Source organism: Scatophagus argus, chromosome 8 (assembly GCF_020382885.2).
Source record: "Scatophagus argus isolate fScaArg1 chromosome 8, fScaArg1.pri, whole genome shotgun sequence".
NCBI classification, from domain to species: Eukaryota; Metazoa; Chordata; class Actinopteri; family Scatophagidae; genus Scatophagus; species Scatophagus argus.
The window spans coordinates 25,583,122-25,871,479 of record NC_058500.1 but is presented as its reverse complement, the minus strand read 5'-3'; the positions used below and the strand labels follow the sequence as shown (position 1 = coordinate 25,871,479).

General features: G+C 41.6%; 7 protein-coding genes across 15 annotated transcripts; 6 read left to right on the top strand and 1 right to left on the bottom strand.

The window, feature by feature from the left end:
• Window positions 1-13,470: 13,470 nt before the first annotated feature.
• On the top strand, window positions 13,471-16,138 carry nppal (natriuretic peptide A-like). Its single transcript, XM_046398210.1, has 3 exons — window positions 13,471-13,827; window positions 14,097-14,407; window positions 15,426-16,138. Exons 1-2 carry the CDS (start codon window positions 13,744-13,746, stop codon window positions 14,403-14,405), a joined length of 393 nt encoding a protein of 130 aa, XP_046254166.1. The 5' UTR covers window positions 13,471-13,743; the 3' UTR covers window positions 14,406-14,407; window positions 15,426-16,138.
• Window positions 16,139-23,379: 7,241 nt separating this feature from the next.
• Window positions 23,380-24,824, top strand: nppb (natriuretic peptide B). 2 transcript variants are annotated; one of them, XM_046398108.1, is made up of 3 exons: window positions 23,381-23,590; window positions 24,059-24,344; window positions 24,626-24,824. In XM_046398108.1, the coding sequence occupies exons 1-3, from the start codon at window positions 23,477-23,479 to the stop codon at window positions 24,634-24,636; spliced, it is 411 nt and encodes a 136-aa protein (XP_046254064.1). In that variant the 5' UTR covers window positions 23,381-23,476; the 3' UTR covers window positions 24,637-24,824. The 2 variants fall into 2 exon arrangements, with proteins under 2 accessions (XP_046254063.1, XP_046254064.1); XM_046398107.1 differs by lacking the exon at window positions 24,626-24,824 and having other exon boundaries at window positions 23,380-23,590; window positions 24,059-24,358.
• Window positions 24,825-29,977: 5,153 nt separating this feature from the next.
• nppa (natriuretic peptide A) lies at window positions 29,978-31,641 on the top strand. The gene is made up of 3 exons (XM_046398160.1): window positions 29,978-30,134; window positions 30,580-30,895; window positions 31,341-31,641. The coding sequence occupies exons 1-3, from the start codon at window positions 30,024-30,026 to the stop codon at window positions 31,343-31,345; spliced, it is 432 nt and encodes a 143-aa protein (XP_046254116.1). The 5' UTR covers window positions 29,978-30,023; the 3' UTR covers window positions 31,346-31,641.
• An 8,086-nt stretch (window positions 31,642-39,727) lies between these two features.
• LOC124063080 (rho guanine nucleotide exchange factor 10-like protein) lies at window positions 39,728-120,756 on the top strand. Of its 2 annotated transcripts, none has more exons than XM_046396378.1 (22): window positions 39,728-40,487; window positions 41,894-42,011; window positions 42,343-42,451; window positions 53,419-53,522; window positions 57,468-57,545; window positions 57,925-58,104; window positions 65,946-66,062; window positions 67,241-67,333; window positions 81,415-81,585; window positions 82,301-82,446; window positions 83,297-83,463; window positions 88,054-88,169; window positions 93,303-93,430; window positions 93,555-93,655; window positions 98,611-98,732; window positions 103,226-103,312; window positions 103,686-103,894; window positions 107,800-107,957; window positions 108,075-108,217; window positions 114,983-115,169; window positions 118,153-118,269; window positions 119,312-120,756. In XM_046396378.1, the coding sequence occupies exons 1-22, from the start codon at window positions 40,483-40,485 to the stop codon at window positions 119,881-119,883; spliced, it is 3,228 nt and encodes a 1,075-aa protein (XP_046252334.1). In that variant the 5' UTR covers window positions 39,728-40,482; the 3' UTR covers window positions 119,884-120,756. The 2 variants fall into 2 exon arrangements, with proteins under 2 accessions (XP_046252334.1, XP_046252335.1); XM_046396379.1 differs by having other exon boundaries at window positions 39,730-40,487; window positions 114,983-115,154.
• Window positions 120,757-143,629: 22,873 nt separating this feature from the next.
• On the top strand, window positions 143,630-167,607 carry LOC124063698 (immunoglobulin superfamily member 21-like). The gene is made up of 8 exons (XM_046397617.1): window positions 143,630-143,689; window positions 155,597-155,721; window positions 156,684-156,805; window positions 157,028-157,146; window positions 159,700-159,815; window positions 165,070-165,592; window positions 166,670-167,057; window positions 167,328-167,607. The coding sequence occupies exons 3-7, from the start codon at window positions 156,732-156,734 to the stop codon at window positions 166,822-166,824; spliced, it is 987 nt and encodes a 328-aa protein (XP_046253573.1). The 5' UTR covers window positions 143,630-143,689; window positions 155,597-155,721; window positions 156,684-156,731; the 3' UTR covers window positions 166,825-167,057; window positions 167,328-167,607.
• A 2,644-nt stretch (window positions 167,608-170,251) lies between these two features.
• On the top strand, window positions 170,252-171,985 carry LOC124063700 (immunoglobulin superfamily member 21-like). Its single transcript, XM_046397618.1, has 3 exons — window positions 170,252-170,968; window positions 171,051-171,089; window positions 171,658-171,985. Exons 1-3 carry the CDS (start codon window positions 170,728-170,730, stop codon window positions 171,741-171,743), a joined length of 366 nt encoding a protein of 121 aa, XP_046253574.1. The 5' UTR covers window positions 170,252-170,727; the 3' UTR covers window positions 171,744-171,985.
• A 3,849-nt stretch (window positions 171,986-175,834) lies between these two features.
• vps13d (vacuolar protein sorting 13 homolog D) lies at window positions 175,835-272,978 on the bottom strand. 7 transcript variants are annotated; one of them, XM_046398100.1, is made up of 70 exons: window positions 272,266-272,977; window positions 271,464-271,588; window positions 271,230-271,307; window positions 269,722-269,912; window positions 269,220-269,300; window positions 266,453-266,569; window positions 266,104-266,208; window positions 264,660-264,830; window positions 264,052-264,152; window positions 263,599-263,767; window positions 261,439-261,540; window positions 261,054-261,243; window positions 260,539-260,721; window positions 255,478-255,608; window positions 255,271-255,325; window positions 254,341-254,511; window positions 253,159-253,289; window positions 252,943-253,075; window positions 250,561-252,834; window positions 250,261-250,412; window positions 247,589-248,644; window positions 247,059-247,149; window positions 246,805-246,931; window positions 246,513-246,693; window positions 246,156-246,380; window positions 243,024-243,168; window positions 242,277-242,487; window positions 240,535-240,706; window positions 239,541-239,656; window positions 238,609-238,833; window positions 238,193-238,488; window positions 237,611-237,744; window positions 237,248-237,403; window positions 235,315-235,501; window positions 232,578-232,652; window positions 232,287-232,487; window positions 231,921-232,010; window positions 231,653-231,793; window positions 226,488-226,613; window positions 223,281-223,355; window positions 220,198-220,300; window positions 218,950-219,102; window positions 218,712-218,847; window positions 216,695-216,742; window positions 214,600-214,750; window positions 211,708-211,924; window positions 211,373-211,620; window positions 211,098-211,289; window positions 210,848-210,974; window positions 210,550-210,692; window positions 208,142-208,272; window positions 206,710-206,885; window positions 202,392-202,515; window positions 201,521-201,756; window positions 201,323-201,425; window positions 200,669-200,826; window positions 200,382-200,490; window positions 200,007-200,177; window positions 198,973-199,089; window positions 198,389-198,538; window positions 197,277-197,426; window positions 195,501-195,597; window positions 195,268-195,413; window positions 192,529-192,663; window positions 188,312-188,479; window positions 187,863-187,995; window positions 179,707-179,902; window positions 178,662-178,793; window positions 178,322-178,562; window positions 175,835-176,833 (listed from the first exon to the last, which is right to left on the bottom strand). In XM_046398100.1, the coding sequence occupies exons 2-70, from the start codon at window positions 271,558-271,560 to the stop codon at window positions 176,702-176,704; spliced, it is 13,185 nt and encodes a 4,394-aa protein (XP_046254056.1). In that variant the 5' UTR covers window positions 271,561-271,588; window positions 272,266-272,977; the 3' UTR covers window positions 175,835-176,701. The 7 variants fall into 7 exon arrangements, with proteins under 7 accessions (XP_046254056.1, XP_046254051.1, XP_046254049.1 ...); XM_046398095.1 differs by lacking the exon at window positions 223,281-223,355 and having other exon boundaries at window positions 271,464-271,668; XM_046398093.1 differs by lacking the exon at window positions 223,281-223,355.
• Between the last annotated feature and the right edge of the window lie 15,380 nt (window positions 272,979-288,358).

Genomic DNA, 288,358 nt, shown 5'->3' with positions numbered 1-288,358 from the left:
GCACAGCTGGTCTACACAAGAGGAGACTGGACCTGATGCTGTCTGGACCTGCAGCCTTCCTTATCTTTATTGTCCTAAGCTTGGCTCCCACCTGATTTGTGGTGAAGGACATGTTGGAGGAAGGGCATTGTGTGCTGGAGTGAGTGGGGGATGAAGTTATGCTTGACTCCTTGCTTCTCCTCAGCTCCCTCTGAACAGCCTTCAGGTCCTCTTTGTGTCTTGACTTAAAGCCCTCCTTTTTGTCCTTAAGTAGGATCTTCATGTCAGGAGTGATTCGTGATTTATTGTTGGAGAAACACTGCACAGTCCTGGTGGGTACGTTGTTCTCCACCCAGAAGTTGATATGGTCAACTCTCTGCACCACTGCACCAGGTGTTCCACCTCCTCTCTGTATTCTGACTCATCGTTGTTGTCGATGCGTCCCACTACTGCTGTGTTGTCTGCAAACTTTACTATGTGGGATGCCTTGCCAAGCAGTCATACATCAGTGGAGTGAACGGGAGGGGGCTCAGCACACAGCCCTGGGGAGAACCAGTGCTGAGGGTGATGGAGGAGAAGGAGGTGGAGTTGTGGATCTTGACAGTCTGAGGACTGTTAGTCAGGAAGTCCAGGACCCAGTTACCTAGTGTGTGACTCAGACCAAGGGTGGAGAGCTTGGACACCTTGTCCAGATGGCCATAGACACGATTCAGCAAGTAGATGATGGCGTCCTTAACTCCTAGTCGGGGCTGATAGGAGAACTGGAGGGGATAGTGGTAGTTGGCAGACAATGCAATCCACATGGAAACTGATGAAGTCCATGATGCGCTCTGTGAGCCCATCAATGTCCTCTCCATGTGACTTGCAGAGTGCATTCCAGTCTGTCACCTCAAAGCAGCCCTGAAGTGTCTTATAAGCCTCCTCCGACCATCTCTTCAATGTCTTCATTGAAGTAACCTTTCTTTTAACCAGAGGCACATAGCACGGGTTGAGGTACGCAAGGTTGTGACCCAGGTCCAGGGTCCTCTCCTCTCTTGTTGGACAGCTCACATACTGAGTGAAGTTGGGCAGTATTTTCGTTATTGCAACATGGATGAAGTCACCCAAGATGAGGTGTTGAGTCTGTAGTTTGGCTATGGCAGCATGACTGACATTACACGCAGACATTGGATTGGTGGAGGGAGGGATGTAAACAGGACCCCTGATAGCATGTGAAAAACTCCCTTGGCAAATACTATGCTCAAAGTCCAACAACTAATAGTTTAATGTGCAGGCAACAGATGCGTTCCTTACCCACAATGTGACCAGGATTGCGCCATCTGTTGTTGCTAATTAGAACGGCAAGCTCCCCCTCCTTTACACTTACCGCTCTCTTTGAGGTCCTGGTCAGCCCAAACAGTCTGAAAGCCCTCAATGGAAATGTTGTCGTGTATGGCCTGGTACAGCTATGTTTCTGTAAAACACATGACACTGCACTCCTGGGATCCCCACTGACTCCTGGCTAGCGTTGCTAGCTCATCCATCTTCTTTGCCAGTGACCTCATATTGTAAATCCAGGGTGAAAAAAAAAATAGCAAAACTCTCATAAATAGCATGGTTAGTGAGGCCACAGCTTCTCAAAAAAATACATGTAAGAATAAATAGAAATAAAAGAAGTAAAAAAGTTACAAAAAGTAAGATACAAGTGGGAGCAATGGCTGCATGCACGATCGGTGCATGTGCAAATGAGTGTCCGTAAGAAATAATAGTAACTGGACTGGAAACATCACAAACTGACATGGAATGTGCATAGCCGAGGTGAATAAAATCACAGAGAACATCACTGCTATCAAACATCAGTTATATTTGTGAGGTGAGGTATCTGCACAGACCCAAAGGATGCTAAATGACAAAAAAGACAACACCTGTTCACCCTGTTGCTGTCTCAAGATACAGAAGTGTCTGCTGCTGTACCCCCAAACTGTACTACAGACCATCTTTTTTCCTCAGGTGTGACATTTCTCGATTTATCTTCCACAAAAATAGTTTAATTTTCATGGCATATTATTTAATCAGCATGTAATGAAGGTTCTCTTCATTATTACTGTTCCTAACATTTCTTCTAATCTTGTGGTGTTGGACCAAATGTGGAAGAAATGAGCCAGGAAATAGAAGCATGAAAGGTTTGTATGTATTAAAAATGTGAAAAGCTGTTTTAGCAACGTGGTAGGTGCCTCTCACTAACCTGCAAAAATATGAGGAGACAAGACAAACTTAGTGTGGCTAATTAAACGTGTGGTCTTAGTAATATTCCTACTTTTACAGTGATGCCTTAAATGTGTGGCTTAATTGTGCAATATTGTGTGGAAAGTCACTCACCTGTTGTCTCCTTTCCAGCCGGGTGTTCAGGCTAAAAGAGTCCCCAGGAAAACTGAATGCCAATTTAAGGTTCTGAGAGATACCATATGGTTAATAGGGGAGGGGGTGACAGTGCAGTGTATGTTTTCTTTCCAGGTTTCTGTCACTTTATTGTACTGTATAATACAAATTGAGAGCATGACGGCTGTGGGTGACAAATATAGGGGATATGTAAAGTATTTTAATCTGCTTGGATATTGTTGTAATGTTTGATGTTAGGGAAGGGGTATATTTTTCTATGTTTGGTAGTGGCTGAGGTCCTAATCAGTGGCAGACTATAAAAGGCTGCCAGTATTTAGTAGGAGGGCCTGCTGTCAGGACCACATCCTGCCTGTTGTCCACAGTGTTTGTCTGCTGTTATATCTTCTTTGTGGGTGAAATAAACACCTGGTTGGTCTGCACCTAACCTCGGCATCAAGCCTTTTGCTTTTAAGTTCATCCGCTACACGGCCATCCTAACACAGCATGAGATGACACCTTTCATTTCATTGCATAATCCTGTGTTGTATAATGAGAAATAAATAGAATCTGGAATATAATCTACCTTTTTCTATATGGCACAGTGGTTGGCACTGTCTGACTGATTCCTGTGTAAATATTCCCTGTGTGTGTATGGATTTCTTCCCTCAAGTGAAGCAAAAACTCTTAATTTCTTGAATGCTTGAATGTGAGGGTAAATGTGTTTGTCCATTTGTGTGTTAGCATTGTGACTGACTGAATGCTGGGTCAGACGTCCCTGACCCCTCACCCTCAATGGGATAAGTGGGTCAATCCACAGATATTAAACAGAAGTGAAAAGATATACGCAGCACAGGCCATGTCAGAGTCCTATCATTTCTACAGTGACCCTTCAAAATGTCACCTCAGTATGAGCTCATTATAAGCCTCATTAACTTTGCACATTCATTCATCTAATCTTCTTTCTACAACTAATAAATGGTCTTGTTACAGGAAAATGATTTGGCCTATAACAAGCAAGGACTGGAGGCAATAGAGGCGCATGTTTCACTGCTATTTTTAGCAAGGTTGTCAATGATTACCTGTAGGTGAAAAAGAGTAAGCTGTGGACTGGCAAAGGGAAAAAAAAACAGAATGAAAAGAAAAAGAGGCCCTTGAACATTTAAACAGACCCCTGGGTCATTCCATGACCATTCTTCAGTTCAACAACACGCTAATCAGTTACAAATATTAACCTATAGTGAGTAGCAGATTAAAATTTCACTGAAACTCCTATTGTTTAAATGAAAAGTAGAATGACGTTGTGCTTGACCAGCCGGTTAAAGGCAGACTGCTGAGGCTTCTTCCTGCAATATGTCGGTGATAAACTCATCCATTAAAGCAGAGGAAGTGTTTCAACAGTGTTGACAGGATGGCATCCGCAAGTGACTGACTGACCCTCTCTCTCATCATTTATCAGGTGCCACATTCCTTGCTCACACAACACAAAACCAGACACTAGGTTCAGATAGTGTCAGGAAATGTGTCATAACCATGATATGTTATTGCCATGCTTGGTACTGCCATTACTATGTTAAAAGTGTATCATAGTGTGCCTGCTTCAGGTGATGCTGCTGGTGAAACATTACTCGAAGCATATCCCTTGCCCTTTTCTCTTACTAATCCATACAAAAGCACAATGACACAACTGAATTGTCGTCACGGGCTGATGCAATTGTAGGAGAGGATGTTGTAGTGGCAAACTATGATTTTCAGTACGATAACCACAAATAATTTATCATTAACTTATTAATGGTTTCTCTTTAACTTTTGTTATGTTTATTCATAGAAATGATCCTACTTTTTATGTGCAGCTTTTTACATGACATATAATGACTTTCAGTTATCTATTAGCAAATAAAAGCAGGAGACTGAGTAGCTTTAAACTACCGAATCATCCTTACTTTTTGGGAACCATTGTTGTTGTTTGTTGTTTGTTGTTGACAAGGTGAACATCTCACTGCCAAAACTTCTGGGGTTTGGATAGGTTTTGGCAGTTAACAGTACTTGGTTAAAATTAGGAAATGATCATGGTCATAGCCAAAGAATGTCCATGACCATTTTACATGAACTTGGGTGGCCCTTTACAATAGGCTTTCTGGAAATATTAATTTAAAAACAATATGTAACATAAAACGCTCACCTGTTGGTTTTCTGAGTGGATGTTTGACATCATTTCCCCCTGGTCAGCATGTCTAAGTCTGGTTTTAGGTCTTGTGCTGTAGCAACTGTAGCAACTCTGAGATTGAGTCAGACGTCTGCGTGATGACTTGTTTGCGTCCCTGCAGTCTCTTATTCAGTTGGCCGAGATGCTCTGTTAGATCACACAACATGGCAAAATCACACAGCCACTTTGGATCTGATAGTTTGTGCAAAACTTTTCCTTTGCTTTACATGAAAAGCGCAATTTGCTCTCTGAGCTCAAAAAATTGCTGGAGGACAGCGCTTCGACTGAGCCACCTTACTTCTGTGTGATACGGTACATCTTCATGCTCAGCGCCCACCTCTTCTAAAAAGTGCTGAAACTGGCGGTGATTTAGCCCATGCGCACGCATAAAGCTCTTGGTGGATGATGCAATGATAGGTTATCGGAGGTGCGGGGCAGTTTTCTTGTAGCATTTTCTCTTTCACCAGTCCAATCAAACCTCTTCTTTCGCCACACATAGCGGGAGTGCCATCTGTAGTGAGCCCCACCAATCTTTCCCACAGTAATTTAAAGCTAGTTACGGACTTGTCCACCACCTCAAAAATGTCCTTCCCTGTTGTTGTCCCATGCATGGCAGCCACATCCAGCAGCTTCTCTGTGACAGACAGATCGGCCTTTACGCCTCGCACAAAAACGGACAGCCGTGCTGTATCTGTGTTGTCTGTGCTTTCGTCGATGGTGAATAAGCCAGAAAACTGCTTATTTGTTTAGTAATCTGTGATGGAAGATTCCCTGCTAGCTCTTTCACCCGGTCTGAAATGGTGTTTCTTGACAGACTGACATTTGTAAACGTCTGTACCTGGTCCAGGCATACTTTCTCACACACCTTCAGCATGCACTGCTTTACAAACGCACCCTCAGAGAAGCTCTTGGAAGCGCGAGCAATTTCCTCTGCTACTATGAAGCTAGCTTTCACTGCTGCTTCGCTCTGGGATGTAGCTCTTGTAAACATATTCTGCTGTGAGTTTAGTTTTCCTTTTACTTCTTGGACTGCTCGTTGTTTTTCTTGGAGACTAAAATTGGCATATTTAATGCCATATTTTGGTATATTGCACTCTTTCATCACTGACTTTGTCTCGTGACATAAAAGGCATACCGGGTTTACCTCCTTGAAGTACAAACATGTATTCATTTTCCCATCTTTCATGAAATGGCCGTCCTTCTTCATCAATTTTTCTTTTCTTGGACATTTTGTTGGTTTGTTGAGTTTTCTCGTCCGAGCGTGTTGGGGAATCACAGGTGGGGAAACACCCCACTCCAGTGGTGGGATGCAGTCACTTTGCAGGAAGCAACTGTGGCGCGTTGTGGGAGATGTAGTAGCAGCACAGAGACATAACATAATAATAAATAAAACCTTTTAACCTCTTGCGGGCCACATAAAATGGCTTGGTGGGCCGGATGCGGCCCGCGGGCCTTGTGTCTGACACATGTACCCTAAAGGCTCAGCCTCTGCCATCAGCGTGTGAATTGGTGAATGTGACATTAGTAAGACAAGTACTAAGTACAGTCCATTTGCCAATTAAAACTGGAGGAATGGTTGTGTAAGTGGGAATTTAAGTTTTTAAGCTGAAAAGACAAAGATTATGTGTTTTACAAGTAAAACAATTGGAAGTGAGGTAAAGTCAATATTATATAATTAAGAATTTGAATAAGTCAAGCCGTTTATGTATTTGGGGGTATGGTTTTAGAAGAAAATCACTTGGGTTACATAATCAGACAGTGGTGGATAAATGTAAAAAAATGATTAATATAATGAGGTGTTTAGTTGGAAAGGAGTGGGGAGCAGACAGATCTGCAACAATAGCAATACACATTGGTTTAGTCAGTTCAGTATTAGAATATGGGAGCACTTTATATGGGTCAGGAGCAAGCAGAAATTGGACTATATTCAGTTTCAGGCTTTACGACTGTGCATGGGGGCTGTTAAAATAACACCAACAGCAACATTACAGGTGGGAATGGGACAAATGCCATTTGAAATTAAGTGAATTCAACTTTCACTGAATTATTGGAGTAATTTAAGAGGCCATGGTCCGGATCACCCAACACAGGAAACATTAAAACCTAAATGCTGGGAGATTTAAAAGAGGGGGACAAAAAGCTTTGGCTGGGCAGTGTTACAGAGAGCAGCAGAACTTCAGATACAGAACCTGAATATCAGTCCAATGGTTCCATTGCCAGCAATACCACACTGGATACTTCCAGATGCCATAGTAGGTCTGAAACTATTAGAAGAAAAGCACAAATATAGAGAGACCGGTTTGAGTGCACATGATGTGCAAGTATATGTAGTCCAGGCACCATCATATCTTAAAGAGTTGATAGTTCCCAATTATCCCACCAGAGCTTTACGTTCCCAAGATGCAGAGTTACTTATGGTTCCTAGAGTCTTCAAAAGTAGATTGGGAAACAGAGCCTCAAGTTATCAAGCTCCTCTATCGTAGAACAATCTTCCAGGTTTCGGTCCGGGAGGCGGACACCCTCTCTACATTTAAGAGTAGACTTAAAACCACAGCACCAGGGCCAACTGGTGCTGCGGTCCTGCTTGAAACCTACTGTGATTACTATTGTTTAGTCATGATGAGTCATGACAAATTCATGTGACTGTCTGTTTACTATGTTTAACAACCAAACCAATTCTTACAAGGAGATTTTGACACCTGCATGTGCACATTACACATCAGATTATGATTTATTCTTAATGACATGTCTTTTGGCCTAACAGCAATTGCTTTTTTCACTGGTCAAAAATTATGTTTACTTATTCTTTTTATGTCATGTTCAAGTTAAAGTTAGAGTTGTCTTCTATTTTCTCAAAAATTATTAACTCTTGCTCTTTTTTAAGGAAGAAAAGCTGATGCAGACTCCTCCCCCATTTGCTTTAACCTTGCATACTGCTTTTTTTTTCATTGTTAAGATTTTGGTTAACACAAATGTCTGAAACCACAGTGATGTCTGATCAATGTTTAGCTAACAAACTCTAAACCTTTTGGGCGGCTGGTAGAAAGATTAAAAATCCAGCTTATTTCACTGCTTCAAACTCTACCCACTGATTTAGTTGGAAATACTGAATGAAAGGCAACCTTCATCCACCTCCATTTAACAGTTTGATACACTGTTAAAATGTTAAATCCATATACTACATACTTTTTTATGTTCTACTGATCTTATTATGCTCAAATATTAAGTCTATCATGCTGATACATTTTGTGTTTGCTGGTTGATGCTTGGGGTTTGTTTAACTGCAACTTAGTAAGAAAAATTTCTCTCTTCCTTGCTCTTTCTTTCTGTCCTTGACTCTGTTGTCTGTAGTGATATATTAAAAAGCATTGCAAACTAACAATCAACCATTGTCTCACCTTGAGCTGAATTGAAATTAAATTGCCACGTAATTCAGTAGTTGTTTTTTCACTCTAAACTACAAATGTTAACATAGTGGTGCTAGATGGACGAGGATGATACATCCTCTAGAACCTATGAATGTCTGCACAAAATGACATGACAATACATGAAGTATTTTTTTATTTTTTAACTATTTCAAGCTGGAAGTATCCTACAACTGATTCACAATGTGGTTAAAAGCACTAGATAACTGTTCCTAGGAAAAGGAGTAATATTTTTGTCAAAACTGTAGTCATTTCATTGAGGAGTTTCCCCTTAATGACTAGCCTGTGGGAACCACTGTTGTGTTGTCTGACATACAGTACTGACATCTGTATGGATGCCTCTTATTTCCTCACCTCAGGTCAGCAAGCTCCATCATTTAGATGATGTGGCATCCATGGTCTAATTAAGGCCTCTAATTGAGGGGAACCAGTGTCAGGGTGGATTGTACATTCTTCATCTCAGTGACAGCTGAGAAATGTCAGCCAGGCTAACACTCTGGCTCAGGAGTGAAAACCAGCATACTACATGGCTCAGTCTCTCTGAAACTAGGGACCGACAGGACAATATACAACATGATGACAACAGATAAAATACTGTCCCTGCATGTTCTTGTGTAACAGAGCATCGGGATTAAATTCAGGGCTACAAATGCAAGCAAATAAATATTATTCAGATCAAACAAACAAAACTGAAATGTTCCAGAAATGTTCTGAGATTCATGCTGATATGCTTTAGGTAATGAGACACACTGGAACACTCTGTTGGAATTCAGCAAATGGTATGCGTGGTCTCAACTGCTCATCATTTGCTGTGGTGGAAAGTAACTATGTGTATTTCATCAAGAGTTCAGTTTTATTTAGTTCAGTTTTGAGTTACTTGTGCTCTACTTGATTATCTCCATTTTATACTTCTTAATATTTCTACTCTCCTGCATTTTAAACTTCTAGTTTAAAAAACGATGCATCATCTCAATCTCAATTTCAAGATGACATTGCTGATGGCTGCCTCAATGTGCTGGTGGGCATTTTTTTGTCTTGTTTTGCTGTAAATTCAGTTTTCTGCTGTGGTACCCAGAGCTCTTTCACCAGAGAACAAATCATGAGCATCAGGAGAACAACTCCCATGGATTTACTTCCCACTTTTCTCGTGTCATCCCTGGAAATATTGCACGTTTGTTGAAGATGAAACCCTTGTTCACTCTGTGAAATGCCAGAGGAAAAGGAAACATGCTGTTGTGCTTGTGCATTGTTGTTGGAGTGGATGTCCCACTGCCACACACAGTGAACTTAAACACTGGCAAGTCACTCAGTCTCTTACAATGTCAATATCAAATGGAAATGAACATTATATGTATACTTTGGCTACAGACCTGATGTCTGCATTAAATGAATTCATCACACTAACTTGAGTATATTTTGAACTGCTCATATGTCTGGGAGCAAACAGGAACTTATTTAAAAAAAAAAAAAACCTCCCCAGAAAAGGGCCTATCTTTAGGAGAACTAACATGGCCTCATTTGAGGTCTATCTATGCATGTCCATGGAACAAGGCTTTAAGCATAAATGCCTCTGTATACACTTGTAGCTTGCATGCCACCTGGGGAGACAAATCACACTATAAAGTTAAAGCTGTTCACTCCATAAACGACTTGCACCTGGTCAAAAAGTTCTACACTTCTGACACCATCCCCTGACACTAGATCCAGCCCAGTAACTTCACCTTCCCTACCACATAAGGACCTAGACTGCTCCAAGTGCTCGACCTCAGAGGCTTCTCCTCTCCCACTACAGTGATGAGTCTCTCCATCCTAAAGAGGGATGTAGGGATGCAGCCATACCTGAGTATGTTTCTCTATCCACCTTGAAGCACCATACTGATCAGCTGACCTTACTGAACCCATGCCACATACTAGTGTGCTTCAAGAACTTCACCACCATCCCCACACCAAAAGAGACAAAAAAGAGTGACTACATACCCAAATTATGCTAACTTGCTCCATCTCAACATATTTTAAAAATGTAGAGGACTGCACAGGACAACCACTGTAGGAGGTTATAGTAAGTATAGCAAAACATAGTGTGTAATGCACAAGGAGAAGATTTACTGACCAATGACTTTTACAGTGTGACAGAATGACCTCACCACAGTGTAGCGGAACAGTCAGCTGTTAAACAGCTAACCAGTTTTGAGCAGCTGCTGTCAGACTCACTGTGGAAACACAAGAGCCCGCTGGGGCTTTGACAGTAACTCAAAAAGACTTTCTTTGCCTTTGTAAAAGTTTCTGTGTGGTACCTGTGTTGTAGCTGAGCTAAATGCTCAGGGAGGCAAAGAGGCTGCCTCAGGCATGTGTGTGCTGGTGGGGGAGTGCCAGTGGGAGCTGTAGCCCTGCTGTTTATCATGGTTTCACAGGCTGCCTCTCAAAGGCGTTTAGACATTTCGAAGTTCCAAATGATATCATCTATGTTAGCATTGGGCTTGCAAGGTTCGGGATGATTTACAACAACACATGGCATGTTGAGTCCTTTTCAATTGATGAAATGTTAATTTTTATCATTCTGGAAAGAAATGTCAATATTAACACCAGCATTAATTATACAGTCACATACATTAGTTTACAGCTCATGTTTAATGACTATAGCCATCGCACAGTCCTGGATTCCCTGTACCACAGAGTCACCAGGTATGTAGAGGAAGCTGTTAACATGGTGCCACTCCACCGGAAGGTGGATAGCTGATTTCCTTTCCAGTACATGATGTTCAAGAAATACCTCTTAGACTCTTGGTGATCCCCCAAGGCTGCACCCTTTCTCCTATGCCCTTCAGATCAACAGTCACCTGCAGATGTTCTCTGATGACTCTGTGATTGTTGGCCTCATAACTGAGGAGAATGATGCAGTGTACAGACAACTGATTTAGGACTTTGTGGACTGGTGTTAGTGGAACCGCCTCCAAAGACATTGAGATAATGGACTCTTATATGTACCTGGGCATTCACCTCAACAGCAAATTGGACTGGACAGACAACTCCACTGCACTGCACAGGAAGGGCCAGAACAGACTGTACGTGCTGAGGAGACTTAGGGTCTTTGGAGTGCAGGGGGCGCGCCTCAGGACCTTCCTCGATTCTGGTGGGATGTGCCCTTTTTTGTGCCCATTTTATGGAGTGGTCTTGCTTGGGCAGCAGCATCCCTACTGCAGGCAAGAAGAGACTGGACAAAATTATTTGGAAGGCCAGCTCCATCTCAGGGAGCCCCCTCGACCCAGTGCAGGTGGTGGGATAGAAAAGGATGATAGCCAAGCTATCCTCTCAGCTGGAGAGCAACTCTCATCCCCTGCATGAGACTGTGAGAGCACTGGGTAGTTTCTTCTGTGACATTCTGTTTCAACCCAAGTGTGTGAAGGAGTGTTACCGCAGGTCCATACTGCTGTCAGACTGTACAACCAGCACTGCTCCTGGCAGACCCCGTGCATTCTTCAATGAACTGAATTTCAATAAATCACTGTGCAATAATCCCCCATCTCCTGGTGCAATATTATAATGTTTTACTGCTAATAATTTAAAAATTGTGAAATATTGTGTCTGTTTTTGTATAGTTTCTTTTAAAAAATTGAAATATCCCCATATTTTTAATATATGTATATTTTTACTCAACCTGTTAGCACCCTTTTGCTATCCTTGTGCTGCTGTGACAATGAGAATTTCCACGCTGTGGGACTCATAAAGACCTATCATCAGCCTTATCTTATCTTACCTTATCCTTCTCCCTGTGCATCAACAGCTCCATCTCGAGTCACTGCTCCGTCAAACTCATCTCAGGTGAGGATGAGTGCAAATACAGATGGCACCTTCACCATCTGGCAACCTTTTGCAGGCAGAACAGCTTGGAGCTCAGTGCTCTTAAGACAGTAGAGATGGTTATGGACTTTAGGAATAACCCAGCCCCCAACCCCCATCTCCTTGTATGACTACCAAGTTACACTGTGAATGGGAGTACTTTCGTTCCTTGGGCACAAACAGTGGACTGCAGTATATCATTTTCTGAGAAGGTGCTAAGGTAATTAGCTATAGTCTGCCCTCCTTTTAGTACCTAGAACAAGATGAACACAGATCTCCAAAACAAAACTGTATCAGGGTGTTGTTTCTGATCATACTGTTTATTCTAGTTAACTTTTCAACAGCACATGAAATAGTTAGAACTGGCTTCACTTTGACAAACTATAACAGTACAATGCTATGTTCACATTAATGCATTTGTGATTCAGGAGTCTTTTTGAATTGAACACTTTTAGTTTTTATAGTTTTTTGCTCACTATCACAGAATTTTACAGTGTGATTGACTCAAGCCTCAGTGCCCTGAGGCTTGAGTCAATTTCATATGATGGTTCTCCAATTAAGAGGCTGGTGAAATGTCAATACGCCACCATCCACCTCCACAGTCTCACAGGGTCCAGGGATAATCGCTCATCATTTACCCCTGGTAAATGTCTGGGTGTTGGCAACCTCCACTGAGTCTCACCTCTGGAGTTTGCAGGTGTGCATAATAACTCCTTCAGGAGATTTGTGAGGTATAACACACAAAAAGAAAATGACAGCAAACAGCTTATGCTTACACTCAGCAGCAAAACAGGAAGTACAGACTGACTGTTCATTAGATACTGTAGGTGGAGAACATACTCAGTTTAAGTTAACTCAGAAAAGTGGAGGGAAACTGCTAGTTTAACAAAAGTAAAACAAACAATATTTTACAGATTCACATGGAATTTTACAGTTAAAATACAATCTGCAGTGCAGCATCAATCATGTATGAAGCTTCTCACAATATTTTGTTGGAATTTAAGCCCATTCCTGGTGGAGCTCACTAAGGTTGGCTAAGGCTTTTATTCACACATGCTTTTTCAGTGCTGCCCACAAATTTTCTATAGGATTAAGGTCAGGGCTGTGTGGCCACTTCAGTACCTTCACTTTGTTGTCCTTAAGCCACTTTGCAACTAATCTGGAGATATTGGGGTCATTATCCATTCGGAAGCACCATCCATATCCCAGCTTTCATTTTTGGCTGATGTCTTAAGATGTTGCTTCAATATATCCACATAATTTTCTTTCCTCATGATTTATTATTTACTATTTTGTGAAGTGCACAATTGTTTTTCTTTTTATTTTCCCATGATGCCATGCAAAGAGGCTCTTTTGTTTGAAGGTGTGCCTCCAATTAAAGAGGCAGAATCCCCGTTATGCAGCCCGATGTCAATTAGCCTATGAGAAGCTTCTAATGAAAAATTCTTCAAGATGTTTAAAGTCACAATCAACTTAGTGTATGTAAACATCTGACTTTGAAGAAAGTAATAAAAAAAAATTCTCCAAATTCTGACATTTACAAATAAAAATTTTAAAAATCTGCTTTGGGAACCGAAGTACTGAGAGGATATAGTAATTATATAGCACAATTGTAATAACTATCAAATTAGAATAATGTGACAAATCATAATAACCATTCCAAACAAACCCATTAAAACCCCAGTGACTTGACTCTTCAGTCATATTGTGTCATAGGTTCAGAGGAGTTTGAATCTGTGAACACTTGAAGTCCTCATTTTCAAGTTAGCCGGTACTCCCACGTGTATACACATTAGTCACCCCTCGTTAATTTTCCCAGGCCTTGTGACGGAATCAGGTCGTGTATAAATGCTGCACCTGGCCAGATATCCGGAGGAGCGCCAGGCAGAGGAGCGGGGAAGCTTGTCTTTGTAAAGAAAATAATTTAAACCACAAAAGAAAATGAACCCAAATTTGTCCGTCTGCTGTTTATCTTTGCTTTTACTGATTAATTTCGTAGGAGCCAGCGCCGTTTCTGATCTACAGGTAAGCTTACACCTTTATCTTAATGCTGCAGACGAGGGCTTCAGAGACGTTAGTGTCCAGGAGATGTGATACTTAAAAGCGAATACCATTAGTTATTATTGTTACTATAATGTTATTATTATTATTATTGTCTAAAAATAGTCATTATTTTTTTCTACACAGTTTGTAAGGTGACAGAGGTTATGACTGAAGGTGGCTTAACTGCTCCGGATATTAGCGTAAAAAAACAGCAACTTATGAAGACATACTGATGTTTGCTCCCTCCACAGAGCCTGAAGCAGCTTCTACAGAAGGAGATCAACACCGCACCATATTACTCATCGGAGGAGATGGAGGTGGTGCAGAAGGATGGAAACGCGGACCAGGCGGTGTTCGGGGCTTCTGAACAGCGCACCTGGGACTCCCCCGACGCCAGCAACTCGGCTGTGGCGGCTACAGAAAATATCTTCGCGCGTCTCTTCAAAGATCTCGTGCGGACTTCCAAGCGCTCGTGGAGCCGGTACAAGAAGGGTGGGCTGAGAAGCTGCTTCGGTGTCCGGTTAGAGAGGATCGGCTCCTTCAGCGGGCTGGGATGCTGAGGGTAGGAACCAGAGAGCTGAAGCTCAGAAAACTGATTTATATGGCGTTTCGACATCTTTCTATTCACATGACGTAACTTAACATGTGAACTGTCCTGAATTGCTAGGGTGTAGAGAAATATTAAATGATTATTACATGGATGATCATTTCTTTTTACACTCACAGGTGTTGAAAAATATGAAATGAAATACAGGAAAGACGTTACAGTTTTGTGAAATGCGTTGTGTTTGTAGAACAGCATTAACAAATTCCAGTTCAAATATGATACAGTCAAATTATAAATCAGTTATAATTGATAATTATAGTTATGGTACTTTAAAAAAATGTTGATAACATTAACGCTCTTAAGATATAGCCTAATATTTATAGTTAATAAAGTAGTCTAGGCTATATATTTCACAAGTAGAAAAAGATTGCTAAAAAATACATTTGCACATCCAACCCTCTCAGATACAAATGCATTGGAAAGTATATCTTGTCTGAACTGAACACAGTGCTCTTGCTCAGCATCACAATTTATTGGTAACATCAAATCTTTCCATTCCCCTGGACCTTCATCAAGGGTGTTTGAACTAGATAAACAGACATATTTGAGTGTTTGATTTTATACAATCAATTTATTATGTAAATATTCTTTTACTACAATGAGATTAAACATAATGCAGCACAGGTATGCCCAAAGTTAGGAAAAAAATGCTACTGGCATTTAACAGCCAAATAAAGCAGTGCAGACAAAATCATTTCTAAAAATCCATCCATGCCGTCCATGAATCCTTTTTAGTAATCTGTTTCAGGAGGAATCATTATAATTGTTTGCGTAAAAATGCATCAAAATAGTTTTCCATTGATTTACGAAGAGTAAATAGCCTTAATTGTGACAGCTCCTTCACATTTACACTGAGAATGACATTCATCTATGCCGTCGCTTAGCATCTGCATGAGAACAGGTGGTTCAGTTTTCAAATGTAAGAAACTGCTCTTCAATCTGGTGTAATAATGTGTTTTTGTGTTGTCTACAGGCATGGATAACATTGGATTTTCCCATGGACATCAACACTGGAGCTCCTCTCAGTCACAACACTTTGATTGTCACTTTAAAGACTCTTACTTCAGTCTCCCCTGTCCGAAGTTCAGAACTGTTGCAGAACTGATTTCCTTTATATATACTGTTAAAGCTTAAATTATTGTAAATGTATTTATTATTTTTTTGTTGGATGAAGTAGAGTTGTCTTGTTGTATTGTAGTAAAATGTTATTTTGCAAAATAGCTGAGTCTGATTTTTTCCTTTTATTACACAAGTGATAACAGCTTACCTATTTTCAGAGGGACCATTGTCATGCTTTAATGCACATTAAATAAACCAGTGTGTTAGATGGTGAATTAATTTAAATTAAATGTATTTTATTATTATTATTACATTTTTATATTACTGTCAGCTGTAAGTTATATGTTCAGTGTAAACTATTTTGGGTGGGAACGAGCAAACATTGAAACATTAAATGTCATTTTGGAACATCAAGTCAAGACATGCCATTAGGATTCAAAAATAGTTACAAAAGGATAGTGCTGGCATCTGGTACAATACCAGCATCACCTGGATGACCTATCTGTATGTTCTAGCATCATCAAAGTATGACATTACCACAACCAAGCCTTTTCAGCTATTCTTCTATATTTTTATTTTATTTCACTTTACTAATCCCAAGCTTGGAAATTACTTCTCTGCATTTAACCCATCACTGATTGAAACACACACACATGCAACATGCAGTGAACACACAGGAGCAGTGGGCTGCCATTGTCAGGCGCCCAGAGAGCAAATTGGGTGTTAAATGCCTTGCTCAAGCTGGCTAATGGAGGGGGAGGGGCATTATTAATGACTCCATCACACCCAAATTTTTCCTGCCAGTCCGGGTGGGGGGGATCGAACCGGCACCCCTCTGGTCACAAGACGCTTCTCCAACCTCTAGGCCACGACTGCCCCCTATATTTATATAAGCAGATGTGGTGACTGTACGGCGCAAGATATTGTACACTTAAACTGATACAGATTTTTCTTGAGGTGGGCCTTGCCAAAACTCCACCAAATTCAACACTTCATTTTCAGAACCACACTGGCCAAGTTTCAGGCAGATCAGATGAAGGTTTCTTAAGCTATTCAGGGGATATACATATGTACTTACAGACAGAGAGATTTCTTGCTTTATAGGTAGATGAAAAATCATTTTACCTTCACATTCTTGTATTTATTGTATTCATTTTTGCTTTAGTATTACATTGGGCAAGGGCATTAAGGGTAGGCCATTTGACCAAAAAATCTCCTTTATTGTCATAGTCAGGTAGGCTATGATTATATCCCGTGTCAACTAACAGTAAAACACTTTAAGCAGAAACACAAAATCAACTGTCCGTCATGAGGGAAAAAAACACTACGGCCGTTTGGTAAGCAATAGTGTCTAAATCATTATCTGTTATGCCCGGCCTTGAGGAAACTGAGCGTAGCATAAAATGAGCTCCCCTTTTTTAGGTGAAACTTGAACCAACATATACCTCGAAATGCTGTAAACCTAACAACAATGCTAGTGCCTCCTTCTCAATGGTACTATAATTCAGCTGATGTTTACTGAACTTTTTTGAGAAGTAGCAAATAAGATGATCAATCTCACAATCATCCTCTTGTAGAAGCACAGCATCTGCACCATGAGCAGTGACATCGACCTCGACTCTCTGAACAGGGGCACCGGTGCAATATGCTTGCTCACATCAAAAGCATTATCGGGAGACTGCGGGGGCTGTTGAGTGACAGCTGGAATGAGAGTGACACCAGGCTGGCGTTCAAGCTCTAATGCTCTCACTTGAAGTTGCATAGCCTGTACATCTAACTCCCAGTTTCTTTTGGGGCTTTTTGTCTTTTATTCATATAGAGCATTCTCACATTTTTATTTTTTTATTTTATTTTTAATAAGGTTTCTATTTAACAATATTTAATTTTTAATTTTTACTTACGTATTTTTTGGTAGCAGGGACATAAAAACCATGTATGATTGTGTATGTGACAAATAAACCTATCTTGTATCTTGAAGATATGACAGGAAAGGGGTGGGGCAGAAAGAGGGAATGACATGCAGCAAATGAGCCACAGGCAGGAGTCAAACCTGTGGCCACTGCAAAGGACAGACAGTCTCAGTACAAGGGTCACATGCTCTACCAACTGAGCTACAGGGGGACCAACTACTTACAACCTTTCTAAAAAAAACCACAAAAACAAACTCAAGCTCAAAGTGTTCTGCAGTACAAACATCACACACAAATCAGCAGGGTTACGTTGGGAGCTATTGAGACAAAAGAGTCCACAGCAGACACAGACATGCCATTTTTAAAGGGGCATCAATTTACGTTATGAACAGTGACTTCCTTTAGCTCTGAAAACAGAAAACAAGACAAAAACACACAAACAGCACCACCTCCGGACAGGGAGGAGAATAACTTAAAATACATTAAATGCAATATTATGACCCTGGGTCATAGCATATCTATCACATAAAATTAACTTCCCCTCCATGAACTGCCACCTAATCATGATGGAAGGGTTTGAGCATTCTAATGATCCTATAGGAGCAATGTTGTTGTAGGCACTTTGCCCCTGGCATTGTCTCCCAAGGCAAACTGGTCCCAGACGAAAGTCCAAAGTAAGCGCAGTTCATGAAGACCTTGATGAAGGTGTCAAAGGAGTAAGGTGCAGTATAGATTGGGCAGCAGGCAAAACCGGGGACCTTGGCAATCTGATTCCCGGTTATTGAAGCTGGCTGTTGCGACATGGAATGTCCCCTCTCCTGTGGGGAAGGAGCCTATGCTTGTGCATGAGGTTGAGAGGTTGATATAGTCAGGCTCACCTCTATGCACAACTTGGGCTCTGAAACCAACTTCCTCGAGAGGTGTTTGATTGTCCTCTTTCATGGAGCTATGTAGGGTGGGAGGTGGAGGGCAGGTGTGGGCTTACTAATAGTCTTTGAGCTCTCTGCCTGCATATTGGAGTTTACCCCAGTGAACAAAAGGGTTTCTTTGCTGCGCCTTCAGGTCGGGCAATGGGTCCTGACCGTCTGTGCTTATAGATCAAACAGCCAATAGTTCAGAGTACTGTCGTGTACAGGTAAGAACAGATTTGGTTATTAGCAGAGTTGTAAAATTATTGAAAAATAATGTCAATGAATGGGCACCACCCTGTTACCAGGGTCCAATAACCAAACTGGAAAAACAGTCTAAACCCGGTGTTCACTAAGAAGTACCAATATCTCAGACACATTAATTCTAATCATGTGAACAATGAAAGGTTGAATGCAAGCACTACCCGTCACAATCCAGTGGAAGGCTTAACAGTAAGGGTTTGAACAAAAGGGAGGACAATGCGGTCTAGCAGGTGTCCAACAAAGAGATGGACTGCCCCTGAGATGATTGTGGGTGTCTAAGGTGTGTGTAAATAGGAGCCAGTAAATGAGGAAAAGGAGAAGAAGAAGTAGATAAAGCAGGGGAGAATCGTATAAACCAGCTTGTTTTAGACATAAGCCTCTTACTTTGCGTTGCTCCGATATGTTGCAATTGGAGGCCTTGTGGAGTCTGCTAATGTGTGCTCAGCAATCTTTGTCTGAAGCTGGCGAGACTGTTGTGCGCTCATCCAGCGCTTATAGTGCACTAATTTCCTCAGTGAGTAGGGCTTCTTTAAACACAGGATTGTAAAAGTCTTGTTCAGACTTCTGGGACTACGTGCAAGCCTCTCTGTTGTTTAATCTCAGCACATGACTTGAGATCCCAACATGTACCCACTGTTTTTGGAGTCCATGGGATGGATGCTGGAAGGTGCCCCTACTGGGGACTCCATCATCTACTGGCGGACTTCAACACCCATGTGGGCAATGACAGTGTGACCTGGAGGGGCGTGACTGGGAGGATTGTCCGATCTGAACTGAACCAAAGTTCAGCTGTTGGACTTCTATGCTAGTCACAGACTGTCCATAACTAACACCCTGTTTTGAACATAAGGGGATCCATGAGTGCACTTCGCCTTAGGTCAGAGGTAGTCTTCACCTTTGTAGTCGTATCAGCAAATCTGGGGCCATATATACTGAATATATAGATGAAGAGAGCAGCAGAGCTGTCAACTGATCACTGCCTGGTGGTGAGTTGGATCAAGTGGCTAGGGAGGATGCTGAACATACCTGGCAGACCTAAATGAACAGTGAGGGTTTACTGGGAATGTCTGGCTGAGGACCTTGTCAGAATGAGCCTCAATTCCCACTTAAGTCAGAGCTGTGACTGCATTCGGGAGGTAGTGGGGGACATGGAATCTGAGTAGGTCATGTTCAAGGCAGCTGTTTGGAGCTGCGGTCACAAAGTCACTGGTGCTAGTCGTGGCGGTGATCCCTGAACTGGTGGACACCAGAGGTGAAGGATACTATCAAGTTGGACAAGACAGCTACTGGCAGGTCAAACGATGCATGGCTCAGGCTGTCAAGGAAGCAAAAACAAGGATGTGGGGGGAGTTTGGTGAGACCACTGAAGAAGACTTTGGGTTAGCCTTGAAGAAAATCTGGCAAACCATCTCAGGAAGGGGAAGAGACACTTTGTTCACACTGTTTACACTGGGGAGGAGCTCCTGACCTCTACTGTAGAAATAGTTGGATGGTGAAAGGAAAACTTCAAGAATATTCTTAATCCCACAGACACATATTCAGTAGAGGAAACAGAGCCTCATCACTAGAGCAGAAGTCACTGGGGGAGTTAAGCAACTCATCAGTGAGAGCTTGGTTTGTGTTGTCGGCAGTAAGTCAAAGTCATTCTTAGTCAGGGTTGCACTCTACCAGGACTGTCCTTTGTCACTGGTTCTGTTCATAATGTTTATGAGCAGGATTTATGTTAGGTTTGGTGACCTTAGGATACCATCTCTGCTTTTTTTGTGGATGACGTAGTTTTATTTTTTCAAGATGGCGCTGTCCCAGATGACAGCCTGCAGCCGCAGCTCTCGTTGTGTTTTTTAATCTTACAAACCTTACATTCTACTGTACTCTACACTGTTTACTGTTGTATATATACTTTTTTATATTGCCTTGTATATATATATTATATATGCCCCTTTTTATTTTGCTATTTTTAACATTTTGTTTAGCTTGTTGTGTGTGTTGCTGCTGCTGCACTGCAATTTCCCAGCCTGGGATCAATAAAGTATATCTATCTATCTATCTATCTATCTATCTATTGGTTTCATTGGACAGTGACCTCTAGCTCACACTGGCATGGTTTGCGGCTGTGTGTGAGAAGCCAGCATGAAGAGTGTGAAGTGTGAGTCCGAGGGCCATGGTTCTCAGCTGGAAAACCGTGAATTGCCCACTCTGGATTGGAGGAGGGCTGCTGCTTTGGGGTCTGGTTCACAATAGGATAGAAAAATGAAAAAGAAAAAGACCCAGGAGATTGACAGGTGTCACCTGTCAGAGAGCTGAGCTGAAAGGCAAAGGTCTCAATTTACTGAGGATTGCGATGATAAAGTTAACTTTATTCAGTTTTATCAGTGTGGTACCTGTCACATCTTTTTGTAAGTATCAAAGCACTCCTTCTTCACTCCTATAGCCAGAGCACAAACAGACAGACAACAGAAAAGAGGAAGCTGAAAAGTAAAGAACAGGACAAATTGGTAACAGATTTATATAGGACACAAACAGACAAGCATACAATATGACATGGTACCAGTGTCCATCCTAATTCTCCAATTCCAGTAAATCAGTTTAATAAAATATGCTGAGACGAATGTTACAGTAAACACAGTGATGACATGGTAGATGGATTTAGGGGCAGGCAGTATGAAGATGGCTGGATCCAAAATGCTGCAGAGAGATGTGAACCATGCCATCCAAAGTGAATGTCTTCACCAAAAGGAAGATTGATTCCGATAATGAAAAATCCCTTTGCATTATACAATACAATACAATAATTCTTTCAGACACAACACCCAGCTAAACATTGGGACCAATACCCAGGCTTTTTCTCCAGTTCGACTTTTTGGAGACTCTAGGCACCGCAAGTAACTCACCATCCTTGTGACATAGGGTTCTAGTCAGATAACTGGGTACTATGGGCTCTTTAAGCTCAAGAATTTGTGGGATCGACCTGAACAGCAGGTGTACTCTGCCACAGGGATCACAAACACGCTCACTGAGAGAGAACAGAGATAAAAATACAGCAGAAAAAGAACAGACGGAAAAAACGGGAACGGGAAAACACCAAGTAAAACTAAGAACTAAACTAACGACTAAAAAACTAAGGACTAATCGGAACAGGATCTCAAGAAAACATCAACTGAGGAAACACTATCCTGAATTGCAATGAGGAAACACCTGAGGTGGGATAAAAATTTGAAAATGGAGAGTAGCAAAATAAGACATTTAAAATATCAAAACAGAGTTAGTAAGAACAGAAATGAAAGGTGGCATATTAAAAGGAAGACAAAGTTAAAGGTAAAATTATAGAATAAGAAAATACTAAAAGGTTAGTTGGTGTCACACCACGGTGAGGTCTTGTCTTGTTTTGAGTTTATGTCTTGTCATTTCCTGTTTTATTTTGAAAAGTAACTCTCCTCTCATTTCAGGTCACTTGCAGTTCCTCATGTGTCTTCAGTCTGATTGTCTCCCCGATTACCCAATTGTGTTCACCTGTTCCCCATTACCTCCATGTGTTCAAATAGTCTGCGTTCCCCTTATCTTGTGTGTTTTGTCCTTGTGTGATCACGCCAGCTCTCCTAGTCACAGTCATAGTCTCCTGCCAAGTAAGGTCATTGAAGCATCTTCTTTGAGAGTGATTTTTTGTTGTACCTTTTGTAGCTCAGTTTAGTTTTCTAGTTAGAATTAGTCATAGCTTTTTCCTCTTCCTAGAGTGATTTTTGGTTGTTGATTTATTTGTTTGGTTAGTTTAGATTTTTCTCCTATTGGAGTGATTTTTTTTGTTCATAGATTTATTACCTTAGATTGTAGATCTATTCCTCCCTTGGGAGCGTGTTTTGTAAAATTTCATAGCCTGTCGTTGTTTTCCTTTTCTCCTCTTTTCATTGTTAATGTTTTATAGCCATGTGTTCTCCTCTAGGGAAGAACACACATTGGGTTATTTTCATAGCCTCATTGTTTTTTTTCACTCTGCCAAGAGGTTATCTCAGACGTCTTTAATAAAGTCAGATCTTTTGAAACTCAAGTCTCTACATCTGAGTCCTGCTCCGAGCCCCAGCCTGACAGTTGGATATTAAAAGTAAAACAATCGAACAACAACAGAATAAAAGAATGCACCAAGTAGTAAATAATAAGAAAATAATGAGTAAAAGGCCATTACCAGAAGACCTGATGGCTCTAGAAGGTTTATAAGGTAAAAGCAAATCTGATAAATAAGTAGGTCCAGGACCATTAGTCCTTCAAAAAACAATAGAAGAATCTTAAAATCATTTTTAAGCAGACAGGTTGCCATAAACTTATAATATCAATAATAATAATAACATATAATAATATTATTATAATAATAACTATATATATATATATTTCTTTCAACAACAAAGAGGTCATCATAGGACACTTGTATCTAACTGAAGGACCATTTGGTAAAGCACATGACATTCTGAATTTGCTTTCTCCCACTGAAGGCTGATCTATCACACCAGCAGGCTTCCCCACCACTATCACATACACACCTCAATTTAGTTTACTACTTCCCGTAGCTCAGTGATGCCGATGTTCCGTATAGAAGTGGGGTGGAGTATGTTTCTGAGACAAAATAGCAAATGGAAGCAACTATGTCATAAGAATGCCCTACATCCAAGAGACAAGGCTTTAAAAGGAACAATTTCCGACAGCTCGTGCTATCAGAATCAGGTGTCAGGAATGCCAGCCTAATTCCTGGCATATCTACATGTGTCAACCTTAAGTATAAAAGAGCAGAGAGTGCTGCTGTGGACTCCATCATCTAAAAAGCTACCAGCAAGGGAAGCCAAAGAGCATCCATCTGTCTTTTTCCAGATACAACCAACAGGAACTCACAGAGAAACATGCATTTGTCTTCCATTCCTCTCTGTGGCCTCCTCCTCATTTTAAACCTTCAGCTCTTCAGTACATATCCCATCGGTACTGCCTTGACTGACACTGATATGGACATTTTAAAGGTGAGTCTTCACCTTTAAAAACATGGCTCCACCTTGGGTCCTTGTGGAATTCTTTTGCAATCTGCAGCAGCAAGACAGAACAGTTTTATTTTATTAACAGTAACTAACTTGAGTTATCCCAGTTCAGGATTGTCTCATGTAAAGGTGTTTATGTCATCACATTTAATGGGACACTGTGACCTGATATGTTCTTACTGAAATTAGACACGTACTCTCAGTAAATCAGTGTAATCAAGTTTATTAATGATTCAGGCTACAGTTGTGTTTTGCCTCGCAATGTTTATCTGGGGCCTATGATGTAAGAAAAGATAAAGAATGCTTCTAATAGTTTTAAAATCTGCTTCTAATACATTGTGATGCTTACATGTTTACTAGAAATGTTTGAGGGTCCTTCACCTGTAAATTTATATCCTCAGTACAAAAATTAAATTCTTGTTTTTTATATATACAATTTAACCTAATTTGCAGGTGATCCTTCACAAATTAGAGGAGACAGTTTCAGAGCAGAGTGAGCTGGACCAAAGAGTCCCTGCAGAAAGGGAGGATGTGGACAGCAGAAACACAGAGGAGGAAGCAGATAGACAACAGTCTCAAACTGGACTGGACAAGGCAGCAATCTGGGAGCTTCTTTCAGCCAAGAACCTGAAGAACGTCCGCAGTGACTCTTCAAGGAGATCATCTGGCTGCTTTGGTCGACGGATGGACAGAATAGGCTCAATGAGCTCTCTTGGATGCAACACTGTTGGCAGATACAGTAAGTTACAATAACACAACTGCAATAAACTCCACCGCAGTTTTGACTTGACTGTTACTGTAATTTGTTTGAGCCAGTGAGAAAACAGAAAGTCTAGTCAACAAGAGAAAAAGATCTGACTCATCATGAATAGTGATAAAACAAGAGCTAAGTGTACGTATGTACGTGTATGTAGTATTTACCATGAATTTACCTTGTGCAAAATAGTACCCTCCATGAAATAAATGAGAAAATATGAATAGTCCTAATAATAGAGTTGTTATTGTTATCTTCTCTTGCAGATCCAAAGTAAAGATGAAGTCTTACTATCTAAATTCTGGAACTGCAACGTCTCTACAAAAAGATTTTCATTTGAATGCTATTTATTTACTAATATTTATTGAATATTCTTTATGACTGCCAAGTTAATTTATTTAAAATTGATTTATGTTCTTTATGCACTGTTATGCAGAATTTTAATAAATGTTTACAACTCCACATTACTTAACTGAGTGTTGCTTAAGCAAAATAAAAGATATTCCTAAAATTATCTCCAATGATACAACAGATTAAGGTGGCCGACAAAGACAAATGCAACTTAACACACATGCAAAATAATATAACAGAAACAAATACAGAAAAACATCTTCATCAACCTGAAATACATTCACAGCATTTAAGAAAAGCACTGCAAATACCACAACACATTTAGAAAAGCACTGCAAAAACAGAAAATGATAATAGTGTTGCCACTTGTTGCCCCTGTTTGTGACTTGTTAAGTTTGACTCGTCTAATACAGTTTGGTCCATATCATCATTTATGTTTATGTCATAGACTAATATGCCACTGTTCTCAATAATTTCATGAGTCACAAACAATAGCAAAAATTGTGTCCAAGTCAAGTTCAGCACTAGTGTCCTTTGTGTTGTTGTCTTGTGATGTAATCCAAACTGAAAAAAACACTTGTTTAAGTTATCTTGTGGTATCGGCCATGTATTTCAGTATTTTCCTAAACGCTACATTTGTTTTGTCAAATTGACAAAACAAATGTAGCATATATATATATATATATATATATATATATTTGTGTGTGTGTGTGTGTGTGTGTGTGTGTGTGTGTGTTTGGGTTTTTCAAGCTTCTCGTGTCCCTTCTTCTTGTTGTTGCTGTTGCATCTATCACTACTGCCTTCTTCTGGCAACCAACCACAATGTCTTAGCCATCACCATTTTGTCAGTCTGGATCTGGAAGTCCCCAGGATCTTAGCTTGGTCATTCTCAACAACCTCGGGAGATGTCTTTCATTCCGACCTTGGGACCACCAGCTATTCCTGCCTGCACCTTACACCTTGCTGGTCATCTTTGGGATCCTGTCTGGTGTCATAGCCAAGAGAGAGAGAGGGAGAGAGAGAGAAACCCGCCCAGCATCTCCATTCTTCAGAGTCCTTCTCCTTTTTCATGCAGCCACTCATTACAACATATAGCACTTTTCCCTAGTGCCAGCACAAGGATAGCAAAATAAAGGTGAAGATAAGTCGAGTAAAAGTATTCAAAGTAAAAAATACAGGGACATTTACACTTTATTGTTAAAAGAAAGTATACAAAAACACAGGACATTTACAGTATTTAATGATTTTCAAATCATTAGCAGTAAAAAGTTTCTGCATTGCATTAGGAGATAACTGCACAGATTAGAGGATTTCTGCACAATGATTTATTGAAATTCAGTTTTTTGCAGAGTGCATGGGGTCTGCTGGGAGCAGTGCTGGTTGTACAGTCTCATAGCAACAGGGAGGAAGCCTGTGGTAACACTCCTACACACACTTGGGGTTAAGCAGTCTGTCACTGAAGGAACTGCCTAGTGCTATCAAAGTTTCATGAGTCTCCAGTAGAGAGGATAGCTTGGCTATCATCCTTCTCTCTCCTCTCACCTGCACTGGGTCGAGGGGGGCTCTCTAGGACAGGAATGGCCTTCCTAATGATTTTGTCCAGTCTCTTCCTGTCTGCAGTAGAGAGGCTGCTGCCCCAGCAGACCAGTCCATAGAATAGGGCAGATGCCAACACAGAGTCAAAAAAGGTCCTGAGGAGCGCCCCCCTGCACTCCAAAGGGCCTAAGTCTCCTCAGCAGGTACAGTCTGCTCTGGCCCTTCCTGGACATTGCAGTGGAGTTGTCTGTCCAGTCCAATTTGTTGTTGAGGTGAACACCCAGGTCCACTATCTCAATGTCCATTCCCTGGATGTTCATCAGTGTTGGGGGTGAGTGTCCATGCCTGTGGAAATCCACCATCAGCTCCTTTGTTTTAACCTGTGTATTTAAAGCTGGGGCACTACAACTTTTTCCCTTTGGAGGGCAAAATTTTAAATGTAATGGTGGAAAAGCAAAACCCTGCATTGCATTGTTAAAATGCAAAATGGTACAGGCATCCCAAGTTACCTTAACTGACTGAAGTGTCCTTCCGCATGCCATGCTCATATTACAGAAATAATTATTGAGGATCCTGCACGTTGATTAATTGATTATGATGGGCCTGCAGGCACCACTTTAAACAACCCTCCACGCTAACTACGGATGTGAGAGTGGTATGCATCTTTTGAATGATGTGGGAACCCGGGGGAGCTGACGTCCAATGGAGAGAGGACTGGCTCCCATGAAACATACATATCCTTTTAAGAGCTTGCGAACGTTAATGCTTTCAGAATAACCACTTGATCACCTTGGTTTTGCTAATTAATAAGTTAGACTACTGGCTATCATGCCACTGAAAAAAGGCCACTGCTGCCGACATTGGATGTTGGATGTCAGCATCATGGGTTCCAGGAGTAAGATTAAAGAGACATATTTTGTCATTGGAGGGAACTCACTCCAACGAAATTTGTGCTCTGCATTTAACCCACCCAAGTGACGTGCACACACACACACACACAGCAAACCCGGGGCAGTGGGCGACCGCGTGCAGCGCCCGGGGAGCAGTGGGGGTTAGGTACCTTGCTCAAGGGTACCTCAGCCATGGACACCGGGACGGGGAATCGAACCAGCGATCCACCAGTTACGGGTCCGACACCCTAACCGCTGATCCACGACTGCCCCAACCACAGCCTGCTGAAACATTCCACTCTGGTCTATTTTGTCTGCAAGTGTAATGAACCACGTAGCCTCTCACAGAAATCACAGCTGTTAGGGTATTTTTTGTTTATTTATTTTCTGTGTGCGTACATAAGCTACCATTTTACTGTTTGTTTTGTTGCTTTTTAAGAGACCCCCACAACGATCAAATCATAATTTGAACCCTGGTAGTATCAGTCTTCTCATCTCATGTAAGTGTGTGGTCTAGACCTGCTCTATATAAAAGTGTTATGAGATAACCTTTGTTGTGATTCATGTGCTATATAAATAAAACTGACTTGACTAAATATTTGGCTTTGTCTGTTGGTGTTAGTTTGAATCTTTAACCAAAGCTTAACATTTAATTAAAAAGTATGGTCTAGAGCTTCTCTAATTGGAAAGTGTCATGAGATAACTTTTGTTGTGAATTATTGCTATATAAATAAGCGTAATTGAAAACATTTAATTGAATAAGCATAACCCCACTTAAAAAAAGTAAAGCATAGACTAATCAGCCACAACATTAAAGCTATCTGCTTGATATTTTGTAGGTCCCCCTTGTGCAGCTAAACCAGCTCTGACCTGTCAGGGGAAGGGACACAGGACCTCTGGGTTTATTTTGTGTTTACTGGCATCAAAATGTTGGATCGTTTGGGTCCTGTGCACTGGAATGAGCCAAATCCACCCTCCTTCCCCACAGATTCCTGATCAAGCTGGGATCTGAGGAGCTGGGAGACTGTTGTTGTGTTGAAAAGCTGTTGCCATGTGGGTTGGAGGTGGGGGTGTATAAGATACCGGTAAGCTAAGATAAGATAATCCTTTATTGGTCCCATAACTGGGAAACTGAGCATTCAAAAAGAATAAATACACAGGAAACAAATACCTGCAGCTGTATACAGTACAGAAAAGAAAAATACTATTCACACTAGAGTCCCTCAAGTTATGATTAGTGGATGGATTGATTATTGTACCGATTTGTTTCAGGAAAGACTAAGTATGTATGTACTGATCCTAGTAGTAGTGTTACATGAGTAAGGATTCCCATTGCACTACTGTCATTTGCACTACCCTGTCAGTCATTTGCACTACTGTTTATACTGATGTTTATATCTTCTATTGCTTTTTTATATTATATAGCGTTGTTTATATTTATATTTATTTTGTTAGGTAATCGGGCTTATACCGTTCCACTCATGTTCTACGTGTGTGAAATGACAATAAAGCTCCTTGAATCCTTGATTATTGCACAATTATTACTACACATGTGTTATTGCACAGGTCTGGTGTGACCATTTGTCCCCATTATTGCACATGATTTATTGTCCAGTTAACACATTCAACAGCTTAAATGTCCAGTCTATCAGCTGTGCTTGTTGTGGAGTCTGACAGCAGTGGGCAGGAAGGAGTGGTGGTACCTCTCCTTCACACAGCGCGGGTGTAGCAGTCTGTCACTGAAAGAGCTGCCCTGTGCTGTCAGAGTGCACTGGAGGGGGTGAGAGGGGGTCTCCAGCATGGACGACAGCTTGGCTATCATCCTCCTGTCACCCACCTCGTTCACTGAGTCCAGGGAGCAGCCCAGGACTGAGGCGGCCCTCCTCACCAGTCTGTCCAGGTTCTTTTTGTCCCGGGCAGAGATGTTGCCTGTCCAGCAGACCACATCATAAAAGATGGCTGATGCCACCACTGAGTCATTAAAGCTCCTGAGGAGTGGACCCTGTATCCTAAAGGCCCTCGGTCTCCTGAGCAGGTAGAGTCTGCTCTGGCCCTTTTTGTACAGGACGTCAGTGTTGTCAGTCCAGTCCAGTTTATTGTTGAGGTGAACACCCAGGGACTTGTAGGAGATGACTCTCAATGTCTGTTCCCTGGATGTTCACCAGTGCAGGTGGGGTGTGTTGGTGCCTGCTGAAGTCCATTTGGTCTGCAGTGTTTAGGTGGGTGGTGTGCGTCAAAGAACATCCAAATGATTGTGGAATGTTAATGTTATGCACTTCACCTGTCAGTGGTTTTAATGTTGTGGCTGATCAGTGCAACTCTTGAAAAAAAACAAACAATAAAATAAAAAGAGATTTCATCAGCTATAGTAACAAAAATGAAATAGGCCCACTATGAATAACATTGACATTGTTTCTTTCCTTGTATAATTTAAACCAAATAGCCTTTCTGTAATCCAGGTTCGGCAACTTTAACCCACTATGGTGTTTTTTATGCTCAGGAGACAGAGTTAAGTACTTACATGGTGAATGCTGCATTCCTGTCAATACACACCATGTCTGAGCTCAGAGATCCAAGATGGCTGCTGAGGTCATGCCGCTGCTGGCTGCCTAGCATGATGATGCACAAACACATACAGTATACTGTACACACACGCACACACACACACGCACATCACCTACCACCAAGCCCCACTTAAAGGGACATCTGACCAGCTGCCTTATCTTGCAGAGGTGTTAGAATGCACTTGACTCGATCTACAAAATGATGAGCCTGTGACACTGACTTCCTACTGCATGGTGAGTCTATCTGTGGGTATGTGTGCCGGTATATATATAAAATCCCGTGGTTCAGGCTGTGGTACGAGTAGTAGCAGCAGAGGGATAACATGCGGACTGCGGTCCTGTGGGGCCTGCTGGTCCTGCTGTGTCAGCATGCACTGGTTAGCAGCCATACACTGGGAAGACCTTCTTCTACCAGTGACTTGTCTCAGCTCAAGGTAAGGAACTTCATAGCACCAATTTGTCAGGTCAGGAACATTATCTCAAAGAAATTAGTTTTATATTCTACGATCAAAGATGAGAAAATGTTTTGCAGTAGTTGTTGGGGTGTTTATTCATATCACATATCAAACTTTGTAAGTAAGAAGAAGAATCAGAATTCTTCTTCTGATTCTTCTTCTTACTTAGAAAGTCCTCATTTTTACATCTTGTTAAAAAAAACAGACACCTTTCACAAAAGCTCTACACCAGTCCAAGACCAAGGGCTGTTTCTAGTTACAGATTCATTTGAAGACTTTTGAAGACACTGAAGACATTTGAAGATGCTTTTCAATCAGTAGTTTACTATGTCTTACTATGTTTAGTATGCCTTTGACAAAATGTATAATTGATACAATGTAAAACAGTTTTTAATGACGACCCATCTTTATTTCTCCATGCCAGTCTTTACTGGAGCACTTTGAGGAGACTCTAGCTGAAGCAGCCCAGGATGTGGACTCTGAAGCAGATTATGTGACAGACCAAGAGCCTGAGTCCAGCCAGGTCAGCAGAGGATGGAGCCTAGACCAGGAGGGGGACCACGAACCTTTTATATCAGAAAGATCTCAGTCACGAGCTGAGGGCCGCAGCAGGAATATAAGTGAGAAGAACCGCCTGCAGGACCTGCTAATGTCCACCAGGAAACGAGCCTCCAGCTGCTTTGGAGCCAGGATGGATCGAATAGGAAATGCCAGTGGTCTGGGATGCAACAATGGAAGAGGTAAGACTGCAACAGGATGGTGGCAGGACGTTAAATCAGGATTTTTATTAAAGCATACTATGCCATGAGGTCAGAAGTCTTGGCTGGAATATTTTTCAGGAGTACTGATTATGCTTGCAGTCATAGTTGTTTTTGTCAAGAAGTTGATCTCATCATCTAACTCCTCCTCGAATCACAACCTGGCTTACAGAGAGTTGTCTCTTCTCTTTTTGGATAAACTAGCTAACATTATCTCAAAGATTAAAGCAACATGAGACATCACACCTGATTGTAACTTTAAAGATAGATAACTTTCGCTTTTCTGTTCTTGTCTCATGTGAAAACAAATGTCAACTTGTTATTTTAACTCCAACAATGATCGGTAGGCTGCTAATATGATAGAAATATGCATAAATATAGTAAAGTATTGTTAACAATCCTCCTTTTTGTGTCATTTCTCCATCAGGCTAGTCTGACAGTTTGCTGGGACATGGTGAACTTTTGTTTCATCTCCAATTGAAGACACAATCAAGGAGAGGGGATATGTTTTACTTCGCATTACTGACAGTTAAGCTGTGCACTGTATCTCTTGTATGCATTTCTCTGTGTGAAGCATTGACTGTATATATGTCAATGGTTTGAAGTGACAAACGGGCTGTTTGCTAACTGTAATGAATTCTCCTGTCACTGTGTAATCTAGCATCCTAAGGGAAAGGAGTTAACTACAACTGCATGTGAGTTGCTAATAAAGATAAATAAAAGCTTTTTTTCATATGAAGAATTAATTTGTGTTTTCAAGCCTACAGTATGTATAATATGATACAATACAGGTATATATACAGATATAATACAGTATAACAGAAACTCACAGTCCACTCTTTATCCCTGCATGTCAGTCTGAAAACAGTGCAAAACTGCTCCGTCAGTAGGTATGCAATTTGGTCATCTCCACTTTTATGTTAGTCAGTCCTGCTGTTGTTACCTAATTTCATGCAGCAAAGTTTCTGCGATATCAGCTACCATCATCACTTTATCTGATATGACAGGTTGAGCAGACAATTAGAAAGCTCTTGTTGTCTCGTTGTATATGGTACAGTATGACAAGATAAGGTTCAGTTGAATCAGTTGAAGATCAATCCAGTGGCAAAAGCAGCTTCACTATGTTTGATGTTTCTCGTGGTAGAGATGACAATGTCATATGGTAGCATTCCACTGAATCACGAGTCAAGGGGAAGTCCACTGAAAGATCTTTCCATTCTTTGTGTTTGTGTTCAGTTGCAGTTCAACATCCAAAGTCCTTCTGTTAATGCAGTTACATGTGAGGTCAGTTGGTCTTTCTGAGTCAAAGCTCCATTTCTGAGACCTGTTTGATCTTTCATCTTGACTGGTTTACTAGTAGGAAGTTTGTGCATGCATAGAGTGAATTCTTCAACCATGACTTGAACCATGTGGTAATTTGATAAAACTTTTTGACATATATTCAAGACAGAACAGTATAAAGACAATATATTTAAAACTAGACCATGTCAACTTCTTATTCTGACTTTGATGCCAGAGGCAGGGACCAAACAAGTTGGGACAATGGCAACAGAAGGTGGTATGAAAGGGGCATTCTTGAAAGGTTCAGTTCTTCACAAAGAAGGATGGGGTGTGAGGTCCACCACTTCTGCCATATGGAAATAGTAACAAGGAATTAAATAAATGAATAACGAACTAATTGTATAATCAAGACACATTAATATATATATTAAATATTTAATGGTTCAATTTAATTAAGTTACACATGAATTAATTATTTTAGATGGGAAATAAAAATTGGAATTAACAGAATAAATTCACAGATGAAATAATTCCTCAGTCTGAGGAAGAGCTGTGTGCTCAAAATGTCGTGAATGAAAGCCATTTAAAGGGGTGTTGATCTCTCTCCTTTTCAACTCAGTATCACTGCCCCATCATTAGGGCACAAGATCTGATGCAGGCGATGACATTTTACTGTTATTCTCTCAGCTGTAATCCTGGCCAATCCTGTTAAAACAAGCTTGGTTTTTGAGATATTTCACAAATAAACAAATGTGACTGAGTAAAATTGAGGATAACATGAATTGCAAGACTGGGCTGACTTTGATTTAGAATAATTTCAACCTGAAACCTATATACAATAACGCAATAAATGTATGTAGTTCCAGTAATGCGGTTTGTTGCATCTAAAGGCACAAGTAACTCCAATCTGGAACATTTACCTCTGCCATATTTTATGACTGGATTGTCCTGAAACCAGAATAAAAAAACTGATCTTAAAGAGCTCATAGCTCGTAGAGCTGTTATCCGATCAGAACTGTATGCAACGAGGATAGTGGGTTTCTTGTGGTTCCTAGAGCCTCCAGAATTAAAACTGGAGCAATAGCCTTTAGTTACCAAGCTCCTCTACTGTGGAACCATCTTACCATCTTCCAGTTTCTGTCCAAAAGTGGCCCAAAAGCGTCACAGAAAGGCTAAAGGTTAAAAAAGGAAAGGTGAAAAGAAGAAGCCAAAGTAAGCAAACTGAACAGTAAATAAAATTGTTAATGGGAAAAGAAAATGCCCTTTTAAATGCCTGATTAAAATTTGGATTGTAAATCAACTTTTTAATTTTAACAATATTTGATGGATCAGTGTTTCATTTGTAAATTCTTTTTATAATTCCTATTTTATTGCCCATTATAATCTGAAATAATGAACCCATTTCTATTTTTTATTCATAGATAAATTAAAATGAAAAAATATTCTCTTTTTATTCTACAATTACTTAAAAATTAATTAATTTCCTTATTATTTACACAATTCTTGTGGTCCTCAATACACCATATTAGTTTAGTGTATCAACATGCTAACATTTGCTAATTAACAGTAGCTGAAGCTGATGGGAATCTCAGTAGTGTAGTTATTTGGTCATGACACCAGACAAATTAATATGATGACCTGACGATGGCACTAAAAGAAAAGCTAAGAGATCACCAAGTTATTACAATTCATCTGGAGGGGAACATGAATATTTGAACAAGCCTTCATGACAATTCATCACGTATTTGTTAAGATATTTCAGCTCTGACCAAAGAAGTGGGCTGAGAAACTGGAAACTGTATGGCACTGAGTCAAGTAAATAAAAAATAGTTGTAAAAGAATTTAAGAGAGAAAGACTAAACAGTTGATAATGAACCATCAATACAGAACACTAATATTTCTATTTTTACCAGAGTAGTATTTTACCTGATATAGAAAATGAACCTACTGAAACTAACTTTATAAACTGTACATCTCAAATGAACATAGATTGATGAGAGAGAGGAAGTGATTCATGCAGGAAGTATGGCTGTGATTCACCCAGTAACTACTGATGTGTAAATGCATTTGGCAGGCAGAAAGAAGGAAACGTCACTGTGTGTTACGACAAAGTCACAGACTCACACTGTTCTGTCCAGTTAGATTATGGAGATCACGGAAACCAATTAAAGTCTGTTAATACACAAGTGAAACACTTAATCTGCAGGTAGCCGACACCTAAACTGTCTTTTTTTTCAAACCATGTTCATAATTTCCTTGCAGGCTCTTTCCATTGTGGGTCAGACTTACCTTACTGCTAACTATGCACCTTATCAACAAGAGCTATGACCCACTGCCAATGCAGGAAACTTGAGAGATCTATCAAAGTAAAAACACAGCAAGAACATTTATGTATTCATTATTATACATTACTTTGCTCATTGTCAAGATCATCTCTGGAACGAGACTGAACAATATTAGTAATATGTTCTGGAAATTAACAAAGATGTACAGTGCTTAACAAGACCAAAAATGTTATGATAGGTATTCTTTATCTTCCAGTAATGGCTTTTTGCAGGGCAGATACATCAAAAGACTTTTTAAGCACAGAGTGCCCTCTTGTGGAGCTTTAGAGAAGTTTATTTTGATATTAACTGATTTTTACTGGATATCATTTTTATTTTATTATAGACATATCTATTTCAAAGGCCCTTTTCAAAAAGACAGTTTTATTCCTTAATGGCATTTTTAACAAAATGTTATTTTAAGTTTTATTTTATACTAACAGTAGTGTTGTCACCTTTTAGCCAGTAATATTCTCCCAGTGTGATGAGCAAGTAACAATATATAAACTGTCCGTATCTGAATTCTCACCCCATTATTGCACAAAAATTAAAATCCAACATTTATTATAGCACTTCCTTTTATAAACTGAGTAATATTTATATATTATACTGTACTATTATTGTATTGTGTTGTGCTTGAGTTGCCCATCCAAACCATTCCACCTCAACACACATATTGAAACTCACAACTGTCCCAACACAAGATTTCTTTAAATTAAACTCTTCTCTCAAATTATAATCCTATCTATCAAAGAATATTTTTTGTATCTTAAGTGGTAGTAAAAAAAAAAAAAAAAAAAAAATCTTTCTTCATACATTGTTTTTTTGGGGTTAAATTCAAAAAGATCCATCACCTTCAAGGTAAGACTTTGAAAGACTTTGAAAACACTGTGGTGTGTGAAAAATCCTTTATGTTTATTTATTTATTTATTTACTAACTTTGTTGGGTTTGTGCTGGTAGTTTTTCCCCCAGTGTGTCTCTTCCCTCTGCCCTCCCTCCGCCAGCCCTCAAGATCTTCTGCTAATGCCTTATTGATAGAAGCTAACGAACTGTTTAATTAAAGAGTTTGGTCTAGACCTGCTCAAATTGGAAAAACTGCCTTTTAGAAGGCATAAACCTCGGAGCAGACCCCGGCTCAAGTCAAGTCAAGTCAACTTTATTTGTATAGCCCATTTTTACAAGCAGTTTGTCTCAAAGGGCTTAACATAACATCAGCAACATCCTCTGCCCTTTGACCCTCACATCGACTAAGGAAAAACTCCCAGAAAAACCTTTAACAGGAAAAAATGGAAGAAACCTCAGGGTGAGCAACAGAGGAGGGATCCCTCACCCAGGACGGGCAGACGTGCAATGGATGTTGTACAGGCAGGAAAGCAGTTAACAACATGAAAATGACATTACTAAAAAGACAAGTAAAACAAAATCTCAACTGTTTAGTTTCACTTTTGCTACCACCTCAATATGATTTTAACATTTCACAAGACTGAAATTATAATGAACTGCTGTAACATTCATGTATTTTTTATGTGCTGTTGAAAATCACTATCCTATCCTATCAAGATGGGCAGCCATCTGCCTTGACCGGTTGGGTTGAGAGAGAGAGAGAGAGAGAGAGAGAGAGAGAGAGAGGGTGGGGTGTGAGAGAAGGAGCACAAAAGCAGAGATGCATAGCAGCAGTAATACTACCAGAAGTATCGGAAATGTAGATAATGATAATGACAATGAAGTATACAGAAGGTATTATGGCGATTTTGATAACAATAGTAGTAACAATAATGGTAGTAGCTGTACTGAGTCATAACAGATTTAAATCAGATTATGACTAAACAGTAGTAATCGCAGTAGGTTTCGAAACCAGAACATGGTTCCATAGTAGAGGAGCTTGATAACTAAAGGCTCTGGTTCCCAATCTACTTTTGAGGACTCTAGGAACCACAAGTAGCCCTGCATTTTGGGAACGCAAAGTTCTGGTGGGATAATAGGGTACTATTAACTCTTTAAGATAGGATGGTGCCTGACCGTTCAGGGCTTTATAAGTGAGGAGGAGAATTTTAAACTCTATCCTGAATTTTACAGGTAGAGAATGTAGAGAAGCCAGAACAGGAGAAATATGGTCTCTCATGCTGGTTCTTGTCAGTAGTCGTGCTGCAGCGTTCTGGATTAGCTTGAGAGTCTTTATAAATTTATTGGGGCAGCCTGATAGAAGGGAGTTACAGTAATCCAGTCTAGAGGTAATGAATGCATGGACGTTGTCCTCGAGTGCAGCATCCTGGAACTTTGACCCTGGGCCACTGTCGTTCTGAAGTTCAGTTAATTCCATTTGAAGATTATGAGGTGCACTGTCAATGTTGACGGCAAAGGGATTGGCAAAGATGGGAAAATCGGGCTTTTGCGCTCTGAAGTCAGAAAAGCGTCGGTCAAATTCATTAATTAACCAGGTTACATTGGTTGCCAACTGAGCACATGAAAAAACTGAATAGCTCAGCGCCCACCTCTTCTAAAAAGTGCTGAAACTGGCGGTGATTTAGCCCATCCGCACGAATAAAGCTCACTGTTTTCATTACCGTGGCCATAATATCATCTGTTTCCAGAACCTTTCCACACAGAGTCTCTTGGTGGATGATGCAATGATAGGTTATCGGAGGTGCGGGGCAGTTTTCTTGTAGCATTTTCTCTTTCACCAGTCCAATCAAACCTCTTCTTTCGCCACACATAGCGGGAGTGCCATCTGTAGTGAGCCCCACCAATCTTTCCCACAGTAATTTAAAGCTAGTTACGGACTTGTCCACCACCTCAAAAATGTCCTTCCCTGTTGTTGTCCCATGCATGGCAGCCACATCCAGCAGCTTCTCGGTGACAGACAGATCGGCCTTTACGCCTCGCACAAAAACGGACAGTTGTGCTGTATCTGTGTTGTCTGTGCTTTCGTCGATGGTGAATAAGCCAGAAAACTGCTTATTTGTTTAGTAATCTGTGATGGAAGATTCCCTGCTAGCTCTTTCACCCGGTCTGAAATGGTGTTCCTTGACAGACTGACATTTGTAAACGTCTGTACCTGGTCCAGGCATACTTTCTCACACACCTTCAGCATGCACTGCTTTACAAACGCACCCTCAGAGAAGCTCTTGGAAGCGCGAGCAATTTCCTCTGCTACTATGAAGCTAGCTTTCACTGCTGCTTCGCTCTTGGATGTAGCTCTTGTAAACATATCCTGCTGCGACATTTAGTGCCATGTTTTGTGTCATAATGCCGACATATATTGTACTCTTTCATCACTGACTTTGTCTCGTGACATAAAAGGCATACTGGTTTAGTACAAACATGTATTCATTTTCCCATCTTTCATAAAATCGCCGTCCTTCTTCATCAATTTTTTTTTCTTGGACATTTTGTTGATTTGTTGAGTTTTCTCGTCCGAGTGTGTTGGGGAATCACAGGTGGGGAAACACCCCACTCTAGTGGTGGGATGCAGTCAAACAACTGTGGCGCATTGTGGGAGATGTAGTAGCAGCACAGAGTCATAACATAATAATAAATAAAACCCTTTAACCTCTTGCGGACAACATAAAATGGCTTGGCAGGCGGGATGCGGCCCACGGGCCTTGTGTCTGACACGTGTCTTAGATTATAGATTTATTCCCCCTCTGGGAGTGTCTTTTGTTTCGTAAAATCAAGACAGATTGAGAGAGAGAGAGAGAGAGAGGGTGGGGGTGGGGTCGAGAGAAGGAGCATGCAAACAGAGATGTGTATCAACCTCAATAATACCAGAAATATTGGAACTATGGATAATGAAGAACCTGTCTGTCAGCAAGAAACACTTCTTACATCATTTATTTTCATTTCCATTCTGTCACCTGTGACGCTGATAATTCCTGAGGATGAATAATTTCAACATGCCCTGCAACATTTAGCCTAATAAATCCATAATCATATACTGGGTTATTAAATAAGGAGTTCATAATCATAATATCAATAAATACAAATTTAATTATTGAATAAAAAATATAAAGACACATTCTGCTAGTAGAAACGTCTCCTGTGCCTGTAGCAGAACACCTTGCACAGTATAAATACAGAATGCAGCATATTCATGTGCAAGTGTTTGTTAAACGGCTAACAAATGACAGAGAGAAAACACTGCTGCTCTGCACAAACACAACTCCATCAAAAGCCTCTACAGCTCTTAAGGCCAACTGACAGCCAATCCAACTGTGATCAGCTGCTGCTGTCATCAGAAACGTGTTCTTTCATGTGATGCTTCAGAGGAATAGACATATAATTTCTCGGGGTGCACTGATATCTTTGCTAGCTTCTTCAAAATGTGTTCAGCTCGGGTCTGGGTCGAGTATGCTGAAACCCGGCCGATTCGGGTCCCTGGCCGATTGTTCAGTGCATCTCAAACCATTTCTCTTAAAATGTCTTTCTTCGTTTCTTCCTCCTTGCATGCTGTTTTTGCATCTCTTCATGCATAGTCAGTGGGCATAGTCATATACACTGAGGCACAAAGAAAAGATGCAATTGAGGGTAACATGGTTGTACTGTAGTTGAAGTGAATTTATGAAAATTAAGACTTCATGACAGCAGTTAGCACTGTAGAGGCTGGTTGATAGCCACCTTGCACAAACTGTGTAATAAAGAACTGAATAATAGTAATAAAATAAAATATTAATAACTGGAGAGCATATTGTTTTTTGAGGTCATAATTCCATCCATCCATCACTTATTCATCAGGGTCTTGGAGGGGGGGCTATCCTAGCTGACTACGGGCAAGGGATGGTGTACATCCAGGACTTGTTGCCAGTCAATCGCAGGGCTGACATGCAAAGACAGACAACCACACACACACACACACACACACACACACACACACACACACACACACTCTCACAGGGGCAATGTAGAGTAGCCAATTAACCTAATGTGCATGTTTTTGGGATAGTGGGAGAAAGCCAGAGTACCCAGAGAAAACCCACACTGGCGCAGGCAGAACATGCAAACACAGAAGGGCCCAGACCAGGATTCAAACCCTCTTGCTGTGAGGCGACAGTGCTAACCACTGCAATGCACATGAGATTTTAGGCAGCAGAAGAAGCTGCTAACACAACAATGACACAACATTATCTGGCTCTTTAGCTGCTAAATCTTTCACTATGTTCACTAGCTCGTCTCTACTCTGTTTTCTGCTGAGCAGTTGGTGTATGTGCTTTAAGAGCTTCCTCCTTGGCAACAGCTGGTGCACTGGTGAAAACCAGGGTGTTGAGGGGACTAAAGGAAACCAAAACAGTAAAACTGTGATCCCCACAAATCAAAAAATGAACTGAAAGACAGAAAACCGCGATGGAGGAACTGAGAGAAACTGCAAAGTTTGTGATGATTCTCTGTGAGCTTGTCCCTATAAGCTACACCCTCCCATAGTCAATCAACTCAATGTTGATATCAAAATATTCGTGAGTGCAGTTTTTAGATCAGGCCAGGTTTCTAGCTTGATGGAGGAGGGCTCCGGGCTTTTCTTTAGTATTTACACTGTTGAATTAATTGAAAGTTGCTAGAAAAAATCCATAAATCTGTGTGTACTGACTGCAAAAAGGTCATATTAGCCCAACCCAAACATCACCTTAGTGGGAATTAATTAATTAGCTAGATTATAGTTCATGGCCTACAGTATGAATGAAACCTGGTTTGATGAGAAGAGGAAATGAATTATTTCTGGCAGGCCCTCACTTTGTCAGCACTTCTGTCTTCTGCTTCTGTAACCATGTGTTACTCCTGCTGTTGGATTTTCCCCACTCAGCTCATGTGTTAATGTTTAGAAGACTCAAGTAAGCTTTCGGTGTGGAGATGTTTCGTTGTTAATCGAAAGTAATAATTAGTTTATCAGCTGCTTTGAATGTAGAGGATGGATAAGCTAGATGTTTTTAATGAGGGTTTTGAAGTAGGACTGATTTGGCAGAATTCACTTATTTATGAGGTAAGTGTCTTCTGAGGTTATAATCATATTAAATAACAGCTAACAAGAGGTAGGTCATTAAATTGTATTACTCTTCAGACACAGATGGAATCTGATATCTGAAGTCTAACCTTTTTTGACTTTTTTTTAAAATTAAAATTCTAAATTACGTTTTGTGAACTACGAAAATGGATTTATAGGACTTGGTAATCTATGTGTGGTGTGTAAATAGCAAATTCAAGCAGGTTCTTCTAGACCAGGGTAGAATTTAAAATTCATGAGAAGGCATGTTGCAGATTCTGGTTTTTGTTTGTTTTCATTGTATTGGTAGTGTTTGCGTGTTAGTATTTTCTGATTGGTTTTTAACATGTTCTGTCATGTCTTAAAAGAATTAAGTTTATTTGAGTGGTTGGTTTCTGGCAGTTGGCAAAACTGACCGGCTCACATGCAGCATAGATTGATCCTGTGGAGGTTCAATGCTGGGCAACAGTTTCTTAATTAAGGCATAACCATACTTAGAAGTATGGCCTCAGCATTGTAATGTGTAAAACCGCGAGAGTGCCCTATTCCTTTATTCTGCCTGAGCTCAGACAGTCCATTCTTGTTCTGCAGATATCTTAACCTACAATAGGTAGTCTGGTAAAAGCAGTTGGTTGTTATAAAGATATTAACACAGTGCATAATGTCTGTTGTCAGCTCTCTCTGTAGAGTTTACAGTCCTTCTTATTCACACTTTTCCTCCTTTTTCTTGCCTTTGTTTGTAAATGTCCAATATATTCACTTTTTTATATAACTGACATCTTATGTACTTGTGGTGTTCTTATTTATCTTGTCTTTATTGCTTGTTCTTGTTTTTAGCAAAATGCACCTTCAGCAGTGTCTCTTTTCAGTTTCATTGTATTTGCATTGACAATAAAAACTATCTTATCTTATCTTAGGTTGCAGCATAAAAAAGCTAAACAATCTCTTTTTAGTGATTGTGTTGGATAATAGTCTTGTTGGATTTTGTCCTGTATGTTATTCTCAGTCATTAATGATGCTTCTTTCTAAAACATAACACAACTAAAAATCTGTATGTGTACATTACTTGTAAAATTTGAAACAGTCAACAGCATCTGAAAATGTGTCAAAAATCAGTAATAACATCTTCAGTTACATTACACGATAATAATTAAATCATGTTCAGTCATCAAAAATATTGCCACTCTTGTTATTTGACCTCAGACAGATTTTTGTATATTCAGTAATTGATTTGCCAACAAATCTTGTGTGAAAGGTTTAGGTATCTGCACACATTTTGATATTTAACTTGTCCAAGCAAGTCCTGGTCTCCGTGTATGATGTTGATTTAGTTGATCTTTCTTGTTGAGTTTAACTTGTCTTAATCCTAAACACTGATTTTCTTCTGTGTGGTTTGTGTTGGACAGCCAGCTGCCTGCACATGCGCTGAGACAGAAGGAACACTGTACTGTCACCAGGAGGGAACTGGCAGTGCATTTCAGTTCCCCTCATACTGCCAACATAAGACAGAGCTGTGACACTAAGGTAGACAACTCTGACTGAAGCTTATCACTCCCAGTGTTTCTCTCTTGTTGCCCTCCTTTTTTCGTGGATATAGCTCAGTCTTTTAGGAAGGAAGGTTTTGTTCTCCTGACCATTTAGAGGCGTTAGATCTGATTAACTTAAATGATCTTAGTGGAGAACCTTGGAATGACAAACAGAATAACTAGATACAAATGAGTTCTCACTTTACTTTTGAAAAAAAAAAGATCAAATAGAATAAAATAACAAATTTTATTTGTTGCAAATTAGTGGTTGTGTTTTTGGATTTTATTATCTGTAAGTTATACATAAATACATACATTGTGTTTTCCAGGTGCAGCAGTTGATGAAAGCAACGAGGAATGGTACCAAAGACAGTTTAGAGAAAACGAAGTTAGCCATGTTTCGCAAAGTGTCATTCCTGCAAAGAAAAGACTCCACAGGTACAAAACAGGATCTCAGATTAACAAGGGCACAAAATGCATCCAATTTGTGGAAAAATTATTTCTTCCTAGGCATAGATTTCAGAATGTGCATACATTTAGAAGCAGTCCTGACTAGGCAGATGAACAAACTGCTTGTGACAGACAGGTATAACCATGGGTAAAATGAATTAACAGACACAAAACTGCCTTCTGTCCATCACTGACTGTGGCTTTGATGTTGTGGGTTGCAGCGAGACCTGGCTTAATGAGACCGCTCACTTGGATACCTTAGGTATTGATGGCTACACTAAATAAGAGTGGTGGTGGTGTATGTTTATACATAAATTCAAACTTTACTACTGTAATCCATGAAGATCTGGTTATTGCTGATGGTCTCCCTATTCATACAGTTAACTTTAAATAATGCAGAAACTCTTATAATTGGAGTAATTTATCGTCACCCTGGTTCTGACCTTAATACTTTCCTGCTGAAATTTCATGAACTTCTTTATCATATCAATGACAGTAAAAAGGAGTGCATTATTCTAGGAGACTTTAACATTGACATTGCTAAGGATAACACTTCTAAACACGATTTCCTAAATATGATTTATTCCTCCTCTTTCTTCCCTACTATTGATACACTATTGACAACATCATCACTAATATCCACAGTCTTCAACGTCTGATGTGGTGATCTCTGATATTACTGACCACTTTCCTTTAATATTATCTCTTGACTTCCTAAATAAATATTCACCATCTTCCCACAAATCTAAATTCAAAACACATAATAAAAGATCAATACATAATTTGCATGAACATCTGAAGCCCAATAATTTGTGCTCTGTCTATTCTCGCAATGATACTGATATGGCTTACAAAACCTTAATTACTTCTATAACTAATTTCACCCTGCGTGCTATACCGGGGAAGACGGCGGCATCCCGTACTAAAGATTGTAATCCCTGGTTAACAAAGGGTATTTTAAAGTTAATCAACCAAAAAAATAAACTTTACAAACGCTATTTAAAAAATCCTAACAATAGAAACAAGGAAAAGTATTCCCTTTTCAGGAACAAACTCACACACTTAATATGGAAAAGTAAAAGATATCACTACACTGAACGGTTTTCAATTAACTCAGGGTGACTCCAAGAAAACATGGCAGATACTAAATGAAGTTCTTGCAAGAGAGCACAAAGGTACAGTGCTTCCTGACACTGACAGAAAAGACAGTAATGATTTGCTAAAATTAACAAACTGCTTTAATGACCACTTTGTTTCACTTGGTGAGAATCTTGCTAGCAAAATTCCTCAATTACAAGGTACTTCTTATAGTCGATACCTACTTGGAAGTTATCCTAGCTCATTTTTCCTGAGGCCTGCTGATGGAGATGAGGTCTACAAAATCAATATGAATATGAAAAGTTCACATACAGCTGGTGCTGGTGGAATCTGCAGCACAATCCTAAAGGCCATTGTGAATGTTATCCTGGAAACATTTGTTTACTGTATAAACCTATCCTTAATCACTGGGAGGTACCAAAAATGACTAAATTTACAGGCCAATTTCCATACTGCATAGCCTGTCCAAGGTACTGGAAAGGATAGTGTACTATAGACTTAATGGCTTAAACAAATTCAAGATTCTTACCTTCTCCCAGTAAGACTTCAGGAAACACAGTACTACTTGAATGGCGGCTCTTGATTTAATTGAAAAAAATCAGTGATGCCATTGACAATGGTGAACATGCTTTTTCTTCAGGCTTTAAGGATAAGTACAGCTGAGTGTCATCAGCATAACAAGGAAAATTTATGCCATGTTTCTGAATAATATTTCCTAGAGGGAGCATGTATAAGGTGAACAGGATGGGCCCAAGCAATGAACCTTGTGGAACACCGAGGCTAACCCTTATATATGAAGAGGAAACATCATTAACATGAACAAAGTGAAATCTATCTGTTAAATATGATTTGAACCAGCATAGCGCAGTCCCTGTGATCCTAGTCTCATGTTCTAATCTGTGTAATAAAATGTTGTGATCTACAGTGTCAAAAGCAGCACTGAGATCCAGTAGAACGAGTATGGAGACAAGCCCGCGGTCTGATGCCATGAGGAGGTCATTTGTAACTTTAACCAGTGCTGTTTCTGTGCTGTGATGGGCTCTGAAACCAGACTGAAACATTTCAAACAGACTCTTCCTGTGTAGGTGATCAATTAACTGATTTGCAAGCACTATTTCAAGTATTTTAGATAAAAATGGGAGGTTGAATATCGGCCTATAGTTTGCTAAGATGTCTGGGTCAAGTGAAGGTTTTTTAAGCAAAGGTCTGATAGACATGTAGCTGGGTTAGATTTGTTAATGCTGGAGGTCAGCTCGGGGAGGTCTATGGGCAGGAAACTGTTCAGAGATGGAGTAGGATTAAAAGAGGTTTCTATAGATGGGACTATATCGGCTATTCTGGGGAGATCTTTATTGATTTTTTTTTCTAATGTTATTGATTTTATTGATGAAGAAACTCATGAAGTCTTCACTACGAGCTACACTAAGAGCTGCAGGAATACAAGGCTCAACAGAGCTGTGACTCTTTGTCAGCCTGGCTACAGTGTTAAAGAGAAAACGTGGGTTGTTTTTGTTTTGCTCTGTTAATGTTGAATAATAAGCAGTTCTGGCTTTGCGAAGAGCCTTTTTCTATGCCAATAGACTTTCCAGGCCCTCTGGGATTGAACTGGGATTGATTTGGAGGAGTACCACTTCCTCTCCATCTTGATGTTTGTTTAAGTGTTCGTATATTGAATTATACCAAGGAGCTAGCCTCCTATGATTTCTAACCTTTTTTTCAGTGGAGCAACCATATCTAAAATTGTGTGCAATGTGGCTGCAGTGTTGTTGACAGAAGAATCAATTTCTCCAAGAGTGACATTTAAATCAGTATGCTCTGTTGTACTGGTACATGGTGCTGAGGGGAGCTGTGATGGGATTGCATCCCTAAATCTGTCTACGCTATCTTCAGAGAGGCATCTGGTATAGTAGACCTTATTGTTGTGTGCTGTAAAGTCTGTTAGAGTTAGTTCAAAAGTTAAAAGTGAATGGTCTGAAAGGAGAGGGTTTTGAGGGACAGCTAACAGGTTCTTAGTTTCTAGGCCGTAGGTGAGAACCAGATTGAGTGTGTGATTATGGCAATGTGTTGGTTCATTCACTATCTGAAGGAAACCTATTGAATCTAAGAGTGAACTAAAGGCTGTCTTAAGACTGTCAGAGTCAACATCCATATGAATGTTAAAGTCACCTACTATAATGACTTTATCTGTACTGAGCACTAAACTAGATAAGAAGTCAGAAATCTCAGACAGGAACTCTGAGTAAGCAGCAGCAGGTGGGCGATACACAACAACTAATAAAACTGGCTTTTCTGACTTCCAGTTTTGGTGAGACAGGCTCAGAGTGAGACTCTCAAATTAACTATAGATAGATTTAGGTTTGGGGTTAATCTGAAGACTGGAGTGGTAGATTGCTGCCACTCCTCCTCCTCGGCCTGTGCCTCAAGGAAAATGATAGTTAATATAACCAGACGGAGTTGATTCATTTAAGCTAACATACTCTTCATCGAGGCCGGCTCTACACAGGGGCAAATCAAAATTTTAGAAGTTGAAAAAAAAACACATTTTAATACACTCACAAAATTAATATATTACAAGTTGACAAAATTATCTGCAGTAGCGGAAAAATCAGCCGAAAAAGGGACACGATACAGTATCAGATTCCTCTCATCTCTCTGCAACTGGCTGCTCAGCTAGCTAACCCAATTCAATGAAAAAAAACACTGTTACTATAAGCACAGGGGAAAAACAGTGCTGGAGCATGATGTGTATGCATGATGCCCCCTTCACATTTCTGCCTGCCCCCTCATATATGCCTGCCTAGAACCGCCCCTGCTCTTCATCCCGTAACCAATAATTAGATCACTGACTAGGAGGGATTTAGGGTGGAGAGATCGTATATTTAATAATCCACAACTGATTGTCCTATTTTTTGGCTCTAAATATTTGCAAGTGTATTTTTATGAGGTTACTATGATTAACACTTCTTAGATAGATAGATAGATAGATAAATATACTTTATTGATCCCAGGCTGGGAAATTGCAGTGCAGCAGCAGCAATACACACAACAGGCTAAACAAAATGTTAAAAATAGCAAAATAAAAAGTGGCATATATAAAATATATATACACAAGGCAATATAAAAAAGTATATATACAGCAACAGTGTAATGTAGTGCAAAACAAAGTAGAGGGAGAATGTAAGGTGCCAGTAGAATGGAAGGTGAGTGAGTAAAACATAAGTGCCTAGTGACTGTATGTTACGACCAGAGTTTAGCTGTTATTGTACAGTGTGAAGGCATGTGGCAGGAAAGATTTCCTGTATCGGGCCCTTCGACAGCGGAGCTGTAGCAGCCTGTGGGAGGAGGTGCTCCGCTGTCTGTCTACTGTGTGATGGAGAAGGTGCTGTTCATTGTCCATGATGGATAACAGTTTATTCAGCGTCCTCCTCTCCACCACGGTCTCAAAAGACTCCAGCCTGAGACCGAGTACAGAGCCAGCCTTCTTGATGATTTTATCAAGTCTGTTAGTGTCGCTGGTTCTGATGCTGCTGCCCCAAAATACAACAGCAAAGAAACTGGCGCTGGCAACAACAGACTGGTAGAAGATCTCCAACATCTTGCTGCACACGTTGAAGGATCTCAGCTTCCTCAGGAAATAGAGTCTGCTCATCCCCTTCTTGTACACAGCCTCAGCTTAGAAGTCCAGTCCAGTCTATTACCGATCACTACTCCCAGGTATCTGTAGTCCTCCATCTCCTCCACCACCTCCCCCCGATCCGTAGTGGCTGTGAAGGCGTCCTCTTCCTCCTGAAATCAATCACCATCTCTTTGGTCTTGGTGACATTCAGTCCCAGATGATTCTGTGCAGACCACTGTACAAAGTTGTCCACCAGTGTCCTGTACTCTCCCTCCTCTCCCTCTCTGATACACCAGACAACAGCTGAGTCATCAGAAAACTTCTGCAGGTGACATGACTCAGAGTTGTACTGAAAGTCAGTGGTGTATCAGGTGAAGAGGAAGGGAGAAAGCACAGTTTCCTGTGGAGCTCCTACATCACTGACCACCACATCAGACAGGACGTTGCCCAGACAGACAAACTGTGGTCTTCCTGTCAAGTAGTCAGTAATCCAGGAGATCCTTGCGTCGTCAACACCCATCACCCGCAGCTTCTCACCCAGCAGCAGAGGTTGAATGGTGTTGAAAGCAGTGGAGAAATCAAAGAGTGTGATCCTCACAGTGCCTCCTCTACCATCCAGATGCAAATGGGCTCATTGCAGCAGGTAGATGACCGCATCGTCAACTCCTAAATGGAGCTGGTAGGCAAATTGCAAGGTGTCCAGAAACATCCTCACCTGTGGCCTCAGCTGGGCTAAGACCAGTCTCTCCAGGACCTTCATCACATGAGATGTGAAGGCGACTGGTCTGTAGTCTGCCGGATCAGATGGCCTCGACCTCTTGGGGACTGGAACCAGGCAGGACATCTTCCACAGTGTCGGGACTTTCCCCTGACTCAGACTCAGGTGACATAGATGTCCCAGTACAGGAGACAGCTGGCTGGTACAGGTCTTCAGCATCCTAGGTGTGATGCCAGACCTGAAAGCCTTCTTCTTCTTGTTCAGAAGTGCCTTCAGGTCACTGGTGATCCAGGGCTTGTTGTTGGAGTAGCAGTGCACGGTCCGGGCTGGCATGGTGGTGTCCTCACAGAATTTGATGTACTGGGTGATGCAGTCAGTCATCATATGTCCTCCCCATGCGGCTCACAGAGTACATCCCAGTCTGTTGACTCGAAGCAGTCCTGCAGTGCCTCAGCAGCCTGTTGTGTCCACCTCTTCGCTGTCCTGGTGTGCACGGGCTGCCTCTTCACAAGAGGGACATACTTGGGAGTCATCAACCATGACCAAGTTGTGGTCTGACCTGCCGAGGAGGGGGGGCTGTGACATCATATGCATCCATGGCATTAACATACAGGAGATCCAGTGTCTTATTGTCTCTGGTGGGGCAGTCGACATACTGGTGAAAGTTATTTAAAGTTTTGTACAATGAAGCATGATTAAAGTCTCCTGTAATAACCATGAATGCATCCAGGTGTTCAGTCTGTTGTTTGGCTGCGGTGGAGCTGACGACTTCACAGGCCACCGCTGCATCAGCTGACGGGGGGGATGTAAACAGCGATAACAATGGTGGACGTGAACTCTCTCTCACTAGTGATGCCAGTTCGTCCGTCTTATTCCCCAAAGACCTCACGTTTCCCATTATGATCGCTGGGACCGCTGGTTTATGTCTTCTCCTCCTCTCCCTCCGTTTGACTGTGGACCTGCAACCCCGGCGTCTCCTCCGTAACCCCTGTGGGACCACAGGTCTGTCTCCGGCAGCGGCACGGGCTTACACAGCACAATCAGCTGTTTGCACGTGTAAACAATGCCCCTACCGCTATTGGCAACGTTCTCTGTTACAAAGAGTAGTAAAAGTAACAGAAAAACACGGAGAAGAGTAATAAAACTTAACCCAGCCATCGCCACAACTTTTCTGAATGGTTGTGAATAATCAGAGAAAACAACCGAGCAGGAATAAACCAATGTATAAAGACTAAAAAACACAACGAGAGCTGCGGCTGCGGGCTGCCATCTGGGACAGCGCCATCTTAGGAATCTTAAATTTTGTGCTGGTTGGACTATGGGAGGACGAGACACTGACACTATTTCTATGGGATTGTTAAACTTAGTATTACTGTGTGCATTTATATTTTTATTTATTCTACTTTTAACGGAGGGCGGCAGTCCTACAGAAGCAACAGAGAAGTGTGTAAGACAGCGACTCTGCTTCCTGGCCTCGATCCTGGGTTGTCAGGGGGTTGGTTGTATAATAAACTTGGCCATATTGGTAGAAATAAGAGCCGCATGAATGCCATCTCTGCTAATATGGCCCCCAGGATGCATTTGACTATGGTCGCCGGTGTCATATCGCAAAACAGAATCGCCAATAACCAGGGTCGGTTTCTCAGCAGGTGTGTCGCTGAGTGGGGAAAAGCGGTTAGACATATGAAGCGGTTGGTGGTGAACCACGGGCCTTTGTTTTGGACTACGCTTCTTTCAAACAGCCACCCAACCTCCCTGACATCAGCTAAAGTCGGCCGGTCTCGGCACAGACTAGCTGTCGGGACTAATGGACTGTGATCTGCAGTACGGAGCCGGGCCTCTAACTCAGTTAGCCTCGCCTCCAAAGCTGTGAATAAGCTGCACTTTCTACACATCTCACTCTCGGTAAAAAGAGGCAGAGGAATAGCTAAACATTTCACACACCTTACAGAAGACGGGAGAGGCAGAGGAAAAGCGAGTGGAAGAAGCCATGCTAGCACTAAGCTAAGCTTGACAGACAGACAGACAGAGCGGGGATCAGCAAAGGAGAGAACCGAGATGATCATGCGGTTAATAAACTCTTCCCAAAGTGCTTGTGTGCTTATTTGTAAAAACAATAAAAGCTAACACAAAGTATATTGATTGAAGTATATCAATACCACCGAGCACCAAACGCTGGCAAGTGAATTAGTAGAGCAGAAACAGGAAGTGGCGTAATACGTTACCAAACGCTGGAAGCTGGAACTCTTTACAAAAGAAAATCATTTGCACAATTACATAGTCTGCTTTCACTGCTCCGTCTGGCCCCATTTTCCACTCCTTTGACCTCTTGAGGCTTCCAGATTTCAGCATCTATCACAACCAATTATCAACCAAGTCAATAAATGCTTATGTGAGCTCATCCAAACTCCCGTCCCCCACACACTCACAACGCCAGAAAAAAAAAAAAAAAAAAAAAAAAAAACCATATTAGGGAAAAGGTGTAAACTTAAATGTACCAGTGTGAGTGTTGTTTGTGTGGCAGCGTGATGGCATGTATGCTGGGATCGTGTCAGTAGATCATAGTTGCCAGACAATGCCACCATGGGAATTTCGCCCAGGGACTTCTTTCAAACTGATGTCCAAAAAAATGAAAGGCACTCAGGTCCGCTTGCAACAGAGGCAGAGACAGTAGTTGAGTTGTACAAATAAATTTTATTCCAAGTTAATTATTTAAAAAAAGGACTAGTATAAATAAAACACATCACTCACTGGGAGAAAATAATTAGAACCAATCAGAGTTGAGACCAACGGTGACAAACCGTCCATACAAAAACAAAACACCACACGTGAAACAAATAAAAATGAAGTGAAATCAACCTGACGTGCAACACAAGAGGGACACCACCACCAGGACACCAATCCACCACTGTAGGATCAATACAATGGGGGAGAATAAAAAGCAATGGATTTAAAAGGAGAATAATAACAAACCTGTATCCAAAACAACAACAAAAAAAATAAAAAATAAAAAAAAAACTCAGTCAAATTCAGAAAATCTGTTTGATGAAAAACACTAATAAATCAATGCAGCCTGCAATAACCAAACTAAATTTAAAAGAATAATCTTATTTGTGGGTTGCAATCAAACCAACTATCACAACGGAAAGTAAAGGATGTACCACGGAAAACAACAAACACACAATAACCTTGGGACAAAAGAAACAAGTCCAGAGCTACTCCCTCACCCCTCCAATGCATGCGCACACACACACACACACAAAGAAACAGCAGAAAGCGACGGGAGCAGCTTGCCCGCCGAACAACCAGCCAGGCGTCAGGTAAGACAGCCAGAGGCAAAGTCGGCCGTGGTGAGGCAGTGTGCACCCGAAGCAAGGACAAAGCCATTACCCAGCTGAAACTCATCAGTACCAATGATTGCATCCTGCCACATATGCAGGGGTTTGCAGATTTGGAAAGAGCTTGTTGGATTCATTAAATTTTCAAACTCCTTCTCTGCATTCAAAAAATGTTAGAAAGAGACTACTGTCCTCCTATCTATAATATAAAGTCTGTCAGAATCTTTTTTTTTTTTTTTGGAAAGGATGCTGTCTGAGTATGTGGAAATCACTATTTCCAAAAGAGAAACCTGCTGTTGAGCAGCACTGGCTTCTCTGAAATAAGTAAAATGCATTTAAAAAACATTCAGTTGAACTTCTGAGCATGCAGACAGCATAGTCTGCAAAGCTTAGACCACAATAAGTCTAAATATCCAGAACAAAGAGGAAATGGTGACAGGAGAAGTTGCTAACACAGATGAAGCTAGCAAACATACAAACTTGGGCACCTTGCACGAAAGCATCAAAGCAATCCATGCCAAAACAAAGACAGGACATTCAGACATGATGAAAGAACTAAAGAGTTTTTGCGAAACAATCAAACGAGATAAGAAGGAAGAGCTTGGGAACTTTAAAGAAGAAATCAACCAGAAGTGAAATTGGGGTAGAGCTGAAAAACACAGAAACCAGAATACATAAAGTAGAGCAGCAAGTGGCTGATGTGGAAGAGTGGAATGCTAACACAAAGGATGTGCCTCTCTGCAATTTGCTGTCTAGAGTTCCAAACAGAAAATTCTTTTCCAGAGACAAACCAAAAGCCCAGAGCTAGAGATGAAGCAGGCAAAGGCAGGCAGGTGAACTTGAACATAGAAAACATTATTTCTGGAGAACATATAAATAAAGAGGACGGTGCAGAGATCCTGACTGAGTACCACTTCATGAGACAGCACGATCTGGCAAAGGTGGAGTGGGAGAGCCGATCTTAAGTAGCAGAGGAGATTTGGCTAGTGATGAGAAACAGGTGTGTAGGTAAACTGCCTGCCCCACCCTGCCTCACTCCAGTTGGACAGGCACACAAAAACACTGATGAGCCACTGGGAGACTGGGAAAAAGAAAAAGAAACAGAAACACAAAACAATTCTAACACACTATCCACTAACACATAATCTTGGAAAATACCCCAGAAAATACCTGATAATACTTAAATTAGGATAGCAGAGCGCATCTGGAGGAGCTCTTCACCAGGAAGCTTCCCCTCCCCATTCTGACGGTACCTTTGTACTTCACTATTAGAGGTTGTTTTAGTTTGGTTGTTGTTTTATTGTGTTGCACAAATGTTTTTTTGTTAAGATTCAATCCAACAAAAAAAAAAAAATCAATGGAGGAACATCATACACATATTAGACTTAAGGGATAGGATGTTAAATCAGGAGAACAAAGTAATTACTTTATATGTATTCAGTGGATTGCAAAATCCCATCAAAAGAAAGAGACTCATCTATGTGATAAGGAACACAAGAAGTTAAAACAGCTGGGTTTTCAAAATACCAACTACTATCCCTATAAGAAGAAGAAGAACAAGAATCAGCTTTATTGACAGTATATATATATATATATATATATATATACACACACACACACACACACACACACACACACACACACACAGGAGCAGTGGGCAGCATCAATCAATATTGTGGGGTTAAGAAACAAACCGGTGACCCTTCTCCAACCTAGGCCACTGATGCCCCCAGGGTGCTCAAAGCCCTCCACCACAATAAGGTGGCAGTTCATGGATAGGGTTTATAAACACATGTAATAGCAAATGTTTTTATGTTTTTGGGATAAAACAGCCAACAACTCCTAAATTGGGCTCCTTCTCTTTAATTGAATTAATGATACCAAAGTGATTCATTGATCTACCGTGGTTCTCTTGGATTAATTTACTTTTCCAAGTTAGTTTATTTGTGCTTTATTCTTTTTGTTTTGTATTTTGTAATATGCAAAAATTAACAAAAAATGTGTTGTGAAAGTGTTGTGAAAGGCTCTACCTGTTGTGATGTGAAAAAAGTCACAATTAATATTAATATGAAAAATAGTTGCAATTAAACCTGCAGTCACATTGTGCATACCTGTGACAAAGCTACCAGAACACATTCCCATGTTATTTTCTGTGTTAATAAAGGGGCTTTGTTCGATTTTGCAGGTGAAGGAAAGGATGATCCAGGTTACATGGATGTGTCTGTGTGTGAGTTAAAGCACCCTCCACCACAACTCTGTCCTATGCCAGAGGGGCTCAGCAGGCAGCAGGTGTGTTTATGGATGTGAGTGTGTATACATGATGAATGCTTGTGCAGGTGCACGTGCCAGTGTGTCAGAATGACCGGATAACTTTCAAAGGTCACTTTATGTTCTCCAAAATGAATCACTTTGTGTTGTGCAGAAACCAGGAGGAGGATTATATCTAGCATTTAGGTTTTTTTAAAAAGCAGAATATAGCTTGTGGACCTTGAATTATAATAATTATGGCTTCACTGCTTCATATGATTGACCTCAATACTTGTAATGTATTGGAACTGGAACTTTTCCACATCTTGTCACATCATGACTACAAACATAAATAAATTTTGTTGGCATTTTATGTGAAAGACCAACACAAAGCGGCGCACAATACTTTTGCACACCACACTTCAGTTTTTTATCAGTAAAAAAATTTAGAAATCATGTACAATTTTCTTCTGCTTTGTATGCTGCTTTGTGTTGTGTTGGTCTTTCACATAAAATGCAAATAAAATTTATTTATGTTTGTGGTTGTAACAAAATGACAAAATGTGGAAAAATTCCAGGGGTATGAATACTTTTGCAAGTCACTGTATAATAATTTTACTTCAAATATGCAATCAGTAAAAATACCATCAAAAGGTTACGCCTCTTATTATATAAGCCCTGTTTTATGCTTGATTGTGTTTTAGTAAGAAGTTCCCGTTTTATTGTCTGAAAGTGGAAAACTTTCTCCATTTTCACAATAAAAGAGTCATTCTCACCCCTTGTTTGTTGTTTTTAACACTCTGTTGACTTGACTTGACCATTCACTTGACCATTCAATTTTACCTTACTGTTTACATAGTTGTTGCTAAGTTGCTGTCAGTGGAACACTAAGCTTTCTGCAGATGTTGAGATGACAGTAAAGATAAGAACTTTATTGACTATCAGCAGGATGGTTCTCCCTTGCAAGCCGGGTCCTGCTCAAGGTTTCTTCCTGTTAAAAGGGAATTTTTCCTTGCCACTGACTGCTTGCTCAGGGGTTCAGGCTCTGGATCTCTATAAAGCATCTAGAGACAATTTTGATTGTATAAGGTGCTATAAAAATAAATAAATTGAAATTTAATTGATCCTGCAGGAAACTGTTGTGCCAGGGTTGCAATACAAAGAAGCATACAAAAGTAGAAAGTAATTTCCCCACAAAATATAATAATATATAAAAAAAATATCAGAGTACTATAAAAAAAAATAACAGAGTATATAGTATATGCATGAGATATAGATAGATTATGGCAGATAAGGTGCAGATGCAATCTTAAAGTGTTAACTGTAGAGCAGGATAAATTGTCCTATGTGGAGAAAGGGGATGAATTGAAGAGTTTGATAGCCACAAGGAGGAAGGACTTCCTGTGGCGTCCTGTGGAGCACCTCGGTGGTCTCAGTCTACAACTGAAGGTGCTGTGGTAGGATTCCAGTGTGGCATGCAGGGGGTGTGACTTGTTGTTGAGGATGTTGAGCAGTTTCCTCAGCATCCTCTGCCCTCTGCTCAGACACCTCTGCCAGAGACTGCAGTTCCACTCCCAGGACAGAGCCAGCTCTCCTGATGAGCTTATCGAGCCTGTTGGCATCAACTCCAATATGTGGCTGGTATGCAAACTGTAGGGGGTCCGGGTATGGTTCCACCACTGATCGGACGTGCTTTAGGACCAGCCTCTCCAATGACTTCATGGCGTGTGATGTTAAGGCCAAGGGGCCGGAGTCACTGTGTGAGTTTGTGTGGTTGTTCTTTGGCACCGGAACCAAGCAGAGCAGGAACAACCATCATGTTCAGGCTCATATGGAAATTGTGCTGAAAAACATCACACAGCTGGGCCGCACATCCTTTCAGGAGTTTGGAGCTCAAGCCATCTGGGCCTGCAGACTTGCTTGGATGTAGGCGGCTGAGCTCCATCCTCACAGCATCCCTGCTGATGGTGATTGGAGGCTCTGACCTGTTAGGAAAAGACAATGGTGTTGGAGGGGGAGGGGTGTTAAGAGGGAGGGGTTGAGGTTGAAGTCCACGGTGGTGAGGAGGGTTGGGGGAGTAGTCAAGGAGGTGTGATGACCCCTGGAGAGGTGTTGGAAGTGTGGGTGAGGGGTGGGAAGTGTCCACAACATCAAACCTGTTGAAGAACAGGTATAATTTGTTGGCCTCTTGTTGGTCTCCTCCCATCACCGCAGTCTTTCTTCCTTGACCAGTGATGCTTCTCATCCCGTTCCACACCTCCCTGATGTTGTTTTGGGCCAGTTTGCTCTCCAGCTTCCTCCTATACTGCTCCTTGTCGTGCTTGATCTTGTCCCTCACCTCATTTTGCGCTCTCCTCATCTCCTCCCTGTCCCCCTTCCTGAAGACAGCCTTCTTCCTATTCAGGGCTGCCTTGATGTCCTTGGTCACCCATGGTTTATTGTTGGGGCTATATTATCCGTGCAAAAATTACTATAATCTGTAATACAGTCCGTGAGAGTGTGAATGTCCTCCCCATGTGCATCACAGAAAAAGTCCCAGTCAGTCGCTTCAAAGCAACCCTGCAGGGTCTCCATGGCCTTCTGTGGTCACCTCCGAACAGTTCTTGTGGTCACTGGTTGCCGCTGAACTGCAGGGATGTACTTGGGCTTGAGATAAATTAGGTTGTGGTCTGATTTGCCCGGGGGGGGGGGCTATGGTGCTGTATGCTTCCTTCACATTAGGATATGTGTTTTATTTTCCGTCGTTCTGCAGTTCACAAACTGTTTAAACTTGGGCAGGGTTGAGTCCATTATGATGTGGTTAAAATCCCCAAATATGGCCATGAAGGCATCAGGCATCTTCACCGTGATGTGTCAGGGGTTGCCCCATTTGATGTTCATGTAGATAGCAACTTTGTAGACAGCCATTTGTACACCCACCCCCATGTTTGGTGGCTCACAAATGATGGGATAAATCAACATAATTACAAATACAAGGATTGTTTTTAATACTTGGATGAAAATCCTTTGCAGTCAATGACTCCCTCAAGTCTGGAACCTGTGGACATGACCAAAGGAGTGTCCTCTTTTGAGTTGCTTTGCCATTATTTCTGCATTTAGTCTTGTCTTCACTAAATGAAAAGCATGCTCTATTGGGTGGAGATCAGGTGACTGACTTGGCCAGTGAAGAATATCCCATTTCTTTTCCTTGAGAAAGTCTTGGATTGCCTTTCCTGTATGTTTTGGATCATTATCCATCTGCAATAATGAAGTGGCATCCTATCAGCTTTCCCCATTTGGCAGAATCTGAACATAGTATAGCCCTAAGCACTTCAGAATTCACCCTGCTACTTTTATTAGCAGTCAGGTCATTGATAAACACCAGTGACCCAGTTCCATTGGCAACCATATGTGCCTGTGCTATAACACTACATCCTCCATGTTTGACAGATGATGTGGTATGCTTCTGATCATGAGCTGTTCCTTTCCTTTCCCATACTTTGAACTGGGCAGGCTTTTTTAGGTCATTTCTGGCAAAGTCTAATCTGGTCTTTCTGTTTTTGTGTGTTACCAGTGGTTTTCACCTTGTATTTACATTCACAAAGTCTCTTGACTGTAGAATGTGATAGTGACATAGACATAGACATAGACATCTCTTTGGACCTCATGTTGAACGCAAATGTCATACTCAGAACCAACTCCAGACCTTTATCTGCTTGATTTGTCATGGGCTAATGAGAACTGCTTGTCAGCCATTTTTCCTATCATTTATGATCCATTAATAAGGGGGTGGATGTACAAAATGGCTGTAATTCCTAAGTGGTTAAAGCCACACTTTTGTCGAAACTCTCAAATTAAAGCAGAAAGCCTTTACCTGGCTGAATGCCTAAAAAGATATACTCCAAATATACATGGACCCAACTGCATTTTACAAGTGATTATTAGTTGTTGCAGTTGTGCTTATTCCACATTTATCTCAGTGTTAGAGTTTGTCACTGTCTTCTTCAGGTTGTCAGACGTCTCATCCTCAGCTCCATTGTGCAGAGTGAAAGTAGCTACCTGGACTCTCTCAGGAGAATCCTCCAGGTGAGTCACATCTGTCATCAGGTAGCAGTGATAATGTAACACTTCATGTCAAACCTGTCATCTGTGGAAAAGGAGAATTAAACATTAAAAAGTGAAACATATTTAAATAAACATATTATAAGGAGTGGTACAACCGGTTGTTGCTCTGGTTGGAGCCTCAGTAATGATGGAAGTGTTCCCTGACTCCTCGCTTTATGTTTCATGGTGATGATATTTTTCTACTTAAATCCAGACAAATTACATTTTAAGTCATCATTTAGCTATCAGGAAAAAACATAAGTATAGGATATGGCATAGTATATGGAAGGTGAACATAAAACAAACATAAGCGCAGATCTACAGTATGCCCAGCTGACATTTCTGTCTGTCTGTCTGTTAGGAGTACCAGAAACCTTTGCTGGAGCCACAGAACTGTATCCTAAATCACAAGAAGGTGCATCAGATCTTTTACCGTGTGCAGGAGATCCATCAGTGCCACGCAATGTTCCAAATCGCCCTGGCGTCCCGTGTGGCTGAGTGGGATCACAGCGAAAAGATTGGAGACTTGTTTGTGGCCTCGGTCAGTCACTCTGACCTTCTTTCTTTCTTTCTTTTCCTTTCATTTCATTTATTCTGTCTGATGGGGTGTCAAGCAGATCACTCCACACCACTTGTAACTCAGTTTTCCTGTTTTATCGAAGACATTATACAGCTGTTGTCACAGACTGAATGGTTATAACCATGATGGATGAATGAGCTAATTTTCTGGCATGCCCCTTTAATATACAAAGCAGGAGGACCCAAATAGTTGTGCAGGCTGGTAAGCTTGTCAGACCAGCCGAAGACATCAAATGAGCTCTGCCTGATGCAGAGCTTCTTTCTGTAGATGTAAAATGCTCTTATAACTTTTAGATTAGCCAGAAGAAACCTTAAGACGATCCTAACGTGCCATGGGCAGTGATCTCCCCAAAAAATCTGCTGCTCTTAATTCAAATCTTGTGCCTCCTTCTCCAATGTCAATGAGTGTATCGGTAATAGGTGCTTCAGCAGTATAACCGAGAAAATAATAGATTAAAACAAATGTAGCGTATGAAGGAGCTACCGGCTGCTGCAAATGAATGCACCATTGTTGCTATATTTGCCAATGTCCTTTATTATGATATTTAAGCATTATAATAATATAATAATAGTACATTTATTTTTATATAACGCTTTTCATTAAAACTCAAAGACACTTTACAGTGGTTTAAAAGAGACACTTACATAACTAGGTTGAAACTATATACAGAGGATAAAACAAACAGACAAACAACAAATCGAAAAAGTAAAACACAGTAAAAAGCAAGAATTAATCACACATTTAATGCAATTCTGAAAAGGTAGGTTTTGACAAGGGATTTGAATTTGGGGAGGTCAGTGCAGTCTTGGATGTGAATTGGGAGGGAATTCCAGAGGGAGGGGGCGGCAGTGGAAAAAGCTCAGTCTCAGTCTCAGTCTCTGGTACTTGGTGGTGGGGACAGAAGGTTGGCATCGGTGGAGCGAAGATTTCGGGAGGGGTTGTGGCGATGTAGCAGAGCTGTGATGTAGGGAGGCGCCTGGTTATGGAGAGCTTTAAAGGTAAGAAGGAGGACTTTGAAGTGGATGTGCTGTGAGACAGGGAGCCAGTGGAGGTTTTGGAGGACGGGGGTGATATGGTCTCTGGAGCGGGTTCTAGTGAGAAGGCAGGCAGCAGAATTCTGGATATACTGGAGTTTGTGGATGAGTTTGGATAATGTGCCATATAGGATGCTGTTACAGTAGTCAAGTCTGGATATGATGAGCATGAATGAGGGTTTCTGCAGTAGAGAAGGAGAGGAATGGTCGGAGGCGGGCAATGTTCTTTAGATGAAAGAAGGCAGTCTCTGAAGGGTGTGGAAAAGAGATCGAAAGTTACTCAGTTACTCAAAGTTACTTAAAGTTAGTGATTATTTTATGTCATTCAAACCCAATGTCTACTGTCAACATCTGCCCATGTTGTTCTTCTATGTAGTGCTAACATCCATCCATCCATTTTCTATACCGCTTATCCGTCAGGGTCTCGGGGGAACTGGAGCCTATCCCAGCTGACTACGGGCGAGAGGCAGGGTACACCCTGGACTGGTTGCCAGCCAATCGCAGGGCCAACACACAACACACAAGATGGCGGCGCGCGGTAGTGCAGCGGCTTCTCACGCTCCCGGGTCTAAGCCCTTTTTTTGTAGTTTTTGTGTTGGTCTGAAGGCCAACTCTACTTGTTTTGGTTGTCTAAACCAACGAATAAGGTACAGCCGAGCCGAACTCTTTAAAATAAGGGACGGCTCGAACATTACAACAACAACAGCAACAACAACAACAACAACGGCCTCACACCAACTCAGGGCTTCGCTGGGTAGACTGCAGCTCCTAAGAACACCGGACTGGCGTAGCAGGCTACACCGGACGGAGGGCAAGAGGAAGCGGTGTGCGCGGAAGCAGAAGAGGGGCAAACGGGGCGGCCTGTTAGCCAGGCAAAAGGCTAACGCCGGGAGACCACCGATCCCGTCCCTGTTCCTGTCCAATGTCCGTTCTCTGGACAACAAAATGGACCTACTTCGACTGAGGCTAGGGGTTTCACGTGAAATGAGGAACTGTGCAGTGCTTTGTCTCACGGAAACATGGCTAAACGAGAACATGCCGGATCCAGCCTTCCAGATCGACGGCCGGCTTCTCTTCCGAGCGGACCGTAACCAGCTATCGGGGAAAGTTCGGGGGGACGGACTATGCGTCTACGTTAACAAAGGTTGGTGTACAAACTGTATAAAAGTTAACAGCCACTGCTCTGAGGCGATAGAGTATATGACTGTGAAATGTCGGCCACACTATCTGCCTCGGGAGTTTACGGCGGTGTTTGTTATGGCTGTTTACATCGCGCCGGGTGCTAATGCTAACGAGGCGCTAAGGGAGCTACACAATAACATCAGCTCGCTCCAGCACAAGCACCCGGAGGCTTTTTACGTGGTTGCGGGAGACTTCAACCACGTAAACCTGACAGACACTCTGCCTAAGTTCTACCAGCATGTCACCATACCAACACGGGGAAATAACACGCTGGACCGTGTTTACACGAACAGACGAGACGCATACAGAGCTGTCCCCCACCCCCACCTCGGCTTCTCCGACCACATCTCCATCATGCTGCTTCCGCTGCTCAGACGCCACACACCAACGCAGAGGACCATCACCGTGTGGCCCAGCGATGCAGTCCCTGCACTACAGGACTGCTTCCAGCGCACGGACTGGCAGGTCTTCAGAGAAGCAGCTGTCTGTGAGGGAGAGGTGGACCTGGAGGACTACACATCTGCGGTCCTCAGCTACATCTACAAGTGTGCAGAGGATGTTACCAGTACCAGGACAGTAACAACCTACCCAAACCAAAAACCCTGGCTGAACACGGAGGTCCGTTCTCTGCTGAAAGCCAGGGATGCTGCGTTTAGGTCAGGTGATAGAATGGCACTCAGGGCGGCAAGGAGAGAGCTGACGGCAGGAGTGAAGAGGGCTAAGACCGCATACGCCCAGAGGATCCAGGGACACTTTGCGTCCAACGATCCACGGAGCATGTGGAGGGGCATTAAGTGCATCACAGACTATAACACCAAAGATGCACAATGCCCCAGGGACCCCTCTCTGCCTGAAGCTCTCAACAACTTCTTTGCCCGCTTTGAGGACCCGGACGCCCCCCTCAGCACCAGACTCACCCCCCCACCTGGTGAAGAGCCCCTCAGCGTGACCTCAGCTGAAGTGAGGAGGACCCTCCAGAGGATAAACCCACACAAAGCTGCAGGTCCCGATAATATCCCGGGGCGGGTGCTGAAGGGCTGTGCACATCAGTTCACAGAGGTACTGACGGACATCTTCAACACCTCTCTCCAACAAGCGACGGTCCCCACCTGTCTGAAGACCGCTACAATCATCCCCATTCCCAAAACCTCCACAGTGACGAGCCTGAATGACTATCGGCCAGTAGCCCTCACTCCGATAGTCATGAAGTGCTTTGAGAGACTGGTCATGGCCCGTATCAAAGACTGCATCGACGTCACTGTGGATCCACACCAATACGCATATAGGAAGAACCGATCCACAGAGGATGCCATATCTTCTGTGGTCCACACAACTCTCACCCACCTAGAGAATAAAGACTCCTATGTCCGCCTTCTCTTTGTGGATTTCACATCAGCCTTTAACACCATCATTCCGCAGACACTGATCCATAAGCTCAGTGCTCTCGGTTTGAGCTCCACCCTCTGCAATTGGGTCCTGGACTTCCTGACGGACAGGCCGCAAACAGTGAAGATCCATGACATCTCCTCCTCCTCCATCACCCTCAGCACCGGCTCTCCCCAGGGCTGTGTGCTGAGCCCCCTCCTGTTCACCCTGCTAACACACGACTGCTCAGCGCAACATCCGAGCTGCCTCATCGTGAAGTTTGCGGATGATACAGCTGTGGTTGGACGCATCGCCAACAGCGACGAGGCCGACTACAGGCAGGAGGTGGAACGCCTGGAGGGTTGGTGCAGAGAGAACAACCTCTGCATCAACGTGAAAAAGACCAAGGAGATGATCGTGGACTTCAGAAGGGGCAGACACCTCCCCCTTCCTCCCCTGTACATCGGAGGGACAGTGGTGGAAGTGGTCTCCAGTTTCAGGTACCTGGGCGTCCACATAACGGACGACCTCACCTGGAGCAACAACACTTCCTGCCTTATCAGGAAGGCACACCAGCGCCTCTACTTCCTCAGGAGGCTGAGGCGTGCCGGACTGGGGAGTTCGGTCCTCACATCCTTCTACAGATGTGTGGTGGAGAGCGTCCTGTGCTCCTGTATCACTGTGTGGCACGGCAGCTGCTCTGCAGCAGAGAAAAAGTCTCTGCAGAGGGTGGTGAAAGCTGCACAGAAGACTGTGGGACACAGCCTATCCACCACCACAGACATTTACACCTCCAGGTGCAGGAAAAGGGCCTCCTGCATCATGAAGGACCCCACCCACCCCTCACACAAACTGTTTGCCCCTCTCCACCTCAGGCAGGAGGCTGCGGAGCATCAAGAGCAGGACCACCAGACTGAGGAACAGCTTCTTCCCAGAAGCTGTGAGACTGTTGAACTCTGGAGGTCCTCTGTAGCCCCTGCTGCCAAACTCACACCTCACACACCAACAAATACACAAACAACCACCCATGGAACATTTTGCACAATGCAGCATTTGCACAGAACTCAAACTGCTCATGTTCATTGCACTACGGTCATTTTGCACTACCCTGTCAGCCATTTTGCACTACTGTTTATACTGTTTACACTGGTGTTTATATCATCTACTGTTTTCACTTATATTACACTGTTTTTATACTATATAGCATTGTTTATATTTATATTTATTTTGTTAAGAAACTGGGCTGATACTGGGACCGGGGAAACTAATTTCGTTCCACTCATGTTTTACGTGTGTGAAATGACAATAAAGCTCCTTGAATCCTTGAATCCTTGAATCCTTGAAAGACAGACAACCACACACTCTCACACTCACACCTAGGGGGCAATGTAGAGTAGCCAATTAACCTAATGTGCATGTTTTTGGTATCGTGGGAGGAAGCCGGAGTACCTGGAGAAAACCCACACAGGCACAGGGAGAACATGCAAACTCCACATAGAAGGGCCCAGACCGGGATTCGAACCTGGAACCCTCTTGCTATGAGGCGACAGTGCTAACCACTGCACCACCGTGCCACCCTCAGACAGCATCCTTTCCAAAAAAAAAAAGATTCTGACAGACTTTATATTATAGATAGGAGGACAGTAGTCTCTTTCTAACATTTTTTGAATGCAGAGAAGGAGTTTGAAAATTTAATGAATCCAACAAGCTCTAGCACCGTGCCGCCCTAGTGCTAACATAACTAACTTAAACAACATATCAGCTAACAAACAAATACATACAATACATAGTCTTCAGAATTCCAATTATAACAACCTGTCATGTTTGTCCTTTGTAATTTATGATGTTTATTGCATGTATTTTTTTCTCTCTCTCTCTCTCTCTCTCTCTCTCTCTCTGTCATCCTCTCTGTCCTGTCTACCTCTTCTTTCCCCCCTTCACCCGGCCGACTATCAGCAGGGTGGTTCTCCCTTACAAGCCGGGTCCTGCTCAAGGTTTCTTCCTGTTAAGAGGGAGTTTTTCCTTGCCACTGTCTGCTTGCTCGGGGGTTCAGGCTCTGGGTCTCTGCAAAGCATCTAGAGACAATTTTGATTGTATAAGGTGCTATATAAATAAATAAATTGAAATTAAATTGAATTACTTTTGGTCAGTTCAGACTGTTGGCGAGCCATGTCGTTAGAGCCTATGTGGACAATGATGGAGGGAGGAAGTGACTGAAGGAGACCGGGGAGTTTCACTGTGATGTTGGCGACAATTGCTCCGGGGAAAGAGTGTGTTATGGCATTGACAAAACGATTACCTCATGCGATGCTGTCGTTGACAATCAAGGTGGTGGGGGCAAACAACGGTGATGATAGAGGTGTAGGGGTCCCCGCTGGAGTGTGGACGAGACAGTCAGTTGCAGATGGGTGTAGTGGCGGCAGCAGCCGGGATTGCTTGGCTCCTGGGGGGTCTGAGTCGGGGATCAAGCTGTGGGGACTTGGCGGTGCGGTGGCCTTCAACACCGGCGGGGACGGGCTGCCATAGACGGACACCCTCTTGAAGAAGCCTCCTGCGGGCGCCTGAGGATGACGTCCGCGTCCTGGAGCAGTGGTCGAGGCGAGTCCCTGTGAGACACCTCGCATCGCCGGAATTCTGCTCTGCCGGATGGGAGCCTTGGGAGCTCCAACAGCCGCCGGTTAGGAGGCCACAGCATCACCCCCGAAGGGGAACTGGTTCGGGCTGGTGTTGATGGGTCTGGGAGGATGTTCAAGTGCCTCGAAGAGGTTCGAGATGGCCAGGGGGACTGTAGAGGCATCGCTGGAGGCCTTTGTCCAGCTGCGGACCAGGACCTCGGACAAGAGCGGTGGATTGCTCGGTGTGGAGCATGACATAGGCCACAGAATGGCTGGATCCCAGGGGGTGATGTCCTGAAGTGCGGCCTGGAAGGAAGCTATGTGGAGGGACTGTTCATGAGCCAGGTCAGTGCATGACGATAGGAGTTGGGATTTTGATTTGAGATTGGTGGTGAGTCTACGGATTTCTTCCTTGAGGTAATATGAGGGTAATAAGTTTACGCTGATGACCGGGCTCTGGGTTCTCTTTGGCGAGCGACGTTAGAGGCCATTTTCGGCGGCGTTAGAGGCGTTTTGGCGGCATTAGAGGCAGCGTTAGAGTTACAGTTCTGTTTGCAACTGAGAGCATGAAGATGCCCAAACATGATCAGATGTAAAACCAAACTGCACAGGCTGTGCCCCTGATTTCCTATGGGGAGAGCAGCGATAGTAATAAATCTTTTATGTGATTTATTTAACATCTTAAAATCTTGCAAAATCCTCCTGTCTTGATGTTTACCCTGGGTGAAATATTCAAACTAACAAAAAGTTGTTGTTTTTTTTAAGAAGAATCAACTTTTATTGGCAGTATATATATTTTTTTACATACACACATACTGAATTTTACTACTGCATTTATCCCATCCTTAGTTGAACACGCACATGCAACACCTGGCAAATTACATGCAGTGAAACTCACACAGGAGCAGTGGGCAGCATCAAGCGCCCGGGGAGCATATTGGAGGGTTAAGTGCCTTGCTCAAGGGCACATCAGCGGGCTAATTTTTGGGGGCAGTCGTGGATCAGCGGTTAGGGTGTCGGACTCGTAACCGGTGGATCGCTGGTTCGATTCCCCGTCCCGGTGTCCATGGCTGAGGTACCCTTGAGCAAGGTACCTAACCCCCACTGCTCCCCGGGCGCTGCACGCGGTCGCCCACTGCCCCGGGTTTGCTGTGTGTGTGTGCACGTCACTTGGGTGGGTTAAATGCAGAGAACAAATTTCGTTGGAGTGAGTTCCCTCCAATGACAAAATATGTCACTTTAATCTTTAACTTTAATGAAGAGGGGGGAGCATTTATAAATTATGGAGGTTGCGGGCATCGATCCCGCTACCTCTCGCATGCTAAGCGAGCGCTCTACCATTTGAGCTAATCCCTTTACCTTCATTTCCCCACATTAAACTTAAGGAAACTTAAGAGGGCTAAATTCCCATTCCTTGACCTTGATAACTTTTACTTTTGCCTTGTACCTTGAAACTTCAGCCTGACATATTTATTGCCTATCTCCACTAGAAATGTTAGTAAAATTGGAAATGAGTTTCTGCAGCCAGAAAGTGTGCTAACTCTCTCTGGTGTTTGTAAACAGTATAATACCACACACTTACAATGTGCTACTCTTTCCTCAACAGTTTTCGAAGTCCATGGTGCTGAACGTGTACAGTGACTACATCAACAACTTCACCAATGCCACGGCACTAATCAAGAAGGCCTGCATGTCTAAACCTGCTTTCCTGGATTTTCTTAAGGTGCTCACACTTTGTTTTTTAAACCATTTAAACCATGTAGTCTAGAAAGAGATTTTAGAAAGAGTTGTCAAGTTTTTCACTTTCACCTTTTCACTGTCTGTTGTAGCTGAGACACAGTAGTTTTATTCAGTGCTTTGATTTTGGTAGGTAGTACTCATTGTTGCATTTGATAACTTTATGACTACATGGTGTGAAATGTATATAAAGAAGAGTAATAATAAGTATAAATCTGACTCTCTTAAGCAAGAACAATGGTTTTATGTGATACAGGAAATAAAGACAATGGAAAGACTAGATTTCTATATTAGGTTTGAAGGAAGGTTTGTTTGCAAAGAGACAATTTGTGGCCACACCTAAGACTAAGACAACTGTTGGGAATGTTTGTTTTCTCTGTCACCACCTGGTTCTCCTACCAGGTCAGTTTGTTTGTTTGTTACTTCTGTTCAAATTTTCATTTTAATGATGACTGTGTATATATGTCGATTCTTTAGAAATTTAATAAAACGTAAAAAAATAAAATAAGATTAACAGTAATAAACTTTATGCTTACCGACATTAGAAAAAAAGGAGGCAATTTAAAACAAATGTTAAGGTCTGTTTTGAGATTGGATGGCCTGAAGCAACAGGCCATGCGCGCCCTATTCCTGGAGAACCTCGCACAAAATACCTTAAGGGATACTTTCATAAGTCTTTTCCAAGCCCACAAAACACGTGCACTGGTAGGGTAAACTGCCATAACCACTCCAGCACCCTTGAGAGACTGTAGAGCTGGTCCAGTGTTCCACGGTCAGGGCAAAACTTGTTCCTCATGAATCCGAGGTTTGACTAATAGACGGACTCTGCTTTACAGCACCCTGGCACAGACTTTCCCAGGGAGACTAAGGAGTGTGATCCATCTGTAGCTGGAACATACCCTCTTGTCCCCCCTTCTTAAAAAGGGGACCACCACCCTGGTCTGCCACACTGTCCCAGATGTTGCGCAGGTTACGCAATGTTGCAGAGGCATGTTAACCATGACAGCCCTACAACATCCAGAGCCTTGAGAAATTAGAGAATTTAGGCTAACATTAGTTGAGATCTTTAAGTTCTTTTAAGTTAAGTTAAAAACTTAACATTGATCTAAAATATGTTATTACTACTCCATCTGTAGAACATCTGTGAATTTTCCTGTCTTTTAGAAGAAGCAGGCGTCCAGTCCAGACAGAATAACTCTGTATGGCCTCATGGTAAAACCCATCCAACGTTTTCCTCAGTTCATTCTGCTGCTGCAGGTGAGTGAAAGGCAACACATCAGCATTCAGTCTCATTATTATTTCATCAGCCTGAACAGATGTTTGAAAAATTAACTAGGGAGCAAAGCATGACCTCCACCCACTGTCACTTATTATATTTAAATTCCTCTATGTCACAGGCCCAGTCATACAAGGCATGTAAACAGATTAGTGTCCTGTAAAACAGCAGAAATAATCAGCAAAGGTAACTTGCTGCTGTTTGTCTGGTTGGTCTTGCCAGAATTTATTAATATGCAAATCAGAATTTTGCAAAATCCATTCAATAATAGTAATAATGATAATAAAAATATTAAAACATACTTCCATAGAGCAGAAACACATTTGCATACACACAGACAGTCTAAGGATACATTACATGCTATCTCACCAATATTATGAATGATGATCAAGGAATATAAAGATCTCTTCATACACTTAGTTACGTTAGTTTTGCACTAAAATTTCTATTTTGTCTCCTCGCTTGGCTTTAAGCGTGTCAGGCAGGGGCTCGGAGCAGGACTCAGATGCAGAGACTCGTGTAGCAAGATCAATCTTTATTACGAATGTCTGTGGCAAATCCTCTTGGCAGAGTGATATTACAGAGAGGCTATGAAAATTACCTGTCGTATGTTCTTCTCTAGTAGAGAACCCACGGCTATGAAACATTAACAAAACTACGAGGAAACGAAAGCAGGCTATAAGAATTAACAAACAGAAAACACTCCCTAGGGAGGAATAATACTACTTACTATGAACGAAGAGAAACTTGAGAAACTCAGGATGGATCTCATCTACCCCTAGGGCACTGCCACTTCTGACCCAGTGATGGGAGAGCCTGACAGAATATGTGTTGGTGGGATTAAGGAGATTCTCCAAGTATTCCTTCCATTTTCCAACTATATCTCCAGTCAAGGTCAGCAGCTCCCCATCCCCACTGTAAACAGTGTCGATGCAGTGGCGCTTCCCCTTCCTGAGTTGCTGTAGACGATTCATTCAGGACTCCATTCACAGCAGTTTCTGTATCAGACCACCCAGACTCTTCAGTTCATTGTGGAGGTGGATGTCTCAATTTCAATTTAATTTATTAATTTATATAGCACCTTATACAATCAAAATTGTCTCTAGATGCTTTACAGAGACCCAGAGCCTGAAAATCCGAGCAGGCACACAGTGGCAAGGAAAAACTCCCTTTTAACTGGAAGCAACCTTGAACAGGACCCGGCTTGCAAGGGAGAACTATCCTGCTGATAGTCGGCTGTGTGAAGGGGGGAAAGAAGAGGTAGACAAGACAGAGAGGATGAAAGAGAGAGAGCGAGAGAGAAAAATACATGCAATAAACATCATAAATTACAAAGGACAAATTCTTCAAATTCGAATTTTGAAGACTATGTATTGTATGTATTTGTTTTTTAGCTGATATGTTAAGTTAGTTAGCACTACATAGAAGAACAACATGGGCAGATGTTGATAGTAGACATTGGGTTTGTCAGGGGGCCGGGTGCAGTTCAACATCAGAGCCATCAGATCTGGAGATTTGCAGAAAGATACAGAGAGAAAAAGAAAGGGAGGGAAAGACACAAAACTACAAGGAGAACTGGACACACAGTTAGTGACATAAAATAATGAATTATATGTTGATCTGGTGAGGGGAGAGGAGGGGAGAGGAAGAAGAGGAGAAGAAGTGGGGCAGTAGAGATGGTGGTGGTATTGGGGAGCTGGGGGAACTGCTCGGTGGATCATGTTTGTGTCCCCCGGCAGCATAGGGCTATAGTAGCGTAGCTATGATAGAGATTAAGGATTAACAGTTAGTCAGACAAGTCAAGAAGTGACTGTAACTATGCCTACCAGCCCTACACACTTTGTTTGAGGCTAACTATATGCTTTACTAAACAGAAAGGTTGTAAGTCTAGTCTTAAAAGTGGAGGTGGTGTCTGCCTGTCAAACCCGGATTGGCAACTGGTTCCACAGCAGGGGTGTCTGATAGCTGAAGGCTCGTCCTCCCATTCTGCTTTTATGAATTCAGGGAACTGCAAGTAAACCTGCACTCTGTTATCTATCTGATAAATGAAAAAAATGCTGTTGTTTACACACCTGTAAAGTGTCTTGAAATAAATGTGTTATAAATTGGCACTTTAAATAAATTTGAATTGATTTGAATTGAATTAAATATGATTTAAACCAGCCTAGTGCTGTCCTTGTGATCCTAGTCTCATGTTCTTTTCAGTTCAGTTCAGTTTATTTATGTAGCACCAATTCACAACAAAAGTTATCTCATGACACTTTCCAATTTGAGCAGGTCTAGACCAAACTCTTTAATTAAATTGTAAATAGAGAGAGCCCAACATTCCCCCTTGAGCAAGCACTTGGCGACAGTGGCGAGGAAAAACTGCCTTTTAGAAGGCAGAAACCTCGGAGCAGACACCGGCTCAAGATGGGCGGCCATCTGCCTTGACTGGTTGGGTTGAGAGAGAGGAGGAGAGAGAGAGAGAGAGAGAGAGAGAGCAGGAGAGAGAGAGAGAGAGAGAGAGAGAGAGAGAGAGAGAGAGAGAGAGCAGGAGAGCAAGAGAGAGAGAGAGACCAAGGGAGAGAGGCAGAGGGACAGAGAGGGTGGGGTGTGAGAGAAGGAGCACACAAGCAGAGATGCATAGCAGCAGTAATAATACCAGAAGTATCGGAAATGTAGATAATGATAATGACAATGAAGTATACAGAAGGTATTATGGTGATTTTGATAACAATAGTAGTAACAATAATGGTAGTAGCTGTACTGAGTCATAACAGATTTAAATCAGATTATGACTAAACAGTAGTAATTGCAATAGGTTTTGAGCAGGACGACAGCAGGACCGCAGCAGGAGGTCCAGTCATGATCGATAGAAATCTGCGGGACACGAAAGCACAGGGACTCCAGGGAAGAAGTTGAGTTAGTAATATGCATTAATGGGACATGAATGTGTGCAGAAGGAGAGGGAGAGGAAGAAAGAGCTCAGTGCGTCATGGGAGGGCCCCCGGCAGTCTAAGCCTATAGCAGCATAACTAGGGGCCGGCCTAGGCCAGCCCTAACTATAAGCTTTATCAAAGAGGAAAGTTTTTAGTCTACTCTTAAATATAGAGAGGGTGTCCGCCTCCCGGATCGAAACCAGAACATGGTTCCATAGTAGAGGAGCTTGATAACTAAAGGCTCTGGTTCCCAATCTACTTTTGAGGACACTAGGAACCACAAGTAGCCCTGCATTTTGGGAACGCAGAGTTCAGGTGGGATAATAGGGAACTATTAAATCTTTAAGATAGAATGGTGCCTGACCGTTCAGGGCTTTATAAGTGAGGAGGAGAATTTTAAAATCTATCCTGAATTTTACAGGTAGCCAATGTAGAGAAGCCAGTACAGGAGAAATATGATCTCTCATGCTGGTTCTTGTCAGTAGTCGTGCTGCAGCGTTCTGGATTAGCTGGAGTCTTTATGGATTTATTGGGGCAGCCTGATAGAAGGGAGTTACAGTAATCCAGTCTAGAGGTAATGAATGCATGGACTAATTTTTCTGCATCTTTCTGACTCAGGATGTGCCTAATCTTTGCGATATTGCGGAGGTGAAAGAATGCAGCCTTTGAAATATTTCCTATGTGCGAGTTAAAGGACATGTCCTGAATGTCCTGTCCCCAAAGATAACTCCGAAATTTCTTACAGTGGAGCTTGAGGCCACGGCTAAGCCATCTGGCAATGCAATATCACTGCATAATTTGTTTCTAAGGTGTTCGAGGCCCAGAACAGTAACTTCAGTTTTGTCTGAATTTAGAAGTAGGAAGTTGCTGGTCATCCAGGTTTTTATGTCTTTAAGACATGCCTGAAGCTTGACTAGCTGATTTGTTTCATTTGGTTTCATTGATAAGTACAATTGTGTGTCATCTGCATAACAATGAAAATGTATGGAGTGTTTCCTAATAATATCACCAATGGGGAGCATATACATACTGAATAATATTGGCCCAAGGACAGAACCTTGGGGAACTCCATGACTAACTTTTGTGAGTGTGGACAATGTATCATTAACATGAACAAATTGAAATTGATGTGATAAATAAGACTGAAACCAGCTTAAAGCAGTTCCTTTGATGCCAATTAGGTGTTCCAATCTGTGCAGTAATATAGAGTGGTCAATGGTGTCAAATGCAGCACTAAGGTCTAACAGTACAAGGACAGAGATAAGTCCCTTGTCTGATGCCAGGAGGAGGTCATTTGTGACTTTGACCAATGCTGTTTCTGTGCTATGATGAGCTCTAAAGCCAGATTGAAAATTTTCAAATAAGTTATTATTTTGAAGAAAGTCATATAACTGATTGGAGACTGTTCTTTCAAGGATCTTGGAAAGAAATGGAAGGTCAACAGAGCTGTGACTCTTTGTCAGCCTGGCTACAGTGTTAAAGAGAAAACGTGGGTTGTTCTTGTTTTGCTCTATTAATGTTGAATAATAAGCTATTCTGGCTTTAAGAAGGGCCTTTTTATATGTCAGTAGACTGTCTTTCCAGGCCCTCTGGGATTCAACTGATTTGAAGGAGTACCACTTCCTCTCCATTCATCTTGATGTTTGCTTCAGTGTTCGTATCTTTGAACGATACCAAGGAGCTAGCTCCACTGAGAAAGAAAGTTAAAAACCTTATTTCTCAGTGGAGCAACCATATCTAAAACTGTCTGTAATGCGGCTGGAGTGTTGTAGACAAGGCAATCAATTTCTGCAGGAGTAATATAAATCAGTACACTCTGTTGTACTGGTACATGGTGCTGAGGGGAGCTGTGATGGGACTGCATCCCTAAATCTGTCTACACTATCTTCAGAGAGGCATCTGGTATAGTAGACCTTATTGTTGTGTGCTGTAAAGTCTGTTAGAGTTAGCTCAAAAGTTAAAAGTGAATGGTCTGAAAGGCGACGGTTTTGAGGGACAACTAACAGGGACTTAGTTTCTAGGCCGCAGGTGAGTTGGAGCTGTCCTGTCCCTGACAGGACAGAAATTACAACCTTGTGCCTTCTTCTCTTGCTGGCTCTCACCAGCACAGAGGAATTAAAACGTGGGCAAGAGAGAGCTGCTAGGACTTGTTCTAGCCATTTAGAAGTGGAGGCAGTGGTTGGAGGGGGACCATATGGAGGACCATAAGAACCTCTCCTATCTGCATTCTGCCAAGCGCCTCAATTCCTTGCCTGGTGGGCTCTGAGGTTTAACTTCACTCCTATAGCCCAGGTACACTCAACAGCAAACCTTATACCCTCTCCTGCCAGTCAGTTCCTGTTACCAGGGACTCCCAGCCAGAAACCATTCTGTCCCTCACCTGCTTTGGGGAACCTGCTGATGAGTGCTTCCCACTGTCAGGTGGAAGTATCTGCTTGAGAGGTTGAAAAAACAGTCCAGGATGCTCAACCCATCCACGCTGATCCAGGTACCAGTCCCCCTAACTGTCCGTTTGTTCCTGATTCTGACGACTAAGTTGACTTCGTTTTGTCTCATCTCATCTTCCTCTGTTTATTTGAGTCCTGGTTGCTGGGACAGCAGCCTCAACAACTGTCCTCTACCCAGCCATTTCCACCAGCCTGGGGGATACCAAAGCATTCCCAGGCTAGACAAGATATATAATTCCTCCATCATGTCCTGGGTCTACCCCAGGGTCTCCTTCTAGATGGACATGCCTGAAACAGCTCCCCAGGAAGACGTCTGGGAGGTATCCCAACCAGGTCCCTGAACCACCTCAACTGGCTCCTCTTGATGCCAAGGAGCAGTGGCTCTACTCTGAGCCCCTCTCGGATGTCTGAGCTCCTCACCTTATCTCTAAGGCTGAGCCAAGCCACTTTCACAGATAAAATCACAGATACAGCCACTGTATCTGTGATTTTGTTCTTTTGTTCACTTCTCACAACTCATGACCATCGGTAAGGGTGGAACGTAGACTGAACAGTAAATTGAGAGCTTCAACTTTTGGCTGAACTCTCTCTTCACTACAACAGGCTGGTACAGCATCCGCATCACAGCAGATGTTGCTCTGATCTGCCTGTCAATCTCCCACTCCATTTTACCATCATGTCTCAGGACACCTGTGCCTTCTTCATGGCCTGCTCTACTTGCGCCCACGACAAGACTTCTTCAGCAGGTCTGCTCAACCTCATACCCATTCCCAGCTGTCCCTGGTCCTGCATCATTATGGATTTTGTCACTGGTCTTCCTCCATCTGGGGGTAACATAACCGTCCTCATCATTACTGACTGTTTTTCCAAGGCTGTCCATTTTTTCCCTGTCCCCAAGCCTCCTTCCCACTCTGAAATGGCAGACCACCTCATCACCCATGTTTTTCAACTCCACAGCATTTCCATGAACACTGTCTTGGACTGAGGCCTGTAGTTCACTTTCCAGGTTTGGAGAGCCCTCTGCAAAGCACTGGGTACCACGGCCAGCATCCAATCAGGATGCTGGCTTCTTGTCGTCCCATTTGAAGTGGACCAAATTAGAAATCCCTCTGTTGTTAGCCCGAAGTTGCCCCATTCATGAACCTTCACCCCTCTTTTGTCTTCGAATGTTCCCCCCACCCAGGTACTGAGGACCTGGCCTTCACTGTCTGCTGCATCCTGGATGTACACAGCACAGTTATGCTGAAACAGAAAAGGGCCTTCTCCAAACTGTTGACAAAAAGTTGGAAGCATAGCAATGTTCAAAATGTCGAAGGTTCGACACCAGGTTCGAATCCCGGTCTGGGCCCTTCTATGTGGAGTTTGCATGTTCTCCCTGTGCCTGTGTGGGTTTTCTCCGGGTACTCCGGCTTCCTCCCACAATACCAAAAACATGCACATTAGGTTAATTGGCTACTCTACATTGCCCCTAGGTGTGAGTGTGAGAGTGTGTGGTTGTTTGTCTTTGTGTGTCAGCCCTGCAGTTGGCTGGCGACCAGTCCAGGGTGTACCCCGCCTCTCGCCCGTAGTCAGCTGGGATAGGCTCCCCGCGACCCTGACAGATAAGCGGTATAGAAAATGGATGGATGGACGGATGGTGTATTTGACTCCACATCAGAGTTGTTTTCTTTTATGAATAATCTTGGAGAAATTTCAGTCAGGTTTCCTTGTGCATCATAGCACAGATGTACATGGAAACCATTTGTAACACATTTAAATTACAATTTTAACCTGTCTCAGTCTTTTTTTTATTTTTTTCATTTACTTTTTATTGATTCCATTCAGCATTATTCCATTCACATACAAGTAGAACCTACAAATGCTTCACACCAGGGCTCATAAATCTAAACAGACTAAAATAAAAATAAAACATAAATCGGTATATTACATATGAGAACATTTTTCTCTACCATCCTCAATCTTATTCCCCCCCTGTACAGACTGTTCACTCCTGATGAAGGAAAATGCCGAATACAATCCTGTATACGTTGAACATTTAACATGTGTAGCCAGAACCAAGGGGGTCCATAAGATACATTGTTTTTACCAAATGAAATCAGTTCTAAATGGTGTTACAAAGTCCACCCAGTTATTCCATAAGACCTTGAATTTTTCTGATTGTAATCTAACTGAGAAAGTCAACTTTTCCATTATAAAAATATTATGCATCACTTCAACCCAATCCTCAATTTTAGGTACCTCCGTTTTTAGCCACTTCCTGGTGATGGCTTTTTTACCCGCCACTAACATTGTCCTGAATAAATATTTATCCCCTGAGCTTGTTATTCTCTGGTTCCCTGTTCCCAAGTACAAACCCACAAATGTAAACGGAAGGTCACTTTCAGAATTTTCTCCATGCTTTTCTTTAACTCTTGCCAATAAGGTATGATAGAGGCGCACTCCCAGAAAATATGAAAATGATTCGCCCGATCTTCTCCACATAGTCTCCAACATCTCGTATCTATAGATTTGTGTTGTGCTGGTGTACTAAAGTATCTGACTATATTTTGCCAGCCATATTCTCTCCATGAGAGGGAACATGTTGTCTTCCATTGCTGTTCATTGATCTCTTCCCACTCCTCTTCTGATAACCTCTCTCCCCCCTCCCTCTCCCACTTCTCTTTTATATAGAATGTATTATAGCCCTTTAAATTCTCCACTTCTTTATACAATTTTGAGATTAATTTCTTGCCCTGATCCGATTCATATGCTAAAACAAATATTTTAATAATTCCTGATTCTACCTCATCCACACTAGACTTTTTTATAGTCTTCTCCATATAATGCCACATCTGTAAATATCTGTAAAAATCCTGTTTTTTCAAGCCAAACTGATTCTTTAGGTCTTGAAAACTTTTAATCGTCTTCTTCTTAAAAAGCTCCCAAAATATTGTTGGACCCCGTCCCCATCTACTGAAGCTCCCATCTAATGTATTAGGTGTAAAATCCGAATCATGTGCAATCCATCGCAGTAGCCTGCTCTGCTCTGTCAGGTTATTCTTTGATATAATCTCAAGCCAAATATTAAGAGATACTCCTAACCATGGATTTAGCTCCTCATTAAGATGTTTTCTCAGTTTTTTGTCATTTATTATAGCTTGTATTGGAATACTGGATGTGTGGCCTTCAATGTCTTTCCATCTCGCCCTGTAGGCAGGACTACACAAGGTCCACATAGTTTTTAGTTGGGCGGCCTGATAATAGCTCTTAAGGCAGGGTAGGGCTAGTCCTCCTTTAACTCTGGGAAGTTGAAGAGTTGCGTATCTTATCCGTGGTCTTTTTCCTTGCCAAATGTAACGAGAGATGATTCTGTCCCATTCTATAAATTCTTTATCTGTTACTTTTACTGGCAGACTTTGGAATAAATACAAGAACCTTGGGAGAACATTCATTTTGATCACCTCTACCCTTGAAATTAGACTTGTGAACGGGATTAAGTTCCATCTTACAATATCTGATTTTATTTTTGAAATCAATGGATCATAGTTTATAGACTTCAGTTGATCTAAGTCCTGAGGTAGATTCACTCCCAAATATTTCATGGATTTTGAATCCCACTTTAGTTTGAAGCGTTCTCTAATAGTTTGGTCTGGAGCATAGATAAAAGTGAGGACCTGTGTCTTTTTCACATTCAATTTATAGCCTGACAATAGGCCAAAGTCCTCAAGAGTTGACATGAGTGCTGGAAGAGATTCAGTGGGTTGCGTCAGATATATTAATACATCATCTGCGAATAGTGCTATTTTCTGTTCATCCCCCTCTATGTCTATCCCTTTTATTTCTTCATTTTGTTTTATCCATTGGCTCAGAGGCTCCAAGTAAATTGCAAAGAGGAGAGGGCTAATTGAGCAGCCTTGACGACACCCGCGTTCTAGTGTGAAAGAGTTTGATAGGTTGCCATTTATCTTTATCCTAGCTGTGGGTTTATTATATAGAGATTGAATAGTTTTAATAAATACTTCATGAAAACCAAATTGTTCCAGCACAACATACAGAAAATCCCACCTGACAGAATCGAATGCCTTTTCTGCGTCTAATCCCACCACTATTGCTTCTAAATTTTTTTTATGATGTTTTGCATTACATGTAATGTGCGCCGGATATTGTCCTGTGTCTGCCTATGTTTTATAAATCCTGTCTGGTCTTGATGAATTATATCTGGTAAAATAGTTTCTAATCGTCGGGCTAGGATGGCGGTGAAAAGTCTGTAATCTTGATTAAGCACGCTCACTGGTCTATAATTAGAACATTCCAATTTGTCTTTTCCTTCTTTTGGAATAACTGAAATGAAAGCTTCCCTCCAGGAGTATGGAATTTCTCCTTTTTTTTAGCACCCAGTTAAATGTATTTTTTAGCAGGGGGATCAATGATTCCCTAAATATTTTGTAGAACTCTGATGTGTATCCATCCGTGCCCGGTGCCTTATTTGTCTTCAGCTTTGAAATTGCTGAGCTAATTTCTTCTGTTGAGATTTCCTTTGTCAGAGCTGAGTTATGATCTTCAGTTACCTTTGGCAAATTTAAAGAGTCCAACAGTGAGATTATCTGGTTCTTACTATCTATGTCTGGTTGGGAGTAGAGATTTTTGTAGTACCTTTCAAAACATGCATGTATCTCTTCTGTCTTATATTTCATCAAATTAGTGACAGAATCCCTAATTTTATATATATTACTAATTGCCCTTTGCTTTTTTAATTTATAGGCCAGCAGCTTTGTAGATTTACTTCCTGCTTCGTAGTACCTCTGTTTCAAATACATCAACTTTTTTTGAATCTCCTGTGCTAGGATGTCATTAATCTCTGTTTTAACCCTTTTGATTGCTAGGCTAATTTTCTCATCTACTCTATTTTTTTGTTGCTCTTCTAGTTTCTTAAGCTCTGCTTCTAGTTTATTACGTCTATCCTGTTTTTGCCTTTTCAGATATGCTGATTTAGCTATTAATTTCCCTCTAATTACCGCTTTACATGCATCCCACAGCACGGATGGAGACACCTCACCATTATCATTTTCCCTTACGTATGTCTGAATTTCTTTAACAAACTCCTCCTTCATTTGTCCTTTCAAAACATTTATGTTCAGCCTCCATAGTGTTTTTATTTCTCTTGACATAACTAAAGTCATATATATCGGACTATGGTCTGATAAGTCCCTTATTCCAATTTCACATTTTTCAATCCTGTAACTGTCCCTCTTATATATATAAAAAAATAATCTATCCTTGAATATGTTGAGTGAGGGGATGAGAAAAATGTGTAATCTTTTCCTTTAGGATTTAATTCTCTCCATACATCAATTACTCCTAACTCTGCCATTAGCCCCCTGAACTTCTTGCCAATTGTGGACCTCTGTATGCCGCTCGCCGAGCCGTCGAGTTGTGGATTTAGTCTGAGATTTAGGTCTCCTCCCCAAATCAAAATACCCTCCCCCTCTGTTGTCATCAAGTCGAATATTTGCCTGTAAAATAACCAGTCTGCCCCTGGGGGTGCATATACATTTAGAATAGTGACTAATTCTCCCTCTAACCTCCCCTTAATTAATATAAACCTTCCCTGTTTATCCGATACTTCTGAGAGTTTTTCAAAAATAGTTTTCCCTGATATTACAATGGCCACTCCTCTTCTACGACCTGTTCTATAGGAAGAAGAAAATACCTGATTAAAACCATTTCTTTTAAGCTTTTCATGCTCCCTCTCTGACAGGTGAGTCTCCTGCAGCAGAACCACTCCCACCCCTTCTTTCTTCATTTTACCTAATATTTTGGACCTTTTCATTGGGTTGAGTATCCCATTTACATTATATGATGCAATCTTTAATAGTTTTTTCTTCTGGGTTGCCATGTTCATTGATTTTCCAGCTCCTCCCTCCTCTGCTTCCCCCTTATGCTACACAGCAGGCAAACTGCCATAAACATTAAGTAACCAAACACAGAAACAAAAACAATTACTGATAAACTAGTGATTAACAAGAGAACTTCCTTGCGTGGGGTCTGCGTTTTGACCCTAGCTGAGTCCTGATGACAGGTCCACTCTGAGGGATATGCCCTTCCACCTAGGGGAAGTGGGCCCTCTACGCTGTAGTCATTGTCCATGTGTCCAACAGCTCAACGAAAAAACAGTCATAAAAAGAAAGAAACTAAAGCTCTATAGAAAAATAAAACCCTCCCCGACTTTTTTTTTTTTTTTAACGTCATGTAGAGGAAATCACCCCTAGACAATGGACAAATAAAACTTAAATATAAGATTGCCTATTTCTCACCTTGCACTTGTGCAGAACCTATTCCAAGTTTACTTAAACTATTGAAACCCCGTCCTTTAACCGAATTTCGTCCGATTTCGTCCTAGTTCCTCCTAACGGTGTTTCCCGCGGCTGGCCTGGCAAGTTAGGCGCTTGATCCTCTCTGGTCCGCTCTCCGTAGGTTTCACCACCGTCACCTGTAGCCCTCTTTTTGCCATGTCCTTAGTCGCGTCCACCGCCGTATTGTACACACAGATCTCTCCCTCGTAGAAAACCCGTAACTTCGCCGGGAACGGAGTCTGGAAGCGTATTTTCTTCTCCCTCAAAACTCTCTTTGCCTCCGTGTACTCCTTCCGCTTTCTCAGTACCTCCGGAGCGTAGTCATGATCCAGAAACACCTTCTTCCCCTCGTACATAAAGCCCCGTTTCTGCCATGCTATCTTTATGATTTCTTCTTTGTTTCTGAAACTCATGAACCTTACCACGATGGATCTCGGTGGAGAGTCCGGAGGGGGGCGCAATGTTAGCGCCCGGTGCGCTCTCTGGATCTGGAGCTGAAGCGACGGAGGCAGCGCCAGCTTTTCTCTCAAAAGATTCTCAATAAAATCAATCATCGACTCGGCGCTGTCCTCCGCTCCCTCCTTCACCCCGTATATCCTGATATTCTCTCTCCTCGCGCGTCCCTCCTGGTCCACCACTCTGTCCTCGAGCCGTTTCTGTAGCTCCAGGAGTTCAAGTGTAGCATCCTCAACCCGCTGCAATCGCTCCTCAGCTTCCATTATCCGCCGCTCCGCCTCGTCTATCCTGTTATTCGCCGCTTTGATGTCCTCCTTAATTTCGTTTAGAGTCTCCGAATTTTCACGACGAAAATCTCGCAGTTCACGGAGTATGGTCTCCAGGCTTGCCATGCTTTGATTTACCGGGGCTTCTTCCCTCTCGTTCGGACTCACACTCGCTGGCTCTGCTAGCTCACTCGGATCTGTTAGCTCTGATGCTAGCGAATCTTGATCGTCGCTTCCACTGGCAATTAACTCGGGTTTTTGACACTTTCGTCCTATTTTTCCTTTTGGCATATTCCTCGCCCTTGCTGGTTTATCTTTGGTATATATGCCCGTCGCTTGTTGACATATGAATAGGGCGTTGAAAAAGTTCGAGTCGGGGAGCTTACTTTTTATGCTGCTGCCATGATGGAGGCGCACCGGAAGTCCCCTGTCTCAGTCTTTTAATCATAGACTTGTTCTTCAGTTTTAATTATTTTTCTTTCTTCTGCTCTCCTTTTCTCTTGGCACAGCATTTAATGCTGGATCATTAGGAATACTGCTCTTGAGTGATTTAAATTGTATTTATTAAACAAATTTTTTTCAGTAGTGGTTGATGATCTCTGTGGCCTCTGACATGTGGTGTTCCCCAAGGCATCATTTTAGTTAATTCCTGCTGCCACTGGGAAAACACTAAGAAATAATTCAGGAGCAGTATTAGGTGGATCACATTCAAGTTTATGTCCCATAAAAAACTGGTGAATATGGCCATTTTTGTCAGTTGTACTGTTTTTAGTCCATCCCACATGAACTGTGCATACAAATGTTACACCTGCAGTCAAAAACCTACTTGGCCTTTCAATTTAAAATACAAATTACAGAACTTGTTCGATCTCTAGTCTCTGGTCTCTTTGGTTGGTTGGTATTTCCTTTCACAGCTTTATTCATAGCTTTATTTCATTTTGGTTTGATTATTGTAACTCATTGTAGTTTTGGGTTAAACCAAAAAAATCTCTTCAGATCTGTACACCTTCCCATGAAAAGAGGTGTTTGGTGGGTCATTTGACTTTTGTTTTGCACAAAATAAACTGATCATGTTCCGCCTGCTTCAGTAAAGAGGAACAGACTGTTATAATGGAGAGCATTAGAATAATAATTAAAACAAAACATCTTACAGCTTAAAACAATACTGTTGCCATAGATAAGGAAAAAGCGTGTTAATGTCACATTAATTTGTAATGCGACAGCTGTACATGGTAAAGCTCTTAAATTTTAAACTTGATACAGCACATTTAAACATTATACACAAGAACTGCATTTACTGTAGATTCAAAATTCTTTCAACGCTGCAATCTCTCTATTCATCAGCATCTCTACTTTGAGCAGGCTTCTGCTCCAAAAATGTCAGATTTTGTAATATTTTTGCATTCTCTCTGGACCTTGATTATTGTCCCTTGATTGTAATTTTTTTTCACATAGTTTCTTATTTTTATGTCTGATATATTTTCACCTCAGTTGCCTGAAATGTTGTAACCCTGGTTCAATCATATTAAGCACTTTGTAACTTTGTATTATAATTACTATTATATTCCCTGTTATTATAATAATAGAACATATATGTTCTCTATCGCATTCACATCACATTCTTTGCTGTGTTGTATCAGGACATGTTGAAGAACACTTCGAAGTCCCACAGTGACCGGTTGCCCCTGCAGCTGGCTCTCACTGAGCTAGAGACTTTGGCTGAGAAACTCAATGAACAAAAGCGCCTCACTGATCAGGAGGCTGAGATCCACCAGATTGCACACTGCATCGGGGGCCACAACCTCAACAAGGTGACACATGATGCATTAAAATACACTAAATAAAGAGAATTGTCGGACCAACTTAAATGAATTGCTTCAGTTGGTAACAATCAATTGAACTGAGTTTATCCAACTTAATTTTAATAAGTTATATTAACTCATTAAATGCATGAACTATGATTAAGTCAGTGGGTTCATGTTTTATGGGCTAAGATTGTAATAGCATTTTAATTCATTAATCACAAGGCCCCGCTTATTTAATTATTAGCGTTTCCTTTTAATGTTATAAGAAAGTACATGGAGCACCTAAATTAAAAACATTCATCATCTAGGAAGCATGAATCTGTCCAGTAAATTTTTTGACATTTTGTCGTAAACCGCACCTGTAAAACTGTGTTAACTTGTGTGCAGTTGATCTATTTTAGCTTGATGATTGTCCCAGAGGACAGGTGTGGGAAGGTCATTAACCAGTCTCTGACAACCATGAAGGTCCAGACTGAATTTTTCTGGCCAGTATATTTACATGACTGAGGCATGGAAAGTTTTGTTCATCCAGTATTAATCAATGGAGATTTAATGTTGCATTTTGACAATTGCAGATCATGAATTATGACCTATTCATTAAAGAAATCTGCTCTTGTCATTCAAAACAGGCTGTAAAGAAATTCATTTAGTGTTTAATATATTTTAAATAAGAGTGTAGGAAGTGATCTGCTGCAAACAGTGAACTGCTCTGTTTTTCCAGCTGCTGAACACAAAGCAGATGCAGCTGATTCATTGTGAACTGCTGACTGAAATTGTTTATGGGGATAAAGGTCAAGTTCTCAAGTCTAAGGAGAGAAAGGTCTTCCTCCTCAATGACACCTTGATTTGTGCCAGTGTCAACCCGAAGTAAGTAATTATTTGACCTTGAAGAAGCTCTGCTTGGCAGCAGCAATTACTGCTGAATTACTACTGTTATCTCCATTACAATAAATCAGATACTAGAATTGTATCTTAAGTAAATGTGTGGCGTTTGGGTTCTATTTTGTATAGAAGAGAATAGTCTAAGTATTGTAAGATGGAACTTTGTCTCAGAATGTCAGAATGTACAGATGTCAGTCAAGTACATGGTTAGCCAAGTTTAGCACAAAGACTGGAAGCAGAGAGAAACTGCTTTTGCTCTGTCAAAGGTGAAGCGAAAATAACTTAGGCAAACCCCAAACTGTATTATTTACATTTTAAATACAAATGTAGAAATGACATGTTGCTGTTTTTGCAGTTAGCATTTCTAATATATTCCACAATCCTGTGTGGTGAGTGAAACTTGCTCAGATTGTGCTCCTAAGATCAAGATTGACCTCTAGAACCAACTCCTGCTTTCAAGGAGTTTCAGTTTTGACTTAATGCTGAACAAAATGCAATGTTATGTGGACCGTGGGTCAGTGATTTACATGGATGAAAGACCTTGATTTTAATACACAATTACCACTCTGTACTACCTCACTCCACTCTGTACTACCTCACTTTTGTATTACCTCCAGAACCATATTTGTTTTACTTATCTTATTTTATTTTACCGTATTCTATTTTATTTTATTTTATTCTATTATTATATGTTACTCATTCTTATGTTCTATGTATGCACCAATCACCAAGACAAATTCCTACTAATGTGAAACCTCTTCACTTACATGGCAATAAAGATGATTCTGATTTTGATTACCATGTAGTAAACATTTACAATATGTTTGTCCAACAGGGGTTCCCCTGACATCAGCAACCTGGCTCCTGTTGGTCCTAAGTACACAGTTAAGTGGTGTGTCCCCCTGCTGCAGACCCAGGTGGTGGAGGTGGGTCAGGACAGTCTGCAGAGCAAGGATAGTGGTATCATAGCCAGACATTCAAGCTTCACCTCTGGAAGCACAGGTACATCCACAGCTCATAATCCAGCTTTTCCACACATGCTGCAGTGCCCAAAAAAAGTATCCAACCTCTTGGATGTTTTCTTCTTTTATTGCTTTTATAAATGGAATCATAGTCATAGTCAGTATAATTTGGCCTTTTTGACAAAAATAATAATAATGATAATAAAAATAATAATAACAGCCGGATGTTTTATTACCTTACAACTTAGGCACAACATTTACAGTGCAGTACTGCATTTGTGAACAAAACCATAAAATGGAGCTCTTTATAATAGAAAAAAATAAAAGGAAGATAAAGAATAAGTCCACTTCAAGTCGAAACTTCCAGTTTGAATGCTCCTTTAACTAGGAGTTGTCATCCAAGAGTTCAGTGTATGTGTGTGATACACTCTATTAGGTCTGTTCCACCTTTGTTAATAGTGTGTTTGTGTTCTTATCTGGTGTCTAGAGGAATGAATCTAGACAGACAGCAGGTCCTGCGGTAGGCCACACCACTTCCATGACTATCCACAGTCTCTTTCCGGGTTTGGCTTGCCATCACTAGATCATTTCACTTCTGTCTTGTAGCTCAAAATAGTAGAAGGGAAAAAACAAGCTACAAAAATAGTGTAGGAGAGTTAAGTCAAGCTGTTCTCTTTCTGTTATTAACATGAAATAATCAATAATCAATAATAAAATAATCAACTCATTTTCTTCACATATAATATCTTATAGTAGTAATCAAAGGTATTTTGTTTGCAGTGAAATTAACCAAAATATATCACAGTGACAGTTAATGTTTTTTGCATCAACAATTGAGTAATTGTCACATCTTTTGTCACATCAGTTTAACACAATGTAGTTTGACTACAACCAATTAAACTATGCCAATGTTTCACTAAGCAAAGTTACGAATTAGCATAGCGATTAGCAGTTGCTAGCTGTTAGAATTACCATAATTTAATACAATGTTGTCCAATTAATGATTAGTTTGAAATTAACTAGTGATTAGCTATTGATCTTTTCAGAGCATTCATAGAATGATACAGTAAGTACTAAAGCACATTAAATACTATCTAAATAAGTATGTGACACAAACTCATAACACTGTGTGTTTCACTCAGCGGAGTTTCAACACAATTAACTTTAAACATCTCCTCCGAATTCAGAATTGAGATTTGCTAGTTAACTCAGGGCACATTTTCAAGACAAAAAGACCATACGCTGCAATCTCTCTATGTGGTTAATTGCTCAAACACTGTATTGTGCTCCCATAGTCAAGACATACAACTACACTTCTAAATGGTATAAATGGCTTTTGTAACCCTATGTTTCATGTGGGTTACACCCTCCCCCTTGACTCTGCATGAGTCAGTCCATGCTCTGATCTATGATCATCGTAACATAGTCACCAATAATGTCAAGTACTTGATTAAAACTCTTTAAGAGACTGTGAAAGGAAATTATCAGTGTCCCCAAGTGTTGGTAGTGTAAGTGGTCCAGCAATTGCTGCAACCTCTGGGATTTACATGTAGGATCACTGATTCCTCCACCTGTGACACCTTAATTTTTCTTCTCTTTATCAGTTGTTTCAGACATGGATACATTGTTCAGCACAACACTTTTGGGGTTTCATCAATAGCTTCTCCGTCCTAGAATCCTGGGTTGACAGAAGATATATCATTGTTGACCTGAGCAACAGCAGGAATTTCTTTTTCATGTCCAGTGAAGTCTTATTCTAACCAGCAGGGAGTTGCTGTTGCTTTCTGACTCCTCTTTGACCATCTTAGGTAGTGTTCCTCCATGTTCCACAGGCAACATAGGAGAGTTGTTTCCTAACCCATATGCCTCATATTCTTCTGGAGGCACATGAGAATGGCTGATCTTAAAGACTTTAACCACAAATGTGGATGTCATTTTCTGTTTGATGAGTCCTGTAGAGGAGGCCATTTCTCAACTCCAACTGCTTCAGACCCTTGTGCATTAGCTTAAGCTTCAAAGGATATTGAATGGAATTTGCTTCATCGCCAGTCTCCAACAAGTTGACAACATGTCCAATGACTGAGTCAAACCTCTGATGTTGGAGTTCTGCCTCACTATAGGTAGGTATGTTAGAACAGTCTTGGGCTTCATTCCCATACATGTCTGATATTGCATCAGCATGGAGAGCAAGGGGTTCTACCAAGATGGTGAAAAGAAAATTGTTTCATTTGCTCCCTTTCCTTAAGAGAAGCATTGTCATTGGCCAGAGTATTGTGAGGCCACCTGTAAAGGCCATCTGCATTTTGGTTGTTCTTTCTGGCCATCCATCCATTCATTTTCTTCCGCTTTATCCAGGGTGGGCCACAGGGGCAACAGCTTAAGCCGGGATACCCAAGACTTCCCTCTCCCCAGATACTTCCTCCAGCTCTTCCAGGTGGACCCCAAGACGTTTTCAGGCCAGCTGAGTGACATAGTCCCTCCAGTGTGTCCTGGGTCTTCCCCGGGGCCTCCTCCCTGTGGGGTATGCCTGGAACACCTCTCCAGTAAGGCATCCAGGAGGCATCTGAAACAGGTGCCCGAGCCACCTTAACTGACTTCTTGATGTGGAGGAGCAGCGGCTCCTCCCGGATGACAGAGCTCCTACCCTATCTCTAAGAGAGCGCCCCATCACCCTGTGGAGGAAGCTCATTTCGGCTTGTATCCAAGATCTCGTTCTTTTGGTCATGACCATAGGTGAGGGCAGGAATGTAGACTGACTGGTAAATTGAAATCCTCGACTTTCGGCTCAGCTCCTTCTTCACCATGACGGACCGATACATTGACCGCATTACTGCTGTTGCTGCACCGATCTGTCTCAATCTCACGCTCCCACCTTTCCTCACTCGTGAACAAGACCCCAAGATACTTGAACTTCTCCACTTGAGGCAGGAGCTCTCCAGCGACCTGGAAGGGGCAGACCACCTTTTTCTGGTTGAGAACCATGGCCTAAGATTTGGAGATATTGATTCTCATCCCAGCCGCTTCACACTCCGCTGCAAACCAAACCAGTGCATGGTGAAGGTCCTGGCTCGAAGAAGCCAACAGGACAACATTGTCCTCAAAAAGCAGAGATGAAATCCTGTGGTTCCCAAACCACCCTCCAGCCCCTGCCTGGCCTTGATGTCCTGTCCATGAAAATGATGAACAGGACCAGTGACAAAGGACAGCCCTGTTGGAGGCCAACATGCACTGGGAACGGGTCTGACTTACTGCTGGCGATGCGAACCAGACTCCTGCTCCAGGAGTACAGAGACCGCACGGCCCTTAGCAAAGAGCCCCAGACCCCATACTCCCTGAGCACCTCCCACAGGATGCCGCAGGGATCATAGTTGAATGCCTTCTCCAAATCCACAAAACACATGTGGACTGGTTAGGCAAACTCCCATGAACCGTCGAGCACAATGTGGAAGGAAGAGCTGGTCCAGTGTTCCATGACCAGGGTGAAAACTGCATTGTTCCTCCTGGATATTTCTTTCACTGTCTGACAATGTCCCCAGTCGAAGTCAGCTGCTCCCCACCTCCACTGTAAACACTATTGGTATGCACTGCTTCCCGCTCCTGAGGTCCTGGACAGTTTTCCAGAATTTTCTTGGGACCGACTGATAATCCTCCTCTATGGCCTCTCTGAACTGTTCCAAGACCCAAGTTATTGCTTCCACAACTGCTCGGGCTGCAGCACATATGGCCTTCTGGTACCTGTCAGCTGCCTCGGGAGTCCCAGGGGCTAGTCACGGTTCGATAAGACTCCTTCTTCAGCTTGATGGCATCCCTTACTTCCGATGTCCACCACCGGGTTCAGGGGTTGCCGCTGCGACAGGCACCAGAGACCTTATGACCAGTGACCAGAGCTCCAAACAGCAGCTTAAACGATGGAGGTGGAGAACATGGTCCACTTGGACTCAATGCCCCCAACCTCCCTTGGGATCTGGTCAGAGTTTTCCCGGAGGTGTGAGTTGGAGACCCCTCTAACAGAGGGTTCCGCCAGACGTTCCCAGCAGACCCTCACAGTACATTTGGGTCTGCCAAGTCTGTCCAGCTTCCTCCTTCCCCAGCAGATCCAACTCCCCACCAGATGTGATACAAGCCTTTTTGGTAATCTAATCTGGTACTCTATCCTCTGAGAGTGTAAGAATGGCTTGGTATGGGCTTTTGTTTGGCACATTCATGTTTTGTTTCAGTCCCTGGTAGTCCATCCACAGGAACTGAGTTCAGTTTAAATTGTACTTATGATTTCTGAATTGAGACTTGCTAGGCAGCTCACAGCACATTTTCAGAATGATTGTCAGGAAGTGATGCCAAGGGGAAATGATGCGAAGATCATACACGGCGATCCCTCTATGTCGTTAATTGCAAAACAATCTATTGCCCTCTCATAGTCAAGGACATGCAACTGCACCTCTAAATTATATTAATGGCTTTCGTAACCCTATGTTTCATTTGGGTTACAGAGTGAAAGGCATCAGTGTCCCATCCTGTTAATTAATAGATTAAATCAAATGATATTTGTGGCACATGCGTGGTAATTTGGTCATGAATAAAGAACCATTGCTAAGTGGATGATTTTATGACTGATACAGAAGCTGTGTTTCAGGTAAAGTGTTCCTGGATCCTCCCAGATTGTGCCAGGAGCTGGAGGAGCTGCAGCATGACCTGGCTGTGGTGAAAGAGGTCTCACTGCTGGTTGGCACACTCAAAGGAACATACCAGGTTACAACTCTTATTGTTCTCTGTCTTGAAACTGGTTTGAAAGTATCAAAATGCCATGATGAGTATTTTCTTTAGACTTTAATTTCTAATCTACTTTAAAGGAACTTGAAATGAAGCATGCATCTACTCATGAATCAAAGGCTAGCTAACTAAGCTAACTTAGCTAGTTAACGTTACAACTCAGCTGAAGAGAACATCATTACCATTGTTTGATCCTGCCCTGACATGAGCACAAGTCTTTTGTCCATGAGGAGATGTTTGCTCCATTCTGCACTGCGACATTGTGTAGTTCAGTAGAAAAAAAAGTTAAACTGCTCACAAGAAGTTCTGTAAATCATCTTCAGTGACAAAAAAAAACACATTGCTGCTGAGTTTTAAATGTATTTTGGGATGCTTTGAGAACCACAAGTGAACTGCAAACTAGTTCCATTGTATTGGAGAGAAGGCAGACATCATATTTCATATCTCCAAAACTCCGCAACTCAGACGAAAACAATCTAGCTGTATAATTAGCACTACAGGTAACAGGAAAAATATGTGTTTTTGGTTTTGGATTGAACTGTCCAAGGATAAGCGGTATAGAAAATGGATGGAGGGATGGATGGATTGAACTGTCCTTTTGAAGAGTTGTTTTTTGTTTTGTTTTTCAGTTTAGTTATGATAACATTGTGCTCACCAGAGTAACTGGTCTAAACTGTAAATACAGTGGCATCACTAAAACATGTCTGACTGCTCAGTAAACATGATGTGTATCTGGATTATCTAATCCACTTCATTTGAAGGAGAAACTGAAACTGAGCAAACCTGAAATGTCACTGGTAACCCAGCTTGTTGGTGACAGTTGAAACAGGAAATGGGCTGAAAAGGGTTTTTGTAGCTTTATTATTGTCACTGCATCATTAAGAAAAACCATACAAGATTTTGAGTGCTGCTCTAACATAGTGCAACATTTTAAAAACAACTTTTCCACACATTCATCCATACATGCGCTCACTTTAATATATAATAATAATAATAATAATAATAATAATAATAATAAAAGAGTATATAGTTAATACAAAATAAAGGTAGCACTTAAAAACTATTGCGCATGGGTAATAGCAGTAGAAAAAGAAATGTTCATTTTGTATATTTAACTCCCTTCATGATGCATATTGCTGAAGGAAAAAAGCTGAGGTTGAATCTATGAATTTGTGTTTGGAGTGATCTGTATTGCTTCCCAGAGGGATGTACTTCTGTAGCCTTCTTGTCTGTTGCTGAACAGCTGACATACCAGATTGTGATGTGGTGCACGAGGATGCTCTCTATGGAAGAGCGATAGAATGTCACCAGCAGCTGTCTACTCAGACCTTTCCTTTTTAGCAGCCTTAGGAAGTGTATACATTGCTGAGCTTTTGTCACAGCAGCAGAGGTGTTAACAGACCAGATGAAGTTAACAGTAATGTGGACAGAAATCTGAAGCTCTGAACCCATTCCACACAGTCACCATTTATGAATAGCGGAGAGAGGTCTATTCTTTTCTTCCTTAAGTCAATGATGAGTTTGAGTTGTTTTTTTGTGTTCGGTGTCAGATTATTGAATGAACACCATCTCAACAATTTCTGGACCTCCTCCCTGTGTACAGACTCATCTCCTGCTGACATGAGCCCAACTACCATAGTACCGTGTGTAAATGTAATGATGATATTAGTAGAATGGGCTGGTGTACAGTCATATTTGTACAGTGAATACAGTGTTGGGCTCAGCACATAGCCTTGTGGTGAGCCAGTGCTAATAATCATGGTGGAGGAGAGATCTGAGCCTGACAGCCTGTGTACAGTTTGTTACAAGGTCTTTGTTCCAATTGCAGGTATGAATGGGGAGGCCAAGGTCAGACATCAGTATATTTGGGATGATTGTGTTGAACGCAGAGTCATAATCGATAAAGAGCCTTCTGATTTAGTTCTCACTGTGCTCTAGGTGGCTAGAGATAGGTAGAAAATAGTGGTGAAGACAGTGGAGATCTGGTCAGCACATGAGCACTTTGCCAGGTACTCTATCAGGGCCAGGACCCTTCCTTCGATTCACTGATTCAAGTACATGCCTCATATATATACTGCCAATAAAGTTGATTCTTCTTCACTTCAGATTCCTGTACAGTGAGTAGACGGAAGCCATTGGTTGGTGGCGTCGGTGAGCTTGAGTTGAATGTTTGTGCTTCAAAATGGACAAAAAAGCAGTTCACCTCCTCATTCAGTGAGCGTTTGTGTTGGTGCATGTAGTAGTGTTGCTGCCCTTGTTTCACTATCCTCCTCAGGGCGGTGTATGCTGGCATATGGAGTAGTACATTTCATATATTGAGTGAAACTGGCAAGAACAGTTGTTAAACATGCATGACTGAAGTCACTAGCTTCAAGGTGATCCTGTTGCTGTTTGTTTATGACAACATATGGATGAGCTAAGGCTCTGCTAGTATTAGCATCTTGTGAAATATAGGAGGAGGCAGCCGTGGCCTAGAGGTTGGAGAAGCAGCTTGTGATTGGAAGGTCGCTGGTTCGATTCCCCCACCGGACAGGCAGGAAAAACTTGAGTGTGGTGGAGTGATTAATGCGCAAAAAGCTCCCCCTCCATTAGCTGGCTGCCGTGCCCTTGAGCAAGGCACTTAACCCCCCAATTTGCTCCCTGGGCGCTTGATGCAGCCCACTGCTCCTGTGTGTGTTTCACTGCATGTAATTTGTTGCATGTGTGTTCAACCAAGGATGGGTCAAATGCAGAAGACAAATTCAGTGTGTGTATGTAAAAATATATATACTGTCAATAAAGCAATTCTTAATTCTTAATTCTTAGACAGCCGTAATAATCACTACTGTCAGCTCTCTTTGCTTATAGAAGGGTTGACACATTACTGACAGATCCCCGGAGGAACATGACTATCAATGATTCGGCTGTTTGTGCATCAGTCATTATACACATAAATACAGAATAATCCTCCTTTGCTCTTACCACAGTCTTTACATCGGACCAGGTGTTTGATCATGCAGGCCGCGAGCTGCACCACAGCATTGGTTATCAGTAGATAAAACAAGGTCTCCATTAAAAACATCGCACAACAGTCCCTGACAAACTTATTAGCTGCCAACTGTAGCTCCAATTCATCTATTTTGTGAACAATGGATCTGACATTAGAGAGATAGATGCCTGGCAGCAGTGGCTTGTGTGGCTACTCCTTTAGCCTGGCCAGCAGACCTGCCCGGCGTCCCGGCTTCTGCTTCCTCTCTCTGTGCTGCCTACGTTGCTTCTCAGAGCCAACAACAATCCACAGGGACACTGGTGTTCTGGAGATGTCCCCCAGTATGTTGTGCATCCTTTAAAGGTCACTTGGAGCAGAGGTTCTGTGCTGTAGTCCTATGTTGATCAAGTCTTGCCAACAATACACATACTTTGTGTGACAAAACTCTCTAAGCAAATACAGAAAACACCGCCACTGATGTTTAATGGCAGTTGGCAAACAACTTTTAGGTGCAATACCACCACCATCTTCTGGACTGGAGTGTGGAACAGAATGGACACTACACAATTACCTTAAGTTCTCCTAGTAATCCCCTGTAAAAACCTGAAAATTGAGCTATATCCCAAATCACCTGAATTTTTGTCACCCAAATGTTTGTCTCTGTTGTTGATTCCTTGGACATTGTAAGAATACATGCTTCAGTGTTTTCTGTAAACCACCGTATTTCCAGTTACCTGTAGCATGCTTCTTCATAGTGTATAGTGTACTATTTAGACCAGTATGATGGAATCTCACCCTTGATATGATGTCTTCTTCCGTTCTGCCAATTCTTCTTCATTTCTGATTTAATGAATCATTTAAACTCAGCCTTACTATATTTTACAGCCATACCTATTTCTCTTTTTCTTGTTGTTCTTTTTGTGTATTTATCTGCCAATTCATTTCCTTCTACCCTAGTAATGTACTGCAACCCAAATGAATCAAACATCTACTCCTGCCCTCTTAATTCTGAGTAGTGTTTGAACTGTTTCAAGTACTACATCTTGCTATGTATCTCAATGGATGTTTCTAATACTTGTTCATTGAGATACTGGGAGCATACGGGTACCTGGGTGTTCACATTAACAACAAATTAGACTGGTCAGACAACACTAGTGTCCTGTACAAGAAGGGGCAAAGTCACCTACACCTGCTGAGGAAACCGAGGTCCTTCAGAGTGTGCAGACCACTACTAATGACCTTCGGTAGCAACGCAACCACAGTGGTTGCATTAGCAACCTTCTACACAGTGGACTCAGTGGAGGTGGTTGGGTGATGTGATGGGTGTCAGGCATCCTGAACAACCCCTCTCGCCCTTTGTATGACGGAGTGGGGACCCTAAGTACCCCCTTCAGTTACAGACTACTGCATCCTCAGTATAGGAAGGAATGCTACCGTAGGTCCGCTGTCCTCACAGCAGTCAGAGTCTACAACAGCAGCGTATCCTTAGGCTGCTGCTGTGACTCTTCCTCTATGGTAGGACCACCTAAATCCTCAGGTCACCACTAATAAACCACCATTTTACTTACTCTTAACCTGTGCAATACCTCAGTTGTATGTATAAATCTTTTCTACACAACTGTATATTATTTGTACCGTAAATATAACCTTGTAATTAATTATTTTTTATATAATCTTTTATATCTTTTTCTACACCTTCCCTGTACTTTTTGCACTGTCTTGTCCTGCTGGCTGCTGTAATGACTTATTGATCCTCTCGGGGATCAATAAGACCAGCAGAGTAGCCAGCAGCTCCCCTATACATATTGCTAGATTATCAGTCGTTTTTTGACACTATATTTAATTCTGGATTGACAAAAGCTACTCCCATTTTACTATCCAATGACTTATATGCATTTGTATATGTTTGAACGTACTATAAATTATTTTCTGCAATGTATTTGCTGACTTTATTACTACTTGCATTTTTCAGACCCACAAAATCAGACCCAAGTTATATTAAACCACAGTCGTCCTTTCACTTATGTTCACAGTTAAAGCTGGCTGATACATTGCTCAGTATAGCCTTCTGAGAGGATATTAACAAAGCAAGGGGCAGTCTAACTGCTCCATTTTTCCATTCGCCTCTTATGCTGGTTCAAAAGAATCTGAACACTACAGTGTCCCAGGACTGGCATCTGGCTCTGCAGAGGCTCATCCGTCTGAAGGAGGAGGAGATCCAGAACGCAAACAAGTGTCGCCTACATCTGTCTGTACCACGCAGACCTGAAAAGTGAGTGTCAAGAAGTTGATATAGGACAGGTTTGGAGGTTCAATGAGAGTCAACTGTACCAGTTTTTACCGCACAGAGGTGAGTATTCATATGGTTTCATGTGCACTATGCATTGTGCTCCCAGGTCTGGTCGTCCAGTGAACATCATGATGGTCTTCAATACTCCCAGCCCCCTTAGTAAGATCTCTTGGGTGAACTGGCTCCACCTTGCTAAGATAGCACAGAGTAAGTTCTGCACTGTGTGTGTTTTGACACAGGGGGGCACATTTAAGTCTGTATGTGTGTGTGTGTGTGAAAACATGGGGTGAGAGTAATCACATGCTTTGATCCAACCCAACCGATTCTCACAGTTAAAATTAGAATAACAGGCAAATAATGCTTATTTCAAACTTAAAGTTTCCCAGAATGTCATAAGACAAGACAACTCTATTTGTATAGTCCAGTTTTACAAGCAATTTGTCTCAAAGGGCTTTACATAACATCATAGCAAGTGAAAATAGTGAAAGATACAGCTCCAGCTATTGCTGAAGCAGAAGCACTCTAAGCTGCTGTTGATGTGAATAGTGAGAGTCAAACTTAGATTCTGTCCCCTTGGACACCACACAATGTACTGAACAGTATGTTATTGACCAAACTAAAGTTCGAGAGACAGAACTCTAGACTTGTCTTTGCAAATTATCACAACTTGTTTTTGCAATTTATCTCAACCTATGTTTGCGATTTCAAAAAAATCAAGATTTCTAGTCAAATAAACTTTATATTAATTCAGTTATACCTAAATTGTTCAGTTAACATAACTCAGTCATGATTCAGTTCCAACAGAATTCTCAAGTTGAGTTAACAATCTTCAGTTTCTTTTAACTCAAATTTTAAAGCTGAAAATATCTCTGATTCCACCACGATGCTGAACAATTCCCTGAGCAATTCCCTCAGGGATGTAGGGAAGTATTTCTGATTGTGATTCTGTCACAGAAATGTATGTCTCCAGTGGTGAGGAGCTCCTGTCTGGGATTTGTGCTCACTCTACCAGAGCCCTGTCCTGCTCTGCAGCTCTTCTCAGAGGAACAGCAGTGCAGGACAAATGCACAACAGCTTCATGGTCATCTCCAAGCCTTTTTATCAGGTTTTACCTTTGAGATACTGTATGTCTGAGTCTTCAGTGACTCTTTCAGTCCTGAATTTGCTTGATGGCTACTGACAGTTTCCAGGTCTGCCTCATTTACGTTCACACAGTGGTAATGACGAAATGTGGGACATGTGTTGCATGCTGCCTTGTTTCATCATTACCATTTTTTTACTGTGTGTTATACATAGCTATCCATGTATTCTTGCACATTTTTACATTCCATGTGACATTCCCGCTCACTTTGTTGTGTGTAGGCATAATTATCATTTCTGCATGATAATTCAGGATGTGATGTGATGTGATGATCTCACCCCTCTCTATTTTTGATTGGGCTTATGACAGGAGAAAATCATAACACTATTTTTGGTGTTATTTGCATCCTTATGCACTGTGTGCTTATAGTGCTTGTGGACTGGTGTGTGTTGGTGCCATCTTTGCCCAATAGAGAAAGCTCTCAGAGGATGAAGCTTAAACGATACAGAACACTAGTTACGTATCGTAACTCGAGATACTATATTTATAGGTGCGGCCTTCTAACCTGTTTGCAACTTACACTGGCTTTAAAATAACCTAGCTTTTTTGGGAGGAGATCTCAGGTCACGTTTATACTTATGGAATCTCAAGTTACGATACATAACTAGCGTTTCATTGTTAACATGTACAAACTGAGATTGATTTGATAAATAGGACATAAACCAGCCTCTTGCAGTTTCTTTGATGTCAATTAAATGTTCCAGTCTTTGTAATAAGATGTGATGGTCAGTGGTATCAAATGCGGCACTAAGATCTAACAATACAAGTCAAGTCAAGTCAAGTCAACTTTATTTGTATAGCCCATTTTTACAAGCAGTTTGTCTCAAAGGGCTTAACATAACATCAGCAACATCCTCTGCCCTTCGACCCTCACATCGACTAAGGAAAAACTCCCAGAAAAACCTTTAACAGGAAAAAATGGAAGAAACCTCAGGGTGAGCAACAGAGGAGGGATCCCTCACCCAGGACGGGCAGACGTGCAATGGATGTTGTACAGGCAGGAAATCAATTAACAACATGAGAAATGACATTACTAAAAAGATAAGCAAAACAAAATCTCAACTGTTTAGTTTCACTTTTGCTACCACCTCAATATGATTTTAACATTTCACAAGTTATAAGAAAATTATAGTAATGAAAATTATAATGAACTGCTGTAACATTCATGTATTCTTTTTTTATGTGATGTTGAGAATCACTATCATATCAGTTCGATTTCGGCCCGTAGGGAGAACCACCCCGCCCATAGTCGGTACACAGAGGAATGACAGGCAGATGTCAACAATACACATTGGGTTGGTCATAGAGCCGGCTACAGTTCAACTTGAAGATCTGGATGGAGAGATACCTGCAGAAAGATACAGAGAGAGAGAGAGAGAGAGAGAGGGAGGGAGGGAGAGACACAAGACTACGAGGAGCACTGGACACACAGTTAGTGACATAAAATAATGAACTGCATGTTAATCTGACGAGGGGAGAGGATAGAAGAGGAGAAGGAGGAGGGGAAACTGCTTGGTGGATCATGTTTGTGTCCCCCGGCAGCGTAGGCCTATAGCAGCTTAGCTATGATAGAGATTTAAAGATTAACAGTTAGTCAGACCTATTCTACCTGTGGCTATATATCATGAGGTGAGTGAAACTATGCCTACCAGCCCTACACACTTTATTTGGTGCTAACTATATGCTTTACTAAACAGAAAGGTTTTAAGTTTAGTCTTAAAAGTGGAGGTGGTGTCTGCCTGTCGAACCCAGATTGGCAACTGGTTCCACAGCAGGGGTGCCTGATAGCTAAAGGCTCGTCCTCCCGTTCTACTTTTATAAATTCTGGGAACTGTAAGTAAACCTGCGCTCTGTGATCTGAGTGATCTATTGGGAATATATGGGACTATTAGATCCTGCAGGTATGATGGGGCTAGTCCATTTAGGGCCTTATATGTAAGTAGGAGAATTTTAAAGTCTATTCTGAATTTTACCGGAAGCCAGTGAAGAGAAGCTAAGATGGGGGAGATATGATCCCTTTTACTGATTCCTGTTAAAACTCTAGCTGCTGCATTTTGGATCAGCTGCAGGTTATTAATAGAATAATTTGGACATCCTGACAATAGTGAGTTGCAGTAGTCCAGCCTAGAAGTAACAAAAGCATGAACAAGTTTTTCAGCATCACTCTGAGAGAGGACGCTCCTAATCTTAGCGATATTACGGAGGTGAAAGAAGGCGGTCTTAGAGGTCTGTTTAATGTGATGAATAAATGACACGTCTTGATCAAAGATAACGCCGAGGTTCCTTGCAGTCGTACTGGAGGCCAAAGTAATGCCGTCCAGAGAGAGAATATTATCAGCTATTCTATTTCTAAGGTGTTTGGGGCCTAGAATAATGATCTCAGTTTTGTCTGAGTTTAATAATAAAAAATTGGAGGTCATCCAGTCCTTTATGTCCTTAAGACATGCCTGGAGTCTGGCTAACGGCTCTGTTTCTTCAGGCTTTAAGGATAAGTACAGCTGAGTGTCATCAGCATAACAATGAAAGTTTATGTCATGTTTCTGAATAATATTTCCTAGAGGGAGCATGTATAAGGTGAACAGGATCGGCCCAAGCACTGAACCTTGTGGAACACCGAGGCTAACCCTTATATATGAAGAGGAAACATTATTAACTTGAGCAAAGTGAAATCTATCTGTTAAATATGATTTGAACCAGCATAGCGCAGTCCCTGTGATCCTAGTCTCATGTTCTAATCTGTGTAATAAAATGCTGTGATCTACAGTGTCGAAAGCAGCACTGAGATCTAGCAAAACAAGTATGGAGACAAGCCCCCGGTCTGATGCCATGAGGAGGTCATTTGTGACTTTAACCAGTGCTGTTTCTGTGCTGTGATGGGCTCTAAAACCAGACTGAAACATCTCAAAGAGACTGTACCTGTGTATGTGATCAATCAACTGATTTGCAACCACTCTTTCGAGTATTTTAGATAGGAACGGGAGGTTGGATATCGGCCTATAGTTTGCTAAGATGTCTGGGTCAAGTGAAGGTTTTTTAAGTAAAGGTCTAATAACAGCGGTTTTAAACGCCTGTGGTACATAACCTGTTGTTAAGGATAAGTTTATCTGATCTAAGAGGGAAACGCCAATCAAGGGAAAGACGTCCTTGAGGAGCTTAGTTGGGATGGGGTCTAAGAGACATGTAGTTGGGTTAGATTTGTTAATGCTGGAGGTCAGCTCGGGGAGGTCTATGGGCAGGAACCTGTCCAGGGACCCTGTCCAAGCACAGAGACTATTCTCTCATTTGAATGCAACTAGAAGGTCACTTTTTACTTTAACCAGTGCCTTCTCTGTGCTATGATGCACTCTAAAAGCAGACATACTTTAAATGACTGTGACACTTAGTCTGTTAATGAGACAGACTGATCGTATCTAGTAGAGAAGTGCTAAGGAAGGGTAAAACTGGTTGATGGTTTGGATGAAGAGATCAGATGAGATTGTAGTTAGTTGATGAAGGTCAATGGGAGAAAAAAGTCTAGATAAATATAAAAATATAATTAAACAAAAAAATCCTGGACCTCCTGCCCTCAGCTGGAGGTGATGATTTTTGCCATTAAAAAAGTCACGAAGTCATTACTACTGATGGTGGGAGTACAAGGCTCTTAGAGCTATGGCTCTGTTAACCTGGCTACAGTGCTGGAAGAAAACAGGTTGTTCAGGGATGGATTTTCTTCTATTAATGCTGAGTAGTCCTGCGAGAACAGAGCACAGGAAACAGCAGAATGAGGGGATACGGAATCTTCATCAGAATCTTCATCCTCAAACACAGTCAAATTGCTGCGATCTGTTTCCCAGATATCAGAGTTTTAACATGAAGATGCCAACCATATTATCACCATCTTTACTGCTGTTTCTATTCATCCAGATGCAATATTTTTGCTTCATAATTATTCTCTGCATGTATACATGCATATGTAAGTAAATGTTGTAAATCATTGTTGTGCAAAGACAAATAAATTGTCTTGTGTGGTTACTCTTCCCAGGACAGGAAAATATTCTGGGGTGGGAATGTGCTGAAGAAGATGGGAAGACAAAAGCTCCATTATGTTGTCCACTGTTGACCTGCAAACTTCCTGTCTTCTCCTCCAAAGCAAGCACACTGAAGGTGAGTGCCGCCACTGGTTACTGATACAAATGTTACAAAAAGTAGATTGAGTAGGGGTCCCTGATATTAATTTGTTGGCTCTTTGTGACTGCAGTTTTAATTTCTTTATTTTTATTAAGTGATAATAGACTTGGGTCAACAAGTAGCAGTCAGCATATCTGGTTATTGCTCTCTTAACCCAACACATTGTTGTGAAGAACTGACTTTACATCACTCTTTGGCTGAAAGCAGATGAGGATAAAAAGTGTCAACATAAAAAATAATTTTAAAGAAATGAAACTAGAATTATAAGATGATGAAACTGAGGTGATCACAAGTCACAATAACTGTGTTTTGAATAGCATTGAGAGCAGCATACCTAATTCTAGCACTAAACATACAAGGTTTAGTTTGAGTTTAATTTTAGTGGCGTCTCTCCACTGGCTTCCCGTCTGGTTTAGAATTGATTTTCAGATTTTATTGATCACTTTTAAAGCTTGTCTGGGCCTGGCCCCAAGCTACATAACAGTCTTAGATCCACGGGACAGGCTTTTCTGAATGTTCCAAAGTCGAGGCTTAAAGGTAATGGTGATTGAGCTTTTGCCATTAGGGCTCCTCAGCTTTGGAACAACCTGAACCCTATGAAATAAGGCTTGCTTTATCAGATCAGATCAGAAGATCAGAATTCTTTATTTGTCACATGTGGATGTGCATCCACAGTGAAATGAAAAAAACAACACTCCTTTTAACAACTGTGCAAAAATACAATTAACATGTACAAATATACACAAATAATAAGATAAAAGATAAAAGTTAAAAAAAATAAAATAAAAATAGAATAGAATAGAATAAAAAATAAAAAATAAAGATAGAGATCTAACCTCAGTGGCAGAGGGAATGTAAATATACATAAATATACATATCGTATACATAGTATACAAGTATGCATGTGTGTGTATGGGGGGGTGAGTTAAGGGGGGGAAAAGAGTTCAGTGTCCTGATGGCCTGGGGGAAGAAACTCTTCCTCAGTCTTTCAGTTTTGGCCATGCGGGACCGGAGACGTTTCCCCGATGGCAGCCACTGAAAGAGTCTATTGTGCGGGTGGTTTGTGTCTTTTAAAATCCTCTGTGCACTGGCTGTACACCTGCTGGCATACACCTCTTGCATGGAGGGCAATGCTGTCCTGGTAGTCCGTTCAGCACAGCGGATCACTCTGTGCAGAGCTTTCCTGTCCTGTACCGTACAGTTGCCATACCAGGCAGTGATGCTCCCAGTGAGCACAGACTGTATGGCTGCAGTGAAGAAGGTTCTCTGCAGCGCTGTGGAGACCCTGAATTTCCTCAGTCGCCTGAGGTAATACAGCCGCTGCCTCGCCTTCTTCACCAGGGTGGAAATGTGGGTGGTCCATGTCAGGTCCTCGGAGATGTGGACGCCGAGGTACCTGTAGCTGCTGACTCTCTCCACCAGTGTCCCATAAATCCTGAGAGGGGTATGATGGCTCCTCTGCTTCTCCCTCCTGAAGTCCACAATCAACTCCTTGGTTTTGTGGACGTTCATGTCTAGATTGTTCGTGCGACACCATGATGCCAGAGCATCCACCTCCTCCGTGTAGGCCGTTATCCTGTTATTGGAGATCAGACCTACCACCACTGTATCGTCGGCGAACTTTACAATGATGTTGGAGGGGTGCATGGCTTTACAGTCATGGGTGTAGAGGGAGTAAAGCAGAGGACTCAGGACGCAGCCTTGGGGGGCGCCGATGTTGAGGGTGCGTGGGCTGGAGGTGTGTTTACCAATCCTCACTACCTGTGACCTGTCAGTCAAAAAGCTCTGGACCCAGGAGCAGAGTGAGGAGTTCAGCCCCAGGTCCCTGAGCTTAGAGACCAGTCTGTGGGGAACTATGGTGTTGAATGCAGAGCTGTAGTCGATGAACAGCAGCCGCACATAGTTCCCCAAACTATCACTAACTTCTTTTAAATCATCTTTTAAAACCCATTTTTATACATGTGGTTTTATGTAGTGTTGTCTTTTTATTTGTTTTATTATTTGTATTTTATTATTCTTTTTACTCTTTATTTATATATTTTTACTCTATTATTTGCATTCTTTAATTATTTTTAGTGCCTTTATTGGTATTCTTTTATAATTCTTTTTTTTTTTTTTATCTGTTAACCCCTTCAGACCTGCATTTTTAATTTAAACTGACTCTGACTCATAAAAATAAAGCAGAAAAAACACATTTTTAATAACTTGTGTTTTTAGTAGTATTTTTTCATGTCCTTTGCAATGGACATTGGACTTTGAAAAAATCCTGTAAATTAATGATATGGTATGTGTTCAAAATAACTTCAAATATTATCACTTGTAACAGTTCCAATTATGCTGACAGCAAATTTGTTTGGTCAGCATGAACATAAATTTAGATATTTGATTGAAAATGGTCACTTGCTCCTCCCTCTCTGCAGTCGCTCCACCGTGCTTGTCTTGTCCAATGTCTCTCTCAGGATGTGCTCAAAGTCATGACATGATTGTGATTGGATAATCAGGATCCAATTAGTAACCAGCATTACTGACAGCATTCTATTACAGGGTATTTGTAATGTCCATTCCAGTGGATGCTGGGTCTGGGGGGGTTAGCAAGGGGTCTTACTGTCTCTTATGTATTCTCTCTTATTTATTTATTTTACACATTTGGTTTTATTTGATGTTGTCCATTTATTGGTTTTCTTCCTTCTTGTTCATATTTATTATTTTGATATTCTTTGTTTTACATTTTGCAAATGTCTTTGTGGGTTAACCGTATCTTAACCTTTTGCAATTGATTGCTGTCTGTTTTATTGTTTTCCTGAATATCTACTTCTGCTTTGTCTGTCAAAGCACTTTGTAAACTCTTTTGGTCTGTATTTGGTCAGCAATGTTTAGGTGGGTGGTGTGTCAAAGAACATCCACAATTGCCAGAACCCAAGGTTTCCCTGCAGAAAATTGCATTGTAATTAAATGATGAACAAATGTTATTCATTTCACCTGTCAGTGGTTATAATGTTGTGGCTGTTTGATGTAGTCTTTCTAGTCTTTTATAAAAGGTTCCTTTAAGCATAATAATCATTTTTGCAACACAAAATAAAAGGATTATGTCTGGGCAGAGACTTAGGTAGTGTGTAAATCCCTGTCACCTGTGTTGTTGTTGCAGGACCGTGTACTTAACTCATTATTGCTAACTGTGCTTTGTTGTTGTCCCTTTGTTTTTTATAGGACCACCACGACCACCATTTTATAGGAACACCAAATTAATATTGCTTTTATTAATAAATTCTATTATAGCTTAACTGGTGCCCTGTAATCAACATTATTTGTCAGTCTTTGATAGGTCATGTTGTGATTTAGTTTACTACGGCAGTGATGTCCGTCATTATATTGTTCAACTCGGGACTCAGCTGTTTACAGTGATACAATCATACAGTGTGTCCACTGCGCATTGGGAGAAACGTGCTTAAGGAGCGCTTGCAGGCCCCCTTATTTCCCAGTCATTGTCTGAGCCCCAACTGCGCAGATCCCCACACAGTCCTTCCATTTCAGATCAACCTCTTTCAAGTAAGAATCAGACATACAACACACTGTGGTCTCTCTTTGTTACCCACTGCTGTACCTTGAAGCCAAGGGTGATATATGTCTTGTCATATTTTCTTGTCTTTGAGGTTGTGCTTTGACTTGGTGAATACTATATCAACTCTTGTGCAGACTTCACCTGGCAAAGACTCTCAATTGTTATTCACATAACAGGCCGTGGTTAACAAAGGACATCAAGGCCCCCTGAACAAAGGGAAGAGGACTATTAGAGATGGTAACGGGGAGGAGCCATGGTCAAAGCAAAGGGTACTGAAAGCAAAGACAAGGGAGGCTAAGGAGAAGTAGAAGTCTGTAGCAGTTAATTCAACTTTGGTTGCACTGTCTCGAACCATGCTGTACTGATTTGCATTTCCATTATCAGCGGTAGCCAGTAGCATCCTGTTTGCTGTTGTACTCTATGCTAGTGCAGCAGGTTGAGAAAGTATAGGTAGCAGATTCCAACAGACTCAACAAACTGATCCAAAACTGCAGTGAGCTAGTGGGGGTTGACCTGGATTCTCTAGCGTCGGTGTAAGAGAAGGATGCTGTCCAAGTTATGTTTCATCTTGAACAATGTTACCATGTGTGCTGGTCAAGCCCAGGAGTACATTCAGCCACCACAGAACTCCACAAGAAGTCTTTCCTGCCTGTGTAAATTTATGGCATAAAAGACTCTTCCCTCAGAGGGTCTGAGTCACTCTGAGACCTGCCCTTAAAGTAATTATAACCCTATAGTCTACTTGCAGTTTACCTGTGCAATACTGGTTGTGACATACAGACTTAACTGTACAACATTGTTTCTGTTCAGTATTAGCATACAATACAACAATATCTACATTTTCATTTTTCCCCCAGTGGAATTAGAACATCTTACAGCGAATGAAACATGGCTCTTTCTGTTTTTGTAGCTGGAGGCAGCTCTTCACAGTCCATCTCAGTCCAGCCTGCTTGGCTTCTGTGCTGCCAGTACGTCATTACCACAGGGTTACCTTTGGGTGAGTACAGTTTGCTACAATATTGAAAAGTTCAAGATGTCCTGCCACTTCTCTCCCATCTTCTCCAAGTTTCTTCTGCAAATTAAATTCTCAGACTCATTCTCATCATACCATCTTAGCCATCTTCATCTTTTTTTTTTATGAAACAAAACATCGCCAGTATTTCCACACATAGCATGGTGTACATGTTATCAAGAGCTGACTAACCTTTGAAATATTTAAGGAGAAAATTTTATCATATTAAATTCTGAATGAAGTCAAGTTTTTTTTCTTTTCTATATTTGTTTCATGTTATATCATGTTTGTGTGCTAATTTAGTAAACGCTTACTTTTATTATGTGCATCTTATTGTCTTTGTTCCCATGGTGTTCAGGTTGCCGGTGGAGGAGGCAGCTATGGGCAAGTGAACATCTTCTCCTTAAACCGAACCACTCCTCACCTGGTCAAGACTTTCTCACTGAGGGCTCCAGTTCTTTGTTTAGAGTATGTGAAGGAGCCAGGTCCCAGCACAGAGGGGAAGGAGGCTGAAAAGCATGCATTCAAAATGGGAAACATAATTTGTGTTGGCCTGCAGGATGGCAGGTCAGTTATTTCTTTTTAACTTGTGTACAGATTGACAGATACAGTGCATCGGAAAGTATACACACCATTTCCATTTTTGCACATTTTGTTATGTTACAGTCTCATTCCAAAATGGACTCAGTTCATTTTTTTCCTCAAAATTCTACACAAAATACCCCATAATGACAAAGTGAAACAAGTTATATATACTTAGATATACTTCCGGCGGCGCTAGAAACGGACGCCTGCCAGAGTTGCTCCGTGTCTTTGTGTTATGTTTTGTTAATTTCTCTAGTTAGAATTCTGTCTTTTTAAATAACTTATTTTCGGCATAGCGTGTTTTTCTTGTGGAAACTAACTATGCAACTTTTCTGCACTTTTATTCTGGTTTTAATCGTGTTTGGAGTACTTTTATCATGCCGGGGCCCCATTGTTTACATGTGGGATCAGTTGATCAGTCTTCAACACAGCGGTATTTTTGGCCAAATACACGAAAACCCTGGGGAGCTCAGAAGGAAATGTAGGGGATGCAGAGCAGGGAAGAGACGGCGACTGGCGAGGAGGAGGTACAGACCGTACCTTCCAGCTATTATCATGGGGAATGTTCGGTCACTGTCAAATAAAAGAGTAAAAGAGAGTTAGCAGCACTCATGAGGAGTCAGCGTGTGTTTCGGGAGGCCTCGGTGATGTGCTTCACTGAGACTCGGCTCAGTGACAATATACCAGACTCTACTGTGAGTTTACCCGACTTTCACTGTGTGTGAGTTGCAGAGAGAGTGGCAAGAGAGCGGGAGGAGGCGTCGCTATCTATGTTAACAACAAATTGTGCAACCCCCGACACATCACGGTGAAGGCGAACTGCTGGCGGTAGGACTCCGTCCATATTATTTGCCCCGTGAGTTTCCACATGCCATCATTCTCTGTGTTTACATTCCACCAACTGCCGACGCAACACGGGCTACTGACGTCATCATCTCTGCGACCGCTGGACTTCAGACTCAGCATCCTGATGCCTTCATTGCTTTATCTGGGGATTTCATCCATGTCATAATGGACTCAGCCCTGCCCAAATTTAAACAGTTTGTGGATTGCAGAATGAGGGAAAATAAAACACTGGACCTGCTGTATGCGAATGTGAAGGAAGCATACATACAGCACCATAGCTTTCCCCCCCCCCCCTTGGGCAAATCAGACCACAACCTAGTCTACCTCAAGCCCCAGTACATCCTTGCAGTTCAGCGGCAGCCAGTGACCACAAGAACTGTCCAGAGGTGGCCACAGAAAGCCATGGAGACCCTGCAGGGTTGTTTTGAGGCGATTGACTGGGACGTTTGGGGAGGACATCCACACACTCACAGACTGTATTACGGATAATATTAATTTTTGCACAGATAATATAGTCCCCACAAAGACAGTTCGCTGCCTCCCCAACAATAAACCATGGTTGACCAAGGACATCAAGGCAGCCCTGAATAGGAAGAAGGCTGTCTTCAGGAAGGGGGACAGGGAGGAGATGAGGAGAGCACACACTGAGGTGAGGGACAAGATCAAGGACGACAAGGAGCAGTATAGGAGGAAGTTAGAGAGCAAACTGGCCCAAAACAACACCAGGGAGGTGTGGAATGGGATGAGAAGCATCACTGGCCATGGAACAAAGACTGCAGCAGTGATGGGAGGAGACCAACAAGTGGCCAACGAGTTAAACCTGTTCTTCAACAGGTTTGATGTTGTGGATACTTCCCACCCCTCACCCCACAACATCGACACCTCTCCGGGGCTCATCACACCTCCTTGACTACTCCCCCACCCCTCCTCACCTACGGGGACCTCAGCCTCAATCCCTCCCTCTTAACACCCCTCCCCCTCCAATGCCTTTGTCTTTCGCCAACAGGTCAGAGCCTCCAATCACCATCAGCAGGGATGCTGTGAGGATGGAGCTCAGCCGCCTACGTCCAAGCAAGTCTGCAGGCCCAGATGGCTTGAGCCCGAAACTCCTGAAAGGATGTGTGGCCCAGCTGTGTGATGTTTTTCAGCACATTTTCCAGTTGAGCCTGAGCATGATGGTTGTTCCTGCTCTCTGGAAAACAACATGCCTGGTTCCGGTGCCGAAGAACAACCACCCAAACTCACACAGTGACGACAGACCCGTGGCCTTGACATCACACGCCATGAAGTCACTGGAGAGGCTGGTCCTAAAGCACGTCCGATCAGTGGTGGAACCATACCTGGACCCCCTACAGTTCGCATACCAGCCACGTATCCTCAGGGGACGGTCCTCTCAACCTATATGTTCACACTATACACCTCTGATTTCAGGTACAACTCACAATCCTGCCATCAGCAAAAGTTTTCGGATGACTCAATGATGCCATTGTGGGCTGCATCACTGGTGACCAGGAAGCTGAATACCGAGGTGTGGTGGACAGCTTCATATAGTGGTGTGAACAGAACCACCTGCAGCTCAACATAAGGAAAACTAAAGAGCTGAGGGTGGACTTCAGGAAGATGAGTACCCCCCATAACCCTATCAACATCAGGAGTACTGAGGTGGACATTGTGGACTGCTACAAGTATCTAGGGGTCCACATAGACAATAACAGGACTGGAAAATCAACACCAATGCCCTCTAAAAGAAAGGGCAGAGTCGCCTTTTCCTCCTGAGGAAACTCAGGTCTTTTAATGTCTGCAGGACAATGCTGCAGATGTTTTACCACTCAGTGGTCTCCAGTGTCATCTTCTATGCTGTGGTGTGCTGGGGCAGCAGGGTGAAGGCAGCTGATGCGAACATGAGCTCATCGGGAGAGCTGGATCTGTCCTGGGAGAGGAACTGCAGTCTCTGGCAGAGGTGTCTGAGCAGAAGATGCTGAGGAAACTGCTCAACATCCTCAACAGCAAGTCACACCCCCTGCAGGCCACACTGGAATCCCACCGCAGCACCTTCAGTCATAGACTGTGACCACCAAGGTGCTCCACAGGACGCCACAGGAAGTCCTTCCTCCCTGTGGCTATTAAACTCTTCTACTCATCCCTTTTCCCCACATAGGACAATAATAATCCCACACAGGACAATAATAATTTATCCTGCACTATCTACACATTAAGATTGTATCTGCACCTTATCCGCCATTATCTATGTCATGTATATACTCTGTTATTTTTTTTATAGTACTCAGTTATTTTTATATTTTGTGTGATTACTTGACACTTTGGTTTGCCTCTTTGTACTGCAACCCTGGCACAACAATTTCCTGCGGTATCAATAAAGTTCTGTGGCCTAGAGGTTGGAGAAGCGGCTTATGATTGGAGGGTCACCGGTTCGATTCCCCCACCGGATGGGCAGGAAAAATTTGGCTGTGGTGGAGTGATTAATGCTAAAAATGCTTCCCCCCCTCCATTAGCCAGCTGATGTGCCCTTGAGCAAGCACTTAACCCCCCAATATGCTCCCCAGGCGCTTGATGCAGCCCACTGCTCCTGTGTGTGTTTCACTGCATGTAATTTGCCGGGTGTTGCATGTGTGTGTTCAACTAAGGATGGGTCAAATGCAGAAGATGAATTCAGTGTGTGTATGTAAAAATATATATACTGTCAATAAAGCTGATTCTTCTTTTGAGTGTCATGGCAAAGGGTGTGAATACTTATGTACGTGTTACATTTTTTGTTTTTGATTTTTAATAAATTTAAAATACATGCAAATTTGTTTCACTTTGTCATTATGTGGTATTTTGTGTAGAATTTTGAGGGAAAAAATGAATTTAATCCATTTTGGAATGAGACTGTAACATAACAAAATGCGGAAAAAGCGCATTGTACTTTCTGGATGTACTACAGACACAATAATTTAATGAACTTTTGAGTTGTTGGTCAGTCATTCATTTTATGTGTTTTATTTGACTTTTTAGTGTAATGTGCCTCCTTGTCTTTACAGTATCCATGTGTACAGCAGCATGGACACAGCTGTTCAGTGCCTGCTGACCTTGGTGAACCTTAGTAGCTGTCCAGTCCTCTGCCTCAAACACTCGCTGTCTTTCCTATTTGCTGGATTGGCCAATGGCAAAGTAGCTGTGTACCATAGGAGACCTGGAGGTGAGTTCACTGAAGAACTCAGGGTTACATGTGAGAATGAACAGACTGTGGTCTGCACTCAAAATATTACACTGCAGTAGGAATAGGTACTAATTCTTGGACCATTCCTCCTCTCAGAAAGACTGTGGGACATAGAGTCGCGCAGACTCATTTCTCTCGGCGCTGAGCCGGTCTATAGTCTGCTGACACTTGAAGATGCTGTATGGGCTAGCTGTGCCAACCAAGTCACTGTCATGCAAGGATCCAGCCTCAAAACACAGGTACGTCATTTCATCAGTAACTGGTGGACAGTTCTATTAAATATGTAAAATTAAATAGGATTGGATGGTATTTGTTAAATCTATGCACACATCTATACACACAGAAAATGTTTAAAATGATGTTACAGAGTGTTAGTCTTAAAGATGTTCCACAATGGTCAACATCAATACTAAAAACACATACTAACTTTGTCTAAGATTGCTGAAACCAGAAATCACCAGTTAAAATTGAGTGATGTAGATTTGGTTCATTATCACTTGCAAATCTATTTATTTCTAGAATTAAAAAATTGTGACCCCATTAAATTCGAGTTAAAGGCTGTATATCCTTTAAAGATAATCCAGCAATGAGGTGGCTGCACACAACATAGGGACACCTTGTCATGGTTTAAAGTTTCTGTTTAATTCGTTCTTTTTTTATTTTGTAGTTTTCTCCTATTGAGTTTTATTAACCATTTTATTTTCTGTATTTATCTGTTTTCCCTCAAGTTTCGATTGCTGCCAAGTCCTGATTGTTTTCACCTGTGTCTAGTCTTCTTTGTGTAAGATGTGCTGTGTTTTCCCTCTGTTTGCTGTGGTATCTGTCTTTCTGCGTCATGTTCCTCATTCTGCTTCCTGTGACTCTCCTTGTGTTGCTTATTTTTTGGCTTGTGTTTGCCATCTTCTGTTTACTTTTGAGTAAGTTTACTAGTTTCCTTTGTTCACACCTCAGTGCTAAACCCATGCTAATCACAATTCTGTCTGGCCTGGACCTAGAGTCAGTCTCTTTACTTCGAGAAAAACTATGGTTACTTTTGTTCACTATAAAGTGAAATTTGACTGTGTAGATTCCAAGACAGATTTGAACTGCACCCTGGAACCACACCGCCTCTTACGCCTGCCATCCAGGGCAGGGTTAAATCGGCCTGTGAACCCCAGGGCTAAAATGAGCTGTGGGACCCTACTGATTAACTTTGACTCATGTGGGTAATTTTAAGTGTGTTACCTTTGCATAACATGCTATCAAATGACACAACAATGAAGAAACCCTATATACAAACCCTATATACCCTATATAAACCCTATATATCAGAGATACCTGCGGAAAAATACAGAGAGAGAGAGAGAGAGAGAAAGGGAGGGAGAGACACAAAACTATGAGGAGAACTGGACACACAGTTAGTGACATAAAATAATGAATTGTATGTTAATCTGACGAGGGGAGAGGATAGAAGAAGAAAAGGAGGAGGGGAAACTGCTTGGTGGATCATGTTTGTGTCCCCCGGCAGCATAGGCCTATAGCAGCTTAGCTATGATAGAGATTTAAAGATTAACAGTTAGTCAGACCTATTCTACCTGTGGCTATATATCAAGAAGTGACTATAGGGACTTATCTATACCTACCAGCCCTACACACTTTGTTTGAGGCTAACTATATGCTTTACTAAACAGAAAGGTTTTAAGTTTAGTCTTAAAAGTGGAGGTGGTGTCTGCCTGTCGAACCCAAATTGACAACTGGTTCCACAGTAAGGGTGCCTGATAACTGCAGGCTTGTCCTCCCATTCTACTTTTATGAATTCTGGGAACTGCAAGTAAACCTGCACTCTGTGATCTGAGTGTTCTATTGGGAATATATGGGACTATTAGATCCAGCAGGTATGATGGGGCTAGTCCACTTAGGGCCTTATATGTAAGTAGGAGAATTTTAAAGTCTATTCTGAATTTTACCGGAAGCCAGTGCAGAGAAACTAAGATGGGGGAGATATGATCCCTTTTACTGATTCCTGTTAAAACTCTAACTGCTGCATTCTGGATCAGCTGCAGGCTATTAATAGAGTAATTTGGACATCCTGACAATAATGAGTTGCAGTAGTCCAGCCTAGAAGTAACGAAAGCATGGAAGTTTTTCAGCATCACTCTGAGAGACGACGCTTCTAATCTAAGATATTACGGAGGTGAAAGAAGGCGGTCTTAGAGATCTGTTTAATGTGATGGATAAATGACATGTCCTGATCGAAGATAACACCTCGCAGTCGCAGGTACCTCGCAGTCGTACTGGAGGCCAAAGTAATGCCGTCCAGAGAAAAAATATTATCAGCTATTCTAGTTCTAAGATGTTTGGGTCCAAAAACAATGATCTCAGTTTTGTCTGAGTTTAATAATATCATCCAGTCCTTTATGTCCTTAAGACATGCCTGGAGTCTGGCTAACGGCTCTGTTTCTTCAGGTTTTAAGGATAAGTACAGCTGAATGTCATCAGCATAACAATGAAAGTTTATGCCATGTTTCTGAATAATATTTCCTAGAGGGAGCATGTATAAGGTGAACAGGATGGGTCCAAGCACTGAACCCTGTGGAACACCGAGGCTAACCCTTACATATGAAGAGGAAACATCATTAACGTGAACAAAGTGAAACCTATCTGTTAAATATGATTTGAACCAGTGTAGCGCAGTCCCTGTGATCCTAGTCTCATGTTCTAATCTGTGTAATAAAATGTTGTGATCTACAGTGTGGAAAGCAGCACTGAGATCCAATAAAACGAGTATGGAGACAAGCCCGCGGTCTGATGCCATGAGGAAGTCATTTGTAACTTTAACCAGTGCTGTTACTCTTTCAAGTATTTTAGATAAAAACGGGAGGTTGGATATCGGCCTATAGTTTGCTAAGATGTCTGGGTCAAGTGAAGGTTTTTTAAGCAAAGGTCTGATAACAGCGGCTTTAAATGCCGGTGGTACATAACCTGTTGTTAAAGACAAGTTGATCTGATCTAAGAAGGAAACGCCAATCAAGGGAAAAACGTCCTTGAGGAGCTTAGTTGGGATGGGGTCTAAGAGAGTCCACACTGTTTTCTGGACACCACCGTGATTTGGGAGGGAGGGAACCAAAGAAAGCTACGGAGTCGGACATAGTTTTTGTCATGTTACACACCGACTCCATGTTAACTTTGGTGACCTCTGACTGGCGTAGCCGGGTGTCATTAGCACCGACGTGAATTATAATCTTACTATATTTACTCTTATCTATCGCCAGCAGCTTTAAATTGCCGTCTATGTCGCCCGCTCTGGCCACCAGGATGCATTTGACTATGGTCGCTGGTGTCGGCTTCATGTATCGCAAAACAGAATCGGCAATAACCAGGGTTGGTTTCTCAGCAGGTGTGTCGCTGAGTGGAGAAAGGCGGTTAGATACATGAACCGGTTGGTGGTGAACCACGGGCCTTTGTTTCGGGCTACGCTTCTTTCGAACGGCCACCCAACCTCCCTGACATCAGCTAAAGTAGCTAAAGTAGACCGGTCCGCACAGACTAACTGCTGCTGGCTAGCTGTCGGGACTTCTGGACTATGATCTACAGTACGGAGCCGGGCCTCTAACTCAGTTAGCCTCGCCTCCAAGGGTATGAATAAGCTACACTTTGTACACATCTCACTCTCACTAAAGGAGGTAGAGGAATAGCTAAATATTTCATACACCTTGCAGAAGACGGGATAGGGAGAGTGAGTGGAAGAAGCCATGCTAGGACTAACCTAAGCTGAGCGGAACGACGGACAGAGCGGGGATCGGGGAAGGAAAGAATCTAGATGATCATGTGGTTAATAAACTTTTCCTGAAGTGCTTGGATACTTATTTGTAAAAACCAGCCACAGTAAAAGCTAACACAAAGAATGTCGATTGAAGTATATCAATACCACAGAGTACCAAACACTGGCAAGTGAATGAGTAGAGCAGAAACAGGAAGTTGCGTAATACATTACCCAACGCTGGAAGAGCAGCCAAAACAGAGCTTTACCAGCTTTATCAAAAAGGAAAGGTTTAAGTCTACTCTTAAATGTAGAGAGGGTGTCTGCCTCCCGGACTGAAACCATAAGATGGTTCCACAGTAGAGGAACTTGATAACTAAAGGCTCTGGTTACTGATCTACTTTTGAAGACTCTAGGAACTACAGGTACCCCTGCATCTTGGAAACGTAAAGCTCTGGTGGGATAATAGGGTACTATCAACTCTTTAAGATATGATGGTGCCTCGCTGTTCAGGGCTTTATATGTGAGGAGAAGAATTTTAAACTCTATCCTGGATTTTATAGGCAGCCAATGTGAAGAAGCCAGTAGGGGAGAAATACGATCTATAATTCTGGTTCTTATGAGTAATTGTGCCGCACCTTTCTGGATTAGCTTTAGAGTCTTTCGAGACTTATTGGGGCAACCTGATAAAAGGGAGTTACAATAATCCAGCCTGGAAGTAATAAATGCATGGACTAATCTTTCAGCATCTTTCTGACTCAGAATGTGCTTAATTTTTTGCAATATTGCAGAGGTGAAAGAATGCAGTCTTTGAAATGTGTGTTATGTGTGAGTTAAAGGACATATCTTGATCAAGTGATCCTCACAGTGGAGCTTGAGGCCAAGGTTAGGCCATCATTTCTTAGGGATTTAGGGCACAGAACAATAACTTCAGAACTTTAGAAGTAGAAAATTGCAAGTCATCCAGGTTTTTATGTCTTTAAGACATGCCTGAAGTTTGGCAAGCTGATTTGTTTCATCTGGTTTCATTGACAAGTACAATTGTGTGTCCTTGGCATAACATAATATCACTGATGGGGAGCATATAAAGGGTGAATAGTATTGGCCCGAGCACAGAACCTTGGGGGACTGCGTGACTAGCTTTTATGGACGATGCATCATTAACGTAAACAAATTGAGATCAATCATCTAAATAGGAATGAAACCAGCTTAATCCAGTACCAGATAAGTCCCTCGTCTGATGGAAGAAGAAGGTCATTTGTGACTTTGACCAATGCTGTCTCTGTGCTATGATGAGCTCTAAAGCCAGATTGAAAATCTTCAAATAAACTATTCCTGTGTAGAAAGTCACATAACTAATTGGCGACTGTTCTCTCAAGGATTTTGGAGAGAAAAGGAAGATTAGATATTTTTCTGTAGTTGCTTAAAATCTCTGGGTCAAGTGTGTGCTTTTTAAGGAGAGGTTTGACTGCAGCTACTTTAAAGGACTGGGGTACATACCCTGTTATTAGGGACAGATTGGTCATATCTAAAAGAGAATGCTAAGTGAGGGTAAAGCTTTTTTGACCAGCTTAGTGGGGATGGGGTCTAAGAGGCATGTTGTTGGTTTGGATGAAAATATGAATGAATGATGAAGGTCAATGGGAGCAAAGCAGTTAAGATTATTATCTGGTTCTACTGCTGTATCTAAGGCTCCAGTGTTTGAAGGTAGATCAGTACCAGCGGAGGTCAGTAGGTGTTGAATTTTGTCTATAACGTTTAAAACCTTGTCATTAAGAAGGGCCATAAAGTCATTGCTACTGAGGGTCACACAGGTACAAGACTTGGTAGCACTATGGCTCTCTGTCAACCTGGCTTTTTTAGTGGGGCAATAGAGCCAATTGTTGTCCTTAATGGGCATGCAGCACTGCCCACAAGATGGTCGATTTGATAGGGACTACAATTGGAGTAAGACTTTTCTTCAGTGTTGATGTGATGTGATGTTCTGTGGTACCGGGATATGATACTGAAGTAAATGACAATAGAATTGCTTCCTTAAATTTAGCCACAGCACTATCAGACAGGTATCTGGTAGAGGAGTTTTTTCTTGGTGGTATGTAGTAAAGTAATACAAACTCAAAAGTTATTAAACGATGGTCAGATAAAAGAGGATTTTCTTCAAAGACTATTAAATATTCTATTTCAGTGCCGTATGTCAAAACAAGGTCAAGTGTGTGATTAAAGTGTGTGTGGGTGAGTGGGTTTACACATTCAGTGGGGTTCCACACTAAACAGTGAGTGGGTTTATGTACACACTGACAGAAGCGGATTGAATCTAATAGAGAGATAAATGCTGTGCAAAGGCTATCGTTATCATTGTTCACATGGATACTGAAATCGCCCATAATAATTACTTTATTTGTTTTAAGGACTAGACTCGATAGAAACTCTGAAAATTCCAGTAGAAATTCAGAGTATGGGCCAGGAGCGTGGTACACTGCAGCAATAAAAACTGGTTGTACTGTTCAAGGATTCAAGGATTCAAGGAACTTATATTGTCATACCAGCTCACACTTACATGTCTGTGGTACGAAATTAGGACTGAGGTCCTGGGAGTTTTCCAGGTTGAGTATGAAAGACAAAGAATAAGGCTTTTGAATGAGTGACAGTGGACTTTATGCTTTGGATTGAACGATGGGTTTTGGTCAAAAATGGCTACAACTCCACCTTCTTGGCCGGAGTCTCAAGGAATGTGAGTATTAATATGACTGGGGTGAGTGGACTAATTTAGGCTGAAGCCAGGTTTCAGTCAGACATAGTAAATCTATATGATAATCTAATACTAATTCATTTACCAGTACAGCTTTAGATGATAGAGATATAACGTTTAACAGTCTGCATTTAATTCTCCCATTTGTTGTAGCTGTGGAGGTGTTTGTGTTAATCTTTATTAGATTTTTATGTATAACTCCTGTTTTTGTATTTAATTTAATTAATTTTGGCATACGGCAGCGCAGGGAGGCGTGTAGGATTGCAACTCTGTCTCCTGGTCTCAACTCTGGGTTGTCATGGTTTTGGTTTAATAAGAAACTCAGTCAGATTTCTAGATATGAGACCTGCTCCATATAAAGTGGGATGAATGCCAGCTGACCACAGAGAGAAACACTAATGTACTTTATTCACTCGCTGTGTAATTTTCAGTTAGATTCCATAAAAGTGAGTTATTAGTTATTCTGCCACAGATAACCTATATGCTGTGACTCTCTGCTGTTTTTCTGTTTTGTAGAGTTTCAAAGCCCACTCCAACTCAGACTGTAGTGTTAGCCACATGATTCGTTCAGGCGGGGGGGTTTGGATGGCCTTCACCCAGGGCTCCTCCATCCACCTATTTCACACAGAGACATTGGAACCACTGCAGGAAGTCAACATCTCTACTCGCACTGCCCATCTTACATCAGGTATGGCCGGACAAGGTGAATCAGATGAATACAGGTTGTATCGGGGTGATTTTAGTCCTTCATTGAAGCATCATTTGTCCTTGCTCATTTAGACACTTTCTGTAACTTCCTTATGCAAGAAGGCCTAAGTTTACAATGAATGCCATTTGCAGTGCAGATCATCACCAGTGCTGTTACTGGTAGCTAAGAGATACAGTATACAAAGGAGACAGCAGGGGGTTTTTTGCCAGTGAATGAGGAACTTAAGCTAGGATAATCAAAGATTTTCCATATTTTGTAAGGATGTTTGACACCACTTTTTTGGACGAGTACTCACTCTTGAGTACTCACCGATACCGAGTACCAATACCAATACCATAAGTACTTTTGATGTAAATATAAGTATATATATTGATCCCAGGCTGGGAAATTACAGTGCAGCAGCAATACCGTCACAATACCATTAAAGAAAAAGAATAACCTATACAAAAAATGTTAAAATGGCAATATACAAAACAATATAAAAAGTGTATATACAACAAATAAGCAGTGTAATGTTGTGCAAATTAAAACAGAATGTAAGATGCAGTGAACCAAGTGTGTAAAAAACATAAAGTGCCTAGTGACTGTATGTTGTGAGTTTTGGCTGTTATTGTACAGTGTGAAGGCATGTGGCAGGAAAGATTTCCTGTATCGGGCCCTTCGACAGCAGAGCTGTAGCAGCCTGTGCGAGAAGGTGTTCCGCTGTCTGTCTACTCTGTGAAGGAGAGGGTGCTGATCATTGTCCATGATGGATAACAGTTTGTTAAGCGTCCTCCTCTCCACCACGGTCTCAAAAGACTCCAGCCTGAGACCGAGTACAGAGCCAGCCTTCTTGATGACCTCATCAAGTCTGTTGGTGTCACTGGCTCTGATGCTTCTGCCCCAAAACACAACAGCAAACAAAATGGTGCTGGCAACAACAGACTGGTAGAAGATCTCCAACATCTTGCTGCACATGTTGAAGGATCACAGCTTCCTCAGGAAATAGAGTCTGCTCATCCCCTTCTTGTACACAGTCTCAGCTTAGATGTCCAGTCCAGTCTGTTCACCAGGTACTTGTAGTCCTCCACCTTTTCCACCATCTACTCCCTGATCCCTAATGGCTGTGAAGGCGTCCTCTTTTTCCTGAAGTCAATCGACTTCTTGGAGACTGGAACCAGGACTTTCTCTTGACTCAGACTCAGGTTGTACAGATGTCCCAGTACAGCAGACAGCTGGCTGGCACAGGTCTTCAGGATCCTGGGTGTGATGCCATCAGGGCCTGCATCCTCGCTGATGAAGTTTTTCCAGCTACCTCTTTATCTGGCCTGTGGTCACTGTTGGGCTGATGATGTCTTCCGTGGAGGAGGAGGTGGGAGAGAAGGAGGAGGAGCAGATGTACAGGTGTTGTACAGGAGAATGCTGGGGGTTGGGTCAAGCCACTTGGGACATTTGGAACTGGTTTGCTCTATCCAGGCTCCCTGATGTCTGCCTGTCTTTCTCCTTCATCCCCGTGATGTGTTTCACTCCCGTCCACACATCCCTCACACTGTTCTGTTGGAGTTTGGCCTCCAGTTTCCTCCTGTAGTTGTCCTTACATGTCCTCAACATGTCTCAGAGTTCATGCTGCACCCTCCTCTGCTCCTCTCTGTCTCCAGACCTGAAAGCCTTCTTCTTCTTGTTCAGAAGTGCCTTCAGGTCACTGGTGATCCAGGGCTTGTTATTGGAGTAGCAGTGGACAGTTCAGGCTGCCATGGTGGTGTCCTCACAGAATCTGATGTACTGAGTGATGCAGTCAGTCATCTTATCGATGCCCTCCCCATGCAGCATCGATTAGGGCTGTCAAACGCGTTCAAAACGCATGCATTAACGCATGCATTTTGACGTTTGATAATTAATTAATGCTGACAGTTATTTCATTGCACTTCATTGCATTGAATTGCATTTCATTTCATTGTTATTTTTATTATAATAATTGTCTTTAAAGTCTGTTGCTCACTATCTAATCGTTGCTCATTTGCTCACTAAAAAAACTGTGTCAATGCGCAATAAAGTAAAAAATAATAACTGTCGGCGTTAATTAAGTGCAAAATAAAACAGACTTGTCTGTTAACTCTCCCTGAGTTTTATTCAGAAGTGCAAAATAAAAAGATTTAACCTTTCTTTCAGAGATTCTTCTTTTCCACCACAGCAGCTTCAGCCTCTTTGTGCTCGTGCTCGTGTTTCAGCCTGATACCCAAACTGACAAAGTTTTTGAAACAGGAGCAGTCACATTCGCGCGGTCACGTTTGTCTGAACAGGATGTGACGTACATGATGAGTCGCCATGGTGTCACACCGCGGCACTGTAGCGCCATCTCTGGCCAGGAGTACTACTTGACAAAAGTTTTTTTTATTTTTTGCCTTGAGTATCAGAGGCTGGTATCAGCTGTCTTTAACGAGTACCGATCCTTTGAAAAAAAGGCCAGTATTGACCCGATACCGATACCTGGTATCAGTACTCGCCCATCCCTAATATTTTGTATTGACTTCAATTCAAGGGACTTTCCTGCTAAGTAGGGCAGTCGTGGATCAGCGGTTAGGGTGTCGGACCCGTAACCGGTGGATTGCTGGTTCGATTCGCCGTCCCGGTGTCCATGGCTGAGGTACCCTTGAGCAAGGTACCTAACCCCCACTGCTCCCCGGGCGCTGCACGCGGTCGCCCACTGCCCCGGGTTTGCTGTGTGTGTGCACGTCACTTGGGTGGGTTAAATGCAGAGAACAAATTTCGTTGGAGTGAGTTCCCTCCAATGACAAAATATGTCACTTTCATCTTTCAAGTGTAAATAATATTTTGTAACCACCATGTTTGTGTTTTCACCACACTTTGTGGCTGTTCAATTATTTAAATATCCAGGGTTCTGGGAGGTGGTGGTCCAGGAGAGGGTCCTCAAGGCACTGCGAAACAAGGACTGTAGTAAATTGTCACGCTAATAGTTCAATGTTTGTTTGTATTCCAGGTCAGGTTTGTGTCTCCAGCTTGCTGGTCTGCCAGGGCCTGCTGTGGGTGGGGACCAGTCAAGGCATCATCATCACCTTCCCTGTACCCACCCTTGAGGGTATACCCAAAATCACAGGTCAGTACTGAGTTGAGTAGCTCTACTTCTACCCTGGTCATCTCCTGGCTGCAACATGTTTTCGGTTATTGAGGCTTGGACACACGTACATCCGCCGTGAAGGTGGCTCATATAACATCACTGACATGTGAACTGACATAAAGTATAAGGCAGAGTTGACTCATGCATAGGAAACTGAAGCCCACCAGCAGCCAGTTTAAGACAAAGAACCAAAACAGGAATTAGATTTCATGTTTTAAACACTGAAGATGCTTTCTTGGTCCACACTGCATTTTGTACTGCCTTTTACAGTTTTCATCAGTACCCATATATTTCCTCTGTTTGTCATAGTACCATAGGGCATGTTAATATTTGCCACTCACAACAAGTGTTGGGTGCACCACTGCCCCCTAATGATAATGGCTTTTAATCAGATCATTCATTAGTATCTTGATTAATACTTGTTAAAATTTATTGAAGTGTTTGTGCAATGAGACACATTTAGTGTTCAGGTAAAGAGGTTTTCTACATATTGTTTCCCTGTGGTGTCAGTGAGGATTTTGATATGAAACCTGTTTTGTAAACCTTTTACTTAAAGTCCCTTGCACTGTTTTTGCTACTATTCAGAACAATTTTGAGGCTTTAATCCAGTGTTCTCACTCAGCATTTTTAATATTCCTCACTCTGTTTATTGTACTGGGATCTAATTACAGTGTAGACATGATGTGCACAATTTTTAAGCTTGCAACTGATGAGTTAGTGCATCAACTATTTAGCATTTATGACAAAATCTGTACTCAAATGAACAAGCTAAACCTAAAATAAAACAGAATGGATGACTGTATTTACTTAATAATTCAATTTTTTTTAGATCTGGCTGTTGTAGCAGTAGCTCTAATATTAGTTACCTGCTGTTGGATCCAACACACAGAGTAGCCCAAAAAACCTCTATCCTGTACAGTTATCCTGTTAATCCGGACATAATTAAACACATCATTTACTTCTTCATGTTTGTTGCCATATGACACAATGTGAACTCATTTAGAGCTGTCATACCACTCAGGTAAAGGGATGACTTCTCTGAATGCCCACTGCGGTCCAGTGGACTTCCTGGTTTCAATCTCCAGCATTCTAGCCTCTGACTCACTCAGACAGAACTCCACTCTCAGTGGCAGCGAGGTGGGTAAAGGAGATGTGGACGGGAATAAAGGAGGACAAAGGTTTGAGAAGAGCAGCAAACCTCAGCACTCAAAAGCTCCTTCACTGAGGGAGGAGAAGCCCAAGCATCTCCTGCTGCAGTATCACCTTCACTCCACCTGCCAGTTGCCTGGAAAGCCGCTGACAGCCCAGTCTGAACAGGGAAGCCCAAGGGCGCTCTCAGACTCCCTGGAGTATAACCCAGAGGACAGTTCTATCGATGAAGTGAGCGAGGACCCTGATGTGTGGGTGAGGGGGCAGCCTGTGGAGTGGGGGAAGGAGGCAGAGGCCAGGCGCAGCAAAGTCACCTCAACAGCCATCTTCTCTGGTGGTAGAGGACACCGCAGAATAGGACATACAGCTGCAGGAGATACCTGCACAGACTCCACTGAAAACACACTGCTGGTATGGCAACTCCCTCTAACTTTCAGCCAGTGACAAAGAACCATGGCACCTGACTGACCAACAAGTTTTCTCATTGACACATCTGGGGACTCCATCAACAGTTTACCTCTAAAGATGGCAGCTAGAAGCAACATCTTATGAAACAGACACATCACCTCTGATACATTCGTGCTTTTCTGGGTTTCCACCTGCCATCAATGGTGAGAGGTGAACACCTTAATAACACACCTTCATTACAGACTAGCAAAGGTAATATTTTAGTTGCCTGACATCATAAAAACCAACATTCTTCAGTCTGGATAGTGATTATTCAGAATGACATTCATCTGAATTGACTTTTCACAGTGGGCCTAGTTTTCATTGCTATCATCATCATCATTCATCCTGCCAAACTCTCGGGGATGAATTTATGAAGGTTTTTCAGGCACACATGTAACACATTTTGACATGGAAACATCATGTTTCAGCTGCCTCAAACATGTTTTCATCAAACAGACTGGACTCTTCTAATTGAACTCATTTGAAGGAATACTACTTTGTTTGCAGTGAGATAAATTAGATCATTAGGTGTGTTAAATACAGAGCTGGAGTCATTTACCTGCTGGGACTGTTTGCTGACAAACAGCATCCAGGTGCACTGACTCTGTCCTGAAGTCTTCTTCTCACAGTAAGGTTTACAGTGCCATTGTGCCTCTGTGCTGAGCTTCTGTGCTGGACAAATAGATAAACTGCTGAAATGGTTCCAAAATGGTCATTTTTACATTTAAATTTCTGTGCTGATTAAATCAACAAGCTAATTTTTAATTAATGAGCTTTAAAGTTTGCAGTAGATATTTAACCCTAGAACACTAACGTTAAAATTAGTAACACCATCACTAACGTTGGGTATATTTTACCCGATATAATATCTCGGATAAAATACAGTTTATCACACCAGCGTTCATCATGCCATATAGGACACACAGTGGCCACCTCTTGGTTTTTCTTTCACAGCTGTACTGAGCACACATTTGGTCGAAAGTATCAACACATCCCTTCATTTGGTTGTAAAATTCGATCACTTCAAAATTGTGTGGGTGAAAATCACCCGACGTTAGTGTTCTAGGGTTAAACAGAACTGCAAGCTGTTTTCTTTTTGTCTCCTTTTTGTGTTTTAGCTAAGCTAGACTAAAACAGCAAATTTGAACTGTGCTGTTTTCTAGGTAAAACTGTCCAAATGGAGCCTGTGATTCCTAACAATATGCGGACTACTGTAAATTGACCGTTTATAAACCAGCACTTTTGCTACTGTGAACAGTGACTGTTAAAACAACAAAGTCTTTCAAGGTTTGCATTAAAATAATGGGATATTCTTCTCAAAAACCTAATGGCTTGTAACAATTATCTATTCTATTGCCTCACTTAGGTTCAGTTCTCATGTTTAAGTCTATTATGGTGGTTTGCAATGAGTAGTGTTGATGTGCATGCAGATGTACTTAACTTACTGTATGTGCAAGCACCTTAACATACTCTTTTCATAATCATGTGAAAATTACTTTTTTGTAATATAAAGCAAAAACTGTACTTATGTTTGAAAGTCTTAAATGATGATGTAGAATGATGTTTGCTCACTGCTGTTGCTTTGTGTTGCTGTGGTGAAAACTATTCTCGAATCATTAAGGAGCAAACAAATCACATTTGAAATAAAGTCAAAATGATTGTCAGAGCTATTGTTTTAAGAAAAGACAGAATATTACAAGAACTTTATGACTGTTTTAATTTCCATTTTTTCTCCCAAATATTAACCCTTATTTGCTGCACAAAACAGACCAAAAAGACCAAACCAGACTTATAATGAACTCACTCATGTTGACCATAAATGTCTCCTCTATAAAACTTCGATTTGTCTTACTAAAGATGTGAAGAAATCAAAAGGATGGGAGAAGGGAGAATACTTTTAATCATAAAGCAAAAACTGAAATACTGTCTGTACACAAATACAAATATGTTTATATGATAAAATGCATTTACTTTGTTATCACTGTATTTGTAATTTAAAACCACATTAGTGTTTTGATTTTTTTTTGTCCACATGTATTTGATGTACCTGATATGCACAAAATTTTAGGAGTAATTTTGCATTTTCTTTTATGTTCCCTTTTTAAAAACCTGTAACCATGGTTTTTCCTAATCTTAACCATGCCATAGCTGCCATGCTCTGATATTAGGGACTGAAGAAAATGTAAAAACCTGCCTGGGTTTTGCACAATTGTCCAACTTCAGAAGTGAAAGAGGTTTAACCAAAAAGTACCTTCCTCTTAAAACTAAATAAAGTAATGCAGCAAATGTAACTCCTAGTTACAGCAACCCCTAGCTATAGACTGCTGGGGGATCTTCCACAATGCACAGAGCTCTCTCTTCCTCTCCCTCTCCTTCTGCACACATTTATGTTCCATTATTGCATGTTACTAACTGAACTTCTTCCCCGGAGTCTTTGTGCTTTCTCGTCTCCCATGGATCGTGGTTGGACCTCCTACTGCGGTCCTGCTTGAAACCTACTGCGATTAGTAATAATAATAATGCATTTTATTTATAGGCACCTTTCTGGACACTCAAGGTCACCTTACATCATTAATCATAAAAACAAACACAATATTAGTAACATTAAGAGACAATAAAATACAATTTAAAACAGACAATGCAGTTGTGGCCAGAGGGAGTAGGCTAGTCTGAACAAATTACTTTTGAGTTTGGATTTGAAATGTGGGAGTGAGTCAATGTTACAGAGGTCAGATGGAAGTGAGTTCCAGAGCTGGGGTAGCTGGGGTAACCATGGTAGCAAGACAGGCAGGGGGGACAGTGAGATGGAGGGAAGAAGAGGATCTGAGGGTATGTGAGGGTGTGGCAATATGGAGGAGGTCAGAGAGATGGCGGGCTGAGGTTGTGGATGGCTTTGAAGGTGAGGAGAAGTGTTTTATAGTTGATGTGGTGTGTGATGGGGAGCCAGTGGAGCTGTTGTAAAATGGGTGTGATGTGATGGGTAGAGGGGGTGTGTGTGTGATGATACAGCGAGTTGGAATTTGGACCAGTTGTAGTTTCTGAGGTGAGTGATTTTAACTGAATGAACTGAGTGTGGCCTGAAAGGTATGAATGAAACCATTTGAGAGGTGTGTTTGTGATGCCAATAGAGGAAGGTCTGTCCAGAAGGATGGTGTGTGAAATTGTGTCGAAGGCCACACTCAGATCAAGCAGAAGGAGAATGGATAGCGAACTGGAGTCAGCAGCAAGGAGAAGGTCATTGGTGATTTTGAGGAGTGCTGTTTCAGTGCTATGGAGAGGACTGTAACCAGACTGGAAGTGTTCAGCAAGATAGATGGGTATGGAGTTGGGCAGCAACAGTTTTTTCAAGAATTTTTGAGATGAATGGAAAATTTGAAATCAGGTGAAAAATATCGAGTTTGTTGGGATCTGAACCCGGTTTCTTGAGTATTGGAGTTACAGCGGCTGTTTTGAGAGAGGAAGGGGCAATCCCAGTGGTAAGGGAAGGGTGAATGATGTCTGTGATGAGAGGAGACAGGGAGCGGAGGGTGGCCTTTTCAAGAACAGTAAGAAGGGGGTCTAATTGGCAGGTTGAGGATTTGGATTTGGTAATTTCATTGACTGAGGGTAGGGTGAATGCTGAGAGTGAATTGGGGGGGACAAATAGGACTGGGGAAGGTGAATTTGGAGCAGACGTGGGTGTAAGTTACTGGTGGATATGTTCAATTTTTGAAGAGAAAAATGATAAAGTTTTGTAATGTTTGTCAGGAGGGAGAAAAGGGCCTTGGAGTTTCCATCATTTGTGTGGAGGGTTGGATTTGGAGAGTGAGAGATTGACACTGAAGCATAAGAGGATGTGGTCTGATAGGGAGGGAATCTGCTTTGCAGTCAACAGGTGTAACAGTGTAACACCTGAGCAGCAGATTAAGTCCAAAATATGCCCTTTGATATGTGTGGAAAAGTTAACAAACTGCTGTAGTCCAAAGCTGCCCAAACAGGATGTGAAGTCTTTGGTGAGAATGTTATTGATATTGTCCATGTGAATATTAAAATCCCCCAGAAGTATTATGCTTGGTGAGAGTGTGGAGAGGTGAGTCAGGAAGGCAGCATAGTCAGTTATAAAATCCTTATTAGGCTTTGGTGGGCGGTACAAGGTGGCTACAATATTGGGGATAGGTCCAGAGAGCTGACATACAGTGGCCTCAAATGAGTGACAGACTCGCGGTAGATTATCGCAAGACCTCGCCCTTGGCCAGAGTCACAAGGTTGAGATGTAAACAAACCCTGGAGATGTAGTATCATGAGTGGAGTAAAATCATCGGTGGACGTTGAGCAGTGGACCAGAGTGACTCGATGGGGCTGGATCCGTCGCACTGGAAGCCCCAACGGGAGCCGCGGTGAAATGCAGGTGTAGCTTAAGAAGCTCTGTTACTACTCCGTACAGCTACTACCATTATTATTAGAGGGCCAATGCACTAGAATGGGATGAATGCTGTAGGCTTCGCATTCAGCCCCATTCTAGTGCATAATGCCACTATTACTATTGCTTACACTCGTCTTCTTATTAGTGGGCCAATGCGCTAAAATCTATTCTAGTGCAAAATGCCACTATTACTACTGGCATACTTCTTCTTACTAGTGGGCCAGTGAATGGGGTTGAAGCTACCTGTTTTTTTGGGGAGATTTCTCTGCTCTCTCACCGTGACCCTCCCTGGCTGACAGGGAAGGGAGGGGTTGGGGCGAGGAGGGGGGCTGTTTCTATGGTAATGTGCACAACTGCTCAACTGACTTGCAGTCTTCCATGATTACATCATCTAAGATCGCTGTTCCCATCACCAATGAACCACCTCAATGATAACCAATGTAGAATAGGTCTGACTAACTGTTAGTCTTTAATCTCTATCATAGCTATGCTACTATAGGCCTATGCTGCCGGGGGACACAAACATGATCCACCAAGCAGTTCCCCCACCTCCACAACTCCTTCACCATCTCTACTCCCCCACTTCCTCTTCTCTTCTTCCTCTCCCCTGTCCTCTCATCAGGTCAACATATAATTCGTTATTTTATGTCACTAACTGTGTGTCCAGTTCTCCTTGTAGTTTTGTGTCTCCCTCCCTTTCTTTCTCTCTCTGTATCTTTCTGCAGGTCTCTCTCTATCCAGATCTACATGTTGAATGCATGCATCCTCTGACAAACCCAGTGACAAACCCAGTGTCTACTGTCAACATCTGCCCATGTCGTTCTTCTATGTAGTGCTATTATAACTAACTTGAACAACATATCAGCTAAAAATCAAATACATACAATACATAGTCTTTCAGAATTCCAATTATAGCAACCTGTCATGTTTGTCCTTTGTAATGAATGATGTTTATTGCATGCATATTGCATTTCTCTCTCTCTCTCTCTCTCTTTCATCCTCTCTGTCCTGTCTACCTCTTCTCCCCCCCCTTCACCCAGGCGACTATCAGCAGGATAGTTCTCCCTTGTGAGTCGGGTCCTGCTTAAGGTTTCTTCCTGCTAAAAGGGAGTTTTTCCTTGCCACTGTCTGCTTGCTCGGGGGTTCAGGCTCTGGGTTTCTGTAAAGCACTTAGAGACAATTTTGCTTGTATAAGGTGCTAGGCACCAATATATTTCTCCTTCTGTTGCACAGTCAGAGCGGATATGACTGAGAATGGCGAATATAAACACAGCACCTTCATCCTTCTCCTTCATTCCAAGAGAAGTGGTGAATTGACAATGTAGATCTGCAGTTATGTGGAGATGTTTTTTTGAGCCTGTAGGGATTAAGTTACTTTGTTAAGATGTTGAATTATTGCCTGCCGTGGTTTAGTTTTACATTCCTTGTGGCCTGGCTACCTCACATGTAATGCCAGTTTAGTTTACTTGTAATAGTGCACTTTTCAAAGGCTTGGTATAATTTTAAGTAGGTTTAAATGTTGCTCCTATGGACTTGAATTATTGGCTGCCATAATTTATTTTTACTTTATTTTTACGTTTTGTTCACGATACTGCACTTTTAAAAGGCTTGTGTTTGCACTGTTTTAATAAGTGATATTAATTTTCCCATCACATCTTTGATTTATTTTGTCCAGCATTTGCAAACTGTAGACTCTCTGTCCAGTCAGAGCTGTATATTGCGTAACTGATCGATGCTTTCAGTTTTCAGTTCAATTAATTCAATCCAAGTCAATGGAACACTCAAAAGATGTCACCAAAATCACTCTGTCTCGTCAAAATCTTTCAGAAAATTATGCAAATGTATCGAATTGTATCGAATCGTATTGCTGGCTGAATACCTTGATATATATCGTCTTGTGAGCTGAATATCGTATATCGCATCATATCGTGAGATTAGTATATCACCACAGCCCTACCAAACATGTTGTCATACATGAACTCAATGAAAAGTTAGTCGTTACATAATGACCAGCATACTGATATACATATCAATGCACAGAGTACACAATAAAACAGACTAATACCCATTAAACACATCAGGTGAAAAAGGAAGACATAAAGAGGGAAAATTAACAAGGAAATTTGAACTGTGGGGAAACCTGTACCACTGAGACAGGATATATAATGTAAACACAAGGTATACAATAATATTTTCATAACTCAGAACTGTAAAAATTGCACTGCATTTCAAATTTTCAACACACACTGCCCATTACACGTTAAGCCGATCAGTTTGCAAGTTAACTACATTAAAGAATCCAGCATACTCCAGTTGACATCTCCCAGCTTCTACACGGAGTGGGCCTGTGAACAGGGGTGCTAGGTTAGCTGCAAAGTTGGACTGTGCGTCAGACCTAGGGTGGGCCTTCACCCTAACAAGATCACCAATAGCATAGGAGGCCTACCGGTGTCTCAAGTCATAATACCATGGTTTTAAGCTTGCAGGGAGGCATTAGGTTCATCTACGCCGTCACTGGAAGGTTGTGTTATGAGGTCGAGTGGGGTGTCCAGCTCCTGACCATACAGCATCATGGAGGAGCTGAGGCCTGTGCTTTCATGTGGGGCTGTACGCAGAGCAAAACAGATTTGAGGCAGGCATTTATCCCACACCATGTGCATGCCCCCAAAATATGCACGTATGACAGTTTTGAGTGTCTGGTTCACATGTTCTGTCATGTTCATTTGAGGGTGGTAAGCAGTGGTGAACCTGTGCACAGATCCCACTGTGGAAGAAGAAGAATCAGCTTTATTGACAGTATATATATTTTTACATACACACACTGAATTCCTCTTCTGCATTTGACCCATCCTTAGTTGAACACACACATGCAACACCCGGCAAATTACATGCAGTGAAACACACACAGGAGCAGTGGGCCCCAATATGCGCCCGGGGAGCATATTGGGGGGGTTAAGTCCCTTGCTCAAGGGCACATCAGCCAGCTAATGGGGGGGGGGGGCATTTTTAGCATTAATCACTCCACCACACCCAAATTCCTGCCCGTCCGGTGGGGGAATCGAGCCAATGACCCTCCGATCACAAGCCGCTTCTCCAACCTCTAGGCCACGGCGGCCCTTCATGGAAACATCATGGAAACGACATGCTGTCAGAGATCAGGTAGGTTGGGGCACCATGTCTGGCAAACACCTCACTGACAAACTTTCCTGCTGCCACCTGCGCTATTTCCTCCCTAACTGGACACACCTCAATCCACTTAGAGAAATAGTCAACAAAGACTAGGAAGTAGGCATTACCAGATGTAGTTTTTGGCAATGGGCTGACGAAATCCATTCCTGCATACTCCCAGGGCTTTTGGGGCATGATGGAAACCATAAGACCAGCTGGTTTCCTCTGGCTTGGTTTAGTGAGCTAACAAACAGACTGAGCATGATGTGACATATCACTTGACATCTGCTGCCATCTTGGGCCTAAAAAACCTGAACCGCAGTGTTGCTAATGTTTTTGAAAAACCGAGATGACCTGCAGTGGGGTTGTCATGATATTAGAAGAGCAAGGTGCCACGGATTGCTGTGGGGGCGTAAAGCTTCAGTTCTTTCAGAGAATGCAAACCACATTTGACTTTTGGGTCTGAGTAGTAAAGCAGACTGTCATGAACAAACTGTGGGAGGGGGTTTCTGTCTGAGTCAGCATGTGGACTTGCCTCCACATTCCCAAGAAGCTGGCCGATGTGTGGGTCATCTTTCTGCGGCTGTTTCAAATGTGAGCCATCTGCTAAAAGCACAGGGGGCAAGGTGTGAAGGTCCAAACTGCCAATAACAGGGTACTCAGGCAATAGATCTATGGGAGTATCATTGGTCAGGGCAGAGGGTTGTGAGACAGAGCATCTGGCACAGTGTTGCAAGCACCAGGCTTGTGCACTACTGAGAAGTCAAAATCTTGAAGTCGTAGCCACCAGCAGGCTAGCCGGCCAGAGGGGTTTGGGCAGGACATGAGCCACCTGAGACTGTGGCGTAAACTGGTAATGCTCTATGTAATACTTGGGCTGTTACAATGCTTCATCATTATCATTATCTACCGTTCCAGTACTTCTGGTATTATTGCTGTTGCTACCCATCTGTTTGTGTGCTCCTTCTCTCACCCCGCCACTCCTCTTCTCCCTCTCTCTCTTTCTCTCAAAGCAGATGGCCGCCCACCACAGCCGGGGTCTGCTCCAAGGCTTCTCCCTTCTAAAACTCAGTTTTTCCTCACCACTGTTGCCAGGTGCTTGCTCATGGAGGAATGCTGGGTTCTCTGTATTACAAAATTTAATTAAAGAGTATGTTCTAGACCTGCTCTAATTGGAAAGTGTCATGAGATAATATTGTTGTGAATTGGTACTATATAAAAATGAAATGAATTGAATTGAATCACTGCAAGCTTTCTGAAGTTCTCTATCTGTGCAGGGCTCTATCATTTGATATGAAGAATGCCGAACATTTCAGAGATTACAGGAAGAAACAGTAGGATTTGTTAGTTGTGGTTTGTAAACATTGTTATTGGCTGTGAGGTACACACTACTGCTCAAAGGCTGATGCCCATATACATCCCAAACACAGCAAATATAAGAAGAAGTACAAGTAGAGGGCACAGTCAACACAGATTCAGATACTAGTACATTTTAGTGGGTCATAAATGAAGACTGGAAAGGGATTATTTTTGTATTAGTTAATACATCCCTACATCCCACTCCCCACCCCTCTCCCTCTCTCTCTTATCGCCTCTCAGGCGATCGGAGAGAGAGAGAGGGAGAGGGAGAGAGAGAGAGAGAGAGAGAGAGAGAGAGAGAGAGAGATCTGCTGTAATCCTGAGGCAGCCACAGTGTGAGGGATGGCTGATCAAACGCTGTTGTCATCTGCTGTTCTGATGACAGATGGAGCACCCTTTGGTCTGAGTAGCAGCACCACACAGGATGACTGGTCCTCTCACCCTCTGCTGCTTCCTCTTCTACGCGCACATTCTCAGTCTAACAGTTGGTAAGTGGAGGTGAAGAGTAGGACTGACAAAAACGCTGTAAAAAGATTTATTATTACAGGCAATTTTTGTTTGAAGGTGACAAGGTAAGCCGTCTTTTTTTGTAGATCTGTCTTATGATCACTGGCTATTGTAACTTTTAATCATCATTCATTTTTAATCATCAATTAACTGTTTTGAGTTGCTGTATTCCAAGATAATGACACTCATTCCTGCTAAATTCTAAGTTTCTAAGTTTCAAGCAGATTGAAATGTTTCCACTGCACTGGTACATTTTCTCTGGTTTAGAAAATGATGGTTTTAGACAGAAATATCTGAGATTTTTGAAATATTGTTTATAATGTGTTCACCTGGGCACTTTAGCTGAAAGCTGAGATCATGGTCGCCAGTAGTGTGATGAACTTTATCATGCTTAACAGAGAGCAACTCATTATTCAAACATGATTTCGTAAGTCAAATTTTGTGTGCGTAATACACCAGTGTTTCTACCAGTGTATTTTTTACATTTATTACATGGAGATGTAGCTTGACAAAAAAGGATTATTCAGTGGTGCTTTCAAGCACATCTAGCGGTAGATTCATCAGCAAACTCAAGTCCCATTCAACTTTGGTCACATGAGAAAACAACAAAATAGTAATTTACTTGGTAACAGTGGCAAGGAATAACTTCCTTTTAGAATGTAGAACCAGCAGAGAAGACGCTGACTCTAGGTGGGCAGCCAACTGGTTGGGTTGTGAGAAAGAAAAAGAGAGAGAGAGGGAGAGAGAGAGAGAGAGAGAGAGAGGGAGAGAGGGAGAGAGTGAGAGGGAGTTAGAAAGAGTGGTAGAGAAGGGGCACAGGGACAGACGTGCATAGCAACAGCAATAATGACAGATTACTGGAACTATAAAAACAACAACAATAATAATAGCAGTGGTAGTAGTAGTAACAATAATAATAATAATACAAACATAATCAATGGGAACCTGTAAAATGAGAAAGCACAAAGACTGGGGGAAAAGCAAAGCTAGTGAGATGGAGATGCATTAATGGGACATGAATATGCACAGAAGGAGAGCTAGAGAAGGAGAGAGAAGCTCCAACAGTCTAAGCCTCTGACAGCATAGCCTCAGTCAGCGCTGACTACAAGCCTTATCAAAAAAGAAGGTTTTAAGTCTCCTCTTAAATGTAGAGAGGGTGACTGCCTCCCAGACTAAAAGCAGAAGATGGTTCCACAGGAAAGGAGCTTGATAACTAAAGTCTCCTGTTCTACTTTTGGTGACTCAGTGAACCACTAGTAACCCTGCATCCTGCGCATCTTGAGCATAGAGTTCTAGTTGGGTAATAAGGTACTATGAGCTCTTTGAGACAAGATGGCACCTGACCATTTAGGACTTTCTATCTGAGGTGTAGGATTTTAAACTTTTTTTCTGAATTTTTCAGGCAGCCAGTATAGAGAAACCAATACAGTAGAAATATGATTTCTAATATGAGTTTTTGTCAGTGCATGTGCAGCAGCATTCTGGATTAGTTGGAGAGTCTTTCAGGACTTATTGAGGCAGCCTGATAACAGGGAACTATAATAGTCCACCCTGGAGGTAATAAATGCTTGGACTAGTTTTTCTGCATCTCTTTGAGACAGAATGTGCCTAATTTTTGCAAGGACATATCCTGATCAAAAGTAACTCCCAGATTTTGTACTACAGGGCTGGATGCCAAGGTAATGCCATCCATATCACAAGATAATTTGTTTTTAAGATGTTTAGGGCCCAGCACAATATCTTCAATTTTGTCTGTTTGAGTTTAGAAGTGGAAAATTGCCAGTCATTCAGGTTTTTATGTCTTTAAGACATAACATGTTTGGTTAGCTGATTGCCTTCATCTGGTTTCATTGATAAATATAATTGTGTGTAATCTATATAACAATGAAAATGTACGGAGCGTTAAAACCCAGTTTCCACCAGAGATCAATAAAGTATTCTGATTCTAATAATATCACCAAAGGGGAGCATATATAAGGTGAATAATATTGGACCAGGTACAGCACCTTGGGGAGACTCGATAACTAACTTCTGTGCGTATGGAGGATTCTTCATTCACATGAACGAGTTCAGTCTGATAAATAAGACTGAAACCAACTTAATGTAAAGTTCCTTTAATGCCAATGAAGTGTTCCAATCTGTCTAATAAAATACAATGGTCAGTAGTATCAAATGCAGCGCCAAGATCTAACGATGCGAGTATAGAGACAAGACCCTCGTCTGATGCAAGTAGATGGTCATTTGTGACTTCGACCAGTGCTGTGTCTGTGCTGTGATGAGCTCTAAAACTGGAAGACTGGAAATCATCAAATAAACTGTTATTATGTAGAAAGTCGCATAGCTGATTAGCGACTGCTTTCTCAAGGATCTTAGTGTTCAGTCATACTGAGATATGATACTGAAGTAAATGCTGATGGTATCACCTCCTTAAATTTTGCCACAGCAATGTTGGATAGACATCTAGAGTAGGAAATTTTTCCTAGTGGCTTGAAGTCAGGTAATAGAAATTCAAAAATCACTAAACAATGGTAATGGTAAATGATAAAAGAGGGTTTTGTGGAAAGACTATTAAATCATCAATGTCAGTGCCAGTGGATTCATTTTGGCTAACATATTCTTCAGGATGGAGATTGATTTCAGTTTGACAAAATAAATCTATAGCATAATCTGACAATAAGTCATTTACTAAAAGAGCTTCAGATGACGAAGAGTCCACATTTTGAAGAGTCCACATTTGATTCTCCCATTTGTTTGAACTGTGGTGCTGTTGGTGTTAATCTTAGTTAGGTTTATGTAAAATTCCTCTTTTGCATTTTATGTAATTAATTAAATTGGTCCAGGAACATGTTTTTTTGGGTGGATAAGTGTTCTATTGGAAACACATAAAGGCATGTAGGACTCTGGGTTCTCATGGTTTCAGTGTACAGTTTACTACAACAATTTTGTTATACAGTGTTTTGTTTTATGATAATTCAAAGAAATCTGGATTCTTTAATGTGTTGGAAGTCCATTCAGGGTAAAAATCTGCTTGCACAGACTTGCTTAAATTGTGATCAGTTTTGTTGGTTATTTTTGCTTTTACTTCATTAATGTACTTTGTTACATTTCATTGCTTCTTCATTACTTTTCTTACATTTTTTAAAATTGCAAAACCCCCAAAAAGCACACATTTGTTCTGGTTACATTTACTCACCTGTAGATATTTCCTCAGTGTTGACATTGAACCTTTCAATGTTGATAGCATTTTCACCTCTTTCACCTCTAAATAATTGTAAACAAGCTTTATAACAATAATACAGTAATGTTTTGATTATGAGATTATGTAACTGAAGCAAGTTTTGTTATTTGTTTTTTTAATATGTGCGAGTAGAACTTCATATAAGAGATAAATGCAATACAGGATTACTTACAACACAAAATGAGCAGCTGCTCAGGGGCCCAATCCCGAGGACCATAGCAGCTCTAGGCTCACTCTGCGACTATTAGTTTTAGTTTGATTATTTGTGAATTTGCTGGCAAATTTTCATCACTGAAGTACAAAATCAGCTAATGTGGGTCACGTATTAGTGCCTAATACTGTGGTTCTGCCTTGGTGAAGTGCCCTGTGTCAAAATGTCATCACACACATTGTGCTCGTAGAGGTCATATTCTATTCAACAATAGAATACAGTATGACACATGCAGATACATAATGTATGGAATTGTGTTCATATTCAGTGATGTTGCATGTTGTGCTTTCCATCCACTGCCAGTGCAGGAAGCATGAATTCTTTAGGAAACAAGCAGGAAAGGAAAGAGAGGCTGTGAACTTCAGGATGTTGGATAGGTGTGTAGTTCATCTGAGTTGAAGAAGGGTGACATTCACATTCTGGCACAGACCTGCAATAATCACTGATTTATTGTTTAATCACAATCATGATCCTTAGCTCTAACTTAACTATAGTTAAGTGTTTTTGTCACCTAACCCAAATCATGTCTAGCTATAATATATTTGCAATAACAGAGTTAAAACTATTGTCATTAAATGTAATCTAGGTTTTTGCAGAATCATCCAATATCAACTTTGTGTCTGGTTATAGAGTTAAACAAGGTCGGGGGATAGCACATTTTTTGCTCTAGGGCCCGTTATTAACTGGTTATTCCAGCCATGATGACTGAATAGAAACCAGCAGTCTAAATACCAAGAAAACATCAAAAAATTAGAACAATGTCATCTATTTTAGAAAATATTAATATAAAACATATATATAACAATGTAAAGTATATGTGAGCATACAGCTGTGTTACTAACAATCCAGGAGCTACAGATTATTTTGATCTCCTGTTGATGACAATCTTAAGCATAATAAACATATATTCTGTTTATATTTAAAAGGAGATTCTGATGTTTATGCAGTATGGCGATGTGTCTTCCGAGCAGAAGCAGTCTTTGTCCAATAAATTACCTAATGCTGTTTGGAGATTTTTCCTCCAGGGGATAAAAACCCATTGTCTAACTCTGACCCATATTGCTCAAGGTAATCTGTACTTAAAAATAATAAAATGCTTGTGGCTGTTCAAACCACAAAGTGCATGGATGTTAATCCCAAAGCAGAATTCACAGAAGCCTCTGTCTAGATTTTGGACTTTGAATCATTCTCTCTTCCCACTCTTAGAAACCACAGCGTTGAGGCAGTCTGGGGCACTGACACAGTCAACAGTTCCGTTATGTAGGGGGATGTCCCCAGGCTTGCAGCCTGTCCAGCCCTCTACAACTACAAAAAAATAAATTAATTAAAAATAAAAATACCTGACATACCTGACAAAGAATACTGAGGAAAAAATGAAAAAAGGTCCAAAAAGTATATTTTAATGATTAAAAATATAGATTTAAAAGTTAAATAGATCATTCCAGTATGCTCTCCAGAAAACTCTCACTTTTAATTTTATTGAATCATGTGTGTTTAACCAAGGTTTAACTGATTAAGCCACATTATTTGCTCCAGTTCATTTTCACATAATAGCTCTAAATTTTTTGTTGCATGATCCTTTAACATTCTCATACTTGCATAAAAGTGGTTCATTAAAACCAGCCAGGTTAAAACTGTCTTCTTAGTAAGGGATTATTTTAACAAAGGACACTCATATAAATATAAACTCACTATTCTTTCAACAAACCACAATGTGGACGGTCTGCATAGTTCTGATAAGATGGCCCTTATGAAGGGAGGTGCAAAGCAGGGAAGGCATGTGAAATAATTTTTAATTTGACTGTAAAATGTGAAATTTGTGGAGAGTAATGTGCTGCACACAAGACACATAGTACAAATAATGGATGTAGCTTCAGTGACTTCTCCAAGGACACTCACACCTTCTGAGCCACAGCCAGAGGAAGTAGTTTTTGTATGATCAGCAAAGTTGTTTTTACAGTGAACAGAACTAGAACTGGTGTTATGTGGTCACTTCTCCTGGTATGAGTTAAAAGCCTGGCAGCGGCGTTCTGGATTGAGTGTAGTCTGTGGATGTTATGTTTACTGATACCTGAGTAAAGGGCGTTACAGTAGTCAAGTCTGGACGAGTTGAGGGCATGTATGACAGTTTCGAACAGATGTGGGGAGAGGAACAGTCAAATTTTTCTTAACTGTCTTAGTTGTGAGAAACAGGATCGGACAACTTTGGTTACTTGTGTATCAAAGGAGAGTTTGGAACTGAAGATGACACCAAGGTTGCGGGCCTCAACAAAACATTTTTTGATAAGGTGCCAAGACCGGAGGACAGATGGGTAACATTATTGGAGTTGGGGGTGGGAGGTGTAATGATGATGAGTTCTGTTTTAGCATTGTTTAACTGCAGAAAGTTGCTGGACATCCAGATTTTGATTTCTGTTAAGCAGGATAGGATATGTGTGATATCAGAGCTGTTGGTTGTGAGCCGTACATAAAGTTGAATGTTGTCAGCATAACAGTGGAAATCAATATTGTGTCTGCACAAGATATAACTGAGGGGTAGCATGTAAACAGTGAAAAGGAGAGGGCCCAGTATGGACCCCTGAGGCACACCACAGGAAAGGGGAGCGGACACGGAGGATGCATTTCCCAGCCTGACTGAAAAGGACCTATTTGATAGGTATGAGATGAACCATTCTTGTGCCACTTCACTGACTCCAACAGTGTGCTTCACTTGGCTGATGAAAACATTGTGATCCACAGTGTTGAATGTGGCACTGAGGTCTAGGAGGATTAAAATCGAATACAGACCAGAGTCAGCTGCCAGTAGTAGATCATTTGAGACTTTGATGAGTGCAGTCTCTGTAATATGACGGCTTCGGAAGTCAGACTGGAACTTTTCGAAAATGCAGTTCTCATTCGTAAACAAAATTAACTGAGAGGCTACAACTTTTTCTAGAATTAGATAAAATGGTAACTTAGAGATGGGTCTATAGTTACTTAGGACAGTGGGGTCAAGTGATGGTTTCTTTAAGAGAGGGCAAATAATACTTTCAAAAGTTTGAAGGGACATGGAAAGATTCCAGAGGATAGAGAGCAGTTTATAAAAGCTAAGATGTTAGGACCAACTGTGTGAAGTACAACTTTTAAAAAACCAGGTAGGGATGCAATCTGAGATGCAAGTGGTAGGCTTCGACTGTGCAACAATGCGTTCCAAGGAGGAAAGTGAAATCTCATGGAACTGTTTTAGGGAGAAAGGAGTGGAACAGACAATTTCTGGTTCTTTAAAGACAGAGTGGAATTGTTTGCGAACTGATTTTTGTTGTGAAGTAGTTGAGAAATTCGTCACATTTCTCCAGAGAGGGTTCAACTGACTCGTTGGCAGGGGGATTCAATACAGAATTGACTGTTTTAAAAAGAATTCTGGGAATATGACTATTTGTTCTGATGAGTTCAGAAAAATTGTATTTTCTGGCTTATAAGTAAACATTAAGTGTTTTTAGTGTGTTTTTAAAGAGACCAGGGATGTGCTTTGTCTGTCATTCCTCCATTTCCAAGGAGACAACAGAAAAGAGAGGACTGTAGAACTCTGGAGGACCTGCTGCTGCTGCTTTTATATTTATATAGTGTTGTTTTAATATTTATAGCATTAGTATTTGTTGGTTATTGGTCTTATACCGGGACCAGGGAAACTAATTTCTTTCCACCTCATGTTTCTACTCTTTGTGATGACGTGAATTGCGAGGCAGCGTCAGAGAAGAAAGACTATTTGGACTTTGTGGCACATATACATGCAGGTGCGCATACACACACACATACATAGAGATGGACTCTTGAACAGTGTGTACATATTTTTTGTAAGTGCTTGGTAACATGTTTGGCGTGCACCGGAAACACGGCCTAGCGCGTCGCTCGCTCACCACAACCACAACTCACCCATGACAGTTTCCTCCGTGTAGTGAGATACCCACTACTCGTCCTACTCTTCATCTGTCTGTTTGTAAAGACTCTGGTTCTTCATACACTCACATACACTCACCTGCACTCCCGGTCCGGCTTCACTGCTCCTCTGTGGAAGCACGTGTCGCTACAGGGGCAGGCATTATTGAGCACCGGGCAAGGGAGCACTTCCCACTGCGCTCAGGGGTGTTTGTATTTCTTTATTGTGTTGGTTATGGAGTATTTGTACAAAGTTATTGTGTGACATATGAATATATGGTGTGTGAGTAAATGATATAGTGCATTGTTTATTTTGGTGTTGATTTATTATGATTAATAACATTGTATGGACCATGATGATTTTGGGTGATCCCCTTGATAATGGTTTGAACCAATTGGGCTCAACCAGCAGCCCTATTCAAGGGAGCCTCATTCAGTTTCTGAAAGTCTCGGAGGAAAGTACTATGATCTGCTGTGAGGTTATGCTATTGCCATCTTGTTCTTGTATTCTGTCTACTCTCAGACCGTATTTAGAGTATTTGTGTTTCGGGAAACAGCCTTTTTTTCTGGCACCTGAGGCTTTGCTGCCTCCTGTTTCCAATCTCTTTCACCTAAATCCAAACTCGCCAAGATCCCTTTATTCAGGGAGACCATTCTGGTCCCTCACAAGAGGGAAACAGCTAGCCTGCATATGTGGATAGCAATCTCTCTCTGCCAGTTAGCTGGTCCATCACTTTGGTCCAGACTCAAATATCTCATCAACTATTGGATGGATTGCCATGGAATTTAGATCAGGCAATAATGTCTCAAGAAGATACCCCTTGACTTTTCTCTAGCAGCATCATGCGGTTAAAATTTGTGGTTCTGAGTGAAATGTCTCGACAACTATTGGTTTACTGGAATTAATATGAAATCTATTACTGACACATGGAGCCCCATAGGATAAATAGTAATTAATTGATCTCTTGATTGTCCATCTAGCACCATCATCAGGTCAAAAAAAATTGCTTTTTATGACTAAATACTATAAAGTCCATGAAATTCTCAGCCTCAGTCGTACTTTATGTTTAAGCTAATTATCATTATAAAAATGTTAAAATTGTCAGGATCCGGCTCAATAGGACTCAGATGCAGAGAAAGTTGCGCAACAGCAGTCTTTATTATAAAGCTCCATCAAGAGATTTACAAACAGAGTGATAAAACAAGTGGCTAACAAATTACCTGAGTGTCGTCCTGAGACGATGCGCGACTATGAAACTTACCAGGGGTAGAAAAAAAAAGAGCTATCAAAATTACCGAGGAGAATATCTGCTCTGTCTACAAAAGAAAGCGCTCCCATAGGAGGAATGAATAACTATAGGTAAAGAACTTACTGGAGAACAAAAAATCACTCGCAAGGAGGAGGAAAAAACTACTATCGAAAAGGAAAACTACTATCGAACTAAGAATCACTCTTCTAGAGGAAAATGAAAGCAAAAACTCAAAAAACCTGTCTCTAATCTATGGGCGAAAAACTCTATGCTATGAAACTTACAACGAAAAACACTCTGTACAGAGGAAAGAACCAAAAGGCAAACAGAGAATACTTTCAAGGCTGTGGCTGTGGCGAGGAAAGCGCTAGGGTGAACGCACGAGGACGATAACACACTGGCACAAGACAAGGGAAACGCAGACTATTTGAACACAAGGGATAATGGGGAACAGGTGGACACAATCAGGTAATCGGGAAGACAATCAGACCGGAGACACAAGAGGAAGGGCAAGTGACTTGGAACGAGAGGAGTTACTTTTCAAAATAAAACAGGAAATGACGAGATATAAAACCAAAACGAGACAATACCTCACCGCTGTGTGACAAAAATGCCAAATTTAATTCAATTCAATTTATTTATATAACACCAAATCACAACAAAAATTATCTCATATTAACACAGTAATGTTAATAGTTCATATGAGGTCCTGAGAGACGTATGTTCCAAGGAATTTGAACTCACAGACCTTGACTCCTTTGATGTAAAGAGAGGCAGGATCCTAAATCTTAAATTGAAACATTTAGGGACAGGGCAGGTGGACAGAGAGAAATTGAAGTAAGTACCCCAGCCAGCTGGTCTGCACAATCCATCAGTACTCTCTCTTGAAAACCATTGGGACTGGCTTCCTTCCTGGGGTTCACACCATGGAGCACATTCCTGACCTACTCTGTGCTCACAGTGAGTGCCAGGTTGGGAGTATAGAGGGTGCAAAGCATGCAAGGATAAGGCAAGGATGAGCATTAAAAAGAATAAATACACGGGAAACAAGTACCTGCAGCTGTATACAGTACAGAAAAGAAAAATACTATTCACACTAGAGTCCCTCAAGTTATGATTAGTGGATGGATTGATTATTGTACCGATTTGTTTCAGGAAAAACTAAGTATGTATGTACTGATCCTAGTAGTAGTGTTACATGAGTAAGGATTATTGCACAATTATTACTACACATGTGTTATTGCACAGGTCTGGTGTGACCATTTGTCCCATTATTGCACATGATTTATTGTCCAGTTAACACATTCAACAGCTTAAATGTCCAGTCTATCAGCTGTGCTTGTTGTGGAGTCTGACAGCAGTGGGCAGGAAGGAGCGGCAGTACCTCTCCTTCACACAGCGCGGGTGTAGCAGTCTGTCACTGAAAGAGCTGCCCAGTGCTGTCAGAGTGCCTTGCAGGGAGAGGGAGTGGGTCCTCACCAGTCTTTCCAGCCTCTTTTTGTCCCGGGCAGAGATGTTGCCCAGCAGACCACACCATAAAAGATGGCTGAGTCATAAAAACTCCTGAGGAGTGGACCCTGTATTCCGAAGGCCCTCAGTCTCCTGAGCAGGTAGAGTCTGCTCTGGCCCTTTTTGTACAGGGCACCCGTGTTGTCAGTCCAGTCCAGTTCAGTTTATTGTTGAGGTAAACGCCCAGGTACTTGTAGGAGATGACTCTCTCATTGTCTGTTCCCTGGATGTTTACCAGTGCGGGTGAGGTGTGTTGGCGCCTGCTGAAGTCCACCACCAGCTCCTTGATTTTACTCGCGTTGATTTGGAGGCGGTTCTCCTGGCACCAATCCACAAACCCCTGGATGAGTTCTCGGTACTCTCGGTCGTCTCTGTCCATGATGAGGCCGGCAATCGCAGAGTCGTCCGAGAACTTCTGTAGGTTGCAGGTTAGGGTGTTGTAAAAGAAATCAGAGGTATGGAGAGTGAACAGAAAGGGAGCCAGAACTGTTCCCTGTGGTGCACCTGTACTACAGAGAAGCATGTCAGACTCATCGCTCTGCGTCCTCACATTCTGTGGCCTGTTTGTCAGGTAGTCTGATTTAAATCTGTTAAGACTCAGTACAGCTACTACCATTATTGTTACTACCATTGTTATCAAAATCACCATAATACCTTCTGTATACTTCATTGTCATTATCTACATTTCGATACTTCTGGTATCATTACTGCTGCTATGCATCTCTGCTTGTGTGCTCCTTCTCTCACACCCCACCCCCTCTGCCTCTCTCCCTTGCTCTCTCTCTCTCTCTCTCTCTCTCTCTCTCTCTCTCTCTCTCCCTCTCTCTCAACCCAACCGGTCAAGGCAGATGGCCGCCCATCTTGAGCCGGGGTCTGCTCCGAGGTTTCTGCCTTCTAAAAGGCAGTTTTTCCTCGCCACTGTCGCCAAGTGCTTGCTCAAGGGGGAATGTTGGGCTCTCTCTATTTCACAATTTAATTAAAGAGTTTGGTCTAGACCTGCTCTAATTGGAAAGTGTCATGAGATAACTTTTCTTGTGAATTGGCGCTATATAAATAAACTGAATTAAATTGAATAGTCCACGGTCCAGGCACTGAGGTGGTGGTCTACTTCTGCACACTTCAGCTTGTCTCCCAGTAGGGTGGACTGGATGGTGTTGAAGGCACTGGAGAAGTCGAAAAACATGATCCTCACAGTGCTACCAGCCCTCTCCAGGTGAGATAGTGATGTATGCAGGAGGTAGATAATGGCATCTTCCACTCCAATTCCTGGCTGGTAGGCAAACTGCAGCGGGTCCATCGATGAGCTTACCAGCGGGCACAGGTGGGCTAGGAAGAGTCTCTCCAGAGTCTTCATAAGGTGAGACGTCAGTACCTCTGGCCTGTAACTGCTGAGCTCCTTCGGATGGGGGGTCTTTGGCACTGGTATCAGGCATGATGTCTTCCACAGCTGTGGGATTCTGGTCACAGCTGCTCAGTGCAGGATCTCAAGAGCCTGGGACTGATGCCATCTGGACCTGCTGCCTTCCTCACCTTCAGCTTCCTCAGCTGATTCCTCATCTGCGTGGCTGTGACAGACAGGCTTGAGCAGAGAGGAGGGGTGCTGGGGACTGAAGAGGGGGAGCCTGTGTCTGCAGATGGGGTGTGAAGTGGCTGAGGGCAGAATGCTGGGGAGGGGGGGGTGGAGGGGGAGCAGTTCACAGCAGGAGAAGTGGGGGGGTGGCAGCAGGGACTGAGTAGGGGGAGGTGCACAAACCACATCAAACCTGTTGAAAAACTGGTTCAACTTGTTTGCCCACACCTGGTTCCCCCAGTCAGAGTCTTGGGTTCCTTGTGGCCTGAGCAAATAGATCCCAGTCAGTGCACTCAAAGCAGTCCTGCAGGTGTGGAATTGCATCCCCGTGCCAGATTTTTATGTATCTCACTCTAGGCATAGTTTTCTTAATGAGAGGTCTGTATACCGGGGTGAGAAGGGGTGGTAGTTGATCAGACTGGCCTAAGTAAGGACAGGTGGAGATTTTATACCTCTCCCTGCTGTTGCTATATATGTGGTTCAGTGTGTTTTGACCTCTTGTTGAACAGGTAGCATGCCTCTGCTTTCGCCAGATTCACCGTTTCTGTCAGCCCAGTGCACTGTGTAGCCTGCTAGCATGATAGCCTTGTTAGGGATCCTCGAGTGCAGCCACATTTCTGTAATCACCATAACTGAGCAATTATACACTGATTTTTGTGCCTCTATGGTCATCACCAGTTTGTCCATCTTGCTGAGCAATCTGGCAATGGCCAGGAAGGTGCTGGCTAGTGCAGACTTTTGCAGGGCTTTCCTTAGCCGGGTCTGAACCCCAGCTGTGCAGCCATGTTCCTGGTGTTGGTCCCTGCTCCTCCTCCTGCAGTTCCCGGGCTAGTATACTATACCCAGGTGATCCATGGAGATGTGGGATGTGTTCATTGTAATAGTTCCTGATGAAACCCAATTCCCCACATGGTGTCCCGATCCTTAGCAAGTCTTGCCGTTTGTATGTCGAGGTGCTCATTGACAAAAAAACAAACAGAATAGACATAAAAAACAACCTCTGAGAGTAAAGCCGCTGCATATGTGTGCGTTGTCATATTGGCCAGATAGACCAAAAAGGAAGGTTTTAAGTCACCTTTTAAATGTAGAGAGGGTGTCTGCCTCCCAAAGCAGAAGCAGAAGATGGTTCGAAAGGAAAAGAACTTCATAAATAAAGGCTCTGGTTGTTAAGTTTAAATGAGAATGACACCCTAGCAAAGAAGACAGTCTGGCAAAGAGGGATGGGTAAGCCAGTCTCCTTAGCAACAGGAGGTGGAATGGGTCGATTGCAGGCAGATAGAGAACAAGTGCGTAAGCGGGGACGACTGCAGGTAGAAGACCAGGACTGCTCAGCTCCGCTATGGATAGGCTCAGGAACCCACACACATGCATATCTACACACCAGGAGAGGGAGGCAAGAGAGAAATAAGTTATTTCTCTCTCTCCCATCAACATCTCTAAAACTTGTTTTGTTATTTCAAATAACAAAATACAGGAAAAAGAAAACTAAACGCCACACTGACTCCCATTGTACTTTTGGACATTTTTGGTCCCACAAGTAACCCTGCATCCTGGGAGTGTAGAGCTCTAATTAGATAATAGGGTACTATGGGTACTGTTTTAGGGTACTATAAGATGGTGCCTGAGAATTGAGGGCTTTACATGTGAGAAGAAGAATTTTAAATTCTATTATGAATTTTATAGGCAGCCCATATAGAAAAAACAGATTTATTGGGGCTGCCTGATAATAGAGAGCCGCAATAGTCCAGCCTGGAAGTGATAAATGCATAGACTAATTTGAAATTTTGAAAATTTAATTGACCTTTTGCAAAAGCCGAGTCCCCCTTAGTTACTGTTGCTAGCCCGTAAAGCTTCTTGACGCCGATGGAGTGTCAACACAGTCTCATGGATTGTGACTCTTCTCCTCTTCTCCAGGTTGACAGATTCTATTCAAGATAATGGAGCTGAAGACAACGCTACAATGGCAACAGTCTCTGTTCACCAAACTGACGAAGAAGGCCAATTCAGCAACAGAGGCTTCCTTTAAAGTGGCGCTCATTTTAACGACGTGCAAAAAGCTGTTTATCAACAGTGGGATTGTAAAGGAGGTCATGGCCTCCTTTACAACCCCATATGGACTGCCTATAAAACGTTATTCCAGGACCATAAAAGCCTGAAGTTTGGTTAGCCGATTATGTTCATCTGCTTTCATTGCTAAGTATAAAAGCATTTACCTCAATGCTATGCTCCGGCAGACCTGTAGACCCTTGTCTTAGTCTTGTTATAGTGTTTGTGTACAAAAACAAACAGATACAACACACTGATTTGTGAGTTTTAGAGGTGTTGATGGGTGTATTTTTGAACTTAAATGAAAGCTGATTTCCCCTGCTTCCAGTCTTCATGTTAAGCTAGGCTAACAAGGTTTGGACTCCACTGTTTGAGGTTTGAATCTGTTCGAAATAATGTTTATTCATATTTTACATTAATTTAAAAATATTCTAGCTTCCTTTGGTCGAAAAAAAGAAAAGAAAAAAGAAAAGAAACAAAGTACATCAATTGCACTGTTTGGTCAGTGTGAACTTCAGAACTTGTTTAGTTTTGTTTTTGTTCAGAAACAGTGTTCCACATGACAGGGCAGACTCTGCCTTCTATACTGTTAAAAATTTACAGAAGAGAAGATCAAGTTTGCAGGGTAAGCCAGCTTTATCTCCTCCAACAAAGGCAACACAAGACATGGGAAAAAAGCACTTCAGAGTGCACAGCCCTCTAGAAACACTAAGCCATTGATTCTCATTAAATTTAGTAGGGATTGACAAGTAACTAGGGCAATAGCAACCACAATCCACAGCCAAACCTAAACTGAGCAGAGACAGTGATATCACTCCTCAATATCTGATTTCATTAACCTTCTCATTTCAAAATATGCTTCCCTCAGTTAAATAACTGATTTCTGTTGTTTACAGAGGACATTATGAATCAGTTACCATGTGCAAGTGCAATTTTTTAAAATCATTTCAGTGTTATTCTGATATGTGTTAATCTTCTGCCACATTGTTTGTCTGTGTGTGTGTGTGTGTGTGTGTGTGTGTGTGTGTGTGTGTGTGGTGTGGTGAAACCAGAGCTTAGCGAATGGCTGGGTTTAGGATTTAGGATTAAGAGGAAAAACATGGGAAAATAATCTGTTGGCAGGCTGACATCATGCAGCAGAGGCCAGCATAGTGGAGGTGAGGCTGACTGTGATAACAGAGGGCATTAGAGTGCCTCCCAGCACTGTCAGGCTGCTGCTCAGCAAGGTGCCTTTGGTCCCAGTTCATGTGTCAAAGGGCTGCTTCTCAGGTCCTCGACAGTTCACCCAACAACCCCCCCCCCCCACAACACACACATAGATACTGTAAAGATGACAGGCTGGAGCTTTGTTTCAGTCCCTTAAAAATGACAGCATGTGTCACCCTTTCACATGTAAAATATAACATTTCACACTTGAAATGTAATATTTCACAAAAATTTTCAAAATTCACATGGATTGGGTGTGAATTCTTTATAATAAATTCTATTTCTCATGAGTAATTAATATGCCGTGTGCAAATCTGGGGTGGCAAGATGGTGCAGTGGTTAGCACTGTCGCCTCACAGCAAGAGTGTTTCAGGTTCGTATCCCAGTCTGGGCCCTTCTGCGTGGAGTTTGCATGTTCTCCCCATTCCTGCATAGGTTTTCTCCAGGTACTCTGGCTCCCTCCCACAATCCTAAAAACATGCACATTAGGTTAATTGGCTACTCTGCATTGCCCCTAGGTGTGAGTGTGAAAGTGTGTGGAAAAAACATATTTAAATATCAACTTAAATATCATATGTAAAATAATTAAATTCAAATGAGAAATATCCAAAACCTAACTTGGGACATGATATGTCACTTCACTGGTGGGGAAAAGGGCCTGAGATTGTGCAAGAGGTTGAGAGATACCGGCTAGGTATAGTTGGGCTCACCTCTATGCACAGCTTGGGCTCTGGAACCAGTCTCCTTGAAAGGAGTTAGACTCTTTTCTAGAGTTGCCTTGGGTGAGAGTCGGAGGGCAGGAGTGGCCTTACGTATAGGCTCACAGCTTACCCCAGTGGATGGAAGGGTTGCTTCCCTGTGCCTTTGGGTCGGGTAACGGGTCCTGACTGTCTGACAGTTCAGAGTACCCACCCTTTTTGGAGTCCCTGGGACAGGTTCCGGAAGATGCCTCTACTGGGGATTCCATTGTTCTGCTTGGGGACTTCAACACTCACTTGGAGAGGTGTGCCTGGAAGCAGGCCTGTCCTGGCCTGAAGGAACGGCCTGTCTGATCAGAACCTGAGCAGTGTTCAGTCACTGGGCTTCTCTGCAAGTCACAGTTTGTCCATAACTAACACTACGTTCGAACATAAGAGTGTTCATAAGTGCACCTGACATCAGGACACCTTAGGTCGCAGATTGATGATCAACTTTGTAGTTATATCAGCAGATCTGCGGATGTATGTTCTGGACACTCGGGTGAAGAGAGGAGCAGAGCTGTCAACTGATCACTACCTGGTGGTGAGTTGGATCAGGCAGCAGGAAGTATGCCAGAAAGACCTAGCAGAACCAAACGAACAGTGAGGGTTTGCTGGGAACGTCTGGCTGAGGACCTGGTCAGAATGGTCTTCAACTCCCACCTAAGGCAGCGTTTCAACTGCATCCTGGTGGTGGGGCCCATGGAGTCCCAGTGAGCCATGGTCCACTCTGCCATTGAGCAATCCTTGAATCTGCTGGTGGACATCGGAGGTGAAAGGTGCCTTCAGTCGGGCCATCCCTGAAGCAAAAACCCGAAGGTGGGAGCAATTCATTGATAGATAGATACTTTATTGATCCCAGGCTGGGAAATTACAGTGCAGCAGCAGCATTACACACAGTGATACTGTGAAAAAAATGAATAACCTATACAAAAAGAATAACCTGTACTGTAAAAATAGCAAATATACAAAGAAATATAAAAATATATATACAACAAAGCTGTATTGAATGTTGTGCAAAATAAAATAAAATGTAAGGTGCAGTGAGTTATGCACTGAGTGCATAAAAAACAGATAAAGTGCAGTGACCAGGGTTTAGCTGTTACTGTACAGTCTAATTGCATGTGGCAAGAAAGCAGCCTGTGAGAGAAGGTTCTCCGCTGTCTGTCTACTGTGTGAAGGAGAGGGTGCTGATCATTGTCCATGATGCATAACAATTTATTCAGCATCCTTCTCTACACCACGGTCTCAAAAGACTCTTGCCTGAGACCAAGTACAGAGCCAGCCTTCTTGATGATCTTGTCAAGTCTGTTGGTGTTGCTGACTCCGATGCTGCTGCCCCAAAACACAACAGCAAAGAAAATGGCACTTACAACAACAGACTGGTAGAAGATTCCCAAGATCTTGCTGCACACGTTGAAGAATCTCAGTTTCCTCAGGAAATAGAGTCTGCTCATCCCCTCCATCCCCTTGTAAACAGTGTCGGTATCAGATGTCCAGTCCAGTCTGTTGCCGAACACCACGACCAAGTATCTGTAGCCCTGATCTGTAGTAGCTGTGAAAGCATCCTCTTCCTCCTGAAATCAATCACCATCTCTTTGGTCTTGCTGACATTCTGTCATTCAGTCTCAGGTGATTCTGCTCAGACCACTCTACAAAGTTGTCCACCTTTTTCCTCCTCTCCCTCTCTTATACACCCGACAACAGCTAAGTCCTCAGAAAACTTCTGCAGGTGACATGACTCAGAGTTGTACTGAAAGTCAATGGTGTATAAGGTGGAGAGGATGGGAGAAAGCACAGTTCCCTCTGGAGCTCCTACATCACTGACCACCACAATACATCACCCAGATGGACAAACTGTGGTCTTCCTGTCAAGTAGTCAGTAATCCAGGAGATCCTTGCGTCGTCAACACCCATCGCCTGCAGCTTCTCACCCAGTAGCAGATGTTGAATGGTGTTGAAAGCACTGGAGAAATCAAAGAGTGTGATCCTCACAGTGCCTCCTCTACCATCCAGATGCAAATGGGCTCATTGCAGCAGGTAGATGATAGCATCATCGATTCCTAAATGGAGCTGGTAGGCAAATTGCAGTGGGTCCAAAAACGTCCTCACCTGTGGCCTCAGCTGGACTAAGACCAGTCTCTCCAGGACCTTCATCACATGAGATGTGAGGGCGACTACTGCAGTCTGCTGGATCAGATGGCATCAACTTCTTGGGGACTGGATCCAGGCAGGTTGTCTTCCACAGTGTCGAAACTCTCTCTTGACTCAGACTCAGGTTGTACAGATGTCCCAGTACAGGAGACTGGCACAGGTCTTCAGGATCCTGGGTATGATGCCATCAGGGCCTGCAGCCTTTCGCTGAGGTAGTTTTTCCAGCTGCCTCTTTACCTGGCCTGTAGTCACTGTTGGGCAGGGGTAGATGCCAATGATGTCTTCCGGGGAGGAGGTGGGGGAGAAGGAGGAGGGGCAGATGGAGAGGTGCTGTATAGGAGAATGCTGGGGGGTGGGTTGAGCTATTTTCTAATTTCTGACAGTGTGGGGTGTGGGGGGGCCTGGGGGTTGAACTGGTTTGCTCTATCCAGGCTCCATAATTTCTGCCTGTCTTTCCTCTTCATCCCCAGGATGTGCTTCATTCCCATCCACACATCAGTCACACTGTTCTGTTGGCGTTTGGCCTCCAGTTTCCTCATGTAGTTGTCCTTACATGTCCTCAACATGTCTCTGAGTTCATGCTGCACCCTCCTCTGCTCCTCTCTGTCTCCAGACCTGAAAGCCCTGTTCTTCTTGTTCAGAAGTGCCTTCAGGTCACTGGTGATCCAGGGCTTGCTGTTGGAGAAGCAGTGCAAAGTCCAGACTGGCATGGTGGTGTGTTCAAAGAATCTGATGTACTGAGTGATGCAGTTAGTCATCTTATCACTGTCCTCCTCATGCAGCTCACAGAGTACATCCCAGTCTGTTGACTCGAAGCAGTCCTGCAGTACCTCTGCAGCCTCCTGTGTCCACCTCCTCACCGTCCTGGTGTGCACGGGCTGCCTTCTGCTGAGAGGGGAAAGGGCTGTGGTGTCATAGGCATCCATGGCATTAGCATACAGGAGATCTAGTGTTTTATTGTCTCTGGTGGGGGAGTCAACATAGTGGTGAACATTATTTTGAGTTTTATTCAGTGAAGCATGATTAAAATCTCCTGTAATAACCATTTGGCCGCAGTGAAGCTGACAACTTCACGGGCCACCGCTGCATCAGCTGAGGTGGGGGGGGGGGTGTAAACAATGCTAAAAAAGGTGGACATGAACTCTCTCAGTAAATAATACGGAGCATTCCCACATGTGCAGAAAGGGGATGAATGGAAGAGTTTGATAGTCACAGGGAGGAAGGACTTCTTGTGGCGCTCTGTGGAGCATCTTGGCAGTCTCTGCGGTAGGATTCCAGTGTGGCATACTTGTTGAGGATGTTGAGCAGTTTCCTCAGCATCCTCTGCTCAGACACCTCTGCCAGAGACTGCAGTTCCACTCCCAGGAGAGAGCAAGCTCTCCTGATGAGCTTATCGATCCTGTTGGCAACTGTCTTCACCTTGCTGCCCCAGCACACCACAGCGTAGAAGATGACACTGGAGACCACTGAGTGGTAAAACATCTGCAGCATTGTTCTGCAGACATTAAAAGACCTGAGTCTCCTCAGGAGGAAAAGACGACTTTCTTGTAGAGGTCACCGGTGTTGACTGTCTAGTCCAGTTTATTGTCTATGTGGACCCCTAGATACTTGTAGCAGGCCCCAATGTCCACCTCAGTACCCCTGATGTTGATAGGGTTGTGGGGGGTACTCATCTTCCTCCCGCAGGTCTTTAGTTTTTCCTATGTTGAACTGCAGGTGGTTCTGTCCACACCATTCCATGAAGCTGTCCACCACACCTTGGTATTCAGCTTCCTGGTCACCGGTGATGCAGCCCACAATGGCAGAGTCTTCTGCACATGGCAGGATTGTGAGCTGTACCTGAAATCAGAGGTGTATAGTGTGAACAGATAGGGCGAGAGGACCGTCCCCTGAGGAGCCCCTGTGCTCCTCACGTACTGTGAAATACATCACACAGCTGGGCCGCACATCCTTCCAGGAGTTTGAGGCTCAAGCCATCTGGGCCTGCAGACTTGCTTGGACGCTGAGCTCCATCCTCACAGCATCCCTGCTGATGGTGATTGGAGGCTCTGACCTGTTAGGAAAAGACAATGGTGTTGGAGGGGGAGGGGTGTTAAGAGGGTGGGGTTGAGGCTGAAGTCCACGGTGATGGGGAGGGGTGGGGGAGTAGTCAAGGAAGTGTGATGACTCCCAGAGAGGTGTTGGAGGTGTTGGTGAGGGGTGGGAAGTGTCCACAACGTCAAACCTGTTGCAATCTTTGTTCCTTGACCAGTGACGCTTCTCATCCCATTCCACACCTCCCTGGTGTTGTTTTGGGCCAGTTTGCTCTCCAGCTTCCTCCTATACTGCTCTCCTCATCTCCCCTGTCCCCCTTCCTGAGCCTTCTTCCTATTCAGGGCTGCCTTGATGTCCTTGGTCACCCATGGTTTATTGTTGGGGAAGCAGTGAACTGTTTTTGTGGGGAGTATAATATCCATGCAAAAATTAATATAATCCGTAATACAGTGCGTGAGTGTGTGAATGTCCTTCCCATGTGCTAGGGGGCAGTCGTGGATCAGCGGTTAGGGTGTCGGACCCGTAACCGGTGGATCGCTGGTTCGATTCCCCGTCCCGGTGTCCATGGCTGAGGTACCCTTGAGCAAGGTACCTAACCCCCACTGCTCCCCGGGCGCTGCACGCGGTCGCCCACTGCCCCGGGTTTGCTGTGTGTGTGTGCACGTCACTTGGGTGGGTTAAATGCAGAGAACAAATTTCGTTGGAGTGAGTTCCCTCCAATGACAAAATATGTCACTTTAATCTTTAATCTTTAATCTTTAATCTTTAATCTTTAATCACAGAAAACATCCCAGTCAGTTGCCTCAAAGCAACCCTGCAGGGTCTCCATGGCCTCCTGTGGCCACCTCCGAACAGGTCACTGGTTGTCGCTGAACAGCAGGGATGTACTGGGGCTTGAGGTAAATTAGGTTGTGGTCTGATTTGCCCAAGGGGGGATAACTATGGTGCTGTATGCTTCCTTCACATTAATATATAGCAGATCCAGTGTTTTATTTTCCCTTGTTCTGCAGTCCACAAACTGTTTAAACTTGGGCAAGGTTGAGTCCATTATGATGTGGTTAAAATCCCCAGATATAGCCATGAAGGTATGGTCTATACCTGCTCCTCGCCAGTCGCCGTCTCTTCCCTGCTCTGAATCCCTGATGTTTCCTTCTGAGCTTCTGAATAAAAATGTAGAAAAATTGCATAGTTAATTTCCACAAAGAAACACGCTATGCTGTGCAAATAAAATGTTTGAAAAGTGAATTCTAACTTAAAGAAATTAACAAAAACCTAACACAAAGAATAGAGCAACTCTGGCAGGCATCCGTTTGTAGCAGTGCCAGAAGTAGGGACAAAAAACAAATAAACAGGACTAAACCAAAAAATAAACAAAAACAACAACAAAAAAAAACCTGACGGGAGCTGCGGTTACAGGTAACCATCTGGAATGGCACCAAGTAAGTACGGCAATGGTTGAGGTATTGGAGAAAAACTCGGTCAGCCTTGAAGACATTCTGACCAACCATCCGGCAGCTCAGGAAGGGGAACCAGCACTTTGTTCACACTGTTTACAGTGGGAGTGGACTGAGGATATTGTCGGGTGGTGGAAGGAAAATTTCGAGGATCTCCTTAATCCCACCGACATGTATTCCTTGGAGGAAACAGAGCTGAGGGGCTTGGGGGGAGACTCTCCCATCACTGGGGCAGAAGATGCTGAGGCATTTAAGCAGCTCTGCAACATCAATGCCCTACGGGTGGATGAAATCCATCCTGAGTACCCAAAGGCTCTGGATGTTGTGGGGCTGTCATGGCTGACACGCCTCTGGAACACTGCATGGTCATCGGGGACAGTGCCCTGAGTGGTAAACTGGGGTGGTGCTCCCCCTTTTCAAGAAGGGGGACGAGAAGGTGTGTTCCAACCATAGAGGGATCACACTCCTCAGCCTTCCTTGGAAAGTCTATGCCAGCGTGTTGGAAAGGAGAGGCTGTCCGTTAGTCGAAACTCGGATCCAAGAGGAGCAATGCGATTTTCGACCTGGTTGTGGAACACTAGACCAGCTCTACAGCCTCACAAGGGTCATGGTAGTTTGCCCAACCAGTCCACATGTGTCTTGTGCAGGCTAAAGGCCAAGTCCCTCAAGGCATTCTGTGTGGAGTTGTTTGGGAATATGTGGTGGATGGTCTGTTGTTACGGCCATTAAAATCTCTGTTTTGTCAGAGTGAAAGCTTGGTTTGCATTGCTGGCAACAAGTCAAACTCGTTCCCAGTAAGGTTGGCCTCCGTCAGGGTTGCCCTTTGTCACCGGTTCTGTTCATAATCTTTATGGACAGAATTTCTAGGCGCCGCCAAGTGGCGGAGGGTGTCAGGTTCTGTGGCCTTAAGATTCCATCTCTGCTTTTTGCGAATGATATAGCCCTATTGGTGTGAGAGAGAGCAGGGATGGATGGGGGAGAAGGAGCATGCAAACAGAGATGCGTATCAACAGCAATAATACCAGAAGTATTGGAACTATAGATAATGATAATGAAGAAGAATACAAAACATACTGCGGTGATTATGATAACAATAGTGGTAACAATAATAATGCTAGTAGTTGTATGGAATAGTAAAGTAGAATTAAAATAAATCATGACTACACAGTAGTAATTGCAGTAGTTTTCAAGCAGGACCGCAGCAGGAGGTCCAACCATGATCCATGGGAACCAGCAAGATGAGAAAGCACAAGGACTCCGGGGAAGAAGTTGAGTTAATAACATACATTAATGGGACATAAGAAGAAGAAGAAGAATCAACTTTATTGGCAGTATATATATTTTTTACATACACATACTGAATTTGACTTCTCCATTTAACCCATCCTTAGTTGAACACACATGCAACACCCGGCAAATTACATGCAGTGAACACACACAGGAGCAGCGTCAAGCACCCGGGGAGCATATTGGGGGGTTAAGTGCCTTGCTCAAGGGCACAAGAGCCGGCTAATGAAGGGGGGGGGGCATTTTTTTGCATTAATCACACACCCAAATTTTTCTTGCCCGTCCGGTGGGGGAATCAAACCAGTGACCCTCCGATCACAAGCCGCTTCTCCAACCTCTAGGGCACGGCTCCCCCCAAAATACACAACAAAAGGAGAGGGAGAGGCACCAAGAGCTCAGTGCATCATCATTTTTAACTCTATCCTGGATTTTACAGGCAGCCAATGTAGAGAAGCCATTACGGGAGAAATATGATCTCTAATGCTGGTTCTTGTCAGTAATCATGCAGCAGCATTCTGGATTAGCTGGAGAGTATTTAGAGACTTATTGGGATCATCCTGATAAGAAGAAGTCACAATAAATCCAGCCTGGAAATAATAAATGCATGGCTAATTTTTTTTCTGACTCAAAATTGTGTGTTATGTGTGAGTTAAAGTCTTGATCAAAAATAACTCGATTACTAACTGGATTGCTTACAGTGGAGATTGAGGCCAAGGTTAACCCTCTAGAGTTGCTATATCATAGGATAATTTGTTTCTAAGGTGTTTAGGGCCCAGAACAATAACTTCTGTTTTGTCTGAATTTAGAAGTAGAAAATTGTAAGTCATCCAGGTTTTTATGTCTTTAAGACATGCCTGAAGTTTGGCGAGCTGATTTGTTTCACAAAGTACAATTGTGTGTCATCTACATAAAAGTGAAAATGTATGGTTTCTTCATAATATCAGTGATGGGGAGCATATAAAGGGTGAATAGTATCAGCCCAAGAACAGAACCTTTGGGACTAACTTTTGTGAGTATGGACGATGCAGCTGTTTCATCCAAAGTGGGATGAATGCCGTCTCCCCTAACGAGACCAAGTCTTCCCCTCTTCCCCACAATGTATGCCAATTATCTACAAAGCCCACATCGTTTACTGAACACCATCTCGACAGCTAGCAATTGAATGATGATATGCGGCTAAAAATGTCATCACTTGTCAGATTGGGCAGGGGTCCAGAGAAAACTACGGAGTCCAACATAGTCTTGTACAGAGAATGTACACTGTACAGAGAATGCAAATGTACACACCGATTCAACATTTATTTTAGTGATCTCCAACTTGTGTAGCTGGGTGTTGTTACCGCCGACATGTATTACCAATATACTGTATTTAGGCTTGTTCTTAGCCAGTAGTTTCAGATACGTCGCCCGTTCTGGCCCCAGTGTTGCTTAGTGGGGAGAACCTGTTGGAAGCGACTATGCTTCCTCTATACAGTCACCCAGCCTCCCTGGTTTCCCAGCTGCTCGGGAGCTACCGGGGGCCGGCTAGAAGAAGCTACACTTGATCGGTCCGCAGCAGCTACTGGGGGCCGGCTAACTACAACAGATAAAGACTTTGTTTCATGGTGTGGAGCTGCATGTCTGATTCACTAAACCTCACTTCCAGCACTGCAAATAAACTACATTTATTACATTTGCCATTTTCCTCTGAAGGAGGCAAAGGAATAACTAAACACGTGACACACTGAGCAGGAGATTGAGCGGGAGACACAGAAGCTATCGCTAGTAAACTGACTAGGGTAGCTAACGTTTAAAGAACGTTAAACGATTATAAGATTGTGGGGGTACAAAGTTCTTCTTTATGTTGACAAGGGCAAAAATTACAGAAAAATATACAATTGTGTAAAAAGGATTTATACATATGTACAACTGAGGTATTGCACAGGTTAAGAGTAAGTAAAATGGTGGTTTATTAGTGGTGACCTGAGCATTTAGGTGGTCCTACCATAGAGGAAGAGTCACAGCAGCAGCCTTAGGATACACTGCTGTTTTACACTTTACACTGTGCCTGAGAGCTTGGCCAGCATCTTCCTCTCACCCACCATCTCCACTGAGTCCAGAGGACAGCCCAGGACAAGGCTCGCCCTCCTTATCAGCTTATGCCTCTAAGTCAGGGGTCGGCAACCCGTGGCTCTGGGGCCGCATGCGGCTCTTTCATCCATCTTCTGTGGCTCTCATGGCTAAGAGAGGGCCAGTTATTTATTATTAGTTATTTTCAGTTTAGTGGTCAAATAGGTTTTGTGGCTCCGAGTGGGTTTTAATTTGGTGGGAAACGGGCCAAATGGCTCTTTTCATGCTAAAGGTTGCTGACCCCTGCTGTAAGTGATACCTCCGCTTCAAAAGACCACTGCATAGAAGGTTGCTGATGCAACCAGTGTCAGAGAAGGTCCTTAGTGGTGTCCTGCACACTCTGAAGGACCTCAATCACCTCAGCAGGTGTAGGTGAGTTTGTCCCTTCTTTTACAGGACACTGGTGTTGTCTGACCAGACTAGTTTGTTGTTAATGTGAACACCCAGGTACCTGTACGCTCCCACTACCTCGATGTCAAGCCCGTAGATGTCCCTGGATGACATCGACATAGATACTATGTCATAGAACTATGTTCTTTTTTGGGTTTTTGTTTTTATGGTAAATGTAATGTAAGTGTTGTTGAATTTTTCTTTATTTTCTATTACTCTAGGTCTCTGCTGGCACAAGGCAGCACCTTTACTGAGTCAAATTACTGTGTGCATTGAGATCCTTAATTTTTTTTTAAATTTAATAATTAGCTGTGTATTGCATCTTTTGGTTTCTAAAAGCAGACTGAAGAGCTCCATGAACAGCATCCTTGTCATTCAAACTTATGAATGCCTGGACATGTTGGTTCGTCCAGCAAGAGTTCGCCACTGTCCTTCTGTTTTAAAGGATTACTGTCTTGCTCCATACAGATCTAGAAATAAAGTGGAAGTTACTTTTGTTTCTGTTGCAGATGTCCTTGTTTTGATGTGACAACACATCAGTCCAACAGAACAACAATATTTCTTAAATTTGAGTCCACTTCAACTGAGCTTTAAAAGAACAGTTCAAAAATGAAAATTCAATCATTATCACCTTTGGTGAAGTTTCTTAGTCCACAAAGCATTTCTGGAGCTTTACAGCAAAATACCCTGCTACCTGCTACCCTGAATCTTGCATCACAAAAGAGAGCGATATAGAAAGTGTTTTTCTGTGGAGGAATATGCTTATACTCAGAATCTGGTGCTATGACGGTAATGAATGATCTCTCCTAGTGACACCTGTACTGTTTGTGTTCACGTATGTGCAGCTACAGTGTAGGTTTTTGCTTAAAAAAATAATGCCTGTATCAATAATGTCTTTTTAAATCAGTCTGGAATCTCAGGGATTCCAGAGATTAGGGTTTTACCAGATGAGCTGTATGGAGCCAGTCTCCAGCTGTTTTCAGTTGTTTAAGAGCTGTAAAGCAACGGTGACGCTGCTGACTGTAGTACATCAAGTCCAGATTTCACTGTTGATTTATTGGTGGGCTACGTGATAATTTTATAATATCACTATATTATAGAAGCCTTACAGGAAAATGTGAAGTAATGTAAAAATGTCTCCCATTCCTCTCTCTTTTGCAGGTTATTTAACTGTTTCCACTGAGCCTCTTCCTCATGTTGTCATTGGAGACACAGTCACACTGAAGTGCAACTTCCAAACAGATGGCAGTCTTCGAGAGATTGTGTGGTTTCGAGTGAGCACACAGGTGAATTTAGATCACTCTGTGCAATACACACTAAGAGAAGGACTCTGTACTAAATATAGACTTGGGCTACAAAAAATATTTAATTAGCTGAAAATCAGCATAACACAGATATGAGAGTTCCCATGCAAGGTCATGAAGATATTGAGCAAATACAGCAAGAAATTACAAATCTCAAAAAACAAGAAATAAGATACCAGCCTTATGTGAGCTGTTATTTCTCTTTCCCACTCCTTTTTTTCAGCATTGCAGAATGGTGGGTAAGAAAAACTGATGGGGTGTTTCTGCACTAAAATCTATCCTGCTAAAATTTGGATCAGAAGCAGTGAGGAAGAGAAAGACACTCTGCCATGTGACATTAAGCAAATACTACAAGAAATTACAAAACTTCATAAAACAAGGATCCAGTCAGCAGCCCTATTACAACATTCAAAAAATATATACAATGTGTAGCATGAGGATGAATACATGACACTGATCAGATGAATAAGTCATATCTTTTAGAGAACGATGGTGCAGTTACAGACGTTCCCTTGTCTCCTTTAATTAAAAATAAAACAAAAATCTTCTGTGTGGCCTACATTATAAACAAAACATCTGTAAAAGTGTTGACCGAACACCTCGAACTGCAAAAGGATTTCTTTTTATTATGAATTCATTTTCTGAATTCATATGAATTCATATTCTAAAACATAAAGGTTTGTATTACTAGCACAGTCTAGATCTTCTCTAAAAGTAAAAAGTGCTCTGAGGTAACTCCTATTATGATATACAAATAACTGACTTGACTAGAGCCTACAAACATGCATCATGCATGTGACGTTGTTCCAATGTAACAGGCAGGGCCAGAGAGATGCTAATGCCATATGCAATGTGCATAGTGCAGAAGAAAACCAGGCATCAATGTCTACTTTTGTGGTTATGGTATTCAAATTCAGAAATGCTAATGTACTTGCCCCTCTTAGGTGATTGAAGGAGGCACTGCCAAGCAGAAGATTTTTACTTATGATTCCATGTACAATACCAGCTACACTCACATGGAGGACAACCGCAGACGAGAAGACCTGATCTACCAGTCAACTGTGCGGTAAGACAGGTTTCTACTTCTGTGCGAGTTTTGTTATGCTCTAATAACCCATATCCTCTGAGAGACAGAAATGTTCGGAGGAATGATAACACCCACACCCATAGCATACTTTCTTTTGACAATGGTAGTAGTAGGGTGCGTAAACTTCTCAAATATAAGATGATAAAAATGAAAAATATATTTTTAAAAAATTCAAACTCAAAACTTTATTTTGTGTAACAGGCTTCCTGAGGTCCAGATGGAGGATGATGGCCTTTATGAGTGTCATGTGGGGATCTATGACAGGAGTTCCAGGGACAAAGTCATTTTAGCCTCTGGTAACATCTTTCTCACTGTCATAGGTATGTATTAATTTCAGAGATGGTCTCATGAATTTTGGGTTGTCTTATAATATTTATAATATATAATATTATAATATTTTCAACCCACCAATAGCAACAACTGCTATAGGCAGACAGGTAACAATTGCTGTTCACAATTTCTTGGTGAACAACAGCTGGGTGCGGTGACTGTGTGCATCTTTCTGAAATCTTGTCATCACAGCTGAGGCTGTCAAGTTTGGTACCATATGGGGTATAAAGACACCAAAACCAAAAAACTGCTCTCACCGACTCTATCTGGTAACACATTATAGCAATGGCTGGATGAGTACTCAAGGTGGCTCGAGCAAGTAACCACTCCTTAAAAACAATTCTTAATTTCTGTTTTATATGAATTAAACAAACAACATGCTAATCGTCCATCCATCCATTTTCTTCTCCTTTATCCTGGACTGGGTCGTGGGGGGCAGCAGCTTGAGCAGGGATGCCAAGACTTCCCTCTCCCTGAACACTTCCTCCAGCTCTTCCTGGTGGACCCCAAAGTGTTCCCAGGCCAGCCGAGTGGCATAGTCCCTCTGGCGTGTCCTGGGTCTTCCTCTGGGCCTCCTCCTGGTGGGGGAGGTGCGGAACACATCCCCATGGGTGCCCAGGAGGCATCTGAAACAGATGCCCGAGCCACTTCAACTGGCACCTCTCGATGTGGAGGAGCAGTGGCTCTACTCTAAGCTCCTCCCAGGTGACAGAGCTCCTCACCCTATCTCTAAGAGAGCACTCCACCACCCAGCGAAGGAAGCTCATTTTGGCTGCTTGTATCCAAGATCTCGTTTATTCAGTCATGACCCAAAGTTCATGAACGTAGATTGACAGGTAAATCGAGATCCTCACCTTTTGGCTCAGCTCCTTTTTCACCACAACAGACTGATACATCGACCGCATTACTGCTGTCGCTGCATGAAAATGATGAACAAGACCAGTGACAAAGGGCTGCCCTGCCAGAGGCCAACAGGTCTGACTTACTGCCGCCAATGTGAACTAGACTCCTGCTCTGGGAGTACAGAGACCACACAGCCCTTAGCAAAGGGCCCTGGGCCCCATAATACCCAAGGACCTCCCACAGGATGCTGTGGTGAACACGGTCAGATGCCTTCTCCAAGTCCACAAAACACATGTGGACCAGTTGGGCAAACTCCCATGAACCCTCGAGTACTCTGCGGAGGGTATAGAGCTGATTCAGTGTTCCACGACCAGGGCGAAAACCGCATTGTTCCTCCTAGATCCGAGATTCGACTATCGACCGAAGTCTCCTCTCCAGTGCCCTGGAATAGACTTTCCCAGGGAGGTTGAGGAGTGTGATCCCTCTATAGTTGGAGCACACTCTCTGGTCCCTCTTCTTAAAAAGAGGGACCACCACCACCCGGTCTGCCAGTCCAAGGGAATTGTCCCCCACCACCACACTGTGTTGCAGAGGCATATCTACCAAAACAGCCCCACAACATCCAGAGACTTAAGGTACCCAGGATGGATCTTATTTACTCCCAGTGCTCTGCCACTGAGAGGCTTCCCAACAACCTCAGTGACTTCAGCTTGGGTGATGAATGGATCAGCCTATTTCACCTGAGGTGCCAGACGGTTTGCCAGAATTTCCTTGGGGCCGACCGACTGTCCTCCGCCATGGCCTCTCCAAACTCTTTCCAGACCCAAGTTTTGCTTCCACAACTGCTCGGGGCGCAGCACATTTGGTCTTCTGATACCCATCAGCTGTCTTAGCAGTCCCTCAAGCCAGCCGCGACACTCACCAGAGACCTTACGACCACAGTTCTGAACAGCAGTTTCCAGAATGGAGGCGGAGAACATGGTCCACTTGGACTCAATGTCCCCAGCCTTCCCTGGGATCTGGTCAAAGTTCTCCTGGAGGTGTGAGTTGAAGACCCCTCTGACAGAGGGTTCTGCCAGAAGTTCCCAGAAGACCCTCACAGTACGTTTGGGTCTGCCAAGTCTGTCCGGCTTCCTCCACTCCAGCGGATGTAACTCACCACCAGGTTGAAAGCTCAGCCTCTCTTCACCCGAGTGTTCAAAACATATGGCTGAAGGTCAGATGACACGACCACAAAGTCGATCATTGACCTCCGGCCTAGGGTGTCCTGGTGTCACATTTACTTATGGACACCCTTATACATAAACATGGTGTTTGTTATAGACAAACCGTGGCTAGTGCAGAAGTCCAACAACAAAACACCTTTCGGGTTCAGATTGGGGAGGCCGTTCTTCCCAGTCACACCCCTCCAGGTGTCACTGTCATCGCCCACATCGACATTGAAGTAGAACCCCCAGCAGAACTCTCAAGTCCCCAGTCGGAGCACCTCCCAGGGACTCCAAGAAGGTCGGACATCCTGCATTAGTGTTCGGCCTAACAGTGAGAGACCTATCCCCCTACCTGAAGCTCGCCGCCTCACACCATGGAGCCCATGGATTGTGTCTGGATACTTTTGTCTATATAGTGTATACATTTTCTTTGTTTTTTCTTCAACAAATCAAAGAGACTCCTTTAAATAGCTTTTTGGATTTTCTTTGCAGTACCTCCCAAGTCTATCTCTGTGGTGGCAGCCAACAGCCCAGCTCCTTTCAGCCGCTACAAGGCCCAGAACTTCACTCTGGTTTGCATTGTAACAGGGGCAAAGCCAGCTCCCATGGTGAGATGGAGCCTTTTTACTCTTTTTCTCTTTTGGGGGACTCAGGCCTCATAATCAAAATTGTGTCACTGTTTTGTGTGCTAGGAAAGAGGAGAGCACTGCTGAATTTGAAATGTTTAGTGTTCACAGAGGTAAACACAGCAATGGTCATGCTCAGTGCTGCAGCTACAGCTTTGGTCTCTAGCCTCTGTGACCTCTTGGAAAAATTTCTAGGGGATTGCTCCAGATAACAGCCATATACATGATTAAAAACAAAAGTCCAGAGGAGAGTGGCTTGTCATTTGTTCTGCGATAAAGAGAAGCAGTATTACATGTGATCATCATTTAACTAGGATGCCAGTTCATTTTTGTTTAACCTCTGTATAGTGCTATTGATAATGGTAGACACCAGTCACTTCAGTCACATGACTATGCACTATGAGCAATAAACAAGACACACACAGTAGCATTTATCTGTAAGCTGCCCACCAACATACTTGTATATATAAATCAAGTAGTGTGTACGGCTCTACTGATTTTGAATGTAGGTTATTTATATTTCTGTGTCTGCATAATATTACAGATTAATTCTGGTCATTTACTTTAAATGACCTACAGATAATGTAATAAGAATTTATACTGCAGCAAAATGTTTGTGATGCAATCAAAATGTTAAAGACATAATATGGTCATGTTTTGAGTATGAAGAAATAAGTCAATTGGTTAGTGGAAAGTCACTAGGGGATGACTGTAGCAGTCCCTTTGGCAAGCGTGAGAGAAGGAGCACACAAGCAGAGATGCATAGCAGCAGTAATAACACCAGAAGTATTGGAACTGTAGATAATGATTATGACAATGAAGTATACAGAAGGTATTATGGTGATTATGATAGCAATATTAGTAACAATAATAATGGTAAAAGCTTCAGCAGAGTAGTAGTAGATTTAAAATTGATCATGACAAAGCAGTAGTTTCGAGCAGGACCGCAGCAGGAGGTCCATCCATGATCCATGGGAACCTGCGAGACGAGAAAGCACAAGGACTCCATGGAAAAAGTTGAGTTAGTAACATACATTAATGGGACATAAATGTCTGCAGAAAGAGAGGAAGAGGAAGAGAGAGCTCAGTGCGTCATGGAAGATCCTCAGCAGTCTAAGTCTATAGCAGCATAACTAGGGGCCAACCGAGGCCAACCCTAACTGTAAGCTTCATCAAAAAGGAAAGTTTTAAGTCTACTCTTAAACGTAGGGAGAGTGTCCACCTCCCAGACCAAAACCAGAAGATGGTTCCACAGCAGAGGAGCTTAATGACTAAAGGCTCTGGTTCCCAATCTACTTTTGAGGACTCTAGGAACCACAAGTAACCTTGCATCTTGGGCACGTAAAGCTATGGTGGGATAATAGGGTATTATCAAGATATGATGGTGCCTGGCCGTTCAGGCCTTTATATGTGAGAAGAATTTTAAACTCTATCCTGAATTTTACAGGCAGCCAATGTAGAGAAACCAGTATGGGAGAAATATGGTCTCTCATGCTGGTTCTTGTGAGTAATCGTGCAGCAGCGTTCTGGATTAGCTGGAGAGTGTTTAGAGACTTATTGGGGCAACCTGGTAAGTGGGAGTTACAATAATTCAGCCTGGAAGTAATATATGCATGGACTAATTTTTCAGCATCTTTCTGACTCAGAATGTGCCTATTTTTAGTAAAGAATGCAGTCTTTGAAACTTGTGTTATGTGTGAGTTAAAGGACATATCTTGATCAAAAACAACTCCTAGATTCCTTACAGTGGAGCTTGAGGCCAAGGTTAGGCCATCTAGAGTTGCTATATCATTTGATAATTTTTTTCTAAGGTGTTCAGTGCCCAGAACAATAACTTCAGTTTTGTCTGAATTTATAAGTAGAAAACTGGCCAGTCATCCAGGTTTTTGTGTCTTTAAGACATGCCTGAAGTTTGGCAAGCTGGATTTTTTTCATCTGATTTCATTGATATGTATAATTATGAATAATTGTGTGTTATTGGCATAACAGTGAAAATGTATGGAGTGTTTCCTAATGATATCACTGATGGGAGCATTTAAAGGTTGAATAGTTGGTCTGAGCACAGAACTCTGTGACTAACTTTTGTGAGTATGGAAAATGCACGATTAACATGGACAAATTCAGATCGATCTGATAAATAGGACTGAAACCAGCTTAATGCAGTTCCTTTAATGCCAATTAGGTGTTCCAATCTGTATAATAAGATAAAATGGTCAACGATGTCATATGCAGCACTAAGGTCTAACAGTACAAGAACAGAGATACACTATATTGCCAAAAGTTTCCACTCACTCATCCAAATAATTGAATTCAGAAGAATTCTGAAAGATCAAGCAATTAGGCATGTAGACTGCTTCTACAAACACTTGTGAAAGAATCGACCGCACTCAGGAGCTCTGTGAATTCCAGTGTGGTACTGTGATAGGATGCCACCTGTGCAGTGCAGTTGTGAAATTTCCTTGCTACTGAATATTCCACAGTCAACTGTCAGTGGTATTATAATAAACTGGAAGAGACTGGGAATGACAGCAATTCAGCCACGAAGTGGTAGGTGATGTAAAATTACAGAGCAGAGCGGATGCTGAGGCGCATGGTGTGCAGAGGTTACCAGTTTTCAATAGCTACAGACCTCCAAACTTCATGTGATCAGATTAGATTCAGATTCGCTCAAGAAGAGGTCCAAGGTCCATAAAGACATGGATGAGCGAGTTTGGTGTGGAAGAACTTGACTGGCCTGCACTGAGTCCTAACCTCAACCCAACAGAACACCTTTGGGATGAATTAGAGCTAAGACTGCAAGCCATGCCTTCTCATCCAACATCAGTTTCTTACCTCACAAATGCACTTCTGGAAGAATGGTCAAAAATTCCCATAAACACACTCCTAAACCTTGTGGAAAGCCTTCCCAGGAACAGGTTAGAGAACTCAGCTCTGTCATGATCATAGCGGCCTACATACCACCGCGAGCTAATGCTAAGTTAGTGTTGGAGGAGCTGTACTGCCTGATTAGCAGCCAAATGAACGCTAATCCAGAGGCGGCTGTGATCGTGGCTGGGGACTTTAACCATGCTGAATTAAAAGCTGTTCTCCCCAAATTCCACAAATTGATCAACTTTTTGACCAGAGACTACAACTTACTGGACCAGATTTACTGCAACGTCACAGGAGCATACAAGGCTGTAGCAGCTCCTCACTTAGACATGTCAGATCACATCTCTGTGGAGCTGATCCCTGTCTACAGAATTCTGATCTGCAGGACCAAATCCACCACCAGAACCATCCAGGTTTGGACTGAGGAGGCTTTCCTGATTGTCCTATTTTTGGTTCTGAATAATTGCTAGTGTGTATTTTTAAGAGACACTTCTTAAATTTTTTGCTAGTTGGACTGTGGGAGGACAAGGCACTGACACTATTTCTATGGGATTCTTAAACTTAGTGTTACTGTGTACATTTATATTTTTATTTATTCTAATTTTAATGGAGCTGCTCCACCCACTTTGGATGGAGCAGCTCTCATATCTAGAAATCTGACTCAGTTTCTCACTAAACCAAAACCCTGACAACCCAGACTTGAGACCAGGAGGCAGAATTGCAGTCGTACACACATCTCTGAGTTTTCATTAGGACAGTTACTCACCCAATATCCCGTAGAGACTGTGTATGTCCCCCGACCACTTAAATTAATTAAATCAAATACAAAAAGTTATACTTAAAAATCTAATAAAGATCAACGCCAACACCTCCATAGCTACAACAAATAGGAGAATTAAATGTGCACTGTTAAACATTAGATCTCTCTCATCTAAAGCTGTACTAGTAAATGAGTTAATTTTGGACTATAATATAGATTTATTTTGTTTAACCGAAAACCTGACTTCGGCCAGAAGAATATGTGAGCATAAATGAATCCACTCCCCACAGTCATATTAACACTCACGTTCCTCAGGACACCAGCCGAGAAGGGGGAGTTGCAGCCATTTTTGATCCAAACCTATCATTTAGTCCAAAGCCCAAAGTCAAAAGAGGGATGCCTCACATCTGGACAAACTGGTGAGGAAGGCAGGCTCTGTTGTGGGCACAGAGCTGGACAGCCTGACATCTGTGGCAGAGTGACAGGTGCTGAGCAAGCTAAAGATTTAAGATTAAAGATTAAAGTGACATATTTTGTCATTGGAGGGAACTCACTCCAACGAAATTTGTTCTCTGCATTTAACCCACCCAAGTGACGTGCACACACACACAGCAAACCCGGGGCAGTGGGCGACCGCGTGCAGCGCCCGGGGAGCAGTGGGGGTTAGGTATCTTGCTCAAGGGTACCTCAGCCATGGACACCGGGACGGGGAATCGAACCAGCGATCCACCGGTTACGGGTCCGACACCCTAACCGCTGATCCACGACTGCCCCTAAGCTCCTGTCAGTCATGGACAATCCACTGCATCCACTGTAAAACATCATCTCCAGGCAGACAGACTGAGGAGATTGTTTCTCCCCCACGATATGCAGCTCTTTAACTCCACTCAGAGGGGGGTGTTAACTTTAACATTCCTGTTCTCAACTGGAATCTGCACTGCACTACACACTTTTCACTATGCACCTTATTACACACTCTGCTTGTACCAGACTTTTTTTTACTTTTAAAGTCTTTTTAACCTTTCAGTAGTGTGCTTTTATTAGTATTTATTACATGCCTTTTTATCTTTTATATCTTAAGTCTGTAGATACTTCCAGATTTTTGTGAATTTCCCTTGGGGATGAATGAAGCCTATCTATCTATCTAAAGACAAACACAAAGTCCTCAGTTTTTTGGTCAAAATTCACATTATTCTTAATATGATATTAACATCAACTTTTACACTAAGAATGATATAACTGTTTGGGTCAAACAGACGAAAAACAAAGTCAACAACCAGTGACTAAAAATCTTGAACTCAGTATTGGTATTGAGGCTTTGTGTTTTGAAATGATGACAGTGGCTCTGATTATAACTCCTCTTCTTCTGGAATGTTTCTTAAATGGCAAATGAGATTCATCAGTAGGAACAGTCATCTCTCTGATACTAACCATGTGCGCAATCCTGCAGTTGAACTTGTTCCTGTTGAACCACAGCAACCAACTGTAATTGTGACAATGCATTTAACTTAACAAAGCTTGCCCCCCTAAAAGACTAAGACTGCACAGATTTAAATGCTACCACTGCTCCTGTTAAACTCTTCTGTCTTTGTCCCTGCCTTTCAGGTGTACTTCAAGCGGGATGGTGAGCTTATAGATGTGATACCAACTGCCAAGTCTTCTTCCTCAGTGGGAGACCAAAGCAAGCACCTAGGGCAAGAAAATAGTCGAGACAGGAATCAGGCAGGCCTCTGGAGCTCTCAAGCTCTCGCCACTCGAGACATTGATGACACTAAACTCCTGAAGTCCCTGTCCCTGTTGGAACAGGAGTTTAAGCTGGCACGGCTGGGCCAAGATGGCATTGATGGCCACAAAGAGGGAAGAGAGCATGGATCCAAGTCAGACCCCGAGCCGACCATGGAGGTGATCCCTGAGACAGTGGTGAGCCTGGAGTTCCCCCGCTGGGTCCAAAGCAGCGACCCTCTCTACTACTTTCAGCAACAGCAGCAGGCAGCAGGTGATGGCACCATGGAGGTGAGAGCCATGCTGACCTGGAGCCTTAACCCCCAGCTGGACAACGAGGCTCTGTTTAGCTGTGAGGTCAACCACCCAGCTCTGTCCATGCCCATGCAGGCAGAGGTCACATTGGGTGAGTCATGCAGTAACACACTGGCTGAGCTAACAAGCATGTCAGGTTGTTCATATGTGACATACAGTATATACCTTGAAGTCTAAGATGATAAATGTGAAGTGAAAAGTAAAAAAGTGAAAAATGTGTGTGCTTGTCAATTAGTGTGCAGCAATTCAGAAGTCCTTCCCCAGTAGTTTTTATTTTTGGTTTGCTTGTGGGATATGTGTACATATGTGTATGTGTATATATATATATATATATATATATATATATATATATATATATATATATATTTACATTACACTTTTACACATGGATTTTTGAGCTGTTCATACAATAGAGAATAGAGAGAATATAATAGAGACAAATATATTTCCATACAATTTCAATTTCTGTGATATTAATTGTTTTGCATATTGATTTAAGTACCTGAATCATGTCCAATTAATTTCTCATATCTGCTGCTGTCACTGTAGAACAGAGTTACATGCTGGGAGAGTCTTCTCAAATTACTGTAAAACTAATGCATCAGTAGAACATAATTATCAAAGTGAATAAACACTCTTTCATAAGCCATTAGCTAAACATACCCTGCAACTTAATAAATATTGAAACTTAGTGAAGCACGTGCTCTCGAAGCACTGTGAAGTTTTGCATAATTAAAATTGTAGATTCAGGGACTCCAGTAAGGTTGTCCAAAGTTGTCTGAGTTCATGTAATTTGAACATGAACGTAATTTCAACACAATTAGTCAGAGCACCTGGTTATAATAACAATGAAAATGCAGAATTATCTGTGGCCTACCCCTAGGACTCCTGACACAATTGATATGCAAAAAAACAAAATTATAGGAGGACAAATTCAGGGCTACAACAAATTATCAGAGACAAGTCACTGAATTCATTAAATCAAACTGAACAACAACAAACAGAAAATGGGTCAGACTGAGCCCTCAGCATGGTTTCTATTGCTTTACTTCAGGTGGTTCATACCACAGTTACATGAAAATGAGGTACTGGCTCATCATCATCAGACATCTGAAAGTTGTTGCACTGTTAAACAGCAGTCCTATGTGGTACTGTACTTTTCTATCAGCTGCTCCCAGAGGACCCAAGCTGTCCATGGATCCCAATAAGGCCAAAGTAGGAGACACAGTGCGGATCACTGCCCAGGGCTTCCAGCTGGGACCTTCTGCAGTAAGTTTCCAGTACAGAGCATATTTGAACACTGAAAATTCTCTGGAGTGCTAACAATGTCACCAGTGAGTAGGGTACATTCCAGTAGGAAAGACATGGACAGAATATTGAAGGTACTCTTTTGACCACTTGACCAGCCAATTTTGGTTTTAGTTCCTTCTTTCTGGGTAGCACCTGGTTTCACTTCCTTTCCCTACACATCAACTAGCAGAGAGCAGAGGCAGTGAAGTAAGCTGTTGCAAATAGGGACAGGAACAACTCTCCATGCTGGTTCTTTGAAGGAAAAGGTAGGTTTATATTTGGCATTATAATGGAATTTGCAAGTGCAGAGGTGTTTACATGTCCTAATCATTCAGTTCAGTTCAGTTCAATTACTTGACTTCATCTGTATTGCAATTTTATTAAAAATCACAGTATAAGAATGTGTCTAGATGATCAGTCTTCAGTGATATTGTGTTTTTCATAGACATTCAAATTCAAATTTAAGCAGATGTGATGTCATTAACAGTTTGCTCAGAATGTAAACAGATATGTTATTTTTGCTTCTTGTGCTGTAGCCTGCAGCAGAGCTCCTTAAGGATGAGGAGGATGTTTGCTTGACAACCTTTCCAAAATCCTGGAATTCATGACATTCCAATCTTGGTGGTGGATATAATACCGTATGTGACACCATTTTTTTTAAACTGAAAAAACTGACCTTGTCATCTGAAGCAGGATTTGTGGTTAGCAAGGTAACTTCAGCATTAACCCCTGGGTTTTCAGAGTTGCAATGGTGGTTCACTCCTTACAAGTTTACATCACCGTGGTAAATATGCTGTACATCTAACCCAACAAGATTATATTTAAGGTAACAGATCAGTGCCTACTGACCATTTTTCCAGAAAATACGATGACTTCGTGCAGGTTATCTCTTAGAGCTTAATGCAGATTTTGAGATAAAAATTGAGATTGTGAAGTGGTCTCTGAGATATATTAGTTAATTACAGACCTTTCCAACCTTGAGAACATCCTTGAGAAGGTTGTCCTAGAGCAGCTACATCGACATCTCCACTCTAACTACCTTTTTGAAATGATCTTAGAGAACACCATAGTACTGAAACAGCACTGATAAAAGTTTCTAACAACCTTCTCCTGGCATCTGATAGAGGTCTTGTCTCCGTACTTGTAACTCTAGATCTCAGTGCTGCATTTCATACCATTGACCACAATATTCTTCTCCAGAAACTGGACCATGAAGTTGGGATTAAAGGTCCCGCCCTTCGATGGTTCAAGTCATTTATCTGACAGATATCAGTTTGTTAACATTAATCACAATTGCTCCTAGTATAGTAAAGTTACTTATGGTCTACCTCAGGCTTCAGTATTAAAGCCAATATTTTTCACTCTCTACATGCTTCCATTAGGGAATATTATCCAGAAGCACTCCATCAATTTTCTTTGTTATGCTGATGATACACATCTATACTTATCTATAAAACCAGATGACAGCGAGCCACTTTACCAATTTGGAAAACTGTCTGAAAGACATTAAGTCCTGGATGTCCTCCGACTTCTTATTACGCAATTCAGAAAAAACTATTGTATTTGGACCTAAACATCTCAGGGACTCGTTTTCTTGCTGGGCCATCACCCTAGATGGCATCACCTTTAACTCTATTACAGCGGTGAGGAACCTTAGAGTCATTTTCGAACAGGACCTGTCCTTCAATTTCCATATAAAACATATCACTAGAACTGCCTTCTTTCACCTTCATGGCATAGTTAAAATAAGGAACATCCTTTCTCAGAGTGATGCTGAGAAGTTGGTCCATGCATTCACCACTTCTAGGCTGGACTACTGTACTGACTACTGTAATTCTCTTTTGTCAGGATGTTCTAAAAACTCACTGAAGAGTCTCCAGTTGGTCCAGAATGCTGCAGCGAGGGTATTGACAGGAGTTAATAAGAGAGCGCATTTGTCAACCGGTTTTAGAGAAGGAGCACACAAGCAGAGATGCACAGCAGCAGTAATAATACCAGAAGTATCGGAATGTAGATAATGATAATGACAATGAAGTATACAGAAGGTATTATGGTGATTTTGATAACAATTGTAGTAACAATAATGGTAGCAGCTGTACTGAGTCGTAACAGATTTAAATCAGATTATGACTAAACAGTAGTAATTGCAGTAGGTTTTGAGCAGGACGACAGCAGGACCGCAGCAGGAGGTCCAGTCATGATCGATAGGAATCTGCGGGACAAGAAAGCACAAGGACTCCAGGGAAGAAGTTGAGTTAGTAATATGCATTAATGGGACATGAATGTGTGCAGAAGGAGAGGGAGAGGAAGAAAGAGCTCAGTGCGTCATGGGAGGGCCCCCGGTAGTCTAAGCCTATAGCAGCATAAATAGGGGCCGGCCAAGGCCAGCCCTAACTATAAGCTTTATCAAAGAGGAAAGTTTTTAGTCTACTCTTAAATATAGAGAGGGTGTCCGCCTCCCGGACTGAAACCGGAAGATGGTTCCATAGTAGAGGAGGTGGATAACTAAAGGCTCTGGTTCCCAATCTACTTTTGAGGACTCTAGGAAGTAGCCCTGCATTTTGGGAACGCAAAGTTCTGGTGGGATAATAGGGTACTATTAACTCTTTAAGATAGGATGGTGCCTGACCATTCAGGGCTTTATAAGTGAGGAGGGGAATTTTAAAATCTATCCTGAATTTTACAGGTAGCCAATGTAGAGAAGCCAGTACAGGAGAAATATGGTCTCTCATGCTGGTTCTTGTCAGTAGTCGTGCTGCAGAGTTCTGGATTAGCTGGAGAGTCTTTATGGATTTATTGGGGCAGCCTGATAGAAGGGAGTTACACTAATCCAGTCTAGAGGTAATGAATGCATGGACTAATTTTTCTGCATCTTTCTGACTCAGGATGTGCCTAATCTTTGCGATATTGCGGAGGTGAAAGAATGCAGTCTTTGAAATATTTGCTATGATTAGCTTCCTGTAGGATATAGGATAGACTTCAAAATCCTTTTATTGACTTATAAGGCGTTCAATAACAAAGCTCCATCCTATCTCAAGGACCTCATTGTTCCTTATTGCCCCAGTAGAACACTTCGCTTCCAGAATGCAGGTCTGCTAGTGGTTCCCAGTATCTCTGAAAACAGACTGGGAGGTAGGCCTTTCAGCTACCTTGCTCCACTACTGTAGAACCAGCTCTCTCCATGGTGTTATGTGTTTGACTGTAACTTTCTGAGTATTTTTCTAATATTATGGTAATATATGTCATGCTGCTGTCATTAGACTTGTCCACGTTTAAGATTGGTCATATGCTGGTCATACCAGCAAGAGGTAGCACTGTGCCCCATATGCAGCTGCATATCAAACCAGATTTTCCTGACAAGACCCTCATGTGTTTATCAATAGTACCATGTAGTGTACCATGTAGTACCATGGAGTACCTGATTTTCTGAAAGTCTGCCTGCGTTTGGTGGTGGGATGTTTTGACCAGTGAAACAATTTGACGAAGTAATAGTGAGGGTGGTGGTACAGTGGTTAGTTCTATTGCTTCACAGCAAGAGGGTTCAGGGTTCAGGGTTCAAGACTGGGTCTGGGTCCTTCTGTGTGCAGTCTGCATTAGGTTAACTGGCTACTGTGCCTGAGAAAGATAAAAAAAACAAAACAAAACAAAAAAAAAGTGGAAAAGGGTGACCCTTCAAAAGTTCTCCTTTTCCAAAGGAAATTGGAGAGTTAGGAGTATAGTCACTTAAGTTTCTACAGGTGTGAGATAAATCTTAATGCCAAAGAAATTTATAAAGAAAAAGAAATGTAAAGTAGAAAAATCATGAAAATCATTTTTGGTACAATGTAGATAATTTCATACCACTGTTCTTGCACTCCTTGCACAAATACAATCTCTACCCATCAATCAGTTCTTCAAATTAAGAAGGGTGAGCCACAGCACTTAAGATTTCATAATATGCACTTAAGATTCCACACATACCTGTGTGTATGTGTGTGTCCACAGAGTGAGGTCTTTCCTGAACCAATGTTCACCTGGACCAAGGTTGGCGGGTTTCTGCTGGATGGCAGTGAGGAGCATATTGGAAGGGAACTTGTCCTGGAGAGAGTTCCTGCTGAGCTTAATGGCTCTATGTTCCGCTGTACGGCCCAGAATCCTCTTGGTTCCACAGACACCCACACCCGCCTCATTGTGTTTGGTGAGTCTATTTGTGGGAGAATTTGCTCTAATCATTGATCACCTGTCCAGTGTGATCATATTCAATTTGTGTGCTTTTACAGACAACCCAAGACTAAAGACAGGAAAAGACCATTTTATTGGTAGGTCATTTTATGTTACGATCAGTTCTATTACTGTGGTAACTTTGCATTAATGTGATAAAGCATGGCAGTTTGAGCATTTGCAACACTTGTTAAAAGTAAGGGAAACTTTTTAAAGCACTATATAAGCTTATATGGTGCACCAGTTCAATATTGAATAACAATCATCACATGAACAAATTGTGCAGAATACATGAATGATTTTTTAAATACTTTAAGACTGAAACTCAATTCACTGAAATGTTATTCATTCTCTTATTTTTCAAGTGTCATGTGAGTTTTATGGGACTTATTTCAAAAGCCTTATGGTGGCTTTTTCCCAATAATACTAACTTAATTTTCATGTTACATTACACTGCTAACGACATTGACATTACAGGTCTGTGTTGTTATCTTAACAAGCTGCATGCCTCTGCACATGAGATTTGTTCATGATAAAAATCTTGTAGATAGACTTATTCTTTAATGGAAAATTGTTGCATGTTACTGTTAGCATGTCAGGCATGGTGTAATTTGTAATTATATTAATCTAAAGCAGTGCTCTTCATGCTGTCTTGTTTGTGTGCAGCCACTGACAGAGCGGCCATTAAGCACTCCCTCACGTTTACCCCCATGTTGCTGGTACTGCTGAGCTTCGTCTGTGAGATGACGTGATCCAAGGTTTTTGCTGCTCCTCCACACACCACCACCAACGTAGATGTTGCCAGGCACCTGCTCTTTAACCTGGCAGTAGCTAAACCTCCAGCCAGCTGTTATAAGTAACACTGCACTGGAACATGACACATACTGATCCAGCATCAGGCACAGCCTTGGACAACTTTGCTGTTTAGTCTACTCTAAGGATTATGAGTATGTCAGAAGCTTGAGCTTTATCTACTGAGAGAAATCTTGGATGTAGACTTCACACCAGAGTGCAGAAAATAATGACACTGGATAACAGTAGTCCTGATAGGCTACATGCTGGCCAGGCAATATGCAGCTTCCATGACCACACAGGAAAGACACTTCCTCATCACTATTGCTCCTTAAGAGCCATTGCAAGGACAAAAAAAAACAAAGGCAATAAAACTGATTTTATTATGAATGTGTAGAAGGCAGACAGAGCCACATGAGCAGCATAGCCAGACCTTTTTGTTAAGGACTAAAATCCCTCTTTGTTTAACCAGAAACACACTCTCACTGAGAACTCTTGCTCTGAAATCTTGAGAGAGGTGAGGTGTTGCAGGACGTCGACCATGGAATTGTGAGCAACAGTTGGAAAGACGAGTTTAGAGTTTACCCAGAAGAAACACCAGCTACAATTTATTTCCAAAGTTATAGCTGAATATTAAGCTGATGTCAGCAAAGCTAGATAAGGCACCAACTGCAATAACTCATCTTGGTTTCAGAGTGTTGTGTTTCTGGTTAAACAAAAAGGATCTTACTCTTTGACATTACAGAAAGAATTTCTTCAAAGACAGACCTTGTTGTTAAATACTTTGAGTATCAAGCGCAGCCTGTGAAGACTTTTCATCAACATAACTTTAATAGGTACAGTAGTCCTTAAGATTATGTTGCACTTGTTGCAGCCATGTTGTGGCTACCAGAAGAGGCAGTGTGAGGGGAAAATACAGAAAGCGTACATGTCCACAAAGGCTGGGGAAAAAAAAAAAGAATCAGACCTATAAAACCATGCCATGCACACCTGCAGGCAACATTCCCATCATAATTCATAGTCCATCTGACAATGTGCACACGTTTGTCACCTTCACATAAGGGCCACTTACCTGTCCGATATGTGTGTAGCACATAACCCTTGGAGACAACCTAATGGTTTTGTTTGTTTTTTTAGAGAGCCCTGCCCTTACACCCTGTGCTCTGTTACCAACAGGGGGCTACATATCCACTGTCCAAAGGTTGACCCACTGAAATGGTTAAAACACAGTACAGACATGCGCCACTTTCTTCAGTAGACTCATTTTAATGGATTCAGGGTGACTGAGCAACTGCTGTTTCCTCACTCACTGCCATACACATTAGCTTTTTTTTATAATTTTACTTTATACTTTTGAAGTGGTCAGGCAAATTGTATAATTTGACTTGATTCTAAAACATCAGTTGCACTGCACTGGTCTATATTGCTATATACAGTTAAGGTCATAACATTGATTATACCTGCCTAATATTAATTTTTAATGATTAAATGTGCTTCAGCACACTGATAACTGCATTCAATTAATGAGTAAAAATTTATATAAAAACAAACTTATGTTCAGGTATAAAACACCATCAGTTATGTTTATAAAAAAGGTTTCTGTTTAGAATTTAAAAACTGAATCAATTTTATGCAGGCCTACATCATATTTGCCCAGTGAAAAAATGTAAATGAAATGAAAAACGAAAAACTGTATTTTCAAATACTCTGGTGACTCTGCAGGGCTGAGCTCACTCCAGCTCAGCACTGTAGGTATACGATAACATGAACATTTATCATTCTGAAGTGGAAAGGTTTGTCAAGTGGTGTGATACCAATCATCTTACAATCAATTTTAAAAAAGACAGAGGAGTTTATTTTTGATCCCAAAGGAGTTGGTGATCACAGCAAAGTTGTCATACATAACTGTTAAATTGCAGAAGTCCCACATGGACTGCACTTTGTTTTTTAGAGAGCATAATCAGATACGGTATGACTGTGTGGTTTGGGAACCTCCCTGTTTTAGCTAAATCAAAGCTTCTGCACCTGTTCCAAACAACTATGAATTTAATTGGCCTTAAAGACCATTACAACCTACAGTCTCTGTTTGATAAGTTTGTGCTGAAACAGGTGAAGAGAATCCTGAAGGACCCATCCCATTTTTTACACTCACAGTATGAGCTGTTACCATCAGGCAGGCAATACCGAGGCCAGCAGTCCAGATTAAACTGGTACAAGAACTCCTTTGTTACTTTATTGATTTTATTTTATTGTTTTTTTATTTTTACTGTATACTCTCTATTGTATACTGTACTGTTTTTTTTTTCTGTGTGTATGTGGTTGAAGGGTCTGGCTGTATTGAGCCCAGGCCGAATCCCCCCCAGGGGGACAATAAAGTATCAATCTATCTATCTTGTCTAGGGATGAAGACCTTGATAATTCCAGCTACATTATTACCTGAATGAAGGTAATGGTATGGTATGGTATGGTATGGTATGCTCCTTGGTGGCTGATATCAAGATCACATTTGGACAATGTGCAAAGTGCACATGCATAGTACAGCAGGTTTGGAAGGCAAAGGCATAGCCATTATTTCTGAAATGTTGAGAAGAACTTCCCATTAAGTCTTGTGAAGGGATCAGAATAAATGTCGCACTATGATTGCTCAAAGTTTCTGTTTTGCTTTTTGGCAGGCTAGACTCTGTTCCCTCTTACTGTTAGATTTGAGTATTGTGGAGGCACAACTGAACACCAGCTTTAGTGCAAATTGTACCAGTACACACTTTGACACTAAAATGCTTACAGACCTTGCAAAATGCGTATGTGATTTGCAGATCTGTACATAGAAACATTTGGAATCATTTGGCTCAGAGAGATACTATACGAATTGAAGTTCTGAATATAGAGGTTAAAAGAGTACAATTGATGACTGAAAATGATTGAGGTCCACAAGCTAGTTTGAAGAATCAAATATTCTATGATGTATGATATAATATACAAGTATGATATAAATATGTTATTAAGAGGGAATTCCTCAATAGTATACCCAATAAAATAGTTCTCGAAAAAGAAAGAGAGAACAAAATCATCCCTTATGCTGTAAAAGCGAGGAACGAACTTCTAGATGATGTAGTTAACTTTTTAAATAAATACTACAGAAATTCTGGTGAACAAGGATACATTGTATAATTATGAAACTGATTTGTTTTTGATTGTAAAATTATTGTCATTTAATAGTAGATTCAGATTTTTGTACTGAATCAGCTACAGTAGCACAACCTCATTGTTCAATGAAGTGCAGATGATGTTGGTCTGTTGGAGAAGCAAACAATGATGTTATCCCTGTAAAACCATGTGAAACTTGTAATATAATGTAATCTCCAATAAAACCTAAAACATAAAAAATTCTGGTGTGGTTAGCGTTAATGTTAGATTTTAGTGAAGTGTGGTTTTCATAGGTAAGGTGCTCAGGAAGGAGTTGAAATTTAATGTACCTGAAATGTACACTTTTAATCAACACTCCTCACTGCTATTATATTATTTTTCAAGCAGCTTATCAATATTATTGCAATAAGAGCATTTAGAATAACATAACAAATAAATAAATGGTAATGGTAACAATAAAGATTAATAAAATTGACTTCACACATTACACCAGAATTTTCCCACGGTGACCAGCTTGGTTAACATGTTAGCATACTAACATTTGCTAATTAACAGTAGATACAAAATTCAGCTAAGGTGGATAAGCAATGTCAATAACTTTGAAGCTTTTTGTCAAAAAAAAAACAACAACATAGAACTGGATAAGTTAAAATGATGGACTGGATAAATGAAAATGATGCCCAGAAAATGACTGTTGTGTTGTTTTGTAGGCACGTTTACTATTACTGTCAAACTAAAAACTAGAAACTAGAAACTCTTAGTACAACTTAAAACAATCTCAAGTTATTGTTTTGTACTGAAAATCATAATGACTCATCCAGAGACGTTATGTGTATGCAGTGACTGAAGACAACAAATACTCTTCTCTTTCAGTTAACTTCAGAAACAACTGGTCCAACACAGTAAGTGCTTACAGTTGTGGTGCTTTATTTTAAACAGTGCCCATGTGAACATTATATAAAGGATCACAGATTGATTCCACTATCTTTTTGACAGGTATGTCCAAAAAAAAAAGAAAAAAAATTCCACTCCTCTTAAAACACGCAACTCAGCCAAGTTAAAAAAATCTCATGTGACACCAAACCAAAAGCTTAACTTCAACAAGTTGTGAACAAGTGAAGCCTGATTAGAGAGAAGTCAACACTGTCATTTATACAAGAGCTCCAGGCTTATTAAAAAAATGGTTGTAGAATTAAACTAGAGACACCGCACCTGGAGGTCTGTGATTGTGAATGGCAGAGAGGAAGTGACAGGCAGTTCCAGTGTGTGTCGGGCAGGGGGACTTCAGGTTGCCCCTCGCCTCTCCCTATATCAGTGCAATTCATTCTCTCACCATGCAAACTAATAGTTTCCTGTACACAAAATAGAATTGTAAAGTCTGTTACATTTCACATTATATCAGCTTCTGTTGTTATTCATACTTCATAATTAATACAGTATTTACACTGGGTTATAGTTTGCATGGTTGTATATTATTACAGTATGTTTTAATTTCTATGTAGCTTTATTTACAGTTCTGTCTATTCACAAACATAAAGAACATCTGAAGGATAAACACACCTGCTGTCATCATCAGTCATATAAATACCAGTGTTTTCTGCATATACACAGTTAAACTAACACTGCCTTGCATGTGTTTTTATGTAACGTACATGTATATGTTTTGTCAAATATCAGGTCATGTGATTTAGCCAAGTGTGTACATATTTCCTTTACTGCAGTTTGTTAAACAAAAAAACTGAGGCCTATAACAAGTCTTAGAAAAGTCATACGATCACAACTCGAGCAGTAAGCAATCTTCATTCTCACTGGCAGGGAGCATGAGTTGCTGTTCGTAGTACAGACTTTTGGCATAGTTGATCTCTTGGGAGATTCTGACAGCCAGACTCTCACTCTTCACATGGACCTGTGGAGAAAATTGTTACACGATTAACAACAGAGTGGTTCCCTTTTGGATGTCATGTCATGGTCCTGAAAGACCACAAGCTGATATTGATCAGTACTGTACTGAAGTTATTGTGCTAGGCCCTAAACATCTTAGAAACAAATTATTTAGTGATATAGCTACTTTGGATGGCATTACCTTGGCGTCCAGCCCCACCGTAAGAGATCTAGGAGTTATTTTTGATCTTTTGATTTTGATGTCCTTTAACTCAAACACAGCTCGAATGTCAAGGACTGCCTTTTTCACCTTCGCAACATGGCAAAAATGAGTCACATTATGTCTCAAAAAGATGCAGAAAAACTAGTCCACGCATTTATTACCTCCAGACTGGACTATTGCATGTATGTATGTTTCTCTCTCTCTTTCATCCTCTCTGTCCTGTCTACCTCTTCTCCCCCCCCTTCACTTGGCAACTATCAGCAGGATAGTTCTCCCTTGTGAGACAGGTCCTGCTCAAGGTTTCTTCCTGTTAAAAGGGAGTTTTTCCTTGCCACTCATGTTGTTAACTGCTTTCCTCTCTGTACAACATCCATTGCACGTCTGCCTGTCCTGGGTGAGGGCTCCTTCCTCTGTTGCTCACCATGGGGTTTCTCCCACTTTTTCCTTGATAAAGGTTTCTGTGGTAATTCCTAAATTCTTCGCCGGTGGAATAACTAACGCCACTGACGAGATAGAGGACAAGCTCAGCTTCGGACAATCGCGGCATTTATATCCATTGTTCAGTGAACATGCTCATATGGACTGAGTCCACCAATTTTACTAATATTTTTGAGGAACCGAGCCTTTGGAGCTCCAGCTTGTCTCGGTACAGTCCATTTTTCCATCCTCTCTCTCTCTCGCAGCACCGTATCTAACGCAAAGTGATGTAAACAAAAAACTTCTGCTTGCAAAAATGTCGATGCATTGCGAGATCATGTGCCCTTTTGAGCCTGATATACTTAATACTTGGCCTCATCACCTTTATTGATTTTTGTAAATATATGCTTACTGTGAATTTGATGCCAGCAACACGCTTGACCAGGGACACCAAAAAAGTGAAAAAGTTGTGGGATGCTCAAAAAAACCCCAAAATACTTGTTTGGAAGATTCCACAGGTAAACAGGTTCATTGGTAACAGATTATAGTATCATTATTGTAGTATGAAAAGGACATCCACAAAAGTCTCAGTCATACACCAGCAGGAATGGGACAAGGTTCATTACTTTGTCAATTGTCTCATGGTAACACAAACTAAATTCCATTTAGCTCCATTATAATGTGGTGGAGACAGAAATCAGAAATCTTAGATATCTTGAAACCTGGACAATGAACATCAAAACTCTCTGCATAGAGAAGTATGTGAGAGAAGTGAGAAATTATTTTATTGTTTTGTGTTATTTAGCTGATCCTAAACCAGTTGTACTATCCAGTGACTGTCAATGATAAAAATCTGTCACATGAGTATCTTACCATGGGTTTCTGATGGGAGGGTCCAGGAATGGCCACACCACTGCTGGTGCTCTCAGCCTTCTTTGTGAGCTGCACATATACTCTCCCATGATCCTTGGAGACCAGGCAGTGGTAGAGATCATCGTACTTGACCTCCAAGAAGATGGCCTCGCGGTCCACATAGTCCCCCGGTTTCAGGAAGTAAACCACTTTGGAGGAGATAAGGACACAGTAGCTGTCGATGGGCTCCACAGCAATGAAGCTGGTGTGGGAAACATAAAGTGAACTCTCAGTCTGATGGAACAGAAGGTAATCAGGGTATCAGACACACTCAATGTGCAATGAAAAGAGAGAGACTCACAACTCAGAGTGGATGCTGTCAGTGAGGCGGAAGAGCTGCTCCTGACCATCAGCCTGTGTGGCTGAGTATCGAGGCAGTAGACCCTGAGGTCCCTTACAGCAGCGAGGCTTCCTAACTCGCTGCACACTGAGCCTGGACAACACAGCAACAACTCTTCACACAGTGCACAATTGTGTGTGTGTGTAATACACAATACACACTTCATCTTCAAGAAGACTGTTGTTTCAGTAATGTCTACAATACTGATAATACAATCTTTTGCTTTGAGTTTTACATCAATGCTTATGTGACATGGTTGCGTGAATGGCATTCTTTTAATCCCTGCTCTTCCATAATAATACTAATTGCTTTTTATCAACATAATAAAGAAAGAAAGGTTAGTATATGATGGTGATGGTGGTATAATCCGCTATAATATTGTGGTAAGCCGTTCAACTGTTTATTAATGTAACTGTTAACAACTATAACTCCTCCTCCTAAAAACAAATGACAATGACAACATACAGTGGTAAAAACACAACTCTAAACAAATTAAATATTGTTTCATAGGAGAAGTAAGAATTACTGACAAATACTGCACATTAATAATTACTTTATGGGGGACTTAAAGTGTTAAACTTTAACTTAAAATATATCAGTCCAAACATCTAGCAGTATGTAAGTGAAACTGCATATTCAGTAATAAAAGTTACTCAATAAGATTTCTGCAGTAGACAATGCTTAAATGAACAAAGAAGTGTTTTGCATGTTTTGTTAAGTGGAGAATCATTCCCCTGCTTTTGCCATAGCATCTATAAAGAAAATTAAATATAATAGCCAATATATTCCTTTTCAAGTTAGATAACATTGTGTTTAGTTAGTGTTTGTCATTTAAGATTAGTTCACAGTAGACATTTCATTTCATCCATATAAGTTGGTCACGGCTTTAACATATTGTATGCTGCAACAAATTCAAACCTCCTTGCTTTCTCTGTAGAGACCTGGAAATCTCTTTGAGTCAGTGTAATACAGAATGTTCATAATAGAGGTATTAGACTCAACACACCTGTGGTTACTGAGACTGGCCATGTCACGGACTGTCTGTGCTGTCTCTGAGGCAAAGTCCAGAGCACCAGCAACTGGTTTGGTCACAGTGCCGACCAGACCTTTACCTAGTCCTGAGAAAAAGCCGCTGACTCCGCCCTCCGTCTTCACCCCCTCCACTGTGGAAGTGATGATGCTTGTCATGCCTCCAATGATACCTGGGGGAGGGAATGTTTAATTAAAAGGACATGCAAAATTGCAAAGATAGTAACTTAAAGAGGAACAAAAAGACTGTGATCACAGAAGCATTCTGCTTCTCATGCATAATGTATTTATCTTGGCGCTTCTAAAATTATACATTGCATGGTTGCATTATACAAACTGTAGCAGTGTAATTGTGTCAGTCCAATGAAATCACACTATTGTCTGATCCAGGAACATCTTAGATCTTACTTGGCTAAATCACGTTTCACAAAGACAATACGAAAAGAAAAATCTCCAAGATCAAAGTCCCTGTTTTGCCTTCGCCCAGCACGGCCTCACTGAACTCTGCCACTTTCTAAGCTGCACAGAATGCGCTGAATATGAACATGAAAAATACATGAATGATAACAGCATACCATTATAATTTCATTATTATAATTTCAGTCTTGTGAAATGTTAAAATCATATTGAAGTGGTATCAAAAGTGAAACTGAACAGATGAATCACATGAAAATGTAAAATTTTGTTAACTGCTTCCCTGCCTGTACAACATCCATTGCATGTCTGCCCGTCCTGGGTGAGGGATCCCTCCTCTGTTGCTCACCCTGAGGTTTCTCCCATTTTTTCCTGTTAAAGGTTTTTCTGGGAGTTTTTCCTTAGTCGATGTGAGGGTCGAAGGGCAGAGGATGTTGCTGATGTTATGTTAAGCCCTTTGAGACAAACTGCTTGTAAAAATGGGCTATACAAATAAAGTTGACTTGTCTTGTCTTGTCTTGAATATAACTTTGAGAGCCGGAAATTTTCTGAAAGACGCCTGCTCAACTTCTGCTTTTTTACACTAAATAACTTATCACCACACACACTTATCTTATTTCATATAGACACAAAACTTCAAAAGTCCTACATCAACCAAATTTTAACACTTAATTTAAACCTTCCATCAAATTAGATTCTGGTAATAAACTTAAATTTGAATATCGCACCAGTTTAGAATGTTTAAACATAATCTGCAAAATATAATTCCACTGAGAAACTCAAGCGCCAATCAAACTGGAAAATCCAAGCTCATAAATTAATAACAGCTACCACAAATAATAACCATGTTTAACATGAAATAAAGTATACAGCAAATCACGCACAACCATAAATAAGCTAACAGGATTAGAACCAACGAATGAATAAATCATGCATGCTTAACTGCGGGACAACACGGGCATCAAGCACAGAAAACACAGTCAAATGAACAAATGCACGTCAGCATACCGACAGCGTCTCTGCAGTCATCTGAGCATTGATGCTGATGCTCAGCTCTCCATGTTGTAGTACGCCATGCTGAACGAAAGACGTGCATCTGCCTGCTGACCCCCCTAATCACCGGGCTCTCTCTCGCTCTGAACTCATACTGACATGACGCTGCCCCCTTGTGCATGGCTGTCATTATTTATAGCTGTCATTATTTACATATTTCTAAACTAAAGAAGGTAGAACTAAACACAGCCCAGTGGTGACTCAACAGTGATGTCACATGTGTCCAACAAGAAGACAGAGCAAACCTGAGTTATGCTACCATGTGAGAGAAGAAGAGGCAGACAGAGCAGCGCCACTAAAGCACAATGATCTGTTATTTTACCATGCGGTAACAAGGCAGGTGAACTGTTGTCCGGCTGGCTTGATGCCAGTCCAGCAAAATCTCAGTTCAATGGCTTGGCGGCAGTAGGCTTGAGAAGAAAAAACAACAAGAAACAAGAAAAAACACTTGCGATGCGGAAAGAGCACAAGCGCAGAGTGTAAATAAAACAACGAGCAAATCAAACATACTAAGCCTTCAGCAAACCAACAATAAACAAGGGAGCCCATGGGCCACATACCGCTCACTGGGTAGTTTAATGTGGCCCATCAAGCATTTACAAAACTGTCAAAGACAACATTCATTTCGTCTTTTTCCCGCAATACCCTGCATTTCTCGTCTCTACACATAGATATTCATTCTTCACGTTTGCTATTGCATTGAGCCCTACTTAAACAATGAAAAAGGAGTGAACAGCTAAATATTTTCACAGAAGTCAAATCAAAGGCCGCCTGTCTGACTTGCCAAGAAACTGTTGCAGTTTTCAAAGAATACAACATCAGCCGCCAATTTTCCACCAAGCATGCTAACTATGCTAGCAACCAGACACTGGACGAAAGTAAAGACATTAAAGACCCCACTCAGCTCTTTTTTTTTTTTTTAGATCATGGAGGAGTTTTTGGCCATGGAGTCCATGGCCTTGTGATTGGAGTGTGTGAGTGGACTTTGTGTGCTCAGCCACCGTTGGCTGAACCTGGCTGGCTGTTGTGCACTGGTCCGGCATTTACAGCACACGAATTTCCTCAATGGGCAGTGGGAACACAGTGGAGTCAACTCAAACGGGAGTAATTCGTTATCGCCCTTGCAAAGGGTTGTAAAACTCCTGTTCCGGCTTCTGGGTCTACATGCAAACCTCTCCATTGTTTTATTCTCAGCAGATGGCATGAGATCCCATCAATTGTTGTTAATGTTAATGCTAATTTCACCAAGCATCATACATCAGCAAATGTGTTAATGATACGTTGATCAAAAAAATAATATCATTCCTCAACCAGAAATCCTGGATGAATGGAGAAGTGAGAGCCCTATCTAGAATCAACCCTCTAAAAAGCAAGCAAACAAACAGCAACAAAAAAAAAATTGATCATGGCACACAGGGACAATACGACACCAAAACTATCTGAAGATGGGGAACTGGCCACAGAGCTCTGTGCCACAGCAAGCCTCTCATCTATTTGCAATCTTGTTCTTTCAGTCACTGTCCACATCTCATGGCCATGGGTGAGGGCTAGAATGTAGGCTGACTGGTATATCAATAGCTTTGCATTTCAGCTCAGCTCTCTATTCACCACAAAAGACAAGTACCACATCCACATCACAGCAGATGCTACCCCGACCTCCTATCACTCCCGCTCCATTTTTCCCTCACTCGTGAACAAGACCCTGAGGTACCTGAACTACTCAATCTGGGGCAGCAACTCTCCTCTCACCCATAGTGGGCAATCTGTAAAAAGCAGAGACAGAATCCTAAAGTCAAGGGACACAGTCATAAGCCTTTTCCAAATCCACAAAACACATGTGAACTGGTTGGGCAAAGTCCCATGACCCCTCCAGCACCCTTGCAAGGCTGCAGAGCTGGTCCAGTGTTATACGGCCAGGGTGAAAACCATATTGTTCCTCTTGAATGTTCAACAAACAGAAGGTTCGACAAACAGATGGACTCTCCTTTCCAGCACCCTGGCGTAGGCTTTCCCAGGGAGGCTGAAGAGTGAGAACAATCGACAGTTGGAACACACCCTCACCACTCCAGTCTGCCACTCCAAAGGCAATGTCCCCAGTGACCATGCAATGTTGCAGAGGTGTGTCAGCCAAACACAGCCTTGATAAACTCGTGATTGATCAAACCCTGGGGCACTGCCGCTGCGGGTGACTTCTGCCCCAGTGATAGGCAAGCCCATCCCCGAGTCATCCGGCTCCGTTTCCTGCATGGAAAAAGCCTGCTGGAACTCAATCTTTTCCTCTTTCTCCTCCGTGAAACATTGGCTTGCTTGTCTTTTGATTTGTGTTGTTGTACCATTCAAGACTGCATCCATACACTTTTCACTCATGCACTCACTTACACCACTGATTTTATTGGCTACACATGCCACTCTTAATTTAAGTTCTTTTGTTTAGGTTCATTTCTGTTATTTAAAATAATAAATGATTTAATTGGCGTGATTGTGTGCATTTCCCATTTAGTCAAAGCCATGTGTGCAGGTATGTGACAAGGGGAAAAACGAATGCACAATCGTGCGTTACGTTGATGAACATTGGATGGCTTGGGAGGGTCATCACTCACTCATTTGCTCATTACACACCTGCGCCCTGTGAAATAAATAAGTAAAATAATAAGTATAAAAGCAAAAGTAAAAACTTGTACTTCTTAAGGAAACTTAAAAGGGCTAAATTTTGTTACAGAGAAGCAATAGAAAAGCAAAGCTTTACAAACAGGCCTGGTTTGTACATGGTCCACAACAGGAATGCTTGGCAGCAGGTGATTAAAACAAGGTGAAAATCACTGCAATCAGTCAGCCAAGGTGAGGTGTGGTGCCTGTACATTGCCCATAGAACAATGAAAGACAACACTAATTCTAGCCACAACCTGTTCACCCTGGAGCTATCTGGCAGATAGAGAAGTATGTGCTGCTGCACCAGCAGGCAAACAGCTGGTACAGGCTCTTACCCGTCGACATCCTACGGGCAGGTCACAACAACAACAACAATGGACGCTCAGGCCGCAGGTCACGGAGAAGGCCCCGAGGGGAACGAGACGGAGTTAGGAACAGACTGAGACGCAGAGCACACCATTCACCTCTGCCCAGCATCCTACTCGCCAATGTCCAGTCACTGGAAAATAAGCTTGATGAACTCAGGGCCAGAATAAAGTTCCAGAGGGATATACGGGACTGTAACGTCATCTGCCTCACTGAGACATGGCTGACCCCCCTGACTCCAGACCATGCTGTTCAACCAGTGGAGTTCTTCTCAGTTCACTGCAGGGACAGGACAGGCAAGTCTGGTAAATCAAGGGGAGGTGGTGTGTGTCTGATGGTAAACAACAACTGGTGTGACAACAGGAACGTTGTGTCTCTCAGACACTCATGTTCCCCTGACCTGGAGCTCCTGACCATCCAGTGTCGTCCTTTCTACCTGCCCCGCGAGTTTACTTCAGTCATCATCAGCGCTGTTTACATCCCACGTCAGGCGAACACGGACAGTGCTCTCACCGAGCTACATGAGGCTATATCCACCTATCAAGCTAACCAGCCTGATGCAGCCCTCATCGTGGCCGGGGATTTTAACCGTGCTAACCTGAGGAAGGTGATACCGGAGTTTAACCCTCAGGAGTCGACAGACGCGCCGGCGCGTCCTTATCACAAGACCACTTTAAGACGACGTAGCTGCAAGACGCAGCCTCGCTGAATCACAGTTTTTTTTGTGTCGAAAGTGGGCACTTCAAACTATATACCAGTTTTTAAATTTTGTTAATATGTCAAGTAAAACCCGAGTTATGATAAAAAATATAGGCACTGTTTTTTTCATGACCATTGCCATCACGTTTGGTGCGCGTTTGGGGCGCGCATTTTATTCAAGAAGACGCAGTAAACACCAGCGCATTGAGCGCACTTCATTCAGCGCATTTCAGCGCATTTTCCCCAGTCGGATTTTAGAGTTTTGTGTGATTTTAGGTCCAGTGTGTCAATACAGCATGTCAAAATGAAAAAAACAACAGTAAATCACACTTGTGAGGTTGTGCTGATCAAAAATGATTCCAAAATGGCAAGATAAAAAAAATTCTAAGTTGAAATATAAAATTAGAATCAAAAATAGTCAACAACTGACAATTATACATGACTTCAGAGGGTTAAACAACACATCGACTGCCCCACCAGAGGAGATAGGACTCTGGACCACTGTTACTCTCCTTTCAAGGATGGTTACAAGGCCAAGTCTCTGCCTCCGTTTGGCCTTTCGGACCACAGTGCAGTCCTTCTCATGCCGAAATATAAACAATGGCTGAAGCAGGAATCTCCTGCAGTCAGAGAAGTATCACGGTGGACTGACCAATCAGAGGCTGCTCTGCGGCGCGCACTGGATTCAGCGGACTGGGACATGTTTCGGTGCAGCTCGGGCGGAGACATCAATGAGTTCACGGAAGCGGTTGTGGGATTGATGGGGAAAATGGTGGAGGACATAACACCAACAACCACCATCAGAACTTTTCCCAACCAGAAGCCGTGGGTGGACAAAACTGTCCGCGACGCGCTGAGGACCCGCACCGCTGCCTACAACTCGGGACTCGGCACCGGTGACATGACGCTGTACAGGGCAGCCACCTATGCTGTCTGTAGGACGGTGAAGGAGGCTAAACGCTGCTACGCCGCAAGACTGGAGCTGCAGATGGAGGGGAGCAACTCCAGGGCGCTGTGGCAGGGACTACGCACCATCACGGACTATAAAGCTACATATCCACCCGCGATGAGAGACGACGCTTCTCTGGCTGATGAGCTCAACTACTTCTTTGCACGCTTCGAGTCGGACAGCAGGCAAGAAGCTGCGCTCTCAGCCAGTGAAGAGGTAACGCTCACTGTGACGGAGCTGGAGGTGAGGAGGATGTTTAGAAGTGTAAACACCAGGAAAGCAGCAGGGCGTGACGACATTAGCGGTCGGGTCCTCAAAGCCTGCGCTGAACAGCTCGCACCGGTGTTTACAACGATATTCAACCTCTCCCTCTCACAGTGTGTGATTCTCACCTGCTTTAAGAAGTCTGTTATAGTCCCCGTCCCAAAGACAGCCCAGCCCAGTAACCCCAGTGACTATCGCCCCATAGCCCTCACATCTGTGGTGATGAAATGTTTTGAGAAGCTGGTCAAAACATTCATCACCTCCTCTCTGCCCCCCACCCTGGACCCCCTACAGTTTGCATACCGCCCAGACAGATCCACAGATGACGCCATAACCTTCCTGCTGCACAAGACACTTTCCCACGTAGACACTAGGATGGGGAACTATGTGAGAGTTCTGTTTGTGGATTACAGCTCAGCATTCAACACCATAGTCCCCTCCAGGCTGGTAACCAAGCTGTATGATCTCGGACTGAACTCCTCCCTGTGCAGGTGGATCCACAGCTTCCTTACTGGCAGACAACAGGTGGTACGCGTGGGCCCCCATAGCTCATCCCCCCTCACCCTCAACACTGGATCCCCCCAAGGCTGCGTGCTGAGTCCCCTGCTGTACTCCCTGTATACACATGACTGTGTGTCCACATCAGACAGCAACATCATTATAAAGTTTGCTGACGACACAGCCATCGTGGGGTTAATCTCCCACAACAAGGAGGAGGCCTACAGGAAGGAGGTCACCCACCTGGAGAGCTGCTCCCGGGAGAATAACCTCCTGCTGAACGTCAGCAAAACTAAGGAGCTGATTGTGGACTACAGGAAGAAGCAGCAGAAGGACATCCGTCCACTCTGCATCGGTCTGAGGTGGGTCTGAGGTGGAGAGGGTGGACAATTTTAAATACCTCGGTGTCACCATCACACGGGACCTGTCCTGGTCACTGCACATTAACAGGACTGTTAAGAAGGCCAGTCAGCGTCTCTTTCACCTCAGACGCCTCAGAGACTTCAGGCTCCCCCTCAAGGTGCTCAGGAACTTCTATACCTGCACCACTGAGAGCATCTTGAGTGGGAGCATCACCACATGGATGGGCAGCTGCACAAAGCAGGACCTCTCGGCCCTTAGGAGGGTAGTCCGCTCAGCTGAGCGGACAATCAGAACAACTCTACCCGACCTGCAGGACATTTACACCAAACGATGCAGGTCGAGAGCCGAGAAGATCCTCAGGCAGCCCCATCACCCCGGACACTCACTCCTCTCCCTGTTGCCATCAGGCCGTCCGTTCCGCTGCCTGAGAACCAACACTGAGAGGATGAGGAAAAGCTTCTTCCCCAGGCCATCCGTCTGCTCAACAGTGAGCATTGATCTGGACAATTAACTACTTCCACCTGCACTAGATGTACATACTACTCATGTATATACAGCACATTTTTCACTTTTTTTAATTTTATTGTTTTTTATTTTCTATAGTGTTCTATTTTCAATATTTAAATTTTACTTTAAATTTTATTTACCTATTTTTTGATAGCAGGGACATAACGAATTTCACTGCATATTGTACCGTGTATGATTGTGTGTGTGACGAATAAACCTATCTTGTATCTCTTGTATACTTGGGCACTAGAAACGCCATAGTTCCTAAAAACTGGCAAAACTTGGGTCAGCACAGGATTCAAAAAATATTTATCTGTTCCCGACAAAGAACCTGACACAGGACCAGACAGAGAAATGTTTCCAGCTTGTACCATGAGCTAGTCCATGGATCCCTGCTACCAGGTGCTCTCCACTGGTGGCTCCGTGGTATCTGATGTACTCTCGCTCATTCTGGTGCCGGTTGTCCATTGTCTTCCCCAGCCCATCTGATAAGGTCCCTGCAAACTAACACACAGGGAACAGGGGGATGTTCACACTACATGGTTCGCTTCATTATTACATTTGTAATGCCTAATTTATTCTTTATTTATTGATTTGCATGTATCTTTTCAGGTATATGCTATGTGTATATTCAGGAAGTGAACACATTAACAAGTACACATGTAACAGCCAATTAGAGAATTAAGATTAAAATTATCTGTGCTGCACGTGTTAACAAGAAAAATGTTGTAAAACAAATAAAAAATAAGAATATACCTTACAAAAAGCAACCAAGAGCTAAATAAGATAGTCACTTAGACAAAGAACAGCAGAGGTGTACCTTGGCAGCAGAGTTGGATACACCATGGGTGACATTGCGTATGAGGCCACCCACATTGCCGTACTTGATGAGTTCAGACACACCCTCAGTGACATCATTGAGGAGACCCATGGGATTTCCCAGGAAATCCACAGAACCCAGGATCTGGGCTGCCTGGCTGATCAGCTCCTACAAACAGGAAATACCAGAGTAGTCATTTGACACAAACTGGATAGTCACCCTGACACTCCTACATCACATCTATCCATGTAGCAGTAGAGGTGATGAAATGTAGCATCTTTCCTCTGGGGAAAAAAATGCAGGGTTTAAAGATGAACACTTGTTTTTACAAAATCAGTCTATTTCTAATACACCCCCATAATTACATCTATTTCAGCAATAGCAAGAAACAGCACAGACACATAGCAGTCTGGGCATTCAGCTTTCTGTGCCATAATGTTTGCCTGACTGGTAACAAAAATTATTTCCTTTTCTTGTCTCTATCTGTTGTTGATGTCTTTTGTCGATTTTCTCATGAGCAACAAACAGTTGTACCCATCATGACCCATCAGACATGCTCAGAAAAAAAGAGTGAGTGTAATTAGTGTGCACCTGGAAGGAAGAAAATAGAAATCATAAAAGAAGTCCACACCACATCTTCATGCATTTGTGGAAAAGATATAAAAGACATCCACCCACTAACTAACCCACTACTAACAAACAAAATGGTATATCTGGGAAACAAAGAGTAGTAACACTAGTAATATCTATAAAAACACAGTACATTTTAAAACAATAAAGAGATTATGTGTATTAATATTAAACTTAAAAAAAAATCATTAAATGCAAGAAAACAGTTTTTATATTGTTCCACTGTAAATTTTAAGCAGGATGTGGATTCATTGGGATCAGAGATGGGGGCTCAAATTTGCCATTTGGACTTGAGTTACACTTAAGTCACACACACTGTGACTTGAGACTTGACTTGGACTCAAGATTTGAGAATTTCTATTATTTTGTTGGAGCATTAAGGAAAAAAAGAGCTGAACGTCATTTTGCTTCATATAGATCATGAATAACTGTATATACTTGGCACATCCACAGATTTTAGCAACATCACATTGAGTATGCCTGCATCTGCAGGGCCATTTATCAGAACCATTCATTCCAACTCATTAGATATTAATAAACAATTCCACAATTTTTATTCTGATCTGTATACATCTGACTATCCAACTGATTTGGGCTTAACAGACACATTTTTTGAAAACCTAGAAATTCCAAATGTAAAAGAGGACTCTAGAGATAATCTAAATAATCAAATTAATCTAAATAGATAATCTAAACACTCCTTAGATGACCCCATTACCTTAGATGAAATAAAAAATGCTATTACATGTATGCAAATTGGCAAGTGTCCTGGTCCAGATGGTTTTTCAACAGAATTTTATAAGAAATTTTCCCTTAAGTCCCTTACTTAAAGCTGTACTTGAGGACAGTTTGGATGTATCAGTCCTCCCTCCAACCCTTTGTCAGGCGTCAATATCTCTACTTTTGAAAAAAAGGCAAGGATCCTCTTAATTGCTCCTCTTATCGCACAATTAGCCTTCTAAATGTCAACATTAAGATACTGGCTAAAGTACTGGTTCTCCGCCTTGAGTCTGTTTTGCCTACAATTATTTTCTCAGACCAAACAGGCTCTATTAAAAATAGACAATCTTTCTTTAATTTCCTGGATTAAATTGTTACATACTTCGCTATTGGCCTCGTATTGGCCTCAGAACAAATTATACGCTTTAATCATATTTCCCGCTTCAGCATGGAACAAGACAGGGGTGTCCATTATCCCCATTGCTTTTTGCATTGGTTATGGAGCTTCTGGCAATCTCAATTCACCACTGTACTGACATTAAGGGGATTTTCAGGAACACCAAGTTTCGCCATATGCCGATGATGTTCTTCCCTATGTTTCTGACCCCCTTTCATCTATCCCGCATATTCGCAACATGCTTAAGGAATTTGGTAGATTCTCTACCAATTTTGATAAAAGTGAACTTTTACAGATTACTCCTGCTGCCAGACAATTACCTTTTCACTCTTTGCCATTTAAAGTAACAAATAATCAATTGAGTTATAAGTGTAACACAATCTCACTCTCAACTGTTGAAGGCCAACTTTACTCCACTCTTACGACAAGATCGTATTTGTTGGTCCAGTATGCCCCTATTACTGGCTGGACGAATCAATACAGTTAAAATGAATATTATTATCAATAAGTTCTTATATTTATTTCAGTGTGTTCCATATTTCATTCCAAAGGCCTTCTTTAAAAAGTTTGATGGTATTATTTCATCATTCATCTGGAACAATAAAACTCCTCGAATTCAGAAATTATTCCTACAAAGACAGAAGCTGCGTGGTGGGATGGCTTTACTGAACTTTCCAATATATTATTGGGCAGCAAATATCAAAAGCTTATTGTACTGGTTACAGGATTCTCCCACCTTTGAAATTCCTGCCTGGTTACAGATTGAATCTAGTTCTTCGTATCTCGCTCTCTGCCCTTCTGTGTTGCATACCCCCAAGGACTGTCAGAACCCTATTATCATACATTCTTTGAAAATTTGATCTCAATTTAGAAAACACTATGGATTAGTTTCCATGTCTACTTACGCCCCAATTGCGGCAAACCATCTGTTTCCAGCGTCCCTCATAGACAATGTATTTGATCAGTGGTTCAAAAATGGAGTTTTGAGCATCAGACGGTTGTTTAAAGAAGATATTTTTACGTCACTTGACCAAATTAAAAATGAGTTTGCCTTACCAAGACATCATTTCATCATTTCTTTTTTTATATTGGTATTTGGTGTTTGTTGTGTTGTTTCCAACTTTGCACTTCCTGTCTTTGTTCCTTTCTCTCCAATTTTGATTGCTTGCTCTACCCCGATTAGTTTCACCTGTGAGTAGTTACCTGCTCTCTATATAGCACTGCCTTGTCTTTCTCTCCTTGCTAGAGATGTGCGATACTGCACACTGCTGATTTTGATATCAATCCGACACCAAGTAAATACAGGGCCAGTAGTGCCAACACTAATACTGGTACCGATACTATTTACTTGTAAAAGCAGCTTATGTACTTTCATGTAGGGAAGATGGGTAAATGCATCATCAATATGCTAAATCTGAATACATTTTCATGACCACTAAATGATTTTGTACTTTCCATTGCTAATTACTTAGTCATGATCATGTTAAAACACAGGTCAGATTTTAAGCAAAGGTAAATTTTTGTATCGTTATTATTATTGTAATCAACTGAATTTGCAAACATGAACTCTGCACAAAATTATTACAGGAGAATACTTAAAAACAGGCATTCTTCAGGCTTCTTTCCTTTAGTCTGATGTTTTTGTTCAGAAACAATAATATAATAACAAAACATAATTTCTCACTTTCATTGCACTTCTTGGGCTTTTTTTTTAAATAAAGTGCACAAAATTATTACTGGAGAACAAATGTTTTAAAACTTCCACAGCGTCTGCCGCTGTACTGCAGACAAATTTTTAGCTAAAGACAAAGTCAAGTGTTTCTAATTTCTTTCTATTCCATACAGGTATTAAAATACTGAAATATTTTTATCAAGGATGCATGAAACCAAGGACAGATGAGCAATATGAAGCGATGAGTGGCAAAGAGTGGCATTAACCATTTAGGAATTACAGCTATTTTTATGTACCCACCCCCATTTTGGTGACTCATAAAAGATGTGAGAAACTAATATAATTACCAGTATAAGGATTGTTTTTAATACTTGGATGAAAACCCTTGGCAGTGAATGACTGCCTGGAGTCTGGAACCCATGGACGTGAACAAATGCTGAGTTTTCTCCTTTAAGATGTTTTGCCAGGTCTTCACTGCAGCTGCAGTAAAGGTTTCTGATGATGCGTTTGCAAAAAATAAACCTCCTAGCCTGCCTGTACCTTCTTGCATTCATGAGCTGTAGGCTTTAGTGTGTCTGAACATGGTTGCATGCATTGTTGAACTACACATATGGACACAGAGAAACATACAGACCAGACAGAATAAAGTGTGAGCTTCGGCTGAATTCATGCAAAATCTGGCAATTTAGCATATTCCCACAGGATTATTTTTCCCTTCGTTTTCAGGTCGACTGTAATGACATTTTCAAGTGGTATTACTTGTTAGTTAGACAGGTAAAGTTAAATATAACCACTTACCTCTCTGAAGTGTTTGAGGATGTCATTGATAATGATTTCCTGGGTTTCATAGGGATGGACTCTGGTGAATGGGTACATGTTGATGATTGCATCTTCAAACCGAACCAGGGGAAAGCCCAAGGTGCTCTTTAGAGCCTATGGTAACAAAACCAAAAAATCATCCATATGATGAACATGTGATAAGAAATGTGAACAGGAAAAAACAGAGAGATATCATACTATTGACACCGTTCCGGGAAGCGGCAACCTGTTACTGCAGCTCTGTCTTCGTTTCTTTGTTTTTGTTTTTTGTGTACTCTTTTGCTGTTTTTTGGCATTAATCTTCACACATGAGTACAACTATGGATGTGCATGTGGCCAGATTAGCTTCCTGGCTTTTTCTATTTTCCATTATCATTATATAGGCATCAGGAAACACTTTCAGCCACGGCTCTATTGTTTACACATGGGAGCAGCTGCTTGCGCTGTGCAACTCTTGTGTACTTTCTGGGGAGAGACCGGACATTCTTGTGGAAAACAGGAGAAGGAGAAGAAGGGGATGCAGATCTCGAGTAAAGCACCGTGAAAGGAAGTAACGGTATAAACCATGTCTGCCGTCGATAGGTCATGTCATATCTATCTGACAGGTATCAGTTTGTTAACGTTAATCATAATCGTTACAGTACAGTAAAGTTACTTATGGCATATCTCAGGGTTCAGTATTAGGGCTGATACTTTTCACTCTCTATCTATCTATCTATCTTTCAATTCAGTTTATTTACATAGTGCCAATTCACAACAAAAGTTATCTCATGAGCAGATTTAGACCAAACTCTTTGATTAAATTGTAATATAGAGAACCCAAGATTCCCCCTCTACATGCTTCCATTAGGGAATATTATCTGGAAGCACTCTATCAATTTTCATTGTTATGCTGATGATACACAGGTATACTTATCTATAAAACAAGGTAACCTGGCTCAGGAACTATTTTATAGCTATGCTGCCATAGGCTTAGACTGCGGAGGGACACATCAGGATAAAAATAAAAGTTTTTCCTTAGTCGATGTGAGGGTGAGGATGTTGCTATGATGTTACGTTAAGCCCTTTGAGACAAACTGCTTGTAAAAATGGGCAATACAAATAAAATTGTCTTGTCTTGTCTTTCATGCTGAACTTGTACTTAACCACCTCTGCCCCCTGGTGAGCTCCAAGCTGGATCCTGTGCAATTTGCCTACCGACCAGGCATTGGGATGGATGATGCTGTCATCTGCCTACTGCACAGATCCCTGCTGCACCTTAAGGAACCTGGATACAGGTACCTGGGTGTTAACACTAACAACACTAGTACCCTGTACAAGAAGAGACAAAGTCGTGTACACCTGCTGAGGAGGTCCTCCGGGGTGTGCAGGACACTACTACTACACTACCTTCTCTGGCTCTGTGGTTGCATCAACAACCTTCTACGCAATGGTCTGCTGGAGCGGAGGTATCACAGAGAGGGATTAAAAAAAGACTGATCAAGCTGATAAGGAGGGCAAGCTCTGTCCTGGACTGTCCTCTGGACTCAGTGGAGGCTGTCAGGCATCCTGAACAACCCCATTTGTTCTCTGCATGACACAATGGGAATCCTAAGTAGCTCCTTCAGTTACAGACTGTTGCACTCTCAGTGTAGGAAGGAATGCTAGTTTTTCCGCTGTCTTGCCCTGCTGGCTGCTGTAATGACCAAATTTCCCCTTGAGGATCAATAAAGTCTCATCTCATCGCAGCTGATCTTATCTTATCCTGTGGTACTGGAAGCAGTAACATGACACTTCTTCAAACTATGTATTTTCTTTGATCCACAAATGAGCCAAAATAAGTTTTTCACCAATTGAAAAAAGATCATTTTCATTAGAGTGCACTGCTATTGAAAGACACAAATACTAGCACAGAAAACAGAAAAAACAGTAGACTTTCCATTTGCTCTGCACTGCTTATTTGTTGTATATACACTTTTTTATATTTTTATCTTGCTTTGTATATTGCTATTTTAACATTTTTTGCATAGGTTATTCTTTTTCTTTCACGGTATTGTCACTATGTGTGATGCTGCTGCACTGTAATTTCCCAGCCTGGGTTCAGTAAAGTATATCTATCTATCTATCTATCTATCTATTAAGAAGAAAAATAAAAGTGAGATATATTGACTCAAAATGTGCTCTACCAAATGGATGAGCAGACAGTCAAAGGGTTAAAAATGTGACATTTACCCTTCTGTCTTTGTCAGTTGGGTATGCTTACTGGACGGTTTTGTTAGCTTTTACATTGTTAAATAGTTTTAAGAGGGATTTTTAAATAAGTGACATTGTCATTTCCTCCAAATGGTCAGAGTTGACTCTACCTAATACTATCATAAAGAGACTACATGTTAATAAGACGGCATGTTACATATTAACTGAGAAAAAAAATGCTTGTGGCTTTGAATCTTCATTTTATACGAAGGTATAACTTACTGAACTTTGCTCATGTTAAAAATGCAATAAATACTTTAAATACTTTGAGGTTCAAACAATGTTCCTTCACTTTTGAAGCCTTTTCCGCCAGAGTATGCTGTTACAGGTGGAGCCTGTTGTCAGCTTTTGTCTTGGAAGTAAGGTTGTTGGTTGGTTACCAACTGATGAAGCCAATAGAAGCCTGTTTTTTGGGGGGTAGATGTGGTGCATAGAAGCTGTGCATAAAAATCAGAGAAAGAGAACAGGGAAAAGGTGTTAAGTTACCTTGAGATCAGGAGGCAGCTTGTGAGAGGTGAAGACACTCAGTTTGACCTGAGGAAGGCTTATCTTCAGGTTTTCAAAGTAGTAACGTTTGGGAGGTCCCGCATCTTCGTGCTTCCCATGTAGGTTTTCATCCAACTTCTCCATCTCTGCATTCATTACAATTATCATTTTTTTAAAGCAAAAACTAACCAGTTACTTACAGCATTTATGGTGACAACAAACTATTGACCTACCAGCTTCTGTCTGTCCATATCCAAAGAAACTGAGCAGTTTGAGCAGCAGTTTTTCTTCAATGATGACTGTGAAACGTCGAGCTGTCACCATGAGGTGCTGTAAAAACATCATGGTTACATCATTAGTCACTGCATTTTTTCAAATTTGTTTTTTTTTGCCTTTATTACTGAATAATGTATTACTTATGATAGAAATACACTCATCAGTGTTGGAAAAGGAAGGGCAGAGACTGGATTCAATGCAGTGGACCTTGAGACAATCGACTCTCCCCAGCATCCTCTGACCAGCCAGCCAGACCAGATGGACCAAACATAGCAGTGAGATCACCCCAAACTGCCAACTTGGAGATTATTCCTAAGATTATTCAAATACCTGGACTACTTCTGGCTGAATGTTCAGTCATAAGAAAATAAAATGGATGAAATGAAACTCAGGCTAATTCAACAAAGTGAAATCAGAGACTGTTCTGCTCACATCTTTAGAGAAATGTGGCTCAGGATTAAAAAAAATGCACTACAGACCTGTCAAGTGACTTAGTTACACGTATATAGACAGTAGGGCTGTGCAGCAGGTGATCAGCTCCCACAACATTACTGGTACTCAACAATGAAATCAGTAAGATGAAATGTCTGTGCAGAACCGAAATAATACTACAAGACAACACCAACACCATTCACAGCCTTTTGCACCACAGTGGATTGTAAGGACTTGCAGAGGGTAGTGACAACCACTGAGAAGATCAGTGGGGTTTCTCTCCAGTCCATCAAGGACACTTCTATACCACACACTGCATCAGCAAAGCCATCAGCTTTGTTGATGACTGTACATACCCATTGCACAAATTGTTCACTCTTCTGCCATCTGGCAAAAGGTACTTAAGCCCAGACTGTGCAACATCTTCTTCTTCTTCTTCTCAAGCCATAAAACTCCTCAATTTTAAGAGGCTGGACTGACGTTAACTACACAACACTAGAATGCACAACGCCACTTTACACCTCACATTGTTTACAATGACTGCTCAACCTGCACCTTATACTGTTTATAATAACTGTCCTACCTGCATTTTATGGCAGTTTCGCACACTCCTTCCAGAACCGTGTTCTGATCGGTGCTGCTCCTTTTATGTTCTGTTCTCTTGCACTGTGTATAATCTTTGTGCAGTATGTATAGTGTATATAGTCTTCATGCACTATGTATAGTCAGTACAATGTCTGTGCACTGTGTTTAGTCCTCGTGAGTCATGTATAGTCCGGGTTGTCTGCACTATGTACAGTTATATACAGGTTGTATTTATCTCTCTTGTACTGTTAGTGTAGCACCTGGTCCCTGGAGGAATGTTGTTTCACTGTTCAGTGTACTACGGTAAACAGCTGAAATGAAAATAAAAAACCACCTGACTTGACTTTTCACCCTGCTGCCCTCTAGCACGTGATATAGACATATATATAGTCTGCAGCACCTGAATACAGAGCAGCTTCTTTCCTCAGACTGAGAGTCTCCTGAGCTCATCCTCCCACTCTGCTATTAAAATGTTTAATTTTATGACTTATTTTTTATTCATTCTTTTATATAATTATTTGTTTTGTGAGTATCACGAAGGGACTTTCAACTTGCATTTTGTTATACAATTGTGCATTGTAGGATGATACATAAATTGTCACTCTGGTTCCCCAGTTTTCTGAAGTGTGGAAGAAAGCAGTAATTACTTGGTGCATGTCAAATACTATTTGGAAAAGAAAGATAATGTAACACAACAAGGCTTCAGTGACTCTCACCTTGAAGAGATCTGTAAGCATGAGGTTGCTGGGAACCTTAACTGAGTTGACCTGCAGGGCTGGACCACTGTCAATGACACTGCCGTCACCAGAGCTAGGCGTCACACACAGCATCACAGGCTGGGTGGTACCCAACAGTTGGTTGTCAACCTGATTATCACAAATGTGATAGACTTAGTATTCATACAGCACTCTTCCAAAACAGAATTTACAACACAGTCTTGCAGTCAACTGGATGGTATAGTATGTATCACTAGTGAAAAAGAGGTGTAGATGAGTACGGCTTTTACACTGATCAGCCGTAACATTATGACCAATGACAGATGAATTGAATAACACTGATTATCTTGTTACAGTGGAGCCTTGTAATGGGTGGGATATATTAGGCAGCAAGTGCACATTTTGTCACTGAAGTTGACATGTTGGAATCAGAAAAAAATGGGAAAGCATAGGGATTTGGCTAACTTGTAAAGGCTAGACAACTGGGTCAGAGTATCTCCAAAACTCAAAACTGCAGTCCTGTGGTCCTGTGGGACCTACCAAAACTGAGCCAAGGAAGGAAGACCAGTGAACTGGCAGAAGAGCTACTGTAGCTGTGCGTTCTGACTCCTTTCTGGTTCAGGTAGGAAGGTGTCAGAAAGTGTCACACAGTGCACTGCGTATAGGGTTGCATAGTAGCAGACTGGTCAGGGTACCCACTGGGACAAGGCTGTAAAAGGAGGATCTACTCAGAATTAGGCAGGTCTTCATAATGTTATGGCTGATCGGTGTATGTGTCCATATAAAGCTTCTGGATCAAACCAGCATAATGAATATGGACTGCAATATGTTGATATTCAGAATAAGTTTCATTTCATTTGATCTGAATAATAAGTAATAAAAATATATGCTATACCAGATGTATTCACAAGCGATCAAAACCAAATGTCTATTGCTGAATTTGACCATGGTAAATATGCTGAAGAACTGGAGGGTTTTTTCTGACATTGTATTGGTTTGAATGTTTCATACAAAATTACTTTCATTCCAACATTTGTTGGCCTACTGTGTGGGGTCCCAGTTGGGACCCTTAACTGGAATACTGAATGTTCTCATTGGTGTGGTGACCTCACCTGGATGTTTTGAATGCTGAGCTCCAAAACTTCATTAGCAGCAGTGCGGATGAAGTGAACATATATACCAGACAGTGTAATGAACACAAGCTCCTCAGGAACCTTGTTGACCAGAGAGACACCCAGGCCTTCCTCCAAGTTCACCAAGACCTATGAATGAATACAAAGCAGTCATTAGAGAACAGATTTCTCATAGAGGCACATTAACCATCTTCCGGTTTCGGTCCGGGAGGCGGACACCCTCTCTATATTTAAGATTGGCTAAAAACTTTCCTCTTTGATAAAGCTTATAGTTAGGGCTGGCCTAGGCCGGCCCCTAGTTATGCTGCTATAGGCTTAGACTGCCGGGGGCCCTCCCATGACGCACTGAGCTCTCTCTTCCTCTCCCTCTCCTTCTGCACACATTCATGTCCCATTAATGCATATTACTAACTCAACTTCTTCCTTGGAGTCCTTGTGCTTTCTTGTCTCGCAGGTTATGGATTCAGAATTGTTGCTTTGCAATTATGTGTGTTTTTCACAGTCAGTGATAAACCATGGTACATGTAAAACGCTTCCACACTATAGTTTCAAGTTACTCTTACCTCCAACTCCTGCTCCTGCTCCTGCTCAGTCTCTTTCTTCTTCACATTCTCTTTGGTCCTGTCCTGCTCTGTGCTGGGTGAACTTTGGATCATTCTTCTCTGATGAAAGTCACTGATCTACAAACAAACAAATATCTGTGAACAGAAATATTGAGGTTCGCCACCAATATAAACTGTTTGTCATTATATTCTGAAAGCAGCTCTGTTACCTAAGCAGCATTTAGTAGCAGAGGCAATATTGTGGGCAATATGGTGAAAAGTGCAATCATTTTATCTCTGATGCCAGTAAATTACAATATTTACTGAAATATTCCAAATAACATTATTTGTCACAGAGTTTATTGTTTTACGGTATAAAATTCTTAATTTTAGGTTATTATTTAAAGACACAGAATTATTTTGTGTTGGTGTTGTCATCAGGTTCGGGCATCAGTTGCTTCTATGTTGCTTACCAACTTGATCATCTTTATATCCTGTTTTGGTAGTGTTGCATTATAGCAAAAAAGGTCCACATTGTGGGTGTCTGTGTTTCATGACTTCCTGACTTCTGTGTAATGATGAACAATGAAACTTCCACAGAGCTCAGTCATGGTAACAAAGAAAAATTTGTTTGTCTGCACTCTTATTAGTTTAGCAGAGAAGACAATTTTGTGAAGGTCAGTTTTTTCCTAGACAATAAATTTAACTTAATAATAACCCCTCCTCCAAGGCCTTCCACCTGAAGGCAGACAACACATCTGAAATATCTGAGATAACATACACTTGATATTCTAAAACACTGTTGTATGCTGTGATGATTATCTGACACTACTGACTAAAATAAATAAGCTAGTAGATCAGCAGTAGTAACCTGGTATCGGTGTGGTGGTCAAGAGTAGAGGGAGGGAAAAAAAAAAGGCTGATGAAAAATTTGGTCTAAAATATTTTTATAGCAGTTTAGAATTACCAAAACAATACAACTTTAAAAGAAGCTCAGTATGACTGCTATTAATTTTGAAACATAAATATTCCTGCTAGTGCCTTTATTTTCTCACCTGAAGGACACGTGTGGGTCCATCTGGAAGCACCTGGACTGACAGCACCCCAGAGCCAGGTCTCATCTTCTGGTTGATGAACTGCTGCTCAGGGCCAGGATGTAGCAGACCAGAGTCTGGTCCCAGCACCACCTCTGCTCCATCATATAGGCCTGCCACCCCGCCCTTCACCTGAACAGTACATCATAAATTAAAGATAAAACTGAAGAAAATCATTGTGGATTGAAAAGAAACTGTAACAGAACTTATGCGAATGTCAGCTGCACCAACACTAAAATGTGAGTGCTCAGAACTCAGAAGAGAAGAGTTTCTAAGCAGTAGATTTTTTTTTGTTCAAATTCCACATTAAAGACATACTGACATAGCTAGGTATACCTGCACTACCAGCCGAGGAAGGCCACAAGTCAGCATGCCTGAGCTGAAGTACCACGTCTGGGTGGTGCTGCGACGAGAGTCCGGCCTCCTCAGCATTAACGGCTCAAAACTGGAGTAGACAAGCAGGTAGAGAGACAGAACACAACACCTCTTACATCCAGTCTTTGATAACAGACGTACTTAAATGTTACGGTCTAGTAACTGGACCTGACAGTCAGTGACTCCTGGAAGAAATATCTGTTGTGTTCAGCTTATACAGACACTCTACAGGTGGACACAGAACAAACCTGTTGTCAGTAACGGCTGCAAGCCCTGCAATGTCCAACACCAAAGAGGAGTCCGGTGGGCGTGGCTGGGCTGGCTTGCTCTGCGGTGGAGACGAGCCTTCATGACACAGCATGCCGGATCCAGTCATCCTCCACAGCTGGGAGCGCTTCCCTGGCTCCTGCAGAATCAAAGCACATTCATGGTCTCTCTATGCTTCTGTCAAGGTCTGCAACTCATGTATATTTTCTAAATTTCATTCTCATTATAACCAGTTAATGTTTCAGTCTATAAAATGCCACTTAAGAAACTGTCAACTGACTGTTTCTCAGAGCCTAAGGGGACATCCTCAAATTTCTAGTTTGTCTGACCAAAAGCATTCAGACATTCAATTTGCAATCATATACAGCGCAGAAAAGGAACACACTGATGGAACTTGAACCAGAGAATACTTGCTTGATTAAAACATTTAATCAATTATCGAAATTGTTGCTTATTTTCTGCAAATGAATAGAACAACTTTTTTCCTTTTTTTTCTCCAGCCTTAACTATCTGAACAGTACATTCTTTTCCCAACTTTAAAAAGCACATCTCCCTGGAAGCCCCTTACTTGACATTTTAACCACACTTGAAAGTCTGTTTGTTCATTATGGACTATTTTAAATTCAAAATAGTACCTTCTTTTTCAGGATGACCCTTTGAGTCTTGGTGTCCACATCAAGAACAAGTTCAGCACAGCTTGCCAGAAGCTTCTTCCCAACAGGTTTCCTCTCAACGTTCCTGGATCGACAAAGTAGTGGTATTTACCTTCATTATACATTATATATACCTGTTATTATTAACTTTTATTAGTTATTCATGTCATTGGCCCATACTGTGAGAACGTGTGTGTTGCTGCAATGTAAATGAAGTTCTCGTAGTATAGCTTGTTGTATTCTCTGAAGAAGTTCATGTCAGCTGCAACCTCTGAGGATCCAGCTCCCTTCACAGTCAACGTGAGGTAAGGGGGAAGCGTGGGCTCATCACAGGCATAGTCAAGCACAGACCCTGCCTTCACCTCAGTGTGCAGACGGATGTCAACCACACCATGCTGCCAAAACTGGATAGGCACCTAAAGGGATTCAAACAATGGGATTTATTCACTTTATTATATTTGGTCTTTTGTTTTTGTCTGACAAATCAACTGCAGCACAGCATGGGGAAAAAAAACCCCACAGCACCCTCATTCCTTTCAGTGGGACCACGGTGTTGGCTAAGCAGTCTCACTGAAATCTAACATTTTTATTTTTATTATTAATTTACAACTGAATGTCCATAGAAACTCTTTGTAAGGTTCAAACTTGGTGCTTGGCAGAGTGTCTTGCTGTAAGCAGGTTGCCATCTTTCTGTTTTTATGAGTAAAAAATACGGTATACTGATAAAAGCACAAAAGTGAAATGCAATGCAAGTCCAATGGAAACAGACTTCATGAATAAACCCTGATGTGTGTGACAGGACAGGTAGGCTTTGCACCAGAAGATCAAAACCATCCAGTACCATCATTGGTACCCAACTACCAAGCAACAGTGAACCCGGTGAGGACTCAGCATCAGCCTGGCTGAGCTGATATCACTGTGAGCCCATCTGGCAAGTTAATGGAGAGAGAACTAGCAGTCCAGGACGTGTCTAGGCACAGGTCTGCTATGTTTCTTGAGTAATTATGTCAACTCCTTAGTTACAGGTCATGCTATTCTAACAGTGGTTTACCTCAGACATGTTGTCAATACGGAAAGGTGGCGGCAGCTGGTCAGTGTCGGTGAAGGAGATCTGGTAGGTGGCTTCTTTCAGGGTGATCTCGGTTCGCAGGAAGAAACAGTTCCCCAGTGTGTCCCTGTTCAAACCAAAATCCACTGAAAACTTGCAAAATACTTCATTAACTCACTTTACATTAGTTTGTTTTTGGGAAAAAACACCCAATACACAGTGGTATTAAATTGTAAGTGTGGACTGCGCAAAGTGTAGACTGCAAAGCACACTAATTCACTCCCTCTTACTGACAACTCATCTGTGACTATGCTCCCACTGGGCATGCTCTGAATCAAAATATGGTCATGCACGGGAGAAAGGGTCGTATAACAGAGAATGCAGCTGGTCGAATTCCTAAAAGGAGTCTATACAATCAGCTAATGAATGGTTAGAATTATGAACACGTCTGCAGGAATTTGCTTAAATCTTATACGTTCAAGTTAACTCAGATCAGTTAGTCCCACCTGACCTCCATAACACTGACTCACTCCCACAGTAAAATCAAAACAGTCTTTCAGAGATCCGTCAATCTTCTCAGACCATCTCTTCACTGTGCAGGTGACAGCTGCTTGCCTGTATACAATGGGTTTGTACACAGCCAGGAGACGAACCAGGTTGTGATCAGATCTTCCCAGGGGAGGCAGGGGTGATGAGTTGACTCCTTGGTGTTGGTATATAATAAGTCCAGTATTTTATTGACTGAATGTGGGCAGATTGTAGGAAGGAGAGGCATGGTTGAAGTCCCCAAAAATAAGGAAGAGGGCCTGTGGGTGCTGTATCTGCAGCCTGCCTGCGACAAGTGTCCGCCTTAGCAGAGGGGGGAATGTACACGGCCATCGTGATGATGTGTGAGAATTATGTTGGTAGAGAATATGGCCTAATACTAACAGCTAACAGTTTAATGTCACTACAACAGATCTGCTCCTTAATAGTGATGTGCCTAGGGTTACACCATCTATCACCACTTTCCATTGTCCTGTCTGTCCGCATCAAGCAATACAGAAGGACTCATGTCCAGAGTTAGCCTGGTTAGCCAGGTCTCCATATACAGCATGATGCTACACTCTTGGTACTCCCTCTGCTGCTGGGTCAACAGTGTTAGCTCATCCATCTTATTGTGGAGAGATATTACATTCACGGCTGTGTGCAACTTTGGTCTCCAACGTGCAAAGTTACAAAAAGGTTGTGAATATATGAAAGGAATGAAAAAGGGGTATTTAAGAGTACAGAATTAGAATTCCTTTATTTACCCCCAGGAGGAAGTTTTTTGTTGTTTTTTTTTATGTTTTTACAGACATTGCCCTTGCAATTTCCCGACCAGGAAAAGAAAATGAAAAATATAGAGTAAGATAAAAATAAAATATAAAATATCAGATATTTACATGTGTCTGTAAGTTTATACATTTCCGGGGGGGAAATATGCATATCCATTACAGTGCAGAGTTTAGGAGTTTGATGGCGACAGGCAGGAATGATTTCCTGTGTCGCTCTGTGGTGCATCGTGGCAGTAAGAGTCTTTTGCTGAACGAGCTCCTGTAGCTGATCAGCACATTGTGGAGAGGGTGAGAGGGAAAGTGCAGTATAGTTCTTATTTTGGACAACATCCTCCTCTCAGACACCACTGTCAGAGAGTCCAGTTCCTCTCCCACAACATGGTGGCCTTCTTTATGATTCTATTGAGTCTGTTAGTGTCCCTCACCCTCAGTACTTGTACCCTTCCACCACCTCATTGGAGCCTTAGTCCTCCTCAGGTCCACCACCAGTTCCTTGGTCTTTGTCACATTGAGCTGTAGGTGGTTTTTCCTGCTCCAAGAGAGAAAGTTGTCCACTACCGTCCTGTACTCTCTCTCACCACCTCAAGTAATACACCCAACCACTGCAGAGTCATCAGAAAATTTCTGAAGATGGCAGGACTCTGTGCAGTGCTTGAAGTCTGTGGTGTAAATAGTGAAGAGAAAGGGAGAGAGGACAGTCCCCTGTGGAGCCCCGGTGTTGCTGATCACTCTGAATGACATGGAGCATACTGTGATCTGCCAGTCAGATAGTCTGCAATCCAGGACACCAGTGGGGCATCCACCTGCATCGCTGTCAGCTTCTCAGCTGACAGAGCTGCCCTGATGGTGTCAAACGCACTCGAGAAATCAAAGAACATGATTCTCACAGTGCTTGCTGAATTGTCCAGGTGGGTGTAGACTCTGTTCAGCAGGTAGATGATGGCATCGTCCACTCCAAGGCGGGACTGGTAGGCAAACTGAAGGGGATCCTGAAGTGGTTGGACCATGGGCCGGAGCTGTTCCAGGACGAGTCTTTCCAGGGTCTTCATGATGTGTGACCTCAGGGCCACAGGCCTGTAGTTCTTGGGGTTGCTGTGACTCGGCATTTTCGGGACAGGAACGAGGCATGATGTCTTCCACACCATGGGGACTCTCTGAAGACTCAGACTCAGGTTGAAGACATGATGAAGTACTCCACTTAGCTGAGGAGCACAGGCTTTCACGACCCTGGGCCTGCATCGAGTCTCTACAACTGTCTTCTCACCTGCTCAGCCATGAAGGTCATCATTGAAGTGACCGTGGGGGGGGGGGGGGGGGGGTGCACATGATACACAGGTGAGAGCGGTCCACCGGGGCATCTGGGGACGAAGTGTGAGTGAGGCCATCCAGATGGTATGTGGGGGAAGGAGAGAAAGTGGAGTGGCTAGTTGCTGGCATACGGCCGAGGAGTCGTCTGAAGCGTGAGCTGGGGTCACTGTGTCGAATTTGTTAAAGAACTGCTTCAGCTCATTTGCCTGTCCAGACTGCCATCACCTCTCTTATGTTTTTTCACTGAAGTTTCCACTCCAGCTTTCTCCAGTACTTCTCCTTGGCCTCCCTGATTCTTAGTCTCTGGATTCTCTGTTTGGCTCTCACCTCTTCCCTATTGCCCGCTATGAAAGCCCGCTTCTTGTTGTTTAGGATGGCTTTGATGTCCTTGGTTACCCACAGTTTGTTGTTGGGGTGACACTTTACAGTTGTAGTTGGGACAATGGTGTCCAAGTAGAAATTTATGTAGGCGGTGATGCACTCAGTGAGCCCATCAATGTCCAGGCTGTGGGGCTCACAGAGTTCCTGCCAGTCTGTCCCTCTCTGGTAGGACAGTTCACAAACTGAGTGAAAGTGGGAAGTGTTTTGTTCAAGTTAGTATGGTTGAAATCACCTGAGACTGCAATGAATGCACTCGGGTGCTGAGTCTGTATCCGGGCTATTGCAGAGTGAATAATGTCACGTGTTGTGCTGGGGTTTGCAGAGGGGGGAACAGCCACCATGACAACATGTGAAAACTCCCTGGGCAAGTAATATGGACGTAGGCACACAGTTCCAGATCTGGGCTGCAGATGCGCTCCTTCACCGTGATGTGAGCTGGATTACACCACCGGTTGCGCCCCCCCTCCTTCACCCACTGTGCTTACAGCTAACAGCACAATCACTGCCCCGTCACTGTTGTATTGTCATCGGGTATATCCTGGTACAACCATGTCTCCGTAAAGCACATCAAACTGCACTCCCGGTATTCCCCTGACTCTGGGACAGTGCTGTCAGTTCGTCCATCTTTCGTGAGAGACCTCACATTTCCCATGATGATAGAGGGGAGACACGGCTGAAATTTCCTCATCATAAACCTCAGTTGTTTCAAAGCTTCCCTCCTCCTCTATAGATTTTTATTTCCTCTGCATCCCCTGTGAGCCTTGATCCAGCATTCAGCAGGGATTACACTCGGTGTTTTCCCTGGAGCAGTGGCGGGCTTCGGGTCCATCAGCTGATCCATAGTGTAAACAATGTGGGCTGCGAGCAGTTGCATCGCCGCACTGAATGGAGTAGTTCAGCGATGAACAAAAACACCGAAAAGACCCACAACTTTCCAGGCGTGTGGTGGGTAGGAAAAAGTGTAGTCCAAAAGTAACAGAAATAAAAAACAGTAGCGTTAAGTAATAAAAAACAATAGAAAACAGTGAAGAAAGTCAGGAGCGTCTGTAACAGGCTGCACACATATCGACACATGCGCAGTAAGAGTACTTAGAAGGTTTTATAAAAATGTATCTCTCTTTCCCTCTCTATATATATCTATATAGATCTCTGCACCACTAAGTACATTTGCTCAAGTACTGTATTTAAATAAAATTTTGTACTGTCTTTGAGCATTTACATTTTACTACTACTATTTAATACTTCAGCAATCAGATTAAAAAAAAAAAAAAAAGACAACCCAATAAGAAGAGTAAATATTGTTTGTTGTAGTTTACCTCATGTTTACATGAAAGGACTTGGGTTTGTTGACCTCAAAGCCTCCCGACCAGGTGCAGTTGGGGGTGTCCATGAGCCGCACACAAAGCAGCTGATCATAGTCATTGCGGGGCCAATGGAAGACAACACTGGAGCCTGGCAGGGTGGAGATGTAACCCTCTGGATTGGCTGTACCCTGAGACAAATGTATTCGTTAATGACTTTTGTCATATTGTATTTACAGTTCTCCTGTAGGTGAAACTGGAGGGAATGCCTACATATAGTTTTCTCACAGCACACATTTGACTTGTTTATCAAAATATGGACATACAGATTCAAGATCAAGATTTAGTTTAACTCCTCATCATACAACCAGGATTGAACATAGAAATGATAGCTGTTGCCTATCTATTCTACTTTGTATGTATATATAACAAAACATAAAAATAAGTGTTAATATCAGGGGGAGTGTGTAGGGTGTGTGTGATTTCAGGAGTCTCACATCTTCTGCTGGATGGCAGCAAGGTGAAAAGGCAGAGGCTGGGGTGGGTATAGTCTTTAGGTATCCTGTCTTTTACTGCTGTATCATTTTTTATTTTTTATGTACCTTAATCCCAAGCTGGGAAATTACTTCTCTGCATTTAACCCATCACTGATTGAAACACACACACATGCAACATGGAACATGCAGCGAAACACACAGGAGCAGTGGGCTGCAACTATCAAGCACCCAGGGAGCAAATTAGGGGTTAAGTGCCTTGCTCAAGGACACACCAGCTGGCTAATGGAGAGGGGGGGGGGCATTGAGGCAGTTATTATTTAGTACTTTTAGTTACCAACAATGTTTTGGGCAGTTTAAACATGTGCTGCAGAGCCTTCCTTTCCATTCCAGTTTGTGATGCTTCCAGTCAGGATACTTTCTATTGCTCCTTGGTAAAAGTTAACAGGAAGTCAATCTAAGTGTGATTTCCATGACAGGTTTTCTGATGTTAATTACCACACAGCTGACTTCTTGTTGAAATCAAAGTTAGCATAAAATGTGTTAAGCTCATTTGGCACTGTGGCCTCACATGCAATTCTTTCACAGTCTGTGAGTCTCCCTCCAGTCTCCTGTTTCTAGTCTTGCTCTGGCACTGTTGAATGCTTCTTTGTCACCTGACCAAAAGGTAGCTTTTTTTTAAATAGGCCCCTTACTTCTCCATTCATCCTTGTTTTCTAGTTGGGTATCGGTTTTATTTTCTTTGTGATCTCCGCATCATTAACACATCTACTGATTTATGATGTCATTGATGATGCATATTCCTCAAGGTTCATGTGAATAGTTGATATGTAAAAGAAAGGTCCTTGATCCCAATCTGAACCTAGGGTGTTTGCTATCACTGTAAGCTGTGTCTTAAACACTATGCTACACAAACAAACCTAGAACAGTTCATTTCTAAGTGAATTTCTCACCTTTCCTCTTGCAAACTCTCTCTGAGCAAAGGCCAGTTTGTGCGTAGAGCGGTTGTCCAGCAGGTAGCGTGGGGCAAAGGTCACTACATGAGTATCCCTGTAACGTCCTTTGCCTTTCTGCACACTGATGCCTGTGTTGATCAGAAACAAAACAATACAAATCTGATCAACATTTTTATTGATAATGTGACAATGTCAACAGAAACTTTTATCTCTAAAATCCACAACAACAGTTGATTACTGAAGAAAAACTGTCGAGAAACTGTATCTGTTGTACAGTACAGACTTTTGCTACATGCATCAAAATGTCAGAAAAGCCTGACAGTGACAGTAAAAACAGTGCTGCTTTAAGCTAGAAACTAATCTATCTGTCAATAACTGCCTACTAAATAAAATGGACTATAAATTCTGATACATATGATATTTTCTAATGAAAATGTAATACTGGAGAACTGATCAAAGATGAAACTATATTCCAACTACCTTAATTGAGCCATAAGAAGTCCTCTGTGAAATCGTGCCATTTACTCAAGCAATAATGTCTTGCAAGTCTTTTCAGTTTATTACAAACATTCTTGTGAGAAAAGCCCTTTTTTTCAAGGTTTTTTTGTAGCTTGTTCATATTTCTAACTTGTTTTGACAGGAGATTTTATTATATATACATATATATGTATGTGCATATATATATATATATATATATATATATATATACACATACATATATTTATTAATTTATTTTGGAATGATATTCTTGTCTGTTTTTATCCTGTATGTTTAAAAATGTGTTCAAAGTGTTCACTTTAAATCGGCCCGCAAAGTGTGCTTTGAGTTTTGGCCCCCTGTGCAACTGAGTTTGACACCCCTGCTCTATAAAGTTCTCAGTCAGTGTTGTCATGAAATCTGTCATGATGGGTGTTATCCGTGCCTGCTGTGTTCAGCAGTTGTGGAAAGTGCAGCAATCCTGTTGCAGTTAGGTCTGTTGTGAAAATTGTTAGTTTTGTCTTGAAAGCACAAAGCTTCTCAACCAAATCAGCAATAGACTTTTCTCGTCCTTGCAGTTCAAGATTAAGAGCGTTCAAGTGTCTAAAAATGTCACACAGAAAGTACACTTCTGCCATGAACTGTTCATCCAGCATGCGCTCCAGGAGAATTGCTGCCCGCTTGTGTTTACACACACGAAGGAAAGCCACAATCTCCTCGTGGAGCTCACAGAAACGGTCCAGAACATTTCTCTTGCTTAGCCACCTGACATCGTTATGAACAAGCAAGTCCGTGTGTTCCGCAAACATGTCGGAAAGCATCATACGGAAAAGGCGGTGTTGTAGGCTGGAGGTTGAGCGGATGAAATTCACAATGTTCATGATGGTGTCCATGGTGTTTTTCATGTCATCGCTCAGCTTTGCACACAACACAGACTGATGAATGATGCAGTGTAAAAACTGCATATGTGGGGCTACGGTTGATAGCCTGCCACCAGACCTTGTAAACTACCGATCATGGCTGGAGCACCATCGGTAACCAAAAGGCATACTTTCTGTAAATCCAGCTCACACTCGTTAAAAAATGCGACGATATTTTGAAACATCACCTCACCTGTGGTGTGTCCCTCCAATGGAATAAGCCCCAAATGTTCTTCTCTAAAGCGTACTCCGTTGTGAAATCTGACATAGATGCATAGCTGAGTCATGTCAGTACAGTACAGTATCAGCTTTTTTGAGGTTTACCAAAAGCTTCCTTGAGACATCCATCCACCCATCCATCCATTTTCTATACCGCTTATCCGTCAGGATCGCGGGGGAGCTGGAGCCTATCCCAGCTGACTACGGGCGAGAGGCAGGGTTCACCCTGGACTGGTCGCCAGTCAATCGCAGGGCCAACACACAAAGACAGACAACCACACACTCTCACACTCACACCTAGGGACACTGTAGAGTAGCCAATTAACCTAATGTGCATGTTTTTGGTATCGTGGGAGGAGGCCAGAGTACCTGGAGAAAACCCACGCAGGCACAGGGAGAACATGCAAACTCCACATAGAAGAGCCCAGACCGGGATCCGAATCTTGAGCCCTGTTGCTGTGAGGCGACAGTGCTAACCACTGCACCACCATGCCGCTCACGCATCAACACAACATACAATAAAGAAACACCCGGACTAAGCCCCATGCTTGCTGCACTCCACTTTTGTAGGTCGGCAGAAACGCTAGGGGTTTTGGACTAATTAAACACCACAGAGGAACTACATTTCTTGCTCCTTATCAGCCCTCAGTCTGTTTTTCTAAGGCTTTTGAATGCTGAATTGGATAACTTTTACCACAGGAACTGTCAAAGCTTCACAGATTGAAAGCTTTTGGACATTAGTTTAATTTGTGCTATTCATTTGTACTGATTTTGAATGTAATGACTTACCTATATTGTAGATGAGGCCAGGCCTGTTCCCATGCTGGATAACCTTCACTGCTCTGACTCCACTCCCTCCATCCAAGGAAAAGCCTTGGCACCAGCCTGGAACGCCATCTGGGTGGATCCCTTTACCGATCCGCATAGTACACCTGAGATTAAAACAGATGGGGGTAAAAAACGGAATGTGAGGATGGATGAATACAAACGTAACGAGCCTGTTGGTTGAGTAAAACATATAGTCTAGAAGCAGCTACTCAGAAACAAAGAGAGGAACAGAGTGGTCTGGTTTCTGACACACACTTACATTGCAGGCTGCTCCTTGTCAGTATAGCAGAATAGTAATGGACTGAGGCTTCGGGCCAACTCGTGCTCCTCAAACTGGCCTGCTGCGTCAGCTTTGCCATTGTCCTGACGGAAAATTAACGGCAGACCTAACAGGAGAACATGGCTTTAGGGAAAAGGTTTTTTTTTAAATAATGACTGGAATGTTTGTTTTTTTTTTCTTTTTTTCTACCGCACAAATGTAGTTTTTAAACAACAAAGAAACCAGATACCAGTCTTGTTGATGAGCCAGTAGGGAGCAGAAATCAGGATCTTCAGAGCCCCTTGTGCCCGCAGTATTATGCGGATGGTGAGGCAAAGCAGATGTTTGTTGGTGTCATACAGCCTCATGCGTACCACATAGTTCTGAGTCCCAGGAGGAATAAGCAACTCCTTGCACACAGGGAAGCTCTCCAGCAGGATTCCTGGAGGACACATATCATGAACACCGGAAAAGAAAACACGGAAAATGCTTAGGAACTAAAGAGCAGCTAATGACAGTCCTGACCAAGCTCCGTATTCTGCGAGGTGTCTGCAGTGTGAAGCACTGCCTCTTTTCCCGGCTTCAGTGAGCCTTTGATGGATGTTCCTTTGATGTAGTAGTTGAGGTCGCAGGGCAGAAGGTTGGCCAGCACCATGGTGGGCAGCAGATAGATGGTGTGGCCTGGCTGTCGGTAGATCTGTTTAGCACTGCTGGAAACCCTCTTGGCAGGTTGCTGCTCTGGGTAGTTCTCCTTCTTTATGACCACGCAAAACCTGCAAAACACGGAGAAATGAAATGAATGGTACGACATGAGAGGAAAACAAGAACGAAGACAAAGATGCCTGGCTGACTGCATTAACCTGAAGTTGTGCTTGAGGCTGTCATCAAAGTCTGCTGACTGACACTCCCTCTTGCTGCTGCTGGTCTCTCCAGGACGTTCCACGCTGGTCCAGTGAATGGGAACCTTACAGAAGAACAAGCCCAGACCTTTGGGCCGAGCCTGCAGCCGCCATGACGTCAGGTGGAGGGGGACCGCCAAGGCCTTGCCAGGCAGGATAGGGGGCAACACCACTGGTTCTGTTAACAAAGGGACACAGTCAGCTTCATTATAATTACACTACATGACAGAAAGATTAAATAAAATAAAACAAAAGAATAGAAAAAATAAAATTGATATCAACTGTAGAAATAATAAAATATTATATAAACTTACCATTAAATGATTAAAGAATTTTGACTACAGGCCAATTAGTCTTTTATGGCTAGGGATCAGGATTGTGTGGTTTACAACCAGCTGCTTAACCACCGAAATATTAGCTCTGCTGGTGAGCATACTGTGATGTTTTTACAGTTAATAGTTTAATACAATGAAAGTCTATTAAATATTCACTAATATTACAAAACAGCTTTTGCAAATAGGCTGAGGTTTAAGCTAACCAGGTACAAGTAGGGTTTTTCCATCAAATTTTGCAGGCTTGGCCTGACTGAGTGTGACTCACAGTCAACCCATCACAGCTGAGATTAGCATTTCCAACACAGTGGGGCTACCTGTTTGAAGGTATACCTTTAAATGATGACACGCTTGTTTTGAAATTGCTGGAAAATGCTAGATGGACACACTGCACTTCCTCTGTTGTGTTTTTCCATCACACGGCACAGCAGGTAAACGAAGCTTTTTCTGTGATGGAGGTGAGCTGTTTACAGAGGTGCAGTAAAAAGAGCCTGTTGTCGGCAGCTCTACATCTAACATCTCTCTGTGTAATGTCTGCTTATACTCTTCATTCCAGCAGTATTGAAGAATAGTCTAATTCCATGTTATCATTAATTAACTCATTAATTTCCAATAAGTTCACACTCACTCACTTATCATTACCACATTTTATGCACTGACTGAGTCATAACCATAGATCAGTGGTGGGCAAATTACAGCCTAAAGGCCACATATTGCCCGTTGGGTAGTTTAATGTGGCCCATCAGGCATTTACAAAGACCACATTCATTTCTCCTGTTTCCTGCAATACCCTGCATTTCTGTTGCTTTCACTAGTTGGGGCACTCCAAACACTAACGACCTTTGCTAAAGCAGAGTCTGTTGTCTCTATACACAGATACTCATGCTTCACGTCTGCTATTGCATTGAGCCCTACTTAAACAATGAATGGGCCAAAAAAAGAAAAGTTGAGCTAAATATTTTCACAGAAGTCCAATCAAAGGCCGTCTGTCTGACTTGCCAAGAAACTTTTCAAAGAATACAATATCAGTCGCCAATTTTACATCAAGCATGCTAACTATGCTAGTAACCAGTCAATGCAAGGAAGCGCAGCTACTGCTCAGAGGTTAGCAGCCAATTTACATGCCAGCAAATTTTTCTTCCTTCTTCTCACTGCTCACATCTTCACCACCTAGTAGCTAGATCACAAACTGGACTGGTCAGCCAACACAGATGCACTGTGCAAGAAAGGACAGAGCCGTATCTATTTCCTTAGGAGGCTGAGGTCCTTTTGCATCTGCCAGAAGCTGCTGCAGATGTTCAACTGTCATAGCCAGCGTCTTCTTCTTTGCTGTGGAGTACTGTGGAAGCAGCACTAAGAAGAAGGATGCCTCATGACTGAACAAGCTGGTGAGGAACGCTGGCTCTGCAGTGGGGGCAGAACTGGAGTTCCTTAACATATGCAGCAGAAGAAAGGACTGAAAAAACTCAGATCCATAATGAACAATGTCCATCACCCTCTGCACAGCACCTTGAATAGGCAGAGGAGCACATTCAGTGACAGACTGCTGTCTCTGTCCTGCTGCACAAACAGGCTGAGGAGGTCATTTGTCCCTCAGGCCATACATCTCTTCAGCTCCTCCCTGAGAGGACAGAGTTTTGTCACTTTATCACTCCATAATTGTTTGCATGCCATTAGACTGTTTTGTTCTTTTGCTTTAGTATTGTTTTTAATTTTTTATATATTCTGTATTTTTATTTTTCTCCATGCTGATCTGTGTTTTTGTCTTTGTATTCAGTTTCAAGATCATTGACCCAATAGCTATTGAAGAGCTGAAGGCAATAGGATTCTCCGTAAATTGAGAAAAAGTTGAAAATTTGCTGTTTTAAGAGCAAATGGTACTGGAGTAAAGATGCAGATGAATTGAGAGATTATAATAATAGTAATAATAATAAGTAATAATTGTAATAAATAAATAAGTAATAATAATAATAAGAACTTTGATCTAAGTCAAACCATTTAAGATACTTGCAAAAATGTAAACTCATTATTACAGCATCATCATGAGGTCAGTGAGGATTATTTTATGTTCCTGAGTAGTGTGAATTTGTAACCCATCTGCCGATTTTGGTGACTTTTGGTCTTAAAGTTTTTGCAGGAAAACTGGTCTAAAACAGTTTTGGGGAGAAACATAATACTAAGAAAGCAATAACAATAAGAGCAACAATTTATAAATATATGATCTAAACAAGAGAAAATTTAAAAACAGCACTGGTAATTTAATAAAGTAAATCAAATTAACATAATGTGATATGTGTTATACAAGATAAAAATAAAACTAAATTAAAAAAAAAAAATCTATTTAAATAAGATAACTTAAAGATAAAATAAAAAGATAAATTAATCTTAATTCATATCAAAGAGTGAAATAAAATCAAATCAAAATGGTCTATGAGACAGACTTGGTTGCACAGGTTTATATCAGTATGTAATTTAGTAAAATGGACCGAAATGGAATGGAAATATCAGAGCAGAGTCTCACTGTCAGGGGCAGAGGGGCTGTCGAGTCTGATCTCCATAGGAACATCCAGCCGGTTCTTCACCATGAGAGCCGATCGAACAGTAATGACCTTCCTGGCACTGCCCTCCATTGTGATGGAGAAGACAACTCTGACTGGAGGCAGGGCTGAGAACTGAAGGGTCAAAGAGATCACAAACAAAGCATACAAAAGGTTTCAGTCGATGATGAGCACTTGTGTTGTTTCAACTACTGAGTGTGTTGTTGTTATTACATACAGGCCCTTATTTCTAGTGTCCCCATTTATTTATTATGTGTCATGTGTTGGAGTGCTTCCTGTTTTCTGATGTGCTCCCGAATTTTTATTTTATTGTTAATTCAAACTCAACTCTTCCTCCATGTTTGTGTCTTAATACATTTGCTATGTTCATTTCCATAGCACTGTTATTAAATCAATATAAGAAAACACTAATTTACATCAATTTGTTAAATATTTTATCTCCATCCCAATCAGGCTTTCGACCCAATTTTTCCACCTCAGTAGCTCTTTTAAAATTCCTGCCCCTCTTAACATCAAAGGAGTCAAGGTGGAGGTGGTCAGTGAGTTCAAATTCAAGGGAACATGGACTATTAACACTGCCCTTGTTAATAAAAAAGCAGAGCAGCATCTGCACTTCTCACGGTCACTGAGGAAAGTAAATTTGTTGTTGCCCTTTTGCAAACGTTCAGTGGAAAACATCACCTACGACATTCTGGTGTGGCTCAAAAGCTGTACCATTGCTAACAAAAAGGATTTGGAGAAAGTTAGCACAGGACATGGCTTCCTTCACTGAGGGACATAGCTTGAGCTTGATGAGTTAGGTTTTTAACTCTGACATATCACAAATCTAGAATTCAGTTCAATTTAAATTTTTCCCAAAACTAGTTTTATAGCAATAAATTCATATTGCTTTATACCTTAATTAACAGTTTTACATTTCAAATCAGAAAAAGAATCATTTCTTAGCTGATACTGCCTACTGACTAACAGGACACTTCTGACACCTGCGTTGGGTGCATTAATATTCCCCGCAATTCTCTATGTAAAATCTTTTGAGGTGTCCCTACAGAACTTGCCATTGTTTCATGTATGAATCACTTGATTTGTTACAGCCTAAATTTCACTGGGTTCAGTTAATCTTCAAATGTGTTTAGGTTAATTGTCCACCTGTTTTAAACAGTTTTTCGGAGATCTATCACATTTCCCCACTGCTTAAGGACATCTGTCATTTTCTCATCTAATGCAGCCTGTTTAACTAACTTTCTTGTTTTGTTTACTCCAAGATTGAATGCTAAAAGAGCTGAAACTACAGGGGGCTATTAGATAATGTAGACAAGACTCTAAATGTCTATGTCTAAGACTATAGAACGCACCTGAGTATAAGCCGAACCCACCAAATTAAATAATAATAATAATATTTGTACATATATAGGCCACACTTGGCAGGTGTCCACATTGTAACATGACATACGTTTTCAAGTCCGGGCCATCTGCTTTTATTACCTCTGAAAGCTTTTGCATTGTGTCAGTTCTTCACGCTGCCGTCTCCAATGTCTCACCATTGATTCATTTACGCCAAGCTTACGTGCAGCAGCTCTATTTCCTTCTTGGACAGCCAGTTCGATTGTTTTTAACTTAAAAGCTGCATCATATGCATTTCTTTGAGTGTTTTCCATGATCACGGTATGTGCATGACACGCAAAATGACTGTTAAAAGTTACACTTAAAACTAGCGTCTTCCTCTTCGCATCACCGGGCCATTAAACCGGACCATAAATCTATAGAATAGCCGCATTGTTGTTTAGGCCACTGAGTTCAAGGCGTGGGAAAAAAGTAGCGGCTTATAGTCCGGAAAATACGGTATTACAGGACTTTTTCTGATTCTTTACTTATGTGACTTGACTTTAAGGTATATACTTTCATGGTTATTCAAAATGCATCCAACTATCTTGTTTATTGGTGTATAATGTATTTTATTACAACACTACAACTGCTACTGTGGATATAGACTCTATCGTGAATCCTTACTTTAATTGATAGCTCTCTGATGTCTGATCTTTAAAACAAGACTGGACTTACATAAACATGTGGGTGGATGATGTTGGTTCTGCTAATAGGACTGCCAACCTGTGGAAGAGTAGAGGAGAAAAAAAATAAGATAATTTTCACAAATCAAAATAGGAAACAGGAAATTAACATGGAGAAAAAAGGGATAGAGTGGTTAATGAAATGAGACAAAACGCAACCCTGATTCCAAAAAAGTTGAGATGCTGTGCAAAACTTAACAGAAACACAACGCAATTGTTTTCAATATGGATATGTGGAAATATAACATGTATAATACAGTTTAAACCAGAAGTTTACATTCATTGTATAAAAAGACACATAATCTTTATTTTTCTCACTGTCTGACATTAAATCAAATTAAACTTTTCCTGTTTTAGGTCAATTAGGATTACCAAAATTATTTCTATTTGCTAAATGCCAGAATAATGAAAGAGAGACAATTTTTTATTACTTCCTTCAAAGTTAGAAGTTTACACACATTTCATTAGTATTTGGTACCATTGCCTTTAAACTGTATGACTTGGTTCCCATAATGGGACCATTAGCTTCTCACAATAGTTGGCAGGACAGAACTAATGTAACTGAGCCAAGTTTGTAGGCCGCCTTGCTCGCACATGCCTTTTCAGCTCTGCCCATAAAGTATCAATAGGATTGAGATCAGGGCTTTGTGATGGCCACTCCAAAACATTGACTTTGTTGTCCTTAAGCCACTTTGTAACCAGTTTGGCAGTATGCTTTGGATCATTGTCCATTTGGAAGACCCATTTGCGCCCGAGCTTTAACTTCTGGCTGATGTCTTGAGATGTTGCTTCAGTATTTCCACATAATGTTCTTTCCTCATGATGTCATCTATTTTTTGAAGTGCAGCAGTCCCTCCTGCAGCAAAACAACCCCACAACATGATGCTGCCACCCCCATATTTAACAGTTGGGATGGTGTTCTCAGGCTTGCAAGCTTCCCCCATTTTCCTCCAAACGTAATGATGGTCATTATGGCCAAAAAGTTCGATTTTAGTTTCGTCAGACCGTCGACATGTCTTCAAAAAAAGGTCTTTGTCTCTGTGTGCATTTGCAAACTGTAATAAGGCTTTTTTATGTTTCTATTGGAGTAACGACTTCTTCCTGGCAGAGTGGCCTTTCAGCCCATTCAGGGCCCTTCACAGGGTCTTTTGCTTTTGTTCTTGGGTTGATATGCACATTTCGGACCAAATCACCTTCATCTCTGGGACACAGAACCCGTCTCCTTCCTGACCGGTATGATGGCTGGACATTCCCATGGTATTTAGACTTACAGCGTATAATTGTTTGAACAGATGAACATGGAACCTTCAGGCATAGGGAAATTGCACCCAAGGATGAACCAGACTTGTGCAGGTCCACAATTCTTTTCCTGATATTTTGGCTGATTTCTTTTGACTTTCCCATGATGTTACACAAAAAAGCAGTGTGTTTCAGGTGTGCTTTAAAATACATCCACAGGTGTGTCTCTAATTAACTCAAAATGTTCTCAGAAGCTTCCAAAGACATGACATAATCATCTGGGTTTTTCCAAATTGTTTAAAGGGATAGTAATCTTAGTGTATGTAAACTTTCGACTTTGAAGAAAGTAATAAAAAATTGTCTAAAAAATTCTCTCTTTCATTATTCTGGCATTTAGCAAATAGAAATAATTTTGGTAATTCTAATCGACTTAAAACAGGAAAAGTTTAATCTGATTTAATGTCAGACAGTGAAAAAAAAAAAGATTATGTGTTTTTTTTATACAGTGTATGTAAACTTCTGGTTTAAACTATATGTGTAAATACACATAAATATGTACTGTATACCCCTAGCCATGAATAAATAGTCTATATACCTGGGATAAATAGAGCAAATTATCTATGATGTTGTAACTGGTGTGTGTTTGTCATAAAGACAACAACAGCGTTAAAAGAAACGGTCTTAAAAAAAATAAAACCTTAACCAATTTATTAGAGATGCTTAATAGTGTCAAAATGAATTCTGTTTATGAGGTTATGACTTGAGCTTACAGTGTTAGAAGAGTTGTTTCTGTCCGCAGCTGCATAACGGAAGAAAACACCCACTTTGTCCACAGACACCGGCTTGACTTGCTCCCATCCACAGACCCGAACCAGCAGCTGATGTAGCTTCAGCTCATGAGTGTGTCTACAGAGGGGAGGGCAGCAAAGAAACAGTGATACGGAATCAATAATTTCATATTCAAGGGACAAAATCCACAGGTATTTTAAATGTAAATCAGAGCTATACCGATGGCGGAGTTTCTCACGGGCTTCAAACTCAAAGGGAATCTCTTCCCCAGGCAACACCTCTCTCCACTGGCTGACATTGTGAGTGTCATCAGCTCCTTGGCCGTGGACATCTGAGATGGAGTCCGCACTACTGCTGTGAGACAACGCCACCCTGCATGGAACATGAGAATAGCTTTACCTAGAGACATTTATCATTCATAGTCTCTGTTTAAAAACGGAAGAACCCTCTCACTGGTCTAAAGTTAAAAATTAATATCACTAGAGATGGGAGTTATTTTAGACGCAGATCAAATCAGATCAGATCATTCCTTTCACTCGGTGATGCACCAACTCTCATTCATGCATTTGTCTGAGCCATTTGGATAACTGTAACTCATTATTTTCCAGACTTCCACAAAAAATTATTATCCATCTCTAACAAAATACAGCTGCTTGGGGTCCTTACAAGAACTAGAAAATTGAGCACACTTCCCCTATTCACTGCACTGGTTACCTGTTTTTACAAATGATTTTACTTTTCATTGCTGGTTTTTAAATTACTGTGCAGCCTCGCACCATCTTACATTAATGATCACTTAATCCCTTACACTCCTGCTCGTGTTCCATTTGTCATTTGACAAATTTTGGCATTTGTCATAAGGGTCCCACAACTGTGGAACAGTCTCCCTTTGCTAATCAGGCAAGCTACCAAAGTGTCATCTTTTCAAATTCTTTTAAAAACTCATTTTTATAAAATGGCTTGTTACTTTATTTGCTAATGTTCCTATTATTTATTTAATGATCCTTTTTAATCCAGTAGCACATTACAGCAGTGCAGGATAGCCAAAAATTAAACAAACAAGGCCTAACTGTTAGTAGGAGAGACTTAGAGAATGAAACTATATCAATCATAAACAGACTAAACATATACTAAATAAACTAACACATTCTACATAAAGTATGGTAAAGTACACCAGTACATGTACTAGTCATAGTATAATAGTGACACAATTGTACTCCAAGCTCACAAGGACATGTTGCCCAGTATTGTCATAACTAATATAAAGATTGTTGACAATGTTTCCTCCTAAAAAAAAAGGCAATATATGACATCACTGGACTTTCCTTGGTGTCGTGCTGCCATTTAGTGTTCTTCATAAGAAGACAGTGCTGGATGGCAGCAAATTCAGTTTGAATCCTTGCTTGTAAATCTATCTTCAGTTTGCAGTACATGTACTTATGGTAGCATACAGAGTTATGGTTATACCTTGTGGGAGTTGTAGTCAGAGTGGCAAACCACATGGTACATCCTGTGTGGTTGCGCAGAGCATATGGTACGAATGGCTGCCTCCTCTTGGACAGCTTGACATCTGTTGGAAACAAAAATCACATCCACATCAGAGAGAAGACGGATATTTTTGGCCTGTTACAATTTTCAACGCTAAGTCTATTTGTGTATGTTCAGTTCTAACAGTCAAGTGCTTGCTTACTTTGTGGTCTCTGAGACCTAAAAAGCAGCCAATGCACCAGTGGCTTGAAATTATTTCTTTTAAAGAGGCAATTTTATACAAAATATCAACTTAATAGTCACAGATCCATTTAGTCAGCCTGTCAAAACAGACTATATAGTTGTTACAGCTGTACAGACTCGGACATCAAAAGGGATTTTTTGAACTGCAGCTTGAGGTTCGGGAATATGAACAGAAAGCCAACACCATGAGCTAGAGATGTGAAAGGACACTGTTAGGTGTGTTGTCCAGTGTTTCTGAGGCCTGATCCATATTAGCAACAAGAAGCCATAACATCTCTACACCTGCCAATTTAATTTCAACCATTTTTTTAAAAATGAGACCCCAACTTTATAGAAATCACTCACGTACCTTTTTAAAAAGACAATTTGTTTGAAATTAAAAATGATATCGATTTTTTTTAGAAATGCGCAATAACAACAATGTAACAGCTATAAATGCTCTATTGCTTTTTCTCCATGTTCTTCACATGAACATACAGCACAGACTATAACTATAAGCACAGAGATAGTAACAATTTGTAGATCAAAAATATTGTCCAATAGATCACTGAAAGTAAATTTAAAGAATGTGTTCCACAGCATTTCGCTCTATACTATCTCACAATATTATTATTGTTTGCAAGATTTTCAAAATTTTACAAAATACCAGAAAACTGTATTCATATACCGAAGTAAATGAATAGAAATTGTATCAAACAAGAATAAAAATTACACAAAAATGTAAGCGGATTGCATTTGCTAAACAATGGATGGGCAAATGAACTCTTTGGTCAACATACCACTCAGCAAAGCAAAGAAAGACTGGCAACAGTTAACCCTTTCTGTCCAGCAGTTATTTAAGGAGATGTGTATTTAATATCCAGCCCCTGCAGTCGACATGTCAGTGTCCTTAGGTAAGATACAAACTCCATCAGTGTTTGAGTCTTTATCTTAATGGTTACAACTAATGATAAACAGTAGGTACCTTGCATCTATTTCAGAATTTGTGTATTTTGTGTTGTGCATTTTGTGAGTATTGTCCTGTTTAATTCTTATCTTAATCTTCTACAAATCTGGTTTGGCTGTCTGTAATATTGTTTTGCTGAATATCCTGCTTCTATTTTGTCTGTCATAGCAGTGCAAACTCTGTTTATAAAGGTACTGGTGGCTCATGTTGTAAGCTTTGAAAAAGTGCTACAGAAATGCAGTTCATTTACCATTTGTTTTTTTTTTCCCAGACAAAACCTTTAGTTTTTATTTCACAGATGTCAAAAATAAAAATTTTATCCCCAAAACAGTATAAAAACTACAGGACACAAAGAAACTGTCCAAATTGTGGAATCAGATGATAAGACCATAGTCAAATGTATTACAACTAAGAGCGGCTCAACAAAAACACAGAAGACTACTGTGTCACAATGTCAAGTGAATTTTTACAAAGGATTCACAGTTATTGGCCATGCAGTGGAAAGCAAAGGACAAACAAGTTATGCTGTTCAGGCCGAATACAGAGCAAAGTGAAATCTGATAAATACTGTAGCAACACTATTGAATATGCAGTCCATTATCATTCAGTGGTGTAACAGATATAACTGAAGCAGAGCCAAAAGCAAAAGACAGTATTCCTATTGTAGCACATCTAATATCTTTACATCACAGTGGTGTGACTTCATCGGTATGGGGCCCAAGATCAGAAATAGATATGCTGCAGGTGGTTCTTACATTTTCTATTGAGTTTGATATAGTATAGTTTCACAGAGACTTTTTTGAGGAAAATGTGCTTAACTACTAGAGTAAGAATTCCTATGAGTGCTGAATGCAATTAATGACTTACCAGGATTCAAGTCTTTTATCACTTGGCCATAGTCAACTTTTACTTGCCCATACACAAATTGTTTTATTTTTTTAGCTGTCAAATAACAACAAAGACTAAAGTTTCTAAATCTTATCCACCGTTCACTCAAACATGCAGAACATATGCAATACATAGTTAGAATTTTGTCCACATCTTCTAATGCCACCCAAATAAACTCTTGTTTCCAGAATAACTGAAAAGTTCACTTGTGCCACATCTGATAAATACAGCTAACCACTGCAAATGTCTCAAGTGTTTGGTGAGTACTGTGCATGTGCAACCCCCCAAAGAAAGACGTACTTCCACCACTGGCTATGGAAATAAGAGTTAAATTCCTTTTTTACCGCTTGCATGATTGGGTAAGTAAGCTGCTAAACTGACTAGCCCGTGGTGGCAATTTATTTTTCTTGAGCAAGCAGGCAATCCTTGTTGTTGAACCCTACTCATAAGTTAAAACATGAATTCCTAACATTGAGAAAAATAGTATTCTTGTGGTTTTATTTTTTGTTTTGGGGGCTGTAGGTGATCAGCAACTGCCTCAGTTTGGAATCTTGTTTTTCTAGTAGAGAAAACACATTCTGGCAATTCTGGCTATGGTAAAAACAAGGTCTGTTGCATGCCATATTTTGGCCTTTGCAGGGGCTCAAAAACCAAACTTCATTGTGAGTTTCATCTTTTTTTTCCAATTTTATTTATATAGCACCTTATACAATAAAAATTGTCTCTAGATGCTTTACAGAGACCCAGAGCCTGAACCCCTGAGCAAGCAGACAGTGGCAAGGAAAAACTCCCTTTTAACAGGAAGAAACCTTGACCAGGACCCGGCTTGCAAGGGAGAACTATCCTGCTGCTATCCTTGCTGGCAGGTAAGATTTGAGGCATTTGACTGTATTTCGACTGATCCTTGTCACAAATCTACAGTATATTACCTCACAACACGGCAAGAGCAAATGTTTTGTCTGAGCAACTAAACTCTGAACTGTACCTCTGGAGTGAATCTGCTGCTCGAGGCAGGTCAAGCTGGCTGGGCTCCTAGTTCTAAGGTGAACAAGAGGAGTGCCTGACAGCAGAGAGAGAAAATTACTATACAACAGAGAAGCATGTAGAGGTAACACACAAGAGGGTTATTGGTAGAGATGTACCAATCCACTGGCCAGGGGCCGCAAACGGCCGGTTAATGGTGTTCTCGGCCCGGACCAGAAACCAGCTGGTCAGTCTCCCGTATCTCAGATTCCAAGCCGGTTTGTTTTACGGTTCCGCCACACGTTGTACAAACAGTAGCGCAGGCAATAACTTTCACGTTAACAAGTTCTTCACCGTGAGTGAAGAGGACACAAGCTAAAGAAAAGCGGCTAAAGCTAAACCTAGCCAGAGCTCAGTGCCAGACTCAGGTCAGCAGCCTCTCTCTTCAGAATAGGCTTTAAAATTCTCCTACTTACATATAAGGCCCTAAATGAACTAGCCCCACTATACCTGCAGGAATTAATAGATGCGATGGTGATAGTGATAGTGATGGTCCATTACAAAAGACTATCAGTCCAGAGAAGTAGACAGCACGTCTGGGTCTCGGTTAATGGCTTCCTTCCAAGGTTTTAACTGCCATTTGTGGATGTAACTACACTGTATTGCCAAAAGTATTAACTCACCCATCCAAATATTTGAATTCAGGTGTTCCAATCACTTCCATGGTCACAGGTGTATAACATCAAGCACCTAGGCATGCACTACAAACATTTGTGAAAGAATGGGCTGCTACCAGGAGCTCAGTGAATTCCAGCGTGGTACTGTGATAGGATGCGACCTGTGCAACAAGTCCAGTTGTGAAATTTCCTCACTACTAAATATTCTACAGTCAACTGCCAGTGGTATTATAACAAAGTGGAAGCGATTGGGAACGACAGCAACTCAGCCATGAAGTGGTAGGCCATGAAAAATGACAGAGTGGGGTCAGTGGATGCTGAGGCGCATAGTGCACAGAGGTCGGCAACTTTCTGCAAAGTCAATCGCTACAGACCTACTACATCAGGCATGTCAAACTGGTCCACAGGAGGGCCGGTGTGGCTGCAGGTTTTCTTTCCAACCAAGTAGCAGCACACCAGACTTGACTCATTTAATCAACTGATCTCCGTCTTCAGACAGCTGATTGGTCAAACGGTGTGCTCTGGGTTGGTTGGCACAAAAACCTGCAGCCACACCGGCCCTCCTGTGGACCAGTTTGACATATGTGTACTACATGCTCCCAACTTTGCAGTTTGGGGATGGTCCCTTCTTGTTCCAACATGACTGCGCAACAGTGCACAAAGCAAGGTCTACAAAGACATGGATGAGCGAGTCTGGTGTGAAAGAACTTGACTGGCCTGCACAGAGTCCTGACCTCAACCCGACAGAACACCTTTGGGATGAATTAGAGAGAGGACTGCGAGCCAGGCCTCCTCGTCCAACATCAGTGTCTGACCTCACAAATGCACTTCTGGAAGAATGGTCAAAAATTCCCATACACACACTCCTAAACCTTGTGAAAAGCCTTCCCAGAAGAGTTGAAGCTGTTGTAGCTGCAAAGGGTGGGCCGACATCATATTAAACCCTCTGGGTTAAGAATGAGATGTCACTTAAGTTCATGTGCATGTCAAGGCAGATGAGCAAATACTTTTGGCCATATAGTGTGTATGTATTGTTGTGCTTGATTAAGGTTTCCCAAAGTAATCCTGAGTCCATGAGGTTATATTGCTTATAGATGAATGACGGCTCTTGATGCAGTGCTGTTAATCACGGTTATTCAGCTTAGGCTTGCTCCCTTGCCGTTTACACACTGCAAATCCTCTAAACCAGGGCCGGGCAATTCATTTCTACAGGGGGCCACATAAAAAATCTGAACTGTGATGGAGGGCCAAAACAAAGATAACTTGAACTTCATTCTGCTCAATATTAATTTTCTCCCATTGTAAAAAGCAGTAAATTATATATTTTGATTAGCTGCTACTGGTAATCAAAAGTATAAGAATATTCTGTAAATATTTATGTAAATTTATGAATTGTGGTGTGGGCTGAAGAAGAAAATAATCCTATGAAAATAATAAACAGTTTAAAACAAAAACATAAAAAAAACATTTACTTTTAACTTGTTAATCAACTTCATACAAAAAAAGCAGTAAGTGTGTTTTGATGTTTTCAGATCAGTTTACTTGTTCAGCGAGAAATGCTACATCAGAACCTCCTGTAAGTTATTGTGTGACACCGTGGGGTTGGGTTACTGTCATCTTGAAGTGAAATTGGTCAGTGGCAACAGAACGTTTCCTTTTAATTGCACTCTGAATTCAGAGAACTGATGATATATTGAAATCGGTTCAAACTCGCTGTTACCAGAGTGTCTCACATATGGAGGCACTTGAAAACATTGTGGAGGCTGGCTTGACCACATTTTCCAATCATTACCAAATCATGATTAGTCACCTGCTGACATCACCTGTTTTGAATCACATCATTATCTAATTATTGTACCTTATAGCAGCCTTAAATTTCGCATGGAATTTCGCATTTGGAATGTGCCACAGCCCTGAATGTCAAGAATGGATATATATTTACAAATGAAGTGAATTTTAACAAGAAAAAATATAAAATATCTTGTGTTAATACTGTCTGCAATGAAATAAGTGAAAATAAGTTTAGAAAGAACTGCTTTCTTTGTTATTTACATTTTCCATACCATCCTACCAACTTTTTCTGTGTTAGTCTTATATAATTTATGCTGCCAACTCAAAGGACACCAAAAGGCACCATTCCTTTTGGTGTCCTTTGAGTTGGCAGATACACAAATAACTGACAAAGATCACATTATACATTTTATTTACTATGTACTGACTATGCAAATTTTCAAGAATGAAAATGCAATGAAAATAGCATGTTTGTTCTGACTACTTCTGGTATTTACAACTACAACGACAATAGCAAAAAAAAAACAACTAAAATTTAGTACTACAATATAAAGCACAAGAGGCTGCCTAAACGTTTGAAACAGTCTCTCTGCTATTCTGATCTATTTTCCTTCTTTACATAAATTATTATTATTATTGTTGTTATTTTTTAATAAATTCAAATTTGTTATCCAAGATACCACATCTGGCCATTCATGACAGAGTTTGGGTATTCATATCCCAGTGATTTGTTTGCGGTTCAGTGTTTAGCTGGAACTCACTCTGTCCAAAGCTGGGCGGGTCAACTGAGGAGCCCATCCAGGGCAGAGGGGGTGAAGACTGGGGGGTCTGTTCGTCCTCCTTACAGTAGTCAGCTATCCAGGCGCTCTTGGTTGTGTTATATTGTTCTGGAAGGACAAAAATATTTCTTATTTGTTAACACCGCAACTGGAAGCCAACACCAGCATGTACCCAATAAACATTATGTTGAATGTTTGAATAAATTTGAATAAACATTGTGTGAACCCTAAAACACTTAATAATAATAATAGTAATGATAACGTATAATTGTTATTATTACTATTATCATCATTGCATATTTACTGAATAATAATAATTTTAGATTTAAAGAAGACACTGACTCAGGCAGCCTGGCAACAAACCCTGTTTGGTTTTCAATTTGGACTGAAAATCACTGTCCAAGGAGCTCAAATTACACAAAAGTCTTAAATATAATGCCGAGTCAGGCCATTAAGAGTCATGGCCAGTCAAAAAACTAAGATGGGCTGCAAAGAAGAATTTAAAGCAGAAACTGATTATAAAAAGAATTTAAACCAAACTGTATAAATTCTAAATTCCAGTATTGAACAAATAAAGGCTTTACTGCTTACTGTAATGTAATAGAGAAAAACACTTTCAAAGCTTTCAGATGCTCAAAGAAAATACTGTCAGAAAAAGTATGACTTTTTCAGACAAATACATTTTTAAAGAAAGTACGAAAAATGAGGAGAGAAAGGCAACAAAATAATACAATTAATGGTACAGGCATACAAGGGTAGTTATAAATCAGTAGTTTTAAACTGTAACAAGGAACTGCAAAAAGTATGAAAGCTACCACAAACCACACTCACTGGCCACTTTATTAGGTACACCTTGCTAGTACCGGGTTGGACCCCCTTTTGCCTTCAGAACTGCCTTAATCCTTCGTGGCATAGATTCAACTGGAAACATTCCTCAGAGAGTTTGGTCCACATTGACATGATAGCATCTCCTCTGACCTCTGGCATCAACAAGGCATTTTCACCCACAGAACTGCTGCTCATTGGATATTTTCTCTTTTTCTGACCATTCTCCGTAAACCCTAGAGATGGTTGTACGTGAAAATCCCAGTAGATCAGCAGTTTCTGAAATACTCAGACCAGCCCGTCTGGCACCAACAACCATGCCACGTTCAAAGTCACTTAAATTACCTTTCTTCCCCATTCTGATGCTCGGTTTGAACTGCAGCAGATGGTCTTGACCATGTCTACATGCCTAAATGTATTGAGCTGCTGCCATGTGATTGTCTGATTAGAAATTTTCGTTAACGAGCAGTTGGACAGGTGTGCCTACTAAAGTGGCCAGTGAGTGTACATCAAGGAGAGATGAAAGAATGAGTTAAAATATAACATAACTGGTCAACAGTGGTTAGAATTTGGATTTTGTGAAACAATTTTTTCTATTTCTGTTGGAACAATTTTGATTGTTTTTTCATTACTCCTAAAACAAACATATATACACAACAACTTACATGATGGTGAAATTGTGGGGATGATGAGGCAAACCAACACCACATTTTTTTGGAGCTGGTCAAACATACAACAATTTCAGGAAAATATATGGAGAATCATACAGCATATTGTTGGCCTGCAAATCGCACTTACATGCATATAATTTTATTTGGGTGATCTGCCGGAATAACAGGATAGGAAATAAGAACAACAAAGAAAAAAAGCAATCGCTCGTAAATGGTTACAGGCCGACCCATCTACAGTAGGTAACGGGCTGAAAATCATCAAAGAGATTCAGGGGACAGAAGGGCTGATTTTCCAACTAAGACTGAAATATGAGCTATATATCACAAGAGTTAAAAAAAAACTGAAATAAGGAACAAGGTTACTTCTCCCTGCTCATCCTTCCTGTTTAAATTGTCATTTGGGTGTGAATGCTGACATCAAAATCATTCTAACATAAAAAAACATCATAATATTCACTTCAATTGGGACATGTGTACTGTTACTCAGAATTTTGATATTCAAAACATTTGAAATGTTCCTAAGATTTTCTCCATCAAAATAAATAGATTAAAGTTTAAAAAATCTACAGCAGCAACAATAAAGTATTTCTTAGACTCTCTAGACACGCCATCACAGACACATGGCACAGAACAGTACAACAAAGCGGATAACAGATATTACAATAGCAGAGTTTGGTAAAGTCATTTCTAAGCGGAAAACCAACAAAGCAGCTGGGGGAGACGCACTACCCGCAGAGTGGTATAAGACTTTTAAGGACTCTTTGACCCCACTGTTATTAAAATGTTAAAATGATGTGCTTAGAGCAGGCAAGACTCCACCATCTTGGAAACAAGCTATAATATCTGTAATACAGAAACCAGGAAAAGATAAGACAGAGTGCAGCTCATACAGACCTATTTCTGTATTGAACACCGACTCTAAAATATTCATCTTAATTATTGTTAATAGACTAGAAAATATCATCCCTGACCTGACTGACATGGACCAGACAGGATTCATTAAAAACAGATGCACACAAGATAATCAGGAGAGTGAGCAATACACCTGATGGATACTATGAGCAGAAGTAACACGAAGTCCTTAGCAATTAGCTTTGATGCAGAAAAAGCTTTCGACTCCATGTGGTGGGATTTTTTATATTGGGTTCTACAAAGCTTTGGCTTTAATGATACAGTTATAAGATGTCTTAAATCCATATAATTCTCCAGTGGCCCAGGCACAATGTCTTTGGGACGGGGATGCCGGCAGGGCTGTCCACTGAGCCTCATCCTGTTTGTTCTATTCATAGAGCCACTTGCTCAAAAAATCAGGGAAGACTTGGAAATTATGGGAATTTCATTTAAGGGAAGAGAATATAAGATATGTTTATATGCAGACGATATTCTGATGACTTTGTCTGACCCTGATACCAGTCTCCCTAAACTAATGTCTTGCCTTGACCAATGTGGTTTCTATTTGGGATACAAATTGAACATAGAGAAAACTCACACACTCTCTTTTAATTATTTACCTCAGGAAAACATACCTAAAAACCTTTAAATTTAAATGGAAAACTAGAATTATGAAATATTTCAGTGTTAATATCCCCAATACTTTGGAAGACATATACAGTGTCAATTATGGTATGATCACAAACAAACTCAAAAATGACCTGGACAGATGGACCCTTCTGATACTTGACAACAGGACAGAAACTATAAAGATGATTATTTTACCTCAACTGTTATTCCTTTTTCAATCGCTGCCTGTGGAAGTACCAACTAAGCAGTTCAACAAGTGGAATCGAACTATTTCTAGGTTCACATAGCAGAACAAGAAACCAAGGATGTGCTACACGTTAAACATTATACTTGCCAAAAGAAAAAAGGAGGGAGGTCACTCCCATGTTTGGTGGACTACTACAAAGCAGCACAACTGCTGTATGTAGTCTACTGGTGTAAAGAGAATTACGATGCAAAATGGAAGGATCTAGAGTTGAAACAACTTGATATCTCTCTTCAATCTCTGCTGGGTGATAAAACTCTCAAGACAAAATACTCAAGTAAATTAGGTGACCTTACAAAAATTCCCCTTAATATCCGGTTCAAACAGGTTTGTAATTCACACCTAAAGAGGAAAGCACGGTTATTAAGGTGGGTTTTACAAGATAGGGATTTCAGACCAACACAGCTGGATTTGAGATTTAAGAAACTGACACAAAAAGGTATTACTTCTTGAATTTCCCTCGTGATCAATAAAGTATCTATCTATCTCTATCTTGTGTAATTTCATCTGATACTGTCCTGGACAGTTTTCAACAATTACAGGAAAACTATGGTTTAGACAAACGAGATTTCTACAGATATTGGCAGCTTAGGCATCATTTTGATAGAAATATTAAAATCCAAAAGGAAGGTAACATGGACCTCATTGACACTCTCATTGATGCATGTAAAGGTAAAAGGTCCATAAGAAAGTGGTGGTGGTACTTATGTCTGCAACTTCACAAAAAAATTTCAACACCATATGTCAAATGCAACTGGGAGAGGGAAGCAAATATAACTTTAAGAGAAGACGACTGGCTAAACATATGTGAAATAAACTTCAGGGCAATGGAGGGAATTCACATGGAAAAATGTTATCAGGTTTTTATCACCCCAAGAAAAAAATACCTACAGAGTGGCAGAGCAGAATCTGAGCACTGCTGGAGACAATGTAATAATGTGATGGTTGACCACTGTCAAATCTTTTGGTGTTGTCCAGTAATTCAGCCTTACTGGCTAGCTGTAGTTAAAGAAATAAATTCAATTCTTGGTTTTGACACTGAGTGTAATTTTCAAACTGTATATTTGTGTAACCTAGCAGTTGATCTCAATTTCCAGAATAAGTATCTTCTTAAGATATTATTGACAGCTGGAAAGAAATCAATAACAAGGGAATGGTTTAACAGGGAGCTGCCAACGGTGGGAGAGTGGTCAGCCACTGTAAAAGAAATACATGACATGGAGATGTTGACTTTCTAAGATTTAACCGTAATAAAGCCCAGAAGTATTGGTTGAAATGGCTCTTGTATGTAAATGAGAAAACAGAATAGAGTTGTTCCTTTCCTTCTCATTTTGTTTTATTTATCCTCGGTGCTATGACCGATGTTTTGATGTACTTGTCCTGGAGAGAGTCCTTTCCCTGGCCGACTGGCTTTTGCCAGCCCTCTTCTAAGCCCCTCCCTTTTCATCTCTCACCTATGGATTTTTGTAACCCTACATTATATGGAGCAGTACTATGTAATATTTATATAGTAATATAATATTTTATTTTCCCTGGTGACCTGAATGTTCAGGATTGTCTGATTTACATATTTTGTTTGCCTTTGTAAAACTTTAAAACTTTGTATTTAAATTTTTTTTTTTTTTTTTTTAAACAAAAGGGACTGGCTGTACAATCAAGATAGTCCACTAGGCCATATTATATAACACATTTACTGTGTTGAGGAACTACGCAAATAAATAAATAAATAAATAAATAAATAAAAAACAGAAAACTTTTTCGTTGTTAAGAAACCAGGTAAAAAGCAGAGGATCTAAAAGCACAGCACAAAATTACAGCCTAAAACCTGGATATAAATGTCAGTTTATGACCAAAGTTCAGACTGACAACACAAATTATGAACTCACCCAACAGGACAGAAGTGATGTTCACATCCAGTCTCTGCTTGGCTCGGATCTCCATCTTCAGACGTGGAGGGTGGAGACGGCCAGCGGCCTGCTGCTGCCAGGACAGGACACAGGGCCAGGGCTCAATGAATGGCTCCCAACCTGGCACAGACACACAATAACGATGACCACCCGCAGCTTTGAAGGAAGTTATGTTTTGGTACGACTAGACAATATATCACATTCAAACATTAAATACATGTTCTAATGCTGCAGGTAAATAAATTACCTGACAACTCTCTGTTGTAGTAGTCTCCAGAAAGAGTAAAGCTGGTGTTTCCTTCCTGGGTAGAACCAATGCGTTGTAGCACATAAAGCCCTGCAATAAAAAATAGTTTGCAGATTACAATCAGGCTAACATGCACATGTTTATCATCAACTTCTGGATGGGTATTTATTTATTAAGTTGTTAATCTTTTCAAAGCAATGTTTAATGTAATGCGGTAACGTTTAGCTAGTTCTAAAAATGTATTATTAAATAGCTTAATGTCTAATAAAAGTACTTACTTACACAAATATCCAAAAAGAGATTTCAGTTTATTTTTCAGTTTAAGAAAAATAATTCCATAACCTTCGTATGTCTGATAATGCTTACTGAAGAAGGTGAGCTCAGCCAGCGGTATGTCACAGTCCAGACAGTCATCGATGAAACAAATGCAGACACTCTCAGCCTTCACCTCCACCCCAGACAGCGGAGCTGAGTGGCTGCTGGTGCCAGAGTCAGCCCTAGCTCTGGAATGGCCTGCCACATTCTCAGCATTCTCCAGCAGCCATGTAGCAGCTTGGTCCAGCTGGCCTAAGGTAAAGTTTTCATTAAAGAATGTTCAAGACTTTTTATTGAGTTTTACCATATATATATAGCATATATATTAATGGTGTCATTCACCTTTACAGTTCAACAGGGCTCTTTTGCAGTCCTCTTTCCTAAAACCAAGGTCTTGTAGATGGATTAGTTGGCCCTCTGTGGAGACAAAACAGAAACTCAAAAATTTTCTGAGCTTTTCTGAAAAGGCGACCAGTCCAGGGTGTTCCCCACCTCTTGCCCGCAGTCAGCTGGAATAGGCTCCAGCCCCACAGCGAGCAACCCTGACAGATAAAGCGGTATAGAAAATGGATGGATTAATGGAATCATGATAAATATAATTTGGCTTTTTTAACAAAAATATGAAAAAAACTCTTTCATGTCAAAGTGAAGACAGATTCCTATAAAGTAATGTCAATTAATTAAAAATATACGGTATAATGCAAAATAAGTGACAGCGTAAATATTCACCCTCTTCAAGTGAGTATTTATTTCACCTTTGGCCGCAATATCAGCACTGAGTCTGTGTGGATCAGGCTTGCACATCTGGATACTGCAATTTTACTTCATTCTTCTTTGCAAAACTGCTCAAGCTCTGTCAGGTTGCACAAAGATCGTGCATGAACAGCCATTTCAAGTCCAGACACAAATTTCTTATTGGATTGAGGTCTGGGCTTTGAATCGTCCAATCCAGAACTTTCAACTTGGTTGTCTTTAAACCAAGTCTGTGTAGCTTTCACTGTATGCTTCAGGACATTGCCTTGCTGGAAAATAAATCTTCTCCCATGTTGTAGTTCTCTTGCTGACTGAATCAGATTGTACTCCAGGATTTCTCTATATTTTCCAATATTCATTTTACCCTCTACCTTTACAAGCCTTCCAGGGCCTGCTGTTGAAAAGCATTCCCAAAACATGATGCTGCCATCCACCATGCTTTACAGTGGGGACGGTGTGTTTGTGGTGATGTGCAGTGTTTGGTGTACCCCAAACATAGTGTCTAGTCTGATGGTCATAAAGCTCTGTTTTGGCCTTATCATACCTAAGACTTTCATCCAGTTGACCTTGGTGTCTTGCACATGTCTTTGGGCAAACCTCTGGTCAAGATTTAATACGAGCTTTCTTCAACAGTCGGTGACTGAACCTTCCAGTGACAGGTGTCTTTATATTACACTCACTTGAGACACATTCATTGCACTCTGGCAATCTCCATTTCACTAATTGTGAGACTACTAGCACCAACTGGCTGGACCTTTGCTGAATTAGGTCTCACTTTAAAGAGAGTGAATATTTAAGAAATCACTAATATTACATTATATATTTTTCATTAATTGACATTACTTTGTAGAAATCAGTTTTCACTTTTACATTAAATGTTTTTTGGGGGAATTTTTTGTCAAAAAAAGCAAAATGATATTAACCATGATTCTATTTATGAAAGCAACACAAGGGGAAAACATCCAAGGGGCTGAATACTTTATATAAGCAGTCGTAATGAAGAGCAATGATTTCAAACAATCAAGAAGTATGCCAACTACAAAATTTTCATGTTTTGGACACTATAACAATTGTGCCAAAAAACAAAAGACCATGGAGAGAGACTTTTGGTTGGCCTTGAAGAAATGATGGCAAACTGTCTGGCGACTCAGCAAGGGGAAGCAGCACTGTGTCCATGCTGTTCACAGTAGGGATGGGGAGCTGCTGACCTCAACTGAGGCTATAGTCTGACAGTGGAGGCAATACTTTGAGAATCCCACCAACATGTATTCCATCAAGGAATCTGAGCTGGGGGACTTGAGCATGGGCTCCCCAATCAAAGGGGAGGGGGGTTCTCTGGGAGTACGGGGTGGATGGCCTGTTTCTACTGGTATTGATGGAGTGAGAGCTTAGTTCATGCTGCAATAAGCCAAACTCATTCCCAGTTAGGGTTGAACTCCTCCAGGGTTGCCCTTTGTCACTGGTTCTGTTCATAATCCAAATTAAAAGAAATTAAAAACAGAATTTCTAGGCGCAGTCAAGTGCCACAGGGTGTCAGGTTGTGTGATTCCGTCTCTGCTTTTGGTCCATTGAACAGTGACCCTCCAGCTTGTACTGGGGCGGTTTTGAGCCGAGTGTGAAGCAGGTAGGATGAAGATCAGCAACTCTAAGGTTCTCAGCCAGAAAAGGGTTAATCGCTGACTCGGCATCAGTTGCTGCCGCAAGTGGAGGAGTTTAAGTATCTTGGGGTCTTGTTCACAGGTGAGGGAAAAATGAAGCAGGAGACTAACAGGAGGCCGGGGCCACTGTAGTACGGACATTGTGGTGTATTTACCAGTCAATCTACGTTTGAACCCTCACCTCTCGTCACGACTTGTGGGTAATAACCGAAAGTACAAGACTGCAAATACAAGCGGCCGAAGTGAGTTTCCTCCACAGGGTGGCTGGTTCAGTCTTAGAGACAGGGTGAGCAGCTCAAGTAGAACCGCTGCTCCTCTGCATCAAGAGGAGCCAGTGGAGGTGGTTTGGGCATCTGGTTAGGATGCTTCCCAGACGTCTCCCTGGGGAGTTGTTTTGGGCATGTTCATCTGGGAGGGGGCCCCGGCGCAGGCCGAGGACACAGTGGAGGCACAATGTCTCTCGCCTGGCCTGGGAACGCCTCACTGTCCCCCCAGACAAGCTGGAGTAAGTATTCGGGGCAAGGACAGTCTGGTCTTCCCTGCTGATATTGCTGCCCCCACAACCCGGACCGGGATAAGTGGTAGAAGACGAGATGAGACGAGACAGGATAGCAAGCTGTTATTCCAAAGAAGAGTAAATATTATTCTACAGGCAGGTTATTACATACCTGCGAGGGCCTCAGTCTTCGGCCTGAAGCTGTCTTTGAGTGTAGCAGTGGGCCCAGTGTTGGATGCAGGTGTGGTATCGGAATCAGGGGGCAGTGGAGTGCTCGCAGCGGGGATGGACTTGGCAATGGCCAAGAAAAGCTGAATGTCATTGTAAGACAGACGGATGTCCAGAGCAGGAAACTGAATCTGCCAGGGAATCACATGCATAATTAAAGGGGCAATCCACCCAGTTTACATGTCAAATTCTAGGAAATGGAGCATCACGGAAAAAGCAGAAGCCAGTGTTTTTCACCCTTCTTTTTCATATGTTTTTTGTAATTCAAACAACGTCATTCAAATAAATCATAAAATGACTGCAATACTCTTTTACGAGCCTTGCTTATAACAATTTATAAAATACTCATAAATTGATAGCGTTCACTGAAGCTTGTTGAAACTGTTTGCTGTACCACTTGGACAGCCGGGCTACAAACCAAATAAAGAGTGTTCTGAGTAGTCACAGCAAAATGTTGGGGTTAAGACCAAAAGGAATGCATCTATCTAACATACATCTGCATGCATACATCTAACTTGTGTCTTCTTATACTGTATAATCAAACAGAATAAAGAACAAAATAGAAAATGCATTATTATGGGTAAGTAAAATGTGTAAAGAAAAATATATTTAACCCTAGAACACTAACGTTAAAATTAGTAACACCATCACTAACGTTGGGTATATTTTACCCGATATAATATCTCGGATAAAATACAGTTTATCACACCAGCGTTCATCATGCCATATAGGACACACAGTGGCCACCTCTTGGTTTTTCTTTCACAGCTGTACTGAGCACACATTTGGTCGAAAGTATCAACACATCCCTTCATTTGGTTGTAAAATTCGATCACTTCAAAATTGTGTGGGTGAAAATCACCCGACGTTAGTGTTCTAGGGTTAAGCAAATCAAAATATTGTATTTGCAAATCCAAAAGTTTTGTTCGCTGTAGCTGAGACACGTGGACTGGACCTCTGTTTTGTCATAGCAACGTTATGCACCCAGGTCTATTATCCTGCATGACATCTTCCATAAGTCCCTCTGATGCCTCCAAATAGTTCAGAACGCAGCAGCTAGCTTCTCACTGGATTTAACAGACGTCATCACATCACCCCTATCCTAGACACCCTCCACTGGCTGCCTGTCCATTTTAGAATTGATTTTAAGATTCCACTGATCACTTTCAAAGCATGTCGGGGTCTGGCCTCAACATTGTGGGCTGCAGTCTACCAGATCTGGACTCAGTTTACACTGCCCGAGTCCAGAAGAAGGCAAGACGCATTGCCACAGACCCCACCCACCCGGGCAACGAACTGTTTGTACCGCTTCCATCAGGAAAGCTTCCCCAGAGCTGTTAAAGCAATAACCCCTCTGCAGTGACACAGTCACATCCCACCCCCCTACAGGACTTCACATAAAAAAACATATGCACTCTTGGAATTGTGGTTGTAACTTGGTATGTAAAACTTACAAAAACTTAAAAAATATCTTGCTTGCTGGTGGATGTAGGTGAATATGCAATTTAGTGCATACCACTGACACCTATGGTAAATCTTGCAGACATCAAGAAAAAAGGTTCGATAGCATAAACCAACAAACAAGATCTGGTATGATTTGCAAACATAAGTTTGAGTCACAAGAAAGAATTTCTAATAATAAAAGACTTTTGGTTGCAAAGCAAAAAAAAAAGTTTTACTCACAACTTACATTAGACATTTCTATAATGTTTTTGCAATATCTGCTTATGCTTTAAAGTGTGTATAGGGGGTTGCAGCTGATCCCAGCTAACGAGTGAAACCTCTTACTATGAGGTGACGGTGCTAACCACTGCACCACAATGCTGGCCCCAGTTACATATTGCGTATCTTGTTTTGGATGAGTGCTAACTCCTGACCTCCAGTAGTGGTGGGATGTCCTCCACATTGAAGGCATCTAGTAGACCTGCGCTGCTTTGGTATGTGGGACTCCCACACAGCTCCACCTGAACATTGACAGGGTCAATGATGGACAATGCTGTCTCCTGCTCACTGCCCAACCGACATGAGAAAACCTGAGGATGACATGATGTGTGTAAATCAAAGGTAAGAAAATTACCATCTGAGTATGGGGTTAGTAGTTAGGAGCACTCTTTCAGTGTGTACCAACCATACTCTTTGAATCTTTGAATAAAGAAATCCTCAATAATGTAAGCAAAGGTGGAGCTATTAGTCTTAGTAATAATGTTCAGGCATGGTGCCTTGAAGGTGGGTGATGTCACCTCTATTCCTGCGAGGCTGCCAGAGAAGGGTCGGTCCAGCAGACGGGGTTTGTAGGTGAGGACTGTGGTGCCTTTTAGAATGATGGCATTGGTATCCAGACATGAAGAGTCCTCCACAACTACAAACTCTGTGCCTGAAGATCAAATAGTAATTTAACATTTTAAAGACAAATTCAGGGAAATAAAGGATTAAGGATTATTAAGTATTCCCTTTTGCCATTGTCTCAAATATGCTAGTCATGACATAGTTATCACAACTCTGAACAGTTGCTCACAATTAAAAACTAAACTTTCTGTAGTAACATCCAAAAAGTTTGCTGAATTGTAAAACACAGCTCTTCTGAACCCATCAACTAAAACATACACTTTTTCGGTAGTGACATGAAAATGCAATTCTTTCATATTTCTGATTTAAAAGTGACATATAAAATAAATGTTTTTTTTTGCAAACTTCACTTTAAATAAATTGCTAGAAGACACTTCCCAATGTGAGATACCTCACTTGGTTTTCAGGGAATCACGGTTTACCCAGTAACCAAAAATGACTTTTATCTTCTTAGCAACTGATCATTCTTTACTGACCAGTCACATTGATCTTGACTTCCAGGCAGTAGTCCTGGGTGACGGGCACTGTGGACCTCTTGGTGACCACACCACTCTTGACTGTCTTTGGCATGATGGTTGCAGTGGTGCTTTTGGTGGCCATGCCCGAGTCAGTGCTAGTGTTACTGGGCCAGCACTGATGAGGCTCATCACGGCCCCATGCCTTCTCCACTGGCGACTGCAGAAAGTCTCGCACCAACTGGAGCCAGTCGAAGATAAGAAACACCCTCAGATTGTTGAGGACCACAGTGAAGCAAGAAGATTCACGTGTGGATCTGCAGGAAGGTGTAATACAAGTTACATGACTAACTCTTTACTAGCTACCACTACCTAAAAAGTCTGTTTCTACTCATGTTTACAAATGTTTAAGGAGCTTGAACATTCTCCACTGATACCTATAATGTAGTTCCAACTGCAGTGATGCGTGGTTACTGCCTGCTCTAGAGGGCTGGAGGATGCAGTCGAAGACATTGGGCCTTGTACCGTCACCTGCAGATGTAGTTTTATTCAGGCTAGTGTACCGAGTGTCGTATGCCAGCAGGGAGTGAGACACCAAGTTGACAGACTTGGATCCATTGGAAAAACTCTCAAAGAGCAGCTTGGATTTCATGAAGTCAAATCTTTGCAAGAGAAACACAAACATTATATCAACATCTTTTTATCTTCACTGCAGAAAAATATCTACTTTACAACTCTCAACTATAACGCAACATAGTGACTCAGGACTGCAATTAGTAATAATACACCTAGTGATTCATTTTACAGCTAGTCATTGAAAGGTTCTAGACAGGGATATCAAAACGTTAACGTGATAATTAATTAATGCCGACAAGAATTTTATTGCGCGGTCATTTATATTATCATAATTATTTCAAAAGTTGTTGCTCACTGGCTCTCTAATCGTCGCTCACTTGCTCACAAAAAAAACTGCATTAATGCGCGATAAAATAAAAAATAATTGTCAGCGTTAATTAATTATCGGGTGAACGTGATAATAACGCGCTGACTTGCACAGCCCTAATGCATTAACGCGTTAACATTTTGACAGCCCTAGTTTTAGATGAACTAGCTCCAAACTGTAAGGGATGTTAAGACTACATTTATTTTTTTTCTCTTATACTGTAACTATAATACTGTATTTCTACTTACAAAAATATTCTTATAATTATATAAAGATGTAATACTGTTTTTTGTCCAATGTACTGTACTTGTGCGACCGTTCTGCAGTTCAATACATCAACTGTATTGTATTTATACATTTATATTTATAGATTTAGAATAAAATGGGAAACCTAAATAGCTTGTAAAATGATAAATAAAGGCCAACCTTGCTAATGAGTGATTGGGTTCGGTGTGTTTGGGTGTGTCAAAGAGCTCCAGACTGACATCCATCATGTTCACCGAGAATGACAAGCTAGTGTACACGTCTCCACTTAACACCGTCTGCAGATAGACACATCATTCACAAACTAGAACATATCTTGTAGGGGAGTACAAGTAACAATTACATCATACAATAAACCAAATGATCATTACAAAGCACAGAGGTATAACATACTCTCATACAAATTTAATAAAAATATTATTAAATCTGTTGTAAACTATAACTTTATGAGCACCCATTCTGCACCTTGTTTTAAACAAAACTGGAAATAGCTGTATGATAGCACAGTGCTGGTGAGAATATAACTGTAATGGAGAGGAGACTGTATGCTGTTCAAACTGTAAAATCCTTTGAGACATATTTGTAATTTGTGACATTGGGCTATATAGGTTAAACAGACAGCTTTTATTATTTAAAGCTATTTAAATCATAATCGAGCCTTATCTGTATATAAAGGGTTTTATACAGTGATTAGGCACAACATTAAAACCACTGGCAGGTGAAGTGATTAACATTTCTCACAATGCAGTGATACCACCTCCCAACCCCCACAGTGATGACTCTTCCAGGCTGAACAGTGCACCCCACCACATTTCGACAGCCTGCAGACTCCCCAGATCCCAACCTGATTGAGAACCTGTAGGATGTGCTGAAATAAGCCAAACCCACCCTCCCACCTGGAGGCTCCACCCTCAATGCACAGGATGTAAAAAAGATCCAATATTTGGATGCCAGTCACAACAAAATACCCCCAGGGGTCTTGTGTCTCGTCCCTTGACAGGTCAGAGCTGTTTTAGTTAATGTTGTGACTGATTGTACATCCTTAGTTGGCACTAGTGTGCAAGTCTTGGCAGAAATAGCATTTGCTACAAATATGTTGCAGTCAACTGTTAGTCTGTTGATTGCTTAGTGTACATATGGTTGACTGTTTTCTCACATAAGTACTAGGGTCCTGTAGGTTGTAGGGTCGTAAGAAATCTTCGACAGGTTCTCCCAAGTTGTTCTGCAGCAGCCCTCTGATCAGCTGGTAGTGCACCAGGTCCAGGGAGCAGTGTACTGATGATAGGCTGCCATGGATGGACATGTCAGGTACTGCGTGGCTCAACTCCCTGACAACATTGATGAAAACAAGCATGGGTTTGGATAAATTAGTTTGTAATATGGTCTTCTATTAACAATGGGTACTGTTTTCTTCCAGACAAACTTCTACAGCTAAAAATAAATGGGGTTCAGTCCTCTGCTGAGCAAATGCTGTCCATAAGCCTCCATTACTCAGGTGTAAAAGAGTTACTGCTGTTTGAAACAAGAGGCACTTAAGCATAACCCAATCCACCCTACCTGCATATGTATAGGAATGTACAGTGTGTGACTGGTGGTACTTTATTACATGTTTTTTGACCTTTTGGAATTTTTGTTCACTTCATACCTACCCTACCTAAACGTTTGTTACGTGTTTCATGATGACCCTGATTGTAACCTGCGTCTGTTTACTATCACTCTCTTTAACGTCACAAGTCTGCATAACAACAGCAACAATATTTCCGGACTCTTCCTTCAAAATAAAAGCACTACCTGTACTTCTACATTATATGCCGGAAGAACATAGAATGACTACTTTCAAAAAGTAGGTTACAGTTGTAATAGTTATTTCTTTGGACAATGGGGCGCTCTTGTGACATCAACGTAAAACTTGAAAACTTGTTTTAATATTTTGTTGATCAAAATATCCATCACGTCCTGTTTGCGACACCTGTTGCCGCCAAATAAGTGACTCACCTTGGCCCCCGGTAAGCTAGCAATGGACAAATCAAAGAAGAGAAAAGTTGGAGATGAAAATAGATCGTTTAATGCCTTATGGACAGATTGGTGTGGTTTTACTGCTGACAAAACTGGCTAACCGGTATGCCTAACGTGAGGTGAGAAATTAGCAAACATTCTTTTATCTTATTTCATATATATTTTAGGGCTGTGCAATTTAATGCATAATTATCGCGTATGCGTCAATGCAATAATTAATTAACGCCGAGAATTATTTTATCGCACTGTTGTTTTTTTGATAATAATTATTTTTAATGTCCGTTGCTCACTAAAAAAACTGCGTTAATGCGCGAAAATAATAATTGACAGCATCAATTAATTTAAGCGTTGACTTGTCCAGCCCTAATGTTATAACGCGTTAACGTTGCCACAGCCCTAATATATTTATATATTATTTTATTTGAAAATGTATAAGTGCCAGTGTCTTTTTCTCTCAAAGTACAAAAGAATTAGGTGTTTTGCGCTGTAAAAAAATGGAAAATAAGTTTATTGATTTCATAAAAGTAACATACTATAGTTCTCATATTTATAAAGCATAAGTTTAAGGAAACAGTATGTGGTGTTACTTTCAGTTTAGTGGTCAAATAGGTTTTGTGGCTTGAGTGGGTTTTAATTTGGTGGGAAACGGGCCAAATGGCTCTTTTCACGCTAAAGGTTGCTGACCCCTGGTCTAGCAACACAACTGCTCCATGCTCAACAAGTGTTTTTCTTTCCCTTCTCTCGCATTCCCTTTAGTCAGAGACACCACTATGGCCATAAAAAAAAAATTGGACAAGTGGAAACATAGTCCTAAACGTGATTTCATTGTAAAAAAATCAAAGGACACAACTTTTTCCAATAACAGAACAAGGAAAGTCATACTTGTCAAGGTTGCGTTCAACTTTAAGCTTGAGACGGCAGCAGTTTTTCAGCAGACTGTCTCCAGTGCGACGGACCAAGTATGAAGGAAAGATCAGGTCCGTGGAAGGAGGTTTACCACCACTGTCCCAGAGCTGACAGGGCAGACGTTCTGCAGCAAAAATATCCATCTCCTGCAGGTCCAGGGCAATGCAGTCTAACAGGCACAAGTGGTCTTGTAAGGGGAGAAAAAACAGCAGGTCACACTATTACTTTTTATAAGGATATGCAGTGAAAGAGAAAGGGCATAAATGATAGCGCTACAACAAGTCATAATAAAGGTTCTGGCTTTTATGGAACTTAGACATACATCAGCATAGACTGCATTTTGTCTTGGGTTTATTCTGTGAAGTGAATCTTTCAAGGTGAGCCGAGTGACTCAAGATTCAAGATTCAAGATTCAAGAGTCTTTATTGTCATTATGCAAGCATAACGAAATTTTGTGCAGATTCTCGGCTTAAAAGCACACTTATAGTCAGCAGAAAATTAAAATTGCACACTTAAGAAAAAATATAAAAATATAAAATACAAAATACAAAATGAGGTAATTCAGTGCTGACAAAGAACATTTAACTGCATCGCTATAGGTACAAAGTAAACTTGAAAGCCTCTTGTAATTAGTGAAGTTCACATTTTCAGGTTTGTCAGCTCTATTGACAAGCAGTGCATGCAACTGCACGGCTATCTTTCAAACTATGCAGCAATGCTAACCTAGGCAGTGAAGGCCTTCCTCCTCAGTGGCCCTCCCTGTATCTGGGGCCTGTGGACTGCCAAGAGTTAACCCTGCAGAAGAGGATGTGCTTGAGGGGGAGGTTCCAGGCTTACAGCACCTCTCTGCTGCACTCTGGACACGCTCCTTTTTTTGTTTTAAGACAAAAGAAAGACATTTATTTGCACATATAAGTTATCAAATATATCCCATACACGCAAATGCAAATTATTCTTTTTAAAAGAGGCCAATGCACACAAAACACAAACTAAACAATATACAAAGGGAATTTGATATGGTTTTAAGAAAAACATCAATGATGCCATTCAGTTTACATGCTTTGTTTTACTGTTGGAAAGGCGTTTCCAATCTCTTTTAAAATCATTTTCAACCTAGGCTGCCATTGTCAATTATTTTCATTATTGATTAATCCCCGGATTATTTTCAAGATGAACTAATTATTAATTCAGCCCGTTAATATCAAAAAATTTGAAAATAACTCTTGTCACAAATTCTCAGACCCTAAAGTGATATTTACAAATCATTCATTTTTTTGTCCAACAGTTCAAAATGTAAAGACTTTTCAATTACTATCATAATTGACAAGGAAAAGCATCAAGTCCTTACATTTCAGAAGTTGGAAGCAAATGTTTTCAAGCCAAAATGCAGTATATGACTTAAAGCAGGGATTGTTGAGCCAATTACAGTTCTGATTTGAGCTTCATACCATTCAAACAATATGCAAGTACAAGTCAGTTATTTCTGACAGTCAAAAGATTAAAAAAAACACGCATTGTGGACAAAAACTACTACCAAGATGGCGCCGAGGACGGATGCCCTGGTGTTTTGGTGTGCATATTGTGTGCCCGTGTCAGGGATTCCAACTTCTCCAAGCGGAATCGTCACAAACAACTTTCCAGCAAAACTACAGGTGGAGGTGCCTGTTTTTACATCAACAGTGGCTGGTGTACTGGTGTTTTTTTCAGCACTGTTCTCCTGCTCTGGAGTACTTATTCATACACTGTAAGCCATTTTACTCTCCGTGGGAGCCTGCTTCATTCATTCTGGCTGCTGCTTACATCCCGCTGAGTGCGGACGTGCACGAGGCTCAGCCCGTACTTGCGGATGAGGTACTGTGTGTGGAGCAAACATATCCAGACTCCTTAGTTATTGTCCTTGGTGACTTTAATAAAGGAAATCTGAGCCAAGACCTACCCAAATACAATCAGCTGATCAAATGCCCGACCAGAGAGGAGAACACACTGGATCACTGTTACACCACAATAAGCGGAGCATGATTCCTGCATACAGATAGAGGCTGAAGCTCGCCAAACCTGTGGTGAGTACATCTAAAAAGTGGACCAGCCAGGCTGTGGAGGAGCTTTGTTTCTGTTTGGATTCAACGGACTGGGACGTGTTTAGGGCTGCTACAGTCTTGAGTACACAAACACTGTAACCTCATATATCCAGTACTGTCACGACAGTATTGTGCCAACACACACCAGGGTAAGTTATAACAGTGACAAACCCTGGTTCACAGCTAAACTCAGAGAACTGTGGCTAGAGAAGGAGGCTGCATTTAGAAGTGGCGACAGAGACAGCTACAAAGAGGCCAAGTACAGGTTTAGCAAGGAGGGGTGAAGTGCTAAATCACTGTACTCTGAGAAACTCTGCCTCTGTCTTAGGCAAAACACAAACTACAAGCCTAAAACCCCCCACTCCACTGACGACCTGTGACTATTGATCCCACGGTGGGGAAATTCACTTGTCATTGCAGCTCACAAGAACAGAAAAAGAGTGCAAAAAGCAAAAAGTGTGCAAAAACAGTTACAAAAATATACAGAGGTAATAAATTAACAATTTACAAGTACAGTAAACACAGTACAATATACAGCTGTATACAAGTCCTCATAAGGGAGGAAAAGAGAACTAGACCATTGAATTATATAGTCAAAGAGTTCTACAGCTCTACAGCTATATCAGCTCTACAGTTAGCTGAACATCACCTCTCGCATTTGCAAGGTTTTATAAGTTGGATGTCACATCCTTAAACCTTGCTCATGTTGTCCTCGGCGTGGGCTCCTCAGAAGACTTCACTTCACGTCATACTCACACTTCCCCTTGAGGGGGGGGCTGGTGGCAAGGCTTCAAGATAAGCTTGTATGGCAATACGGGAGTCTCAATATGTTATAGTGAGACATCAAAACGAATGCTATGAAAGAGAACTATAGGTTACTTCCGCAACCCCCAATCCCTGAGTAGCATGAGTGAGATGTCTCACCAGACCACCCTTCTTGTCACTGGGGTGAAGCGAGAAGAGGTGTGCTTGTGACGCTGTGTCTGTCACTTATAAAGAGCAAGGTCCAGATGCTGACGCCATGACTGCCAGCCACTCAGGGCTGGATTAGTGGTACAAATGCTTCTGTGAATACGCAAGGGGTGTATCCCACAGTGAGACATCTCACTCATGCTACTCAGAGAACCCAGTGTTACAGAAGTAACCTTAAGTTTTTCCTCGCCACTGTCGGCAAGTGCTTGCTCATGGGGGTTTTGTTGGGTTTCTCTGTACCAAAAATCAAATTAAAGAGTTTGGTCTAGACCTGCTCTAATTGGAAAGTGTCATGAGACAACTTTTGTTGTGATTTGGTGCTACATACATAAACTGAATTTAAAAAAAAATTAATTAAACTTGAACCGAAACAAATTGGATTAGCTTCAATAATCGAAACCTGGACTTAAATCTTCTCATCTGATGCTCGGTGAAAAAGCTAACAAGGATATTAACCAAAATGTTAGACTGCTTTTGTAAAAGCATCACTCATTTTGTGATGAGTGAAAAAACAGAAACAAGTTCTGGATGCATACTTTACATTCTTCAGTAAACCATCAGGCAATGCTGTATTCAGTGAACCCTTGAAATTCAGATCAAGGGTCAGTCACTAAAATAACAAGATGATGATGATTTTTTTCAATAAAGGAAGCCAGAATAGTATGTAGGTCGCACCAAAAACCAAGTGGCATGGGTAATACCATTATATTCATAATTGAATACAGAGAAATCAGACAAAAGAAGAGTTACACAAAGCACAGTCATTGATCACTCTGCAAATGGATGAACAGGCAGCATGACTCACCAGAGAAGGGAAAAAGGCATGTGCCATGGTGAGTTTCTCTACCTTGTCTTTGAGGGAAAAAGTGCCACGAGCCCCAGCTGGCAGAAAGCAGTTCTGCACTCTCAACTGACCAAGGTTGGCCACAATGACCCTAGGCGAGCGCGAGCTCTCTGGGATGAGGATAACCGGGGCGCCAGCCTCAATATCCAGCAAAACCCTGGAAGCCCTTTGAGGATGATCCCGCACCTGCAGGGAGAGGCAAGAGAAAGACAGCAAAATGAAAAGGGTGACGAAGATCAGAAAAATGCTATTTTAAATATTATTGGATAATATGCAGAGTTAAGTTAGAGTTAACTCTCTCATGCAGGTAGTACTCACAGCTTGGCCCTCCATTGCAGCCCGCTGCCTGCCAAGGACATCCTGTAGCTGGGTGAAATGTTGGATGAAGGCCACCACCTCGGCCTGGAAGCGCTGGGTGTGGACATACTGCACTGAGGCCATCTGCAAGGACACCCTGATGTCACATTCCCGCTCCAGGTATGGATCAGGCTGTCCATATCTGAAATGATCAGAACACAAATGTGACTTAAAAAAAAGATCAATTCTTCCATGTTCTTATTCTTCAGTATCATGCAGAGTAATTATCTGTTGATGATTCTGTGATTTTTACTTGTGGATGTTGAAAATGAGAGCCTCCCCTCCACGGGTGACAAAACGCTCTCTGTAGAGATCACCATGTGGGGTAAGGTCACTTAGGGACAAACTTCTTAAACTGCCTTGTAATGTCAGGTCGCCATCTGCATTATCACACATAATGTGACTACATTAAACTTCAACTTAATTTCAACATAGGTAGGAAAAAACAAATTGATATATGGAAGAGTAGTTTTACATAAATAGAGTGAATATAAGTTTCATACACACCCAGCATTTGTAGATGAGCGGATAACTTGGATACACTAGCCCTGGCAAGCTCATTGAGCTTCTTGTTCAGCACAAGAGACAAAGAATGAACCTAAAAGAAAAAAATACAACTTAAGTCATAAAGCATTCACTTAAGAAATAATTCTTAAAGCTTCACGAAGAGTGACAGAGAGAGGATAAATATTTGAATTATGTATTTTCAAAAAGAACTTATTGCAAAAGTTATTAGCCACCACATTGGGTGTTGTATTACCATACAATAACAATCAGCTGAACACGATCTTGAATGGCTCCGTAAAATAAAGCAGCTATTTCTATCCCTGTTAGTGCAGTGTAGCACAACAGTCTATCCCAGACATGAACCGTAAAATAAATTACAACAATCTTTCAGTCATGCAGGTCAGCGTGGCATAGGAAAAGACATTATTGATTCATATGAATCCATCCAATCCTACTGAACATGAACCTGAAACTACATTATTTAGACTGCAAAACCACTCCACCTAGTCGCACTGGATCTAGTGATTTACCTTAAGGTCAATTTTAGTGTTGACGGTCTCTGTTATCTCCTTCTCACTGATGTCTGGCTCGTATAGAGGATGTCCTAGCACAGGGTCAGGTGACAGAGGGTGCACCTTCACTGCATGATTATTGGCTGTGGAGCCAATACCAAAGAAGTCCAGGATAACTACCCATGTCTGTAGTGTGATCAAAACATCCAGGCAGTTAAAGTCAACATCCACACTTCTTCCCACGCTGCCAAAGCGTGTTTTGAACTCGGGATGGTTCTGGTCTACCAGTAGCACATTGATATGAACTAATGAATCATCAAAGTCCGGAGATGGCTGAGGGAATAGGGTATGGTGAGTGGGAGAGGGCGGTGGAGTGCTAGGACAGTCTGGGTCCCTCTTGGATTTGCGACTACTAGCTGAAGGGGTGCCGAGATGCCTCTGATAGAGCTGGAAGACATTCTGGGCCTCCTCCATGTGGGCAGGCAGTGACCGTGGCATGTCTGGATACAGGGCATTGGATGCTGATGGACAGCTTTGCGAAAGGTACTCCTTTGGATTGAAGGTGGAGGGCTTGGGAGCTCCACGAGACACCATCAAATGCTTGTACTTAGACTCAGGGTTCTGCTCCAAGAGATCCTCCATGAGCAGAGAGCGCAGAGCCAGCTGGACTGCCAGTAGGTGAGGGTGGTCTTTGGTAAAGTCTCCCTCTAGATCCTGGAAGCGCAGACTGACTAAGCCCTGAGAGCCCTGGGTCAGGTCAGCAGTGAGCTGAACCTGCAATTCTGCCACATGTAAGGTGACTTTGATCTGAGTGAATGAGGGAGAGTGAGGAGCAGGTTTGGGAGACTGTAGAGGCAAAGGAGAGGAAAGAGACGAATGGGAGAAACTTATATGGGGAGGGTCCCTTGCAAAAAGCCCTCCCTGGGGGTCAGGAAAGCGGTGAGGTCTGGTGATGGAAGGAGTTGGTGGTGGGGGTGTGGGCGGTTGACTGGGCGTGACATGTTGCTCTTCAATCAGGGATAAGTTGTCCAGTGTCTGGAGGACTTGTTCATACACAGGCTTGCACAGGAACACCTATCACCAAAGTGTCAAATATTGATACAATTAATAACCAATCAGAAACCCCATATCAAACATTTGAACACTGAAGGTCCCTGCACAGGCACACCAATGTTTTCACTTATACTGACTTGTAAGACCTCCACTCAAGTTGAAGATACCAAAGCACACAGACACTTGGATTATGCTTGACAAACTGTATGGAACCTCTTTGTGTTTTTGGTTATTTTTAGACACTTCAAAACAGGTTCCTCAGCTTCAGGCCCTGTGGAGCTGTAGAACTCTTTTGTTTCCTAAGAAATTTCACCAGAATTTCCAATGGCACATGGGTAGATAAACAGGCATACATAAGACCAAATCTTCATTTTTTGGGTGAATTGTTCCTTTATAATCAGTCCTAGTTTAACACTAAGAAACTAATAGCTGAATGAGGACAAGTGATTGAGGACATGTCAGTCAAGCTCATGTAATGCTGAGATGATGTCTAGAGAGTCAAAATAATTAAAATTACCATTTTAATTATTATCACTACCAGTTGGATCAAAGATTCTGTTCTAAGTTGAAGGTGAAAATCTGCCACAATTGGTGGGTGTATTGCTGAGGACCAAAGAAAGTGCAGTGTCAGGAATGCACAAGTTGTGTAAACACATAGGGACTTTGTGGTACATTCAGGTGCATGGATTTTGATAATTCTAAACCAGGGTTAACTTCATGTTATGAAGTTAATGTTAGCTAGATACATATCTTTAAATAACAATGCCTGCCTGTCCTTCCATCAGGAATGATAACTATAAAGATGACGGAGTGAGCATCCACACTGATAAATGACAACTTCATTAGACAGTGACACCAAGTATGTGGCATGCTCCAGCTTTATCAGCAGCTTAATGGTAGGTAAATGAATATTTATGACCTGTTGCTGCTGTATGTTGTGCAGAGAAATGTAAAGATAATCACAAAATTCTTTAAACATAAGTTACATAAATCCAACACTGTTAGAGTTGCTGTCTTTTGAAAACAAATTTCATTTATACTTTTGTATGAGTCAGCATCAATTTAATGGCATTCTGGCGATTAAATCAGTTAGAATTAAACAAACTTGAGAAACTTTATCAGTGCCAATGAGTGTTTGGCAGTAAAATTTAATTTTCATGTGTAATCTACAGCCTAATATTATGTGAGCTACATGCTTATATAAAGGTGTAATGTATATCACAATAGCCAAGACTGAGTGATGAGAGTTTCCCATCTAAAAAACAGACCACATTACAAAGAGGTTAGCTACAGCTAGAAACCATGTTTACAAAGACTATACAGACAGATTTTAATTGGCTATCAGTGTTTTTATCGTTCAACAAATCACTGAAAGTGATTCCAACCAATTGTATGAATGGAAATAGTGCTGTGGGTTAGCTACTTTATGAACCATTATAGTAAACCTATAGCTGTCTCTATATTTAGTTACTGGTCCTACTGGGGACTAGTCTTTGTCTAGTCTTAGTCTTTGTAATAAGTTGGCCACAATATAAACACCATTAGTATTTGAGACGTGACTGCTATTTGCATGCCGGCTTCTATTTAATATTCATAGCAGATAATGTTTAGATAAAATTTAAACATAAAATTTATACCTGAACCGGGTTGACAAATTTGCCCTCAACTCTTAGCAGCCCTGTGCTCTTGTAGGTCTCTTCTGTGGTGAGGAAGGTAAACTGGGTGTCTTCATCACTGGGAACTTTCTCCAGGGTGAACTGTATTGTGGTGTCTTTCAATATATGGAAGGCTGATGAAGAAAATAAATTATGTGTGAGCATATAATGTATCTTTGCATTATATACTGTAAATTACCAAGTACATAGAATTAAGCATTCAAAATATACCAAAATCCTAAAATGTAATGTAATGTAGGAGAAAAAAAACAGCATTCTTACCTTTACCGTGGCTGAGGGATTCAAAGAAGTCATGACGTGTGAACTGCGGTTCATCTTGACTGATGCTCCCATTGTGGGATGGTGACATGCTGCCAGGGGTATCCCCTTTAGGTGCTCTCTTCAAAACCAAATGGCTCATGTTGAGTGAATACAGTCGAATATCCTTCACCAACACCTGCAACAGTTCTCCTTCAGAGTCTTGTCCAGTAATAAAATTGTAGATTCTTATGCTTCCCAAATGACCCACCAATAGCTCAGGGTGTCCAGGTTTACGGGGAATGGACACAACTGGTGATTCAATGCTGATGTTAAGGGTCAGCTTGACCAAGAATGTGTCTACAGTGGATTCGGGTTCCTCCATAGGAAGATTATCCTCTTCCTCAAATGGATAAGCCCAGCTTTGACTCTGAGTTCGAGTCCTCCGTGAGGGAGTCTCAAAGAGTGAAACCATACCGCTGTACTCTGCTGTCTTAGTGGCTAGAACTGTTGACACTTTGGAGGCAGCACTTTTCAGCATAGAGCGGAAATTGTCTTCCACCTCATTGGCAGACAAACTCAGCTCCTTCAGGAACTTGGCTGAGTGGTTATAGTGCAAGGATGCCATTTGAAGTTGCAAAGAACACTCCCCATGGGATTTCTCCATGAGGCGAAAATTTAAAGCTTCTGAGTGAGAATTTTGTGTACCAGCAAGAAACATTAAACCACCATGAGTAGAGGAGCTGTCCTCAACACTGCCAATGCTGACCACAAACTGGCTCCGGCCTCCTTCTTGGGTCAGGTCAATCAACTGCATGGACCCAAGCGAACCGTTGATGTCCAAGCGATTCCCCATGGACACGTTGACCTTGGTGCCAGTGATGCTGGCAGTGGCAATCTTCAACCCTTTCTTTTCTGCACCCAGGACAGTGCCACTGGACACGGTGCGAAGGAGAAGCAGGTTGAGGCGGTGGATCTCAACAGTCAGCTCTTTGTTCTGGTCACAGGTGGTTTTATATGGCTCTTCCCCTTCCTCGCTGCCAGGTTGCTGTGCATGTTGTTGCACTGAAGATGTCCAGGTGCTATGTTCTTTGGGGAAAGATTTCTGGAGAAACTTAAGTAGCTCCACCATGGTCTCAGGGTTGAGAATTATGTCCAAATTATTGACTTGCATGCTTGTCACCTGAAGGGAGCTGTCCAGGTTCATGGAGGGGCACGCTGAGCTCACAAACTGGTACTCAAGCTTAATCAGGGCTTCCTGGTCTTTCAGAAATGAACTGAAGGGGGAAGGTTTTTCCATGGGCATACTAGAGGATGACTCAGTATAGTGGCCCTGATGCTGGGGAGACCTGTCTTCGGATGACAGAGGAGATGAAGGCTTGCTCTCTCTGAGGCTGCCTGTGGGAATGTCAAAACTGAGATGCTTATGAGAAGCCACAAGGAGGTCAAAGTCTGAGCCATAGGTCTGCAAGGTGTCCACCAGGAGAAGACCATGGACAGTCAGAGAGACTTCAGCATCATATGGCCGTTTGACAAAATGAGCATTTGTCCCAAATACCTTGAGAACAGATATGTAGTGGCCATCACTCTCTACACCAAGCTGCATGTAGTTAATGTTGAATTCAGCTAGAAGTAGACGGGATTCCACTAACACTTCCCGTGTGTGCTGCTCTAAAGTCGTCACACTCTGTGTTAGGTTCTTGGCTGAACCATGCAGATTCCAGGAACTGTCCTCCCTCTGAAAGATCTTGTCATGGCGGAGGGTAAGGGGGTCAGGAGACATTATATTTGGGCCTCTCTCTTGGCTTTTGTCCCCCTCACTTACAGATGAATTGCTAAGCCTAGCCAAACAACTCCTCAGGGCAGTCATCTTCTCAAGGTTGATATGAACCTTGAGATCTGGTAGGGCTCCTGACAGAACTGCCCCAGGGAGCTGGGGGTCTGACGTGTAGCGCAGTCTCTGCTCAAGCTGCAGCAGGACATTAAACTTCTCCACAACATGAGTAGGCCCTACCTCACTCTCTTGAAGATGTTTCCAGTTGTCCTTACAGCGACCAACCATTATCTGCAGGTCCTTAAAGGACAAGGAGTATTTCTCATAAAGCTTTCTGCTGTAAGCCTGCGCGTTTTCAGGGTATCTCATGTTGGAAAGTTCCGAGCTTCTGGGCTGTTCTTTCAAAGGCGTGTCTAGTTCAGGTGAGGGAGATTCTGGCGGGGTGGCAAGGGGTGTCTGGTACTCATCATCGCTCATGTCTTCCCTCTCAGGTTGAGGGGCTTTTGAGCTGGCCTTGGTCTCATCTTCAAGGAAAATGAATATCAAAAGCTATTAGCTATGTTAGAAAGATAATTAGGTCCAGGAATGAATATATTCTTTTAATTTTATAGTAAAATGGTTGATTGGTTTACCTTGAGAGTTTGTGAGGAAAATTCTGCCTAAATCGACTACAACTAGCATTGGGTCCTCTGACTGGAAGTCATCTGGGAAAATCACCTGGGGTGCACAAATGTCTAGTTTCACAGTCCAACGTTTACTGTTTTCCTACAAAACACAAACATCGGTGGTATTCAGAAATTATTCAATTGATAATCATTTCATGTTACCATCTAGTGAATCTGTCTTACAATAAACTCTCCCACAAGCAGCTGATCAATGGTTTGTCGGATCTCTGCCTTAGTTTGCATCTTCAGCTTATTGTATTGCCTCCTGGCAGCCTCTGCCACTCTCAGCTCCAACTCTGACTGATAGCCAAAACCTGGACATTAATGAAACATGTTTAAAATACAATAATCTGCAAAAGCATCGTAAGTAAACGAGGAAATTATACTAGTACTATGCAGCCTAAAATAACTTAGAAGGTGAATGCCTGGAGTGATAAAACAAGTCAAGTCAATAATAAAAGTCAAATCACAACAAATGTTTCTCACGGCATTTTCATATACAGCATTTGTACAATAACATGCAGTGGCAAAAGCCACTTCATCAACAGCTAAAGGAAAAGCACTCAACAGAAAGTTTTGTAATTTCACTTAGATATAAACTGCAAAGACCACAAATAACAAATAAATCCTGTGTCAAAAACATGACAGAATAGCAACAGGAACAGCATGGAGTGAGAAAACAAATGCAGCTGGTTAGGAAAATTGTTCATTGAAAAGGACAGATAGGCACAGCATTAAAACGAAGGGTACAGATACACTGACTATGTGAGACTAACCCACCAGTATGGCAGTTCAGGGCTTATTACAATGAAAGCCACTTTACTCAACAACTGGACTCATCTCTAATATTTTTTGTCTGTATGAACCTTAATAGGTACAACAAGATGGTAATGGTTACCATCTTCACATTAAAAGTTTCACATCTAGGAAACACAGTCCATCAACCTTTACTGCATTTGAGCACCAAGCATCAAAGGCAAATCACTGTCTTTGCCAATCCCCTTTGACCCCCTCCTTTCCTCACCAAAGAAACAGAGAGTTGAAAGCGGAGAGTAAAAAAATTATAAGTCCAAAAAACACTGAAACTGACATTGAAAAACAAAAATAAAAAAAAACAAAATCAACACAAATATCAAAAATTTTTTGTCTGTGCTTTATTTTTCAGTGAATCTTCTTCAGTTTCAAATATTTAAATACAAATGTTTCAATGCCAGTGTTTTCTATGTCAAATTTATTTGCCAGAATTCTGTCATTGTTCTGCCCCCCCATAGAAACTAAACATCCTGTGAGTAAATGCAATTCCTGAGTATTTGGGTAAAATGTAAAACTTCACCAAAAAAAAGGACAGCATATTTAAGTACTTACCCGAAGTATGAACTCTTCCTTTATAGAAGAACTCAGTAACTTTTTTGATTGCTTGTGGGTTATAGATGATGTTCAATGGACTGGTGCTCACTTCCAGTCTTCTCTCAAATTTACTCCTCACGGGGTTACGCTCATAAATCATCTCAAACACTGGCAATGAAGAATCGCACTCTGACAACAGAAAAAGAAAAACAAAACAAACATGATATCTGTTAGAGGAAAAACATTTTAGTGAAAGCTGGTGAGAGTGTGGCGTGCTGCTACTCATAAAGCATCCAAAATTTGATTGTTTCCACATCAATAGTATAGAGAGTGACCACATCTCTCTGGTTGGACTAGTATTTTGTAAACAGACTGTCAAACAGCCAAAAGTTCTGTGAACGCCACGTAGAGGCATTGTCATTACAACAAACAATGTGAAAATTTTGGACTTCCTCCTCCACATCAAGGATTTGAATCATCAGTCCCCATTTCAAAACCATGTCAGTCAAAGGTGATGACAATTAAGGGCACTTAAAGAGTCAGCTCAGTGAGCTTGCCATTGATTTTCAATCTATCTAAAGGCCTGCTGTATCGAATTTTTATCATCTTAACCGTCGCTTGGTTGAACAGAGAATTCTTCATAAAATTAAACAGGAATTTCCATCCAATAGAATCAAAAGCCTTTTCAGCATCTGAACTTGTCAGCATAGCCTGTATTTTGTATTTATTTATATGTCTTGTCATTTATAAAAAACTTCTTCTGTTATCATGAGTCTAACAAGACAGAACAAACAGTTTGGTCCATATTGATGGACATGTTTTCAAGCAATGAAGTAAACTACTTGCTTGGAATGAAGTAAACTACTTGCCTTAGTAAAAATGGTTTCACAGCCTTTTTATTTCTTCCACAATTCAATCAATTGTCATAACATAAAACAAATATCTTACCAGGGATGCTGCTGGACTGGCCAGATGGCTTGTTTATGGCAACAACAAATTTGTCCTACAAGAGAGGACAGACATTAAAAGCTAATACAACATTCAGTTGGAAATAATATAAATAATAATTATGTGCTTGAAAAACTGCAGTTCTCTTCTTCAAAAATTTTCTTCACATCATGAACTCACTGGTCACCTCTTTCCATCACTGCTTACCATTTTGGGAGACACCAGGACAGGAAAGATTGTGCCCTGAGTAGTCAAGTCTCTCAGGAACAAGCCACCCAGTTTAACAGACAGCAGGGAGGACTCGGAGCGAGGAAGAGACTCCAAAATGACCTTCACTCCTGTGGAAACGAAGTCAAACTAAATCAAATGGAGGCAGCAGTACACAGACTCTGTATATTGTAGTTAACTGTCTGTCCTATCTGTCCTATGGAACAAACTACCCCAATAAAAGGTTTTATCCATACCCACATGCAATGGTCTATGCACTTAAAATGTTTAAATAATACCAAACACATAGTGATAAAAATAGTATATAGTCTATTCTTCAACAATACAAAAACTACATATTTAGCCCTTAATTCTTAAATACAGTTAGGTATATACATCCATATCCATATGTATATACATCTATATATACTATATATATATATATATATATGTACGAGTCAAAAGTTTGGACACACCTTCTCATTCTGTTTTTTCTTGATCTTTACTACTTTCTACATTGTAGATACATACTGAAGACATCAAATATATGAAACAGGATATATGGAATTATGTAGCAATGGAAAAAAATGTTAAATAACTCTAAATATGTTTTATATTTTAGATTGCTCAAAGTATCCACCATTTGCTTATTTGACAGCGCTGCAAACCCTTGGCCTTCTCTTAATGAGCTTCATGATGTAGTCACCTGAAATGGTTTTCACTTCACAGGTGTGCCTTGTCAGGGTTAATCTGTGGAATATCTTGCCTTCTTAATGGGGTTGGGACTATCAGCTGTGTTTTGCAGAGATCAGGTTGGTACACAGCTGACAGCTCTATTTGACAACTGTTAGAATTCATATTATAGCAAGAACCAATCAGCTAAATAAAGAGAAACAACAGCCTATCATTATTTTAAGAACTGAAGGCCAGTCAGCCCACAAAATTGCAAAAACTTTAAAGTGTCCCCAAGTGCAGTCGTAAAAACCATCCAGCGCTATGACGAAAATGGCTCACATGGGGACCACCCCAGGAAAGGAGGACCAAGTTTATCTGAGTCACCAGCCTCAGATATCACAAGTTAACAGCACCTCAGATTAGAGCCCAGATAAATGCCACAGAGAGTTCTAGTAGCAGACACATCTCTACATCAACTGTTCAAAGGAGACTGCGCAAATCAGGCCTTTATGGTCAAATAGCTGCTAAGAAACCACTGCTAAGGAAATGCAACTAGCAGAAGAGATTTATTTGGGCCAAGAAGCACAAGGAATGGACATTAGACCAGTGGAAATCTGTGCTTCGGTCTGATGAGCCCAAATTTGAGACCTCTGGTTCCACCCGCCGTGTCTTTGTGCGACGCAGAAAAGGGGAAGGTATGCTCTCTACATGCATGGTTCCCACCAAGAAGCATGGAGGAGGAGGCATGATGGTGTAGGGGTGCTTTGCTGGTGACACTGTTGGGGATTTATTCAAAATTGAAGGCACACTGAACCAGCATGGCTACCACAGCGTCCTGCAGCGACATGCCATCCCATCCAGTTTGCATTTAGTTGGACAATCATTTGTTTTTCAACAGGACAATGACCTCAAACACACCTCCAGGCTGTGTAGGGGCTATTTGACCAAAAAGGAGAGTGATGGAGTGCTGCGCCAGATGACCTGGCCTCCACAGTCACCTGACCTAAACCCAATCGAGGTGGTTTGGGATGAGATGGTTTGAGATGAGATGGGCCGCAGAGTGAAGGCAAAAGAGCCAACAAGTGCTTAGCATCTCTGGGAACTCCTTCAAGACTGTGGGAAAACCATTTTGAAGCTCATCGTGAGAATGTCAAGAGTGTGCAAAGCAGTAACCAAAGCAAATGGTGGCTATTTTGAAGAATCTAAAATGTAAAACATGTTTTGAGTAATTTCACACTTTTCTGCTACATAAGTCCATATGTGTTCATTCATAGCTCTGATGCCTTCAGTGAGAATCTGCAAAGTAAATGTCATGAATGTCATGAAATGTCATTGGTCATAAAATATGTTCTGATCTTCATCTAAGTCACATCACTAGACAAACACAGCCTGTTTAAACTAATACCGCACAAAAAATTCTAAGTTTTCATGTTTTTATTGAACACAACATGTAAACATTCACAGTGCAGGGAGGAAAAAGTATGTGAACCTTTGGATTTAATAACTAGTTGACCCTCCTTTAGCAGCAATAACCTTAACCAAACGTTTCCTGTAGTTGCAGATCAGACCTGCACAATTTGGACCATTCCTCTGTACAAAACTGTTTCAGTTCAGCAATATTCTTGGGATGTCTGGTGTGAATCGCTCTCCTGAGGTCAAGCCACAGCATCTCAATCGGGTTGAAGTCAGTACTCTGACTGGGCCACTCCAGAAGGTGTATTTTCTTCCTTTGAAGCCATTCTGTTGTTGATTTTCTTCTGTGCTTTAGGTCATTGTCCTGTTGCATCACCCATCCTCTGTTGAGCTTCAGTTAGCGGATAGATGGTCTTAAGTTTTCCTGCAAAATGTCTTGATAAACTTGGGAATTCATTTTTCCGTCAATGACAGCAATCCGTCCAGGCCCCGAGGCAGCAAAGCAGCCCCAAACCATGATGCCCCCTCCACCATGTTTCACAGTTGGGATGAGGTTTTGATGCTGGTGTGCTGTGCCTTTTTTTCTCCACACATAGCGTTGAGTGTTCGTTCCAAACAACTCAATTTAGGTTTCATCTGTCCGCAAAATATTTTGCTAGTAGTGCTGTGGAACATCCAGGTACTCTTTTGCAAACTTTAAACATGCAGCAATGTGTTTTTTGGACAGCAATGGTTTCCTCTGTGGTGTCCTCCCATGAACTCCATTCTTGTTTAATGTTTTACTTATTGTAGATCTGTCAACAATAATGTTAGCATGTGCCAGAGATTTCTGTAAGTCTTTAGCTGACACTCTAGGATTCTTCTTCACCTCATTGAGCATTCTGCGCTGTGCTCTCACAGTCATCTTTACAGGACAACCACACCTAGGGAGAGTAGCAACAGTGCTGAACTTTCTCCATCTGTAGACAGTCTGTCTTACCGTGGACACATGGACATCAGGGCTTTACTTTTCAGATACTTTTGTAACCCTTTCCAGCTTTATGCAAGTCAACAATTCTAGATCGTAGATCTTCTGAGAGCTCTATTGTGCGAGGCATGGTTCACATCAGGCAATGCCACTTGAGAACAGCAAACTGGTGTGTGTTTTTTATAGGGCAGGGCAGCTTTAACCAACACATCCAATCTCATCACATTGACTGGACTCCAGGTTGGCTGACTCCTGGCTCCAATTAGCTCTTGGAGAAGTCATTAGCCTAGGAGTTCACATACTTTTTCCACCCTGCGCTATGAATATTTACATGTTGTGTTCAACTTTTGTGTTCAAAAAATTGTGTGGTATTAGTTTAAGCAGACTGTTTGTCTAGTGATGTGACTTAGATGAAGATCAGAACATATTTTATGACCAATTTATGCAGAAATCCAAGTAATTCCAAAGGGTTCACATACTTTTTCTTGCAAATGTACATACATTTATATTTATACAAACACACACACGTATATATATTGTTTACGTTTTTTGACATTTGGCCTCTGTACACCACCACACTGAATTTGAAATGAAAGAGTTGAAAACTTTCAGCTTTAATTCAACTGGTTTGACAAAAGTGTGGCATTCACCATTGAGGAATTAAAGTCATGTCTATACACCCAACCCCATTTTTGGTGGCTCAAAAATGATGGAACAAATGGCTGAGCAGTTTCATGGCCAGGTATGGCCTGTTCCCTCATTAGTCCACGACAAATCAAGCAGATAAAGGTCTGGAGTTGGTTCTGAGTGTTACATTTGCATTTGGTAGGTTTCAACTGAACGATCAACACAATGTCCAAAAGATGTCTATGCAAGCAGAAGAGGCCATCGTTAGGCTTTGCAAAAATACGGGGAGCAGCCAAAACAAAAATTTGGAACATTCTTAAAAGTAGGAATTAACAGGGAAACTCAGCAAAACCAAAAAGCTTGGGAGACCACAGACCAACTAAAGTGGATGACTACAGAATTCTGTCATTGGTGAAGAAAAATCCTTTCATAACATCCAGCCAAGTCAAAAACACTCTCGAGGAGGTAAGCGTGTCACTGTCAAACCACTGGTGACCAGAAAGAAAGGCCACATTAGACTTTGCTAGAAAAGACCTAGCTAGTTCTATAATAACATTGTTTAGACTGATGAAAACAAGATTAACTTGTACCAGAATGATGGAAAGAGAAAAGCATGGAGAAGGAAAGGAACAAGTCATGATCTGAAGTATACCACATGGTGGATGCAGTGTTATGGCGTGGGCATGTATGGCTGCCAATGGAACGGGGTCACTGGTGTTTACTGATGACCTTACTGCTGATTAAAGTAGCAAGATGAATTCTGAAGTGTTTAGGGCTTTACTCTCTGCTCAGAATCTCCTAAATGCTGAAAACTGATGCCACTTCATACTGCAGGTGGGTAATAACCCAAAACACACAGCAAAGGCAACCCACGAATTTCTCAAGGCAAAGAAATTAGATATTTTTCACTGGATAAGTGACCTGATCTTAACCTAACAGAGCATGCTTTTCACTTATTGAAGACTAGACTGAAGGCAGAAAGAACAAAAACAAGCAACAGCTGAAGGCAGGTGCAGTAAAGGCCTGGCAAAGCATATCCATGGGTTCCAGACTTCAGGCAGCCACTGGCTGCTAAGGATTTTCATCCAAGTATTAAAAACAATCCTTATATTTGTAATTATTTGTCCCATTATCTATGAGCCACCAAAATTGGGGTGGGTGTATAGAAATGGATGAAATTCCAAAATGGTTAATACCACAATTTTGTCAAACCCCTTGAATTAAAGCAGAATGTCTTCACTTCGCACATATCTTGAGTGCTTCATTTCAAATTCAATGTGGTGGTGTACAGAGGCCAAATCCCAAAAACCTTATACTTGTCCCAATATATACGGATGTAACTGTATGTTTCCATCTGTCCAAACACTGCTCCTGTGTACCTGAGAATTCCAACTGGATGACCCCACTCTCGTGTAGTGTGTGCCCTGTCTTGTCCTGGTGGAATAGCGTAACTCCACCCTTCTCCAGTAAGAACTCCAGACGAGCAAACAGATGATCTCGCCTGGTAAACGTGTTGAGTGTGTGAGAATCCTCCAGTGGATCGAACAAGTCTTCTGTCTCTGCTGAAGAAGCATCATATCATCAGTTGGACAGACAGAATACCTTGAAAACACTGAATTATTGCTTGCTGTTATGACAAACAACTATATTAAGAGACCAGAAAATATTAAATTTAAAACAGAGCAAAACCTTAAATTCACAATTATCCAAGACACAGCGCAAAAAGCTTCCTGTGGGCTTAGGTCAACATTTGATCCACCTGACTGTCCAACTGTAAGTCATCCTGGATGGTGACTGACTAGACTGTGTGTTGCTGGATAGTTTCATTTGCTGCCAAACTGCAAACTGCACAGGAGTTTGGCAGCTGACTACAGCCCTCCTCAAAGTTTCTCACCTAGAATATCCCAGGAGGAAGAACTTGGCAGGAGCTCTTCAGGCCTGTCTGGGTCCTGTGACTCTCCATACCAGCCTCCCCAGCCCGGGAACCAAGACTGCAGGTACTGGATCATCCCTGAGCTCCCACTCTTGGGGATAGCTGTGGTGGGTGAACAGGTCTGGGGGTCACTGCTGGGCTCTCGCACATTCTAAAACAGGAGACAGAGAAAGTACACAGGTTGAAAATAACTCATAACAACAATAAAAATAAAGACATGTTTAGTAGATCAGTGAAAGATTTAGAATTGATTCAGAGTTGAATCGAAAGGCCACAAAGACGACTGGTGGCCTAAAATCTTAATTTTAAGCACCATTAAACACCCGTATGAATTAAGGAAGCTTACCTCAGCAATCTCTTCTTGCTTCCGAAACCAGTCGTAGACTATTTCTCTGAGACTCTGCAGCTCCTCTATTGTCTGCTCCTCTTCCACTCGCTCAAGCTCACTCTAGGTGATGAACATCACAAATATCAATTCAGTTAAGTTGTTTTTGTAAATACGTTCATGACAGGACAAGAGCGATATCTGGGCTATCTGAGAGAGCATCTGCTTGGGGAACTTCGAAACTGTTTCTGCTTTTTGCAGATAATGTGGTTCTTGGCTTCATCACACTGTAACCTTCAGCACAAACTGGAGTGGTTTACAACAAAGTGTGAGGCAGTCAGGATAAGAGTTAGGACCTCAAAGAGACCAAGGTTCTCCGAAAACAGTGTATTGCTCCCTCTGGGTTGGCACTGAGAGGCTGCCCCAAGGAATGAAGGGATTCAAGTATCTCATGGTCTTATACACAAGTGACAGTAAAATGGAGTGTGTGACAGGTGAATTGACGCGGCATCAGCACTAACGCCGGTGTTATACTGGACGGTTGTGGTGAAGACGGAAAGCAAATCTTACAATTTACAAGTCAATCTATATTCCTGATGCCACTACAGTATTTCTCCTTAACTGCAGCTGGCCTAATCAGCAAGGCCAGGGACACTCAATGACAATGAACCTGAATTCTGCACATCTGACTCAGTTAATGCGTACATGGTCTGGATAATAATCTCTCTGTATCATCTTCCGGTTTCGGTCCGGGAGGCGGACACCCTCTCTATATTTAAGAGTAGACTAAAAACTTTCCTCTTTGATAAAGCTTATAGTTAGGGCTGGCCTAGGCCGGCCCCTAGTTATGCTGCTATAGGCTTAGACTGCCGGGGGCCCTCCCATGATGCACTGAGCTCTTTCTTCCTCTCCCTCTCCTTCTGCACACATTCATGTCCCATTAATGCATATTACTAACTCAACTTCTTCCCTGGAGTCCCTGTGCTTTCTTATCCCGCAGATTCCTAGCGATCATGACTGGACCTCCTGCTGCGGTCCTGCTGTCGTCCTGCTCAAAACCTACTGCAATTACTACTGTTTAGTCCTAATCTGATTTAAATCTGTTAAGACTCAGTACAGCTACTACCATTATTGTTACTACCATTGTTATCAAAATCACCATAATACCTTCTGTATACTTCATTGTCATTGTCATTATCTACATTTCGATACTTCTGGTATTATTACTGCTGCTATGCATCTCTGCTTGTGTGCTCCTTCTCTCACACCCCACCCCCTCTGCCTCTCTCCCTTGCTCGCTCTCTCTCTCTCTCTCTCTCTCTCTCTCAACCCAACCGGTCAAGGCAGATGGCCGCCCATCTTGAGCCGGGGTCTGCTCCGAGGTTTCTGCCTTCTAAAAGGCAGTTTTTCCTCGCCACTGTCGCCAAGTGCTTGCTCAAGGGGGAATGTTGGGCTCTCTCTATTTCACAATTTAATTAAAGAGTTTGGTCTAGACCTGCTCTAATTGGAAAGTGTCATGAGATAACTTTTGTTGTGAATTGGCGCTATATAAATAAACTGAATTGAATTGAAACTGAATTGTATACAGCGGGTAAACTGAACATGTCACCATTTTTCTAAATAAATACACTATTGACTTGAATCCAATAGAAAATCTATGGAAAGAATTAAAGATCAGAGTTCATAGACGAGGCCCACAGAACCTTCAAGATTTGAACACGGTGTGGAAGAATGGGCCAAAATCACACCTGAGCAATGCATGCGATGGGTTTCTCCATACAGGAGGCATCTTGAAGCTGTCATTAACAACAAAAGCTTTTGTGCGAAGTAAAAAATAAATTTCAGTAAGCGTGTTCAATACCTTTTCCCTGTGTCATTCCATTCTATTACACATAACTTAATTTATGGACATCTATGGTTTGATTCCTTTGCATGTGTGGACTACCTGGGCTGTGACCGATATTTGGTGAAAATTTGTATGTCAGTAGCATCTTTGGAAATATATACTAAGAAAAATGGTGACATGTTCAGTACTTATTTTACCCATTGTAGCACATATTCTTTATACTTAATACTGTAAACTGTTTTTGTTTTCTCTTCCTTGCTTTTTATTATGTACCAAAACACCAAATTCCTTCTATGTGAAAACATACTTAGCAACAATTTCATTTTGTGTAGTACCTCTTCTTCAGAACTCAGTGGGACCTCTTTGAGTCTTCTGAAGTAGAGGCTGGTGTAGGTCTGGGCGTCTCGTGCCCGCTGAAGGGCAAAGTCCCAACTGCCTCGCTGCCGCTGCTCCCTGATTTCACTCAGGTTGGCCTGGATGGCAAACAACCACCACTGACGACAGCTGCAGGGAATTACACCATTACAAACTCAAATTTGGCTCAAGCACTCAGAATTTTATTGTAGAAGTAATATGTGTAATGAGAAGCACTGTGAACTGTTATTAAGGCTGTGCTGAAACACTGCTAAAATTGTTCAATAATTTCATTTTACTCTGTTTTTTAGTTTTACTCTTTACAAGTCTGAATCAGTTCTTTGAGTCCAAGCGACTTTGCAAATATAAGAAAGTCAACAGACTGTTTGCTGACACTATAAAAAAAACTTCAGCGTTAAGTAATGTTAACTCACTTCCCAGAAATGGGAACTTTGGGTCTCAACTTTCGATATAACATCTCTCTCTCTCTGCGGTCCAACTCTTTGAGGAAGGCCATGATCTGCTGGTATTGGATCTAAGAGACAACAAACAAACAAAAAAATAAATAAATAAAACCTTTGACCAAAATAGTCATACATTCTGAACTAAATTCAAAATTCCATTTTTTGCTGCAGACCCTGCGGAACCAATTCAAGGAACCACTTTGAAAAACACAATTTTTTTAAGTTAGCTAACTTATTAGCTAAGTTTGAAAAAGAGCAAACCACAGCAAGAGCTTGGTAAATATTAAACTGTAAAGGAACATTTTCAACAGTTTATTTTTACATAGGTATATGTTTTGAGGTGGAAAACACAAAAAAGTGAAAACATTTTTTAACATTTGTGAATTGTAATGTGGAGTCTTTGAAACACTCACTCATCAATAAAGAAGAGTCAGCTATTCACAGAGAGCTGTGACAGGCATAAAGAGGAACCAGGTGATGCTTTTTTTTTATTAACAAAGACATCTTAACGAACAGGTCATGTCTCTCAATGTTTCATATTATGGTTAACAGAGAAAAGAACCAGTTGGTCCACAGACCTGTGACAGGCGTAAGGACATGGGCTCCAGCTGAACTTGGCCTTCAATCCGTGGGGTATTTCGGGACCTCAAAGGCTCCTTGGAGGCATTTCGTCTGAGCAACACGGAAGCACGGACTGGTTCAAAGATGTACTGATGCTCACGACTCTGCATACACTGGGCCATCACGTCCTGTACAATTGCAAAACAATCAGACTGCTCATGCAGAACTTCAGTGTTTCCCCTACAACTATTTTAGGCGGGCACCCCGCCACCCCCAACGGCACCTCTCAGTTAAGTTTAGGGTAGGGTAACGTTTTAGGGTAACGTTTAGGCTACACGCCACTCAGCCTACTATCACGTTTAATAAAAGTGACTGATACTTGAAACATTTGGCATTGATATTACCAGTCATTTTATTTAGCCGAAAACAGGTATCATGTAGGCTATTACTAGGCCACTTTTGACATGGAGATGCTTGGATTGTTTTACTCTTAAAAGAGGGATAAACTGGCAAACGTACATTTTGATGGGCAATTTCCATAGGCTAAAGTTTCTTCTCTAACATGGGATAGCCTACCTAAAATAGGGATTGCAAACCGGTAGGCCAAAGTCAACTAAATCTCATACATAATTAAATTATCAGTAGACTAAATGAAGTAGCCATGCAGATTCACCTACTGAAGTGTAATGACTTGATTAATCCGTGCACAACTGCCCTCGCAAGTTATGAAGTTTTGCATTTGAACTGCGAGGCTGCAAAGACAACTTTTACAGAAGGGGTTCTCCACAAGTGCAGTGTCTTAAAAATTGCCTAGACTCAGTCCTTTGACCATTAATCGTGAAAAGCGCGACATCTACCTTGTTTTCATGCAAGATGCCATGCAAGCAAGCTACCTGTCAACGATATGGCACCAAGCCAGATTTGATGCGCATGGTGCTTGATTGGCAGGCTAGCTGTGACACATTAGCCGCTGCTTTGTAGTCACATGATATTTTATTTGTGTACACGATATCTCCATAAATTAATATAAACATTTATATATATATATATGTGTTACATTTATGTGCAGGCTAAACAAAGTTTCTGAATAAATAACAAAGAATTATACCAACTGAAAAGCACCTTGTTATTATAACAGAATGAACGACATGACCAACTCCCCCCACCCACACACACACACACACACCCAGAGCCACGCCAATACACCCCCCCAACACACACACCCAGGATTAAATCCTAGAGGAAACACTGAACTTTATCTCTTGAACTCAAAAGAATCTGACCCCAGACAATACAACTACGTAATTTGGTTTTGCATCATCACATTACATCATTCAAGAGATTTTTTAGCAGGAAGGTTTGGGTGCAAGACGCAAAATAGCTTTCATTATTGCAAAATTACCCTATAAAGTTGGGTGAGGCATCACAGAAAAGCACTAAAAGGTGCTAAAAGTGCCTGACCTGGATCTGATTGGCCGGACACTTTGCCAGCATTTCACACTCTGTATCCCAGTAGACGCTGAAGTCTTCTATCTCCAGCTGCTTTTGTCGAAGGAGCTTCTGGACCTGCAAATACACATAAGATTTCTGTCAACTTGAGACCTGTAGTAGTCCTGAATCAACTACAGCAGCCAATTACAACGTAAAGAACCCGGCATCAACAACTTCTCTGATGAATTTGCATTGCAATACTAAACTTCTGCCTGTATTACATTAGTAGAGTAAAATGCAGTACAGTTTGGGTTAAAATGAAATTGGAAATTGTCTTTCATATTACTATTATTACTATTATTAACTTAAGATTACTTACCAACTCTTTGGAAGGGTTCTGAGCAGAAACGTTCTTAATACAAACCCCAAAGGAAAAGGGCGCCTCTGGGTTGGAAAAGTCATCCTCAAATCTAAGATGCACATCTTGGATCTTCAGCTAGACATAAGGCAAAACTTGGTAACTCAAGGTTGTTAACCACAGTCTAAAAACAACAACATAAAAATGTCTTGACATTCAATCTGTCCTTGATTTACTGATTTAGGTATTATTCTTTGGAAAGTGTATTAATCTGTATCGGATTATAAAACCTCTGGTTCCAGTTTATTAGGTACATCCTGCTTAAAGGATAGGTTCACAATTTTTAAAGCTTGTCTTAAAATAATGGTCAGGTGCCCCTATGAACCCTTAATGAGGTTTTGCTTGCTGTAATCATTTCTCCACTTCATAATGGTCATTAAAAGATTCTTTTCCAATGCCCTTTCCATGCTTGTGTTGATTGACATAATGTTAAATACTTGGTCCCTACAGTAATGTAATACCAAATGAAGCAGTCTGAAGTCAGTAAATCAAGTGTACGTCTTGTAGGGGTGTATGATATATATGGTATGAAAATGTGCTACGGTAAAGATACTTCTATATCAGCATCCGAAACTAACACCTGCCAAGTGCCAAATGTTGGTGGATTTTCTGTTTAGCAAGTAAGGCTCACTCGGCAATCTGCCATACTGACAAGGGATGTTTGTACCGAACCAGTCAAAAAAAGCATCTCAAATCCATTTGGGTCTTGATAATGGATGCACTGTTTCTGGCTGCTGCACACACAGGGACAGAGACCTCATGGTGCTTTCAGATGTACCTCCTAAAGTCTGAAATCAACACGCAAATCACAAGGAGAGTTGTTTAAAATGGTAAAATTTATATTTTTTGTATTTCTTCAGGAGATGATATTCTTGTTCTTTCACCTCAGATTTTTAAGAACTAGATGCTGCAACACTGCAACAATTAGTCGACTAAATTGTATAGGCATTTTATTACATATACATTAATGTGTATTCTACAATCTGTTTATGCATTACTTTAACACTTATTCCTGGTCTTCCTTGTTTTTTCTTTTAATACTAACTGTACAGCTCTCTGTCCTAAAATTCCAGTCATGTCATTGTACATACTTTTTTTAATATTTTTGTAACACTTTAATTTTGTTTTTCTTATTCTAAACATACATTTTCACTGTTACACAGATGACACACAATTATATTTATCAATGAAACCAGATTAAGCCAATAAGCAAACTTCAGACATGCCTGCAAGGCATAAAAACCTGGATGACTTGCAATCTTCTACTTCTAAACTCAGACAAAACCGAAGTTATTGTGCTGGGTCCTAAACATTTTAGAGAACATATTTCTCCCGTATTGGTCAAGCACCATCTTATCTCAAAGAGTTCATAGTACCTTAATAACCAACCAGAACTCTACCCTCCCAGAATGCAAAGTTACTTGTGGTTCCTAAAGTCAGCAAAAGTCAGCAAAAACGGAACCAGAGCCTTTATAGTTGTCAAGATCCTTTCCTATGGAATCATCTTCCAGTTTCGGTCCGGGAGGAGTCCTCTCTACATTCAAGAATAGACTTAAAACCTTGCTTTTTAATAAAGCTTATGGTTAGGGGTGGCCTAAGCTGGCCCCTAGTTATGCTGCTATAGCCTTAGACTGCTGGGGGATCTCAAATGATGCACTGAGCTTCTCTCTCGTCCTCTAACGGGGACAGCCGTGGTTGGGGAAGCCAAAATTTCAGTCCGGTCACAAGCCGCTTGATGTGCCACTTAACCTCCAATTTGCTCCCTGGGTGCATGACATGGCAGCCCACTGCTCCTGTGTGTTTCACTGCATGTTGCATGTGTTTCAATCAGTGATGGGTTAAATGCAGAGAAGTAATTTCCCAGCTTGGGATTAATAAAAGTAAATAAAATAAAAATAATTCTCCTTCCACACATATTCATGTCCAATCAATGCATGTCACTAAGTTGACTTCTCTCTCTCTCGTCTTTGTGTTTTCTCGTCTCTCAGATCCCCATGGATCACGTCTGGATCTCCTGCTGAGGTCCTGCTTGACACTGACCACCTATTACATTTTTTACACTATTATTATTACTACAATTCCTATTACTACTACTACTTTCAAAATGATTATTGTTGATACCGTCATCATCATTCAAGTACTCTGTTGTTATCGCTGTTGTTATGCATCTGTCTATGCACTGCTTCCACAAATGTGAACAGTATTTAGGACAAAGCAGACTTATCACAAAACCTTCACATACACCTTTTGATGATGAAATACACATCACGTGTACATTCACGCACAAAGTATAATCTCTATCTCTATATAGCAAGCTATACCTCTTTCAATGCAGTCCCAACCAATGCTGTAACTGGTTCATATTATGCTTAATATTCTTTTAAAGTCCCTTCCAACATTCACCTACTATTCTCAGGCCCATGCACACCCCACACTACAGACAGCACTGATCACACAATATGTTAATGCAAGTTCTAATGTTCATGTTTTTTTTTTTTTAAACTGTTTTAGCAATGTGCGTCAAATTCATGTTCCTTTTAAAGGATGTAGTTTGTGGTGCTGTTAAAATATAATGCATTATACAACCATGCTATCCTGTTGTTTTGCCTACCCTCAGTGATTTAAATAGGATGGACAATTTACTAAGTCACTATATAAGTTGCTGGGAGCACATAAAACACATACGTTGTTCATACTATAGTCTCGGCTCCCATGTTGGATGGCTTACCTCAATGTTTTCCACAATTCTGGTGACCACTGAGGCAGTGGCAGAGTACCAGTAAGACTCTCCTCTCTGTTCACACTCACTCTGCAGGACACAAACACATAACATCATATATGCGCACATATGTGCACTGTCAAAAACAGAGAACTCTAAAAATAAAAGTTCAAATTAATAGAGAAGAAAATGAGTTAGAAACGAAACAAAATGGGTGAATGAGGCATCAAATTAAGACAAAAGAACATACTACATATTTCTGTGCCATTATATGCTTCTGATAAGGCTGTCTGTTTGTCTCACAGTTCAGGGATATAACCACAATTGTTTTTCTGTGCACCACAAAAATAATATGATGCACACAACTACAAGTCAGTAGCTACTCTGTAATGCTCACTGGAGACCAGAAAACTAAATTGCGAGATAGTGAAATTTAAGAAGATTTTGTTCCATAACTTCAGTGTGACAAATAGAAGGCAGATTGCTTAAGCTGTAGTGTTGATCCACCTACTTTGAATTTGTCTTCAAGAGCCTTGAGGAGGTGTTTCTTGCGCTGTCTCTCCTCCTCTCTCTCCTTCTCTCCATCATACTCCTGCAGCTGGGCAAGGCCAATGATCAGGTTGAGCTGGGACATGGAGATGACCCATGGGTCACTGTGAGGCCGGTAGAAAGGGATCTGGAGGGTAATCTTTCCGATGAAGCCTGGTGAAAGACAGCATGATGCATGAATCACACCAAAGGAGAGACAGTGTGAAGATGCAGAAATAAAAACGAACAGTTTTTATTCATTTTTGATTGACAATTCTGATGCCTGTATCTACAGTAACTAAACCATTTTTTAGCCAAATAAGAAGGTATTTGTAGAGTGTTGTAAACCACAGATGTTAAGGATAATCTCTTTGTACAGCCCAAATTCCAAAAAGTTGGGAGAGCTGTGTGAAAAGTAAATAAAAATAGAATGCAATGATTTGAAAATCTCATAAAACCATATTTTATTTTAAAGGAAACATATTGAATGTTGCAGGTGAGACATTTTACAAAAACAAAAATATTTGCTCCTTTTGAATTTGATGGCAGCAACACATCTCAAAGAAGTTGGGACAGGGCCATATTGACCACAGTTTAGCACCCCCTCTTCTTTTAATGTGGAACATTACATCTTTGACGAACATTATTCAGAAACTGTTCAACAATTTGGAAAGCTTTTCACAAATATGTAAACCTTTGCCCATCTTTACTTATGAGAGGCTCTGACTCTTAGATGCTCTGTTTATACCCAATCATGTTATTAACCTGTTGCCAATTAACCTAATTAGTCGCAAAATGTTCTTCCAGCTACCACTTATATCACTTATTTTTCCAGCCCTTTGTTGCCTACAAGTAGCAGTGGGGCCGTTACAGAAGTATTTTTTACCACTCTGCACGTTGGTTTGTCAGTTGTTTCAGCACCCATCTGAAGAATTTTTGTGATTTCAGTGAACTGACTAAAGATATTTCCTTTTGACAGTTAGTCCATGAAAATTAAACATGTTGCACAACTCTTCACCAACATGTCTTGCTTTTTTTTCACCAAACAAAAGCACAATGTAAAGCACAATGTAAAAAATAGTACATATAATGCGTCAATAACCTAAAATGAAAAGCTGCATGACTGACAATAATGGAGTTAACTATTTCAACATGTGCAGAAAATACCAGTGGTGTCAGTAACTCAGTGAAGTGGGACTTATTAAAATAATGATTTTTCTGTCATGGCCCCTATCAAAAAGGACTGATGAGAGTAGCTCAAGAAAACATTTCTGATACTAAAGAGCTTTGCCTACAGACTCTGTATTCATAAGCAGATACCTGTTTATAAAGATTAGACTCACCCATGAAGTAAATGTGCAGCCTCTGCCTTTAAGAGCAGTCCCCTAGTTCACTTTGGAACAGTTTATGATAAGAAATCACAAGCACTTCACTTATAGGTTTTGTCAGTTGCGTTTAAACTTTGTGAGGTCACCTGTCAGCATGCCTCACCTGCTTTGACTTCAAATGGGAGGTCAAACTCTTGGAGGGCATCTTTCCTGAGAGGGAGGTTCTCCAGTTCAACTGCACCTGAGGAATGACAGAAAGCAGATGAACACTGTCTTTGCCCAGATTTGGGTGCCTCACTATGGTAACAATTCAAATTATTGAATGAAACCACTGAAAAGAAGTTATAACAGTTTATTACATACACAATATCCAGATGAAGAAAAACAGATGCATTACCTTTCAGAAGAGCGATGGACAGCTGATCTGTGTTCAGGTTGCTGACATATTTTCCAAGGTATGTGTTTAGCACCCAGGCAACAAGACCCTCCAACATCGTGGTTGCTCAGGGATGCTGAGATCTACTTCGAGGTGTGGGAGGAAATTGTAACAATAAAATAACCACTCTCTTGGATGCATCCCTCATAGGGAAGGTTTTCAGTGCCTACAAACCACAAATTTCATTGATGTAGTAAGTTACTGCCTTTATGAAATTCATAAAGTCAGTAAATTCCCAAGTTATAAGTTGTCTTCATTAGACGAATACATTCAGTTTTCCTGGTTAGAACTTCTATCATTTGTAGACCATTCTCAAATGGAGCATTTTAAAATGTTGCTTTTTCCAAAACCACAGGGACCTGCTTCAGTATCACTTTAAATACATTTCAAGTATGTTTAGCTTGTCAAAAAATTCAGCATACAAGACATTAGGATAAAACGACTCTAGTTCGATATGTATAAGGTGAAACATGCCCGCAGTATTTTGTGGTCTGATTGGCGGTCACTTTTAATGAAATTTAATCTTAACCTGAATTTGAAAGATAATGCTATCTAAAAACTGGTATTCTTGCTTTTATGAGACAGGCGTCTAATCTACTTAGTGTGTGGCAGATAATGTGGCAGATCGTGTTGTAAATGACAAACATCAGCTACACTTAGTCACAAAATGAAAGGAGTGGCGCTATCTAATCGGTGCATGGTTCACCCAAGGCTGTCTCCACTTATCCGACGTTGACAGTGACAGTAACTTTGAGATACTCACGTAAAGTTAGTGATGTATGAGGTGCGCCGCCTTTTCCAACGCTGGCTGTTAGCGAAGCGCTTCACAACATGACCTGACTACAGCTACCCTCTCACACTACCACGAACTCAGCATTATACTATCAGTGGTGCTACTGACTTACAGCCAAAGACGAGAGCCAAAGCTGCACCTCTTCATTGACTTAACAACTAAGATTTGCTGAATCCGATGCCTAGCCTAATGCCACTGTCAGCAAGGGGTCATTGTGTCTTGTTAAAATTCACTAACGGCAAGACTACAGAGATGGTTAACCTAGCGTTAACTTACATAACTTGAATACGTCCCTTTCACTGTCAACAGAAACATACATTAGCTAAATTAAGTAAGAGTATAAGTGACAAAGGACTTACAAAAACGTTTACCATCAACAGAGAACAAAACTCAGCGTGGTTGTAAAGACAAACACAACAAGGTTGTGATCCAACTTAGCTAGCCATTTAGCTACTAGTAGCATGCTAGAGTGGAGAGACTAGAGCTAAAACAGTCAGAAAGTCAGACTCAGATGTAACACTAACTGCGCTAGTTTTCATAGACAGCACAGTTAAACCTCCTAGAATAAATGGATGGTTGCCGAATTTCAAGACAGCAGAGATGTGCGTAGCTACATCGAAAATAATCACACTTCCGAACAGCGTTGAACTTCCAAGACATACTTCCTGTCACGTGACGAAAACAAACCATTCCCCTCGTGTTGCGTTCAAAAATGTGAAAAGAGAGACACTTGTATATAAATGCAGATTTTACTCATCCGTTTTTACCATTCAAACTCTACATTGAGTCACAGAACTGTACCAGCTTAGAATGAATTTATGATTGAAACTTACAAAGCATAAGGTAGGATTGCGTGGTATTTTATTTATACAATTATCTGTCAGCGAAAACGAGCATATTTGTTCTGGCTGATAGCAGTGAGCGTATTTCTGGGATGCATTTACCGATGGCCAAAAGCTAATACGAACAGTTCTTCCAATTGGCAGTAATGAATTGGTAATTATCTGACTGATGTAACTCTTGTAATGACACAACACGAGTACTTCATGCATAAGAAGAGAGGCACAGTTGTTGAGAACAAGAACACAACCGGAATTCAGCAGCCTACAGCAGGGCTGTCCAACAAATTTGATTATGTGAAAATGCATAGAAACCGTAAAAATTACATCCAAATGCACAGTTATATATATATAACTATAAGAATTTTATTTTCAGTGATACACAGTGATTTCACATAGATAACATAAAGAACAAGCTGTTTGGAATATCTAAAACTTGCATGAAGGTCATTACAGGAAGATCATTCAGAAAGCAATCTTTTGTGTCACGTCTACAGGTACATAACACCACCAATTCTAGGCAAATCTCATTCAAAAGTGAGGAGAAGGACCTACTTACCCTTGGTTCCTCTGTAGATGTAGATTCATTTTAAGGTAATTAAAATATCCTATTCTTTTCTGTCTCTATAAGTAGTCAGGGTTCGTCAGTGCGCTTTCTGTTTTCCCTGTTCTTTTTTATTTCCCTTTTCTTTGTGTTTTAGTTTATCCCATGTTGAAGCACACTTGCTTCCCAGAGTAGGTTGATGTGAGAGAGTTAAAACAGAGTCGTTGAATAGCCTTAAAACAGGAAGAAACCTTGAGCAGGACCCGGCTTGCAAGGGAGAACTATCCTGCTGATAGTCAGCTGGGTGAAGGTGGGGAAAGAAAAGGTAGACAGGACAGAGAGGATGAAAGAGAGAGAGAGAGAGAGAGAGAGAAACATACATGCAATAAACATCATAAATTACAAAGGACAAACATGACAGGTTGGTATAATTGGAATTCTGAAGACTATGTATTGTATGTATTTGTTTTCTAGCTGATATGTTGTTTAAGTTAGTTATAATAGCACTACGTAGAAGAACAACATGGGCAGATGTTGACAGTAGACACTGGGTTTGTCACTGGGTTTGTCAGAGGGCCGAATGCAGTTCAACATGTAGATCTGGATAGAGAGAGACCTGCAGAAAGATACGGGGGGGGGGGACACAGAACTACAAGAAGAACTGGACACACAGTTAGTGACATAAAATAATTAATTATTTGTTGATCTGATAAGAGGAGAGGAAGAAGAGGAGAGGAGGTGGGGGAGAAGAGATGGTTGTGGTATTGGGGAGCTGGGGGAACTGCTTGGTGGATCATGTTTGTGTCCCCCGGCAGCATAGGCCTATAGCAGGCCTATGATACAGATTAAAGAATGAGAGTTAGTTAACCCTATTCTATCTGTGGTTGTATATCAAGAATTGACTGTAACTATAACTATCAGCTCTACACACTTTGTTTGAGGCTAACTATATGCTAAACAGAAAGGTTTTAAGTTTAGTCTTAAAAGTGGAGGTGGTGTCTGCCTGTCAAACCCAGACTGGCAACTGGTTCCACAGTAAGGGTGCCTGATAGCTAAAGGTTCGTCCTCCCATTCTACTTTTATGAATTCTGGGAACTGCAAGTAAACCTGCACTCTGAGTGTTCTATTGGGAATATATGGGACTATTAGATCCTGCAGGTATGATGGGGCTAGTCCATTTAGGGCCTTATATGTAAGTCGGAGAATTTTAAAGTCTATTCTGAATTTTACCGGAAGCCAGTGAAGAGAAGCTAAGATGGGGGAGATATGATCCCTTTTACTGATTCCTTTCAAAACTCTAGCTGCTGCATTCTGGATCAGTTGTAGGTTGTTAATAGGGTAGTTTGGAAATCCTGATAATAATGAGTTGCAGTAGTCCAGCCTAGAAGTAACAAAAGCATGGACAAGTTTTTCAGCATCACTCTGAGAGAGGACGCTCCTAATGTAGCAATATTACGGAGGTGAAAGAAGGCGGTCTTAGAGATCTGTTTAATGTGATGGATAAATGACACGTCCTGATCACAGATAATGCCGAGGTTCCTTGCAGTTGTACTGGGGGCCAAAGTAATGCCGTCCAGAGAGAGAATATTATCAGCTATTCTAGTTCTAAGATGTTTGGGGCCTAGAACAATGACCTCAGTTTTGTCTGAGTTTAATAATAAGAAATTGGAGGTCATCCAGTCCTTTATGTCCTTAAGACATGCCTGGAGCCTGGCTAACGGCTTTGTTTCTTCAGACTTTAAGGATAAATACAGCTGAGTGTCATCAGCATAACAATGAAAGTTTATGCCATGTTTCCTAGAGGGAGCATGTATAAGGTGAACAGGATCGGCCCAAGCGCTGAACCCTGTGGAACACCGAGATTAACCCTTATATGTGAAGAGGAAACATCATTAACATGAACAAAGTGAAATCTATCTGATAAATATGATTTAAACCAGCCTAGTGCTGTCCCTGTGATCCTTGTCTGATGTTCTAATCTGTGTAAAGAACATGATCAGCATCAACTGAACTCCGTCAACCTTTCATTTTTCTCAGTGTGGGCAACTCATACATAACCTATGCACACATAGCCATAATTTTAAACACAACAGAACCTGAAGTTCGATTGTATTCCCTCAGGGCACAAACTCGCCGTAGTATGTCAATCAGATGGGTTACACTTCAATGTGCATCCCAGAAAATCTTCCCAACATTTGATCTCATAGCAACAGGCCATCCACCCCATATTCCCAGAGGACTCCCCACGGGATGCCTCAAAGAACATGGTCATAAGCCTTTTCCAATTACATAAAAAACATGTGGACTCCCTCCAACACCCGGATGAGGAAGTAGAGTTGGTCCAGTGTTGGCCTTGAGATGACCTGACCGAGCAGGGGATTGAAATAATTCTCTAACAATAATCACAAAACCACTGGCGACTCTATCCTGCCATACCCAAGAAGGATCTATCCCACTGTTTGTGGTTGTGGAGACTTTATTATAGCTTCCACTTAATGGCACAAGACACCTTTAGTGACCACAGAGTTTCCTGCCCTTCACTTCTTTTTGACAGAACTGCAATTTATCTTTGCTCACCTTATGACGTCCCTGTGCCAATACTTGCAGAACAGTTAATGAGTCCCTTTGACATTGTTCTTTTGTAGGACAGCAAATTAGCAAATCATCAACAAATTGAATCAGACTGTTGTCTAGGTTCAAATGTTGCAAATATTTTGAGAGCACTTGGTTGAAGATTGATGGACTTTCAGAAAAACCTTCGGCAAGTCTTGTACAGACTTATCATATTACAAACTGATCATCTTGATAGGTCAACAAAAAAGGTATTAGGAATGAATGTAATGTCACACAAAAAATATTGAAAAATACTGAACACATTTCTATGACAGTGTGCCACTAAGTGTCTCGCGGAATGTTTGATAGTGTGTGTGGATTTTGCACAACTGATGCAAACCTTGTATGGTGAGCTTTATTCCTTCAATTGCATGTATTGTGAGAGGATACTGAGGTTACTGTTTTTGTATAGAAAATTTGTCCCTGTCTATCCCTTGGTTCAATAGTGGATGTGCTGACTTGACCAGCCCTGCATCTGTTTTGTGCTGGGACCATATACTTTCTGTTATTTACCATCATCATCTTGTTTATTCATCTGTGAGTGACATTTGTCACTACATCACACTACCTAACAACATTAACTGACATACATTGTCACTTGAGTCTGTGAATTTACAGTTGAAAGCCATTTTCAAAACTTCACTGCTTCTTCTTTGATCATTGGCTCAACCTCATGTGATTCTTGGTCCTCTGCAATCCTCAGTGTCACAGATGGAGCAGAGCCTTGTACTTGAAGATGGCAGCATGACAGCATCCTGCAGTCCCACGTAGATGTCTTCAGTGGTGAGGTAAAATAGATCTGATAGGTCTGATTGGTGTTCATCAAATTTCATTGTTTTTTCATAGTGCGAGAGAGAATCTTGTTTCTGATGCTTTTCTCAATTGAGCCTGCACCCATCGTTTCCACTGCAACCACTGTTATTGGGCACTGACTCTTCTGGTATCAAACGTTGCCAGTACGCCATTGGTTGGAGCAGTCGATTGGTTGCTGTTGGAGATAGCACGGACATCATCAGAGTCAAGTCCACATGAATTCCTTCCAGGGTCCTGAGCATTTTAACCTTTATAGAACACAGTATATCTCTTCTCATAAGATTTACTGACTGAGTAGAGCAATGGTGCAATTATTATTCGTCCTTTAATAAGCACTTGGGGCTCAGAAAGGGCTACCACTTGCAATATCCCAGAGAAGCTTACGGTTTGATAGATGACATGAGTAAGTTGTGCAACTTGCGCCTGTGTCCACCATAAACTGATGTTCTTGCTCTTCAGTTTCCACTGGCATGGTGGGTTCCTCATGAGCAAGGCTCCTCTGGGCATCCCTTTTGCTGCCATTCTGCAACAGGCCCCACCTATTGATTAAATAGGAAGTCCCTTTTAATGTGTCCTTTTTGGTTGCATTCCCAACATGTGTTAACTTTGGGTAGGCCTGCACTCTGTGTCTGTCCATAATATGGCTGTTGTGGACCTTGTGGTGCCAATGCCTTTTTCACCATCAGCTTGGAACAATCTTTCTGTATTGAGGTTCTAGACACTTCCAGTCTCCTTCCTCCATGTTCTCTTGAAGGTGTACAAAAACTTAGATGGACATTAATCATCTTTTATCACTTCTCCTTCAAGTTTGGAGGGAATAATTTTTGCTGCATACAATTTATGAACCTCAGCTCATATCTGGTTTCTTTTGGCCCTCCAAACCCCCCTATAGATAACCAACCAAGTCAACCACTTAGTGCTGTGATTCATTTGTAAGCTCCATCTGTCAGTTATGGCAGTCTTTCAGTCAAGGATACAAGGATACAAGGAGTTTTTATTGTCATTACAGTCATGTATGTTTAGTACACAGAGCAATGAAACAATGTTCCTCCAGGTGCTACATTGTGCTACATAACAAAGTACACAGGCCTACCACATCTATAAATGACCACAACACACAGTGGGCTTGTCTTACTTTTATCACCAGAGACATCACTGAATGTCCCCCCTCCATCCAAGAGACCTGCTCTCTTTCCTCCTCATCCTTCTCTGCTCTTAAATCTGCCCCTTTACGTTGTTTTAAGTGTTACTCCTGACTGTAGCCCTTTTATGGCCTCTTCACAGCCCCTGCTTTGTTTGTTTTTTCGAACAAACAAACATCTGCTGTGCTGTTTTCCTTTTTTTCCCATCTATTCTTTTCCTATTTCTGTCTATTCACCTGTCTCTGTGGTTCTCAACACAATTATTTTCAATTGCAGTTACTAAAGTCTTATATTTTCTGTTTGAGTCAAGTTCAGCTTCTACACCACATCCTCCTGGGTGCCTTAATTATATGTGCACAGAGACCTGTCTCCCACCCAGCTCTCCTAGGCACTATACTAACAATTAGTCAAGGATTAACCAAAGGCCATTGTCCTTCAATGGCATATCCTTCTGAAATACCTAAAAATGAATGAAGTGGGACAGTTGCTATCATCTCTGGATCACCACAGAGCCTGGCCAACACCAAAGCTAGTGTTTGAGTTGTCCACACTCAATGCACCCGTTGTTCCCAATCAATACCTAGACATGTATATTTTACTTGTTTCAAATTTCGTCCAGTTAGTGATTTGCCAACACTCTGCCAAAAATGTGTTGTAATGCCTCACGTTTCGATGTCATCTTGTGTTTCTATAAATGATGATACTTACACCTATTCTTACAATGTCTGCATAAAATTCTGAATGTTCTTTGAGGATAAAATGGTTCAAATGTTTTGCTTGGTATGTCTGATATGTGAAAGCAAAATCTTTTTGGAAGCCCCAGTGGCAAAAATTCACCTCTAGCCCTCTACCACGTGACTACCAAATAATATAAATAAATTTAAAAGTGCTATATATTTTAAATAACTAGATAACTAGTCTATGGTAAGGTGCAGTCTGTATTTAAAGTACAAAAGTTATTGTCCATTGGGCTGGGAGGTAGTAGTCTGTATGTGTGTGAGAGTGGGGAGGGTTCTCAGGAATAAGAGTCGCTGCTGGGCCTTTTTAATGATGTGGGTGGTGTTTGCAGTCCAACCCAGGTCCTCTGAGATCTGCAGTCCTAGGAACTTTTTTTCGACCCATTCCACTTTTTCCCACTGAGTGGTTTCCCACTGCGTATCACGCCATGTGTTCTGTCTTTTGATTTCTGGTCCATGTGTTGTTTTTCATGTGTGTCTTGTCTTGTGTTTCCATGTGGTCCAGGTTTTTGTCACGTCCTGTTTTATTTTGAAAGTGTCACTTCCCCTGTGTATCCCTGTTTCATGTAACTTTACTTTGGTTTATCCTGATTGCTTTCTCCTCCTTAATGTGTTTCACCTGTGTCTTGCTATGTTGTCTATTTAGTCCTCGTCGTCCCTGTCACTGTTGTTGATGCGTTATATTGTCTTCAGGTCAGGATTTGCTTTGTCGCCATGCCAGGATTTGCGTTTGTCTCGTCATGCCATGTTTTTTGTCTCCACAGTATTTTTGTTCCATTGCCACAGTAAGTGTGTGCTGTTTTGAGTTTTTTGATTAAAATTTAAATAGACTATTGTTTTGGATTTTTACCTCCCTGCCTCTCATTGACGCTGCACCGGGGTTCAGCCCTCTGTGTCAGCAACGCTACACTTTGTGACAGAACGACCTGACCAAAAATGAACTCTGCAGATTCTCCGTTTCGTGGCACCCGACTGGCTATCAGGCTTCCCAGTCTTGGAAAGGGCACATGAGCCGCATGAGGTCCAATGTTAGCCTGCAGTCATCGACAGGCTCCCCACAGCCTGTGTATCTCTGCACCGCATGCCACAGCAGACCTCCACAGCAGGGTTCCATGCCACAGCATTCCCTCGCCACAACAGACTTTCTCATCATGCCTTGCCAGGACGCTGTATCTCGCCAAGACTCCATGCCACGTCTCGTCAAGTTGCAACGTTAGGCCTCCATGCCACATTTCGCCAGGTCGCCACGTCAGGCCTCAATGCCACGTCTTGGCAGGTCGCCCAAGAGCCCAATCTTCAGCCTGCTTGAGGGGTGTTGAACTGGGGCCACCCGCCCGAGGTTCAATCATTGATTTGTTTTTCTATATTTTTCTTGATTTGCCCCCCCCCCCCCCCTTTTTTCATGTAGCTTTGCTTTTGGTTATCCTGATTGCTTTCTCCTCCCTTAATGTGTTTCACCTGTCTCTTGTTATGTTGTCTGTTTAGTCCTTGTCTTCCCCGTCACTCTTTGTTAGGTCGTTGTTTGTCTTCATGTGTCCAAGCCAGGATTTTCTTGTCTCATCTTGCCATGTTTTTGCCACAGCTTTTTGCCACAGCTTTTTGTAGTTTTTTGTTGATCCAAGAGCCACAGAAAGTGTGTGCCTGTTTTAAGCTTTTTGTTGTAAATAAAAGAATAATATTTTGGACCACTGCCTGCCTGCCCTTTGAGATTCTGCATCGGGATTCAGTCCTCTGTGTCAGCAACGCCGCCGCTTTGTGACGCTAAAAACTATCTGAAGAGTCTCCAGTTGGTCCTGAATGCTGCAGTGAGGGTATTGACAGGAGTTAATAAGAGAGCACATACCTCACCTGTTTTAGCCTCACTCCATTGGCTTCCTGTAGGATATAGGATAGACTTCAAAATCCTTCTATGGACTTATAAGGATCTCAATAACAAAGCTCCGTCCTATCTCAAGGACCTCATTGTTCCTTATTGCCCCAGTAGAACACTTCGCTCCCAGAATGCAGGTCTGCTAGTGGTTCCCAGTATCTCTGAAAACAGACTGGGAGGTAGGCCTTTCAGCTACCATGCTCCACTACTGTGGAACCAGCTCTGTCCATGGGTCAGAGAGGCAGACAATCTCTCCACTTTTAAGTTCAGGCTAAAAACACGTGTAACCCACATGGGTACTAAACCCATTTATGTTATTTAAGACAGCTTACCATGCCCCACCACAAAGTGGCGGACCAGCCTGGCATTCATGGTCTGAGACTCACCCGAAACATTGACTGTGTGTGTCATTTGTTGAATGAGCTGACGAACCTGGGAGAGAGCCCTGTGAGTTATTGAGAGAAAGAGGGGAGCTGCTTCAACCATATAAGCCCTCTGTCAGACTCCGATTGTTTTTTTTACTGGATCAGGGATTGATCGGTGTGATTCTGTTTTTCTGGGAGTTTTTCCTTAGTCGATGTGAGGGTTAAAGGGCAGAGGATGTTGCTAGGATGTTATGTAAAGCCCTTTGAGATACACAAATAAAATTGTCTTGTCTTCAATGATTTCACCATTCACATTAAATTTAGAAAATTACACTATGAAAATAGTCTACTAGGAAGATAATTGAAATGCAAGTTTTTCATGTTTTATTCTTGGTGTTGTTTGATCTGATGTACTTGGTGTCAGGGTGCAGCAAGTGCCGTCTTACAGGCCGAAAAAAGACACATGCACAAACATTCAACAGTGCCCCCCAAATTGCCCAGAATTTCTTTTATGTTTTGCTTGGTGACTCAAACAATATTGTTTGAGACTAGACTGCACCATCAGTGTAGGAGAACTACTCTGCAAAATTGGTGCTGGTGGAGAAAGCCTCTTTGAAAGAGCTGTTACTCCCAAATAGCAGGCTGGGACCTGCAAGCTGGGAACCAGGGATTGGGCACTATATAGGGGAAATTCATGGGCCAAACAATGATATGCTTTTCAGCTTCTATTCCAACCACTTCCGCAACTCCAGCTCAGTTAACAACACTCTCACCAGTCAAAGACTCCCACAATGGCAATCCATGGTCACAGTTTTTTGCTACAGTGTCCTATGGTTTTTAAACAGAAACTACTTACATTACCCACCAATCAATCTAAGGTGAAATATGTCTTCGGTGTGTTAAGATTGAGCATAATATTGGACAGAGACTGTGTTTTCTGGGGAAACAGATCTTTCTTCCTCCTACGAAAACTTTTTGCAAAGATTTGAATCAGTTTTTGACCATCCAGATCCAGATTATTTTGGTACAACAGACTTTTGTCTATTAAGCAGGGAAATCGGAGAGTAGCTGACTATTCAGTAGAGTTTTGGGCTTACAACAAGTTTTTTAGAATGTATCTCCACTGCTCTAGAGTCCAGTGGTGGCATGCTTTGCACCACTGCATCCGACGCTTTGCATTGCACTTGGTGGTGTATGGCTTGGATGTAGCTGCTTAGCCATGGAAACCCATTCCATGAAGCTCTCTACGCACTGTTCTCTAGCTAACCTGAGGGCCACATGAAGTTTGGAGGTCTGTAGTGACTGACTCTGCAGAAAGTTGCCGACCTCTGCGCCCTATGCGCCTCAGTATCTTCTGACCCCGTCATTTTGCTGTCGTTCCCAATAGCTTCCATAGCTTGGCTCCACATGATATGTATATGTATATGTATATATAATATATGTGCAAACTCCACACAGAAGGGCCCAGACCAGGATTTGAACCTGGAACCCTGTTGCTATGAAGCAACGGTGCTAACCACTGCACCACTGTGCGCCCAAGGTTTCAGTTGTGAATTAAAAAACCAAACATATATAATAGATAAAAACGAAATATGTAATTTAATACCAATAAGTTAAAGGAGACAGTAAAAAGACAAAATCATGTAAAAGCCAGTCACTCAAAAGTGTGTTTTGAGAAATTATTTAAAAGAAGCAACTGACCTTGTAAGCCTTATCTCCTCTGACAGGGGCTCTGACAGCAAAAGTCTGGTCACCTTTGCTTTTTAACCTCAACTTTGGAACAACCAGAAGGTCGCCACCTGAGAATCTCAGGCTTCAGATTGGCTCATAGGGCGTCAACAACTCTGTTATATAACTTGAAGGCAGGCCCAGGCTTGCTTTAAAAGTGAGGTGTAGGTTAGTCAAAAAGTAAACAAATGGGGCCTAACTGTTAGTAGGAGAAATGTCTAAACTATGAAACTATACTAATCATCAGTAGACTAAACCTATACTAAATAACTAAACATATAATAAATAAACTAATATATGCTACATGAAGTATAGTAAAGTGCAAAGAAAAGTGGGTTGACCAAATTGACTGTGCGAATTAAAGCACAAGGCTAAATACTACAGTGTAAACAGATTATTACCCAAAACATAAGTTATAAAGTGAACCATGAGTTATAAAGTGGAACATGAGTTATAAAGTGCTTAAAATTGCAAAACATATAAGGTGCATAACGGCATAAATGCCTTCAGATTTTATGCCAGATGTGACTCAGGCACAGACTGTAGCTGGGATCATGTCCCCTGAACACCCAGAGATGTGTTGTAGAGTCAGATGGCCAGGGATACAAATGAGTTCCTGAGTCTGTTTGTGGAGCAGGTCAGAGACAGCAGCCTGGTGCTGAACACATTCCTCTGGCTGATCAAAGTCCTGTGCAGAGGGTGAGAGGTGTTGTCCAGGGTGGACAGGATCTTATCCAGGGTCCTTTTTTCTGCTACTGACACCATAGAGTCCAGTTCTGTGTTCTGTGCCCAGCACAGATCCTGCCCTCCGCACCAGTCTGTCCAGCCATGCTGTGTCCCTCTTCTTGATGGTGCCTCCCCAGCACACCACAGCATAGAACAGGACACTGGCTACAGGACAGACTGGATGGTGTTAAAAGCACTGGAGAAGTCGAAGAACATGATCCTCACAGCACTGCTCCCGTTGTCCAGGTGAGAGTGGGCCTTGTGCAGCAGATACAGGATGGCGTCATCCACCCCTACCTTTGCCTGATAGGCAAACTGCAGGAGGTCCTGAGCATGCCGGACCTGGGGTCTAAGGTGATGAAGCATCAGCCGTTCCAGTGTCTTCATCACGTGACGTTAAGGCCACTGGTTTGAAGTCGTTGGACTGTCTCGAGTGTGGCTTCTTGGGGACTGGGACAAGACAGAATGTCTCCCACAATTACTCTGTAATTATGAAGTAGAGCACAATACATTACACAACTGCGTGACCTAGTAGATGGTCTCCACAGTGAATTCCTTGGTCATGCTACATGTCTTTCAAGTTATCAGATCACTGTACAGTTGATACTGCACAACTTTCTGTCTTGTAATCTGTAGAAATCGGGAAGTCAGTGTGGTTTACACGCTATATGACTACTCAGTGACAGGGGGTCACACATTACAAGATTTTTCACTACGAGGTATCCTCAAGGAGTCTGTCTGGTCTCCAAAATATGTTTTGCCACAAGAATACACAAAACGAGTGATGCAAGAAAGAAAGAAAGATTAGCTGTGAAAAATAAGGAAGGATGTGAAAAGGCTAAAAACACACCACAGGTTAGTTATAACTTGGTGAGTGCAAAATTGTAATTACCACCAAAGCAGAGTTAAAAGGAAGTGAATATTAGACTTATATTCATCAGGATTACACAAGCCCCACATTAATGTAGATGTTATCCTGTGTCTGCTAATAGTCTGCTCTTAGGATACTAGTTTTATATGAAAAGGTGTGCACTACACTACACATCATCATCATAACCATGGAAGGAGAGCTGTCATGAAGATGATGGAGGCAGTATTAGTGTTTATAACTGTTGTCATAAAGTGTCATTCAGTCAATTATATAATTTTTAATGGGTTTAGGATTAGGATTAATTAGCCAAATGACATTTTCATGACAATGTCCATAAATATTCATGGAGACATGAAGATAGGTTCACGCAGAAAGGAAAGTTAATTTTCAGTTGAGTTATTCATATTCACATTGGATTGCAGAATCATTTGTGCTTACTTGTTCATTCACCTCTGAGAAAACTTGTAGGTTGGCTGTTAGGTGATACTGGCAGACACAGATAACATTTTTGTCTGTGGGTTAACACAAGCTAGAGACTCCAGTTTCTGTTATCCTGTCTTTTCTTTTTCACCATCTCCTGTCATTTCTTAAGTCCTCTCCATTCAGCAGGCAAGTGAACGAGAATTATGGTACATTAGAGTGGATTCTGATAGCTCCACACATGTGTGAAAGTAGAGTATAGATGAATCAACTTTTTAAATCCAAAAGTTAAAAAAATAAACCCTCTGATCTTCTCCATTCGTGGTATTTATTCCACCATTAGATCTGCTGGGCATTGCCCATAGATCTGGCATTGAGCTCCATTTTGGAGCTGTATGCCGGTTACCAGGGTTGCTTGTTAATCAGAGCACCAGCTTCTGTCCCTGTGCTCAGGTCCGTACGCACATAGCACACCATAGTATTTGTCCAATACTTGCATTAAAAATTCTCCTAAACACAGCAACTGCACAAACATTGCCAAGAGGTCAAGTTCAGTAACTCAACATGCCTAGTTGTTGCTGAAAGAGTCCATGCCATTAATTACGCATGACTTTAAGCCTTATCATAATTAAAGGAATGAGTAACTAATGAGTAATTAAAAATACAGTTGTAATGAATAGGGAAATTAGCCATAGAGACCAAAAATTTTTTGGACCAAATGTTTAGTTCTTGCTATAAAGTTGTCATTTTAGCATGGGATCTGACAAAGGTGACTCACTTTGGAGCTGGGCTCAAGTGGCCATTCAAGAAAATGCAGTTTATAAAACTTGCTCTGAAGGTCTCCGTAGCTTGATCACAGGGTAAAGCACATGTGGTGCATATTCTCAAAAAAAATTCAATTCATTTAGCACAAACCTTCTAAAGGCTCCTGGTGCAAATTGGTAGTCCATCCATTGTCATATATCCATAGCTGATGTAATTCTACATAGTAGTTAGACTTCTTGAGCAGTTGCAGGTTTCATCTGGCACAGCATATCTGTGGACACTATCTGTGTGGGCTTCATTGCTAAAATGTAACCCTTTAAGGTACCAGTTGAAATCCAGCTTTAAACTACATGCTGTGGTCTATAATGAATCCCCATATTAGGAACCACAAGAGCTATTATTACTTTGAAACTATTTTAAAACAACAGCTAAACATTAAAAAAAGCATTTGACTCTTCACCACAACACTACATTTTTATTTTAGAAGAGTATTTTATAAAGTCTCTGCAATAATAAACAATAATAAACATTGTTTCAATGAACCAAAAAAAGGAGGCCGAGAGCTGTGTTTTTTGTACCAATGTACTGCAATACTATAAAAAAGTTTTTGCCGATTATAGGGAGGCACTTCTATTTTATCTTTCTTTAATCCTCAAGTCTTCTGTAGTAGTGTTGTACCCAAGAGTCACTAGACATCATTATCAAATGTGTTTATGTGTGTGTGTGGGTGTGTGGATTCTGTAAGTGTTTGCATGTGTGAGTCACTCCAATACCATAAGGGGATTTGTACACAAAAAGGGACTCAGTGACCTCATTGCTTGGTGATATTTCAGTCACGTGGCACTACAACAGGCAGCAACATACTCATGCTCACACCGACACGCGGGATACATACAGACACAGTGCCCAATAAACATAATGCACATATATAGACAGGAACACAACTGGAACAACATTTACAGAATCAAGAATCCAAATATACAGCTATAAATATGTGGGCATGACCAATGACATATCTTCATAATAGTACATGAACATTGAAACATGCAGGAACACATTCATATGGACACGTTGAAACACACACATACATACACAAAAATATGTTTTCATAAACATGTGCAGTGTTTAAAGGAATGTACTAATGTGTGTATTCAGGCGAACCCATTAACACATAACACACAACATGTGCATATTTTGCACACAAATATAAACACGTGCAGCAGGTTACGTGAACAAAGGTGGCTTTAAACAAATACAAACACACGAGCACGAAATGGCAACACAGAGACAGGGACATATATACACATACACTATGGCTCACAGTTTAGTGCTGCCTTTTTTGTCCTGTTAACATCAGGTTATTAACTATTGACATTTAGAAAACTGATTTTTGATATTTGTGAATTGGTGAATCTTCAACATCCGTATTGGACAAATCAAAAGTTTCCTCCACCTCATCACATTACGTATAACACTGAAAATAAACAAGTTATCAAGACAATGTGCCTGTGTGGTTTCAATCACATGGTTGCAAACATTCAACAGATGCTGCACCTCAAAAGGTAATCCAAATAGATGAGGCTTTGCAAAAGAGCACTACAATAAATTTTCTTAATGTAAATTAAGTCTTAATGTACATTGAAAAAAACACTACTACTGTGTTATTGTTACACTACGGAACCAGAGCTATTGTGTCTGGTTGCATAGCTCTACCCATCCTTATTTCTGCTATATTAAAAAAATCATAGCCTTAGATGTAACTGTATTCTTATTCTCTACCCATTTTGTGACTAACAAATAGTGTGATAGAGAAAGCATGTCAACTACCTCTGAATACAAAGACCTGCTTTCAGTCACATCACTGTAACTGATATGGGTTGTTGTTGCATTTATGTTTACTTCGATCTATTTGCAATTTTTCAGTCGAATGTTAAAAGTATATACTTCTAAGAGAAATGCTAGATTTCTTCTGATCTGAAATAGGACAAAGACTTCAAGTCTGTATGTTAAGCAGCTTATGTCTTACCCTTTGAGAGCTTATGGTGGTTCTTCATCAGCCATACAAACAGCAAAGTGGGACTGAATTGAATTGAATTGGTAGTTGCAGAACCAGTGGTTGTCCTTTAGATGCAGTATCTGAAGAGAGGGCAGGGAACCGGAAGTCAGAAGGCATCCAAGGAATCCAGTTGTTGGAGAGCGGTAGACAGCCAACGTCCAGTTAGCCCTTTGCCAGTATAGTCCATGGTGTGGTGGTCTGGACATAAACAGCTGGGTGGACAGTTCTGGCCTCATGTAATCAAGGTGGGGAAAGGCTTCAGTCAGTTAATACATGATAATATTCTGGGGGGCAGCAGCATTAATCAGTAAAGATGGGGGTGAGGGGGTATCGACAGTGAATGAGAGGGGAGTTCAGGGAGATGGACAGATAGACAACTTACAGTTACAGGAGGCAGAGGGCAAGAACAGGTTAGATGATGTAGCTTCAATTTGGAACTGGCATGCTGTGCTATCAGCAATGTAAAGTGAAAACAACCTAAAAAGCCATCGAGTAGCAAGTGTTGCATTCCAGGAGATCATGTACTGAACGTACTGGATCAAAGAGTAGCCTGTTGGCTTTGAGGAAAGACAGG

What these genes read in the sequence shown, in the direction of transcription:
- LOC124063698 (XM_046397617.1), top strand. Translation starts at nt 156,732, where the DNA reads ATGTACAATACCAGCTACACTCACATGGAGGACAACCGCAGACGAGAA. An exon ending in GGGCAAAGCCAGCTCCCATG is followed by an intron (nt 159,816 to 165,069) that starts GTGAGATGGAGC and finishes CCTGCCTTTCAG; the next exon opens with GTGTACTTCAAGCGGGATGG. An exon ending in GCAGGCAGAGGTCACATTGG is followed by an intron (nt 165,593 to 166,669) that starts GTGAGTCATGCA and finishes CTTTTCTATCAG; the next exon opens with CTGCTCCCAGAGGACCCAAG.
- vps13d (XM_046398100.1), bottom strand. Translation starts at nt 271,560, where the DNA reads ATGTTGGAGGGTCTTGTTGCCTGGGTGCTAAACACATACCTTGGAAAA. An exon ending in TGGCCTCATCTACAATATAG is followed by an intron (nt 208,273 to 210,549) that starts GTAAGTCATTAC and finishes TGATCAACACAG; the next exon opens with GCATCAGTGTGCAGAAAGGC. An exon ending in TATCCAACTCTGCTGCCAAG is followed by an intron (nt 187,996 to 188,311) that starts GTACACCTCTGC and finishes CCTGTGTGTTAG; the next exon opens with TTTGCAGGGACCTTATCAGA.
- nppal (XM_046398210.1), top strand. Translation starts at nt 13,744, where the DNA reads ATGAACCCAAATTTGTCCGTCTGCTGTTTATCTTTGCTTTTACTGATT. An exon ending in GCGCCGTTTCTGATCTACAG is followed by an intron (nt 13,828 to 14,096) that starts GTAAGCTTACAC and finishes CTCCCTCCACAG; the next exon opens with AGCCTGAAGCAGCTTCTACA.
- nppb (XM_046398107.1), top strand. Translation starts at nt 23,477, where the DNA reads ATGCATTTGTCTTCCATTCCTCTCTGTGGCCTCCTCCTCATTTTAAAC. An exon ending in CTGATATGGACATTTTAAAG is followed by an intron (nt 23,591 to 24,058) that starts GTGAGTCTTCAC and finishes CCTAATTTGCAG; the next exon opens with GTGATCCTTCACAAATTAGA.
- LOC124063080 (XM_046396378.1), top strand. An exon ending in GGGGCCACAACCTCAACAAG is followed by an intron (nt 81,586 to 82,300) that starts GTGACACATGAT and finishes CTGTTTTTCCAG; the next exon opens with CTGCTGAACACAAAGCAGAT. An exon ending in GTACCACGCAGACCTGAAAA is followed by an intron (nt 93,431 to 93,554) that starts GTGAGTGTCAAG and finishes TTGTGCTCCCAG; the next exon opens with GTCTGGTCGTCCAGTGAACA.
- nppa (XM_046398160.1), top strand. Translation starts at nt 30,024, where the DNA reads ATGCGGACTGCGGTCCTGTGGGGCCTGCTGGTCCTGCTGTGTCAGCAT. An exon ending in GTGACTTGTCTCAGCTCAAG is followed by an intron (nt 30,135 to 30,579) that starts GTAAGGAACTTC and finishes TCTCCATGCCAG; the next exon opens with TCTTTACTGGAGCACTTTGA.
- LOC124063700 (XM_046397618.1), top strand. Translation starts at nt 170,728, where the DNA reads ATGCACTTAAGATTCCACACATACCTGTGTGTATGTGTGTGTCCACAG. An exon ending in CACCCGCCTCATTGTGTTTG is followed by an intron (nt 170,969 to 171,050) that starts GTGAGTCTATTT and finishes GTGCTTTTACAG; the next exon opens with ACAACCCAAGACTAAAGACA. An exon ending in AGGAAAAGACCATTTTATTG is followed by an intron (nt 171,090 to 171,657) that starts GTAGGTCATTTT and finishes GTTTGTGTGCAG; the next exon opens with CCACTGACAGAGCGGCCATT.